The 288,358-nt window shown below is 46.4% G+C and overlaps 8 protein-coding genes across 8 annotated transcripts; 3 read left to right on the top strand and 5 right to left on the bottom strand.

Moving 5' to 3' along the window:
• Window positions 1-53,346: 53,346 nt before the first annotated feature.
• Window positions 53,347-60,935, top strand: STC2 (stanniocalcin 2; the record flags this gene model as incomplete). The annotated part of the gene is made up of 4 exons (XM_079542284.1): window positions 53,347-53,497; window positions 55,289-55,431; window positions 57,010-57,221; window positions 60,542-60,935. The coding sequence occupies 4 exons, from the start codon at window positions 53,347-53,349 to the stop codon at window positions 60,933-60,935; spliced, it is 900 nt and encodes a 299-aa protein (XP_079398410.1).
• Window positions 60,936-86,135: 25,200 nt separating this feature from the next.
• On the top strand, window positions 86,136-87,694 carry NKX2-5 (NK2 homeobox 5; the record flags this gene model as incomplete). Its single annotated transcript, XM_079542367.1, has 2 exons — window positions 86,136-86,412; window positions 87,087-87,694. The coding sequence occupies 2 exons, from the start codon at window positions 86,136-86,138 to the stop codon at window positions 87,692-87,694; spliced, it is 885 nt and encodes a 294-aa protein (XP_079398493.1).
• A 21,065-nt stretch (window positions 87,695-108,759) lies between these two features.
• Window positions 108,760-113,017, bottom strand: BNIP1 (BCL2 interacting protein 1; the record flags this gene model as incomplete). Its single annotated transcript, XM_079542188.1, has 6 exons — window positions 108,760-108,956; window positions 111,015-111,133; window positions 111,814-111,915; window positions 112,495-112,586; window positions 112,702-112,794; window positions 112,922-113,017. 6 exons carry the CDS (start codon window positions 113,015-113,017, stop codon window positions 108,760-108,762), a joined length of 699 nt encoding a protein of 232 aa, XP_079398314.1.
• Window positions 113,018-118,874: 5,857 nt separating this feature from the next.
• Window positions 118,875-135,683, bottom strand: CREBRF (CREB3 regulatory factor; the record flags this gene model as incomplete). Its single annotated transcript, XM_079542246.1, has 9 exons — window positions 118,875-118,990; window positions 119,231-119,353; window positions 119,490-119,563; window positions 119,991-120,180; window positions 121,953-122,147; window positions 126,225-127,302; window positions 128,131-128,256; window positions 129,104-129,281; window positions 135,670-135,683. The coding sequence occupies 9 exons, from the start codon at window positions 135,681-135,683 to the stop codon at window positions 118,875-118,877; spliced, it is 2,094 nt and encodes a 697-aa protein (XP_079398372.1).
• Window positions 135,684-142,781: 7,098 nt separating this feature from the next.
• Window positions 142,782-148,625, bottom strand: ATP6V0E1 (ATPase H+ transporting V0 subunit e1; the record flags this gene model as incomplete). The annotated part of the gene is made up of 3 exons (XM_079542550.1): window positions 142,782-142,907; window positions 146,779-146,826; window positions 148,522-148,625. 3 exons carry the CDS (start codon window positions 148,623-148,625, stop codon window positions 142,814-142,816), a joined length of 246 nt encoding a protein of 81 aa, XP_079398676.1. The 3' UTR covers window positions 142,782-142,813.
• An 849-nt stretch (window positions 148,626-149,474) lies between these two features.
• On the bottom strand, window positions 149,475-153,295 carry RPL26L1 (ribosomal protein L26 like 1). The gene is made up of 3 exons (XM_079542554.1): window positions 153,125-153,295; window positions 152,502-152,642; window positions 149,475-149,646 (listed from the first exon to the last, which is right to left on the bottom strand). Exons 1-3 carry the CDS (start codon window positions 153,290-153,292, stop codon window positions 149,518-149,520), a joined length of 438 nt encoding a protein of 145 aa, XP_079398680.1. The 5' UTR covers window positions 153,293-153,295; the 3' UTR covers window positions 149,475-149,517.
• Window positions 153,296-158,863: 5,568 nt separating this feature from the next.
• On the bottom strand, window positions 158,864-212,774 carry ERGIC1 (endoplasmic reticulum-golgi intermediate compartment 1; the record flags this gene model as incomplete). The annotated part of the gene is made up of 10 exons (XM_079542245.1): window positions 158,864-158,971; window positions 164,740-164,862; window positions 167,515-167,615; window positions 168,643-168,703; window positions 172,650-172,754; window positions 175,379-175,503; window positions 176,123-176,217; window positions 185,816-185,888; window positions 192,531-192,592; window positions 212,518-212,774. The coding sequence occupies 10 exons, from the start codon at window positions 212,772-212,774 to the stop codon at window positions 158,864-158,866; spliced, it is 1,110 nt and encodes a 369-aa protein (XP_079398371.1).
• A 24,794-nt stretch (window positions 212,775-237,568) lies between these two features.
• DUSP1 (dual specificity phosphatase 1) lies at window positions 237,569-239,415 on the top strand (the record flags this gene model as incomplete). Its single annotated transcript, XM_079542157.1, has 4 exons — window positions 237,569-237,938; window positions 238,054-238,202; window positions 238,306-238,525; window positions 239,045-239,415. The coding sequence occupies 4 exons, from the start codon at window positions 237,569-237,571 to the stop codon at window positions 239,413-239,415; spliced, it is 1,110 nt and encodes a 369-aa protein (XP_079398283.1).
• Between the last annotated feature and the right edge of the window lie 48,943 nt (window positions 239,416-288,358).

The raw sequence follows: 288,358 nt of genomic DNA, 5'->3' as shown, positions 1-288,358 counted from the left end.
CCCCCCTCTGCTAATGTTTTAAATACTTTCCCTGAAAATGTTTCCCTGCAAGAACGGCTGCTAAGCAGATCTCCAAACTCGCTGCTACGCAATGTAGTGGCCTGACCTATTCAAGGGAAGAGGGTCCCAAAGAAAGCCAAGCACATGGCATGACAGGGCCCTCACTTCCCAGACAAGGCCAAGTTGACGAATATCAAGGCAAACTGGTAACCTATAAAAGCCAGGACCCACTTTCTGGTAATGGGGCTGAGTGACTTGTCTGTAGAGTTAGATGTTCTTTCACATCAAAAGAGCATCTCACATCAGTGCTGAAAACAGCCTTTGGCCATGCTATCTCCAGACACATTTGGGTCACATCTGACTGAGCAATAATTGGCCCAGGTCATAAGCTTGACACTAGATGCTAATAACTTAACAGTCGGCAGTGTGACAGCCCTCAAGCTTGTCCCCTGGTCCCATTGAGCTCATTGTCACAGAGGTATCCCCGGACATTGGCTAGTCCAGCCATCCCCTGCAGGGCAAGCTCACAACACCCAGAGCCTGCAAGTGAAGTACCAATGCCTTCATGTGCACCCAAACTCTGCAGCATGAGTCCACCAGACTCCCTAGACAAAGCACTAAGTCTTCTTCTGTCCTAACAGAAATAACCACAGTTGACAAACCAACAGGATTGAAGGTCTGGAATGAAGGGTAGGATACTGGCACCTGCACCAAGGGCAGACACCGAACCAAGCTTACCAATGGAGGATTTTGAGGAAATGTCCCACAAAAAAATAATAATAATAATAATGGAACAAGCAGCACCTACGGCCCCATTGATCTGGAGAAGGTCTCCCATAGCTCAAAAGTGCCCTCCTCTGGCTGATTTGGACAGGCTCATCTATAATTACTGGGATACTTTCTGTAGGAAGGAAAGATTAAAAATCAGCCACAAAGATACACCAGAAAGGCAGTTTATCCTGTGGGAGGAGGTCTTCCAAAATGGTATGAGGAATGGGCCATCTGCACCATGACTCCCATCACAGCCAACCCTCAAGAAGTAGCTCTAACCAACACAGACCAGCTTCCCTCTGATGATGTCCTCAGTTCAGATCACCTTGGACTTCTGAAGCTTCATTGTTTTATGCTCTCAAAAAAGGCATTCTAAAAAACTAGTTTTCAGAACTCAGTTCTCCATAACAGAGCGCAAATTTTTGGCTCACAAACTTCCATAGTGCTAAGTCACCTTTGGACTGCTGTCTCCAAGCAGTTGCCTGAGCAGAAATCTATTTTAGAAGACAACAAATCATGCCCTAGAAATGCCTGTTTTCTCTCTGCTGACTGTAACAGCAGTCTAGACAGTGAGCACAGATGGAGATCTCAGTATTTGGTCAGGTGAATCATGCCTCCATAGATTTCAGGTTTCAAAAACTCACCCTTCATCCAAGCTTAAAAGTTGCTGTATTGGCTAAGGAAGTTGATGAAAACTATGCACTGATATCTTAAGAATCTCTGGCTTACCTATTTGTCACTGCATGTGTATTCCACCTAGATATGTCAGAGAAATTTTTTCTCGTTCCATTTTAATGTCATGGGGAAGTTCCCGACTTTCCTGAGAAGATAATTCCACAAAAAAAGCAAGCCTTGGATTTATCCTTACTCATCCTTTCCCATGGCATTTCCTAGTGCTGTTGTGCTGGCATTTAAAAGATATTTGTTTCATAATAAATATCTAAGCTTATACACTCCATCTATTTCAATAAATAAATCTAGAATCTCGTTCTTTTATCATCTTATGGAATATTTTTCCACCAAGCCTCCTTGATTAGCTGATGTCAGGAGGAAGCTAAAACTGAACTTACGAACTACTCTCTAAATGTTTGGTAACGTTTACAATGGTTTAAGAAGACAAGAATAAAAACACAGTTCTGTATATCAGCAGAGGTACATGTTAAAGAAAACCTCAGGCAAATGTCAGTGGTGTTCCTTCTATATGTCATTAAGCTGATCTGCAGGATACCGACACAAAGACATCACTAATTGCTTTTGTGCAGATCCTGCAGTCAGTGAAAAAGAACATGCTTTCAGAAATGAACTAATGAAAGGGAATTGAACTGTAACACTGAGACTTATACAGTACAGAAGTTCATTGTGGGAAGCCATAGCTAGGCTGTCACACCTTTTTCAAGGGCATATTTTTGCCAGCATGAGTTAAGGCTGAGCTCCCCAAGGCCTCTCTGTATTTAGCCACATACCCCTCTGTATGTTTTGGGATTTGCCTTCCTAATATCTCCTCCAGTTTGACAGCAGCATTCACATTGCCATCCTTCTGGCTAAAAACACTTTCCAAAATACCTTGATTACAGATTTTTCCCCAATAATTTGTCTCTCCATGTGGCCGGGTGTAGTCCAATTTTCGGTTGGTAGAGCTGTCTGGCATGACATGAAAACTGCTCAAGACATTTGCTTCTATTCCCAGCAGTCAGGACAGAGTGTATTTGAACTCCCTGGAACAGGCCAGACTTTGGGGTTTCTTGCTTGTAATGGTAATTGAGCTTCCTTGCTTTGATTTTTGCACCAAGTCCTGGGTGACAGAAATACTCTTCATTTTTCACTTACGTAGGTAGCTCCTCTCATAGATATAATTGCATAAGTCTATTTGCCCAACTCAGACAGCCACTTTGTTCTGCTAACATCTCTGCCCACACCCATACTCATAAGTTTGCAACTTGGCTTAGAGTCTTCTAAGCAGATCATTAAAGATTTATTAAATCTAGTCTCTCAATAAAAAAGAATATAGATGGTATAAAAATAAAACAACCACTGTCTAGCTTCACTTTTTTCCAGTTTTGAGATATTAGAGCCACATTGCCCAGTCTACCCTCTCTTACAGTCCAAAGGCTGTCTGGGTGGAACTGATGCTACAACTTGGCGCAGGGTCTCTGTTACTACTGGCTACTGCAGAGGAGGATGCAAGCCAGTTATAGGCGAGAGAAGTCAAGTCTTCTTTCCTTACCATTAACACTGGAAGCTTTATTATTATGAAACATTTTTAATATAGCACTGTCAAATGGCCAAGAACAGGGCTCTCTGGGCTCCATACATCCACAGGGAGGTAGGCAGCCGCTGCCTAGCTTGTAAATTAGAAAAGGAAAGGGAAAAAAAGCAAACAAAAAAAAAAAAACAAAAAAAAACAAAAAAAAAAAACACAAACAAGGCAGGAGACAGGGTGTTCTGGCTCTGATTCTGAGAATACATCTTCTGTTTGTGAATTCCCTTTCCCCCTGAATATCTCTTTTGAACAGCTTCTACGGGACATATCTATGTCTTACTTCTGATGGTCCATTAGGGCTAACACTAATGAATTACACCTTAAATAGAAGATAAGAGTAAGTTTCTCAGAATCACTGCCAGGAAATTGGGTAGTTTGGCTTGGCAGACTGGAAAAAAAGCCTGACATATTGTGCCAATATCACAGGATCTGCCTTTCTTTAAATATATAAAATCTCTCACGGTTACAGTTTAACATAGAACTATCCTCTTTTAAATCCTGCTTTCAATAGTTTCTCAGCACCACTTTCTTCTATTCCAGTCCTTTCCACAGCAGCCAAGTCTAGAAATAGATCTTCATAATTACTTTAATCAAAGCTTTAAAGAGCTCTGCAAACATTTATTAACACTCGCAACATCTCCACAAGTCTGCTACAGGGGGTTCTCATTTTATCCCCATTGTATAGGCAGAGTAACTAAGGTAACAGAAGGCAAAAAGTATTTGACTTCCCACTTCCAAGCTGTGGGATGTTAACTATCAGATAATTCTTCTGCTGAGAACAGCTTAATTCTGTAGTGTACAAATATTGACTGCTTGTGCTCAAGTGGTGCTCTCAAGATCTCCTTCAGAGGTAGCTGCATCAGCCTAGTTTCATGCAGAAATTATGGTCTGCTTGCAAGCTCATACAAGGATTCTGGCTGCCGTAAATCTGGACTGAAAGTTTCAGTTCAAGCTGTCCAAAACCTGAGCACAGCTCTGAAGTCCCAAAAGTATAGGATCTCCCTAATTAAAAACAAGGGACCCTAACACCCACACTTGCATGACTGCGAATCAGCACGAAAGGCTGCCACGAGTCACTGTCCCCCTCTCCACTGTCACCAATCATCCACAGCAACAGCCAGTCCTTGGCACCCAGTGCCCAGAGGGGACAGCCCCAGCCACAGCCCTGCATCTGCCTATGCCCACTCCTGTGCATTTGGAAATACATTTTTCTGACAAGAGAGAGATGCAACAAAATCTGTGCACCTTTTCCAGGCTGGGAAAATATCCCAAACTATTGCCTTTCTTCCACCCCATTACAATCACTGGAAACAACGAAATAACTGGTCCTTTTTTTTTTTTTTTTTTTTCTTTTTTTTTCATTTTGTTGTTGTCACTGTTTAATATTATCCTGGGCAACTGGCAAAGGAGGACAGAAACAGGGAGAAAAATTCTGCATACTCTTCTATACAGATGAAAAGGTAAAGGCAGCTGTATGATACAGCTATCGAGAATTGAAGGGCTGAGACACCTTCAATTCATCTCATTTAATCCATCAGATTACATGAAAGTAATCAGATTACAGAATGTAATCCATTCAGACTGCCTCGTACTCATATCAATACCCAAGAAAAGAAAAGCTATTTTTCATTCTCACTCCTCTGACTCCATCCAGGTTTCATGAACAACAGCTAATGAAGTAATAGATTCAGATTTTGCCAGTACCTGCTAGGGTAGGTCAACCTAGAACAGCTTGAAGCTATTAAAATGGTTCTATATATTTCTGTGAACACATGTATCATAAAGTCAAAATGATGAAGTGCCTGGTACAAATAGATTTTGAAAACAGTCAAGAACTGTTTGTTCCCATCCCTGGAGGAGTTACGGATTCCTGAGATGGACCATAGCTGCCAAACAAATCTAAAGATAAGGGCCTTTAACTTTCATCCCCATCAAGGTTTGGGGGATGTGGAAGCTCATTTTGGTGCACCCATGAATCCTTCGAAGCTGAAGGTGATGCAACACATACAGCTTAAAAAAAAATTATCACAAATACAGCAAAATAAAAGCAGAAAGAAAGATCCAACTGTGAATTTGCATGTGTACGTGAACACAGGCCAGCTCCTCTGTTGCAAGGAGTAAAGCCCAGTTTCATACCGTGTAATAGTGTGATTTCATAAGGTTTTTTTTGTTGGGGTTAGTTTTGTTTTAAAAGCAATAATAAAGCAATTTTGTATATCCATTCTCTCTTCCTCCCCAGATCCAGCTTCCAAAGAGCTAAACAGACTCCCCCTTCCCCCCCCATCACCTCAGTGAGAGAAGAGAGAGGACCTTATGCTTGTCAGTGGAAGCTGAATTCTGTGGTGAGGAGCAAGGAAGATTGGCAGCACCATAGTCTTCAGCAGTCTCATCACCATGGCAATGGAGAAGGAACATCACTTGGAGGAAAGCCTGGGACAATAACACAGTGCAGAGATTCTACCTAGAATGCTGCCCAAGACAGAGCATATCTGACCAAATCCACCACTGCAGGGAGTCATCAATACATTTCTGATCAGCTTCCTCTACCCACTCTGAGGTGACAGAATCCAGTCCTCTGCCACTGGCCACCACCAGCCTCAGCAGACCATATAGGTTGCACTGACGACAAATGAAGCGCTCCAACAGTCCGCTCTTTTGAAGTATCTTCCTATTGCTTTTTTTCTTTTTTTTTTTTTTTTTAAGCAATGGAGGAGGATCATGAAAGGGCAAAATCAGAATAAGTCCATGCCCCTGGGTACACTCCTAGATTGGTTTTGTCTCTACTAACAACAAAAGTACCTGGCAATGGTTACTGCAGGTTGAACCTATCCTGAGTGAACTCTCCACCCAATATAGGTTTATCGTGATTTTGTACTTCAACATAGCTACAAGGACAAATAGAATTAAGCAAAAAAATCACATGACAGGACCACATTGCTTTAAATCAATTTTAAATGCCCCAGTCATTTCAGTTCGTTGGCCAAAACGAGGAAAAATCTGTTCAAAGAAGAAACCGTGAGTCTCAACAGAAAAACATAACATCAAGCCTCCCTGTGTGAATACATTTATTTGCACAGAACTATTGGTGACAGCAGAAAAAAAAAAAAATGGGAAAAAAAAACTACTACAAGAAAACAAATATATTTAAGTAATCAATATAGCCCAAGGCTCAGTTTTGATCAGACAGGATTCAAATAACTACAGGTCAGCACTGATACACAAAAAGCCTCACGTCACTGAGTCAAACAGCCTTCCTAACATCACTCCTCCTCACACCACCTCCTGTGTTTTGCAGGAATTGTTTCTTGATGGTCAGCCCTCAGCTCCATCTGCTGTATCACGACGGCCCTTTGCATGCAAGAATAGAAGAGCAGGAATTGTTGCTGAGCTGATAAAAGGGATGTGGCAACTTCAGCAGGACTGGCATTAAAACTAAAAATAAAGAAACCTGAGATTCAACAGCAGGCCTTGCATTCAGGGCACACTCGAAAGTTAAGGGGACTCCTGAGGGTCCCTCATATTCCTTGCACTGAGCAAGGAACAGGTGTTCAGCTCTCCTATAGCCAGAAGCATCATTCCAGTCAGAGATGCCTCTCCAGCATCAAGAGTTTTCCAGGAACACATTTGCACTCATTAGCAATTATTGCCACAACAGTACAAGTCAGCACAAGCTTGGGATGCTGGCACAAGTATAAACTTGGTTGCTGTCCAGAAAAGCATATTAAGTTGGTTTGAATGAGGTGAAGGGAGCCATAGGGAAACAAAGCATCCTCTAGGTACCTTCAGCTAATCATAAAAATGTAGAGGAAAAGGGAAACAAAAGTAATTGCGTGTTGATTTGCATGTCCAAATACTGCCACGCAGAAACTCTGCCAGGCCTGATGCTCACACTCACACATCAGACTTGCCTCTTCAAGCACTGGGACTATGGGTGTACATCAGGTAACATTCAGGAAAACGAACCTAATGAACTTCCCGCACACACCTCGTTATTATGTGCTTAGACTTACATCCCACGTGCTCAGAAACAACTCTCCAAACTTGTGCACTCCAGAATGAAAATCTAAGCCTAAGGTTTTCCCTGTGTTACTGAATGTTAGTCTAGCCAGTATCTCATGCTTGGCCCTTCAGCTTATATCGCTTCTCAGACACAGCATGCTATTTTAACTAGACTCTGACTAATTTTATTTAGTCATTAACTCATTACATGAGCAAATCTGATCTATGACAGTAATTGCTCCTTAACAGACACTGTCTGGACACCCTCAGCCCTGCATCTCCTCAGCAGCAGCCTCACTGTAGGGGCTCTGGTCCTAATGGACATCAGAACCAAACCTCCCTTTCTGCTAAGAGGTGACTTTCATTCACATCTGCCAGCTCAAAGCTAGGCCAGGAAATAAAGAGTAGAGTAGAATATCAGAAGCAACCAGATTTTCTAGAACAATTTTCAAAGAGGATGTGATGCCTCTTCCACAAAAGCCACTGGTCAAGAGCATTAGCTCTACATTACCAGCATTTTCAGACTACCTACTGCCTCTAAACTTTGCTGCAGTAACAGAGGTAACAGCCACATCTCTTACCTTCCTTAATTTTGGGGAAACAGTTTGCATTCTCTCTTTCTTTTGGAATCCCAAACTGTGACAGATCTGTCAGATCTTGTGTCCAGAGCAGCACATTGCATGCCTGTCTGCCTGTTGCTTCATTTATGTCTCTAAGACCTTGCGTGGTCCCTGCTGGAAGCTGAGCAAGGTGTAGCAGTGTCTGCGCTTTTAATTACTTTTTTGATGACAGAGGAGGTATGGAATAGCACCAACTCCAAACAGAGCTAAGGACACATGGGGAACATAAAGGCAGGAAAGAAAGACCTTTTTCAGGAGCTCAATAGCTTCCTGCAGGAAGCTGTGATGCAGGAAGAAAAGCAAGACCACTGGGCCATGGTTTGAATCTACTTCATTGCCTGACCAAAAACATTTCAGCCACACAGGGCAAAACACAGCATGGGTATAAGCTGTGCCGGTTCAAATTTGTTCAAAACATTTCAACACGTTAACTTTGTACCAGCAGGCTTTATGCCAGATTAAATATCACCTGCCTGCACCACGCTGACTTTATGCTGGATCAAGTGTTCCCCGCCCTCTTGCCACCAGCATACAGTCAAGATAAAATGCAAAGCCTGTACAAATCCTACATTGACTCTTTTGAGTTGGAAGGGACCCTTAAAGGCCACATAGCCCAGCTCCTTGCAACGACAGGGACACCCACACCTCCTTCAGTACTCAGGGCCCCTCCAGTCTGACCTCTGGTGTCTGCAGGGATGGGGCACCACCACCTCTCTGGGCAACCTGTGCAGTGCCTCACTGCCATTAACTTCTTCCATATATCCAAACCGAACCTCCCCTCTTTTAGTTTGAAACCACTTTCCATCATCCTATCGCAACAGATCCCCCTTGAAGAGTCTGTCCCCTTCTTTCTTATAACCTCACCTTAGATATTGAAACATCTTGGGCTCAGTGCAAAGGCAGCTGCATTCTCTTCCCTGAACTACATCAGTTCAGATCCTTCAGATGCATCAGTCTAGTACAGCACAACCACCACCTGCAATTACACAGCTATTTTTTCCAGGGAGAAGTGAGGTTTGAGAAGTTTCTGCTTCCATCCTGGTCTCATCCCCACACCTCACATTTCCTCCTGTTCAATTGTAGTGATGAACAACCCCAACTGGTGGTAGGACTGCACTGTAAACTGGGTCAGGAACTCTACTTTTGGATAGGAGAGCTTTCTGGTTTTCGGGTTTTTTTGTTTTGTTTTGTTTTTTTTCCCAATTTTGGCACACCTCACATCCCCACAAAGACCTGTCTCAGCACAATCAAGGGTACAATAAAGTGTGTGGTGCAGTGCCAGCAGCCAGTAGCCAAAGGTGGGGGCAAAACTTGTAAATTGCCTCTGCTGCTGGGGAAAAGGATCATGAATCTGCACCCTGAGTAAAGCAGCTGCTCACCTGCCAAGCAAGCTATCAGCACAGCATTTGCATTGGAACTGAGAAAAAAATCCCCAAGGAGCATGTCTGGGCAGGTGGTGAGTCTGGAGTTGGTCAGAGGTGGGATGGAAGGAGGGCATTCTTCATGAGCGCTGGGTAAACAGTCCCCCAAGGCTGCTGCGCTCCACAGGATTTTAGGTTGTTTCCAAAACTTTTACCTATCTCTCTGTAGCTTTGCCTTAAGCTTTAATAAATAAATCTTTCCTCACCTCTGCTACAAAACCTGTCGAGGGTCACGGGACCAGACTGCACAATGGAGAAGCTCATGTCGCTAATTAATTACTGCTCCTGCCTCCCTCAGCATCAGAGAGCAAAGCCAGGTCCTAATAGCAAGGCACTTTTAATTACAGCCAGAGCCTGCATCCTCCATGGTTTGCAGCCATTGAGCTCGGTCCACAGCAGGGAATTTTCCCTGTTGCAGCTTGCAGAAACCAACGGGAGCCACAAGCGTGGGCCAGGCTGCGGGAAGCCTGAGCTCCCAGATTGATGCTGAGCCTTCCTGAGGGTGGTGATGACACAAACCTGCTGCCAGCCACTCTGTGCAAGCCATCTCTGACACGCTGTGCTGCAGGATTTTTCTGTGCTTGCCTATTTCAGGGGGGAAAAGGGTGAGGGAGAGGAAGGAGGAGGTGAGGGTGGGAGCAGGATTACCACATATAGTCATTATAATCATTAACCACAGAGTACTAAATGAATCATTAAGCATCACAACAGATCCACACATGCTTCGCTTCTGAAGTCTTCCTGACTTGAATCTGTTTTCTGTACAAATGCCCAGTGATTGTTTCAAGAAACCAAGCACATTCCCAATGTTACTGCTGCAGCTCCATCCAAAAAAATAACTAAACAGATGAAGCTTTGCTGAAGGAACAGATCTGTTTATAGAACATACTTTACTTTCAGTAGACCAAATATATTCAGCCCTCTCAAATAAATGTGTACATTAAAAACTCGAAAAGTGGCTAAATCAGAAAAAAATGGAATAGCAAATGGGAAATTACATAACCAAGAGCAAGTTCAATAAGAATGCACGTTTCGAAATACCTTGCTCTTGCTCTATTGAGGCTGAATCTGAAAGCCTTTTTTTTTTTTTTTTTTAATTCTAATACTGCCTTTTGGAGATAGGGAGGAACAAAAAATGGGAAGGAAAGATTTTGTTTTAGAAAGCTTTCATCTACAGTGCTTATGACCTAATTTTTGGCTTCTGCTAGAATATAAGTATATGAGAATGAGACTAAATGCACAGCTATAGCAATACTGACTTCCGTGCTTTTACTATTCAGGCTAAAAAAAAACTAAAAAAAGAAGAGGAATAAATAAATAAACAAAGGCCACCAAAACAAAAGAGAAATACTATAAATCTTTCTTTCCTTTCCTCCAGATTCCATTGTCCTTATTATTCAAGCAGCTATTTCCACAGCCATAGCCTTGCGACAGCACCTGGCAGCAGCTTCACGAAGTTATCCGAGAATTACAAAACGCCTTCACAACAGCAGACAAAACCACTCCATTCAGCCCTCCTCAGCTGAGCTCCCTTTGGCTCCCACCCCAAGCCACCCCCCTGGAACAGCCCTCCCCGTATCACAAGGCTGGCCAGATCACGCCAACAGAGCCCAAACCCAAGGAAATCACAATAGGATTCAAAAACGCTGAGGAAAGAGGCCAACCAGTGGTTTTTTCATGGACTTTAATAACAGCAGAATCAGGCCATAAACCCAATGCCATAATCCCCCAACCTTTACTCAGGTGTAGAGGTATGGACTGTGGCTTCACATATGTTTGCACAGCGCGTAACAGGCTGCAGGCAGCATGTAGTAATAATTATGTAAGTAACAGTTGGCTTCATTGATTCAGCTCTTTCAAATAAAGGTTGCAGGAGCAGACAGGAGATTACATATCATACCTTTCTAATCCTTCAGTTTATTCCAGTCTAACACAGAAGACGTGGGCAACATCCACCAGCACAGACCCTGAGCACACAGGTAATCCAGCAGAAATCACCACTGCTATATTGGGCCAAATAATATCGTCTTATCTATCGCCGTCACCGCAGTTTGTACCAGCTGCTTATCTCCAAGAGCTATTAGATCTGAACTTTAGTTCAGTCATTTGTTTGATCTTGTTTTCTTCTGCATTCATTTGAAGCTCCGCATACTGTGCTTTTAATTTTGTATCAAAACACATAAAGGCCTTCAATATTATTTCTGCTACTGATGCAATACGCTCTTAGCAACAATGAGAACAGCGAGCAAGTCATGAAAATAATAAACCATGCCTAGGTCTGGAGGCTATGAAATCAGCTCAAACATACTGCTGGGAGCTGTGCTGCCTGCACTGAGACACATGGCTTTCCATGGGCACCAGCCCATTTATGAGTCATGAAACATAATGGAGTATTGTTGAAAGCTTTGGGACCATGAGAAATTATCTACTGCCCGGCATGGGGAATGGTATAAACTGGCAAGGAACTGGAGTTACATTCTTTTACAGAAATGAAATCAGACAGCCTTGGCCTGCTTTCCAGTATACAAACCCACAAATCATGAAGACAACTCCTTAATGTGAATTTATTTTTTTAATTTTTTTTATTTTTTTTAGATATAGTTGCCACTGCACTAACCAACCAGGGAAGCCACCATTTTCTCTCCCTGACAAAGCTGTAATAAGGCAGGGAACCTGGGGAAGACAAAAAGGAACAGGGCAGACACAAGCAGCATCTCAGCACAAGATGCAAAAGGAAATGCATCTTTTCCTCTCCCACTGCACATAATATTCCCTCACAACGAGGATTTGGTATGCACATGCAAATAGAGCCAAAGCAATCTGCTTAACATCGTGGTGCAAAAATGACATGGTGCCACAGCTGTGCACCTCCGTGCAGAGCTGAGCTGTGGAGCCATGTTCTATATTGGAGTGCACAAGTCTGGATTTTTAACCCCAGCTTCATCATGCTCCTCAATTCTGTGCCTTTAGTAAAAGTTCAGGAGCCCCTCAACTGAGAAAGCAAAAGTCCTATTTGCAAATGAGCACTTAAGCACCTAGAAAATTGTCTAATTGCAAGAACACAGAGCTTGATGGATAAATACCTGGCGAGGGAAGTAAAGAGGACAGTGACAGACTCTCCTCTGTGGTATTCAAAGGGGCAAAGGGTATTTTACAATAAAGGAAATTTCATTTAACAACAAGAAAATAAAGTTGTTTTACTGTGAAGATAGTCAAACACTGGAACAGGTTGCCCAAACAGGTTGTGGAGTCTTGATCCTTAGAGATACTCAGCACAGACCAGATCAAACTACTTTAGTCACCTCGCCTTTGAGCTGCGTGGGGAGAGGGAAGTGGACTGGAAGACTTCCAGAGGTCCCCACCAACCTCAGTAACGTTGGGACTGTGGGAAGCATTTCCTCCATTTTGTCCCCAGGATAGTGGCATAAAACTGAAAATGCAGCACTACATGGTATGTCCCACTGCAGCAGTGTGACTCGTCCAGATCAGACATCTCCATGAGAATGTGAGAGTGCAAAAATCAGACTACAAGGGATCAGAGGATTTGCATGAACTAAACGCCTTCCTAATTAAAAGAAACACAGAAATCCAGAAGAACTAAACAAAAAGTTAATGATGTGAATGCTCATTTGAATATTTATATAGACTTGTCCCTCCCATGCTCACACGTCTTCCCTTAGTTTGCCATGAGCTTTGGAAAAATCAGATTTTATTGGCACAAGCGCCCATGGAAAGCAAAATTTGCATTTGTGTTTTCTTTGGAAATGTTTACACACTCAGCCAGTCAAGGATACACATACTATGTGTATTCTCTAACCAATTTCAGCTAACTGATATAATCTGGGTACTGATTTATTTTATGTTATATTCAGCCAGCGCAGAAAGGTGAAAAAAGCACAGACTAGCAGCTCATATCAGTTGTTAACATGTAATTAAAACACATTACAGAAAATTATGGTCTGTGTACCAGTAATGAGCAAGCTGAAAAGGACAGGATTGAATGCATATCACTACGAATCTACAAATGCAACCTTATTTTCCATGTGCAGCAGTTGCATCACACTACACAACCAAAATTAAATGAGGAGCTCCTTTCCCTTCGTCTGTCATGGATGATCTGAGACTGGAGCAGAAGGACTTCCCTTCTCTCTGCTTCCCCAATGAAATCTTAAATTGATCAAGGCACAAATGCTGCCTGAAGCACACAATGACATTTTTTTCTAAGTTCAGAAGATATCAGTGGCCCTTAGAGACCTCACTTCGGCTTCACGTTTGCAAATCCCTGTGATCTGTACAGGCACAAAATGACCATTAGACTTCAAAACAGGGGTAATGGGTTGGTATAATTCTAGAAGCTGAGGGCAGACAGCACTTCTGAAAACTACTTCTTTATATGTAGATGCATCTCAATTCTGGCGCCTAGATTTTAAAAACTAGGCTTGAGTTACAGCAGAAGAAATCAACAAAAAACACGACAGGATATGTATAATCTTTGGAAAAGGGAATACACATTCTTAGTATCTGCCTGTTACTGGAAGCAATACAGCTTTGATCCTAGCTGCAGAAACTTCTAAAGATGAAATTAAGCACAATTCAAAGTACCAACACCACTCTTCTACTGTATCTCCAAGGTAGTTCTACTGACACTGATCCCGTTAGAGTAAACATATGGCTGGCAGCAGTGGAAGCTTCAGCTCAGACTTAGCATGTTTGCCTCAGCCATTGGGAATATTTTTGGCAACTAAACTTCTGCCAGTGCAGTTACACCATTATTGGTACGGGTACATGAGGTGGAACAATCATACCTTCAGCTGGATGGCAGACATACTCTGCAAGGCAGAATAAATGCTGGAGACCCAGCAATCAAGCTGCTATGAGCGACAAAAAAAGGAGACTGTGAGTTTGGGGAGGCCTTAGGCAAATTTTTGGACTGGTGAACGTCTGAGTTTCACTCCAAGAATGAGATATCTTTCCTTTTATTTGAAGCCATCACTACATAAAGTTTTATATTCTCCCCATACACACAGCTAATGAGAACTCTTGCTTATTACTGCTGTTGCTGGATAACCAAAATGTCACCTTCATACCTCCTTCTGGGTTGCCATTCCACTTCATACTCTCTAAAAGTGCAGATGGCCCATAAAAAAAATGAAAAGCTCAATGTTTGTGACAGTCACATCTACCTTAACATCTTCCAGGTTCTTGGCTGGCATAATTCATCCCTTTAACACAGCAAAAGTAAATGCCCTCTTTCATACAAACTAGACTTTTGTTTTCCACAAAGCTTTTCCAAATCCTGGACACATGGTCATAGTAAATTCAGCCTTTGACTTTACCTTCTCTGATCCAATAATTGAGTGGCTAGATCAAACTTGAGTTTAAAACAACGTCATGACCAAGTCCAATTATCTAAGGATAAAGTCTAAGAGGAACCAGGGAGGGTTTGATCTCCAACCTACCACGTAGGGTTGTGGAAATAAAATCTGAAGCCCTAGAACTTTGTGAATTTGAATAAGTGGTGATCTTTGGCCAAGCAAAGCAACGAAGGTGAAAGAAGGGCTTCAAAACAAATATTTTCTCGCATTCCTAAAAGGCCTTTAGTTTAAAAAAAAAAATAAAATAAAATTATAATAAAACCTAAAGCAAGCTCTAAAAACTTCAGAAGCCAAGGACACAAAGAAGTTCCAAGACAGTCAGAAGAGCTGTAGTACTGCATAAATTATGGGGAGAAAAGAAAACATTAACTTAATGACATTGGTTAAAAATGAAATCAGGGTGGATTTATTTATTTGCTTAAGCTACTACCCATTCTAAAATGTTTTTTTCTTCCTCTCCTTCTTTTTAATGACTGCCTTCTTTTCCTTCAGCAATTTTGTACCAGTGATTATTCTGGAACAAAAATCTCACCTCATTGAATTGTAGCACTTTTAAAAGTTATGCAATATAGGAAGTAAGTTCAGTAATTGTCCGTATTCTTGGGGGAAACCAAGAAATTGATAAAAGTGAGGGGCAATTTATGAAAAGAATGGCCGTTGAATCAGCCAGTCCATCTGTGAAGCTTTGTTCATTATGTAGATTACACCACTGACACATGGAAGAGACATTTCAACTTTGCAGGCTAGATGAAAGGAGTTAGGAGTGTTTTATTTCTCAAACAGAAAATCATATGGAGTGCCTCACAAGTTTACAAGGATTACTAATATGTTTTGCCTTTGACCTTTTGCATATACTTTTCCTTTTTTCAATCTCTAGACTAATTAGAGTGATAAAGCAACTCACATAGGTTGTGACTCATACAACCTTTAAGAGAACAATGCAGTACTACCCTCAGACAGGGAAACAGCTCAGATCACAACAGGCAATAACTTCAGGTCTGGGGATCATTCCCACGGATTCTTAGATACCAAGCTCAATAGCAAGGTCAGATTAGGTAAGTCTATTTTTAGACTGATTCTCTACCATTATATCCAAGTCCAAGCCTTCAAACTTGGAAAGTGCAAGTAAAAATGGCTAGCTTCATGTTTGACTTTTGCACACATACCACTGGAAAAAAAACACTGTTGGTGATTTTGAGAAAATTCTGGCCCCTGGGTGTGGCTGCCCAATGTTTTCTGCATGGAATTTGCCCAGAGATATCACCCAGACGAGATGCAACTCAGTCACTTCTTAGAAAAGGAACGCAGACTGTAAGTACATTGTCATGCGTACAATAAAGATATAGCAACCTGGCCTTGTCGAAATAAAGATCAAAACCGGCTAACAACTTAATGAGCGATAAAACCCAATTGCAAGCATTAACAGCAGCCCTAAGAACATCTCAGGTCTGTTTATCCAAGCTATTCTCCTGTCAAGTCATGGCAGGACAACTTTTCCTGCCATCTCCAACCAGACCATGCTGGACAACCTTGCAATCACTCCCCACCGAATGCACTTCAGGCCTTGGCATTCTCCTTTGGTTAGCATCCAGTTTCTCACCTTTGTGCTGCTGTGCCTGCACTAGTATTGTAGCCCACACGTTTGCACGTGATGTGCCAAGCACACCTGCTGCTCACTTTTCTCAACAGTGAATACATAGAGAAGTCTGTGTGCATGACTGTGAAAGGACGGAAGTAAGAACAAGTGTGCAATTGTTCTGAGGAGTAGAAGGTGATGAATTAAAAATGAGAGGTAGTGTTGAAATAAACTCAATACAATATGAAACAAATCAAGCTAAGTTACAGATATCATTCTCTTTGCTATAAGTTTTCAGATGACAGCTCGCACCATGCCCCCCTCCCCCCCCCCAGTTTCCATCCCAGCTGTTGAACCACCCACTTGCTGTCCTTATGTTCTGTGACATGCAGAGCAGATGCCAACAGTCCCACATCATAAAAGACTTCAACTCATGCAGAGCCTGAGTGTTCCCTGCTCAGCTGTCACAGCCGTAGCTTGTTGGGAGATGAACTGTAGATTTCTTTTGCAGAAATGCTGTATTTCTCCCAGTTTCTAAAAGAGCATTCATCGCCCTCTTAGGAAGAAGCAACTGGGCTAAGATGTCAAACCCACGCTTCTCTTCACATGCATTTACCCAGCTAACGAGAAATGAGGAATGCCTGACTGTATGCAAAGTCAAATTCCTCCAGAGATCAAGCACGCTTAGATCTGGCCATGAGAGTAACTAATAATATGCAAGTATTATGAACTATTTACAGACGTAACCCAACTGCAATAAAGTCAATGGTTTAACTCTGCCTGCTTCAAAGGGAAAGGGATTTCAGTGCATACTTGCAGCACAGATCACTACTAGGCTGGCTCGTCTCTCTGAGATAAGTTTAGTAGCTGTAGCCTGTACAGAACAAATCCCTAAACTCTATCTACTTGCTGCAGCAAATTCTGACAGTTCTCTGCTTCCCACTTTTTCTAACAGTTGTGCAAGCCTAAATGTCATCAGATAAAATAGAGGTACTAAACTATATGACATATACAAACACTTTGAGGCGGACAGAAGGGCTGAAAATCATGAATCTTCTCTCTTGACCAACACAAGAGATAGAGGCTATGTCTCAATGACATTGTTAACTAAGCATAAGGAGCTGTACTAAAACATCCTACAAGCTCCTGCTCTTTCTAGACTCTGCCAGAAAGAACACACAAGAAATAACTCTGCAGCACTGTACTCTAAGAGGACACAATTAAGATGCCTTTGCATCTCTACTGCATGCTTACCAGCATGAGCTCTTTCTCTACAAGAACAAATTTAATTCAGCATTTGGAACACAAGAATGGAATCCAGAATTCCTGAGCACTGCAAGCCACTTGTCCCATTTGTTCAGCCATCTTGCACAAGCCACTTAATCCTTCTTCCTCCCTTTTTTTTTTTTTTTTTTTTTTTCAGGCTGGTTACCTGAAATAGGGCCAGAAAGGCAAATGGGAAATTTCCAGTCCACTTCAATGGTGCCCACAAACTCATAGGCCTCTACATCTATATTTAGGCATTTAAATATAGTAGCGTGGGTTTGAGAGATTATTGAGCCCACAGCTGTCACTGATCTCAGAGAGGAGAAAGGAAGAACAAATCTCTGGTTCAGAAAGTTTCTCTCTTGCAGACTATTGCCAGCCCGGAAGGTAACATCAAGGGAAGTACCATGTGCTATAGATTCCTCCTCACACAGCTGCTGTCACTAAAGCCAGACACGAGGCAGTACTTCTTGAGTTACTGGGATGACTCAGTACAGCTCTCTCTGTTCTTTCCAACAGAATCAAGTCCTAATGATTGCAAGTCACTGCAAAAGCACTGTCATGTACCCTGATAAATGGTCTCATCATCACTGTGCAAGCTTGCCACAAGAGAAACCAAGCAAAGTCTCACAGAAATAAAGAGAAGCACTGCTCTCTGAAGACAGTCCAAATGGACTGGCGTTCTGCAGCATCCCCACTTCATCACCAATGCAGAAGTTCATTGAACTGATACTCTCAACAGTCAAAGCTACGTCCCCAGTGCCAGAACCTCAGGTAGGCAGAGTTAGGGATGAAAAGCAGTAGGTACACTGCTGGCATCACTTCATTGCCACTGGAACCAGCAAAGCAGAAAAGCAGTGTGCAGAGGTATGGAAGGAAAGAGACAGGGCTCAAACTTGATTCATTTTTCCTATTTTACAAGGCAGAGAACACATAGCTTCCTTGCACGTGTCTTTTCATTTATGTCATTGGGAATTTCACTAAATGGTTTTAATTATGGAAGCTAAGGTAATCTATATTTCTATGACATCATGCTTCATTTTGAGGACTCAGAAGGCAGAATGCATCTGCTTTTTGTGCCTTGGATGGCCTCTAGACAAAGAAAAATTATCAGAAAAAAAAAAAAAAAGCACGTGTTGTTCCTTACTGTCTTCCCATAAAGTGTTCCTTTGGGTTCATCACAGCCTTCAAGGTCAGTTTAAGATCTCTTCTCCATTTCTGAATCTGCTGCCCAACTTCAGCAGCAGAAGAGAGTCCTAAATGGCTGCCTGGTACTCTTCAACAGCTGCTTGACAGATAGTTTAACTACCATGAACCTTCTCTTGGATCCTCATGCTTACATTTTCAGATTTACATTCAAAACAATTTACAGGCATCATTCCTAAAGAGGACTGTGGAATTGTAATTATGGTAGGTAGAAATCACCAGTAAGATATGCAAGTGTTATATGAAGCATTGAGTCTCAAAACTCAACAGAAAATCATTCCAGCGTTATTTGTGCATCTGCAACCCAAAGGTGAGGTTGCAATTTACTCCTATGTTTGTTCTCCTTTACCTGCTTTCCTCAAGCTCTAACACAGAACACACACCAACTGACATCTGTCTCAAACAGAAACAGGCTGCATTTTGCAAATAATAGATGAGACACTAATATATTCAAGTAGTAGTAACAATGACAGTTTGTAAAACTATGTTTGCCTACATACAGTGGAGTTCTACAGAAACTCTTCTCCTTGAATCTAGATATATCTGTCTACAGGAAAACTCTGGACAATGCAAATCCTCGTTGCAATAACATGTTCTAAATCTGCCATTTTAGAGAAAAGAAACAGCAAGAATCCTATTAGAAACAAAACAATAATGTGCTCCCTCCTGAAAGGGACTCTGGGAGTTGATGGACTAGATCTTGCTGCTTTTTCTAAACTGCTTGTGTTCTACACCACATCATTTTCATGGCTGCATCATCCACAACAGCTAAATCACAGCAGTTCCTGGGTATGCCATGACTTGTGGGAGGGAGAGCACTTCAAGGAGCTGAAAAAACCAAAGCACCTCCTACCTGAGTTCACAGGAAGCTAGCAGAGCACAGTGGTAGGTAGCTTTGACCAACCACACAAAACAGACAGCAGGCCAGCTGCCCGAGTTCACATCACTGAGCCATCCCATTTCCTGCTAGCAGGGGCAAAGCCTGCAATTCTACTCCCTGGCTCAGGAGAAGAGGATGCTGCCACAGGGAAAGGAGTGCAGGGAAGCAAATCAAACCACATGCCCATCTGGAACATGACCTCTGGGTAGCAGTGCACAAGCTGCAGCAATTTCACCTTGTCTGATGTAACCCTGCCTTCCAGCAGGGATGAAAGGAGCAGTCTTGCAATAGGATTGGCTTTGTGATGGGCAGATTGGATTTCACACTGACCTAGTTCTACTGAGGCAGAAAAAAAAATTTATCATGAATGTAACAGTGATGGATGTTCCCCCATTCTTGTATAAAAGTTTGTCAGCTGATTTGTCCTTCAGTTAAACACACCTGTGTTGGTGTGTTTTTTTCCATTTAAAAATAACAAATGATCTTCTGTATCATGATCTTTTAGCTCCTATTGCGTATCTCACTCTCCTCCAACAGCCAGAGTAGGAGAAGTCACAAATGAAATCCTGAAGAAAAAGAAAAAAATCTAGCAGTTCTTGAGAGTGAAAGTCAGGACTTGTGAAAATACTTGGGCAACATCCCAAGAAAAGGGCCGAAACCTAGAACAACTAAACAAAGGAGAGTAGGATCCCATCCTCCATCGGTCTTCAGAAGACAGTGAGAATACACAGAACTGTGGTCCCAAAGCAGAGGGTGTGAAGAACGGCCTTGAGAAATTTGGGAGCGCTGCCCAAGAACCCACTGCCAACTGAAAGGAGATGGAAGGAGAAAGGTAATCCAGCTACAGACCAGTGAATACCAGCTTATTTTTGAACCTGTTCTACAATAACTGAAAGCCAAAATGCACCCAGCAGGAATGGGTGGCTCTGGTACTTGCATCACTTGGCTGCAATTGCTGTAATGCATTGTTTCATTCCCTCTGACAAACTAGAGATACTTGCTTCAGGAAATAAAAGCGAGATCAAGTCAGTCACAGTCTGTGAAACCCATGAAATCCAACCTGAACTCAACCACTTTTTAATGTATACATGGGTAGAGGCTTATTGCTCCACTCCACAAAAACCCCACTGCTGTGATCAGTAAGTGTTCTAAACTCTGAGCTGACCAAGGGAGAGAAGGGCCATACTCTGCCCCATCTGTTAAGTTCTCATTTTCTCATAAGGTGTATGTTCAAAATGCTGAACCATTAATTTCCCTGGGTGTCTATTTTTCCCTCAGGAGAATAATCTGCTTCTGTGAGCCCAATTTATGTTGATTCAAGTTCCAGATTCTGCAGCTTCCCTGGAACACCTCATTTTACAAACTAGAAAGGACAGACATTGATTTCCTTGTCTACCCCTTGCAATCTCCTCAGCTGAGAACACAATTGATGCCTTTTGCTAATTGTTTTTATGCAATCAAATCAAGACAGATCTATAAAACGTTGACAGGCAGATGAGGTGACTGCTAGTGTTATAGCATCAACTGCAGCCAAGCACTAGCAAACAGCACACAACTTGTGAATTTACCTGCCACCTCAAAGCTTTACCCCTTCACCTCTCCATCATCTCCTCCTGTAGTGCTACTAAAGTGTGCACAGCTGTTACAAATTGCACAGGAAGATGCACCACGAGCTCTCAGGGTTCCAGTCAGCCCCAACAGTTTACTTGCCTCCCACGTCAGCATTAAGCAGTTTAAACAGACAAGAGGAGTATGTAGAGAGAAGCTGCTCCTTGCAGTGGTTCTATCAAGCTGGAGATCTTGAGGCAAAGATCCTGGGAACGTCTTTTTCCTTTACTTTGCCCTACAATCAGCCCACTGACCCTTCCTGATTAAATATAAAAACCGCACAAGTGGTACAACGTATGAATTGGGAGTGCAGCTTGCTTATTGTGAGCAGAGGGCTTCCCACGAGGCCAGTGGAAGGAACCAGGAGTTTTTTTCTGCCCCCAGCAGTCTCCCACAGCACAGAACGACTGCAGTGTCCCACAAAGAGATCTAGATCTGACTCTATACTGGTGTCATTGATGTCAGAACTGGGCCAGTGTGTACAAACAAATACAAAGTAGTTTGTTGCTATGCCACAATGGCAGCAGGCTCTTTTCTGTATTTATGCCTGCAAAACGTTTCCCCGTGGGACCAGAGTGCAGTCCAGGAATCGGTGACAAACCTCCTTTAAACGCATTCAGAAATGTATTTTTAGGAATAAGGCCAAGAAGTCAACGCAACTTCCTCCTTGTTAAAAGCTAAAATAAAAATGTAGAAGTGTCTGACAGGCTGGGAAAGAAGAAAAAACTGAAAGCGTTCATCAGCTCAGCAGCTGGAAAAATGACTACTGGTACAAATAAAACTGTTAGAACTCCGTTAATATTTTAAAGACTGTGTGGCTGGAAAAAAAAACAAATTTTTTGTTAATGTGAGGGATTTACAGCTGCTGGAGAATCAGGTTTCCATAAAAACCTATCTACTGTTTAATGCCACTAAGAGCCTGGAAAATTAACTTCTTAAATATTTAACATTTATAGATGCTTACTCACTAAAAACCCAACAAACCCATAAAGGAGATGTGATAGCTACGGCAGCTATTTCATTCCTTTCAGTGTCAGACGTACGATGTGGGTGACTTGTTTTCTTCCTAACGAGAACACCACTCTGCTCCTTAGCCCCAGCCAGCCCCCTATTGCTACTCCCTAACAGACAAGAGGGGGCTGGCTGCAAGACTGAGTGTGGCAGTCGGTGCCATTCCAGCTCTCTGACTGCCCTCTCAACACTGAGACCTCAGGATGCTTTAATGACTCCTCGTTGTCTTAAGGGACAAAGCAGGCCTGGTTTTCTCAGATACCTATTTTTCATTTCCAGAGGAAGCCAAGGGAGCCTGCAGATGCCCTGAGCCTCAGCTCAGGTACTCCAGGTCACACATTTAAAAGGGAGGTCCACACCACCAGAGTGAAAACATTAATTTTCTGCAGGTTCTCACAGGAGCACGTAAAATTTCTGGAGTATTTGTTTTTAGAACTTTAAGTCATCTTCAGTAAAGCTAAATGTCAGTTTTAACAAGTTACCAAAACCTCCTCTCAATTCCAGTGCCAACACAACTCATCCTTCATTTCTCCAGAACAGTTTAGCAAAATTCGACCTTTGCTATTCGGTATAGTTCTGGCTGCTTTGTTAGAAATGATAAACAGCTGATTTGTTCTTTTGTCTAGAAGTGAATAAAAGTTTGAAAAAGAAAACAATACTGTAAACACAGCCTAGTGATGAACTCCCCATTTCTCAAGGGAATCAAAGAGAATCCCTACAGACAAAAGACATTCTCCCTGAAAGCCTCAAATGCAGGTTGAGGTATGCATGTTGCTCCCGAAGTAACGCCTCTTATTTGTTTCTATGGAAACTACAACAGCTACAAAGAGCACAATGGCACTAATTGGTAGCGCAAATTCTCGGCTACTAAACACTTTTTCAACACAGTCACCACCATTAGCTACGCCTTCTCGCCAGCAATGAACAAGAGCCTGCATGCTGCGCTCATAAAAATCTGCACCAGCAGAGGCAACCCACTGTTTCACAGCTGCTGTGATGGAGCTGTTACTAGGAAAATGTTGCCCATGCAGCCCATCTTTCATTGGCCTCAGCAGATGAAAGTCAGAAGGTGCCAAACCCAGACCATACAGTGGGTGTGGGAGGGCAGTACAGCCAAGATCGGCAATGCGTTCCATGATCTTCAAACTGGGAATGGGTCTGGCATTACTGTGTTGCAAGAGAAAGGCTGTCTTCTTCTCCAGCCCAACTCTTGAGTTCAAGCCTTCAGCTTAGTCAGTGTGATGATGTAGCAGTCAGAGTAACTGATTTGTCTGATTCCAGGAAACCCAGAAGGATCACCCTTTTCCTGACTCAAAAGACACTGAACACCTCCTTACCTGCTGAAAGCTGTATCTTCCACTGTTTATTTCATAGGGAATTCAGTAATTGCCATTCCATAATGTAACACAATGGAAAACACAGCAATGACAGCAAAGTAGCAAGATCCTAGGCTGCAGCAAGTGAGAGCTCAAATGCAACAGTCATAGGCACAGAAGTAGCACAAAGAAGCTGCTTACCTTTGGAAGACATCAGGAATGCAGGGATCTCCAGCAAGATGCCCTCACCTCCACTGCCAACCCTTAAATGAGGTCTGGGAAGGAGTGGATCCTGGCTCCATCCCTTCTGGTCATTCAGCTGCACTGCATGAACCTGAGCTCCACTGGGTTGGCCCTGCCTTCTCACCAGGTGCTCAATCACTGCTTCAGGCTGTGACAGCACTTCTGCTACACATGGACTGCTGTTTTGGCTCTGGGCTGTAGTGTTCACACCACATCACAATTCAGGAAACTGTCACCTTCAGCTTCATATACATTCAATAGGTTCTGACCAACTTGCTTTATCTATTCCTGCATCAGCATTCATGGGACCCACCTGGCACACACTTTGTGATATTCTAACACTGCCACCATTGTTTCCAATGCACTGAAGCTGATATTCAGCTCCAAACACAGTTCTCTGGTCATCATTCATTCATTCGCATAGATGAGCTAATCAAGACATTCTTCATGATCTGACAGCTATGCATGGCTATCCATAACATGACTTGTCTTCTGCATTGCTGTTGTCACTGCTGTAACACATCACCCACCACCTCACTGTGCTACATCTACTTTGGTCTCCATAAACATCCAGCAAGTGTCCATAAATATCAATGGGTGCAGCTTTCTCCAGATGAAGGACTTCAGTTCTTCACCTCTGCTTCATACACACTTCCATGTCAGGCTCCATTGTATCAGACTGATCCTCTGCTGCCATTCCCCCCCCCAGCAACAGTACGTAATGGGATATTGGTGCAAAGGTTCAACTCCACTGCCATCCCACCAACATCAGCCTCTTTCAGAGCATTACTTTCAGAGCAAGCCTTGTATATCTACTACTTTTCCTGGTTAGCATTTTACTTTGGTCAGAGAATCCAAGCAAAACAGTGACCAGAAAGCAGCATGTCTTTTTCCACCCACCATGTCATTAGAGCAAGACTTGCCTTGATGATGATCATGCTAAAACAAGAAATGACACATTGCCTGTCAGACACCACAGTGTTTGCAGCACTGGCAATTATAAGAGTGTGTTTTCTTCATTTTTGAAATGAAAAAAATTATTCTGGGCTCTTTATCACAAAAATGATTGTAAAAAGATGGAACATCAGTGCCAACTTCGCATGGGTCATTTCCAGATTCCAGCCTCCATTTGACACTGCTTTGTCTTTGATCTTCATATAAGTTCAAAAGTACATGTTTACATCAAAGTCATTGCAGCTGACTCAATAATTTGGCAAGTGAAATGTTTAAAAGAAAATAAGTGGTTAAAGTAACTATTGAGGCTGTCGGGTTTTGTTATCAGTTTATGTCATGCCATAAACCAGAAAATGACTTTAAATATTGAAGGAAAAGACATGCATAAATGATAAAACATAGGCACCAAGAGCACCAGGATTCTGGATAACAATTTACAGCAGCAAATACTCTTGAACCGTTTAACTTTTACATGGTTTCAGAGCAGGAGAAAGTTTAACTCTGCAGCAAAGCAGACTTTAACCCTAGAAAAAGCTTTTCAAAATCATGAGGCTCTTTCATCATCCCTCGCCTGAGTTTTGTTTTTTTTGTTCAGTTCTTTTCTGTTTGAATTATGAAAAGTTCGAGGGCTGCTTTTCCGACTCCCCTTCACTTGAACTTTGCAGGCGCTCTTGTGGGCATAAATCTTCCAGTTCTGCTTAAGAACGAGTTAATAGGTAAAAGCGACAAGCGTCCTGTAGCAGCTTCCTTTCCACAGGGTTATAACACTCTGTGAGCTAGAATATACATGTCTACATTGTCCATATACACCCAAAGTTTAAGCATCCTGCACTCGAGGGCAGCAATAAACACTGACAAGGAACAGGGACTGTTTGGTGGCAGATCTTCTCAGTTCCTCTTGCATAAGAACAATAACAGGGACAGAAAAATGAGGACCAATTATGCTTACATTGTCGTGGAAGAGGGAAACAGGCTAACCCACACACACTGCATATCCACTGTGGATTGCAGGGCGTTGAAGGCTTGATATCCCACAGCCACCACGTTATGAAGCAGACAGAGCTTGGATTACCATAAGTCCATCATCTCCACAGCACAAATACCTTACAGCCATCTTCTCTGCTTGGCACCAGCAGTCACCAGGCAGGAACAAATGGATGTGTGCTGGCAGCAGCCCATTTGCTAGGCAGCTTCAGCACAGGGAGATCACAAACTGTCATGAAGCTGTCTATTTACCCAGTTTCAAAGCATTGCACAGTTCTGGAGACTAAAAAGATGAGATCTATTCTGTAACAGCGTAGTCACCTTGTGGGACACCTGCTTCTGCAGCTATGGGGGGCAGAACTTGACTCTCATTTCAGTGAAATTCAGCACTGCTCATGTTGTACAAGCAGTCTGTATGACAGGACCAGTGATCACATACGATCCTTTACTGTGGGAAGTTAGAATTAAGGTCCCCTCTTAATTCTGAACAGATTTCCAGAAGCTGAGGAAAGTGAAAATAGAGGGCAGATTTGAGAAGTGGCAGAACAGCCCTGAACAGCCCAAGAAGGAACACAGGTGCCACAAGAAAGGAGTTTTATCCAGCAAGAATGTCTGTTTCACCAAAAATCTAGCTAAAGTGACACATTAGAAAATCTGCCTGCTCCAGATTTAAAAATAGACTTATAGCCCTACTGTGTACAGCCTCACCTTTTCCTGCATCCCACCCTCTAAAGCATATCCCCCCCACAGTATTTAACACCCTCACGAGCCAAAGAACAAAGCACCTAAGGCAGAGTTCCCTCGTGAACTTAGCAGTCCCAGAACTTCTTCCTCTTCTGTTTTGGTTGTTACAGAGAGAACAGCATTTCCATGAAGAAAAAAGTATATGTGGCACTGAGGCACATAGGTTAGTATGCATGGCAGTGATGGTTTGATGGTTGAAGTAGATGACCCTAGCAGTCTTTTCCAACCTTAATGATTCAAGGATTATAAGTTTTCCTCCCAGCTCCAGAACTTTCAGGCATAGATAAGACGACTCACTGATTGCAGCAAGCTCCCAGTGAACAGCTGCTTTGTGTATTAAGGTGCCCCAGACATGACAGGGAACAAAACAGCTACCAATAACCAGCCCCTCTTTATCAAGCCTTGAAACCTCAGGTCAGGCCCGCCTGTCATCTTCGGTGCCATCAACACCTGCTTTACCATCAGCCTCTCTGCGCTGATACCTACCTGTCTGCTTCACAGGCTCCAACAACATACATTCCACCCAGCCATTCTATTTAACACACCAAATAGCTCTCCCCTTCAAGAGGAGTCCCTCTCCTAACAGCACCTTGCAGGTCAAATCCTGTGGTTCACACCTATCTCCATATCTGTACCAAAGACAACACTCAGGTGGAGCAAAGCAGTTACCAGCCATGAGATGTGGCAGGAGACAGGGAAGCAGCCTGCAAAGAGTGTGGTCACCCTGGCAGCACCTACAAAAACTCCTATTAGGTGGAGTTTAAAAGTCAGCCAGTACTTGTGTCATCTTTCATCAGTCTCCTTGGCTTGCCTCTCTCCGAACAAGTGATGAATATGACCTTCTTTGTTTGAGTTCTTGTGATGAAGCTCTGTTTGTACAAGACTCTTTTTTATTTATTTTTTTTCCTGTAGCTTGTTGACTTTTGTAAGACATTCATAAATTTGTTCCGAGTGCCAGGGAGATGCTTAATGGTGTTAAAGGGAAGGTACTAGGGATAGTCGACTCATGTTAGAACAAGCCACTTGAAAGTAGCTATAAATATTTGTCTGGATTTCATTATGCTAACAAACAGCTTCTTTTCTTTCTGCCCCCACCCCCCATTCCCCTTAAAGAGTTGATTTCACAAACGGAAGAATTTTCACATTAATATGAAAGTGCATGTCTGGGTTCGGTTTTTTAATAGAAACTTTCCTACTGGGGACATACAAGTCCTTGTGTTCTGTATGCATGAAGTCGTCTCCCTTTTCAGGAAAACTTTGGCAGCTTAAGTCCTCCAGGGTGAGCTCATGTTCTTCTACACTCTCTCAGGCTCATCTCTACTCCTTCATTGCTCTGGCAATGAGTTTAGGCTAGACTTAGGGACTGCAGTATCCTAGAACCAAGCCAGTAGCTACACATCCCTCCTCATTTTGCTCACAGGCACACTGGAGGTTTCTGGATTCCTTCAGGACTGCAGCCACTGACCACATACTTTGTTAAGTCCACCTTCAGGTCCCATTACTGTAAGGTCACACTGAGTATTTTTATTTTATTGTCCTTGGTACCCAAGGTCCTCTCACTGGGAGAGATAAGTGCTAATTGGGGCCTACCACTCCTGTATGGTCTCACCTATTGGAACACCAGCAATGCAGGGCATCATAGACTGCTGTTGCATGAGAATAGTCCAAAACTACTCCTTGAACAGACAGACAACAAGCATGAGGATTTTTCTCTGTCTCTGGCTTTAGATAGACTGAGTCTCACCTTTCCCAGAACAGCCTCTGCAGGTATCTCAGCCCTGAAAGCCCCATATTTGTTCTCAGTGGTCTGAGAACCTCCAGATTGCCTCTGTAGGACTCAGCCAGCAGGATAGGAAAGGACAGGGGGGATGCCAAGCAGTCAGAGAGCTTGGAGAGGATGCTGTTCCAACCAGAACAACTATGGGGGACCAGAAGTAGTAGCAGGGTTGGGGGAGAAGTCAGACAAAGGATTTTTTAATTGTCTTTAATGTATGGCAAGAACAAGGAGCTGAGAATGCATCTTTTGACACATTTTCTCAGCAATTTCAGCAACTGCAGCTCACTGCAGTCAGGAAAGTTCCCTGCAAGGTCTTGAACACTCATCTCAGCTCTCCTAGAGCTGCGGGTGAGTTTTACCCTCAGTCCAAGTCAACAAACTCACCAACATTTTCAACTTAAAATCATTTCTAAAAATATTCAGAACTAACATCCCCTAGAAAAATTCCCCAGACAGCAAGAGAAACGCAGGGGAAAATAAACTTTCTAGCGACCAGACCATCTCCATTATTTTTTCTGGATGTGCACACAGCTACATCCCAGATCTCTCTGTTATAACATCATCATGTCACAAACAGCTCCCATGACTCCTGCACAGTTAATGGCAAAGACCTGGCAGATGGCCCAGGCCAGCAGAGATAACAGCGAGCACACCATGAAGGTAAGCTACCTGCCTGGGGAAGGATGTAAAGCTACCCACCAGCATGCAGCTTGCCATTTTTGTTCTCTCTCTCCCCCTAATTTTTTCTTTAATGCATATATATCATCCAACTCAGCTTTCCACTGAATGCAAATCTTAACTGCCACAGTTTGAAACATTCTGTACTCTTCCAGAATTAAATGGCAAACCAGCAGTTCTGATGATATCAATGGTGAATGATTTATCCAGTGATATACTACATTCCTTCAGCGTGCTTAAGCAATAAAGCATGCTGGGGAGAACATTTGAGTTATTCGTTTGCCTCTGGTGTGAGCCACTGTCAAAGGTTAATGACCCCAAGCACCCAAGAAGCTCAGTTAATGCCTTGAAAAGGACTACCTCGAGGGGCTGACTGCTATTATTAAATGAAACATTAACACAAGGAACACTTTCATGACTTTGCAAGGCTGTGGAAATATGGATAGGGTACTCTTCATATCCAAAGGTATTTTTTTACATTAGCAAATGCCTGAAGAACTATTTGTTGCAAGATAGGCCCCAGCTGCATTACAAACCCCAGTTTCTACAGTCACCACAAATCTGAACCACATAGAGTGCGGGGTTTCAGTTCAGCCTCTATACTTATACCGCCCAGCTCATCTCAGGCTTCTCAAAAATCACCTAAAGATCTCAAACTCATAAGAAATCATGGTTTCTTGTGCTACCAGCAGACAGGCAACATGCAGTTTTATGCCACCTTCCAGTACTTCATGCTCCATTCCCACCAAAATGCTCAAGAGCCAGAAACAAACAGAACAGCATTTTTTTCAGATTCCTAGGAAAGGCAAAGAAGCACTGGTGCTCCCTGCAGCAAACTGCTGACATTGGCTTTACTAACAACCAAGGGGACAGACCTGTCCCATCCACCAAAGATTTTCCACTGACTCATTTTTCCCTTGTGTCCTGTGAATGCTGTGATGCTACAAGGCAGGAGTGTGCCACAGTGCAGCCAGCCCAGGTTTGCTCTACTGAGGCTCTGGGCCACCCCATTCTGGTGGTGACACCCCCTGCCAAAACAAGCTGGATTAAACTCAGGTCAGATGATCAGATTCAATAAAAGAAACCACAGGCTCAGCATGACAGTAAGAGAGAAAGGAGGGAGACACCACCAGAAGAAATGGACTCCTGGGGAGAGCAGAACAAAGAGACGAGATGTAAGGTAAATAAAGAGGGGCAATGGCTTAGCTGTGACTTCATACAGAGTAGGGTCAAACCCTACACTAATTAACCTTTTCTCAGCAAACCCTGGAAGCCTACAACAGCCCCAACGACTGCAGTATGGGCAAAGCTGCAAGTGAGAGCCAGATTTGGCTCATCTCCATGTTTTAAATTCAGGACAAAGAAAGTGGCAGAAGTGTGACAGCTCCATCTCCAGATCCCAAGCAGAGTTTGCTGGGCTATAGGACTGGGCAGGAAACTGGCATCTGATCTGGTATCTCCCCACAGCATCTCAGTAATTTACTAAAAAACAGCATTGTGAGAACATGCACCTGCTCTCTGCTGCAAAGCACAGAGGTACAAGCTATCCTGTACATGCAGGAGCTCTTTTTAACCCAGTGTGACTATTTGCAACCTGATATCTATGTAAATACTAACCTGGATCCGAGTTTTGTTGTTATTCTTTCTTCAAACACTGAGCAACCACCTTCATTCTGATGAAGAAACCCATAGCACAGATCCCCTCTAGAACAGGAGACACTGTAAACACTGGAAGAACAACACAGACTACAGGGGGATTTTTGTTATTATTTGTATAGCACGATTGCAAGTATACATACTTAAAACTACTGCATTACTACAGAAGAACTTCGACAGATATTTCCCAGAATGGTGCATTGCCATAGAAGCACACCAACAAATCTTTGTAGACCCCTCATTTTCAAGACACCATCCAGGATTTTTACACACATTTTCCCTCCTGCTGCAGGATTTAACTAATAATTTTGCAGGATTTGGGAAGGTAATGTCAGCTCTGCCAGCACATTACAGTCTAATAATCACAGCAGAAGAAAGAACATAGCAGTGTTCCTGTTAACTTAGGAAGAGAAACAAGCAGTTGAGAATTTCTGCCTCCTGAAAAGTCTCTTTTGCTTCCTAGCCCAGTGTGCATTTGTTTAAGCCCGAGGCAGGCAAGCACGACACAAGCCCCCAGGAATCCATAACCACCCTGATACTTCTGGGTTGCAAGGCATCTCCACTGCCATCTGTTTTCAGTCACTCCAAAATGAGTTCTGAAGAGTCAATTGTTTTCTTCTAGGAAAAATAAACATGCAAGCTGCTGTTCTCCCGATTTCCAGCAATTTTCTGCTGTGGGTAAGTGTAGCTTCGGATTTTAGAACGTAAGTCTCATTCTCATCCAAAGAATTTTGCAATATAATTACCTCATTTTTACTGACTTGGATAACTGCTACCCTTAAGAAAAAAAAAAAAAAAAAGTGTGTGAAGTCTGCAAGACTAATTCCTCCTCCTGCCCCTTTGTTATAAAATCTTGGAACAACTGATAGTGATTAATCTCACTTGATATTTCTTTGGTTCTCTATTTGTTGACTTAAAGGCGTTTGCTTTATGACTGATTGTTCTCAGTTGCTTGGACAGCTGTCAGATCTGTACTGTGGTTTTACTTGGCTTCCAGGGAGCAAGACTATTATTTTTCTTATTTTACTGCAATACCGCATGGTGGCTGATGGAGGTGGCCCTTCAAAAACCATCTATGCGAAACCAAAACTACCTCCAGACTGGAAGAAGCCTTGCCTGAGGTTCTACAGGCAGATTCCACAAGCAAGATTTAGGAGGCAACTATACAGCCTTCTTGTGTTGCTTTTTCTCAATACTCTCTGCTTACACATAGAACACACACTCTGAAGTACACTGCCCAAATCCATCCCCAGGCAGAACTCCAGTGGCTCTACAGGAATGGTCTTTGGAGCATGCTGCCTGAGCTGGAGGGCTGCATCCTACCCAGGGGCTCCAGCCAGAGCTGTGCACCCAGGAAAGGCTGTGCTCAGAGGGAGGAGGGGGAAGTGAGATCCAAGATTCCAGATCATAACAAAACAAAGGAATCAGCTTTTTTTTTTTTTCCCCTTGAGCATTCGGCATTAGCAAAACTCAATATCCATCATCTTGACTTCCCATTTTCAGCATTCTGACCATTTCTGACTGCGGCCAGGTTCCTTTGCATCTGACCCCTACTTCTGCTTCAGTCTTAACATGTGTATCTATTTCATTTTTTAACCTATGCACTCCCTTTTGCCTTTTAGCTTCAACTCACAGCTGTGTGCCCTGGTTCCTTTGTTCCTCACCCTTCATCTCCTGCCCCTTTTCTCATGGTCTGCCAACAAACAGGGTAACATCACCTGCTTGACCTCCCTGGCTCATGCTCACATCCTTCTGATTCCAAACTAAAACCTCAGCAGCCATCTCAAAACATGAATGGAGAAAAATCTCTTAGGTGTTGAAGGAAGTCCCTCTCCTAAAATATGCAGAATAAAGTTCCCTAAAGCAGAAAACATTGATATTAGACAGTGCTTCCTTTGCTTTCACATACAAAGCTCATAAATTCTGCCGGTTTTCTGGAAACATACAGAAATCAGTGTTTGCTCTGGAATTTCAAGGTTCACACACTTGTGTTTTCTCTGACCTGCTGTGCTCACTCATACACAATAACCACGCTAACAACTTGATTTAAAGCAGATCTTACACATGAGCTCAAGTTCTTAAGCGTACAGTAAAGACCAACTACCACAGGCTGCAATTTGCCAGAATTTAAGCACTTCTGCATGACGAAACACTTTTTTTTTTTTTTTTTTTTTTTTTAAACCATAACACCTTGGAGGATACATTATCTGATCTGCTTACCTTATCTTCACACTGTCTCTATCCTGCTAATAAACTGGAGGAAGTGTCTGCTTTAAGCCAAGCACTAGAAGGAGATAGCTTAGCAACATAGAAGCAGCTCAGGGACCACGCTTACTTTGTCCTTTTTTTAAGTGTTACTTCCACTGTCCACAGCTAGCAGTATATGGAAAAAAAAATGAGCAAGTGTTGAAAGAGACAGTGAAGTTACAGATGGGCATCATTGGTTTGGCATGCCCCCCACCTCCTGCAAAGGCTCCAGTTCTCTCACTATCCTGAGTGACTCTCTCCTTCCATTGCCCACATCAACCTTAGTCTGGCTGCCTCTGCCCTTCCTGGTAGCCTGTATTACTGCCAGCTCTTTGAGAAATAAGAATATTAATCTTTTCCCACCTGCCAGATAATTCTTTACCCTTTGAGCTGAAGCATCTTAATTTAGACAAGAACTAAACTCTCTGGTTCTCTTCAAGACTAACAGCCTTACTACTTTTTTCAGACTTCATACATTTTTCTTGTGCTTTTACTTTTCTTCTTCCAGCCCCCTCCTTCATAGGGCACTGTGAGCAGTGGAAGCGATTCCCATATCACACTCTGAAAGATTACATACAGAAGTAGACTTGAGGTTGGTTTTATTAGATCACTCATGCTTACATCTTCACTTCTTAACTTTCTAAAGCATGCCCATGAAAAGATGAAAAAAAAAAGAAAAAGAAAAACAAAATAGCTCAACACTTGTGTCTTCTTATCTGTACCTTTATCACCTTTCCTAACATATTTCAAGCATAACCCATTAATTCCACCAGCCAAGTTTGGCCTTGCACAACTGTAAAGCTATAACATGATGGAAAATACAGCAATAATAGAGAAGTAGCACAATCCTAGGCTGCATCAAATGAGAACAAGCACCAATACAGCAACTGTAGACACAGAAACAAAAGAGGAGAAACCACTCACCTTGGGAAAACCTCAAGTAGACAAGACATCTTTGCATCTACTGCCAACACTTAAATGAGGTCTCGGAAGGGGTGGATGCTGGCTCCACCCCTTCCAGTCACTCAGGTACATTGCATGCACCTGAGCTACCCATGGGTTGGCCCTGCCTTCCCACCAGTTGCTCAGTCAATGGTTCAAGCCTAATGGTAGCATTTCCACTACAGCACCACACAGGTCTAGCACTACAGAGCACAGAAAAATTTCCCCCCCATAGATCTTTCAACCCAATACCTCCCCAGCTCCGTAAATCCCACCATGTGCCTTTCCTCTCCATTCCTGATCATATTCTTAAGGCTCCGTCTTCTCTGGGCACATGTAGCACTGCTACAGTACTACTGATAATCTTCCATACCACTTGGATGCAGGACGGATTGGGACTGTCCTTGGACAAATCACCAGGGTATTTTTATCTCTTCTGCTTTCCACCACTCTGGTCTCATTTCCATCACCCAATTCTTCTTTATCCATATTGCCTATTCTCACACCCATTCACATCACATGTTGAAGGTGGCAAAGAGTGTCAAAATTTTTTATAATCCAACTAGACCACATTTGCAGATTCAACCACCAGCTTAGTTCACCGCTCTCCTTTTAAACAAAAGGGAACAACTACAGAAGATCTAGCAATAACAGAAACAGGCAGCAGCAGAGCAGTACACACTGAAACTCAGCATGGTCCCCCATTAGGGGGAAAAATTCAAGGGTTTTAATCATGACAAACAGCCTCTTGGCTGGTGCAGTGCCAGCATCTTCCACAGGGGGTTCATCAGGCATGAATTGGCCCCATATGTGGAAAACCCAATGCAATTTGCCCAGTTTCTCCCATCCCTGTGGAGCAAAGTCTCCATATGTGAGATCCCACAGAGCTGTCAGCCAATGTCACATTTCAGTAACAGTAGAAATAACTAGGGCTGCATAAACCTGCAAAACAATCCTATTGCTCATAAACTGGCAAGTGAACCAAGTTGGCAGTGCTTTTGTTGATCACAACCCTTTCTATGGAACAAAACATAGGAGCTATTATGCCAGAATAGACTCAGTGATCCATCTTCCCCTTGTCTTCTGTCTCCAGCATAGGCCAACACTGATGTTTTAATAGACGATTAAAAATGGATTTACAAAGCCTGCAAGGCACCTGTGTCAGTTGTGCAATATTCTTCCCTTGACCTAGCACAGACCTATGCTACTATTATATGCAACTGTGTTGTATCATACTTTGTTATACCAGTTCTATTTCTTTATGATAGAAAGTGACGGTCTATCATATGTCAAAGTCAAAGGCTTGTCATTTCTTCTCCTCTTCCTTTTCATTTTTAGCTTAATTAATATAATTGTAACTCTCTGTCTCTAGAAGACAAATCTTTGACTGCTCACTACAATCTGCAAGATGGGACTCTACAAGGGAGTTCAAGTTTGTGTCAAAAGGGTCATTTATCTTAACAGCATTCATGCCTTCACTTACAGCAGAAATTTCATAGCATTCTTTCTCAGCCCATTCCCAACATCACAGAGCTATAATCCTTTTCCTTCCCTTACCAAATTAATGTTGGTCAAATTGATCTCTTTAGGGATTCTCTTCCCCCCAATTTTTATAAGCTTTTATTCTTTTCTACCCTCATTCCACATTAATCTAGACGCTTAAAGGTCAGCTAAAAAATACTTAGCTCTTCCCTGAGCCAGCATTGTATTCTCAGTTCCTACAATACAAATCAACAGATTACAAAAAAAAAAAAAATAAAATGATAACTGAAACAATATCTTTTGGCCCTTATCAGAAGTAGAGTTTAGGGAAGTCATCTCAGATTATACTGATTGCTGTACAATGAATCATTCTTTCTAAACTACAGCCATTTATTTTCTGCATGAACTGTTTCATTTCCAGAGTGGAGACTGTGATGAGGGGACTGCTTTACTGCATGTCACTTTTTGTCACAAAAAGAAAGAATCAAAAGACAACACAGTCTAGCCTATTCTTTCTTCTGTTTTTCCTGTCTCTTTGAAAGAATTACTCCTATTGGCTGTGCCTGTGAGGTTGGTAGAGCACGCCGACATGATGAACTTCTAAATCTTTAGGGGAAAAAGAAAAAAAAATGTAGTGACATTTTTGTTTTGAGTGACTGCAAAACATTTGCCTCGCTCAATTTATATCAAATTAATACAGCAATCACTTCTGATTGAAGAACTTGAACTACTGAGGGAAAATACTTGCATCCATCCCCGAGCTAAATATTCTCTGCAGTACCAACTGCCAGCTCTGGCAGCCGCATCACCCTTGTTAGGTGATAAACTGATGCTCACACTCCTATTGTGAGCCTTGCCAAGCAGGCAGAGCTGAGCCAGCCAAAGCCTTGCTTTGTCCAAACTGCACCCACCCTCTAGTGGGATGAGGAAAAAGTGCTTCTCTGGGCTGCTTTAGAACCCCGTTCTCAAAGAGTGGGATTCTCTCCTATGCATACACTATCCTGCAACACAGCACAATTTGCTGTATCACTGAAATATCATTTGTACAGGGCAGACATGATTTTTCTTTTTGCTTCCTTCAACACTCCACACATCATTTGTAAGACAAGCATTAATGGGGAATGTTGGCTCTAGAACATGGTCATGGCCCCAAGAGTTTATTGTCATTTTACCTACACTTTCACAGGTGACTAAGCACTGATTAATCCAGGGAACCTGTGGCTGTCATCATACACTTCTTTTACTATAAAGGGAAAAAAATAACAGATTCAACTCCCTTCTGTTTATCTGTTGGATGGACCAATATCATTGACCACAGAAATAATGGAATATCATTGCTAACCTATGAGTGCTGCAGCTGGGCTAAAATCCATGAGAAAGCAACAGAGCTGTAAACAGATTACAAACTGTGACCCAGGTCAGTTGCACAAAGCATAACATGTGAGCACTGCTTAGGGTGAGAGAGTCTTGAAAGTGTTTTCAGTGAGTGAAAGCCAGCTCTAGCTTTCCACAGCCCTTCCACAGCTGGCTGCTCTTCAAGAGCAACAGGACCAAGAATGACCCCCATCCGAGCCCCCCATGCCTGGGCAAGAGCTAAACAGATCCGATGGCCACAAATAGGGTCAGCAACAACCAGGTTCCTCAGGCAAATACAAGGCCAAGGGCAAATACAAGGCCAAGTCAAGTCAGAACCACAAGACAGAGGGTTTATGGACAAGGGTCCAGGTGGAGCTGCTCAAGGCACCCCTTAGAACTGCTTCACTTTTATAAACCCGGACTAACAACCTCAGTGAATTCAGGTGAGTAAAATTAGGTCCAAAGGAAATAAGACTTACAGACAAGTTGCAAAATTAGAAGAACTAGGAAGAAATATTCTGTCTACAAATACAAAGCTGGGGCTTGTAAATAAATCCTCTGCCTTTAGCAGCTTTAGCAATCTCAAGGCAAAAGCCTGAGATAAAAAACTGAAGCTATAAAGAGAAATATTTTCTGTTGGTCTGAATATTTTGTTTATTGCAGGAGTGACAGCAAGGTGAAGGACAGAAACGGAGCAGAAAGGCTATTAAAAGAAAGATAGGACCTGAGCAGGAGTGAGCAGAGCATAATCTTCTCCTCAATATGATGCAACCAGCAGTCTCCAGCAGCCTGCTTGACAGACTCAGGCCTAGAATGGAAACAGCATGAAGCAAAGAAAAAGGGTGTGAAATAAAAATAAAGCTATCTTTCAGGGATCACATGGTCCCACCAGGAAATACGGAAACCTCTGACTTGTCTGGATTTCTCTCTCTCCCTCCCTATGGGTCTTTTGCAGAAAGCATAGCCTGTATGCCCAGGAGGTGATGAAATCCATAAAGCTGTATGGCACATGGGGAATTTGGGGGATTGCAAAACAGGATGTTTCTTGGAGGAAATACAGTCTCAGCAAGCAAAAGGTTCAAGTACGGTACATCTCACAATGATGTAAGAGCTTGATTATGCATCTCGCTTAAAGCCCAGCTTAGGGTTTTAGTTCTAGTAGAACTAATAGGCAACACCTGCTGTAATGAAAACAATTTCCGTCCCTGAACTCTAGCAGAAGTGTTTATCTTTTGAGTTAGAAAATGTTTCTCTAGTGTCTGAACAAGACTCCAGGGACAGGAACATATGCCCAGAACTGGCGTTTCTGCGCATTAGATAGCTTATAAAAATGAGAATTAGAAAAACCTGGCACCATCAGACATCTTGTCCAATAAAGTCATTAAATGGAAAAAAACAACAAGGTTCCTCTAATGCTTCTCTCTCTGCCACCATAGCCCCGGTTGCTCTTTGTAGAGCAGAAACAGAGGCTACTGAAAAACTTGTTGGAGTAAATTCTGAGTTCACAATATGGGGCTTACCCAGAGCTGCTCCTGCCAAAACTATCATTGGCTTCAATGGAAACGTTACCCAAAAATGGGCCTCAGAACTAGGACCTCTTGGTACTGGTTACTAATTTTATTATTAAAGGTTAAACAGAGCTGTTGACAGTACAAACGATTTTCTTACGTAAGCAGTGAGAGGGAGATTGTCAGCTACGCAAAATAAAACAATACTGCCAAGTCAAGGCAATATAGGTTATGGGTGACTATCTTTTCCCAGAATATACTGCACCAAATCCTGAAGTTTCCTCCTCTTCCTCAATTAAAACTGTCATTTAAATCAACTGGAGCACAGTGTGATCAAGAGGGAGAGTTCAAGCCTAAGAAAAGAACTCAGGGTTCAGCCATGGTCACTACAAGGAGTTTAAGAGGCTGTAACTGTTGAAAACAAAGAGCTCTGATTTTACAGAACAAAATGTGTGAGCAGTGAAAGTTCATCACCAACAACAGGAAAAAAAAGAAAAAAGAGAGAGAGAAAAAGAAAAGGAAAAAGAAAAAGAAAAAGAAAAAGAAAAAGAAAAAGAAAAAGAAAAAGAAAAAGAAAAAGAAAAAGAAAAACATGCTTTGCTTTGCAGTGAAAAAGGAAAGGGCTCAGGTTCCAGGCTCAATCAACACAGATGAAGGGTGAAGCATTGCTTCATTTTAGAACATACAGGGACTGTTTGTCCTAATAATGTGCTGGAATGATAAGACAGACCTGACTGAAGCTACTCTTTTGCAGAAGTACCAAGAACAAAAGCTAATGCTGAACAGATTCACAATTTAATATCAGTTAAATACTAAAACCTACAATTCAGGTGCTTAGGTGTCCCTTAGGTGCCCCTTGATTACAGGAATGTCAGGGAAGCCACATAGGACTTTCCTCCCATACTTCCTGCTATGATACTTTTTTATCTACTGCTTGGACAGAAACCAGAGATTTGTTTTTCATTCCTGACCAAAAAGGATAACACCAAATGATGTGATGGTTAAAAATAATTATCATCCAGTCAAAAGCAAATTGTTCTCAGTACGGTCTAACAGCACTTCATTGGGCTGGTGATTAGGTAGAAACCCAAAAGTTAACTTCCTGGAAAATCTACTGTTTTTAAACTGAAATTGCACTGTCAGAGCCATATGATAGTTGTGTCTTTAGTAACAATGCAACAGACATTGAGGGAAATTCCTGTGGTCGTCTGTCCTATTCAGATACAGTTATCAACCAATAGATCATCAACTGTACAATAGTCAATGGTGTCACAAAGCTTTTTGACACAGTTAACACATTAACACATTACACAGACATCAGATTTGAGCCAATTCACATTGAAGCCAATGGAAGAACTCCAACTGAGTTGTACTGGGCACAGGGATTTGGTCACACATACTGTCAATCACATAGGAAACAAGACAATCACAGCAGTTCTCTTCTGACATCAGTGTCTGCATCCACTTGAGGCTTTGGCAGAGCCTCATGCAAGACTGATTCTTTCTCCTGCTTCTTTTAAACACACTTGGATTTGGTTTTTTGGCACAAAGCACTCTAGGGGACATTGTCGAGGTTCACAGAACTGAAATCTAAATCATTTTTGTCTTTTCTTCTTAAATTCCATCCACTTTTAAGGCATGATTTAATTTTTACACTTATGTTACACACAATACATTTTAAAATAAAGAAGCAACAAACCCTTGTTTTGCAATCAACCCGACGATCATAAATCACAGGCCTGCTCCCAGCATGTACTGTTGAAGTGTGGTTGTATCAGCAAACATGCCATATGCCTAACCACAGAATGTATTTTCTGAGCAAATGTTTGGTAAGACTCAATCATTTGCTGAGTAAGAGTTCATTGGGATTGATCTGCCCAGGGAAGGAACATCATGGATGAAAACATACTGTTCTTTTACCATCACAATACTAACACATCATTAAAACCTATCTCCACTGAAAAAACAAGCTTAAAACAGCAATATCCTTGTGCAAATTATGCACCTAAATAACCAAAACCACTGTTTAAAATAATAATTTAAAAAGTAAAAAATAATGAGAAAGACGTATTACTAATCATGGTAGCACTGATCCTTGCTGGGCTGGAAACTAAAATGAAAGAGGGTTGGAGCATGATGATCCTTGAGGACCCTTCCAACCCAAGCCATTCTATGATACTGTGATTCTATGATTCAGGAGACCCTGATCTTGGAAATTTGCACTCAGAGAAACAAACAAGAGCCAAAATCCAAAATAATTTTCCGTTTTTGTGAAAGCAGGGCTTCAAGATGAAAAAGAAATTTGTGTTTTTCCCTATTAGTCTAAAAAAAACACGATCTCACGGCTGACAAGGAGGAGACAGACAGACAGGGTTCAGGTTCCAGTGAGGTCTGAAAGAACCCTGGGGACTGTCCCAGGTGTGGGTGCAGTACGCAGGAACACTCTGACCCTCTCCAGGACATCTCCCTCACCAGATGCTTGCTGTGTTGCATCTCTTTCTCAGTTTTCCACCCAGTGCAGTACTCCAACACTTGAAGTTGCCCTGCGAACACAGCCCATGCATGCAACAGCTCAAGTTTCCCTGAAGGTTTCCCATCTCTTGTCTCAGATGGTGTCTTCAAAGGAAAATGGTTGCAAAAGATGATAAGGAAGCAACAGCTGCTTAGCTGGTGATTAGGATCAGCTGGTCCATTAGGATCAGCCACGTAACAGCAGCACCCATCCTTAGACTTTGCCCAACATCATAACCTTAACGCCAACACTTAAATCAGTGCAAAAACAAGCTCTTCCAAGAAGGTGAAAATGTTTTGTGAAGGACATTTTTATTCTTTATTTCCCGACAGAGAACACATCAATGTATGTTTTAGCTGAAACTCACAGCAGGCTGCCTGGTTTACATGGGGAAATGGGGAGCACACATTCCTTGCAGTGCACCTGTAGAGGAAAGAAATTACTCTTCTGAAAGGGCCAAGTTCAGGATTTCAGCCTGCACTTTAAGCAGGACTTGAGAGTAAAGTCCTGCCTGCTGGAATTGTGAAATATCTGCAGGACAGCTTACCAGCAAGTGTCAGCACAGCTGGTAGGGCCTTCCAGTTGGGAAGGAGATCCTCTGTAGTGAGGGGATGCCCAAGGGTGCAGATGGACAGCGAGGTGCAGGAGCACATCAGAGCTGAGACTGCTCCTCCATGCAGAATGGAGGCTGCTGAGAAGTCACTATGGTATATACGGCAGATTTTAGATCCTTAAACCAAAGTGCTGTAGAAATAGCTGTTAGTAATTCTTTCTGTTGCTGTTGTTGTCCCCTGCACAGACTCCAGTTTTGCAAATAGCTTTGATTAAAACTTCTAGAAATGCTAGAAAGTGGCATGAGATGGACCTGGCACATAATGCACAGTGACGAGACTGCTTTGGTAGGGCCTGATGGAGCACTTCAGTCAGGAACTTCAGGTGGGTATGGGAAGCAGCTGGTACTGAGCTAAATGCAAAACTCACGACATGAAAAGATGCTTTTCTTACAAGAAAAAGCTTTAGTGAAAAGTCAGGTCACAAACAACTGAATGAAGGAACTTCCAAACCTATGCCAATGATAAAAAAGAAGGTCTTGAATGAACCTAGAGGAGACAGAATTCCCCAGGAAAGCAGGAATAAGGATCTTGTTAAAGCACCAGCTGTTAATTCCCATCTGTATGTAATTTCCATTCCTATCATCTCTATAGAATAAAGCCTTTCAAAAAAGGGTTGTTACTGATCTGGCTGAAAACTGGAGGTGGCCCAAGTGAGAGCTTGTGGTGGGTGTCCTATGGCTCAGAGGAGACCATCCGTTTCCCACGAGGGTTTGAGGCCAGATGACATTTTTAAGAAGAACAGAAGCAAAGGTCACCAGTGACAGCATTGCCCAAGTGTAGGGAAACCACATAGGGAAAAACAGAAGTTGCTGAAACAGCAGTGTCACCATCAGCAGCCCACATAAAATCCTGGCCACACCACCACCACTAAAGGTATGATGCTGGCAGCTTGAAAGCCACGTTGCTGATCAGAACCAGTTCTGAGTCCCAGAAAACATGTGGTGCCGCAGTACACAGCAACTGAAACTAATTGTCAGCTACATCAGATTGCAAGAGAAACCCAGTTCTCAGTGAAACCCACCTTTACAATATGAATGGACTTTTAAGAAAGCAATTGCTATCTCTGGTGTTGTTGGGTCTTGAGAGGCCTCCATTTCAGCTGTTATTTTACCACTGTGAACTCTAACTGAGATAACTGAGTGAGGTGCTGTTCTGGAGCAAGCTCATCTGTCGTTTTCCCATGGGCATTTTTCATACATCTCCAGTAGATGGGAATAAATCGAGTGCTGGATCTGGGAAGCAGCAGTTGGCTGAACAGAGATGAGCTGTTCTCCATGCAGAGTGTGAAAAATGGTGGTGAAACCACCCCACGATGCATCAGTGTCCCAATGGATTCTTCCTGCACTGACACTGTTTTGACTGGCTGGTGGGAATCAGCTCCCAGAGCTGGAGCAGTCTTTGCTGGCTCATGGAGCACGTTCTGCAGGAGGATGAAATGAGTGACTGGTGAAAAACACATCACCAGGACAGAGTTCAGTGTATCTGGTGTCACATGGGGAGAGGCTGACCCTGAAGTAGCTCAGTGAACCAGAGGCTGGCAGATGTGACAGCAGGGGAGAAAGAATGGGATGAGAAGGACCATCAATCCATTTTCCAGGAACGAAGACCCAGGACCTACCCTTCACACAACACCAAACCGCACTTCAAACTGAGAGTTCTCCAAGAGTTCTGTCATCAAAACCCTGGTCAGGTGGGAACGAAAGAGAAACAAAGACACGTCCTGGAGTGCAGCCAGAGACAGTCACCTAAATTTCCCTCAGCAGACCCAGCTGCAGCAGTAAGGAATGCCATGGGAGACCTAGCCTACGCCTCAGCTATTGAGACCTTCATTTACAGATAAATCTGCTATTGTCTCCATGCAGAAAACAAGCAGGACAGAACCCCAAGAGTGGACTATGTTGGAGTTGAGATATGGTGCCTGTAATACCATCAGCAGTGAAACAATGAATGGCACCCTAATCTATGGGTAAGTTTTGTTAGGTACAAATGTTGCATGTCATTCGAACCCATAAGTATTCAAGAATGATGTCAGAGGATGTTACATGACCTAACCCAAAACTTGAGAAGTATCTTCACTTAGATTGTTATTTATTTCCTTGAAACACAGAGGAACATTTGGTAGGAGAGTAAGGGAATCCAAATCGTTTCAGTGAGATAAAGCCTAAATTTGCTGGGAGCAAACACCAATTTGAGATAAACTGTATCCCCCAGGTGGGACGTTTAATCATCTGGTTATTTTAGGAGACATACTTTGGCACACTAAGGTGATGCAGCTGCTAGTAGGCTCAGGGAAATCATACATATTTGCTTAAAACTTCACTGAAATGACACAGATCTGTTATGTCAGCTAATTAGCTAATTAATTGAGATTTTGACTGGGAAAAAAAAGAATAATCAATGCAATTTGGACAATTAGTTACCTAAAAGAACACCAAAACCAAGCAGATCTCAAGTTACTGATCCATGTCATCTCCCCCAAAATACCCTGAAGACAGTGAGCATTTGAACCAGTTGAGGTTCTCAGGGAACAGTGCTTGAACAACTCAAGGGATTTGCACAGTTTTTGAGAGTAAAATCAACATTAAACTACTAAACAGGAGGCTATCGTTACTGGTGGGTCCCTGACGGTCTATTCAGAAGAGTTTATCTGTGTTTCTTTTCCTTTTCTGTGCTGCATTGGGCCTCTGGAGTTTCTTTTGTTAGGTCTATTGATGCACAAAACACAGTCAGTTCTTGCATAACACTGTCACAAGGCCAGTCGGAATCTATTCTTGCTGCTCTTTAGCCAGCTGAGGACATCTGTCCTGAACGCTGCTTTCCAGGCACACAGTGAGGAATGTATACACACACAGTATATATAGACATGTATACCCATTCATCTCCGAGGTGCCCTGAATTGCTCTGTGTAAGGAGCACTCTGGTGTGGGTACACTGTGGCTTCTGTACCTAACAAACCTTACCCGGCAGTGAAGGAACTGGACAGCCTATTTTTGCGAATGCAAAAACAAAGATTTTGGCCCATTTAGTACATCAAGACTGCCACACACGTTCATTGAAAGAAAGGCAAATGCTGAGGGAACTCCGTAACCCTCCCAGACAGATGCAGAAAAGAATTTGGAAATACCCCAGTGTGTTCCAACAGCTTTCCAGTGGGAGATTGGCTGTGGATGAAGAATTGCTGGTATGATCTCAGGACACAACCCACTGCAGTCAGACAGTCTGCCCACAATGAGGGGCCCAGCCAAGACAGTACGAACTCTATACTCACTGATAATCAAACCAAATACAAACAACATCCTGTCCCCGTGCCTGACTACCCTACTCAAGTGTGCAGATGAACATGGAAACACAGTGCAGACTGCAGGCTACTTGGTCTCCTAGTTTTGAGTTCAGTGAAATCTCCTCACTGTTTTCAAGAAATCTTAATGGGGCCAGTTGAAATGATGGGTGTAAACAGCTCTTCCAGCCAGAGGCAGTGCTGGATATTCCTAGGCTCCTGTGTGCATTACATGGCTGCCTCTATTCAGGAGGCTATAAAGAAGTTCAGTCCTGCTTGTATACGCTGGAATCATTACGTACAGTGTTCCCATAAATCATCTAAATGAGTATTACTGTGTCACTAGTTAGGATGGTTTTTGTTATTATTGAAAAACCTTCTGGCAATCTATTCCTCGTGCCATGCAAGCTGAGGCTGACCTCAGAGCAATTTATACCAGCCTCGAGTCTGTTCTAAACTGTGCCCTGCAAACAGTTTCCCAAAAAGATTCTGGCAGCTACAGGCAGTCAGAGTTAACGCTGCTGTGCCCGTTCTCCATCAAATCCCCCAACCCAAGGTGAGACAAGTTGACAAGGAGCTGTGTCACCAGCCACGTCATCAGGAGCTGTGTCCTCTGCCCCTCTGGAGCAAGGTCTGCTGCACAGCAATGACATATTGAAGGCAGTTTTCCACTTGGGACAAAACTCCTCATGTGTTACAGGAGGCTGGGAGAACTGAGCCCACCTTCCAACTCAGGCTGTTACACAAACACATGGATGGGGCTTGGCAGATGCTTGCAGGGTGCCCAATAAAACTGCTGGTGAAAGAAGACGTAAGAGAAGAGACAGCATTTACCTCATCCAATGTGCATGAATTATCAGAACACAAACTTGACTAAACACAGAGTTTTTAAAAGGCAGAGAGAAGAGGAGTGCTGGGAGACAGCATGGACATGCTGTTTGTGGTCTCGTTCTGCACATTCCAGCCTCCAGTCAGCTCTGGCTGAGCCATTTACCCAGAGTCCAATTTATTTCCTGTGGATTTTCAAGAAATATGAATCCTAAAACAAGATGTACTGAAAGCTTAGTACATGGCATTAAAGCTAGTATCCGTCATGTCAGTTCCGTCTCTGAAATTTATTCATTCTGCTTGTTATTATCATCTGATTACAATCTGCTCTTAAACAATACCCTTATGATTTTTTCCATGCCTATTTATTTCCTCAGTCGTTGACTTGGTTTCCTGAGGCAATCCCCCCAAAATTATATAAATATTTATATAAACACATATCTTCTTTTGAAACGGTCTTTAACTACTTACAAATTCAAGATGACGTCAACCCAAAGTCAAAGCACATTTGGCACACGGGACCTCTACCGGCTATGAAAACAGGTGTAGCCGAAACAGACACAGAATGTACCCAGTGCATGTACAGAGTGCATTTAAATAATGCTAGCTTCCAGTCTGCATCCACAGGCAGGCAAAACTCTTGGGTGGGAGAGGAGCTACCTGGGGCACCCACACACCGGCCAGACCTGCAGCTGCGGTGGTACTTTTATGGTTCAGTGGGTGAAAGAACTGAATTCCATTCGTGAACACACTTCCAGAATAAAATCTGATTACATGAGAAAGCAAGGATTATCTCATAAGGCTCTCTTATAGAAAATACATCCAGCAAGTCTTCCACTTTGGTGTATGGATTTAAAGTAATTTAGAATATGAAGAAAAAACCTTTTGAAATATTTTCTTTGCAGACATGAGATACTGCCATGTATGGTCCCATGCTGACAAGCCTAGCTATAATCCAGTCTTTGCTTTCTGCTGACTAGCTGAGCTCTCGTGGTTTATTATGTCAGTGGAATCCCTCAAAAGAATTATAGCCTTTTATTTATCTCTGAACCATGTATGAGTATGAATACTAAACTGGTTCAAGTAGTCCATTGCTCCTTCTATAACATTAGACAAAGTCTTAGGTAATTACCTATCTCTTTGAATAATGCTTTTGCTGGCATCAGATCCCACTGAAAGCAGGTATGTGTGCTTGTGGATACACTGCACAGCACACCTGGAGCACATGGCAGTGTACAAACAACAGCACAGAGCTCCCACCACCACAGCACAGCAAAATAAAAGGCTTCTACAGAAAGCAAAATCTAATCCTTCATCAAACACAATAAAAACTCAAATAATCAAAGCTGCTTTGAAAATAGATGTTAGCTTCAATTTTCCAGTCCTATCCCAAAAGGATGGGATCTGTTCCCTTGGTACCTGGAAAGTTGACTGCTCCCATACCAGTAAGTTCCTCCAACACCCACAGGCACAGCCTCAGCTCTGTGGCTGCTCACTGCAGGAGCCCTGGTTTGACCACGGGCTCTCTGCAAGTCCTGCTCAGATCTGGTAAGATTTGGGGAATGTTCTTAATCTCAGCTGCCCAGGCTCAGTAAATAATTATTCCCCAAGCAGCTTATTAATTTTAATGTGGACTTCAATCCACAGTAATTCTTATTCCATGGGAAGAATACAAATCCATATGTCATGTAGGTCCCAGGGGACCATCATACACATTATCTCGAAGTTTACTGATGTGTGTCAGAGCATCTACCTGGATCCCATACGAGTGAAACGAGAGGTCCCACCTTCCCAGGGTCATGTTGTTGGGCCATGGGAATGGCTATCAAGCAATGGGTAGGTTCTTGTTTGAACTGTGCTGAGAACTCCCAAAGCTGAGGGGAGAGCAGAAACTTCATTATGCAAAGCCAATGGCAGCCCGCAGTGGAGCTATAGAGGTGTATGTCTGCTATATGCTCTCACTCGCTCTGCAGAAATGCATTGAATTTGTCACATGCAGCATGAAAGTAAAAACTGGCCCTTAGCTTCAGCATCAGCTGCTGGTCAGTGGGGAAAAAGCTTCAGTGAGGCAGGCAAAGCATCCATTCAGTTTGTGTTCCTGGCATCCGTACGGCCATTCACGGGAGAGGCGGATTTGCTTTCAATCTGAGGTCAATCAGACTAAGAGCCAGGATTGGCAGGCAGGGAAATTGAAGAGCATTAGATTGTTTAGACTCTGATTCTGGAATCATTGTACTCTGCAGAGTTGTACTTTGTGGGCAGTGACTACGGTGCTATAATTACCACTATAATTACACTGGCATGTTTCCTTCTTGGCGAGCCCCGCAGAGTTATAGTGCCGTTACCTGACCTGAGTTTCTGATAGTCCTAACACGACAGACAATAGCATAATTTTTTTTTTGCTTGGCTGCAAGTTGGTAGGGTTAATATGAACTGAAAGGACAGGAATACCAACACGGTTTCTTCCAGAGAAAAACAATGTGGTCAGTATCCACTCTGATAGCAGCTATGCAGTGCTATTCGAGTGCTTCCTGGTGCTATCACTCATGGCTCCTTCTAGCTGTGGGTGTTACCAGGAACAAGGAGGTGGAGGGAAGAGAAAGGGGGAAAAGAAGCATCAAGACTCTGATGAAGTTGGGTCTTCCACTTGTGGAGAAAGCCTGAGGCATCGCACGTAGGAAGAACCTGGCACTGCCAAGGACTGGCAAATGTCACTCATCTTTAACTTCTGCCTCATATAACTGCATCATAAACACACATAATTTGGGTGTGTCTGATAAATGTGTCAGCTGTGACACTAACTCAATTGTTTGCACCGGGCTTTGGTGTTAGCACTGCAGTGGCAGTTCTCTCTCCTGCAACTACTGCTTCAGGACTTGGTGGGTTCAAAACTGCAAAATCGTATTGCATTGCAGGTGGGCATTGATCTCTGAATTTGGATCCTGCCCCCATTGAAGCACATTTAACTTTCTATACGAGATGGTCTTGTGATGGGGAACCCACAGAACACCTTTTGTTCTACATTAAAAATCTATATGTAGTTTTTCTCAAAATCAACATAACTTGTGCAGAAAAGCCAGGATGCTGCATCCCAGCAGCCTGTTGCCTGGATGAAACCAAAAACTCAATTGCAAATCTTTCGCAGATTACTCTTTCCTTTATAGCACACTGGGGAATTTGGCTTAGGTGACTTCACCAAACAAATCTGAATCCAAGCTCCTTCTCAAATCTCTTTCCTTGAGTTTCCAGCATGTTTTCTTCCTGGCTGCCTTGGAGGCCAACCTGGGGACATGGGTGTTACAGGATGTTCAGCACTTCTCTGCGTCAAGCCACAGATGACTGAGGCAGCCACTTCACTGAAGGAAATTATTTGAGGTTTTCTGGGAGCCTCTTGACAGTAGGTAAAGACTGTTTCAGCTTGTAGGAGTGCCAGCCAGAGCTCTTTATAACCTGAATGACATGTAATGGCATAAAAACTCCTCCTAAAACTCATTCTGTCCTTTCAAGATGGCAGGCTTGACGTCAATGTCTGTCTTTTTAAGCATCACAAAGCAGCTCATCTGGGTAAGAACTGGCAAGTCAGAGATTGCCCGCAAGAAGAGAATTAGTCCCTTCCCTGTATTATAGTAGTGAAGAATGTAAGTAATCCAGCATGTCTTACAGATATCTTTCCCATTCTTTTAAGAAAAAAAAAAATGTACTACTGTGAGAAACAGGGAGAAACAGATGCTTTTGGCCAAAGCTCTTATCTGGTGACTAAGCAGACTGCAGCCTGATGCGCCTCAATTTGAATAGCCACATTCTGCCGAGCCCTTTGCACATAATTATCAACAGAGCTTCCATTTTTCTTTAGTGCAGTAGTCACAGAAATCACGTCTGCTTGGCATTATCCGCCATATATTAGTTGTAATTGCACCACATTTTTGTTTATATCCACAAGTAATAAAAAACACGCGGATCTTCAGTTTGACTGCAGGAATAAAATCAATACATAATTCTGGCAAATTGCTTGGAATTATAGTTTAACGGCATCTGGTTCGTATATTCTGTAGTAAATTGTTGGCACCAATGTTGCTGCTTTTTTATTATTATTATTATTATTTGAACCAAAATGTTCTCAGAAACATGTGTTTCTCGTCCAACTTCCATGTAATCCATTTTACGAAGTCCACAAAGCTTGCAGAGTTTGAAACTTAACCTACCTGGGCAGCAGGGGCTGTTTCTGGACACTCATTACACAGCTGATTAACCAAGGAATAAACAATGCTGGCATGCAACCCAGCTCGTCTGTTGTTTTGGCTTTTTGTCTCAAGGAGTTGTCTTTCTCGAAATACCTCCCCAGGTACAATGTGTACATTCCACCCTGTTTTGCTCACAAATTACATACCTCTCTTTTATGTCAAGTCCAATATAGCTACACCAGGTTTTCTCATTCCACATAAAAAGTAACCAATTACTTGAGTAAATACCTGCTTTAAAAATATCGCAGAGTGGTTTCCTGCTGCTCTAAATACTAAAACGTTCGGCAGGATTTCTGACCCTTATAAATCTTTCAAATAGTCCATACTTTATCAGAGAAGCCAAACCATCTTAAAACCTGGTGCGTAACTCGTTGGGACCATTTCTCAAACGCTTGGTTTTTACATAATCAGGAAAACAAGTCAGTGTCATTTGTAACATAATTAGCTCTTGACTCTTCTTGTATTTCATTTTCTGTGGCTTCATTGTCAACTTCTGCTCATTCATCATAAAAAACTACAGTGACAGAGATTAAAAAATACTGAATCGATGATAAATGGAGGAAAAGTGGCTTAAAAACCAGCCCTTTGAAGCTTCCCACCAGGCCCACATATACTGAGCCTAACAGGTTCTCCAGTGTCAAATCCCATTTCAGTCACCGTCAGCAGCTTTATTCGCACCATCCAAGAACCAACTTGTGAGAATTAAACCAACCTTCCCAGCACAGGTCCCACACTGGGAGGAACGAGGTCCAAGAGGCAGCTCCTCCGCTCTCCGACCACTTTCCCAGCGATGCTCTGCAGCTCTGGGCTGGTTCGTAATGATGTGTCATTTGCAAGTCAGCACCTTGCACTAAGCCCCGAGGTGGGGAAATTACCCAGGAGAAGAGGCAACACTAAATTCCCCCGTCTTGCTTCTTTTCTCAAGTCTGATGAAATACACTGCGCTGCTTGGGCTGCGCGGCACGGCTTGTTGTACCTCTGCTGCAAAATGCTTTTAGTCACCGATAAACTCCCAGAACCCAGACCTCGGCACACCTTCCCCACAGCATCCTCTGCCCTTTTCAAGTCGCCGGCTTCTCCCCATGTGCCTCTTGCACAGCATTTTTCAGCCTTCACCAGCATGAGAAGGCCTTGCAGGGACGCAGCCCTGATAATAATCATGAAAGCACCTCTTCTCCCTACAAACCCCAAACAATTAAATGCTTCCCATTTAAAGGCAGTTGCAAAACGCTCATGCTTGATCATGTTTTGATCAAAGCATGAAATGCTGTTATAAAGTAACACCTATGTGCATTAGTCAAAGGGAGCTCAAAAGTGCACTTCCCAAAGCCAACAGGCTGCTGGAATGAGCTGCAAGCCCCTCTGACGTCCCTCCTCACACAGCACCCAATGCATCAGAGCCGGACCCCATCCCACTGCCAAACGTGGGCTCCCTGCTGCCTGAGCACATCCGCAGCTCGGAGGCATCCCAAGGCGGCTGGAAACCAGCCCTGAAATGGCTGGAATTGATAAGTGCTCTATAAAATCACCTGGCACTCATGCTGGCAGCCAGAGAACGAGTAACACTGTTCTTCAGAAGATGCCAAAATTGCTAGAGCATGAATTGTGTGTCGTGAGCATTTTTTCTGACAGCTCATGGTTTTACGATGCACTCACTGCACCCTGCCTTGCTCGGGAAGGGAATGGATCCTATGATCCCAGAGCACCCTGAAAAGGGGAGAGAAAAGGGAGAAAATCCCATCACTGCCCACAGCACTGCAGAGCAGAAGGCAGAGGGGATCGTGCTGCTCGCTGTCAGCTCTCTCCACCAAACAGTGACACGAGGGGGTGCTGTGATAGGCACAGGTTTGGTAAGGAGGAGAAACGTGAAAATAACCTTGGAGGGAGCAATCGATGCAATGTGGGCTGATGCAGTGTGACTCTGTGTGGTTCAAAGGATGCTGTGAACATGGAGGAGCTCAGAGGGAGGAAGTGGGATCTGGGATGGAGGAGGTGTGGAATTCCTTTGAGTCAAAAGGGGCAAAACTCATCCAAAAATTGTAAGTTTAACAAGGGGCAGAGGAGTCTGTGAAGGATGGCCGCAGGAGAGCATCTAACCTGAAGCAGTGGAGAGATGACAGAAAGAAGTACCATTTGTGAGGCAAGGAAATAAAAATCATTTAAAAAATGTTTCCTGCATATACAATACAACTTGCTGGTTGGAAACATTGGTTGTTTCCTCTCCTGCTGCACCTTAAGCTTTCCTGTCTGTTTCCATCCAAGCTGCTCTGAGCTAACTCAGCCATTGGTTTTCCAGCACTGGAGATGAGAACTGCTAAGGGCAGGTGGTTAAACCCAGCAAAGGCAGTTAAACAGCAAAATTCTTCAGCAGAACAAATAGAAGGAGGACAAGGGCAGAAAGAGGGCCAGCGGGCACCAGGGCGAGGTAAAAATGAAGCAAACAAACAAACATGCACAAGGAATCCTCTCTTCCACTGTCAAAAGGGCATGGGGGCTTTGCAGCCATCCACACAGCACAGTGAGCTCAGGGAGAAGCTGCACGCTGAGTTTTCAAGGCAGCAGCGCATTGATAACAGGGAATTTCCATATGAGCTTGGCACAGCTTAAGGATTTGGGTTTTAAAATGATGTTCAGCAGTCAAACCCTACCGAACAATACGCAAAACCTGCATAGCTCAGACCCAGTGAGCAAAGCTCCAGCCTGGGACAGGAGGGAAGACCCAGGCGAGCGGAGCTGAGGGTGTTGGGGGCAGCAGGGAGAGAGCTGGGAGATGGAGCGCCTGTGCTGCAGCGGAGCCATGGTCCTGCAGCGCGGCGTCACGTCCCACTGAGGAGACCCCTGCTCGGGGAGGTGTGAGTGGATTTCCTCAAGTGCATTCTGACAGCTGTGGGGAAGGCAGCAGCAGCAGCTGGAGACATTCCTGGCTGTGTCCCCTCCTCCCCCCATCTCCCCACCCTCAGCGGGACCCCCGGCCCAGTGCGCCCCGTGCAGCACCGGGGGCTGATGAAACATCTGATGTGCATTACAGCAGGGCGAGGGGAGCGGGCGGCCCTGTCCGTGCCAGCACAGCACTTCCCATCACCTGCTGTACATTTCCCTTCCAACGCCACCCCCCTCTCAGCCACCAAGAGCAAAAGGAGCAGCGAGATCTGGGGATGCTGTGGGAGGGGGGAGGGCGGGGGTGGCTGTGAGAGCGATGCCCCCTTCTCGTAGTTTGCACTTCTGGGGACATGAAAGGCAGAGTGCTCGAGTGCCACGTCCCACCACGTCCCCCCCAAGTGATGGCTTTGTCCCATTTGTCCAATGCAGAGCTCACACGATCTCAAATCTTTGGAAAATAAAAATTAATTTAAAAAAAAAAAGGGGGGGGGGGGGGGGGGGAGTGGTGGGAGAAGGGAGGAAGGAAGGAAAAGGAAAAAGGGAGGGGAAGATTTCCAAGAAACTCTGTGCAACAGCTGCTTTGGACAAGGCGCAGGGGGTGGGGGGGGGGGTTGGGGGGGGGGGGGGGGGGGGAAAGAGATTTATTTTTTTTTTAACCAAGTCGTGCAACGAGAGCTGAGTGCCGCAGGACAGCGGAAGCGGCCCTCCCCCCCAGTCCCAGCGCCCAGCTCCGTCACCCCCCGCAGCCCAGCCCGGCTCGGCGCGGCTCGGAGCGGCGCGGGGGGGGCCGGGGGAGGCGGGAGGCTGCAACCTGCCGCCAGGGCAGGGCCGGCCCCCGGCGGGCGGTCGGAACGGGCGGCGGCTGCCATTGGCCGCGACGCGGAGCGACACCTGCTCGGCTCCCTCATGCGAGTGCCACCGGGGCTCGGCGGGGATATTTGAGGCACCCTCCGGCGCCGCCGCCGACACTCCGCGCCGAGCAGCGCCGGGCACATGCGGTACGCGGGGCCGCGGCGAGCAGCGCGCTGGGCCCGTGTGCGGCGGCAGCAGCAGCAGCCCGCGGGGGAGGAGGAGGACGAGGAGACGGCGAGGAGGAGGAGGGCGAAGCGCGACCATGTGCGCGGGGCTCCGCGGCGAGCTGCCGGCCCTGGCCCTGCTGCTGCTCCTCGCCCGGGCGGCGGCGGGCACTGAGGCCACGCGGCCGCCCGAGGGACAGCCCGAGCGCACCCCGCAGCAGAAGGGGCGGCTGTCCCTGCAGAACACAGGTACGGCTGTGGGGGCGGCGGGGGATCAGTGGGTTCTGACAGCTTGGAGCTGCCCGGCACGCGTGGCCCGGGGCGAGCGGAAAGTTTCCCGGCCCGGGGACGGAGGGAAGGATCCTGGCTGTGCCTCCCCCCGCCAGAGCCGCGCAGTGATGGAGGAGGGGGTGTGTGGGGGTCTCTCCTTCCCCCGGGCATTATCTGCCTCGAAAGAGCGTGCGCTCTGCTGGATCGCTTCCCAGCCGTGCACACAGAGCGCGGGATCTAGCGTTTCCCTTCCCCCCCCTTCCTCCCCCCCTCCCCTTCTTTCCCCCCCCCCCCCCCTTTTTTTTTTTTTTTTTTTTTTTTTTTAACACTCTCCGTGCTGCAAGACGTGTTTAAACACACACGAGCAGGAATGCACGAATGCCCATTAGGGACTGCCACATGTGAATCACGGCACTGTGCAGTTCTCAGCACGCTGGAGCCAGGACATGTGATCCGCCGAGGGTTTGCATCCGGATGCCAACACAAGCACTACAGCTGAGCTCCCGGCCCCAGAAAAGCCCGGCTCCGCGCTCCGCAGCTCCACAAAGAGCTCCATTTTTTTCCCCGGTGCGCGCTGTCGGGGCGGCCCTCCGCGGCGGACGACGCCGAGGTGAAGCCCGGAGCCGAGCCCTGGCCACCCCCCGTGCCCACCAGCAGCACTCCGGGGCAGGTGGGAAAGGGGAGTGCGGGCCGGTTCCGAGCCGGGGGTTCGAGTGAACCCCGTCGGGCTCCGCACTCGCATCTGCGCTGCGTGCGGCAGGCTGCACCGAGCCGGGAAGTTGCAGCGAGCGCTCGGCAGAGGGACCGCACGGCACAGGGGATGCCTGGAACACGCTGCGGTTCGGAGGGGATTAGGCAGGCTCCCAGGAGCGAGCTTTAATTAAAGGTACCACTAGGGCACGGAGCGCAGACATTCTTAGCATCCTCGGTCCCAGTCTAAAAGCTACCCCTGTTTAACTTTATCCCTGAGCTTTTGCAGCAACCCCCTTCCCTCTGGCAGTGCTACCAACATCTTTTTTTTCTTTTTTTTTTTTTTAAAGCTAAATTAGAATTTTAGGGTTTTTTTTTTCCCTGTTAGCCAGCATTCTTTTAATGCTATTACATAACATCTGACAAGGCAGAATAAACATGTATGTAACTGCTAGGTCCAGTAGATCTACTTTACATGTTATAAATGCACATATAAAATTGTCTTTTCAATTGATTTTTGCCTAGGTGAGGACATAGTCTCAGCTTTATGCAACACTCAGTACAAAGGACTTTGTTTATCAGTGGGAGTTTTGCCATTAACTTCACAGACATCAGCCCAGGGGACACCCAGCAGCTGGTGAGAACGCTGTGCCGTAGCACAGGAACCACCTCCCAGTGCCAGCAGCAGCCCATTGGGCTGGGAGCAGCTTCTCAGTGTCCTCTCATTTTGGTGCTGAGATTTGATGGGGGCTCTGTACAGTCAGACAGCAAGAATCCCGCCTGTCCTCTGCTCCTGAGGAATGCAGAGCCTTAGTTCTCATGTGAAGTAGCCTGACGTAAGTGTAGTGGATTTGGCACTTGTTTCTTAGATATCACTTTCATAACATAATGCACCCGAGTTTTGGCCTAATTTCTGCAGAAAGTGGGCATGCTGTGGGTATGATAACCGTTGTCATATGTGCTTTTTCTTCCAAACTGATGATGTTAGCAAAATCTCTCTCTCCTTCCCCTCTATCTACCAGCAGCTCCTCAGAACAGTTGTTCTGTAATTCTGCTAACTGTAATCAATGCTCATTTTAGCTGAGATCCAGCACTGCCTGGTTAATGCCGGTGATGTGGGATGTGGAGTGTTTGAGTGCTTTGAGAACAATTCTTGTGAGATCCGAGGCTTACACGAGATCTGCATGACTTTCCTGCACAACGCTGGAAAATTCGATGCCCAGGTAAGGCAGCAAGATATCCTATGCTTGGTTCTCACATACACTTTGCATGTGTTTTTGCTCTGCAGCACATCTTAGGAGCAAGTTAAGGAGCAACCTGCTTTTGCACATGACCAGCCTCAGTAGGATTTTTTTCTATTGAAGGGTCCAGAATCAAAACCCAAGAGCAGTGTCCCAGCAGCCAGGCTGTCCCTTGCTCAGCTCCGTGGGAGGATGTTTTCCTGCTGTTCCCAGGATAACTAAATCAGAACAGCGACATAGATGAGCATGGTTTTCAGAAGCATTAAGCGGCTTAAGCTGCTACGTCATCTTTGTTTAAAGATGGTTCTGCAGTGCAGCTTGGGCTCCCAAGCTCATTTAGATGTATCAGAAAGCATTTCCCAACGTGTAGTTATTAAAGCATGGTTCTCCGGACTTGCACACAACCAGTACAGGCAGCCTCTTAAAGCTGCCGCATTCAAATCAGCCTTCAGTTCAAGCACTGACATTAAAATACATTACGCGGATGGTATGCGGTATTAAGTTCGTCTCCTTCATTTTCTCCCCAGACCGTTTATGCATCACTGAGACATCCTGTTATTATGTCTTGTAAACCTCCTCTCCCATTTCAGTGTGGAGGGGAGAGAGCATGACGGCGGGCCAGCGGCATCTGGCCTGAACACACAGCCTACAGAGAGCAGCAGCTCCACAGCACTGCTGAGAGCCTGGCATAGGGGAGTTCAGACTGACATTGCCACGGGTGTGCAGGGGGTCTGGCTAACTGCTTGCAGGGGCTTGTTTCTCCTAAAGCATGTGGGTATCTAAAAGCCTCCGAGTTCACAGTGCACTGAACAGCAGGGCTAGCACTAGCCATTCTCTGCTTTCTGAAACGCAAGAAATGTCGGGTTGGGTTTGCATACCAATTTTCTCTAATCCTCATTTTCCCACTGTGCTGTGCATGTTTCACTGAAGGGAAGGGCAATTGGGGCAGGGGGAGCAGAAGGGATTGATAACCGGAGTAGTTCTTCAATCAGCAAAATACATTTCTGGGTTGAAACAACTTGGAAACGAAACCTGCTCACAGATTTGGGTGAATCTTAAGTTTGTATGAGTGGAACCGTGCTGGCGCACCCTTTGGATAAAGGGCATTGAGAATCTCATCTTCAGAAGCATTTGTGTAAAAGATTCCGATGCAATTAAGAGATGCGGGAGGCTTCCACACATTCATTGCTCAGCAGAGTGGAGGGAGTGAGCGGAGCTGCCAGGCTGTGACACACGTGGTGTGGTGTCAGCAGCACAGAGGAAAGGCAGGGATGGTTTTGATTCCCCCTAAGCAGTTGAATAAGTGAATTGTGAGCAACCTCATAACGCCTGTGTGGAAGCCCGGTGGGTTCAGCTCCTCTGGAAGAGCAAGCAGGGTTACTCAATGTGATCTCTAAGGGCAAGGAAACAAAGAGAAGAGGGGAAATGCAGCCACTGAGTGATATCCCCAGCAGTGTAATAACCCCTGACATTGTCCTGCAGAGCAGCTAGCTGGGCATAAATCAGCTGCCGCGCTTAATGGGCAGAAACACCAACCTCCTCAATTTCTTTTCTTCTCAGGGAAAATCCTTCATTAAAGATGCTCTGAAGTGTAAGGCTCATGCCTTGAGGCATAAATTCAGCTGCATCAGCCGTAAGTGCCCAGCCATTAAAGAGATGGTGTTCCAGTTACAGCGGGAGTGCTACCTGAAGCATGACCTCTGCTCCGCTGCCAAGGAGAACGTCCAGGTCATTGTGGAGATGATTCACTTCAAAGACCTGCTGCAGCATGAGTAAGTGCCGCTGCGCAGCGCAGTCAGAGGCGTGGGAGCTCCTTCCAGGAGCACGGTGGTGCCAAGGGGCTGTGCATCTGCCCAAAAGCTGTTTTGCCTTCTTCTGGCCTTGTTTTCCCATGTACAGCACCAAGGGAATGCTTTCTCTGCACAGGCCAGGGAAGACTTGCTTGCTTGCTTGCTTGCTTGACAGGTAGCGCGGAAGGGGGAAGGAGATCTGGGCAGAGTTGTCAGCAGGATAATTTCTTCTGTAAATACATACTTCCAAATGTCTCCCAATTAATTGTTCTGGAAGGAGCTTCAATCCCCCACGTAATCTCCCATGCATCTTATCCCTTATTAATCCCAGATACCTTTAAATAAAACACAGAGGTCTGCAAAGTGAAGGCTCAAGTCAGATTTTGAGTGGCTCTCCATGGGGAACGTGGCTACCTGCAAGCACTGGCAGCACAAACCCTGGCTGAAAGTGATCAAAGCTGCTCCATGGCAGTAACAAGCCAGGCACAAGCTTTTTTTTTTTACCAACTCTTTGTGCACAAATGCAAAATGCAGAGCCCATTTTCCTTGCAGGCAAACATCTTACTCCCAAACAGGGAGGCAGAGCTGCAGTATGGCAGTGGCTGACCTCAGCACATCTGCCTCCTGCAACCATATGCTTTTCTATCCCCAGCACAGAAACCCCATATCCCAGTGATTGTGACATTAATTTTTCACAGAGTCAAGCTTTTTGACTACCAGACTTCCATTTTCATTGGTGGTCTCCATAGGTGCAGCTGCAAAGAGGAAGAGGGGCCCTTTGATGCTAGGTTACTCAAATGCAGAACTGTTTGCTGTGGTTTGTGCAGACTGAACGTGGCAGCTTGAAAGCAAGGTCCTTTCTGTGGAATTCCTGAGGCTGGAGCAGCAGCATGACTGGGGATCAGGGGGTTCTGCTGTACTCTGCGCACCAGCACTGCACTGTGGGCATCCTGCACTGGGTGGCTGTAAGCTGGATGATGGGTACCCATTAACCCTCCCATCACTTACAGATGAGAAACACGAGGGCCAAATGCTGTAGAATGAGGAGCTGAGGTACTCTTATTTTACAAACAGGCTAAAGCAGGAATGGCCAAAGGCAGCTGCTTATTCCTAGGGAGTTGAACTGGGGGTTCTCAGTTTGAGAAGACACAGGTCGTTCAATTGAGCACCTATAATTTGCATCATCTCATTTAGAGCCTCTTAAACTTCATTTTCAGCATCTCACAGTGTCTGAGCTCAGCTTTTTTACGTGGGGCTCCCCAAATAGAAGGCAGCCAGCCTCCTTCCCCACCCCTAAATTTAGAGGCCATTGCTGAAATTCTTGACCTAAGTAATTTGTTCAAGATCAATAGGCAAGTGTGGCGGGGCTGGAAATAAAATCACGTCTGCTGACTTGCAGCCTTGTGCTCAGTTCAGGTACTATGGTCAGGCCAGCTGAAATGCAGAAAGTAAAACAGTAAAGGAGAAATGGGCTAGTATTAATCCGCAGGGCTCTGGCAGGCTTTGAATACCTGAAATATTTGGCAGCTGAGCCACTTTTTAGTCCTACTAGCAGCCTTTTTCTTCCAAAGATCTTGTGTAAAGGTTATGCCCAATTTTAATTTTTTTTTTTTTTTTTTTCCCTTCATATGCTCAATTGTTTTCCATCTTCTATTTTATGTTTAACACAAAACCGGAGAGTTCAGAAGCCAGACTTGTTCTGTTTAATTCTGGCTCTCATGATGCACATTCAGGCAGCGGAGTCTCTTCCTAAAGAGTCAGCTGCTGTGGGGATGTGGGTCAGACCCATTTGCTATGGTGGAAGTGGTGACAGGCCCTGGCAGACTTTTTGCTGTTACATTCCAAATAGCTTTTTTTTTTTTTTTTTTTTTTCATGACAGAAACAATCCAAACATGGGAAATATTTTGAGATAGGGGAATGGAGGGCTTTCCAAGATTAGTCATTCACAATGAGCTTAAGCAGTTGGGCAGAGTAAAATCAGGGTAGTGTCTGACGCTGATCATAATCTGTTGGTTTTTCTCATCTCCCCTGACTCATTTCCTGGGAAGAGGTGGTCATACAGGGCTTGTCACAGTCACAGGGCTGGTGGAAGGTGCCCTACCAGCATCCCATGCATGCCACCACAGCCGCCTGTCCCGCTGAGCGCAGGCAACTCTTGATCTGCTGTTGGGATGGTTCCTTCCAACAAGGCTGAGGCACGTCCTTAGGGCCGGCTTGCGTTGCCCGCAAACAGCTGAGCGGTTGTGTCAATAGACAACATCAATATTGACCCACAAAACCTGCGACCGCAACTATTTTAAAATTGCTGCACTCTGTGACCCCTGGCGGAGGAAGCGAGCCGCCTGTGCTCAGAGGGCGCGTTGTGCGTGGCCATGGGTGGGAGCAGAACGGGATTTGGCCTTGGCTTGTTTGGAGTCCTTGTTTGGCTGGGACAAGGGACACACTGAAAGCTGTGCTTAGCTCTGTAAGGAAATGAAGAAAACATTCAGTGCCACCAGAGTGGGTTTCCACGTGCCTTACTGATAAAGGGATCGTGAGTGCAGATTGGATCCTGCTGCTGGCAGAAGTTGGCACCTGCTGCTTCAGGGGTCTGAAGATGGTGAGAAAAGACAGAGAACCTCTGCTTGAATGTCCCTCAAAGGAGGGAATGCCTGCCTGTTGCAGACTGATGGTCAGGGTGTGCTCTGCGTTGGCTATTCACCGGCACACAGCAAGCTGGTGTATCAGGGCTGGCTTTCTTTGTTGTGTCTCCTGGCTGTTAGAGACAAAGGAGCATAGAAAGAGATAACCAGAGATGGTGGGAAATAGCAGTTCTTCTGTTTGACAGTGCTTTTGCCATGTGTGTAGAATCTTTAAAGGCCATTTAGTCCAATTCCCCTGCAATGAACAGGGACACCTATAGCTCCATCAGTGTTCAGAGCCCCATCCAGCCTGACCTTGAAAGGCTGTAGACTTCTCGTCTTTCTCTGGTGGAAGTAAGAGCATCTCCAGAGCACCTCCACTGCAGGGACAACTAAGGCAGACTCAGCACTAGAGTGAGGTTTGGCTCCACAGAATGCTATTGAGTGTATTTCTTGCTGTGAGATGGGCAGTTAGAACACAGTTCACTGCACAATAAACATATGGTGCAGAACTAGCCCACAAGGGAAGAGATTTATGCCCCCCTGGCTGCCAAGTAAGCAGGTGGCAGGAGATGAACTGATCAGTATTGAGGGCGAGGGGAGGGGAAGGCAGGGAGGCCATTTCCCCAGTTTACTGATAGATAAACCCTTCTGACTCTCATTGTTTCCTTTACCTCCAGGCCATATGTTGACCTAGTGAACATCCTGCTCACCTGTGGCGAGGAGGTGAAAAAAGCAATAACAAGAAGCGTCCAGGCCCAATGCGAACAGAACTGGGGAAGTCTCTGCTCTATCCTGAGCTTCTGCACCTCCTCCATGCACGGCGATGCCATTCTGGGCCCCGAAAAGAAGACAGGCGAAGCCGGCAAAGCCACTGCTGGCCGTGGGGATGTGCTGGTCCCTGCCGAGCCTGAGCACAGGGAGAGCTCACGAGCAGCCAAGGGAGAGAGAGGTACCAAGGGCCACCTGAACGCCCATGCCCGGGTGAAGGCTGGGGCCCATGGTCCCAAAGGAGCGCATGGGATCATGGACCGGACGGACGAACTGTCCGACTTCTCGGACATCCGGAGGTGAGAAAAGGCACCAAACCCCCATTACCCATATCCTCCTCCTCTGCTGGAACCTTCCTCCGTTGAGTCCATCTTCCCGTCTATGGACATTCCAAAGCATTTCCCATTCAGAGGTCAAGCACAGGGCATTGCAAGATATATGGACCTCAGCAACCGTGTATATAGTAGCAAAGGGAGAGCAGTGGCAGTGGGTTATTGATCCAGCAAACTCAACACTTGAGCAGCCGCCAAATGTGGCAAAACGTCTCCAACTAAATTCTTTTTTCCCCTTTTTTTGGGAGGTAGGGATCATTGCGCGTTTGTTTGTTTGTTTTCTTCGTCCCCTCTTGAGGAGAAGGTTACGGGAGGGCTCAGGCAGATGGCACGCAGCCGCTCGTGGCTTAGCACCTCCAAGGGCTCCAGGCGCAGCCTTGTAGCAGATGGCTGAATTCCAGAGGGGTTTGGTTTCTTCGTGTGGCTGAGCAGGCAGGAGCTCAAGGTTGCCTGTGACACTCAGCAGTGAAATAGCCATCCTGCCTCTGGCGCAGGGACTGTGCGGTCTGGAGCTCTGTACTGTCTGCTGAGTGACTCCTGAGCCATTGTCCCCATCGGGCAGCGCTGCCAACTTTAAGTACCCCCTATTTGTTTTTTAACCACTGCATAACTTGACACTTGCTTATCCAGTCACTTACCGAAGGCAGTCAGCTTCCAGAAGGAGCAGTCTGGTTGTCACTCACCTACTCCACCTAGGGCCCCCAAGAACTCCTTCACAAGCCTCTAAATCCCCCCACTCAGATGCAGCTCCTCCGCCCTATGCACAACCCAAGTGTGAGAGGATGGGCGCAGGCTCAGACCATGGAGGACTCCATGTACAGTGTTCTTTGCAGGGCTGTGTCAGAAGCCCTTGGAACCTTTCTCCTTAGCTAACATGGTGTGGTTTGTTGGGACGTGGAGCCCACTGTAACCCACCTGTCAGCCGTGGTTTATCAAAATGCCAAAGATAGGGAGAGAGGGCTGACTTCATTAATTGTTGTGATTTATTGGAGATCAAGAGTGCCAGGAATTTGTTGTCTTTAAGCAGTTATAAGTGTGAGTGAGATGTTTGGAGCATCTCTCCTACCCCCTATGCAATTATAGTTCTCAGGTTGCAGACCTGCAATCCTTTATCCCTAGATATCATACTGGAAAGGGAGGGGACAGCACCCATGGGGATACAAGAGTGAATACTTCAGCTTCCTCTGGAGGCAGAGTGAATTTTCTTAGAAAGTGGGAATCGCACCAAGGATTTGAGCCTAGTTATTTAGAAAGTTTGGGAGGAGAGCTGTGGGGGCAGGAAGGCAGTTGAGTAGGGACAGAACGTACCCAGCAAACCAATGTACGTTTGTCGCATGGTGGGAAGAAGCTGTATAAACAGTAGAGGGTGTTGGAATTTGGCTACGATTTCCAACTCAGATTTTAGCTACTGCTAAGTGAGCACAGCTCCTAATAGCTATATTCAGGGTTTAATGCATGTATCCACCTGCAGAATTTATAGGCAGTACTTTTAATAGAAGCCATGTAGGAAGCAAGAGAGAACCGCTAAGTTGAAGAGATGTCTCTGTGTGATCACCAGGCCTTGTTCAAAGTGACCTTGATCCCAATGGTTCTAGCTGTGTTCAGTGGCAAAGTTTTCTTCAGCTTAATTGGGAAGATGTGGGATCGGACCCAATGCAGTGACAAAGGCTGCCCTGACCCAAGGAGCAGAGCTCCTTCCAGTGAGTGTCCTCTCCCCGTTGGTGGCATTTGGCCACCAGGTAGAACAAGCTCGAACCAAAAAGACAATTCAGGCATTTTAGCACGAAAAAAAGAAGAAAAAAAAAAAAAGAAAAGCCACAAAACAACCAACAAATCACTACCGACATCATGTTCACACATCAGAGTAACACAGGACATCTCTTTCGTTGGAGGTCCGATTCATCTATGGGAGCCAAACATACAGATCTATACATCCTTGAATGTCTCCATCAACATATCACCTCAGCATGCATACAGTTTTATTTGTATTCATTTGTTGTTCTGAGTGGGGAAAATTGTATATTCCCCTTTGTCAATGGAAATCTCTTTGGGGCGGGTGGGCAAGCAGTGGGTGGGAGGGATTTTTGTATAAGGCATAACTTTTTTTTTTTCCTCTGTGTGTGAAGATTTTATGTGTTCATCTACTGATTCCACATATGCTATTATTGTAAATATTTAACATTTCTATTTATTATAGTGTCTCCATTTAAAAAAAAAGAACACTGCTGGCTATGATAATTTAAACGTACGTCATGACCTGTGTTGTATATATTCATGCCACTAGTATGTTTTTTTTTTTTTATGTTTAAAGCTACTTAAATATAGTTTTATACAGTTCCATAATGTTATTGACAGCATAAATCATTTATTTATTGTTAAACCTTCGTTCACGTCTAACAAATAGGGTGCATTTTACCTGAGAGTATTTTATTGTGACATCTACATAGCCTTAATTCTTTATAAAGTGAAAAAAAACAAAAAAAAATCCATTTAGATACTGTATGATGCTTTAATTAACATTCCTTATGAACTCGCAGTTCATGGAGGAGGTTTAGCTTCAAAGCCAAGGTATGAATGTTTCCTTTACGCTTTGCATCTGGAATGAGCCTTGTTCTGGAATGAGAATACTGGGAGAAGCAAAATGCCTGCTGGAAAAAGATACCAATAAACCCTGGAAAATGCTGTCCTAACTTAAAGTGCTGAACTAAAAGGAAAAAAAAAAAAAAAAAAAGACAAACTGTCCTTAAATCCAAATCTCTGGGAGAACAAACATACTAGTTTTATCTCATGTAGAATTCGCAGCCAAATAAGCTTGTAAAAAAAAAAGAAAAAAAAAAAAAAAAAAAAAAGCATATGGCTTTAGACACAAAGCTCTGTACCTTTCACACTATTATTTTCCTTAAACACTAATAAATGTTTTGAATAAGTCTGGGGCTGGTTTTTGTTTAAGCTGGGATTTCAACCACTGCAATAAGGGGAAGAACGGCCCTTGGAAGCTGGGGCAGAGGTGGCTGTCCCCGGGTAGGGGCAGCTGAGCCCTCCCTACAGCTGCCATCCCCACTGTATGCCAGGGGCAGGGACCTCATCATTGGTGTGTGGTTCCCCTGGGATGCAGACCTTGTTGGCCGGCGAGCAGGGAGCTGAGAGCTTGGGCTGGGAGCAGAGATGGGAACGTGGATAGAGGTGCCTATGGAGTTCCTTTTGCCCACTGCCCAAAATGCCCCAGGGAGGTCGCCCAGCCCGGCTCTGCGTGCAGCTCAGCATCCAAACTCTGCTTGGTTGGAGAAGGGGACCTGAGGTGGCAGTAGCACCAAGCAGGGGACAGAGCCATGAGCACTGAATTTCAGCCAGATCCATTAACAAGCACGATGTTACCATAAAGACAGAGTATGCGTTTGGCATCAGCTACCAACCATCAGAAATGGGTAAGTGAGGATCAGGCAGTGTCCCCATACAGGCAATGGGATATAGATGATGGAATCGGATGATCTCTTCCAATCCACGCCATTCTATGATCTGTGTAACAATATCTGTAATTTTCAGCTCATTGTGTTACCATCCCAGGAATTAACAGTATCAAAATCTTAAATGATTAGCAGAATTCAGCAAAGGAGAAAAGCAAAACCCTGCAGAAACAGCAGTTTGTGTTGTTTTCAAAGTCATTTTCATACAGCATTGCAGTGTAGGCAGCAAGAGGATAGGGAGATTATGAGAAAGCACCTCAAGAACATAACACAGGGATATATTTTTTTAAGGCTGCTTGTATGAAAAAGCACATTTTTAACACTCCTTCTGTGGGGTTTAAAAATAACTGATCACGCTGCAGCCTTTGGATGAGATGGGCTTCGCATGCCTGAATGGGAACTGCAGCAGCTGAGGACCTGGAGCATTTCTTTGCCTTTAGGTGCAAAAGCTGTCTGCAACTGCCATCAAATAGTGCCATCAAATGAGAGCACATCATTCAAGGAAGGGTGTGACAGAGCTCACTGGGATGGGACAGACCACAAAGCAGCTGGAGCTGCTGCTGGACTACTCGTCACATTATGAATGCCACTGCACCTCCTGCAGGAGCTCGTCCATACCCTCATGGCGTTGCAGCCGAGGTAAACTCACTGTGCCCTCCCTGCAATTTCAGCCAGAAAAGTAATTTTTCACCTCACATGTGAAGTGGTGAGGCTGCACTCTGCTGCAGGGAGCGGTTGTGCAGTGGTGATAGAGAAATGGCCCTTACCTTCCCCTCGGGCATCGCATCTCACAGAATGGCACAGTGACAGAGTGCTGATATGAGCACTGAGCACAGAGAGAAGCGCTAACATGGACTGCACAGCAGGAATGCTGCATTGCACATCCCTGAGAAGCGTATTACTTCAAATCCATTTAATACCAGCACACAAATCTGCTCCACGACTGGAGTGATGTTAGCTCAATTCAGACTGAGTCACTTCACAAGTGGAGTAAGATAACCCAAATTAAGGCCATTCCAATTACACAAGCATGTCCGTACAAAAGTCTCACCTGACCAAACAAACCCCACCAAAACTCAAGCATTTGGTCCATTTGGATTTCTTCTTCTATGGGCTCCCTGTCTCACCTCCCTAAAGAACAAAATTAATTCCAGATTCTGGCTTGCTCCCGCATGCCAAAACATTTACAAACATATACATGACCATTTACATCTCCAGCCCATGCTGGGAGCTGCTGGGGACTCTGCATACCCCATGCATCCCATCAGGTGTATACAGCTCTCTCACCAGTGCATTTTAACAGCTATTTATTTTGCAACATCACCAAAAACACAAAACCCGCTCCATTTTTGCTGTGCCATTCAAGTTTCCACGCTCTCCCCGCAGCCCCTTGGAGGAAGGCTTCCCTCACACCTGCTGTCGGCACTTCACACTGAGCCACACAGAGATGAGGCACAGACCTGCAAGGGTCACCCACACTGCAACCAACCCAAACCCACTCGTATGGTTGCAGCACTAACGAATGGGTCCTGGCTCAGGGTTTGGGACTGAGCGCAACCGTATCATCAGCAAAATCCTAACCGCTTTTCTTTCTGTACGTTTCTTTAGGGAAAAACCAGTGGAGCGTTTCGTTTGGAAATCAAAACCTCATGGCTGTCTTGATTAGGAATGTAAAACGGGGACTTGAGGGTTTAAAGCCATGACAAATTATGGGAAGCTGCAGGGGCTGAGAATTCCTATCTCCGAGGATGCCGACTGTTATAGCCTTGACCTTTTCTGCAAATACCATCCTGTCTTATAAAATGTGGCTTGGAGTTTATTTAGAAATTCTTTTAAAATAAGAAGTCATCATCTTTGGAGAGGCTGCTGGGAGATGCTCCACGTAGATGGGAATTTAAGGGTTTTTTGGGGGTATTCCTCCCCTAAAGAATAGCAGCTCCTGGGGCAGTGCCACTGGTCTGATCTCAGTGCCTCCAGTGGCAGTGCAGAGCGGTGGGTGCTGCAGTAGGACTGAAATGGATCCCTGGGGCTCATGCAGCACAAGAACAAAATGCCCCCGTGGCACAGCCAGCACCAGCTTCCCACTGCCATTAGGAGCAGCAGTGTCACACCGATGGCAGGGCTAAATGCAGGCTGTGCTGTAACATGGACCAGCATCCACCCGCTGCTATCTGAGGCACTGTGGCACATAATCCCCACTATAAACCCCACTGCCATTTCTCAGATTTTCCTCACTTTGTATCTCCATTTCTCTACCCTGCAATCATACTGCTCTGCATTTGTCACCCAGGCATAATCCCACTTACATTGCAGAATCTCTTCCTACCCTGGAGAAAAATGTGGTGGGAGGTGTGGGGAAGCTCAGTGAAAGCTGACAGCCAGGAGAGACTGGGAAAGGCCCACAGAGAGACTGATTTAGATGTCCTATTTTAAGACAAAATGAAGGGGAATTATGCACATTCAGCATTTTGTGAAACTGACATGAAACCGAGTCACTATGAAATCTATCTGCAGAAAGGCACGATGCATGTGTTTGAAGCATTCTTTAAAATGTTTTTATTATTTAAAACTAAATACCATATAATACAGTAAGAAGAAAAAAAAAAAGTCTCAATTTGCAGCAGGATCAGCCAGGATCACATCTGTTCTTGCACCTTTGCCAGGATTTGGAGCCCACAACTGTGGTCATGGGGAGCCCCACTGCAGGCTGTGCTGCCAGGAGGGCAACAAGGCTGCAAAGGAGATGAAATGCACACTGGGCTGCAAGAAGAGCAAGGGAAAGCAGCCGGGGTGTCCCAGTGGGGATGCCCAAAAGCTGAGCTGTTCTGCAGCAAGGAAGGGCAGCCGCCTGCTGACTGTGCAGATTCCTCAGGAGGAGAGATGCATTTTGTGGCTGGTTGCATTACATGAACCAGTGAAAGCCACAGCTGGCAATGCTGGAGCAGGGAATGAGGCTTGTATGCTAATTAACAGCACAATCTTGGTTTCACCAAAGCCTCTGGTGACAAATCCTACCGATAGCAGCAGGGTGTTAGGAGATGGAGCTGGGAATCACTGAAGCTTTCTGACTGCACAGCCTTATCAGGAAGGATCCTGACAAAATCAGAAAATAGATGAAGCTGAAAATAATCTTTTCTCAAACATCCCACATGCAGAAATGCCTGAATCTCCGGGTTTTTTTTGTTGTTGTTGTTGGTGGTGGTGGTGGTTTTGTTTTTGTTTTTGTTTTGCAGCTCTCTTCAAGCACAATTTGTGAAAGAGCAGGCAATCCATCCACAGTGTCACCCAACAACTCCCACAATTGCACAAAACACTTTAAATATTACAAAGATAAGGCTTCCGTTTTTTGTTGCTTTTTAAAAACTGAACTAAAGTTTGCAAGGCTTTGTGACTTTATACAGCATACTGCTTCTGTTCTGGCCATCTTACACAGGCAGGGTGCTCTCTCCCTTCCCTTCACCTGATCACACACAGGAAAGCACAGCTTTGCTGCAGCCTGAGAAAAGGCCTGGGGCTCTTCGCACCCCCCCGGAGGACAGCAGCAGGATGCCACCACTCGTTTGAGTGAATACAGCCATTATTCTCAGCAATGACTTAGAAAAAAAATTGGAAGGGTGGAGTAAAAAAAGACCAGGAGACAGCACTGAGAATATGTGATGATGCCATCTCAGCACACAAACTCATTCAGGAGCCTGCTTAGAACAAACTGTTCTTACAGTATTGCCAGACTGACCAGAAACAAGAAGAGCATTAAGGTCCAATTGACCAATAAGTTGGTCAGATCCTCTTTCATGAGACTGCCAGCCAAATTTGTAAACATTGAAGGTCAGATAAACACACAAATGTTGCAATTTATTGGATTCACATTCCTCTGGCGATTCACCTATGTTTTCTTCTGTCTGGACTAAGGGTGGGTGGGCAGGTAATGGGAGGATCACATTTTCTACCAGCACAAGGCTTAGGCAGGACAGAAAGAACAGAGGCTGTAATGGAAAGTCAAAGCCCCATAGGATAAAGAAGCTCCAGAGCAACACTCACCCTTGTCTTTGAAAGAAAGTTGTATTTTCAGATCTGCGCAGTTCTCCTGAGGACAAGACAAGGACTGAACTTATTCTTCAGGAGCCATAAAACTCATTGAGCTGTTATAAACCAAGGGAAGGTTTGCTTTGGAGGAACACCAGCAGGAAGGGACTGTCCCATGGGATGGCTCATCTGCAGCAGGCACCGTGCGTGCCCAGCAAGGGAAGAGGCACAGCTCTGCATGCAAGGCACTGCTGGAATGCAGCAGCTGCTCCATCCCTCTGTGCTTCTCCAGCAGAAACACTGCAGGCCTGTTGTTAACGACCTCCATGGGACTGCATGGCACGACTCGTGCTGGTGTCCCTCTGTGTTATCTTACATTGGCAGAAATCCTTTGATCGCTGTCTCACAACAAACCAAAGTCAGTGCAGCAGCACAAAGTTGGCTCCACACAGTGTGCTCCGGCCGACCAACACACAGACAGCCACACAGTGCATTTGGGCTGGATGTGTGCTGCTGAGCCCACAGGAGCTGTGGCAGTAGTGGCACCTCCTCACAAAGCATGCAGCTCGTCGGAACGCTGCTCTTGGCAGTCACAGCACAACAGTCCCAGCTGAGGCTGCATCACCACTGGGATTCATATGGATACAGCAAAAAAGGATTTGGTGCCCAACCAGATTGGGGGAAAATCCCTCTTTCAGTTTGAAAGCATTTCCCCTTTGTTCTATCACAACAGACCCTCCTAAAGAGTCTCTTCCCTTTTCTTACATCCCCCTTAGATACTGACAGGCTGCATGCAGGTCTCCCCAGAGCCTTTTCTTCTCCAGGCTGAACAGATATCAATTGAATATAAGGAAGAAGTTTTTTACTATAATGGCAGTGAGGCACTGCACAGGTTGTCCAGGGGTGGCAGTGCCCCGTCCCTGCCGACACCCACAGTCAGGCTGGAGGGGCTCTGAGCACTGATGGAGCTGTGGGTATCCCTGTTCATTGCAGGGAGTTGGATTATGTGGCCTTTAAAGGTCCCTTCCAACTGAAAAGAGCCTACAATTCTATGATTCCTGCTACAGAGCTGTACGTATAAGGCCAATAGAAAGAAAGATATCAGAACAAACAAATTCCTTGCAAAACAAAGCAAGGAATTGGTTTTTTGTCAGGGGGATGGACCTGCCACCAAAACAAAGGCCACAAACCTCCAAGCTCAAGAAAACAATTGCTAAAACTCATTCCCAGTAGAAAAAAATGCAGTGGAGGCGTTTGCCAATACTTTCAGTGCTGGTCAGGAGCCGTGCAGGCAGCAGGAGCAGGGCAGGGGATCGGCCCAGCACTCCACCAGCACAGCCAGCTCCAGAGTTTCCAAAGAGCAGCTCACCATACAGAGGCCCCGGGGCACTGACGCTTTATTTTATTTCTGGCTTTGAACTTCAGAAACACGCAGGATCCATGGACGTGTGCTGTTGCTCACATCAGGTAAATGTACCCCGGGTTTCTGTTTCAGCCATGTACCCTTTGGAAAGCGGCGGTGCCTGCTTTCCATCTGACAGCAGCACAGCTGAACAAGAGAGATGCAAAACTAATCATAGGGAGAAGGGAGCCAAAAAGGGATTCCAGCAACATGAAAACCAGAGGGAAATGCCAGAGTGGTGCTATCTGCGATCAGTATCTGTGACCCTTCATTTTCCAAGAAGTAGCGATGATAAGGCAGCTCTGTCCAGGTGAAAGATATCAGCAGGGCTAATTGTAGCTGAGCAGACGGATTCTCATGGCTGTGCTGTTATCTGCTCGGATTCCAGCTCCCAGCGGCTGCTGTCACTGCTCATAATATCCAGCAGCAAGGGAGGGAGAAAGAGAGAAAGGAGAATGGAGAGAGAGAATATTGAAGAAGTAACAGAGGGAAACACAAAGTGGGTGGGGGAAAAAAAAAGCCATAAACAAACAAACAAATAAATAAATAAATAAATAAAAGGGAAGGAACAGTGATGATGCGGAAAGAAGCCAAAGGCAAATGGGAACCCCGAGCTGCACCGCAGTTTCCTCTTGAAGGAGTTTCAAGGGAATGGAACTGATGATAAAAATCAGGCCGTAATCTTGCCTCTGCTCACTGCTGAGCAGGCTGCTGAGCACAGAAATTACTCAGACATCACCTGCACTCCGCTGCAGAATCTGCCTGATGCTCACCACATAAGGATGGGTGAAGATGCATAAAAAATGCAGTAGAAAGAGCACTACTAATGAGTTGCTAATGAGGCTACGCCTGCACTCACTGTGTAGCACAGAAGGAACCCTGACCCATGCCTGCAAACCTGCCCTAGAGCAGAGGGGTGTGAAGGTCCAGGGAGGGTGGGGAAAGCCAAAGCACTGATAACTTCACATTCATTTCCACCATATCCCCTGCTATTTCTGCATCCTCACCTCTCACAGCAACCCACTCCATTTCCAGCATGAGTCCTGAGCTCTGCACACAGCTGGAGCTTGTGATGCACGTGAGCATCAGGTCAGACCTGCTGGACCTGCTGCTTCTGCAATGGGTCTGCGCTGCACGGTGCTATGACTCCTCACATCCAGGTAAGTACATGGTACAGGAGAGTCCATGGACCGAGGAGGTGACTCTCAAAATAGCCACAGCTATTGGATGGAGGGAGCAGGGAGAAATGACTTGCTCCAGTTCACACAGCAACAGCAGCGTCTAAGGAGAGATGGAAGGCATTTGTGGCCAATATAGAGGTGTCAGAAGCTGGGTTACCCAATACATCCACATAGGGCTGGGACACCAGGTCGCTCCAGTGGCCTTCTGGAGCAGCTCCTGGCGGCCAAGCAGGACACCCAGGTTTGCAAATGGATGGCAGGCTCATTCTGTGAGCATTGCCCAAAGCCCCAAGGCAGGGCTGCGTCCCCTTCATGTTTCTATGCTGGGGAAACTCCAGCCAGCATTTGGAAGTGGATTGAGAATAAAGGTCCAAAGCCCTCACAGCAGCTCTCAGAGCCATGTGCTTTAGGAACAAATGTCAAGAGGATGAGAATAGAAAAGAAGACTTTATGCTCAGTCAAGGCCAATGCCATTAGCAAAGCCAGTGTCAGCACAAAAGCAACCTGCTGGGGTATATATAGACAGCTGATGGATGCTCATGTCAATTATTACTAACTTAGTAAATTTTATTTTTTTTATTTCACCTACACACATTTTGGATGACATTAGAACTAGGATCAAACCCATACCATCATCTCTTGGAATTCTTTGTGCTTTATAGAAAAAACACACAAATTGTATGTGATGAAAAGTCACAGTGCTGAGAAGGTGGAAGCAGCAAGCAGAACCTGCCAAAAAGCTCAACGAGCTTTTAATGGAAATAACTTTTACTGCAAGTATGGAAAAGAACAATCAGCATCACTCATTCTGATTTACTCAATTAGTTCAATTGAACTACTTTACCATTCAGGTTGTAGTTAATGTCTTGAGTAGCAGGTGAGATTCTTTTTCCTCTGCTAGCCATGAAGAAGTATTTCAGAATGTGTTCTGCTCATAGCAAAGTCTTGAAAACTCAGCAAAAAACCTGGTTTAGCTTGCTACTTAAAAACAGCCTCGAATGTATCACTTTTACACGCAGAATGGGCTTTTATGCACTTATTTTGTTCTCCATATGTATTTGATCTATGAGAATCTCATTTAGATAATAGTTCCCTCCTGTCATTCCTGAATTCCCACGTCTATCCTGATGACTTTTAAGATATTTTACACAGCAAAGTCTCCTACCGAGATATGAATAAACGTTGTACAACGGGGCAAGCGAACGCGTGCAGGTACGGCAAAACCAACAGCTGCAGTGCGAGGGCTGCACTTAGGGCTCCGACCTACATCCTCTGGTCAACCACAGCACACCAGTTTAAGACGCCCAAAGGATTTCGCTGTGGTTGCACCACTCCTGGAGCAAAACCGGCACCGCGCGACGCACACCTCCTCCATCTCCCCAAGAGGAGGAGCCCGTTTCATCAGCTTAAACCACCGGCAACGGGTCCGTCTGCCCTCCCCAAAAGCACAAGGTGTTGGGCTAGAGAAGGGGAGCCGCGGCTGTGTGCCCCTCTCTCCCAGCAGGATTCCCACCCCCCCCCCCCCCATCTGCCGAGCGGCCGCGCAGCTCCGCGTTGCGCTGATCCGCAGCACCACCTTGCAGCGGGAGCGGGCACGGCAACTCGGCGCGGGGAGAGCAGGGACAGAGCGAGCGGGGCGAGGAGCTGCGGGCTGCGATTGCGGACGGATTGACGGCCCTCCGTACGCCCGTGAAACCCAGCGTCAGCACCGGGTTTCGGCTCAGCGGTTTGCAGGACTCTGTGTGCGTGATTTTATTCCTCCCTGCTGCCCTTCTCTGTCACCTTTGAGGGAAAAGAAAGCGGCGGCAAACGGCTGCACAAAGGTGGCAGCGCGGCCCCAGAAGGCAGCTGGGAGGAGACCTACCCCTGTTTTTCCTGCGGTTTGTCCCTACAGCTGCAGATTTGTTGTTCCCCAGAGCCAGATCTTGCACGTTCCCTCCCAGCTTCGCTCTTGGGGCAGCGAAGGACACGACTGAAACCACAGCAGCAACCACAAGACGGCCCTTTACGCTCCTGCATCCCTCTGCATAGGTGGTGTCAGATGTGGCCGGAACAGAAGGGGGCCCTGAGTGCGTGGAGGTGTTCGCTCAGGTTCTCAGTTGTTTGATGACACTCTTAATTGGGACTCATCACTTTTCCACTGGCTTTCAGATGCCAGTATCTAGGCTTCGCAGATAACAGCAGAGAAGGGGCGGGTCGGCAAAAGGAAGAGCATTCAACTAGAACAACAAAGACACGGCTGATGGGCTCTGAAACACTGAAATGTAATATTAACTTTAAGTTTTAAGCGATTCTTTCCAGAGCCCTTTTAATAAAAGAAATTAAATGCTAAGGCGGCTGTTTGCTAGAAAGCAACACTCAGACCGTTTGTGTCATCAAATCAGCAGCAGGTGGCATACAAATAACAACAACGGTCGCGACAGATCAAAACCGGCTATCACCAAGACCCAGGATTTGTTTGTTATTCAGTGAGAGAACCGCAGAGCGGCCCGTGCCGGGGTCCGGTCACCGTGAAGGCACGTGAATACCGATTGCCACTAAGGAACAGCCCGGAGCTCTGCAGCACGGGCAGGCATCCCGCACTACCCCCGCACCCCGCTTGGCGGCGGCCGCACCCCGCGTTTCCCCGAGCGGAGCCCCGCAATCCCCAGCACGGCTCCGCTGCGGGCTCAGCGCAGCGCTGTACGGTGCGGACAGGGACGCTCCGCAGCCGAGCGGAGGTCCTGAGTGATGCCCGAGCACTCGCTGCCTATTTCTGCCCTTCTCAGCAAAAGCGCCGGCGGTGATCGCATACCAGTGACAGCAGCAGGAGCTTAATTCTAAGTGGGGACAGAATAAGCTGGGAACCGGGTAGATAAGAGTGATGTTTCCTACTCAGCTGTCCCCAAGGAATTCTATCCCGGGGTACTCGGAGCGCGGTTATCTTGGCCATTAGCAAACTTGTGAGGGACAGGTGAGATACCAGCGGACGGGCAAAGGGCGAAGGCAGCATCTCCTGTCAAAGCAGGGGATGGGAGGAGCTGGGCAGTGCTAGGCCTAGCTGCTTTGCTTTGATTCCAGGAAAAATATTGGAAGAAATAAGTGCCCGAAGGAAAGCAAATGGATTACAGCATTCATGGATGGCCAGCAGCGAGTGGGACAGCATGGCAGCGTGCCTGGTGCACTCATAGGGCAGACGATACAGAAAAATGTAAGAGCCTGGAGCATTACGTGTATCTTCTCAATTCATGTCAGTGAACACATTGATAAATGATAGATATCCACCTCTTGACACTTCTTAGGGAAGAACAACTGATGGTGTTACTGCACACCAAGCTGCATTTATGAAACCGCTCTTCAAAGCAGAGCAGTATTTAACATCTTCTTTTCCTTCTGCTCAAAATTACCATCTGGCAACAGATTTTCTGGAACCTTTTCTCTGCTTTCTGTTTGGGGACAAACTTGTGCCAATTTCCAGCAGTTCATATGATTTAGGGATGCAGAATATAATTCTCTTCTGAAATGTGCGTGGGCTTCAAGTTAAATTCAAATACTGAAAAGAAGTGGAGTGAAGCAAGTTGTGGGTCATGCTCTATGTGCATGCAGTATGTCAGACGAGATGAGTCCCTTTCCACGCAGCCTCAGGCTGGGTGGTAAATTCTGTTTTTAACCACTGTCACCTCACTCCTGCTTTGCCCTGAGCTCACCCCATCACACCTGTCTGAAGTCCCATTTAAAATTTCCAGGAACTTTCATCTGAAGCCATAGAATTCAAAATCCTCCTCAGACCGCTCAGGAAACTCTCACCAAATCGGCCTTTTCCCTCATGGCCTCATCTCTAGGGTCTCAAATTTGGAAAAAGGGTCTTGGAACAAGTTATAGATGGGTTAAAAATATACCGACTTTTCTTGCTTGGAGATAAAATATGGCTAAGCAGCACTTCCAGGGAAAGAGGTTATTGTATGAGTGGTGGGAGACACAGAGGGAATCTATGAGCCTTTGTAACAGAGTGAAGTGCAAAAACAATCATTAAAATCCTGCTGAAAATTGTTACTTGCTTAAAATTCCTCTCAGCAATAGTGAGCCAAGCTTCTATTTCCACTTATTAGATCTACTAAAGCAGGAGGCCTGAGGAAAAATTAAAAAACAATCCACTCACATGGCTTCTTTTCCAACAGTGCAGAAAGCAGTCCATAATTTCCACCTAAATTTTGCTTCATTTTTTTTTTTCTTTTAGAAATGCCCATTTTATAAGCCAACCTGAAATCTAAAGGAAACACCTGCCAGAAAGTCTGAAGGAAAAAAAAAAAAAAGAAAGAAAAAAAGGTTGCAAAATATTTGGTGCTGGAATTCTGTGGTATCCTGATACCCAGCAATGGCTCTGCCCCTTCTGCCATCACCCACTGCACACATCTGCAGAGGCCAAGCGAAGAGCAGAGTCTGTGCTGAGGGAGCTGGATCACAAATGCCAATACTGGGTTACACAACTGCTGGGCCAAGGGATGTTACTTGTCAAGAAGGCTTGAGTTACACCTCTCCTTTCTCCTCCAAAAAACAATAGCTCCATCCCAGCATCAGCTGTTGAACAGGAGCATGTGGGCATTTGGCTGTTCACAGACCTCCGTGCTGTGGGTGCACCTTGGGTCCATGTTGTTTCGTGTAAAACTGGTAGGGAAGGGCCAACCGAGAGGGATGCTTCAAGCTGATAAAGAAGGAAGTAAAGAAGATGGAGGAGGACAGCAAAGAAGGGATTGATTTGGAGCTCCTGGAGAGGTTAGCTAGCTGTGCTATTTTGGTTTCGTAGAATCACAGAATTGTTAAGTTTGGAAGAGACTGCTGAGATAATCAAGTCCAACCATAAATCAGTTTCATTTGTTTAAGGGAAGAAGACTAGCACATTTAGCTTATCCAGCTGCTAAGCTGGAGCAGAGTCCTTGGCACATAACCAGAGGCATAGGGCAGGGTGTCTGCGGGTGCTTCATGTCACACGGCCTGCAGCAGTTCTGCAGAGATGGAAAAATTAAGAAGAAAAAGGGAAAAAATTCTCAGAAAGAGTGGTCAGACATTGGCACAGCTGCCCAGGGAGGGGGTGCAGTCACTGTCCCTGGAGATGCTCAAGAGCTGTGGAGATGTGGCACCGAGGGATGCGGTTAGTGGGCATGGTGGGGTGAGCTGGTGTCGGACCTGATGATCTTACAAGTCTTTTCTAACCTTAATGATCCTGTGGTTCTATGAAAAGTTGAGTCAGGCGGCAAGCAGCCATCCTGGCACTGCTGAGTGCCGCTGCATGAGCTGCAGCAGTCCTTGCTCCGGGAGAAATAGGTGCAGTCAAGTCTAGATGCATCCTAGATTTGAGCATGTGGGCATGCAAACACAGAGCACAGACAGCACTACGTGCTGAAATCAGGCACGAGCACGAGATGGTGCTCGGCATTAGGAGAGGAAAGAAGCTCTGTGCTCATCCTGCAAACAGCTGTCATCTCCTCGGCCCTCCATCCATGCCTCAGCCTGGCCTGGCTGCAATCTGCCATCATGTCAAACCTCCCATTTCCCCAGGTTGGCAGAGCTCTGAGGAAAGAGGATCCAGACAGGACTTCATCTTGGTGACAACTTTCTGTGGAAGCTGAAATCCATTTGGCAGTCAGGAACAGCATGTTCAGCTCTTGCCAAAAAGATCACCAACTGCCATTGGCACATTGGTTATGTGGTTTCCTGAGTGGTAAAAGGGATGACAGGTTTGTATTAATTCCAGTCAGCAAATGGATTATAAATACTCCCCCAGCCAGTTGCCACTTGATAGGACTGTCCTTGAGTTCTGCAATTGTGGAAGGGAGTTGTCAACTCTAAATTTACCCACCAGCACGCGCTGTATAAACCATGCTGCTCTGAGATCCTCAGTAGAAACTTGTGCTGTAACCCAGTATGGATTAGACCAGAAATCGCTGGTCCCAGACAGACATCTCACTGCTGCTTATCTCAGGGTTTCGATGACAGTGAGGAGAGCAGGACGGGTTTGACAGGACGCGTCGCTGTATTGGCCATGCAATTGCCACAGCAGTCAAATCCAGTCTGAGCTAACAAAGTGATCAAAAGCCGGATCCACCTAACATCTTCCTGATGAGGTAACAGCTCCTGCTCCTAAGGATAGCCTTTCCCATCATAAAAACGCACGCCACAACTGATAGAAGGAAAGCCACGCCGAGGATGGGGTGTCCAAAACCAGATAGAAGTGAGACAAAGCAGACAGAGATAGCGTTCCCTGCAGTGGGCAGGATGCTAATGTTCCTCCAGACGGACTGTTCACTCAAAGAAGTGTGGCTGGATAGATGCAACTTTTACAGAACAGAAAGTGAACAAGAAGAAAGCAAGCAGGGAGCTCAATATTTCTAGCTTTAGAACTACGCCAGTGTCAACGCACTGGGCAAATGCACAGCCCAGCTGTGCTGTGTCACACTCTGCTCTGCTTTGGGCTTCTGATTTTGTCGCAGTTATTCTCTTGCTGTGCACTGCCAAGGAAGCCCAGTGCCTGCTCCCCAGCTGCACCCACAGTACGGGTGCCCATTGCCCCCAGACCTCTCAGCGCAGCAGCTCCCAGGAGGGCTGTGGGTCCCACCAGGTGGCACCTGTCAGCAGAGTGAGGGACAGCAGTGTGACAACCCAGTGGTCACTTCTGGACAGAGCCCCAAAAGGGCTCATCCTGTATTTCCATTATTTCCACATGCAGAGTGATTTCTATCAGTTGAGACTGAGCACCAGGAAACCACAGTGGAGGTAAATTGCAGTTCTTCTGTGCTTTTATGTATTTTAAAGATCCTAGCATCTTTTAGCATCCCAAATAGTCAAAGTCCCACTGCATCTACCTTGTACTGCCCCAAATGAATGCGTGCTTTTAACTTCGAAATCTGCACATCCCACTCTCTGAGCAATAGGGGTAATGCTCCTGCATGACTCCCTCCCACACATGGGATGGGAAGGCAGAACACCTGGAACCAAAGCCCTCACACAGTCCTGCTGTGAAAGATGCAATGAAAAGCTCTGTCTCCACAGCCTAACAGCTCACTGTGGAGCAAGGCCTGGGGCCACATGCTCAACAGGAAGCATAAAACTAAATATTGAATGGCAGCTTGCTGCACCAGCGCTGCTCGTCCTGCACACTTCAAGAGGTGGAGGCCATAGGGGGGAAAAAAAAGAGAAAAAAAATCAAAGCTAAAATAAAGCCCCATTCCGGACTGTGGATGTACACAGCAGGGGGGTCCCATCCTGTGTGCTGAGCACCTGACTTTGCAGCTTGCACAACAACCGCTTTTCTTCATTTTTGCTCGTGCATTATTTGTATAAAATCTGGTTCAGAGTGAGCCCAGCAACCAGCCAAGTAAAGGGCTAACTTCAAAATGCAGATTTACTCCAGAGCTTCTGGAACTTATCACAAAATCAGTACATAGAGCCAATGCTGTTTACTCACATCAGGCTGTAGAACAGAAGTCTGTACAGCAGGACACCTTACCCTACAGGAACCTTAATCCAGCTAATGCTGACAAGTCCTTGAGAATAAACGTGGTGGGGACAAGAAGAGGAAAGATTGGGTTCAGTGAGCGAATCTTCACTGCTTCCATTGGATCTCCTCCACAGAGCGACACCCACGGTGCCTCCTTCTGCTCAACCCCTACAGCTCAGCACTGGCACGGCCAAGGTTCAGCACAGCTTTCCCATCCGTGCCGAAATCTGAGGTTCCCAGGATGGGAGATATGTGGTGATTTTCCGCTCCGCCATCTGCAGCAGCTTCCATCACCTTAAGTGCAAAGCTCTGCCTGAATGTGAACTACTGGATCAGGTTCATATTTTGTAAATATTATTGTTATTTTATGGACTTTGGCATCAATGAGAGCAAAGATAGAGAGGCTGGAATAAGACACAATGGTTCTGAGTGTGACTGTTATTTGTCCATTTTTTAAAACGCGGGGACGGAGAAGGAAAAGGATAGTTTAGAAATGCGGTTAAACACATTTTTTTCTCTAGAGGCATTTAGGTTTTTGCCTTTGCTTTGTTTATTCTTCTTTGGGACTAAGTAAAGCCATGTTTTTAAACATAGGACATCCCCCCTTTCCATTTTAAATACTGAAATTCTAAGAGTCACTCTAGATAGGGCTCAGGCTGCTCTGCCCGCTTGGAGACGAATGCATCTCTCAGAGTGTTTTCTTGTGGCCTAAGAAAGTATTTATTTTTTCAGCCATTCCACTTGGATGCACCTTTGTTCGTTTTCCAGGGCCAGTTTGGTTCCACAACCGAAATTACAACATGCAGCAGAATCCAGCATTTGGGCCTCCGGTCTGTTATGATACTCCAAGCACATGCATGATCCTCATAATCCACATATTTAAGCACTTACTATTTCCTTATTTCTCTTCTTAGGATTTACCGCCATGCATGGGAGCAGCGGTGGAAACAACTTCTGGACACCACAAAGGGAAAATGCTCAGAAAACACTCAGGGATAGAATTTTTTTTCCCCTGGTTTGAATGGGGGAGGGAGAACTGCATTTCCATCCGCATTTCCAAACCCAAAAAGCCACTGGAGAGAACTGCAGAGGTTTGGGTCCCCCTGTGCAGTGTCGGGTGTCCCCGGGCTGCAGTGGGAGGTCGGAGTGCAGGGCCCACACGGGTGCCCAGGGCACAGTGGGGCTGCGCTGGGGCAGGCGGCATCTGGGAAGCAGCAATTCAGAGCCTGACAGCTCGGGGACAGCCAGATGTTTTCATCATTATGGAAAAAATCTGCTGGTGCCTCTTTGCCCAGAGAAACGCTGGAGGAGGAAATATCCTCTTGAGCTCTGATCGGGGCTGCATATTAAAAATGCGATGGGTCAGGGACTAAAAAGAAAAAAGAAACCGAAGGAAGAGAGGAAGGGATGTTTTCTGCCTCTGGCTCTAGCATTTAGCGCAACGACACCCCAAAAGGCTGCATTGCCAGCCCTGGGATATTTCCCAAGCTTGCTGCCCCAGAGGGCTGAGCTCCCACAGAGGGCTGAGGACTCGGCCTGCATGGGGGTTCCGCTGCCGTCCCCCCTGCTTCCACCTACGGAGCTCCCCGTCCCTCTGCCCACAGCAGGTGCTGCCCCGGGGCTGCACGGGGCCGGAGCACGGCTCTAAGCCGGCACGGCAGCAGCGGGCGCCGCGGGCCCGGCTTACAACGTTGGCACTCAGGGGGTCACCCCCCGGGATTCGCTCTTCCCATCGGATCCCCGTTCCCAAAAGCAGCGCGGCCAAATCCCCTCCCCTCCCCACTGCCTCGAAACCGTGAGGAAAGCGTGCAGAACCGTGAGAAAAACCAAGAGCCAAAAACGATGCTCTCCAATTTGTTTAAGAAATCAACTCCGTCCAGAAAATAAATTCATATTTCACCGAGTTTTGATTTTTTTTTTTTTTTTTCCCGCTTCGTTCTTTAATTGCCCAACAAAACACGGGAGGTGTCCGGGCTGAAGCATCACCCTCTTCCCCCCCGCCCCCGAACTCCTCTCCACCCTTCTGTCGCGGTGTCCCTGCAGGGAAGGGCTGAGCTCAGCGGGGCACCAAAACGGGCCGGTAAGGAACGCGGGGACCGCATCAAAACTGCGGGTCTGCTTTTGAGGATGCGGCTTTCATTTGAAATTTAAAAATAAACTTTTCGAGATGCGACAAACCCGGTAACGTTACCCAGGGGAAACAAACTAAAAATCTGAAGAATTTGTACAACATTTTCGTTTCTTTCTCTCACGTGAATATACCGTATTTACGGTGCACTGCACGCTCATCGGGCGGGTAGAAACTCTTCTCCGTGTGTTTATTTCTCACTTTCCCTCTCCCGTATGGCATTTTTTTTTCCAGCCACTTCTCAGCCGTTCTACCCCCTCCGGAGGACACAGAGCAGCAGCCGCAGAGCCCGGGAGGGATGGGGGGGAGGGGGGGGGGAGTAGTTGGCAGAGCCGGGACGCTCCGCTGTGGAGTCCCCGAGTTCGGAGCCGCAGCCGCGGCCGGGGCTCCCCACTGGGCTGCGCTCAGCAGGTGCGGCCCTCCGGCAGAGCGCGTTTGCCCGCAGCCTCCGTTCTTTCTCCAATTCAATAGTGGAAAAAGGGAGAAACGCAAACCGAAATGAAAACAGCAATAAAAACGCGAGATGGACGGACAGCAAAAAGTGAAAGCGGGTCAGACGACGGCAAGTTAGCGGGGTTTCCATTCGTTTTCGTTATTATTTTTAAATTGATTATGAGCTACCCGTGAGCCTCGAGGGCGGGTGGGGGATTTCGCCGGACAGCGGCAGCCCCGGCCCTCCCGTGCCTTCCCCGGGCTGCCCCGCTGCGGTGCGGTGAGGGGGGAAGCGCAGGGAGAGCCGAGCCCCCGACCGCCCGTCCCTGCACTCTCGGCAGCCGATTTCATGCCTCTCCGGTTGTGGGTCACGAGCCGGGCCTCGGCAGGAGCCGAGGTGACATCGTCGGGAGACGCTGGAGCGGAGGTAGGGGTCAGGGCTCTGTAACTCGACCGGTTTCATCCTCCCCCCTCCCCGGCTCGGCGCTGGAAGGGGCTCTCCCGGGGGTGCGGGCTGCTGGGAGCCCCGGGGATTTGGGACAGCGGGAGGGAGGTGGGAATGCATTTTAGGACAAATAATGTCCCAGTACCATCTCACGTTCAAGTGCCCCCAACCCCGAACCGCACACCCCGCCTGCAGGGCCAAAGGCAGTCCCGACCAGAGAAGGGATGGGAGGGGGGTCCCGCTGCTCGAAGCAGACCCACGGCGTGACATCGCGTAATGGATCGGATTTGCGCTGGCAGGAGGAAGCTGCGAATGCCTTGAAATCCCCGCGGCGGCTCCTACCCGGGTACCGGCGGTCGGGGCTGTGCCCGGGCAGCCGCCGCCGTTACAGCTTTGTCCTTCGAGCCAACCCACAGCTCGCTGTGTCCGGAAAGAAAAAAAAAAAAGAAAAAGAAAAGAAAAGAAAAGAAAAAAAATCCTTTTAAAAACGATTTTGTCCATCTACTGACACCGCTGCTGCACCGTGGCTACGGGATTCCCATGTCGAGCCGTTGTTGTGTTTACTAAACGTGAAATTCCCCTCATTTAGTTTTTCTGTCCCTAAAAGAATTGTACCGCGTCGTGTTCCCCTTGGAAACCTAACGAACGAGCGCTTTGGTAATTAACTCACACCATTAAAAAGGTTTAACTCGAGCTCATGTAAACGGTGCGTACCGGAGGCGGCACTGAAGAGCGATCGCTGCGGCAGACCTCGGGCTCTGAGACGGGAGCAAAGTCCCGAATTCCTCTCCCATCAGGGAGCCCAGCACAGTCAGCAAAGCTACAGGGAAGGTAAAATTCAAACATTTCGTTTTTCTGAGTAGCTCGCAGCCGAGAGGGAGGAAGCCCACCTCCAGCGGCGCGGAGCAGCAGCCAACCTAATTGCCGGATTCCAGGCACGGAGCCCAACGAGGGCAGCAGGGAAAGCCCACAAGTGCTGCCCGAGTCACCGTGCCCCGGTCACCGTCCCGAGACACCGACCGAGATTGGAGAGCAGCTACCAGCCGTTTCCTAGGCACTTCTCCCTAAAAAGCAAACTGGGCTTTAAGACCGAAACATCACGCAGCGGTTTTATACTGGGTTTGGCAGAAATCTCCCCGAAATAACAGAGAAGACCAAAGCGGGTGCTTCCCGGCCGCGCACTGCTCTGCTCGGAGGGGCAGAAATCTCTTTTCCCGGCGCAATCCCCGAGGTGAGGCGCTGGGGGTTGGAAGATGCTCTCCCCGCAGGAAATGGGCTCTGGGAACCCGCTCGGTTCCAGCAAGAAAGGCCCAAAAGAACCACAGCAAGGGAAGGAAGGGATTGTGGCTGCGGCAGGGAGAAGCGCCTGGACAGCTCCAAAGGCGTTTTCCTCCGCAGGAACGCGGAGGGGTGAAAGCAGAGCTCCGGAGAGCTGCGAGAATGCCGAGGTCCCGCTATGGGAACGGGGAGATTGGCACCAGCTCGCTCAAGGAAACCCTAATAGGCTATTTCTGGACTACTGGCTCTTAACAAATCTATAGCACCTGAAGTGTTAGCACTCAATTAGTGACAAGGTTTTAAAACCCAGCGTTTACCGGAGAGGTATAAACAGAGTCCTCGGGAGATAGCCGGGAATTAGGGCGGGAGGGGGCCCTGGACACCTTACCCGGCTGGCAGTAAGAGGAAAACTTTTCCAAAAGGCCCCTTTTCTCTCTCTCTAAACAGTCCGAGGTGTCGAAAGCTCGGGGGGAGGAGGTGCTCTGCGGAGCGTCTTGAGGCTTTTTTTGGTTTGTTTGTTTGCTTGTTTGTTCTCAGCTCTCTAAACATATACGTTAAACGAATTTCATTTAGCAGTCCTGGAGAGAAGCGATGGAACGGTGTGGAAGTCAGCCCCAATCTGAAAGGGGTTCGTGGGCACTGGGGTCGGATCGGGGCTGTGCGGGCATTGAGCCGCGGCACGTCGGGCTGAACCGCCTGCGTTGGTGCTCGGAGCCCGGAGTGAACAGGAGAAGGAGGCGGGGTGCCGAGCCCCGACCCGGAAAGTCCGTGAGTTGCAGCGTGTCAGTGACTTATTCATCAATCAGCCGGACACAGAGCAGACCTGGCCTCTCTTTGCTCAGTGTTTGCTTTTTCACCAATTATTGCGGCCCTGCAGCTCTTTTTGTTGATACAGTAGTTCTAAAAAGTGCTAATGTTCATTTATCAGGGGACCGAGCCCGGGACTCCCACTAGTTGTGATTCTTCCAAAAATATAAACACGCGGAGAAGGGCTAAGGCTAAAGCCCCCATTTGTTTCTAAACTGCAGTATTAAAAGTGATGCATTGTTAAAGATAAAGCGGAGATAACGCTGTCTGTCTCCAATGAATGTCTCCCCGACGCATTAATGACATTCCAAATGATAGCTCCGGCTTATCGTTCAATTAATCACTTCCACCCTCTGCAGCCGGGCCCACATCGATCGGGATCGGCCGTGTGACCGTGGGCTGCGGGAAGCCCTTCAGTGCTCCAGCAGCAGCCGTTCGCCGGCCGCTCTCCTGCCTGCGTCCCCGGGGCCGCCCCGACGGGATGCGCTGCGGGCCGGGACCGCTCCTCTGCGGGCTCTCCGGCTGGGCAGCTCCTTTCTCCCCGCCCTGAGAGCTCCGCCGTGCAGCGCTGTGTCTCCCCGTAGCCCCGTGCACCCGGATTTCTCCCGTCCCGAAGGAGCTGCCCTTGAAAGCGGGTGGGCCTACTGCCGTCGGGCATGGTTTAGGGAGAGATCCCGTTCACTTCGTTGTTTTAACATTTCCCTAAGCTATCTCGATTAGCTTGCAGAGAAATGAAAGGGAGGCAACGAGGTCTGAAAGGCCGCCGGGCGGTGCCCCGCTGACCCGGCACACGGGAGGCTCTGGGAAGCTGCCTCGGCCCCCCCCCCTCCGGCTTCTCACCCCTTTTCCTACAGCCGAGAAAAGACCCTCCGAGCCGCCGGCCCCCTCGGGCCCTGTATGCCAGGGACATCCTCGGGCAGCGCAGCCTCACGGAGCGGGATGGCCGCTGCCGTCCCACATTGAACAGCCGTATTTCAGGGCTCCCCGCACGTTAATCGCTCCGACTGTGAGCGCGAGATCAGGATCTGCTTCACAAAGAACCGCTCCCGGGAAGGCAGCGGGAGGCTGCACGGAGATCGCGAGCGCTGCTGCAACCCCGGCCCCAAAGCCACAGCTTCGCCCGCAAAAGAGCCCTTAACTCAGTGCCACGAGCGGGACTCGAAAGTAGAAAGGCACAAAATCTCTCCGGAGGAGAGGGGAAAGGCAGCAGCTCGGGGCACAGCTGCGGACAGGTGCTCGGCTTTTCCTCGCCTCGGAGCATCCATCCTCATCTACGGGAGGAGGAAGGGCCCGGCTGCAGCCCGGGGACAAACCCTGCGAACCGCCCCTCGTCTACAAACCTGCCCCCGTGTCCCGCAGCTCCGGGCAGTGCCCGCCTGGGACGCCCCAACTCACCGCAATCGCGGGGTCTCTCCGCTCGCTGCCCGGCCCCATCTCCCACCGCCTCACGGTGCCGCACCGAACAAATCGCTCAAAGAGATTTTTTTTTTTTTTTTTTTCCCCTCTCACCCCTAAGCCAGAAAGCTCCGTACCGCCCCTCCTCAGCCTGACGGTTTGCCGCTACGGCTCCCTTCAGCGACTCCGAGTACGTGAAGTCACCGAGCCCGCTGCTGCCCGGAGTGTGCGGGGCTCTGCGGGCGGACACAGAACCGAGAGCACCCAGACCCGGCGGGGAGCGGCGCTGCCCCCGGGGCTGTATTGTCCCCAAGACCCCTCGGTGCTTCGAGCGCCGTCGGGTAGCGGCGGAGCAGCCCTCGCAGGGTTTGGTTTGGTTTGAAAATTTCACAAACAAGGGCGGAAAAAACAACCCCATTCCTCCCCCTTCTCTCTGCTCCCTCCTCCCCCCCCCCCCCCGGTGCTGCTCAGGGTCGTTGTGTCGCAGGGCTTTGCAGTTGCGCTGCACCGCGGTGTCTGTGCAACCCTTAAGCACGGATTTCCCCTCGAACGCGCTCGCAGCGCGGCGATCTCCCGTTTTGTAGCTCCTGCGATCGGATATTGCAGGACGCTAAAAACGAAAACTCCGTTCCTTCTTTAAGAAAAAATGAAATCAGCACATATTTGGTTGATGGTTTCCTCCCGGCCTGTTTATTTAATCTGACTGTATGATAGATGGCATCAGATAGGGGCTCTGTACACATCAGGCCACTCGGGAGTGTTTTTCTTTTTTTCTTTTTTTTTTTTTTAATGGATCAACAAACTGAGCGGGGAAAGCTGGATAAATACAGTGCCGCCCCTTTAAATGAGCGGAGATGTTTTTGCGATGTATTACTATATTAGGTGACATGGAACTTTGCATCTCTCATACCATCACGGCAATGTTGGCCAATAGAAAGCTAAAGTCACCCAAAAACTGCCTAGTCCCTCCTTCCCGTCCCTTATGGTCCGCTCCTACCTGCGCGCAGCACACAGGGCCGCCTCCCGCGGGATGCTATGTGCCCCCCCCGGCAGCCCACGCTGCAGCAGCGCTCCGGGCCGCCCGCTCCTCTCTTCCCCTTCCATGACCCCGGGCTGCGGCCGCTGCCCCGATCTCCTCCACAATGTTTCCTAGCCCTGTGACGACGACTCCCTTCTCGGTCAAGGATATTTTGAACCTGGAGCAGCAGCAGCAGGGTGGCCTGGCGCCTATGGAGCTCTCTTCGCCCTCCTGCATGTTGGCCACCTTCAAACAGGAGGCGTTCGGTTCAGAGCCGCCCGCCCTGCCCGAGCTCCCCGAGCCGCACCCGGCCAAACCGCCCGCCGCCTTTCCCGGCCCCTACTACGTGAAAAGCTACGGAGAGATGGACGCGGCCAAGGATTCCAAGGCGGACAAGAAAGGTAACACTGCAGCCCGGGGCTGCGGCATTGCGCTCGGCCCTCTGCAGCCCGGCCCAGGGGCCCGAGGCGAACGGGAGCTCGCGAGGAGCGTCCGAAGGCCTTCCGAGGTGCCACGACGGGGAGAGCGCCCCGGTACCACCGGGAGCGGGGCTGGGGCTGGGGCTGCGGCACGGGGCAGGGGAGGCGCGGGGCGACGCGAGGCCTCAGCGGAAAGCAACGGGGCGGTGAATCTTTTTCTAACGAGCACAGCCAGTATATCTCTGTGGGGTGGGATTCAATACAAAGGGATGTAAATATGAGCTACATCCAAAGACGAGACTAATCCAAATATGAGAAATATCCAAGCCCAAATTGTGACAGAACCAAAAGGGATGAACTGAGCCTTATTTACAACAAACAAAAGCAAGCAAACAAATCCTAAAAAAAAAACAAAAAAACAACGAAAACAAAAACAAGAACCCTAAGCAAACATAACAATAACAGTAATAATAATAATGACTACAAATTCTTCACAAGATGCTCGGAAGCCCCAGATGGAGCTGCTGCCCTGCAGACCCCACATGGATGGGACTGAGCGGGGTTCCCTGGCGGTGCACACGGGTCAGTAACACCGCTTTGCCTTTTGTTATGTTTTGCTCTCCCTGTTTTTCCTTTGTCCGTGTGTTTTGCTGCAGAACTGTGTTCCCTACACAAGAGCCTGGAGCAGGAGAAGAGAGAGCTGGAGGATCCCGAGCGGCCCAGACAGAGGAAGAGGAGGAAACCCCGCGTCCTCTTTTCTCAAGCCCAAGTCTATGAACTGGAGAGAAGGTTCAAGCAGCAGAAATACCTCTCGGCTCCCGAGAGAGACCATCTAGCGAACGTCCTAAAGCTCACCTCTACTCAGGTGAAAATTTGGTTCCAGAATAGAAGGTACAAATGCAAAAGGCAGAGACAGGACCAGACCCTGGAGATGGTGGGGATCCCACCCCCCCGGCGGATAGCGGTGCCGGTGCTGGTGCGGGACGGGAAGCCCTGCCTGGGGGAGTCTTCTCCCTACAGCTCGCCCTACAATGTCAGCATTAACCCCTATAGCTACAACGCCTACCCCGCGTACCCCAACTACAACAGCCCCGCCTGCAATGCCAACTACAACTGCAGCTACCCGGCCGTGCAGCCCGTGCAGCCCTCGGCGGCAGGCAACAACTTCATGAACTTCAGCGTGGGGGACTTGAATTCGGTGCAGCCGCCCATCCCGCAGGGGAACGCGGGCATCTCCACGTTGCACGGGATCCGAGCGTGGTAGGGTGGCCCGGGCCCGGAGCTGCGCGGGGGGGTCGGGATATCGCCGGGCTGCGGGGCGAGGGCAGCTCGGTGCGGGACAGCGGGGAGCTCCCCGAGGCTCTGGGACACGGTGTTCGTTCCGCTCATTCCCCTCTCCCCATCTTCCTACAGAACGGTCGGTCATTTCGCTTGACTTGTTCCTTAACAACGGAAAGCCAAGCCCTACAACTCATTATTATTATTTTCTTTTTTTCTTTCTTTCTTTTCTTTTCTTTTTTTTTTTTTTTTTAACTCTTATTCTAATTATTATTGAGAACCACATTTAATTTTGCACTTCCTGCCCGGTTCCCCCCCCCTCCCATCCAGCCCGGTCCGCCCGCCTCTCCCCGCGGTCTCTGTCCCAGCGCAGGACGGGGACGGCCCCTCCGAGCTCCGGGCGCTCCAACTCGCCCCGTCCGCTCCCCGTAGGGTTATGCACTAAAACGTGAGTTAGGATTCAGATGCACTGCCCGCTCCTCGCCCCGCTGCCCGTTCGGACGTGTTTCCCTTTGCTGTACGAGCTGACGGAGATCAGCGAGTTGTCATTAAAGAGAGTGGCTTCACCTTGCGCGTCCCTGGCCTTCATTGGGCAGCCGAGGGCCCCCGGGGCTCCCAGCGCCGCCCCCGATCACCTTTTTATGTTACTTTTCCCCTCCTCTCCGTTTCTGTACCCCTTCAGTAACTGCGGCGATTCCCATTTTGGTGCGTGCGTTAATGTACTTTCAAAAGCGATTTAAAAGCTGCTCTAAACTCCCCACCTCCCCCCCCCCCCCCAACCCAGGCAGGACCGCCGTGCCTTGTCCCCTTCAGTTTCACCGCGGGAAGGGCCGGGAGAGTTGTTGGGGGGCTCTGGGAGGTGGGGAGCCCCACTCGCTGCCCCTGGACACTTTGGGGCCGGGGTGAAGGGACGGATTTCTTCCTGACACGAAAAGGCAACACGAGGGCGGCAAAGCTCCGAGCCATAAAGCACCGGGTCGGCTCCTGCCCGCGCTCCCACTGCACTGCATTCCCATAGGGACAAGGGACAGAACACCCCCGGCCCCAAAATGCTCAGGGGCAGTGAATGGTGCTCCCCATTTCGGCTACCACCTCTCTTCTGGCTCAGCCCCGGCCCCTCGTCCGCTTTTACAGTAGTCGCTATTAAATGTCAATTATTGGGAGTGAGAAACAACAAACATTGTAATTCAGCGCAGTCAAAACATCCTCTGAGTGTCTGAGATTGTCCGGCCCGGCGATAAGGCGATTAGGAGAACCTGCAACCTCTCCTGTCTTGGCCGTATCGGTCCCATCAGTAAACAGGGATGGAGACAGGGTGGCTGTGGCCCTGGGACAGGGATGAGAGGCTGCGGGTGAATGGAGCCTTCTGCAGTCCCTGCCCCTTCTTCCCAAAGGGACCGACCGCACACACGCCCGGATAGGATCGCACAGATAAGGGGCTCCCATCTCCTTTCTATCTCTGTTAATGGAAGGAGAGATCTGGGTGTTGCTCCCAGAGCCCCTAACGCTGCTTGGAGTGCAGACGCTGATGGCTGGGGGGTCGGGGGGGGGGCATCGGTCACCCCGCAGAAACCTGCCTCTGGGCACTCACCTGGCAGAGGATGCCAGCTTTGTGACGCCAGAAATGAGAACCAGAGCACGGACTCACGGCTGCCCACCTCTAAATGCGGAGACAGCAAAGGCTGCTTCTTCACGAAATCTCTCCTGCCCCAAGACTACTGGCTGTTTGCTAACTACTGCCTTCCTCACACACACTTTGTGGTAGAAAGACTCGCAGAACCCAGCAGGTGGTAGAGAGAGAGAGAGCAGGTTAGACAGGAAACTTCCTGCTCTATTTGAGCAGAGGGTGCCTATCTTCCTGAGAGCCCCCGGGAAAGAGCAAGGTCTGAGCTTTGCCACTGCCAGGTGCCAATTCTGTGCCTCAGTTTGCCTTATCTGCAAAGTGTGCACAATGCTATTGCCCTGCTGGCACCATTCACAGTCAGACCATTGCTGCTGCTACTGAGCTTGGCCAGGAATACAGCTGACAGCAAGACCCCAGGAGATGAGGACAAGTCCTGAGTTAACGTGAAGAAAAACATTAAAATAGCCTAAAATACGGATTCCTGCTTTCAGAGCATGGCCCTAGACCTTTATTAAGGGATCTACCAGGACGGACTGCAGGAAGAATCCAGAACAAAAGTAACTCTACACATCAACACAGCATCCATCTCACTTCCACATACTCCAAACATCCTTCCTCACATGTTCATTTCTACACATTTATTTCCTCCAGGAATATCTCAGAGTTCCAGCTATCAGGGACTCCAGCTGTCAGTGGAGCAGGGCCCAATGTTCTCTGTTCTGGGCACTGACTTTGGGTCCAATTGCCAGAACTGTGCTACACTCATTCCTAAGTGGAATGGACATAACCCCAGCCCTGGGCTGCTCACACGCTCCCCTCCTCCTCATACTTCCCCATCCACGCAGGGATTGCATCACGAGCAGATGCACAGCGGGCAAAGCCAGGGCTTGGAGCAGCAGCCATGCACAGCTGGCTGAAGCCAAGAGCAGTGCTTAGCCCTGCTCCAACAGCCACAGCAAGAAGCATGGATAGAGAGACCTTCCATTAGCTGGGCTTGGGAGAAGCACGATCAAATTAACCTCCATTAGGAATGAATGCCCAGGACGTGGGGGCTCGCTGGCCTCACATGCTGCTACTGGCTCTGCCTCAGCCCAGCAGCCCCAGAGTCAGTGGGGTCAAGATGTGAGAGGTTTCCCCAGGACTTTGGTGGCACTGAGGCTGCCACACACACACACACACACACCCACACCATGACATGCTCTCCTGAGTCCAGCTCTCACTGACGCATAGAAAAACTGAATGCATCCAATCTGACATGCGACTGTGAGCCCCAAGGGCTTCAGGTCTATAACGAAATATGGAAAAGACTGTGCTTAGAAAGCATCATTCCAGGGAAAAGCACAAGGTAGCAGTTCCTCCCCAGGGAGCCTGAAATTGGAGATCCTCTCAGTGTTTGGGAGTAAGCTTAGGGAAGAAGGAAAGAGGTTTTAGTAAGGTTTGCACTTGGATCTGATCTCAGTGCCCTTTCCTCAGCTTTTTTGGATGGCGCAGTCAGGCACCAGCATTTCCCTCCCTCCAACACCAGCTTCATTTGGAAGAATTCAGTGCTCCCGCTCCATCTGAAGGTAAGAGCAGCAAGTACAGCACTGTGCCACTTCATTTCCAGACAAACGGTGCACGGTGGGTTTATACAAACTCACACCACTGGTAAGGGAACAAGGTAAATAACGAATAAAGGTGCCAGCCATAAGGGACTCAGAGCAAATCCCTGCTCTTCAGCAATTTTGTGGAAATGGAGGTAATTGCTAAATAACGTCCACATAGTCCCTAGAGCACAGCTGTGGCCAGAACTTTATTCCTTAAATTTGGGGAATTTTGCATTGCATGCTTTGTGGAGCTGGACAACACAAGGTTTGGTCCAGGCAAGAATCAGCCCAAGTGTTCTGGAGAAGCTCGGCCGGAAAACAACAAAAAAACAACTCCCTCCCCGCTCCTAACTCATCTCACTGACAACAGTTTAGATCAGCATCGGCAGTAAGTGATTTCTCGTTAACGGGGATTATTAAGAAGAATCAACACCTTTAAGATGTGATTCCTTGTTGTGATCAGAAGGGAGGTGGAGCTCAGTCTGGTTCTGCCTCTGGCCGAGGGTTACTGAGTGCGGTGCGGGCTGCACGCTGCGTTCTGCAGCAGAGAGAGAAGGAATTGGAGATTTCTCCTAACAAAAGGACGAGCACAAGGCAGTACACGTGTGGAAGTTAATCAGCCAAGGCTTAGTAAAGCGGTGTGGAACAGGTTGGGTGCGAATCTCTGCCTGCCTCCTCCAGAGCATCGCTGGGCAGAAAGCTCCATTTAGAGAGCAGGTCTTCCCAGAGCAGGCCATCAGCCTCTAACCTCTTCCTGCTCCCACACTAAAGGGAAACATCAGCGTTTTTTCCCCTCTCTCAGAACACCCTGACTTATTATTTTAACACAAGCTTTACCCCAGCCCACATAGAGACCTCACCATTACTGCTCCTTTCACGCCATGCACTGCCCACACTGATCTTTTCTTTCTGGTACCAGCACGGACTCTTAAGGTTCCCAACCTCCTCTCTTCTCTCACACTGCTGCTCATCTTCAGAAAGTGCTGTGCTCAGAGCAGCTAACAAGCCAGCTCTGAAGTGTTTCACACTGCTGCGTGTGTTCAGCCCAGACTGTAGCCCGAAATGCAGACTAGCATCTATGGGATGGCTGAAACCAGTAGAAAATGGGTGAGTTCCTTGGTCTTTGCTTAAAGGAGTTGCTGGAACTGCAGATCACATACAAGCTGTGTAAATGGTGTCTGGATGAATACGCTAAGCAGCAAAATGAGACAAAAAATAAACTGTTTTCTGAATACGAGCAAGAGGAAAAGATGACAGAAGCCCAGGAAGAGAGCTGAGAATTCAGAAGAGCAAAGCAGGACATTCTTAATGCAGCTCTGTGCGCTCAGCAACTGATGCGCCGACTCCACCAAGCCTATAAAACATTTGTTAAGTCACCCCTGCTTAAAATAACAGTTGCTTGGTGTCAAACAGGCGGCAGGGGCTAATGGCTAAAACACGGCTCTGCAAGGCAGGAGATGAGCACAGCTTTCCCAGCTCTGTTACAGAGGGGAGCATTGCATTCACAGTGGGTCAGTGCAGACCCTGCACCTACACAGACACGAGCAGGAGCTGCACAAACACGGCATCCACCCACGGGATCTGCAGAGGTTGCTCAATGCTCGCGTGATGTGCTGCAAAAAGTTGTTGTCCAAACTTGCCAAGGGGCAGAAGCTTACAGTGGCCAAAGTTTGGGTTTGGATTGCATTTATTGGTCTTGGGGAGACATTCTGGAGCTGACCTGCTATTTGTGGAGATGGCAAGGCAGCAGGAGAAACAAACATGAATGATGCCACTGTAGAGTGGGCAAGGTTAGGAGTAAGCAAACGCAAGCAGGCAAAGAAAGGCAAGTTTGTCAAGCATTTCATATTCCATGAACCACTCTGTTGTTTCTTAAGAAACAAACAGTTTTAAAAGGGTATTTTAGAGCTCTTTCCTAGAACCAACAAATCTGGTTGTTTCACAGTTGAAAAGTCTGATCTCAGAAATATTTTCTGTGTTCTGCAGATTGGGAATAAGATTCAGCACACTGTTGCTGCAGGAATATACCACCATTTGTTTTAGCATAGCAGATGTTTCCTAAATAGATTGCATTGTCCTCCAGCATAAGCTTTGAGGAAGTTGCAGCGCTGGATCCCAGAAACTGCCCCCAAATCCCATCTTCCTGGCCAGAACTGCTGTCCTCTTGATTATGTGAGGAATAAAAGCTGCTTTCAGAGCAGCCCCTGCAGCAGTGGAGGTGCAGCACACAAACATGCGCGCAGTGCTGGCTGGCTGTTATCAAGAGGAGCCACTAAGAAACAGGCCACCAAAAGGGGTGAAAAAAAAGGAAAAGGAAATAAAAAAAAGACTTGCAGTCAAATAACCAAGTTTTTCTTACTTTTAAGAACCAAAAAATCAGAGCAAATTTGTACCGCTTGGCTTTAGCAAGTCAGTTCTAATGATATCAGCGGGATGATTTATGCTATTTCTGGGAAGGAAAATATAAATCTGGGTTGACTTGAGGTTTCATGTACTGCTTTATGCATTGTGCAGTGTCAGCTGCTGCTTCCTCCCCGCCGTATATCCAGAGAGACACGTCCAGAACCACCCCACAGTTACACACACTTCACTTTACGGACATGGCTAATCCTGCTGAAGGTTCCCATACTGGTGTGGACAGTGTGAGGGCTCACAGGAGGAGCAGACAGACACACTGACACCCAGCAGCACTGCTGGCACCCTCCCATGCTGAGGCTCTTGTATCCTGCTATTTATTTCTAGTTGGAGGCTCAGAGGGGTTATACTTGCTTTGGGGTATGGCGTATATCTGAGTTTCTCTTTCCAATTGCGTGCCCAGAGAGCAATCCATACCCTGCACTCCAGCAGACGCTGTGAGAGCCCCATGCTATCGCCACCACAGACACAAAGAGCTCAGGTTCTCCACTGACATCTTTACAGACAACCCTTTTAAAGCAATGCCAAAAATCCACGTTACTCAACCATAGTTCTTAAAGCACCAAAGCAGAATTGCTGCTATTAAAAGAGATGCTCTGCAGTACCTCTCAGCAGCTGCTCACACGCCTGTCTGGAGCTAATTCCTCCTCTGAGATGATGCACAAACAACTCACGAGAGCACCAGGACACCAACCCAGAGCCCATTGGTATTCCTCCTTGAGAATTTACATCTAAATAACTTTTTATATAATGAGGCATCGGAACTGGAAACCAAATTTCCGCATTGAGCCCTTGGCACCAACATGGCCACTATTCATTTTTGGACACACAAAAGCTATTCCCCAGGTAAGATGGAAATGAACAACTGATGTTTTTCCTCACAAAATGAAGTGGTAGCACAGGAGATGTATCCAGCAGAAACAGGAATAGCTGTGGGTTCATTTCCAAACACCTGGCTTGCTTTTCTTTCTCAACCACATTTCTCATCCTGTTAGTCTCAATATTCCAGTTGTGAAAACACCACGCTCTGTCCCTTTGATCAGCCCGTGAAAAGTCCTTTCATGTCTCGCTGTCTTCATTACCTTACATTTTAATTGCTGGCCTTGCATGGGACGGACAGGTGGTACAAGGTCACCACAGGAGATGACAGATGCCTGTTGGCCATGCACACCCAGATCACGCGTGCTGAAATCAACCTGTGCAGCAGCAGCCACCTGTTGTGCACTGGGGCACCCACGGAACTGGGCAGTTCCAGCCTCCAAGCACTTATTTCAGAACCCCTTAGAAATAAACATCCATACCTCTTCAGTTCTTTTAACGTAGCATTTTAAACGAGCACAAACTCCAGTGTTACTCATCTGAGCATCACCCTCCATGCAAACTGAGACTCCCATTTCACACATTGCTGAAACGATGCATCCACACAGGGGGATTTGACCCAAATTATGGACAAAAAAATCCCAAATTTTCACACTCCAATCCTGAACCAGCAGCTGAGTGAACATTTCTGAACAAAGAGAACCCACTTCAGATGCTCACCTCATTCTACATGCCACAAGGACTGCTGGGAAAGTAGGAGTGGTTTTTATTTTGTTTTTTCTCTCTCTTTTTTTTTTTTTTAATACACACCTTGAGTTGCCCTCATTGGTTGAAACCTTGTTGTACAGGAATTTCCATTTTCCCCTAACTCTATTTACACTTCATGATCCAGAATGTTCCTCCTCCGAGGCATTAGACTTAGTGATCTTTTTGTCGTGGCATGAGTGAGGTGGTGTCTGATGCAAGGACAGCTGTACTGGATAGTAGGTGTCATATCATTTTATTTATTTAAACAGGGAAAGGATGAGAAATCATAAGGAGGAAAATACCACTCTGAACCATCATAGTTTTCGGCCTTAAATTCAAAGAGTACACAAGCTACCAAAGCATAGGCTGCATACAACATGCTTCTAGATGTCACGTAATTCGGATCCAAGCCTAAGTTTGGGACCCTATTCCAGCTTCACAGTTCAGAGATGCACAGTCCCTGTGGTGAGGGTCAATACCATTATGCTCAACTTGTCTCACGTTGAAAATGAGGGGTAGATCCACTCAAATCTCAGTGTAAGACTAAAATAGATGAGAGGTTATTTTGCTTAAGTCAGGCACTTCTTTGCTTCCAGCAGTAACGCACTCTCTCTACAAAAGCAAAAATAATAGATGAGAAGGTTCTTTTCCAGGAAAGCCAAGCTGGCCCCCCAAGATTTGTCTCAAAAGGCAGAGAGCCTCATTAACTGCTGGGCAGAAGGAAATGCTTCCTATCTCCTCCTCCCCCTGCCTCCCAGATGGCCATTCCTTTCATTTTCTGGGCAGGTTCCTTCCCTGTGTGCAGCTGTTCCCAACTGCAGCCAAAATCAAACCATTGGCACTCATTAGCTCTACTCAGCCCTTTCATCCAGAAGTCAATGGGACACACTTAGAGAGCATAAATGACAGGAGTCAAGTTCAGACCAAGGTACAGGTGTCTGGCACTGGAGAGGCCATTCAAGCAATTAGTTCCCACTTACACCATCTCGTTACTTCAGCTTAAAAAAACAAAACGCAACATAAAATCTGGATGAAACAACAGATTTTGCAGATTTTTGTGTGTCAATTGAAGAGCATCGCTCTCTTCAGATGTCTCAAGAGCATTCCCATTGTCCCAAGCAGGGCATCAGCAGGCCATCCACCTTCAAAATTAGTTGAGAAAAACAGTATGGGCCACAGGAATTAATTTTATATTCTCAGACTAACTGTGATAGCAGGAAGCTCCTCATTTATGCTATGTTGCAGTATGCATTTCTTATGGTTTTGTATTTTTCTCTAAGCTCAGAGTTGGTGAGGGCCCTATTTTGATTTCAGCCCTGGCACCCACTTGATGCAGAACCTTGAGGTGGTCAGGAGAGTTCACGTGTGGCACTGCAAGCAGTGGCAGAAGGTTCAGGTGGGAACAAGGCCCTCCTAAGCCCTCTGAGTGTGGTCAGGCTGCAAGGACACGGGCAGAAGCTCATGGAGCAGGGATTAGCTTGCATGCTAAATGGATGGAAAAATAGATGGGATGGGGTGAGAGCAGGGAAGAGGAACAGACTTCTCAAAGGAGAAAACACTTTCTGGTTGAACTGAGCTAAAGATAGGATGAGCGCCACGAGCAGCTTTTTAAAGCAGCACAGCTCATCTTATCAGTGAGCCCCCTGGAAGGGGAGCAAAGCTTTCACCCAACACGGTGCTTTACAGCCAGGCTATGGGATGCCTGTGGGGAACCTCACTGGGGAGCTGACTGCACCCCACAGCAGCCCTCCCCCAAACATTACGTCCCACACCCTGTATTGCTTTGACTCCTGACCTTGGGTTGGGTGCAGGGCTGCCAGGCCACCACCAGCGCTTCTGCTCAGCTCCGGCCCCTCTGCTCGCAGCCATGGGGATGCTTTAAATAAAGGGCATTGTGGTGATAGATTCGTCAAGACCAAGGGTCAAGTTTATGTTGATCTACAGGTGTCAGAAGTGTATTGATCCAATGATTGAGGTCCACAGGAGGTCACCATAAATCCTCGGGGGGATGACAATAACCACATCACTTACTTGCAGCTGTTACAGAGGTAACCAGATAAGGTAGAGCAACCGCCAGCAGGTGCAGTTGGAGCCCCGGTGATGCCGTAGTGTTGGTTGCTGTACACCAGGGTGGGCAAATGTATAAGAAGGTGATAACACAGACCTACCGAGGTCCTGGTCAGGGCAGAGGAAGGACATTTATTTCAGCTTACACCGAGGTGCCTTTGGCTCACACGAAATGGAAGCATCGGGTAGGAACACTTTGTCCTTTTTGGTCAGTGCATTATTTCCCTGACAGCCCCAGGTTGCGCCTGGCTCCAAAACTACTTTTGCAAATGCAGTTATTCTGCAGATGGAAAAATTGCTCCAGCAGGCACTGCCAGAGCAGGTACAGGGAAAGGAATTTCCCAGCCCTTGTTTCCAGCTCCTCAGCTAATGCCCACACTCAAGTTTTGCGGTGTCTGACCATGACCCAGGTGTGATCCCCCAGTCCCCAAAACAGGAGCAGTGCTGGTGGTTCTGCAGCTGTACGTGCCAAGTGCTCAGCCCGTGATGCCCAACCCTTTCATCGTGCTCCTCTCCCCAGAGCTGTCAGAGTTCTGACTGTCAAAAGCAGCACTACGGTTCTGATGCAGTCACACATCACAGTTAGCTGCTGGTATGTCAATACACGAAGGGTACATAAGCCGTTATACAGTGAAGCTCTGATACAGTTGTGTTGAACAAAGCACAGAAAGTTAACTTGCTAATGTGATGAACCTCAAACATTTTTGCTAATTTAGAATAATTTGGGGGTTAATATAACAGAGAAATACATTTGGGGGTTAATATATCAGAGAAATACATTGGATTAACTAAATCAATCTTAATAAAAAACAAGTCATAATACAAAACCCAACAACTTATCCAACTCTTACTTTTGGAGAATACCACTTAATTATTAAGATCAAGGTGATACATTCTCCATTGTGGTGTATTCCAAAGGATGTTGGAAATCTTTAGGAATTAATAAATCTCTCCAGGATTGAAGAAACTCAGTTTAACTTAAAATGGCTTTTAGCATCCAGCAGCAAATTATATTAGGCTTTTTTCATAAACTATACATAATTAGAAAATTATATTTCAAAAGACATTTGATGAGAGCAAAAATGATTATTATGAGAGTAATGTGCCATAAATACGAGTGTAGTACATCTCAGTTAAAACATGCAGCTGTCCCTGCCATAGCACAAGGATTAATTATTTCTGAAGTGTTTGCAGCACCTGTGTTGCAGCTTTTCAGTGCCAGCAGTCACTTAGAAGCACAATAAAGGGCAATGCATTGCTGGAGCTTGCATGGGAATGAACCTCAGCTCTCCTTCATCAACAGATGCATGCTGGAGTGATTGCTGCACAGTGCCCCAAACATCCAAGCAAACACAGCAACGTGTGCCACGGCTGGTTTCTCCCAGATGTGATTGCCAACCCAACATGAGAATGATTTAAAACAGCCCTCAACTCTGTTGTATTTAACTCAAATGTCATAGGATTTGGGCTCTCTTTGCTCAGCTGAGGCAGAGCTGGGTAGGTGAACACTGGAGCGGTGCAGGGCTGGGCAGAACGTTATTTCACAGTGCTACCTAGTGGTTTCTGCAATAAATGATCACTTGGTCAAAGCCTGGCCTGGTACAGAAGCTCCACATGAAGCAAATACAGATTTACAGTGTAAATCCAAACCTTCACAACTGCCCAAGATGAGCAGAACGGGGTACTGACACTGCAGGGGGGAGGGGAGAGTAGAGAGAGAAGGAAAAAACGCATCATGAACCCAAGCTCTTCTGACAGGACGTTTATACACACATGCACAGCAGCAAAACAAACTCCAGCAGCTGCACCAGATGCAGACAGCAGCACCTTAGACCAGCAATGAGGGTTCATCCCCCATTGCTATCAGTGGTGATCAGCATAGGAATACGAGCTTTCAGATCCCATCCCTCCCTTTTTCCTCTCTCAGTATCAAGATGCCAACATCATATTCTGATGAGGTTTTATAGACATATCTTGGTGCTTCCCCACATTTTCTCCCAGCACAGGTCACACTGTGGAAGTGACCACACGTCCTTCACTCCACCTGAAACTCTCCAGCTCCCCCTTGCTCCCCAAAACAGACCAGCAACTGTTGCCTTTTGTACAGCCCAGCACCAGTTTCTCCCTTCTATTTGGATCCATCCATTTTTTCTGGATAGCAGGTGCCTTGGTACAGGACATGGCACTATACTTAGCACCCATGAGGCTGCACCTCCTGTACTGTATTCAGTTTTGAGACTCTCACTACAAGAAATACACTGAGATTCTGGAGTGTGTCCAGTGAAGGGCAATGGAGCTGGGAAGGGTCTGGAGCACAAATCTGATGGGGAACTGCTGAGGTAGCTGGGATTATTCAGTCTGGAGAAGAAGAGGCTCAAGAGAGACATCACTCTCTGTACAACTGCCTGAAAGGAGGTGGTGGCAAGACGGGGGTCAGCTTCTGCTCCCAGGTAACAGCAGTAGGACGAGAGGGAATGGTCTTAAGTTGCACCAATGGAGGTTCAGGTTGGATATTAGGAAGAGCTTTGTCTCAGAATGAATGGTGCTGCACTGGCACAACTGCCCAGGGAGCTGGTGCAGTCACCATCCCTGGAGGCATTGAAGGACTGCGGAGATGTGGCACTGAGGGACGTGGTCAGTGGGCATGGTGGGGTGGGTTGGTGATCTCAGAGATCTTCTCAACCTTAACAGTGCTTTGATTCTAGGACCACACCATTGCCCTGTGTCCACACACAGAGAACCACAGTGCTCAGTGTGACACTAGTACAAACAGGCCAGGCCTTGTTCAAACCTACCAGAATAGATGGGAGCCAGGTCTGGCAGGATCTGGTGGGAGATGTTAAATCCCTTTATGAGAAAATGCCATATTTAGAAAGGGGATCACAGTGCTGGCTTCCCTGGGCAATGCCCTCTGATTGCCAGATGAAAGGACTCATGTAAGTACTAAGTAGTATTAATAGCCACAGGCACAATATATATACACACACACACACACACACACACACGAGATTCATCCAGTCAAACAAAACCTAAGTTATTTCCAATTGCAACATTTGTATAATGCCATTGACACTCAACTGCTGATAAGCTGGACACACTTAAGGAATTTTAATAAGCCTTTGAAAAGGTTTAAAGGATGTGAATTAAGCCCCAAGATAATTTAGACACACAGCTATCATTCTTTAGTTGAAAATAATAGATCTTGAATTGAAACACCACATCACATGCCCCAGTGTGCCAAGTAATGTTATTTGTCACCAGCAGCATCTGGGGCGGAAGAGCACGATTCTGGAGCAGACTGCAGCCAGCTCAAGGTGTGCAGGAGCCCTGTGAGAGTCCACACACCTGGGGGACCTCTCCCACTTTACAAGATTGGGATTGTTAATTGACATTAAGTGTCAGGTTTCTACCAGGCTGCCATTAACTGAAGTGCCTTACTCATCACAGGTCAGTGTGGAAAGGACTGCTAATGCTGGCTACAAGCCACAAAAATAGCTATGCTCTCTTGCAGGGATAGAATTAAAATCTTCAATTAGAGTTTAATTAACACAGAAAGTTGTGTTGTTTTTTTTCCCCTCTCCTTTCCTGGAAAGGAGCACTCTATATTTACTGTTTGTTTCAGTCATTTCACTTTCCTGGCAATGTCTCTTAAAGCCTGTTATCATCTGTGGACTACTCTAACAGACATCATTTAATGCACATTTGACAAGGTGGTAAGACCAGACACTCTCACTGAGATACGTAAATGAGAACATCCACACATCTTCATAGAAATTAATTAATGCACAGTAATGAGAGGAAGAAAATTCCCACTTGTATTATCTCACTGCCTACACAAAGCTGCTTACAGTTAGGATTGTGGAAGATGAGGAGCTAAGTCTGGGCCCAAGTCTGCTATTGCCCAAGGTCCTGGCACGAAGACAAAGCTATTTTAAATGAACTGGCAGATAGAGACAACTTCTCCCTCCCTCCCTCCCTCCCCCACCCGCCCTCTTCTTTTTTTTTCTTTTTTGGTTGGTTTTGAATAAGCAGGCAGACCACTGGCACAGACAGCCCCTAAGTGATGGCCAAAGTTGTCCCTCAGCTCTGTGCATTAAGCTACTTGCACTTTTGCTTCAGCTATTTCCAAATATCTTCTCTGACATTTAAACAAACCTGACTAACATTACGATCTTAATAGCATTTGCAATGTTATATCCAAATGAAAAGAAGCAGAAGAATAATGCTTTGAAGAACACAGCTCGGATTGGAATTCTCCATTTGTTTAAACCCAAGTACATAGCACTGTATCAGAGTACAGACAGGGATAAAGGAAGGCTCTTCTCCTGGAAGCATCAAGCATGTGCTATTATCAGGCACAGGATGGGAGGCCAACTGGATCAATAGGCTTACTCAATATAGAAAATCTTATCTCCATTTCAGACTAGCTAGCAATAATGTCAGCACCTAGATGCCACTGACAGAGTTATCTCAGATCAGGAGCAGCAATGACTGCTTGGAAGCAGGGTGACACCTACAAAAAGCCAATAACCCAAACAGAAATGTTTTACCCCACTGTCCTTTCTGAAGATAAAGGCAAACCAGTGCGGCTCTCTGCTCCGTGCGTGTTTATCAGGACTACACAACCAGGCTCTGCAGCAGCCTTGGATTTCAGTTTCAGACCTCTGTTCCCATTGGGACAACACAAGCAAAGAACTGTGGGTGCACAGAGCCCAGACCCCTGGAGGGGTCAGGTCCAAAAGCGTCCCTGCCGGCGATACGCGGCCATCACGCTGTTGAAAAGAAGAAAGCAAAAAGCTTTCATGTTGTTCTATATATATGTGGTTCTATCTATAGGGCCGGGTGTGCGCTGATCCCCGAGCAGACGTTCTCCCTGCCTGCCCTTTGGGCGCTTATCACGGCACGCAGGGACGCACGCAGCACTATCTCCAGGCCAGGCTCGCAGAGGCCGGGTGCCATTTTCCTTTCATGCAGAAAGCCACACCAGCACAGGGCAGAGCGCGTTGCAGGCGCGCGGCTCAGCCCCAGCATCGCGGCACCACACCAAGGTCAGCAGCGATAGCATCTGAGCGGTTCCACTGAGCGAGCTTAAAAATAAAAAGAAGCCCTAGCAGATGGATGAGGTCTGAGCGAGCCCTACAACACGATTCACACAGCTGCAAAAACCTCAGGATTCACCTTGGCATCGGAGGCTCATGATAGACGTACACTCAGCATCGCTGCACCACGCATTATGGCCACTGATACCACGCTGGAAGCGTGAACTTTTCCTCAGTGCCACCCAGGCACAGAGGGGTCAGAAAATTCTTGTCACGTGGAATCAATGGGAACAGTCAGTGGCTGAAGATGCAGCCAGGCCAAAAACAGTCAGCAATCCCAAACGCTGCAAGGTTATGATTGAGGCATTCACCATTTACATCGTTGGACTAAAAGCATGATATCCAGAGCAAACCCCAAACCAGAGTCAAGTAAAAGCTGCTTTTTATGAAACATTCCATGGGGATAACATGTGATGCTTTCATTTGCAACTGTGAAAGCCATGCATATGCTTTTGTAGAATTTGCTCTTTTTGTAATGATTGCACAGTGCCCAAAGCTGGGAGCTTGCTCCTAATGCTGCTCAGGAGGAGACCAATAGCCCCAGCTCATGGAGTACCCTGGCCTAGGAGGTGGGCACTGCCTTCTCTGCTATTTTGCAGAAGTGTGAAAAAAGGATTTGGATATGCATCTTTCCTATGATGACTTGCTCTTTGTCAGAGCTTTGCTGCTGCACAGCACAGGGCCCTGGCTGCACGAAACCCATTTACAGGCAGTGCCAGAACTAAAAGGTAAGGAAGGAGCCTAGCAAGAGCTGCAATATCACTAAATTTACAACTGAGATGCAGGAATATGCATCCTCTAAAGAACTCAGTAGGTCACCAACAAGAAGAGGAAAAACAGGAGGGCAGGTTACCTCTTACGAGAAAAAGAGGTAAATAACTTTATTAAAGTAGCAAAAAAAGTGCATAAAGCAAAGAGACTTTTTGCAAATCCCTACATAGTTGCTTGCCTGGCAGGTTGGGAATTGTCACCTTGGATATTCAGAGTGTGCTGGGCAACTAGAAAAACAGTATATAAGAAACAAACATGGGAACTCTGCCTTCAGCACCTGTGAACATTTTAAGTTTGATCATCTTTCTTATTTTCCTATAGTCAATAAATCCAGTAGCAATCACGTCTTAGAAAGATAACACTGTCACCCACAGATCCCATTACTGCTCAATAAGCATGCCTCGAAACATACTCAAATGAGAAAAATTGAATGACATCGTGAGCTGCTGCGTTAGAGAAGTAAAAGTTATACTTCAACACAAAGTATGAACACAGGCTTTTTCCACCTCTTAAGCTGAACTTGTTTTTCAGCTGTTGCCAAAAATACCATTATTTGTACTACAAATGAGGACTGGATGCAGTTGGATAGAGATTGAGACCGTTCAGCCTTGAGAACAAAAGGGCCAGAGGGATCCCATCAATGCACAGGGACACCCAAAGGAAGGTGCAGGGAGCAGAGCCAGGCTCTTCGCTGTGGCACTCAGTGCTAGGACAAGAGCAACGAGTGTGAGAACATAATGCTCCTCTGAACATCAGTACAGACTCCTTCATTGTGCAGGTGATGGAGCACTGAGAGGCTGCCCAGAGGACTCACAGATACTCCTTCCTGGAGACCCTTAGAAGCTGCCAGACATGGCTCCAGGTGGCCCTATTGGCACAGGGGCAAGACCTGTAACCTACAGAGGTGGCCCCAACCTCCACCACTCTGAGACCATGAAACACAGACAACCAGGGAAACTGAGCAGCAGCAACCTTCCAGCCCTATTAAAGCTGCTTCTTGAAGATTAGCTCCTTTTCTCAAGGACTGTCCTCAAATACAGAATTGCATCAAACCATCTTCACCCAGAAGAAATCACTGGGGGTACCGAGCCCTTGCCCCCAGAGCAGAAGGAGCAGCCCATGCTGCAGCTGTCAATGTGTGCCAGCAGAGCAGAGCACCTCTGTGCCCAGCATCTGCTGCTTGCCTGGGGAGCTCTTTCCCCACTTTTGAGGAACAGAGGCACAAGACTCAGGCACCACTCCTGTGTGGAGCTCAGCCCACCTTACAGCAACATAGAATCACGAAGGCACCACATCTCATTAAAATATTTGCTTTAGATTTCCCTTCCGGTGGGATCACACCATCACAAATACTTTTAGCTGTTTTTCCCCCCTTCAAAAGAAGTGCCCAACATACTTGCAGACAAGCATGCACATGCCCCCTGGATATTCTCAGCCCCCAGAGATTCCAGCCTGGCTCACTCTGGACCACTTGGCATGCGATAGCAGCCACATGCATTTGGCAGAGACATTTTTAGAAACTTCCAAGCTATGAATTCACCCTTCCATTTTGGTAAAGCCAGTTATGTGGAAAGCATTTTGAAAGGGGAAGTTCAAAAACACACTTCATTTCACCATAATTCTTAGAAAGGGAAAAAAGATCACGTTCCTCATTCATCTTTGCAGTTATCTTGCAACGTTCCTGTATTTGCTGATGCTATAACAAATGTCAAAGGCTTACAAATCAAATAAGTCCTCCCAGCACAGTTCCACTGTGCATTAAAATAATTTCCATTCATTTCCCTCAGGTTCACATTTAACCACTACCACTGTCTGCTTGCAACACGTTTATTAGTACTGTTTCACCATGCCACGTGCTTAATTCTGTAATTAAACTCACTAACCAGCAAACTTCTAAAAACAAGTTACTTCTCAACCTGCCAAACCATCAGAACTGCCCAATCCTCAATTGCCCCAGCACAACCAATCACTATTGCCCTCCAAATGACTCCAACTCCTGCTGGGCTGGAAGCTGCACCTTTAATGAGGCTCATTAACACAGCTGTCTGATTGCTGCCAGCTGCCTGCCTCAGCCCCCCATACTGCAAGGCAAGGACATTTCAGTCTCTTTTTAAGCTCATAGCAGTTACATGATCTTTGTTTCAAAGAAGTATTACTCTTGGAAGAAAAAAGTTTTTTTTAGCTGTAATTGTTTGGAAATGAAATCCACCACTGAGCTTACAGTCACCACATCTGGCAGGTTCTGCCTGGGGAAAAGCTATGGTCCAGAGAGCACCAGGAGCACTACTGGTGGCATTCACTTATGTTGAACCACTGGCAGCAACGCTGTCACATCAGTACCTTCACGTATTAACAGCATGCCCAAGCACCAGCTCATCTGACACCAAAATTAATGCCTCTTAAAAGGGACTGAAGGTGAGTTGAGGTGTCCATGTTCACAAAGCATCATACAAAGAAACCACAGCTCTGAAACCTTTTCCTTTCTTATTCCAGAGTTCCCCCCCCCCAACTCCAGTTTCAGCAGCACTCCAACCCACGATCCCCAGGGAAAAAGGAAGCCTGTCCTCACCATCCACAGAGCTTCTGCTATGCTTTGCAGGGTAAGCTTGCAGGGTCAAGTGCCTTGGTTAACACCATGCCTCTCAAATAAATTGCTGCAATGCCAGCTTTCTTTTAGTTTCCACAATACAACCAGAGGCAGCAAGGCCCTGAGATGTCATCCTGTGACCATCAAGACCATCCACTGCCCAGAAGGCTGGAGGTACAAACAGAACCCTTCTTCAGACACAGGAGAGCCACACAAGGCTAACTTTCCCCAGCTACTGAACCAACATCACAAATAACAGACAACAAAAGCCTCCTACCACCGCTCCCATTCCATTCCTGAGTAAAAACAAGGCACAGATGCCTACCTTCAGGCCAGAAGAGAGGTCTGTAGCAGGATACCATGCTGCAGACTGGAGGGATGATGTCAGAGCATCCCCAGCTGTGGGCAATATGGGCTGATTGCAGCACCAACCCACTCTGCTCCAGTACCAATCCCAGGTGCACACTGAGGCACCACTGATCCCACGTGCTGCAGATGATGTTTGCCCAAAACACCCCTCTTCCTTCAGAGGAGAAATAACTTTTAACTCACTACCTTCGCTTTCTTTGTTTCCAGGACTGTGGCCCAGCAGGAGGCTGGATGCCCCTGGCTCCCTATGGAAGGAACAGATCAAGTACCAAGTGCTGCCAAATCACCCCAGGGTCCTTGGTGAAGCTTCTTCTCCTCTCCCCCCAAAAGTCGTTGCCTTTGGCTTTTTTTTCCCCCCAATTATTTTGCTTGTCTCTATAGACAGTAAATTTAAAGTCAGTTTATGCAGGTAGTTATATTTACAAAAGGACTGGGGTTTTTCTAATGAAATCTGGATGTGACAGAAAATAAATGTCATGGGGGTCCTTAGCAGCTATTTTTTGTTCTCAGTGGGCTCCAGCAAGTCATGTCTGAAAGCTAAAATTTCAGCAATGCAAAAACAGAGAAAAGAACAAGATGCTCACTAATGCACTCAATTCCCCCAAACCGCTCCTTTGCAAAGCCTGGTGGTAGCAACCATCCCATCAAAACAGTGCACTCAAACTCAGCACCACAAGAAGGCTGCTTCTTTATTTCTAAGGTCCATCTATATTCTGATGGGAACACGTAGCCAAGATAAACCAAGTGAAACTTCCTGCAGGCAGTCACACTGCATTGCTGCTCACAGCACAGCTCTAGCATCTGCTTAGCGTCCCGGTATCTCAGAGATTAGCAACGACCTATTTTTGTATTGCATCCACACCAGGGAGGAAACAGCGAGGCAGCTGGGGACTGACTGCCTGCAGGTACTGCATCTCTGAGAGATCGGGCTGGAAAACAGAACAGCACTGCTACAGCTGGCCTGCAAGTAGAAAATAGCAGAAAAAAGTTGCATAAAACTGCATTGCTCATCATCACTTGAGATGTATTTATATGCTAAATTATGTTTTAGTATTATTTAAAGACTTTCCAAGGCTGGAGGACAGAGTCCACGCTGCACACAGAGGTTTTTGCACACCTGTGCAGAAGGACAAAGGGGTGAGAAGGTTCCATCCTGATGCTGGAGGCACTATGTACGAATGTGACACTGGATGGAACTGCTCCATTGCAGCCCCAACCCGTGGATGGCACTGCTTTCCTTGGTTAGCAGTCTATTTGTCAGACTTGTTACAAAGCAAGGCTTTAATGTTACCAAAATACCCACATTTACTGACTTTTTGTAACGGATCTTTCTTTAAACAGAGTAATTTGTCTTACCCAAATTATAACATGGATATTTTCACTTTATTTCAATCTTTGCATCTCTGGAGAGGCTATAAGGAAAGCTGCACTGAAATATGATGAATAAACGATAGAGAAAGAGCCACGAGCATCGTGCCTAGCCTGGCTGTCACAGGACTGAGTGCCAGAGCCAGAAAACGCTCACGGCTGACACGCAGCACTGCCCTCTATGGGATGTACCAGGCCTAGGGCAAAGGTTTCCAAATCCCTTTTACTGCATTAGGAAGAAAGGCTCAGACATTCTAACTCTTCACGCAGAGGCCCTAATTTTGACCTAGATAATAAAATCCAGCTTCTACTGTTCATGCCCATGAACACAACCTATTTTACTGTGTCCAGCACAGTGGTTAGGAATACTACAATCTACCACTCCTCACTTATTTAACTAAGCTTGAAGCAGCTGCTGGTGAAAGGGTGCACTGTACCACTGGTAAGACCTAGAAAAGCCAGCACTACAATAAGACAACCCAGTAGTCACCTATTCTCTCTGAACGTGCTATTGAGAGGTTATTGCCATACTTCTTAATAGCACTGCCTTTTAACAGTTTACTTTTAGCAGCTACATTAAAGCAGTATTTAACCATTCCATGAGAACTCTGTAAAGAGAAAACCAATGTTACTGGTCAGCCCTGAAAAAGCAATGATCCCATTTCATTAGAGGAAGGTGACAGCGGTTTTAAGAATGCTGCAGTGCTCTTCTGGTACTACAAAGGGTGGTATGTTGGTATTTATGTTATTGCATCAAATCAAACCCCAGCGTGGGAGCACAAGAGATAGGAAAGGCAGTCACTGCAGAAGATTTTACTGAGAAAAATACCAACTTTCAGAAAAATGTTCAAATGCAGAATTTGTCTGTGCTTTGCAAATCAAAACTGTTTCATGGAATCATACATAAAAGGAAAAAAGGCTTTGGATTTCAACAGGTTAACCACATCATTCTCCAACACTGCATGAATTAATAGTCAGAAATTAGGCTTCCATTTTTGCTTTGGTCAGTCCTCCCATCACTAGGGAACAAAGCAAGTGTGCTACACTCCTAGAAAAACCATCCCAGAAGCACCCACTGCTGCAAGCATAACTTCTCCATGGAAGTTATTTTGGCTCTTTCAATCCATTACACTTTGTTCTTAAACAAAACCCAGCTTACACAGATACAATAAATAGTTTATTCATGGAATGTATGTGTGTTTCTCCCTTCCATCCTTCCGCTTGTTTTCAGCACCCTGCACTTGGGTATCAATGCAGCTTCCACTTCAAGCCAAAGACAAAAGTAAATTTCATGGCAAAGTGAAGAAAGGATGAGGTAAGAGCAGCACCTCTGAGTGCACAGCTCCTCCAGTGTCTGCCTGGACACCAAACCCACAGGCAGATCAGAGCTTCTTCTCTCCACACCTCCATCCAACCAATTCTTCCCATCCTGTGATCATTTAAGCTCTTCTTTGACAGCTTCTTGTGAGCTCCATAGGGACACTGTGAAGTCACTCGAATGCTCTGTCAGCTATTGCAATATCCCTTTTCTAGTAAGCCCAACAGTATTACACTATCCCTTTCTGATCTTTCATAACAGTCCAGTTTAACTTCAGAATTTTACAAGAATGGGAAGAGTCTTTTTTTCAAAATATAAAGCACAGTGGCCAGAAATAAGGCAAGGGCGAGGAAGATGAGCAGCTTGTCAGTCAGCTCCCTGCGGTTGTACTTCGTTATCAGCTTTCGCCCCAGCTGAATCGTCCCAGACATGGACTTAAATTCTTCATTTGCTTCCAGGATGGTTCGTGAAGAATTGGCTGAAATGGACAAAAAAAAAAAAAAAGAAAAAGATTGAGCTGGTTGTGTTTCAAATATACCTGTCATAGGATGTAAGCATGCAGCTTCTGGCAATACGGATAGTGCCCGTGAGATCCTTCTGGATCAAATTCATGGCTAACACAAACACACACTGTGCTCTTGCATAAGCATCCACAAATCCACAAATAGTCCTGATCTGACAGGGAAAGATGTAAAGCAAAATACAAGTAATGAATGGCTTACAGGCCCCTGGCCCCACTATTCAATCTTTAATTTTTAGGTTACAGACCAAATCTAGTTTTATGAACCAAGACAGTGCTACCTGAAAGCTCACTGAAAGCAGAGTGAAATAAGAATGCTGCTAGAACCGTTGATTTAAGAGAAAGGAATCGCCATCACAGCCAGCATCAGCTCTAGCAGCAGCAGCAGCAGACAGTATGTGAACAAACCCAATGGACAAGCAAAACGTTTTGCCCAAGCCAGAGCAGCAAACCAGCATGAATCAACTGGGGTTAAAGAGAGAGAAAAAGCAGCACGGAACAACATGAGCTCCTTTGTTATTCTGTTTGAAAATTCTGAACGAATTGATGGTTATCCTTTCTGACAACAGTTCTTTTTGTTCGTTTTTCTTCTCCAAAAGAGAAAATCAACTACAGAAGAAAAGGATATTAATCGGTCTTGATTAAAGACAGAATGTGAGAGAATGCCAAAACAGCAAGATGGAACATTGGTCCTTTCCAGCTTTGTTTTCCCTGAGAAAACAGCCAACTAACCAAGCAACTCCCTGAAACACAGCAGCCTTCCTTTCAAATTGCTGAAGGACAGAAAGCGAAAGTCCAGGAGTTCCCTTTCTCTTCCATAACAGATTGCACACAGAGCGAGTGCTGGTGTATCATTCCACGCTGATTATTGAATAAAGAAGGCTCAATCTTCCCCTGTGCTGCCTGCTTCATCAAAACAAGCGTAGTGGAAGAACTTCTGCAGCATTTTGCAAACCATTATGTCCGACCTTAAAGAGACATTTTGTCTAAGTGAAAATAGAAAACCTGCTGCTTCCATCGCTGATGACAAAGCAAAGCCTCCCAGCAGCATGCACGCACTGTAGGGCTTGCCCAGATAGAAAGGAAATGGTTACTGCTGATTCAGAATCTGCAGCTGGGTTTTGTAAAGGATCCTTCCCTCGGTAAACTCCAAGTGCTGCTCAGTTAGAAGCAGGGTGACAAAGTGTCTGCCAAACTCTTTTTAACGAGAGAAGAAACATGCTACTTCTGTACAAACAAACTGTGCCCAGCTGCCATCCTCAGAGGGGGTCAGAAAACCCCCAGAGGAGGGCGAAAGCTGTGGCATTTATCCCAGGCTTTACACTGCTCTCTCTTCTGCTCAACAGCACAGCTAGTTAGAAGCCCAGGCAACAGAGAACCAAAAGGTTCATGAATCACCAGTTTTGAGAGGTCACTTGATTTATCTTCTTAGGAGTCCAAGCCAAAAAACTGAGAAAAATCTTGGTTTCACAGTTCATGATGCACTGTGGACAGAACAAGGGACCTCGGGGTTCAAGTCACTCAACTGCCTCGTCTCTTAGTCATCCCAGCTGGAGAAGGGGTGAAAACAGCCTTCCTAGCCAGGCTGTTTCTTCTACATCTGAACTTGTACCTGTGCTCTTTTCTTCTCTGTTGCCAAATGCATGTCAGGACAGTAGCACAGAGTAACACCATACACACTGTTAGCATTGTGTGAACTCACGCTGCTTTTAAAATTACTTTTATATAAAACTGAGTTCCTCAATGTGCCCCTTCCTCGTTATCCACAAACAAACATTAAACAAAAACTCCAGCAAAAAAACCTCATGCAATGTATATTATTATTTTCCATTTCTGTTCAAACGTTAGAGGAGTTCTGCTGGACAATCCTCCAATTACCATCATAGCAAGTTCTCCTACAGCAATGTATATTTCGTGCTCTACATCACAACAGTTTGGCTCTCCTCACCCTAACAGAACAGCTGAAAGGTTCCTCAGTCACCCAACCCACACCCCAAACCCCAACCACATCTGTACCCAGGGTCTGCACAGTCTCCTCGCTCTGCTGGACTTGCTGTGACATCATCCTGCTGATGCTCATCAGGCTCTCTGTGATGTTACTTGCACTCTCTGCCAGACTTTCCTTCGTAGTCTTTCTGAAAAAGTGAAAGAAGAAAACACTAAGGGATAAAACAGTGCCTTTGGTACAGCAGGATTGTGCAGCTGTACTTTGTGTACAGAAGATACAACCGGGTTTTTCTGCACGAGAACTGGAGATCATCCTTGCTGAACTGCCAAAGAAAAATCACAGAATGCTCAAGTCGTAAGCCTTAACAACTGCAGCTCAGAGTCTCGCAGAGCTCATGCTGTGGCAGTCATTCAGCCATGATGGCACAACTTCATGAGGTGGCACTGATATAAACTGCCACTTCATTATCTCAGCTATCCTCCCTGCTGCTCTACAACATCAAATTTACTAACTTCTCAATTCAGAAGTTATACTTATATCCACTTCTACTAAGGAAAATAACTTGCACAGTGATCCATTACATGTTTACGACCCTAACTGGGATGAACATAAAAGACGATCACAAAAATTACGAAGTCTATCACAACCTCATCTCTGCTTTGACATGCCAACACAAAAAAAAATGGAATTATCACAATTCTTCGCAGTTTAAGCCTCCACAACAGACAACAGCACTCCTCTGAAATAAAAGCTATGTTCTGTGTACAATACAATCATTTCAAGAACATGACATCACTCCCATTTGTACTGGTGAGTATGGCCCACATCATTTAAGTCTCACATCGTTCAGAGGGGGCACTTTAATACCTTTGTCTTAAGGAGTCTCTTCCCTGCAGCAGCTGATCTTTCTCAGAGTTGTCGATAGCAATTTTGCAAGCCAGATTTGCCTTTCTCCAAGCTGCCTGATTGCTGAAATCACAAGAGTACAATGTTGTAGTGTGATGGCAACACCCTGTAAGCAGCAACCACTTTCACAAAGCAGTTTCACCGTAACTAAGATCCACATATGTACATAAACTTTGTCTGCATTACACCACAGTGACAATACATTGGTTTTTTGTTTCTTCTCCTAAGTGTATCATTACAGGCTTAGTCACCCAAACGGACAGACCAGCTCAGAGAGCCAGGAGACAGTAAGGAGATGGGAGCTCTTCTCTTTCTGTTCCTGATCACAGAATCATAAAATCACCTGAGCTGGAAGGGGCTGTTTAAAGGCCATCTGGTCCAACTCCCTTCAATGAACAGGGATACCCACCGCTCCACCAGCGCTCAGAGCCCCTCCAGCCTGACCCCGGGTGTCTGCTGGGATGGGGCACCGCCACCTCTGTGCAACCTGTGCCAAGATCTGCTCTTGGCCTTACTGAAAGCAGCACGATGTCACTGACCGGGTTTGCAAAACAGGATATGAAAGAGTGCCCTGAAAGCAGGTACCCCCGAGGACTGGGCACCTGCAGTGAGGTCTGAGCACGTACAAACAGCACGGCCTACCTGAGCATTTGCTTTTTATGGTTCTCCACCTCCTGCAGCAAGGCCTGTTTCTCCGACTCTTTATCTTGTTCCCTCGCCATCTGTTCCAGCTCCTTGGACAAAAAGCAGTAACGGGAAATCAGACGGACGGCCGCCATCGAGGGAAGGGCGCGAGGCGGCAGCGGCCCCGCGGGCAGCCCGGCTTTGCCGCAGGCAGCGCAACCCCACCTGGATGCGGCCGCGGAGGTGCCGGAATTTCTCCTTCACCGCAGCGTTGAGCTCCGTGAGGGCGCTGAGCGGCCCCGGGCAGTCCCGGATGTCCTGGAATACAACGGCCCGGTCAGCGCGGCACGAGGCCCTACGTGGCGGGCAGGGCAGGGCCGCGGGCGCCTCGCAGCCCCCGCCGAAGGGTTCCGCCGCCTCAGGGGGGTTCCGCGGGCGGCGCTACCTGCACGGCCGCCTTGATCTCCAGGTCGAACTTGACGATCTCCTGGTAGCACACCCGCACCGGCACGGAGCCGGTCGCCGCCGCCGCCGCCGCCATCTTGGGAATGGAGCGGCAGGGCCTCGAGCGCCCCCTGCTGGCACCGCACAGCGCCCCCCAGCCCTCCCTTCGCAGCGGGGTCCTCCAGCCCTTCAGTCCTCCAGTCCTCCAGTGTGGAAAAGGCCCCACGGCTCCCCAGGCCCCCCAACACACAAACATACGCCACGATTTGAGACAGTGTTTCCTCCACAATTTTTATTTTAAATTACAAAGGATGTTGCGTACATTGATGAAATTTGCGTCCGAATAGAAGTGCGAGGGATCGAGGGGGACAGTAAACAAAGTCAATCGTGGGATTGTGCCTCTTCAAAGAAAAAAGATAATAAAAACTGCACAGCTATTAACCGACATCGAACATTGCAACTCTGAACAGATCATGCTTTTAACAGGAGAATTTATTTGCTAACAGAGACGAGATCTTCATGGGAGTTTCTCTGTGCTCCCATTGGAAGCCAGTGATGGAGGATGCCATGTTCTGCTGGAAACGCTTCTTCCCCCCTTGTGCCATCAGCCCTCGGCTTCACCTGAGCACAGACACTGAGCAGTGAGGTTTTACAGACGTGCTGAGGGACAGCTGACTCAAACGAGACCATACCGTGCAAAAGATCAGTACAACAATTAAATGCTACTCCCGGGGTCGCTTCTTAATCGAAAGGTTTTCCTCGGGTGGATTGTGCTTTTGTCAGTACTGAATCCAACACAGAAATTTCCCTTCTGAAGATGGATAACGCCCAAATCTGACCCAAACACGTAACTAGCAACTACTCGCAGGAAAACCTTGGAACACCGGTGTTATCCAAAAAGCCTTTCATTTTATGAAAAAACACCGTGGCTTAAGGTAGTTCTGGTTCCACTTTTAGCTCCACTGCTCCTTAGAAAGCCAATAAATGCACTGCCAGCATTTACTCTTGTGGAAGTTCACGGATGTCTGAGGGCTGCAATGCAGTGCACACACGCCTTTTCTACATGCGAGAAGCACTGGGGAAAAACATGGCATGTTGTGAAATGTAAATCAGACAAAGATACTTTCGTATATTGCAAAGAAGATAAAGCCTAAAAGTGCCATCTTTCATTAATGACATTTAAGAATCCCAATTTGTATTGGGAGATATTCAAGAGTGGTGTTTTCTCAACATACTAATGCCCTTAATACAGTTACAAAAAGAATCAGTCACCGAAGCAGTAACTGAAATGTACTTCACACAATCCCTGGGGTAAACAAAACAGATTTCAGCTCAGGGCATGGCTGTGTCAATAAGCCAAGACCACATCTAGCAGCACACTTAACTAGTTAATTCCAACTGGAGCCTCCAACTTCAAAATAATGATTAGATGCATTCTTGAAATTCAGGTCTCAAGGCCCAATGCAGACCCTAACATTCATGGTACACCTCTGGTTACGCCTCAACAGAACTTCAGGAAGACTAGCAAGCAAGTTAGAGGAACAGAACTGCATTTGCTACTTCTGTTAAAGGCAACTTATATACAACCCTTTAAAATTTTCCTGATAAAGCCTCTTGCTTTAAAAAATAGCTATATTTAAACCATTTATGAAAAAAAAAAAAAAGCACATCCATTCTTTGTATTTTATGAATAAGCTGTTTTATTAACGAAGGCAAATACTGGATAAATGTTGGGCGGGGGGGGGGGGGAACCTTTCTGGATAAAAGGAAAAACGACACCAGGTGTCTGGTTGTTTTTAGGTCAGCTAACAGACCCTTCATCCCTTCAGATTTTAGATTTTTCTGGTTTCAACTTTTTTCCCAGCTTCATTTAACAGAGGCAAAGGGTCTGCTGTCTAGAAAGGATCAGGGACCGAACACAGCTGAGCCCAACTCTCACATCAACTCTGCAGCAATGCAAGCTTCATGAAATCGCGCTTCAGCTGGCATGGTAAGAAAATCCAGCCCACCCACACCTAATAGTTTTATTAATAAGTCTCTCTCATCCAAGAAAAGAACTCACCAAATATCAGTAAGTGTGTTCAACAAACCATAAAAGAAGTGTTAGCAAAAAGGGGTTTAGGGCTCAAAAATGCCCTTTGAGAGCACCCCCACATTCTGCAAGGCCATTCAAAAACTGGTCATCCATATAAATAGAAAACAACTGCTATTGAGAGAAACAAAAATAGATCTATCCAAACTCTCTTCAGGATGCTTTTACCAGTTCAGATTTGCTTTTGGAGGGGTTAGGCTTGAAGAGTTCAAGGGTAATGAAGAACATTTAGTTCTAGATGTACAAGTAAGGCACAATATAAAGCCACATCATAATCTCTCATGAAGAAAGTAGGAAAGGACAAGAATCATACATGGTACAGTAGAACAAGCAGTCCATCGAGTCAGAAAGTGTGGCACCTAAGTTCAGACTGACGAGATTTTAACAAGAGCAGTTATAACAGCATGCTTTTAATATGGAAACAAATCCTAGAGAATCCAGTGTATCAGAAAAAGGAAGAACTTCTGTTTGTGTTAAATCAAAGATGTATAATTGTTTTTGGATATAGGATTAAAAGTGAATATTCACAATGCCTACACTCAAAAACAAACAAAAAATAATCCAGGACTTCATTAAGATCCACATACCATGTATGAACACTGAAAATCTTTAGAAAATGGTCTTCTCTAAAGATCACCCGAAAACGCATGCCACAATTGCCAAAAAACAGAACATGTACATTGTTGGTTTTTATACCCTTAAAAGATTTTGTCTGTGATAAGTATACACTAAATGTATATATTGTAATGACACTAGAGGAAGCAGATTGTTACTGGCATTAAAGTACAACCATTTCTAGACGGTTTAAATGCCACAGAGTCCCCTGGTTAAAATGTAAAGCTGCACAGCTTGCCTATGTCACCTTTATGATAAAGTTAAACCAGCAAAAGGTCTTATCTGTACTCTACATTTTACTGCCAGGTTTTATTTATATCAAGTATCGCTGCAGCATTCTGACCAGCCCAGAGTTAGCAGCAAGTGGCAGGAATCATATAAAACGCAGTTTCTTTTTTTTTTTTTTTTTTCCTTTTTAAACAAAGTGCTTTTCTAAGATATACATACATATAAATAGGTACAAAATAAAGTGTCAACATTAAAAAGCTCAACTATTCAAAAGCTTTAACTTAAAATAATACATAGAAAACACTGAAATGCAAGGGTATGGAATTCACTAAAGATTCAAAGTCTACTTTGAAATGCTAGACCAAAATCATATTCTGGTTTGCAGATAAAAATAAAGAGCTATAAAGTTCTATTTGCCCAGCACTTCTGAGCAGCAGGGGCTTTCTGATACCTTGTCAGTTCAATTTGTCACAAAAGTTTTTACCTGATTGCAAAACTGCTCGTAACGTTCAGAAACGCCGCCTCGCCGACGTGGTTCTGATAGAGCAGAAGGAGCTCTGCTGCCGCAGCAGCGCGTCAGAAGGGAACGGCTCTGTTCGGATCTTTGCACACACGTGGCCTTATCTTCACTAGAAACATTCTCTGTCGGGGTTTTATGGGCAGTATGCATCTCTGGAATAATTGTAACATTGGCAATGCTTACGATAGGAATACATCTAACCCACTGTGTAAAGCAGCAGCCAACTCTCACCTCACCGCGAGAGCAAGAAGAACACCCAAAGTCCACTCTGATTTTGCAAATCTTCAGTGGATTTACAAAGTTTTGTCTAAATTGCTCTGGGTATTTGTTCAGTCTCGTGAAGGAAAAACTTTCTGTACAGCTCAGTAGTGGTATTTTGGCCTCCTCCTCCCTTCTGAGTCTTCCAAAATATTTAGATACAAAGTAAGCTGTGTGCACACTCACCAGCATGTGGCAGGAGTGCCACCTTCATCTGCAACTCTCACTGCACTATTACAGACTTTTTAATAGTACAAGCTTAGAAGCTTGGATATAAAAATAACCTACATATAAACAAAAAGGAATCACAGTACAAACACAGACAAAGTAGATACGAAGTGGAGAGATTCCCCAAAGGGAGTGGGGAGAAAGCCTTCATGGACTTTGCATTTTTTTCAGCAGCTACATTTGAAAATATTTGGTATTTCTATTTTCAGTAAACAGTGTTCTGTCATTTTAAATAGGGAGAGAAAGAACGGGAAGGAAAAGGGGGTCCATGAAACCAGAGAATGATCTTGCCTTGAGATAAAGGACTTTCATCAAGGGCTAAAGCTTTTTATCTGTACGTTAACACTGACTACAAAGCCAACTCTTATTAGCACAAGAGCAAATAAGAACTGTGTTAATATTTCCCAATCATAGAAACTACTGAATTAACAAGAATAAGTCACATATAAGTTTGAAGAAGCTAGTTTTGAAATACCTGTACAAAAATATAAAAGTCTATAAACTTTTTTTTTTTTTTTTTTTTTTTTTTTTTTGTCTTGTTTTGTTTGAAGCCTGTGTTGATCCTTGGAAACATCACATGCATAATAATACATCAACTGGAAAAGTGGCAACTAAGGAATTAGGTATCTGTAGCTCTTTTATCTCTTTACATATATACACATTACAATAAAAATAATTTTATTTTGGTTGTTTGTTGGAAGTATACTACAACAAGCTAAATATTTCTTTAAATTCTCAAAGTTGAAAACTATTTTACCAATAGCTTACTAAAATCCAAATATATTAAAATCTCCTACAGTAAGTGCAGAGAAAAAAGATTTAAAGACTCCGAGACGGCCACCAACTTATCTACCATGGAAGCGAACTACGAGAACAGCAAAATAAGATCGTTATGTATGAATGCTCCTTCTGTAGATAATTGGACCCAAACGAAAAAATTCACAGTTCAGTAAGATCCCTAACCCTGACCTTGTAGTTTTTTTTTTCTTTTTTTTTTTTTCTTTTGTTTTTACATTCAGTACAGTATCATATAAGCTGTGCAAAACTTTACTTAGACTGGCAGTTCGCCATATCAGTTGCATTTGTCTTTGGTACAAAAATAAACAATCGCATTAATGTGCAAGTATAGGTTTTCTTCCGGCCAAAGTACCGAAATTGAGTTTTCTAGAGCCATCTTTTATACAATACATAGACTCTGTGGCATATATCTACATTTTCAACATATTCCTATATACATTCAAAAATTTTAAGAGCTGGAACAAATACATTAAAACCTATAATCTCACCATCTGTACATCTTGGTTATTTTCCCCTCAGGGTTTTCTTCATACAAAACTTTACCAGCTTACACTGATAGCTCTCCCCTCAAAATACAAGGCACAAAGAATATACTTTTTTTTCTCCTGCTTGCACAGACATTTAAATACTATATTAAGCTCAGAAAAATTAAAGTTTATATGGCACACCAGCTCTGAAGCCACGTGTGCTATGTACAAGTTAATGGTTGCAAAGAAAGCTTACTGTTTTTAAGAAGAACAAAGGAAATCCAATTATTTCAAAACAGCAAACGAGAACAAATACAAAAACAACAACAACAAAAAAACTGAATTGTCACCTTTATAAAAAAAATGCTTCCTCTTGTTTTGCTAGGAGCATAAACCTGCCACTACGTCTGGCATAGGCTAAAAAAATTTTACTAGCAAAAATATGGTTTTACTTCTAAAACAAAAGTGGTAAGTCTGGTCCTAGAACTTAATTTTAAAAAGAACCCTCCTCTCTGAATGCAATCTCAAAGCAGCTTTAGAACTACCTAATTTATGCTCCAAAAATGCTACTAGGCATTTTATTCCATGCTTTGATTTTTGTTTTCTACGCTGTTGTTTAAAAATAATGGAACCTAATTGTGAGTGTTTACATAATGCTAAACTGACATGCAGACCAGAATGCAATTTACAGTGAAGAACTTGACGACACAGGAAGAATGTGAGCAATGAGAACAGGTGAAGTCATGTCTTAAACTTTTGACATTGGTATTCGTAATCCTACAAGGCCACCTGTGGGGTCTCCTTCTGCAGTCTTCTCCAACACTTGATTCACAAATTCTGATGTCTGTCCAGCTACAGGAAGTCCTGAAAACAGAGGGCAAGAAAATGCACTGTAAGTTTACTATTAATTATATGCATTTTACATTCCTAGAAGTGACACAAAGCCAATGAATGAACGTTTTGGCCAGTAACCAAAGAGAAGGTCTGGTTACAGCTGTAATGAGGAAGCGCTTCCTTTCTCTATTCCAGAAGTTGTTTGTGATCCATCATACCACAGATGACGCCTCTTCACATACAGGTGGATACATCAGATATTCTGCTTACCAAGAGTATCTTTAATAAGTATGTTCAACCTTTGTTCCATGTTGACTCCTCTATCATCTTTAGGCATCTGCACTCGATTAACAATCTCTTGTTTAATGGAGTTGATCACAAACAGCAAATTATCTGCAAAGAAAAGCACAGGTTAGACATACACTGCATTTGCCCGGGAACAAAAGGGATGCTTAGTTGTCCACACACTGATAACACAGACTTGCCTTAAGAACATAAGAAAAACTAACATGTGAAGAGTTGTATTTACCATATTCTGTGTTGAGACCCCAGAGTTTTACTTTATTGGCTTCATACTGGGCTTTCTTCTTTAGTCTACAAGCCCTATAGCAAGAAGAGTGGAAGAATTAGAACATTTTAACAAATGTTCCAGAATACTAAGAGCATCTGTTTCAGTTAGCCACACCAACTTAGCAACCAATGCTCCCAGACATGTATCTACTCACTCATCTTCACTTCAAGCGTGCTGCTACTTGTATTTGCTTACATTTGTGGATTTTACTACTGTAACAATAATTTGCCCTGCAGCTAAGTAAGACAGCTTCCAGTGAAGATATATTATTACCTGCTAAGGAACAGGTAAACTACATCTCCACAGTGCCAGTTGCCCTGCTTATTGATAAACGGGTAAAAAAACCCATCAATAGGGACTGCCACAGTAAAGCAGGATCTCAAGACAAAATTTAGCCTTACTCACACGGCTGCAGTAATGCAAATTTACCCATCCAATGAGTGTTAACTAATATGTTACCTGGAAGCCAGCTTGTTCTTTTCTTTTCTTGACCTTGGTCTGGCAGTTAAGGGAAGTTCGCTGACTGGCGTCAGGTCACTGATCACCTTATTCAGCTTCCGCAGCTCATTACCAATCTGTAGAAGTTTTTTGGGGTTGGGAGTCAGGTCTTCTACATCAGTCCTCCGTGATTTCTTTGCTGCGTATTTACCTGTGTTGAATATGCAGAAGATTGGGTGGCAAGTGACACAACATGCATGCAAATCTATGAAAAAATGTTCTCAGATATGTATTATTTTTGGTGCAATTTAAGTTCCATTGTTTGTCACAAGAGAATGGTCGAGCATAATGTGATCTCTGTGGCCTTTCACAATAGAAAGAGCATTTCCAGACAAACTGCTTTGTACAATTCGTATTACATCCAGATCAGATAAGAGCAAATACTGCTGGCCAGGCAAGAAATATATTCAGTGTGATGGACAGGATGCAAACAACTGTGCTGAAAAATGTACATCACAAGTTCAAAGCCAGGCATTTTGCCCCATCTTCCTGTTTCATATGTTCAGCCAACATATTCTCTTGGATAGTAAACTTGATTAGATTCCTAAATAATCTTATTCTGAAAGTTCTGCATTAAGAGAGGCTCTAGAGACTCGGTACTGATGGCCCACATAAAGGCTAGGCAACCCTCTTTAGATCTATTTGAAGCTATTTAAGAGCTGGTTTCATGGAGAAAATTTGCATTCAAGACAAAATCCTTATTAAGATCTTTTGCTACTGCTGTGGTTTTTTTTCTAGATTTCTATTAAAAATGCCAGTGGTTGCAGAAACTTGCATGCAAGTGATAATAAACTGACAAAACCTGCTCCAGAATTCTTCATTAGAGAGCTGATAATTCAGCACCATTAAAGGGCACTTGCTCCTACAAGTGTCTAGTGAGACTGAGTCCTTCAGTCCTGTTTATCTGTTGTTCTATAACAAATACAGATATAAGCCCTCATAACAATGAGTAGTGACAGAGGCTTTAAGCACTGTTATTTGACTACAAGATAAGCATGTAAAAATCAAGCACATGAAAAAGAAAAAAGTTTCCTTCCCAGAAAAAAAAAATCTATAAAATAAATACAAAAATCTGTTCATTTATCTGAAGTTAAACTGCAATGTTAAAGATAATTTTCAGTTGTAAGGGAATATAACATTACAATCAGAGAAGCTGGCTTAATTTTGTTCCTTCAGAGCCACAATCAAATGGAACAAGCCTACAAAAGATGTCCTCTGACAAGAAAACAAATATTATTCCTGTGAGTGACTTGTTCTCAATAATGTTAGCTGTGTTTCAAGTAGAGCAAGTCGGTGATCAGAAAGTCATGGGAATAAAACAGCCATTAGACCGACTGGGCTGAGTTCCTGGGAGGGTATCTAAAATAAATAGCTTATTCACTGAAAAGTAAAGTAAAGTAACTGCTCCGCTGTGTCGCACTGACATGGGTGGGAGGAACAGGGGGGGAAGAACAATAGGAGAGAGCTTCAGGTTTTGCCTGCCTGTCCTTTAGTTCACACTGCAGTAAACCTGAACTTTGCACCTCAGGCCACTTGCAGCTTACTTTAACAAAAGCAAGACTGAGTCTGTGTAACAGCCAGGGGCAAGTATCAGTCATGAGACCTATCCCTGATGTTTACAGTACCACACTGAGAAAATTCTGAACTCCTGGGGTTTCCACTGGAGGCCTCTGGAAATTACAAGTCTCAATTCATCCACCTCCTCTGGAAGAAACCACACTGAATGTTATTACTGTACGTTCACTGTGCCTTCCTTGGACACAGCACAGAACTCAGCTCATCGAGCAACAGACCTGCAGTGTTTTAGTGATTTATTTTCATGGTCAAATCTTGTGAGCAGAATCACAGTTTCAGGTGGGAAGCTTGGCTACTGAAGGTGCCAGTGTGACAGACTGTGACTTGTAACTAGGATTCTGTTCTTACCATGGTGCAGACCGTTCTTCTGGTACATGTTACTTGGTAATGTATCTCGGTCCCACTCCGATGGCCGCAGCATCCTTTCCTGCTGGGATGGCGTCAGCTGCTCGCTGTACTCCCAGAAGTATCTTCGCTTGCCTCTTTTTCGAGAGGTTATTGCACTCATTTCTTTTAAGTCCTCCACAGAATCATTTTCATACCCTAAAAGAATGCATTGCATCGTTCACGTAATGTTTATAAGACGGTTCCTAGCCTTTTAACCGTGGACCAAGCGTTAAACTCAAAGAAGAAAAGATGGCCTGTATCACATTATCTCCTCTACTTGGTTTTCAGCCTCAGCTACCGCTGGGTATTTGCTTTAAAACCAGGGACAGACACCGAGGCAGTGATGGTGCTTCATCAGTTGAATGGAGACAAATGATTCACGCACAGGAGCCCCGTCTGGTTCTTGACCCCTTGAGCTCTGCTGCTCTTCTCCCCGCCATCTCACTGCTGTACAGACAACAGCTGTTGCAAAGTACTCCTCCACTTTTAGTGTTCTCCATTAATTAGCAGAAACATGATCCTGACTCTCCTCCACATTTTAATTAATCTTCAATCAAAAGCATTGAAATAGAAGTGGATTAAAAAAATAAAGACGGATTAGCAAAAGGCTAATAAATAAAGCAAAACCCTTGCTTTACCTTAAGCTCTACCTTGAACTTATATACCCCTGGGAAATAAATCAAACTATCCGTCTCTATTAGAATGAAGGAATGGGGAATGGACCCAATTCCACAAGAAAAGAATATCTAAAATGGAAGGGATTAAAGACAACCTGCTCAATTTCTTCATGTCTTCAGTGGGATGAAGACAAATGATCCATGATAAAGCTATACAAGATTTTAGAGATGTATTATAGTGCCCTTGATATGACAGACTGTTCTTAAAGTATACGGAAGCAGTAATGACACTATCATGACACTGCATAAATGCTTAGACCCTACCTGTATAAACACAGAATATAGTTTTTAAAATCCTACCTATGCTTTAGAAAACAAATACACCCTGTGCTAAGGTAAGAAAAAATATACAGCATTGCCTTTTGTACTAAAATGCTTTATCACACTTCTCAGATAATTAAAAAATAACAGACTTCAAATATCACATACACTGATGAAGCTTCAGGAAAGCACTGAACGGACTCTACGTGCAATCTGCATTGGGCCTATACCTTCAGCTCTGCACCATCTCTGAGCAGCAGCTTTCTTTATTTTAAAAGCTTTCCTTATTTTACAACAGTCCATGCAGTTAGACTGTTTGCACTTGAGAAAGCAGCTGAAAGAAAACAAACAAACTGCTTGCTTTGGTCTGACTGTCTCTCAGCTCATAACCCAACCATGAATGGCACACAGAAGGATGCAACCACTTCTAAACTTGTTTGATTCTCTGGTTTATTGACAGGAAAGCATTTTAAAGGAAAAATCAATCAGCAAAATGTGTTTTATAAAAGACTTTTTTTTTTCTTGTAGAGTCAAAGTGATCGTGGCGATTTACATTAAATATAGTTTCAAGTACCACGGATGTTTTTAATTGTCATTTTCTTTGACCCAAATGCTGTTTGACGTAAATATCCAAATGCTCTTCCTTACCTTCCACCTACAAAACACGTCAAGCAATGTAACTCATTATATAGGCAGGTATAAATTCAGCCCAACTTTGTGATAACGCAGAATTAAACCAATCAATGAAAACAAATCTCTTTAAGAGCTGATGTGTACAAATGTAAAATGAGGTTAAAATCAAGACTTCCTGTTTGCTTATTCAAGCCATAATTAAGTTGGCTATTTGAATTACGTTGACTTAATGCATCCTGCCTTGCAAGTCTAACACTGACCTGCTACCATTTTACAGTTACATGGAGCAGCCCCTGCACAACGTCCTGCCCTACTCTGCAAACACAGCAGTGCAACAGATCCATTTAGCTCTTCTGCACTGCATCCATCCTCCCTGAAATCTCCTCCTAGCAAATATCATACAGCATTCTTGGACGAGCTTCTGTGAAATCTGAAACAATTCCTGTATTTACTCTTCAAGCCCTTAGCAAGCTACTCCTAAAAATCTCTGCTCACAACCCAAGGTTTCAGATTAAAATTCGCCAGGGTTGAAAGAAAGACAGGGAACAGGACCAACATCTCTGCTCTGTACCAGAGTAAATGCAACAAGAACTCCGCCAAAGCAGACCCCAAAAAACCTCTTCTTGTTACTGTTTAACCATTGTGACTTCCACCAAATCCCTCCCAGAGCCCCAGCTGGCAGCACAGCACCCAAACACAGAGCAGAACTTCACATGATGCCATCTCCTTGTCTCTATAGGCCATCTCCCTTTAATTCTCTTCCCCAGAGCTTCTGACAACTGGATTAACTGTTGCATCTCTCATTTCTGGAGTCACTGGACTACTTGTTAGCAAAAGCAGTCACTTACATATATTACAACTAAATTAGATAGGGAAAATACCAGTAATGGCAAGCAAAGTTTAAGTGCTGAAACAGGCCCGGGCTTATCATTGCCATAACAAATCAGCTGGACCAAAACTGCTAAATCTGTATCCCAAAAATAACACAAGCATTGTTACCACCCACTAACACTTTTAGTTATTTTTCCCACGTCCCTGAAGTTCAATGTACCTATGTATTTCCTCAGAAAACACTCCAGTGCTTTAAGAAAGTGTGTCACGCATTCCCAAAACAAAAAGAATAAACCAAAGCTATCTGTGTATAAAATACACATATCAGAAGGTCAGCAAACACAGGGTTTTTGTCCTATCTTCACTCTAAATATAGTAAATGATTTTGGTTTCAATGAAAGCATGAAAGGTGAAGTATTCCAGAGCCATGCCCTTTTTTAGAAGCTCACTCCACAGTATTTACCTCTATTGCAAAGGTAAAACATAAGAGTGCAAGTGACATAATTAAATGTGTCCATGACCTGAAGACATTGCCTCCTAATGTATCAAAAACATCAGCTGATGCTTTCTTATAATACCACTGTACTCGAGATGAAAGGCTTCATGGACTTGTGCAAGCCAAGCTCTTTGGTTACTGCAGAGCAGCACGTGGCTTTGTTTAGAAGGCGAGAGCTTGTCATCAGGATTTGAACAAGCAGCAAGCAGTTAATGTAACTCCACCACTGAAAGCCCAGCATTTTCATACATCTCTTTCTCAAGATTACCAGCTGCTCTGTGCAACAAACCTCCGTGGGCTGCAAAGCGCAGCGTGGCGCAGCAATCAGCACGGAGCTTTAATAGCTACTCAGACCTCAGACAGTACAGAGTTCAATTCAGAAGAAGGGAGGAGAGATTTTAAAATGCTAACATATATGCCTGGTGTACATGAAAAAGTAGCATAAAGAGCCCAATACTTAACAAGCTTAACGCCAGCTCAGGAAATCTACTTAGAAAATAATTTAATCGGAGAGTGCTTCATGACAAACAACAGCATGCTTCAGGGAAGCTGCTGCTTTTAAAAAGGGAGTCGTTCAGCTGTTTTTCTTTCCCCTCAGTGTTGCACATTGCCAAATGCCTCAATATCTTAATTCTCACACTCTACTAAAGAGCATTTAGAAAATGTGAATATAATAATACTTTCTACAATTAAGCTAATACTTGGTTACAGTCCTGTCCCTGTGGATTTTCTTTTCATAAAACGCTGCCACTTTGCTACCTTCTAGATAAAGGTTAGCTTTCATTTTTGGTGTCAGTGCTCCATTTCTCCTCACAGAAGAGAAGAATTCCATATTCTTCGAAGACTCACCAGATATCACCATTGAAAACCACCGAGAAATGGTTCTATAACCACAGAAGCACTTAAATAATTAGGAAACACTTTCACTCAGGCTATGATTTTGTGCTAGCTATCAAGAGATACAACCTTAGCACAGCCCACTGAAGCACTAGAAAGCTCTGCACATCCTCTCATCAAACCACAAAAAGGGAGAAAACAATTGCAGGTAATTGCTCCATGACCTTTGGCTACAAACTCAATCTTCTGTATTGTCTATTGTGACTTCTGCTGTATGACTACCATTTATGCTTTTTTTTTTTCTTTTTTCCAAAACAGGGAAAACAAAGGCCTTGTGTAGCTTTCATTAATTACATTGTGAAAAGCACTTATAAATTCTGAACATTCATCAGATTGTAAGTGTTCATCTCTAATTACAAAGCATTCAAAAGCATTCTTTCCCTCTTGGCAGATGAATTCATTGACCTCAGTATTAACAAACCCCAACATTGCTGGTACCTGGTTCTGAGAAAGTATCGCTGATGTCATCATCTTTATCATCCTCATAATCTTCTTCCTCATCATCGTTTTCAGACAGCTCATGCTCACTGCCAAATCCTTCATCATGATCCTCATCTTCAATATCTTCCTCATCCTCCTCATCTTCTTCAGGGTCTCCTTTGGCCGACTGCTCACCCACACTGTCTGTTACAAAAAGAGAATAGTTGTGCTCTTCTTTTTTCTGTGATGAATCTGACACCGATGTGCTGGCAGAAAGGCTGCTCTCCCCCACAACAAGTCCTGGAGTTTCCTGGGGTGCTCTGAGGAGCAGTTCTTGAGTCTCTTTAAAAGGCAAAATAGGAGGCGTACAGTGACTGTGCGAGGACTCTTTTATTTCTTGTCTCTTTGCTACAGCACCACAGTAACAGGTATTTTCCTTTGCTGCGTCTGCATGTGTCTGGCTCAGCACTGGTCTGCTCTGTGGTACAGGATTGATTTTTACTTTTGCCTTTTTAACATAGTCTTTACATTCAACATGAATGTTCACCTTTTCATTATTGTACACACTGGTCTTCACCATGATTTGTGTACTGGAAGCAGGCTGTGTCGCGGGTTTGCCAGCCTTCTGAACATAGTCCGACAAAGGAGCCTCAGCCTGAACATTCTTGGAGGAACAGACTGGGGCCGCTGCTCTACTAGCAATTTTTTTTCCAGGTAACAGAGAGTTTAAAGGGTTTTGTTTTACACTAAAGAGTGAATCAGGATAATAGAGTGAATCTGAAACAGGTTGGGAGTCCTCACTGTTAAGCTGAGCCAGAGTCGGTGTTTTGCTTATCACCTCTTCATCTTGGTATGGGCTTGAAAAGTCATCGAGGCCCAAATAATCCACCTCTTTTGTTCCCCAAATGTCACAGCTGGTTAGTTTAGTGTATTTAGTTAAGTCTTCACAGTACGTGTCCCACTGCTCCCACTTTGAGGTGAAAGCAGCTTCTTTGTCCAGGATGTCTGTAAAAGACTCTAAGTTCTCAAGGTCTTTGCAGTCCTCCATTGAAAGTAAGTTGTCCCTGGAGCTTTGCTGGTAATCCATTTCTCTGTCCTGTGCAACATAAGACAAGTTAAAATTAAGATAGGAAAGTAGTATCAAATCATCTCTGTCCTCTACTGAAACGTATGTGGTAAGCCTAATTCAAGTGAAGAGTAAGACAGTGATATGATGATACCTCAACTTCCAACTAACAACTTCCTCTGAAGTTCAGGTCAGACTGGAGCCCAGTTTCCCTGGTTCAGCAGCAGATCCTTGGGGAAAGGTTGCGACAGATACAACTCAAATACCCCTCCATTATTTTTCTGCTATTATACTGGTTATTAGAAACTAGAATAGGACCAATACCCACGTACTTAAAACATGAAAAACATCACAGGCAACACGTTCTAGTTTCCATAAACCTAGGTCAAACTTTGTTACGTGAATAATAGAAATTGCTCAAGTTTACCTAGAGGTAAAGGTAAACTGGAAAAATTCATTCTAAGCTCATCAACAACATCAACAAACAACAGTGAGCTACCTTTCACTTTCCATGCAGGAAAAAACAAGTGCTATTGTGAACAGCTCATGAGTCAACTTTTATTTTGCTTCCCCCGCATGCACAACTTGAGTGAAGTAGCACATAAGTGCTCTTGAAGAAAAGGTGGTTTGTAAGGAAGTCTCCATCACCACCACATAACAACACAGCTACATTTGATGCTCGTGTACCAAGCCCCTCCTGAGGGCCAGCTTTAACAAGCAGTTAGGCTCTTCCCCAGTCATAGCAAGCAGTAATGAATAACCACCCAGCGTTCCTGAGCAAATACCCCCTTATTACTACATGAACTCAGAGGGTTATTCAAGGAGAAGGAGGTATGTGCACACAGAAAGTGGGCCTACCAGTTCATACATGAAGTCTGGATCTGAACTGTTTGCCAAGAGATCTGTGCTCATCAGAGTCTGTTCTGAAAACACATGGCTCCGAAAGGCATCTCCAAAAGGAGGGTCCATTCCACTCACACTGGGCTACAACAAAATTGATAGGGAATGTTGAAGCATATCACAAAAAAGCATATTCTTTACTTCAATAAAACATGAGTATTGATATTTTATCCAAGTGTCTGAACTTGTGCTATACTTGCATCTGGAAGGTATTTACCTTACAGATTAGCATTCTGTTTTGTCAGTTTGGAAATTGTAGGTGTTTGCCAAGATTAGGGATACATCAGCACTTGCAGAAGAGGAGAGCTGGCAAGACCTGGGAGTACCAAGAGGCACTGCCTGCTTGCAAGGCCTCCACCCCAGCACCAGTCACTGTGTACTAGAGCAGCGTTGGCTGGTTTTAGAACCATCAGAGCTTGTAAAGCTTCTACCTGAGATTGTAACAATAGCAAAGTGTAATTAAATCAAGAGTGTTGTCTCTCCTAAAAACAAAGCAGAACTTTGCAAACAAACACTACGCAGGATGACTAGGCAAACAGGTGATACAAAGCAAGACTCTGCTACATTCAATTCCAGACCTCTATTTCTCTTCTAGACAAACTCGCCCTGAGGGTTGGAAATGAGAAACACTGTACTGCAGGAAGTCCTTCAGTTGCTGCTGTGGGAACTGCTGCAGTGAGAAAGGGCGCTTCTCCAGGCAGCTCCCCCCATCCAGGAGACAGCTTGGCTGATTCTTGCTGCGTGAACAAATGCAGCACCAGGAGCAGCCCCACAGCTTCCACCACAGACACCAGCAGGACGCTAAAAACCAAACACTGTTTAGTCTCTCCTAATTTCTCCCTGTTGATGCCAGTCAAATTTGCTTGTATGCTTTTTCCATTTTTTTAATAAGAAAGCAATGGTATTTACAATCATAAGATTCCAGACTTACCTGAGGCATTTCCAAGCCCAGATTCCCCAAATCCAATTCCAAACTTCTTGTTTTATTCACTTGTAGATTTCTTTCCAGCTTTACCTCAGTCTCAGTGAGTTTACACAATCCATGTAATGAAATTTTTCCTTGTGGTAACTTTGATTCACTTTTATGGAGCTCTTCTATTTGTAGTTTTCTGCGTAGAATGAACAGAGCAAACCCCAATGAGATAAGTGTCCATCACCAGCAAGACAGGGCTTAAAAAAACTGCCTAAGTGAACTAAAGACAAAAATTCTCTCCAAACAGTGATTATTCCTCATGCCTGAATGTACAATGGTTTGCCTCCCCACCACTGTTCTCCCAATGAAAGGGCATAGGTGTGATAGAAGAGAAATTCTGCAAAAACCTTTTTGACTGAATTACATTCCAATGCCTTTTTTCCTCACTACCAGCACCACGAACTCTATAGACATATGAAAAGAAAAGCCTGCCTAATTGGAAGTAATGACTAGCATACTGCTGGGGACACGAGGTTAACAACCTTTCTGACTAATACAAGTGAGCCAATAAAGTCTAAAACTGTCTCAGACAGACATCTCAAAATATTAGTGTCAGAACAGGCAGCAATACTGCTCCAGTAACAAGACTCCTCCTTTTCTTAAAAGTTTAAATCCATTCAGCTTCAGATAAGATTCTATCAATCACTCACACAGCAGCATCTAGCGGCAGAGGGACTGCAGCAAGCAAGCACATTGTCCAGAAGTTAGGAAAGGAAGAGACAACTGCCCAACAGAACAAGCAACAGGAAGTAGAAAAATGTGTTAAGGAAGGAAGGACAGGAAGGAAGAGAGAATCCTTGGTATCAAATTAGTATCTAATGTAACTACATTGGCTTCATGGAGTCTGTTTTCCTATTGCCTTGCGTTCCTGTGATATGCCGGCCTCTGTGTAAAGTGTCTTTAAGAAAAAACTGTCAGAGGACCGCAATCCCAAAGCAGCACCACCACGTGTGCATGGTTTAACAGTGTTAGCAGTGAAAATACATTTGTTTCTCTGAATAGAATTCCTCGCCAGACATTGCTTCTAGGCCAGTGCAGTGCAATCTGCTCAGGCTATGTTTATCTGCTCACCGTGAAAAGCAAACAGCAAAATAAAAGTGTTCTACACCGCTGAGCCACCTCCTCCCACCAGCACATGGCGGAGGTTATTCCTGCTCTCTGATAGTATCTCAGCTATTTTGTTCAATTCAGCATATATTCTAACAGATACTGTGACAAAAACCATCTTTACTCATCAAAACGTATCGCTTTTCAAATATCACAGCACAAAGAAGAAAACAAAAGCTGCATGTCCAGTCATGCACAAATTACAGCTCTCAATAAAACCGAGATCCTGCTGCCAAGGCACGCTGCTCCTGTGTAGGGTCCCGTGTCCATTAAGAGCCAACTCCCTCTGACCAAATCTTCCTTTTGCTCTAAGGCTTCCAGGGAACTCCTTTTACTTATCTTAAAGTGACATTTAAAAGCTAGGCTTGCATCCCAGGGCAACGTGCCTGAACAACCCCATCTTCCTCTGCAAAGCAAAGGCTACACAGACACAAACCCAGTCCTTCCTCTGCTGTAAATGTGGCATGAATGACAAATGCGCTTTGCAGCCCGGCCGAATGCTGGAGAAAGGAGCTGCTTTTTAAAACGAAGGGACTATTTTCCCATATGCAAGGAAAAAAGTGTGAAAGATCTCAGATTTAATGCATTAGCAGCACCCTCCTTTCTTTCCATAGAGAGCTGCAGATCAACGTCTTTTCAGCAGCACATCAGATGGATGCTGTCTGGTGCCAGCATCAGGTCACAGCCACAACATCTGCATTCAGATGCAGACCATCCATCCATTCTGCCACTGCGTGATACACAGGGAACGAAAGGAGAAGTCTGCTTCGTCATTACCACCTACTGCTGTGCCTTGGTCAGAACACATCCCTCCAGAAATTCCACTGTCCTTTATACACAGCTACAAAAAGGGAATTAAATTTAACTGTTACTGGCACTGATCTCACCAACCAACAAATACTGCCAGGAGTCAGGACAAGGGAGATCTGGGGGTGTTTCCAAGCCCTGAAAACAAACATTAAATGTTCAAAATACCTTTCACTCTCCCTGAACTGATCTGGCTACAACCTTACAGCACTGCGTGTTCTCCAGGTCAAAGGAGCGTATAAGAGAGGGAACACAGCTGCAAACTCTGAGCAGCCTGCGATGGAAACTCTGCAGGTTATTGTATCACCTATGAGATTTGAATGAAGTACACGATCTGCAGCAGAGCTCAACAGCAATACTACCAAAGACAAATATAGCAGGAATTTCTACTCTAGGACAACTTTCATTAATGCCTTCTGTTGGCCTCTCCCATATGCAGGGCGATGTGGGTGAAGTCCTGTGGCTGCCCCACGGCCATGCAGTGGGTGGAGGTGGTGCAGCCCAGTGCTGGCTCGTGGACCTGAGCATGGGGAAGGGCAGGATGCCTTGGGAATGTTTGCTTCCACTGAACATTTAGGAACCAAGGGCGGTGATGGAGGCACACGTATATATACAATGCTCACACTTGGATAAAACTTCCAGAAGTCAAAAAGTAACTCAAAATTGCTCTATTGAGTTAATAATTCTTTAATCAAAGGCCAAATCCTAGCAAAAGTCCTCTGTATTTTTATTTACTGTTTGGAAATGCACCTTCAGAACAGCCTAACAGAGGTCCCACAATGCCTGGGAAGCCTCAATTTCAAAGCTCTGATGCTAGGCTCATTACAGGCCATTACTGATGAAGCTGTCTTTAAATTGGCAAACATCAGGACCTAAACATTCCTGATCTAAATGTGTATGTTTGGTGGCCCTGCTAGGCAGGGGGGTTGGAACTACATGATCCTTGAGGTCCCTTCCAACCCGGGTGATTCTGTGATTCTGTGTGATTCTGTGATTCTGTAAACTCGAAACATGCAGCATTAAGGAGACAGATGGCACTTACCATGCATGTGCCATTTGCCCAGATGTGCAAGACACCCCCAGCAACTACACACTATCTCCAGAGAAGCCCCTATAAGAGAAAAACCCAAAATGCCACCTTACAGCTTGATGAATCTGAAAGTCCTCCCCAGCCACCTGTATGAATCATTTGTACCGCCGGTGTAACCCAAGTTCCTATTTCTGTCTCAATTCAGATGCGCGCTCTGAAAAGCAGGCAGAGCGCAGCCATACCATTTATTGACTGCACGGTGCCTATTATCACAGCAGCTAAATGCCTGCTGCAAGCACGTTACGCCAACAATTACACTTTCCATGGCAGTAGCTGTGCATCACACAGCGCCGTTTGTCACAGTTACGTTTTTCATGCAAGTAATAACAACAATAAAAAGCACGTCATGAGAGCCTGTCAGTGCTGGGCTACAGCGTGCAGAGCCAAACTCAGCTTCAGGGAAGGCACACAGCCTCTGCCACGTATATCAGAGGAACGATTACGTACCAGGCAGCTTTTGTTGTACGGAGATGCTTCAGAAAGAGGAGCACCAGGTTCTCCGCTTCTCTCCGAACTTTTTTCCTGCCACACTTTGTGCCAGTCTGTTTCCTATTACAGACCATACTCTGCTCAGCCTTCAAGCGCAGAACATATTTTTCTCAGTTTTGTTTCCATCTAACATTCTTGGGTTGTTTTTTTTCCCCCCTTATTTCTACATTAATCTTCAGTTGTTAACCAGACTTAAAAGAAAACACAAAACTCAACACATTTCCTTTTCTCCCTACCACAAAGCTGCTCAGAAGGCCACTTTGGGTTTGTTTTTGTTGGTTTTTTTTTGGAGCTTTTTATGGTAGCAGTTGAGTAAAGACTGTCTGTAGGTCCTGAGCTTCTGCCCTTCCCAGCATCGTTCCCCGCTCACCCAGCAAAGCACCGCAACCTCCACAGTCATGTTTTTGCATTAAAACGCAGCGCTAGCACCTCACACATTATACTTTTTGCCTTTCGTATCCCCGAGGATAAACAACAGCTGCCCAAGACATGCAGATCCTAAGTCTGATAGTGTTGCCTTTTAAAAGAAGTGAAGATACAAAGACTGTTTCACTTCTGTTAAAGCCTCTTCCTTTCAGGGCCGGAAACTGCTGCTTCCCTGTCTTCATTCCCTTTCCTCTACTGATCTTCCCCTCCCGTTATGTTTCAGCTCCACATGCCCAGAGCAGACAGACTTCAGGACCTCGAAGCAATACAGCTACACAGAACCTCCCGGCTCCAACCGCGCATGCAGCACTGCAGGTCAAAGAGCTGAATTACCAAAAAGAACAGCACTGCATTGCTGGGATCACTGCACCCTCCCACACCCCGGGCACCTCACTGCGGAGGGGTATTCCAGACCAGCATGACTGCACAAGCAAATAAGCAACGCCAATAACTGATCACAGTGCAAGAGGCACAAAAGTGATTTAAAAACAAAACATGTATGCAACTGTGTTGAACCTATGTATTTTATAGCAGCTGTGCCCAGAATAATATGTTCTATTAGAAGCAGTGGCCTTTCTGTACATTCTGGAACAAAGACTGAGATTTTATTATTACTTTGGGTCCAAGAGTGGGAAATGCAGCATGTTACACTTGACAGAATTATACTGACGTACTTCAATCCATTTAAAAAACCTTTTATAGCTAAAAGACGAAACAAGAAGGGCAAGTCAGATATCAGACAGCAACACCATCAGCCAACACAGTCACACACCAATGGAAAGGTTCTAAAACAGGAGGAGGGTTCTTTTCTTACCATAACATAATGAGGGAAGGTATTACTGCAGGGTCTGAATCCTAAAAGCTAAGATTTCCAGAAACTTTCCAGCTTAATTTTCAAGGCAACACCAACTTTCAAGCACTTCTTTTTAAAACTTTTATTTTAAATGATCCTTTAGTTAGATTTCACAAACCACTTAATACGGACATGCAAGTCACAGAACCCAAACCAGTGGATTCACTTGTTCATACCATGCTACCAGTCAGACACAAGCTTCTATTTATTCCCAATTATTTCCTGTTAATTCTTAAGGGACTTCCAACCCCTGTGCTTCAAAAAGGGTTTTTTTTTTCAGCTCTCAGTATTTAGAAAACCACAGTGAGATGTTGAGCATCTAAATGCCTCTGCAGCAGATTTCTCTCCTCAGCAGGTAACACTCCTACCAAATGCAGAACAACTCTTTTGCTCAAGTGAGCTAATTGCCACAAAGCAGCATATGAGCTCTCCAAGAGAGCTCTGAAAAGAACTATTGCTGAGTATTGGTTTTGACATGCAATCTTCCCTGCTAAACCAATGGTGGTGGTGGTTTGATGGTTGGACTTTATGATCTTAGAGGTCTTAGGCATATGAGGGGCAGCTGAGATCCCTGCATTTGCTCAGCCCGGAGCAGAGGAGCTGAGGGGAGGCTCATGGTGGCTGCAGCTCCTTACAGGGAGTAGTGCTGAGCTCTGCTCTCTGTGACAGAGCCCGAGGGAACAGCATGGAGCAGTGCCAGGGGAGGGCATGTGGGGCAGAGGGAAAGTTCCGCACCAGAATACAGTGGGCATGGAACAGGCTGCACAGGGCAGCGCGCACGGCCCTGAGCTGCTGGAGATCAGGCAGTGCTTGGACAATGCCCTCAGACACGGGGTTTGGATGTAAGGTAATGCTGTGTAGAGCCAGGGGTTGCACTCAGTGATCCTTATGGGTCTCTTCCAATCCAGGACATTCTATGACTCTATGGTCTCTTCCAGCATTAAAGATTCTATGATTCTGTTCTATGATTCCAACTTATTTCCTCCATAGAAGTCCAGTTCCTCATTTAAGGTGCCAAAAGTAAAATCCAAAGTTTCTAAGTGCCTGCTCACGACTGTCACTACAGGAACATACACTGAATGATAACTGAAGCACAGAGATGCTAAGCAGCCACTTGGGTAAAGGACTCTAGGCCAAATCTTAACCCTCCTAATTTAAAACACGTTAAGAAGTTAAAAAGCTAACTCTACCAGAAGCTGGTTCTGTTTTCTTGCTTGATTTCAACAAACTGCTCTCAACTGCCAATATTTCAGCTGCTGTTGCTGACAGACTGGCACTGCTCAGCACGATGTATGGGGAAGCCTGAAAATGAACACGTGTTTATACTGGAGCGCAACAGATTGAACTGGAGCCATTAAATTATCTTCCATGTCTGAGCAGCTCTGCCAGGTGCTGCCCTGAGCAATGCCACGGATGTGGCTACGGAGGGTCACCAGGCACAGCGGCTGGTGATGGAAGCACGAAGTCCCGGGTCGGTAACGAGCCCGGCCCGATTCGCTTGGGGGAACCCAGCGCTGGAGAGGTGGGCCGCGGCTCTGGGGAGCTCATAAACGGACCGCGGGAGCCCGCAGGAACAGGCTTATAGGGGCAGGCGCCAGAACGACACCGAGCTCCGGGCCGCCACTGCCCGCGCAGAGCCCACAGAAGCGGGGAACTCCCGGAGGCGGAGCGCAGCGCACCTCACCCCGCTCGGCTGCCCGCTCAGGGCGGCCCCAGCCCCGCCGCGCACCCGCCCCTGACCCACTAACACACCTCCCCGCCAACATGGCCGCCCCACCAGCCGGAGCCGAGCGCAGCCTAACCCGGCCGCCGTCCCGCCCCGCCCTCTCCACCCGCTCATTGGCTGGCGCCTCCGGGAGTCTCTTTCCCATTGGCCGCCGCTCACGCCACTCGCTCGCCCAGCGGCCCTTTCAAGCTAGGTTGAGGCAACATGTAAACAAACCCCCTTCCGCCGCTCCTGAGGGGACCGCGGCGGCCCCGCGCCTCCAGGCCGCGCCGGTTCCGCACCGCCTCCCCGCAGGGCGCCGCCGATCCTTCCTACCCGCGGCGGGAGGGGCGCGGAGCTCTCCCTTTGCCTGACGCGGGGGCTGCCTCCGCCCCGCTGCTCTCCAAGGGGCTGGGGCTGCCCTCCTCGGGGCTCGCGGCCCTCAGCCCGAGGGGCAGAGCCCCGTCCCGGGGGGCCGCAGCCAGGTCGGGCCGCTCCGCGGTGAACCTCCGCGACACCCCGGCAGTTACATAAAGCCTGCGGCCGAGCAAGGGTTTCCCGCCCCGCCTCCCCCCGCAGCCGGACACCGCCGGCCCGAAGGCGCGGAGAGCCGCGGCCCGCTCCGGGCGCTCCAACAGGTGAAGGCGTAAGGGATGGCGGCCGCGAGCCCGGAGGGGCAGCCGGGTCCTGCAGCAACAGCCGCTCGGCGCCGGGCGGTGAAAGCCGAGCCGTCCCGCAGCTCACGGCCGGAGCCGCTCCGAGGAGCGAGGAAGGCACCTCCGCCCCCCGGCACTCCGCGGCACTCCGCAGCGCTCCCTTCCACCGCGCCGCCGCCGACAGCCGCCGCCGAGCCCGCGCCCCGCAGCCCCGCTCGGAGCCCTCCGGGCGCCGCCTCCCGCAGCCGTGCAGAGGGACGCGAGCACCCCCGTCCCGCAGCCACACCCCCCAGCAGCCGGCTCTGCGGCCGTAAGCTCGCCACCGGCACCGCTCCTCCGCTCCCGGCGCCGGGCAGACACACCCCTTTTCTCGCGTGCCGGAGCCCCCTGCCCGTCGCGCGCCGCCGACCCCCTCTTAACACCGCCTCCCCTCCGCCGAGACGACGCGGCTCCCTTCATCAGAAGGCAGGCCGGGCCGGCGGCGGCCGGCGGACGCAGAGCTCTCCGGAGCCCTCTGTGCTGCCCTGCCTCCCCCTCGGGGCGCAGCTGCCGGCCGGGGCCAGGTTCCGCGAAGCCGCCGCCCGCCGCCCCCCGCGGCCCACACTCACCGAGCGGTCGGGGCTCAGCAGGGGGCGCCGCCCCGCGCGCTCCGGCCCGGACCCTCCATGCGGCTTTGGGGTTTGTTTTGTTTATGTCCCTTCCTGACGGGTTCCCGGAAATCGCGTGACTCGCCTCACGTGGGAAGGGAGGGAGGGGGAGGTGAAACCAGCCAATCGCCGCCCGCTTCTGCGTTGTCCAATGGGAAGCCACCGGGCCTGGCCTCCTCCGTCACGTGACAGCAGCGAGGCGCGCGGGGGGGGTATTTAAGGCGCGGTGGCGGGCTGCGCCTCGACAATGCGCGTTGTGGGGGGTGGCCGGGCTGTGTGGCGGTGCGGGTGGGACACCCTGCTTTATCTCGGGGAGAGGGTCTACTCCGCTACCGGCAGTGTAAAAAGCAGCTCCTGCTCTTCCCCTCTGCACATCCAGCTTGGGGGAACGCATCGAGGCAAGAGGATGAGAGGCTCCTGCTCAGAGTTACCTACTGTGCATCCTCTCAGCACTGCGTTGAAGCTCTGCTGCTGCCTATAGCCACGGGCACGGCCACAGTCACTTAGACGCAAAAGAAGACATTACTAAATAAAGTCCGGTTCTTTCCTTATTACCATTTGTAAATGATATTTTCTTTATTGTGTTAAACACACTTTTGTACCTCGTTCTCCCACACTGACCCCATCCCCTCCCACCACAGCTCCCGCTGCCCTGCAGGAGCAGCCAGCAGCTCTGAGCACTTCCAGCCCTCAGCAGGAGTGAAGCATTTCCATCGTTCTCCATGGAGGAAACCAAAATGCCATGGAGTTCTCAGAGCACTTTCCCGTGCAGGTGTTTGAACTGCCCAAACAGCGCTGACAGAACAAGCTAAAAGCACGCGATGTGGCACTGACTGGAACACAAAGCGGCCCTCAGTGTTTGTGACCTGAAGCCCCCAAGATGCCTCTATGGAGTCTGCTTCCTTAACCCTCCGTATTTTATATTTAACTTCTGAAAAACATCAAAACACACCTGGAAGTCAGACTGTTCCCCTGCAGATGCTGGCTTTCTATCTGTTCCAAGCTCCAGCTCATGTATATTTTAACATTTTCCATTGTCTTCTGCTGTCACAAAGCAAGAAACTGTCACAGGCTTTGATACCCGCATTGTGTGTTAAACACCAGCGATTGAATCTGTCTGTTCTAATTTCCTGCAGTCATGCAAAATAAAACCTTCTCAGAAGCCGTGTTAATTCCTGGCACACATGCAGCAGAAGATCACAATGCAGACAACAGAACACACAGCGTTCAGCAGAACAGAAATAAAACATTATCTCGTAACTTATTTAATCATGCTACTTGTGCGTATCTGTTCCAGAGGAAATATTAAGCATTAGATAAAGGGAAATTTCTTTATCTGGAAAGCATCTAAATATAAATGCAAGTATGGCTTGTTTGCCCCGGCTTTAATTAGCTCTTAGCATTAGATTCACCAGCAGCAAAACATCAAAACACCCCAGGACCTAGTTTACTTTCCTGTATCTTCAACAGCGATTGCTTGAAACCTAAAATGGAAAGCTTGTTTTAAAGAAAAAGAAGGTTAAAAAGCCAATGTAACAATACCACTTCTAGTCAATGGGCATCTTCCTTTTGGGTTAGTCTCACCTCACTTTAAATCCGACAGCAGATCAACGTATTTAAGAACTTCCTAACAATGTCTTGAAGCATTTCTCTTTCCCTCCCTTTATGACATCAACATATCTCATCCCCCTTCCCACACAATTAAAAAACACCTATGTTTCACTAAGCTCCCTCTGATTCCAATTTTCTTTGGAATTCTTTTTCCACAAACTATGGGGCATGGTGGAGCACAACTCCTCGCATGTTAAAATACAGCTTTCAATACTAGCTAACTTGGAAAAAAAATAATCACCATTCCAGTCCCAACAGTCATTGTACTTATTTATACTACCAAGTGTTACGGCTTCTGCAATTCATGCTGCCTGTTTCTGATTACCACGTTACTGCCTTTTGTAAGGATTTCAGAATTTCCTGTACAGTAATGAATACCATCCCACCAAACAAGTTAACAGCATATTCAGAAGGAAAAAAAATGCTCCATCCCTGTGCATAACAATATAACAAAGCAAGGCAAAACTGCTAGTTATCTGGACTTGATTTAAAGAAAGTATGCGTGTAGACTCCTGCAAATAAAAGCAGGGTTTGTACTTCTGAAGTTATTCCTTGGCAAATGACTGACTCGATTCACCCCCAGAGCTGCAGCAGCCCTCCACGTGGGCTCTGCCCCTCCACCTTCCCCCCATCCCACGTGCATGTGTCACCCATCTAACACCACAGCTCACCCCACACTGCTTGTTACTATACATGACCTCCAAGAAGGCCAGGGATTCCATTCACCTCCTATCAAAACCACTACTTACAGTCCATTCAAACCAGTCACATCATCTCTGCTAGTTAGCCCTTCTGGGATCAGACAATGAGAAGCTCACAGAGAGGCTCTCAAGCAAACACTGCTCCCTGCAGAACTCATCGGTCATTTTGCTCTGTTTTGGAGCCATCCAAGCAGTGTGGGTACAGGCAGCAGCGTGCTCCTTCAGCACAGCAGCAGTCCCAGCTGAACGCCAGCTAACTGCAGCACAATTAAAACAATGGAAGAGTTAAACATGGCACAAGAGCGTTCCTTATAAAGCAGAAGATTACTTTTATTTTCCGGTATGAGAAATTTAAGACCACATTTCCCAAAACCACAACTCCTTTTAAAAAATAAATGCCATCAACATGTGGCAGCATTGCTTCTCTCCTCATACAGTTTCATTTCTTTTAAAGACATTTCTTTTCAAGTGCAGTCAAACAGAACAGGAATGAACAGCTAGAGACAAAGCTCTGAGATACAGCATTTCTACAGAGCAAGTAAAGTGCACAGGGAAGCTGGCAATGTCCCTGTAGAAACTTCAGAAACTTTAATCATACCTGAAGTTAACAGATAGAAACGTACAGTACTGAAGGAGTTAGATTAGGCACACTGTTAGGTGGTAAAGTAGGACAAATAGAGGGCTTTCAAGAAGCCATCTGAAGCACAATGTATGTGTTAAGGCATCAATGCAGGAATGGTATCCAACCAGGTATGTTAAGGGCATCTTTGGATCTGTGGAGGTTTTTCATCTGAAGGAAATCTCTTCTTTACCTGTAAAGCAAAAGGCAATTGAATTATTCACTTCCATGGAGGTGATTAACTAGTTGAAGACCCAGTTGTTGAGTTATCCACAACTATTTGCATTCCACAAACGCACTAAAAATTATCGACAACTGTAGGCAATTTATTTTAGGAGATTAATCTCTCCTTTCTTTCTTTGTGGCTTAATCTTCTGAAGTTATTACAGTTACAGAACTATTATGCCACCAGAGAGGTTTAAATATGTCTGCAGTAAGAACATCCAGTCATCCAGATGATGGACCTTCCTGCACTCACGTAAAGGCAGTTCCTGGTCTGAGAATACAGACTGCAGTGACAAATTTCAGACTACCAGTGGGCATTACTCCTCACTGATTAAAAGGGAAGAGGCTGTAGCCCATATTTAGTACAGCTGCGTGCTGTTACGTACTGCTCTCAAGCCACGAACATGGTTATATAGACAGTCATCTCAGACATCATCGTCATTTAAATGAGAGGGATAGTGACACAGAAATACCAAGCAAGTCAGCATCTGTAGGCACTCCTCATTAGGATGTGGGCATCCCACAAGTATTTTTCAGCTTGCTCTATTAGTCAAGTGAAACAGGTTTGCTTACACTGATCTTCCTTTTTAAACAGTCTCTCTTCCCTGGTAGTTACCACTTCATTCTCTGTAACTGCACCCTGCCCATACTAATCCATCCACAACTCAGCTGAAAGAGAGACTGGAGGCAGACATGAACACAGCGTATGCAACTCGAGCGCTGCAAAAGCACATCTTAAAAGCCAAAATCTACTGGTCAAAACCAGAAACGGTGGGTGCACTGATGGAGTGCTGTGCAATGTCAGAGAGATAACGCAGCCCCTTCAGATGTAATCTAACTGACAGCTCCTGCCTAGTGAGAAACTCATCCAGAGCCGTTAAGTGCATCAGCACACAGCAGTGCCAGACGCCGCAGCCCCTCCTTGCAGCCAGGCTCACCCAGCACTGCACGAGTAATTCTAATTCAACCATGGAGCAGCTTATTTCTACCTCAAGGCAGGAAAGAACATGGTATCTAACAGTGGAACATTATCCTATACTATTTTTTTTTTCCTCCTTACTGCAGTCTTTTTCCTAAGGAAATGAACTTTCGCTTCATTCCAAAATCAAGTCAACGAAAGCAGACATATTTAAGATTTAAAAAACTACTTCATATTGCACAATGAGTGCTACATGCAACTTCAATTCTCCATTAGAAAGTCTAAAAATGTCAGCTCCTCACATCGGTGTTCTGTCCACCCCAGACTGCATTGGATCCCTGTCTTCCACAGTGCAAACACACTGCAGCTCTCTGGGAAACACTCCTCTCAAAGGGGTGAAAGCAGAGCAGGGTAAGCCCCGATCTTCTTTGCAGACATTTAGTCTACAGACACTGTAACCCAACTCCCCTTTGTCTTTGCTGGTAGTATGACCACAGTTCATCTATCAGCCAGATAAGCCCACATTTAAAATCCAAGGCATCTACTTGTTCAGATAATTGCAGCTCAATTTTAGGTCTCAGGGAACCGTGGGATTCAGGAATCTGTGTGCCCAGTACCAGAATACATTGCTCTCTGCTTCTGATTTTGTGTTAACACACGAGCAGTGGAAACGCACCTGGGAAATTCAGTCTGACTGATGTACTTAAACACAGCCTCCACCCGAAGCAGGACCAAGTCCACCTTCAGCTTCTGCTTGATGCTTAAAAAAAGATGCAAGCATACACACATCCCACGGTCTGACACTACCACAGCTCAGATGAATCCTACTTTGAATCTGCAGAGCTTTGCTTCAGGGTAGATTTACAGAATGCTCTACAGCCAGCGTTTAATTGAATTATAACATCAATTGTCGTTTGTCTGCTGCTGCTGGACTTCTGTGAACAAAAGTTAAAGGTACAAGAGCAAAGGAACAGGCAACTGAACTGTAAGAGTGGGAGAAAACCCACAGAAACCAGACAGGTAAAATAGGTTAAGCATGCTGAATTACTTAGTGTTACCAGTGAAAGAACTAAAACCACGGGTACCTCATTCCACAACAAAACCTTCACTTGAACACTTAATTTTAAATGCTGCCCTCACAGAGAAACCTGAAGTCATCATGCTGCTTTTAATAAGGTCACACCAGGAGAGGCCTCAAGAAACGCCACAACAGCATTCGAGCAGCACTGCCAGGTAGAGAGCAGCAGGCTCATCCAGGCTCATCTGCCATTCCAGTGGCTCACACCACCATTAGAAACAGAACAGCCGTCTGCAGGTTGGGTGCTAACGCTCTGCATGGACAGGAGACTGAGAGCCACTGCTGCAATTCTCACTCAGACTTCCCCAGTGAAAGAACAACACTGTACTCTGCCTTGGGAATCAGGGCTTGGGAGAGGGGCTTCCTCAGTAAAAATGAGGCAATCCATTTATGCTAGCTGTTAATAGAAGAATGCTTCCCTTCCAGCTGTTTTTTTGGTAGGGTGAAGAAATGTAGTGTCGTCCCTACAAACACCTGTTACTGAAAACAGTCCCACATGACGTGATAGCAGAGCCCGCACAGAAATTCAGCCTGGGCTTTTCACAGTGCCCGGTCACAATTAACAGCCAACATTTGTTTGGTTGCAATCTCTAGAAAGAGAGATTTGTCAGTCCCAAACCCCAGCAATTCTGAACCCCTGCTTACGCTGCTGCTGAGCCATTTAACACACCAAAGGCGTTAACAGATCTGACCATACTCACCTGGTCAGTGCAGCACAGCAGGGAACCACCATCCTTAAGGCCAGTGAACTTTAAGGTACCAGATCGTGTCATTGCTCAGCTGCGGCCCAAAGAGGGGGTTGAGCTGAGCCAAGATTGCAATCAGCCAACTGCAAGACAACCAAACAACCCAAGAAAGAGAACATCAGCCAAAGGACACAGCTTACGGTATGGGAGGGCTGGGCCAAAGCACACAACCTATCAGAGGGGATAACACAGTGTTTTGGAAGGTGCTGCATCAGAGCAAAGTCATGCTCCAGCTCACATGCACACTGGATACTATCAATGAAGACCTGATACCACACCTGATACAAGTGGTCCTGATCAGCCTGCAGCAGTACAGAACCACCTGACAGCATTTCTCCCACGTACTTCTCCTTTGTCAGGAAATACATGAAACGTATGGGATCAGAATACAGAAACATAAACGAGTTGGCTCTTTTCTTGGTGCCTTTGAAGCATCCTTTAAAGGACAGAAAAAATATACAAGAAAACTCCTCTTTCTCACTGGCCATTATTTTCAGTGTATTGCAGACCCCTCTGGCAAGCCTGGAGCAGGACTGCTCAGAAAACACACAGGAACAAAAAATAATCATCAATCAATGTGACAACAAACCCCTGCGGTCAGAGCCAGGGATTCTGTCAGTGGAGCAGCTCACAAAGCAACACCGCAGGAGCCACAGCCACCACCCAGAACAAGGGGAATGCAGCCTGTGGAAAACATCCAGGAAAGCTAAACAGAAATAAATACTCCACTGTTACGAGATACATTTGCTCTGTAAATATTACAAGGTTCAGAAAGAGTCATGAATGCTTCCATGGATTTAAATCTACATTAAATACTAACTGTATAAACACATTTAGTGCACACACACTGGTTCATCTATCTGCTATTTCTAGAACGCTTTGTAAGGAGGAGAAAAAGCAGAGCGGCTTTGTAATGGGAGCTGCCACAAATGTATCAGAGTGCTCAGCAGTCATGGAAAATTCCACACAAACCTTGATGCTCTGAGCAGCGAACGAGGCGCAGGTCAGCTGGGAGGCGGCTGGAGCAGCCACAGGGAGGGATGCTGGCCAGGCTTAAAGAAAACGCACCCATCCTCTTACAACTGACAAGTTTTATTTTCTATGCTGCTTTTTCTTTTGCACAAATTAGGGCTCCTGTTAAGGAGCAGAACCTGCAGCACTCTATCGGCCATGCGAGCCTCGCAATACATAGCAGCATTCACAGAGCAGCTAAAACAGCAGCCAGGTACCAATGGGAGCAGCCAACAGCTGTCAGGCTGATGTCCTTCAGGTTTGCTATTAAGGTAAAAGCAAATGAGCTCTTGGAAATCAAACGGAATTTATTTTGCAATGGTTAATTAGAGGCAGAAGAAAGGGGTGCCAGAGCACTGTGCCATCTGCCTGCAGCGTCCTGAGCTAACAGCAGTGGGAGGAGGACAGGAACACCAAAAGCCTGTTAAAGCACATTATTCTCCTCCCTGCTGTACCAAAGGAAGGAACTCTGTGCACCAATCTCTCACCTCTCCATGCCTCCAAAGATCAGCTCAGCGTGGCTGTGAATTAAATGAGCTGGAAGCACATTCTGAGTATCGGCACGACCCAGCTGTACAGCCACGCTCCAGGCAAGCACCAGGCACTTTCCAGAAGCCATTTGTTGGGGCTTTGCTGGATGCCCAAGCTCTGAGCCACAGTGGCATTACAGGTCAATAGCACACACCTCCTACTCACACTGCTGGCACCAAAGGGCTGAAAGCACAGCCAGGCACTGAGCCCTGTGGCTCCCCAGCACTTAAGATAAGCCAGGGAAAAGCTTTCCCTACATACTGCTACAGTGATGCTGCTCGACAGAGCAATTTATCGTGACAACACAACAAAATGCAGCATTCCAAGTAGAACAAAGCGAGCTTTGGCATGCAACAGCTCATGTTCTGAGCTGCTAAAATCAGGTATGGCATTCGAGCCACCCACAGGTCCTCCAGCTCTGCCGGATACCGGTTACAACTGCTACTGTTAATTACCCAGCTCCAACAAGGAAATTAAAGTCCCTTCTGTTCTACCAGAAAGATTTCTGAAAGGTCTTTTTGCCATAACTGCCATCTGTCTGTGCTGCGTGTCACAAATTGAGGTCCTGTTATCTCTGTTTAAATGTCAAATTGGGCAAGCATCTTTTAATCCTCTACAAATCAGCAGCAAACCGTATCACTTCTCAGACATCCTGTCCTCTGGCAGCAGGATATCAGGGCACCGCTTCAGGCACTGCTTTGTACACAGCAAAATAGATTCAGACCTTAAGAGCACCTCACAAAACGGTGCAACCCAGGATTTCTGCAGCAATAACTCTCCACTTGGATTTTTCTTTTATCAGATTTCCGAGGCTTGTATATTCGCCTTCACAAAGTGCTGTGGTACATCATCTGTACACAGATCACACACTTGCACGTGGAAAACCTTCAAACAGAATAAGCAAATGAATACCATGCAATCAACATGGCTATTCAGAACGATCCCTTAAATCTAAACACAGAAATACGTGCAAGGTGAACGTGACTGACTTTAAAAATCAGTTGACAGAAGTTGAGTCTGATTCCTGTGAGAGCAGCATGAAGGCTCTTGTTCATTGCTGGTGAGAATGCACAGATAATGGAGGCGGTCATGTTGAGAAACAGCGTTTTGTAGTCGAGCATTTGTTCTACCAAAGAGTGTTATTGTGTTATTTGTAGCTGCTGCTGTTTCCATGGAAATAAATACCAGGCATTACTTTTGTAGCAATGTATGTATAACTCCTATTATATGTGGATATAATTATCAACAGCTTAGTAAGGTTTTGCTGCTTCTCTTTTATCATGGCATAACTGGAGAAAGGAAATGCAGAACCCAGGTTACAACAGACAAGATGAAGAAGGCAGGCAGAGGAGCCCCCCCCCCCCATTGACAGGTAGAAGCAGATTATCAATCACACTAATGAGATTTGTAATGGATCTGCTTCAGTGCAGAAACCACTAAACTGAGAAGTGAAATACTTCAGAGCTCTGTGACGAATCCCACACCATCATCCTGAAGGTTCTGAGGCTGCCACAGGGCCCTGACTTCACAGACACTGCCCAGCCTCAAAGAACAAGCACAAAAGAATAAAACAAATCCTGAACTCGGAGGAATTTGGAAGAGTAGGTTTCACTATTTCTATTAAAATACTATTTCTGTTAAAACAAAGCATAGGAAAAACCACAGTGAGAAACAGAAGCTTAAACACCACCAAAAAAAACACTCCCCCGCACACTGCCAGCAGAATCCTACAGCCACCCCAATGCTGCAGCTCTGAGAGAGGGCACCCAGGAGCCCACAGTTACATGAGCATTCGGGACCTGGCACAAGGTGAGGCTAAGCAATTGGTATGCAGGACAGGGAGGCCACCACAGCCTATACAGAGCCTGGATACCACATAACTAACGTCAATCAAACGTCCATACAGCTGCAGGCAGCTCAGCACCTCTCCTGGAACACAGCAAAAAAAGATCCAGAGAAAGAAGTCTGTGTTCTCCCCCACACCCCGGGTACAGCTGGCTCAGCTCCTACAAACGCATGCTATGAGGAGTTTATCAGTAATGTCAGCCAGTTTGCTCATCTACTCATTTTCATACAGAGAAAGCAGGCAGTAGCAGAACATACTGGTCACATTTAAAACAGAAATTATTAATGTGTCAAAATATCACAAGCGTGACAAATATCTGGCATGTACAATTTGGCTAACACAGGTGTCAGAGAACAACCAGAAGAATTTTGGTTTATTTTACTGCAGTCTCCATCATCACAGAAACATTTCCTCCAGCAGGACTGAAGGTCTTTAGAATAGAGAATGCTAAGAGGTGTCACAGAACAGCACGTGTCAAAATCTGATTCATTTGCTCAAGTTTCCTCCTAAATTCTGTGCAGTAAAAATGTGGCTTGATTAAGAGGCAAAGTGTTATTTATACTTACAACAGGTAGCAGCAGACAGCACACGTCACCAGCATTGTGTTGATAACACTGCAGAAAGGAAGGAAAGACACAGCTGGTTAGGTCTCATGTTAAGACTGACCACAAGATCTATAGGAATAACCACCAGGAATGAGTTCTGCTTTGATCACATGCAACTGACTCAGCATCAGCACTCTAAGTTCTCCCAGCTGAGCGAGCTGCAGGGGCCATGGCTGGGCACAGCTGACGCAGCCTGGCCAGGCAGAAGAACAGCAGGAGTAAAATCTTACGCAGTGTCCTTGCTCCATCTCACAGCCATTCACACCAGCGAGTTATCAAAGCTGGATTTCCTGATGCCAACAATAAACTGTTTTCTCCATCTGCAAAACTCTGCTTACAGAAGTTTCTAATGTCATAAGTTTGTTTTGCTTTCTTTTGGTAAACAAAATAACATCTCAAAGGCCCCTTGGATTTGTCTGCAGGCACAGCATTTCCTTTCTTGCTGAAAGAAAACTGAGACAGAAACCATCACTAAGATGAGAAGGAACAGCCAAGCAGCTCAGCTCTTGAGACTGACAGAGAGGTGAACCTGCAGTTTTACACAGCTTGAAATGAGAGGGAAGGGAATGAGAGTTTCTAACACTGAGAGATCTGTGCAGCCCATAGAACTCAGCAGGAAAATGGAGGGTTGTTTCTTTTTTCTTCCAAAAAGAGATTTCCCAATACACACCTGTCCCTGAACTGAGTAGCAACACCTCTTGTTAGGACAGCAAGCTCCAACTCCTTCGTGACATGCATTAAAAGAATTCTCACGTTATCCATCAACAATCAACTGTTCTGCTCCCACACAGAGCTGCACAGCCTGCACAGAGCTGCAGGAGCAGCCACTGCCAGGAGACACTGCCTGGAAATGCTAACCCAGGCAACGAAAGCCACGGACCAGTTAAGATCTAGGTTGACTTTTGCTAGAAAATGGATCAGCCTAACCCAACCCCCAGGGCTCTCTGGGGGCGTTTCTGGTTGGATTTTCTTCTCTAAGATAAGAGCATTCAATCAGTGAATACAGTGTTACTGTAGCATCAGGAGTCAGCAATGCTGCAGTCACGTTTGTTAAACGATCAAATTTAAGAACTGGAGGTCATCTGCTGGCACCCCTTCCCTGCTTTCCAACGCTTAGGGAAGCATCTAGGAGATACTTCAAAGACACCCCTGAGAACAGAAAAGCTTCCGGGCACAAAACCCACTTCGGGTCCAAAAGAGGCAGCAAAGAGCCGAGCCGAAGGGACGGGGCCGAGGACAGTTCCTTCAGGTTAGAGAAAGAGTGGCGAGAGAGCGGCGTTAGTACCTGTTAGTACGTGCGGAGCAGAGGGACGTCAGAGAGGGGAAGCGACAAGAAGCCGTCGCGTCCCAGGGCACAGACGCAGCACGCGGCTCCTCCGCCGGGGCCGCGCCATCCCCGCCCGGCGCTTCTCTCCGAGGCCCCGCGGCAGCTCCTGCAGCCCCTCCGTGCCGGACAGCTCGGCGCTGCGGGCCGGGAGGCCGAGGTCTGGAGCGCGAGGGAAGAGGAAGCCGCGCCCGCAGGGCCGCCCGGGCCCCGCGGCTCCGAACCGCGCCGTGCGGCGAGAGGCGGAGAGGCGGCCACGGCGCTGCGGGGAGAACGGGGCGGGAACCACGCGGCACCGAGGGCACGGAGCGGCACGGCCCGCGACCGCGGTTATTTAAGGACACGGAGGAGAAGAGCCGCGCCGCCCGCCGGCCACTCACCCGCGGTTGGGCCCTTTGGGCACGAGCCACGGCAGGACGCCGCCGACCACCCCCCAGAAGACGGTCATAACGATGATGGGCACCGTCAGGCCACCGTACGCCATGGCGGGGCTGCGGCGGAGCGGAGCGCGGCGCCGGGCGGTGCCCGATCGAGGCCTCGCCGAGCTGCGCCCCGCCCCGCCGGCCAATCAGCGGCAGCCACGTCACCCGAGCGCGAGGCGGCGCCGTTTGCGCGCGCGGCGCCGTGCGGAAGGCGGGGCGTCGGGAGGAGCGCTGACGGGAAGCGCGCGCCTCGTCAGCGGCGTGAAAGCGAGTAAGGCGGAGCTGCGCGCGGACAGAAGGCGCTCAGGCAGCAGCTGGGTCCCTTCTGCCGGCGGTCAGCGAGCACGCGCCGAGCTCACCTGATCGCAGGGCTCGGGGCGCTGCGGCGCAGCAGCTCTCAACGTTAAGCACGCAAAGCCCGCTTTCCTCTCCCGGCACGGCGCCAACAGCGGCGAGCCCTGCAGCCCTTCCCTTCCCGAAGCACGGCCCCGCAGCCCTCCTTGCGGCACCGATGTAAGGGATTCGGATGCCGTGCAAGTGGTGGGGCACAGCATGCCCGCCAACTGCTGAAACATCTTCAAATGCAAGGAGAAATGTGAGATACGTGCAGTCTGCAGAACTGCCGTGTTCCTTTTAAACTGGGGGCGTTTCTGAGTGTTAGACATCAGATGAAAGACAGACAGACACATCCACTGCTGTATGTCTGCAGGACTGCACTGCTCCTACACCACTCCTTCTTCAGCTAAATCACACCTTTGTGCAGAAGAAGCCTGTTTTCAGAAGAAAGAAAGGCTTACAAAGCACTTTCGAAATAGGCACCTTTAAAACAATTAAAAAATGAGAAAATATTTCACCACTGTCCAAACGCCCTGCACCAAAACTCCCTAAAGGAGAAGACACGCAGCAATACGTTTAGTTTTAGCAGTTCTTTAATGGTGTCAAATAGAAAGCCATCTACTCCTGCATCTTTTCGATCGTTTCTTCCTTGTATTTGCCCTTCTCCTTGCCAACCTGGCGAGACTTCGCTTTACGCTCCAAGATCTTCTTGCGGTCTTTGTCCAGCTTTAGCCTTGTGATCACCACCTAGAGAAAGGAGAAGAACTCAGTGCCTTCAGCATTCCAAGCACAGCACCCTGCCAGCAGCAGTAGCAGCACAGCAGCAGTAGCAGCACAGCAGCAGTAGCAGCACAGCAGCAGCAGGCTGCCCAACTGCTGGAGTAGAACGGAGGGATTGAACTGCCTACGAGTTTCCCAACTTCTCCTCGTCCATTCAGGGAATCAGAACATATGCACAGTGGCTTGCTTGCACAGCCACAACACTCAAACCAACTGAAGAGCAGCCACTTTTCTACCCAGCTACAAAGTAATTGCATTGGAGCAAGTCTGATTTTATGATTTCATCGGAACATTTCCATTACACCAGGTGCTGCTCAGATATGACGGATAATGCAGCAGCACAGCTGATGCTGTTCCCAGCAGCACACAGGAACACAGTGGACCATCAGGCCTCGAGGAAATGCCCCGAGCTGCTGCAGGGAGGGTGAGATCGGTGATTGGGACTCGCTTCTCCACGCAGGGAATGGTCAGGCATTGCAGCAGGCTGTGCAGCGAGCTGCTGGAGTCACCATTCCTGGGGGTGTTCAAGAGACATGGGGGCACCGTTTTGTTGTGGACTTGATTTTAAGGCTCTTTTCCAACCTAAATGAAGCTAAGTTTATTTAAATTTGTCCATGTTTTAAACAGCGCTAAGCTTCAGAATGCTGGAAAACCAGGCTGCACGCTGCTGCTGGTCACTGTCGTATCTCTGCTGTGCTGCCTGGAATCACCAATCCATGCAGTTTAGCTACAGGGAGCAGCAGAAATCCACACGTCTCACACAGTCATCACCTTCATGAACAGGGCCTGAACAGCTGAACGTGGACAGCTGATTATCAAGTCAGTAACACAGAGAGACAGACAGACGATAATTTGTGCAAATCCTCTGCTACTGGATCCTTAATGAGTTTGTAACAAAACTGCTTTTCAGCCCTGGGTACCCTTCAGTTCCTTCTCTGCCCACAAAATTGGCAAAGAAATATTTTGTATAACTGAAAGCAAGACTTTAAAAAACACACTGAGGTAATCAAATCTTAAAACCTATACTGGCTTGGGTACAGCTGCATGCTCCTGGTTAGTTCCACAGTACAGCAAGCCCTCAGGAATTAACTGCCATTAATTCCTACCTACCTCGTCCCACTGCAAGTGTGCAGCTACACACTGCCCTAGGACTAACAACTATAATCTTCATACAAAGCTTTTTCTAAGTCCAATTTCCAGTGCAGGAGAGCATTCACAGCAGTGAAGGAGCAGCACAGACCTCGATTTTATCCACTATTTACCACAGCAGTAATTTCCAATTACGTGTACGCTGGTTCCATCACAATGTCACCTTGTACCTCAAATGTTATCACTGCACACAACTCACCGTTGTTTTGGAATCACTCTGTTCTCCTTTTAAGTAACAACCATTGAGATCAGAAAACCTGCTACAACCAGCACTTCAATATACACGACAGGTCTGACGCACTCCAATTTCATCTGCTTCAAACCAGGTTTTTGGCTAGGCTTTCTGCTTGCTTTGAAATGATTTGCTACTGTGATCTAAACAGGCTTTGGCAGGTTTTCACTGACTCTAAATACTGCAGGATAGCTGGGCTGAGACCAATGGGATGAAGTTCACCAAGAACGAGTGCTGGGTCCTGCACCACGGCCACAAGAAGCCCAGGCAGGGCTGCAGGCTTGGAGCAGTGGCTGGAAAGCCGTGCGGAAGGAGCAGACCTGGGGGTGTCGGTCAGTGCTTGGCTGAGCACGAGCCACCACTGAGCCTGGGTGGCCAGAAGGCCAATGGCATCCTAGCTTGTATGAGAAGCAGTGTTCCAGCAGGAGCAGGGAGGTGCTTGCTCCCCTGTGCACAGCTCTGATGAAGCTGCACCTTGAGCATTCTGCTGTTTTGGGCCCCTCACTACAAGAAACACACTGAGGCCCTGAAGTGTGTCTGGAGAAGGGCAGTGAAGCTGTGAGGGGTCTGGAGCACAGCCCTTGTGAGGAGCGGCTGAGGGGGCTGGGATTGTTTAGAGAGACACAGGGGAGACCTTACTGCTCTCTGCAACTGCCTAAAGGAGGTTGTGGCGAGGCGGGTGTCAGCCTCTGCTCCTTTGTGACTAGTGGCAGGATGAGAGGGAATGGCCTCAACATACACCAGGGGAAATTCAGGTTGTGTATTATGATTTTTTTTTTTTCTCTGGAAGAGCAGCAAGGTGTTGGAACAGGCTGCCCAGGGAGGTGATCGAGTCACCTCGAGTGAGGCATTCAAGAACCATACAGATGTGGCACTGAGGGATGTGGTCAGTGGGGAAATATTGCCCAGAGGTGCACGTTTGGACCAGAGGATCTTAAAGGTCTGTTCAACCTTCAGTGATTCTATGACTATAAAATCATTCCAGGCTGAAACCAGATTCAGACAAGATTAGAGCAGAATAGTCACAAGAACAAGTCACCATTCTGAGCATCTATTTAAACATTTCAACCACTTCCTAAATCAGTGCAAATGCCATATAGAAAAGATAAAGGATTATTCTAAATGACCCATCCCCTAAACAATCAATTAAAAAAACTACCTGTGCTTTAGGAGCTCAAACCTTTTCCAGAAAGCACTGTTGGAACAGCCCAGTCTGCAACAACTCCACTAAATAAGCCTCAGAAAAGCCCCTGCTTCCAACCGTTACTTCTCTGTTAGCATGACGTTTAAAGTCTCCTCATTTATTATTAATGCACACCCCAAGCAATCTCAGCCCATCATTCCACGGGCAGTAACAAAGTTCTACCCATGCAAACAGCAGTTCCTTCATTTGCCAGCAAGGCCTCCCAGTGCCCTGCAGAGCTCCCCTCACAGCCCATACCTTGCTGGGATGGATCCCCACGTGCACAGTGGTGCCGTTGGCCTTCTCACGCTGCACGCGCTCAATGTAGATGACGTACTTCTTCCTGTACACCTGCACCACTTTGCCGATCTGCTGCCCTTTGTAATGACCCCGGACGACCTAAACAAGGAGATACAAAGGATTCTTTTCCAGGACATCTAAAACATTCCTGTAGTAATTATCAGACCTTAAGGAACACAATATAATTATCCTAACCGAAAACCAGAACTGTAAACTCTTGTTTACTAGTTGTGTCAGGAAGAGATAAATTACTGGACAATGTAAGCGATGGAGGAAAATGTAATGGATCAGAACTGCACCTTTTCCTCATTTAGCCTGCAGTAAACTCTCATCAACCCACTTCAAACCTTTTCAACTAGAAATAGCCCTCTGCTGCTGCCAGCAATTTGGGTTTCTCACGCCTCCCAGCTCACTGACGTGAGGACAGGAAACATTCCATAGGACAAACCTCTGACTACATCAATCCTTACTCTTCCCAGAGCTCTGGTAACGTTCTACGAACAACTTTGGTCCTAAAAAACAAAACAAGATGAAAACCTAAAACGTGACAGCAGGACTCAAACATCACACAGCACAGCTACCTGGACTTCGTCATCCTTGCGGATGGGCATGGAGCGCACGTTGTATTTCTGCCGCAGCTCCTTGGACAGCGGGGAGGACATTATTTTCCTCCGGATGTGGGAAGGGGCATTGAAGTGCCGCTTGCGGTTCTTGCTGCGGTCTGAAGTTACGAATGGGTTGAACTTCATTTTGGCTGCACAAAGAAAAGCAGTTTGAGAGACGTGTAAGTCACACTTATCGGCTACACACATAACGCAAAGCAAAACTTAAAAGCGCATTTCGACTTCACTTAATGCTTTTACTCTCATTTCCAATTTGTATATCCATATAACTTAGATTGCAAACAAGGTTTAAGCCTTCCACGAGTGACCGTGACTCCAGGGACTGACAGAGGTGCCTGTGTGCATACGAGACAGTATCCTGTAACGCAGAGTTCCCTGTAGTCACAAGTCAGGGCACCTGACTGACTTCTATTCATTTCACACAGTTGCACACCTGCTTTGTTTAAGAGGTGAATGTGTATTGCAGGCTTCCCCTGAAATGACGCTCACAAAACTTAGGGATCTCTGATAAGATTTAACACCAGACCTTGCAGCACACAAGGCACATCTGATCTCCTCCAACTCTTAATGGCTGCAGCGCTGCCCTGTGACTGCTACACCCAACTGATACATGCAGCACCAGGTGCTTCTGTTCAGCCACACGAGCCAGGCTGCACAGCAGGCTGTGCCACACTGCATTCACCGAATCGCCCATTAGCAGAGAACGTGCCAGAGGAACGACATCTATCCGGAGTCTGCAATCCAAACCGGCACCTGAGTGCAGTCAGGCCTGACTTCAGGCCGGGGTCGTGCCGGACCTGCCCACAGCCCCTGTCCGAAAGCCCGCAGCGCCCTCACCCCGCCGGGGCCGCTAAGCGCGGCGCAGCCCGTTCCCCCACCAGCAGCCCCCGGGAAGGCTCGGGCCGCCCGGCGGCAGCGATAAGGCCCGAGGCCACCGAGTCCTCTCCCGTCCCCCTCCCGCTTCCTCGACCGGGCCCCACCGGAGCCGCCGCGGAGCCCCCATCACGCCTCAGGCACCGAGGAACGGCTCGGGGCCGCCCCACGGAGGATGGCGACGGATTGGAAAGGTCCACCCCAGGCGCGGAAACCTCACCCGCTGCTGCCTCCGCGCCGGTCGCCCGGAAAGAGGAGGACGAAGCACTTCCGCTTCCGCAACCGGCCGCCGGGCCCGCGCCAAAGGCCGTGCGAGGAGCCGGAGCCTGCTGCGCCCCCTCGCGGCCGGAGGTCAACTGCGCAGGGCTGCTGGTACCCGGCCGGCATCTGCTGGGTCCCGGCCGGCATTGCAGCCCCGGCTCCCACCCAGACATCCTTCTGGAAACCGCTCGGATTCGAATTTTTCAGTCCAGACCGCCGTTGCTGCAACTTTCCTGTGTGCACTGTCACTCCACCATTCCTTCACACTCAACGTACCTGCACGCGCTGCCTGCGCTCCCAACAAACACTGTGCGATTACTTTGCTGTTGTTCCCCCCGGGCACAAGTTTATTTCCAAGGAAATTATCTCACGGCAGAAGATGCTGACAGAAATGACCCAAACCACCCTCAGGGAGGAGCAGCACAGCACCTCGGGGGGGTTGGGTTCCCAGAGGCAGGCAGGAGCCATCTCAGGCGGGATGCCCAAACTCACGGCGTGGAACGTTTCAGTATTTAATCTTTGCTAATTGCCTCAATGCATTTCCAAACACTTTGTGAAGCAAGGCTAAAAGGAAATTAAATAGAGGAAGGACAAAAAAGGGTTACTCAAACATCGAGTGAGCGAAGCCAGAACTAAGTGCAAGCACAAATTATTCACATACCTCACTCCTCATTCAAAGAAACACACAATAAGAGGTGAGGACACTCGGTGCAGTTCAAGCCCAGCACTGGATGTCCAGACATGACTCAGTGCTGATTACAACAGAGCCTCGTGGCAACTTTCCGCAGTGCGACCTGGCCTGAAGTGATTTCATTGTGTGATAACACTCAATTCATTGAAATAATAATTAATAACAAACCAAAAAAAATCCTTTTACGTTGATTTTGCAATGGCAGTGCAACAAGAAGCCAATTCAAACACAGAAGAGTTTTATTTTTCATTACAGAACTAAAAAAAAAACAACTAATAGTTTATTAACATAAGGTTGCAAATTAAAAGGCAGATGCAAAAAATCCTCAATAAACTGCACTGTAAAAATGCAAGATTTGAGCTTTACACGCTGCCTTGACACGGGGCAGGACAACAAACCCTGCCTGCTGAGAAATACCCCACTGCCACACTGCAGCTGAACCTCCGGACGGCTGTTCTAAAGGTACTGCAGATATTTCCAGCTCCAACAGTTCTGCATAGCACACAAACAAAAAGCAAACTTAAACGAGAAATATTCAGGAAATTAATTCTAACCATTGCCATCTACACTGCAGATTTTGCTTTTTACAGAGCAGTAGCTGAATGCAAATATTTGATAGATCAAACATTCACAAACACACATTTTTTTTACTTTTCACCCAGTTTCTTTTGTTTTTCCCCCAAAAGATCCTCAGCAGCCCACACAGTGCCTAAACCCCACAAAGCACAGCTCTGCAGCTTCCCCACAGCCACAATCCTAACTCCAGCACTGCAAAGCATCCTATACTGCACTCATTCTCACTGCATGATGCCCCGTAGCTTCAGAGAGGTTTATTTAAACCAGAATAAACACAAGCTGTACACGTTTTACTTCCTACAGGGTTATTTCTGCTACAAAACCACAAATACTTCTGTCAAAATACTGATTTGAAGGAGCAAATCCAAGCAGATGGATGAACACCTACCAAAAATGGTTTTCCTTCCACTACGGCTTGAAAACATTTTTGCTTGCATTGCTGTTCAAAGCGTACCTATGCTCATTTTGCCCCTAAAAGGTGTTTGAGACTAGAAGTGAAATGCAGCGGCACGTATACGCACGGGGCAGTCCTGCTACAGCAGCAACCACCTTGCCTTCACATCTGTACAGATTAAAAGTGAATCCTTCTGTAAACAAGTGGTGCAGCAACATTATGTGATGCAGCCGGCCACACGTGAGGGATAAACATGCCACAACGTACAGCAGAGCTCAGAGTCAGCCTTGGCTTGGCAGCACTCAGAGGCTTTGCCCTGGCTCAGAGAACGAAGGTGCAGGCTGTTTCTTTTGCCAGAACTTGAGTACAATTTGATTTCCACGTTTAGCAAAAATAAAAAAGTGATTTATTACATCATTGCAGTGGATGTTTTGGCAGTGAAAGCAAGCACACCGACGTATGCAACTGTTATTTCCAAAAAAAGCCAAACCATCTCAGTGATCTGGTTTAAAGAACTGGCCTGGACTGCACAGAAGGCAGCGCTACATCCGGAGAGAGGAGGAGGAGGGCAGAAAAAGCACGCTGAGGGCATGAGACACAGAGACATCTGCAACCAGTTCTGAGGAAATCCTAGAGGGGAAAAAACTTCAGAAAACTAAGAGCACAACCCACTGTGCTGGAGATGCCTCAACAAGACGTTAAAATGGCATCCTTGTAATCCACCAGGTTCACAAGGTACGAGCAAAGAGTCAGCAAATTCAAGAGGGAAAGACGAGGACATTTTTGTTTTAAGCTTCAGTTGGTGGCAGTGGATTGGAGGAAATCCTTCAGGCGGCAGCAGCAAGAATTGCAATGGAAAAACCCCAGGCTGCCAGCAGGCATCGCTGCCACCTCGTGGGAACCGCTGACGGACAGACGGACGCACAGTGAAATGAAGACAAACATCTCATTTTCAAGTTGATTTTTGTAAATGGAAAAAATGTATAAAATCTATCCGTACATTAACAGATACAGGAAGTTACACAATCCAGTTTACACCTAAAGGAACAGCAATCAGTCCATAATAAGAACAGGGAATAATTCCAATGCTGCAACTTGTCAGAAGTCGCTACAGGGCAGAGAATGGGTGTATGTGTGTGTGGGGGGAGCTTGTTGGCCTTTTCATTTTTCTTTTTTGGCGTGTGTGTGGATAAAACTGGAGACCTTCCCTGCTTCCAAAGCAATGAGACAATTTCAACAGACGTGTATTAGGAATACTTTTGAAATGCATCTGACTCTAGCATTAACACTGATAATACAAAGATTCGTATTATTCCGACATGATGTTTGGATACTTTTGCCTCCAGAAAAGGGCAATGGACAGTAGATACTACCCAAGAGAAATCCTGCACCTGTCTTAGAATTTATAGCACTGACTGAGGAATTTTATCCATTCTGGAACACTTAAAAATCCATGTATCCTCAGCTCAGACACATACAAAGCATGCAGAGACAGTTACTAACCAAGGAACATCTAGGAGGCTATGGAAAATGGACCAGTGGGCATTGGTCTACTTTGTAGTGAACTCACATCAACCATTGCATGCAAGCCGCACCTGGCAACTGTTCTCCCCTTGCACCTAAAGTTACTGGAGGGTTCAGAAGACAAGGCCTGAACAAATGGGCATGGAAGTTCAGTACCACTTGAAGGAACAGAACAGAACAACTAGCAGGGGTGTCTGCGGGGAATGCCTGCCCCGCTACTGCTGTACCTGTGGGCAAACAGCGTCAGTGCAGGGCTCAGAAAAGATGCCTGGCTGAATTGTAAAGAAACAGGTAGGCACCTTAAACTGTGGACAGACTCCTGTGTTGTACAGGTGTATTCAATACACACACACAAAGCAAGACAGTAAGCCGTGCTCATTCACCCAGAAGGCTGCACCGCTTTTTTTCTGATCACACAGAGTGGAAAACTGCTTTTAAAATAACAACAGTAATAACAATGCAGAAGTGCAGAGTCCAGATTACTGGGTGGTCTGTGTTTAAAATAAAAAACCAAGAAGAAAACCAACAGAAGAAGGAATAAAAGCTAACACTGTAAAGACAACTACTCCCTTTCAAAGCAAAGGCCACATAAAACTGTGTTGCTCAGTTTGGTTTTTACTTCATGCCACCTGTAAACACAAGACTGGATATTCAGTTTCCGGGAAGAAATCAAATCACTTTTACATCCAGAGGAAAAGGCCCTCCTCTGCCTGGACCACAGATTATCCAGGAAAAGGTAGCTGGGGGATGGTCTCCTCCTCAAATTTGTTCATTTCACTAAAAAGGTCATATCTGAACCAAAGAACTTTCCATAAAAGCACAAGACATTTCTTGATGTAATTTCTGCCCTCTGTCTCTAAAGCCTGCTATGGGAACTAACACTTTCCATTCCTCACCAACAGATACATCACCTTTTTGGCACCAAGGGTGGAATTTCTTCCTAATGTATAATTCTCCTTTATATGTAAGTTGATTGTCTGATCATGCAAATCCAACAAATTCCAAAAAGTGCCACAAGACAGCTTAACTCTTTGCAATCTACTACCTAGCTTGTATACTGCCATAGGAACATCCCCAAGAAGATGCTACTGTCCTTACTTAGATCTGACAGTGTGTTTCATATAGGGCATTTCAACTTCTCTTTCTGGGGGTACAGAATCGAAATCCAAGACATGATTGCAGTAATTTTTGTTATTCTGCTCTCAGAGCTCTGAAATGCATGGAGATTTCTTCGATTAGCTGAAGAGGTCTTCACTGAACAGCCTGATTAGAGAAAAACGCACTGATTCAATCAAATAGAAAATAAAGACAAAAACAGGTAGTGGTAGGTTTCTCAATCTTTGCTCCTGTCCTTGAAGACTAGTTTAGAGTTTCACTGCTACTGCATTTTCCCCAGCTGGATCTTCTTCCAGGCTTCTGATGCTGTGAAAATGCAGGAGTCCAGGATCCCAGCTACAGTAAATGTTCCCCCAATGATGGCACATATCTGAAAAGTACGAAAGAGGAAAGAAATGTCAGTGATGAGGCAAACGTTTACGCAGCTTGAAAATGAGGGGAAAGGTATTGCCTACTGTAGGGAGTCTTTTGGAAGCACAGTAAGAATTGGGTAATAGTACTGGGGTTGTAATTACATGATACTCATTCAGGAAAACTCTTCTGTACAGTGGAATAACTTAGTGCTATCTGGAATCACTGTAGCCTGAGCCAATCATAAAACCCAGCTCCTAAGAGAGTACAGAATGAATCCTGTTCCTTCCTAAACTCCACCTAACAGAGCTTTCTAGAAGTCCAGTGTTGCTCATGTATTCCTACTTCTGTTTTCTATTATAAATATCACAGCCTTGTAGTCTTTTCCCTATTTCACAAGATGCAGCATTTGCAGACAGGCAAAAGACACTTAAATAGTATGTTAAGGATAGTGACTAACAGAAAAGCGTAGCTACCAACGACACCTACAGCTAAGCCTGTCTAACACTTTCCATTACAAGAGCTGCTACTACAGCACTGCCAACTTAACTGTTTGTGGGCCAAAGTTTTCCATACAAGATGTCTTGGGTAGCATTATAAATATATATATATATATATATAAATATCAGCAAAAACACAGAATCATTTTCAAGAAGACAGTTAGGGAAAAAACTAGACTCCTGATTTTCTTAACAGCTTAAGTCAGTTCTCAAATGCTAGAAAAACACCAAAGTATGACATTTCAAACTAAAGGTACTTCTGCTTGGAGCACCCCAAACCAGAGGGCACCAGTTCCAGACTTCGCAACACACTGCTTCCATTCTTTTAGTTATGAAATAAGGACAATGCCAAAGCTGCCTCCCAAGGAAACTGTGAAGGAAAATGCTTTAGAAGTGTTTGATACTATGACGATAGCTGTCCTTGTGGATACACACAGCTTGTGTGCTGGACCAGGTTCACACAAAGCACCTGTCAGTAACAGCCCTGTGTGATGGGAAGAAACGCTGCTTGCAGGGTGCTGCCCCACTGCGTGCACTGAACAAGGCTATGCTCACATGGAAAGTATGATACAGACTAATGCATCCTAATAACATTTAACAGCCAAGTTGTAATTACACAAGGCCTGGCATTTCATAACGCCCACATTTTTGCCTTCATAACTGCGGTGCTCTTTGAATTTGGTCTTTCACACGTAATTCGTTGTGTAGGATTAGGTGGCTCTCAGAGCAAGAGACACTGTGCCAGCGAGGGCAGGGCAAGACACAGAGCTTATCTCCTGAGAAGGACCTGCCTTGGGAAAGGGATCTTGCTATGATCCAGGAGTTGAGAGGGAGAGCAAGGAAGCCCAGATTAGTAAACTAGAGCAGCAGGGGAATTCAATGCAGCTAGCACAGAAGGAAAGTGGAGCCACACTGGTCCTACTGCGTGTTCCCACAGAACATTAAATCCCACAGGCAAAGTGACACAGAAAAGAGTAACAGAAGAGCAAGAGCATTGGGTTCAGCAGGAAGATTGCAGTGGCAACAGAACAAACAGGTCATTAATGCTGAGTGAAGGCTGCAAGAAATGCACCCCTCATTTACATGTCTATCTATAACTGTGATATTTGTGTTCAGTGAGCTCAGCAAGATGCGGAGAAGCAGCAGAGATAGCAAGGCAAGGTAAACATGACTTTCGCAGGAAGGCTGGCATTCCAGAAGATAAAGGCTTCAGGAACCAGAGCACCAGCTGGAGGCAATGCTAGCAATTCTAGGGGACAAGCCCTCCATGCTCCCCTCTGCCTGCTTTCGTCGTCCCCCTCCCTCCCAGCATGATGCAGGGTGACTTTTGGGGGAAAATGACAGCAATGGAGTTGGGTTATTTCAGTTCTGGGCAGCTCAGCTGATGCAATATTTACCACAAACAGAAAGACTGTCCAACACTAAGATCATATGGTAGGAAAATCTGATTTCAGTGCAGCACCGTGGGGGGGGGGAGGAGGAAACAGAAAAAATATATATTCATTTGCACTGTACTGCTGTGTACTGCACAGTGTTTATGAGTCACACACACCTGGCATTTGCTTGGAGCCTCCCAGCACGCACACAGCTCTGCTTTGTTGCGACAAAAGCCGGCAGTGCTGGGCTTGGCCTCCAGGTCAGCACAGAAGCTGCACCATCGCACTTCCGAATCATCACCATGTGAATGCTCACACAGCGCTGCTCCTTCGCAGTGCTGGAGGAAGTCAGGCATCATGCACTTATTCATATTGATTCATATTTTATACTGGGAATGATGTGTGTTTGTCCCCGTGAGTTTGATTCAGGCCTAACCATCAAAAGAAGAAGGAAAGGGAATACAGAAACGTAATAACTGCAGAATGGAGAGATCATGCCATGTGGGATACACAGGAGGCTTTTTAACAGAGCATTATTTCTGTACAAAGGCTGGTGTGCAGGCTGAAGGACACCAGTGGGTATACAGGAGGAAATGCAGCAAGACAGATGACAGAAAGGCAAAAGTTGGATATGTGATTGTGGAACTTGTCCCATAAGGTGACAAGTTTAAAACCTGAAGATGATTTTAATGGTCAAAGGAGACCTGTAGGAACATCAGGTAATTCCCGATATGGTAAGCTGGAGAATTCCACCCAGAGATTTCTGGCTGACCTGCAGCACATCTTGTAGAACACCACTATCTTGGCTTTAAAAACTGCATGGACTGAATCTGCGCTACCGGCTGGCAACAAGTCCCACAGTGGAAATAATCCTCCCCACAACCATTTTTTCCAATTATTTCCAGCTTAATTCCTTTCATACCAAGCAGGCTGACCGCTCCTCTCATATCAGGAAAAAATCTTCATTTTTCTTTTGAATTTTGAATGCTTCACCAGAAGTTTGTCTCATTTTCTCCCCGCTGTTCCCTTCCAGCCTCTTCCAACACTGACCTCGTGATAAAACCCTTCTTTCAGCTTGGCCACTTATATGAATGCACAAATCTTCAGCAGCAAAACTTTCTCCCTTTCTCCATAACCTCAACCACAAATCCATGGATGACTTCTCTTTACTGGCAAATACCTTAATTTTAAGCAGTATCGCTTAAGAGGCTCAAACTCCTGTGTTTAACACTGCACCAGCTGTGTGTGGTTAACCCTGGGATCCATTGCAAATTCACCATGTGCATCAGTGGTTACACTGACTTACAAGCAATATTCTTACTTAGAACTGAATTTTTTTCAAGCCTGGCATGTAAAATAAAATAAATCCTAAACCTTTGCCTTTGTTCTACACAGGAAGCACCTCTAGCATGGTATAGAAAATGAGAATAACTCTCCATACCACAAAAACCATGGAGCTGGCATGAGTCTGAGTGCTGAAACACACAGCACAGTGGTTCAGCTGGGAATACCGAAGACCAGGAACCAACACCAGGCATGGCGCCCTGAGCAGCACTGAACTTTTTGGAAGGCAAATGCAATACTAACAAAGAGCATCAGATAATCTCCCCAGCAACAGAAACTCCTCTGCCTTTTATTGAGCAGTCGATACACCTCTCACCTGACTGCCCCACATGGGACTGTCCCTTCTCAGTGCCCCTCCAATATCAGTGCTTTTGACCTGACAGGCAGCCAGCCACACACTGTACTGCATTTCTAGTGCTGCTAATGCTTCTTTTAAACCCACAGCAGTCTCCCACACTTCAGGACACGTTTCAATTTGCTGTGGTTCCCTAGCAAACAATCTGTTCAATGAAAGATGCCACAGCACCCACTCCAAGTCTGTGTGCTTTTTTAAATTAAGCAGCTGCTGCTCAGAAATAGATTATGAGTTCCCACGGCTCCATTGAGCAATGACTCCAGATGTCCCAGCACATCTCTGCCTGGGCCAGGTTGCTGCAGCTTGTGTTGCTGACCATGAGCTGGTCTCCAGAGCAACTGTGATGCAAAAGGCCACAATGGATACACAGGAAGGGGCTAGAGCAGTGGAAAGGACAGCAGAGTAGATCGTGTCATCAAAACAGGGCAAGGAAACCTAGGACAAAAGGTGCGTTAATCGCCTGCCACCCTGCTTCCCTTCAGCCTTGTCTCTACCACCTTGAATACTGTAAGCTTAAAGGGCAGCACATGCACCAAGCCAAGGCTGCCCTAGTGTAAAACACTCCCAGCCTAAATGAGTGCAAGAACAGATGTTCTGCACCAGGTGAGCCACGCTGATAGCCATGCTACAGCATAACTGTAACAAGGATCTGCCTCCACGTCAGCCACCTCTGAAAGGGGCCTGGCAAAGCTGTGCACAACACTGTGTAACAGCTCTGCAGATATTGTCATCCATACGTCTCCATAGGAATGATGTTACACTGGAATGGCCTCAAGTTAGCTGCTTCAGATTACAGCCATTTAAGACCAAAGTAGATAACAAACAATTCTAAAACTCTTCTTTAGCAGTCAAGGAGGCAGCACACAACTGCCAAACTTTACAGACGGGACAGGGCAAAGCTCTGGCAGGGTGGTACCAAATCCAAAGGTCATTGTGGCAAACAGTGAGAAAAGCCACTCCTGTGGACCCCATATGTGAATTCTGAAGCATAGCATCACATTCAATGAAGATGTCATTTATATGCATTCAATGCAAGCAAGGGACACAACAAAGAATAATGCCAGCTATTTGTGACTTCTAAACACTGTTCCTCTTAAAAACACCTCCACACTTCCACCCCCAACAAGAAGCTCGAGAAAGCTATGAGTGTACACTGTTAGGGAAAGAAGTAGAGGCAGTATGAGATGCCAAATCATAAAATGCTGATGTTTGATCTTTTTTAAGATTACATTTTGAAGCCCAGCAGACATGCTAAGATGACAAAGTCTTAACAGGTGACAGGTTTTGCTTTAATACCAAGACCTCTTTGTCTTGGTATTTGTATATCCCAGGGATCACACACATCTCTGATGTTAAGTGAAAGGAGCTTAGTATTCATCAAAAGCTGCAAAATCAAAATCCTTAAGTGCAACACAGCCATACTGTTTATATGTTACTTCCTATTGACACAGTCAAACTGTTTAAAAATCAAAATCTGAGGTCTTATTTCAACCCATTTATTAGCTACTTTACATTCTACCATGCCTCACTAGCACAAGAGACCACAGTTTATATTTTAAGCCAGTATCCTCAGGACACATTTTTAAAGATCTGGAAGATCCTGAAATAACTTTTTGCCTAGTTATCAGTTTGGACAGTACAGCTTTGCTACAGATACCAAGATCACTATTGCAGGATGTTATCTGGATGGATCAGAACATAGCTACACAGCTGGTAGGAAAACACCTCTGGAATGTTATGATGTAGCTCTTCCCCACTTCTGCCTGAGAGCAGACACCTGGAACTGGCATACCCATATTAAACCAAGCAGCCACACCGAGTTAAACAACTGCCCTGTCTTCTCTGCAAGTTAGGCCTCGTCATTAGTGAGGCAGCTTATTGCAGCCTGCTTTACTGCATACCTCATTAGTTTAGTTCCAAGTTTCTGGCATGTTGCAATCGTGTTCACCATACCTAGACAGAGTTTGGCGCTTCTGGAATAGGATAATTTTCTTTCTTCTTGTGCCTAACTATTAAATCAAATTGCCAGAGTATAGGATTAGCCAGTTACCTCACTTACACTTCACAGCACTGGCGTGGTGATGTACTGTTTTATTTCAATCATGTCACAATGCCCTGAAGCAGAAACTCAGTTCTTCTGGGAAAGTAAGGCTTGGAAGAGAAATGGAAAGCAGGCAGGAGAAAGAAGAACCACAGGCTTTGAGTAACTCACCGATGTGATAAACCTGTACAAAGGCTGTCGCCTCTCTGTATATTTCACCGTGATGGGACTCAAATCATAACGAAACCAGATAGCTGGGATAATGCGGCCAGTGTGACTGTAGGCTACGTACTCCTGGAAAAGAAAGCAGAGAAAAATGACACAGCACGAACAATCCCATTCTGCATACAGTGCCTGGTCCCTAATTTACTGTTCTGTACTAAAGATCAACTGAAGAAGTAAACAATTAACTCTGGGATGACGCTCCTTTCTCTATGCTTATCAAATGGGAAAGCAATTTCTTCATATTCTGACTGTGATCTGGGAACAGAGTCATGGTGCTTAGCAGTAAAGAGCCTGTCACTGATTCCTCTAGTGTAGATCTGCTCTACTTAAATACGAGATTGTAAATGGTTGTAGATGAAGTTTTTGTACTGTCAGTATGTAAATCATAACAAAAATACACCAAACAAACAGAACTCAGTTAGCAACAACCTGAAAATCCCTGCTTGTCTGTGCACTCAGAACAGCAATCAGCAATTGCTGTCCGTGAGACCCTTGCACACTGAAACAAACGTGAATGCTTTGCCCACTCAGTATGAACTATGTAGAGCAATTTAAAACGAATCCTCTAAAGACCCATTTCATACATTTGAAAATCATGCTGAAAACCAGAATGCAACTATATACAGAAAAAAACCTGTCAAAAGGTCTCAAAAATATTGCAAGCTGGCTGAAGACAAACATCTTTAGATTTCCAGCGATAACCTTATTTACTCTATTTCTGTAATAACTGCTACAGTGCAATGTATCAGCAATGGATCAATACCCTGTTAAATCACAGAGCGCAATGCTAATGTAGAACAGACACTAACATCAGCTTAGCATCAATTGGCACAGCTTTCAGGGCTATTATTTTGCCTGTGCTCTCACTTTCAAGGATTAGGGCATTGATTTCAACAGACAAGAAAAAAAAATCTGCTGAGGAGTCAGCACAGAGCCAGCAGCACGTGCACAGCACACCCTGCAACTTTACCCAGTTGTTCTTCCCTTCTTTTATCCCTATGACAGGACTCCCAACTCAGATGACCTTTTCAGTTTCAGTTCTCCTTCCTGCAGAGGCAAAGACAAGCTCATATACTTTGAAAAGATGAAGAAACGATAAGCAATAGAACACCCATGAGCATGATAAAAAAAAGACAACTCTACTCTCCACGAGCTCAGAGGGAATCAACGAAACAGCATCAATCTCCTTCGCTGGTCATATATAACTCCCAGATTTCCCTCTAGTCTTTTTTTTCCCCTCAAAGAAAATAAAAGCAGCAAAACTGTGCTGCAATGCCCAGTTTGAGTGTTTCCAGCACTCTTATTGCAGACATTCTGCAGTGCACGTTAAGATAGTGGCTATTTGGGTAAGTGGGGAAACAGACCTAGAAGGTAAAGGGGGAGAAAAGACAGCCAGCCACACCTCCTTCATCTCATCACACCAGCCAGCCTATGGCAGATTGGCTTCCAATTTCTGTCTCCCACTAATAAGAATAGGAGTCAAAGACTAAACACAGTGATATGAGAATTTCTATCTTTAATGAGAAACTGCAGAAGCAGCACTGTTTTTCCATGCTTCCATTTTGACAGAACTGGCTTCATTTTTTTTTCCCTCTCCCCTTTTCCCCACCAACAGTTCTGCAATGAGTCAGTCTTGGCTGAACTTACAACCGTAATCACAGAAGTGTCAAGAGCTCCTGCTGTCTATTCTCCAAATTGCTTTCAGAACTTGTGTCACAAGAGTCTTATCAGAACAGCAATAGTGACATTAAGCAGAAAAAAATATATCGTAAACTGAACAGAGAGAGACATCCAAATCACTGGGACACACTGTACCAGCAAATCCCAAAGCTGCGAGACAGGAACACTAATCTGAGAACTAGTCCATAAGAGCGGGTGCTTGAATCTCAGCTATGACACATCAGTAGTCATAGACACTAGGAAAAGATTCTAGACTTTCACTTAGTACCTGAATAGCAAATTGTTTTTAACTGAATGAGAAATTTTACCTTGATAATTAAATAGGGTCTTTTCCCTCCAGCCTCCCAACACACTTTGTTATGAAATTTACTTATACCTACTTATTGCAAATTTATTCAAGAATCATAAAGTTACAACAACTAACATAATCCACTAATAAAGTAGATGATGTTTACTGCTAAGTGTTACGTATTTGATGCTGCAGATACCACAGATAAAAAATCCTTAAGAAAGTTACCCCCTTGGTCAGCTAAACTGGCTGACAGTTCTGTAAGCCAGCTCCAGTGTCATATGTTTTGATAATTTATTCGTCTGACACATCCATCACAACTGAGACTGTTCTGTTAACAAAACTATGTGCAAGTACATTCAGCTGGATTCCAATTTCCGTTCAAACCCCTCTTAAATCACAAGAACTGCAGCACATACAAATCTTCCGCATATCTTACAGAAATCTACATTAGCTAAATAGACACGACATATTCAGGAGTAACAACACTGTACTCTAAAAGAAGACCAATATCTGCTCTGACTTGTCCTCACAATCCTAATCTCAGTAAGCACCAGCACCAGGAGCAACAGCAAGCCCTGCTCTCAAGAGCTTCAGTTCCTCCTCCTCCCAGCAGAGGCTACTGCTCACCTACAAACAAATGTACATGGCTGTAGAGCAGATGTGTAAGAGGAAGGAAGAATGGTGAATGAAGATCCTCCATGCATCCACTGGGCTGCAATGAGGAGCTTTTCTGAGAACTGCTTCTTTACCTTATTAGCCACCGTGTATTGGTAGGAGTATCGCTGCTTGCCGCTCATGTCCTCATACACTGTTGGGACTATCTTCAGTATGTAGTCATGAGAGGCCAGCGCTGTGCTCACAGAAGGAAAGTAAAAATCAGCATTCAGAGAAAGGAATCACAGCCTCCATAACATTCCAAAAGTAAACGAAAACAAGTAAACTGACAGAAAAGGTATCTCCTCCCTCCTTATGTTGTACATTAGGGTCGCTTGAAAATTCCTACCTGTTTGTAACTATAAATGATTGGCACCACAAAAAGCTGTCCTGGTGAGATCAAGCCTAGCTCAGGTTAGAACTGCAGCTCACTCAGCTGCTTCTGACAGAAAGTGCTGAGGCACCACACTTGCATGGTCCCAATTCTTCTGAGCATCCAACTTTACTTCTTTCTCTCCCCTCCTTCTCCCACAGCTGCTTAACAACTGCTCAATCCTTTTTCATTACTTAAATGGCTAGGGCCATTTGCTATTTTATATCTGTGAAACAGTTTTGAAACAGAATTTAAATTATTTTTATGCAGAATCCTTTTGGTTGAGTGTAACACAAAGATGTACAAGAGAAAAAAAAATGCTGTCTAGCTTTAGGAGCAGCCATAGAAATTTTGTTCCAATAAATGAACAAGAGTAATATCCTGTAGAAACCTGAGGAGCTGAAGGAGAAAAACTGGAGTGAGTTGTAGCATGCACTTGAAATTTGTTTTTTTTGTTGCTGGTCATGAAGGAGAGCAGTGAAAAAAAAATCTACCCTCCCATTTTCTGAGTAGAACTTAAGCCATGAGCAAACTTACAACTTAAGAACAAGGAAAACTTCTAGTTGTGGTTGCTGGAGCACAGGAGAGCTATAAGAATATACTGTGGATTTAAAAAAAAAATATCTGTATTCTACAGCAGATGGTTACAGTAAAACTGGAGAAAATAACCAGATTGCAAAAGGGCTCCTCTTCTAATACTAGAGAAAATGTAAGTGACAGTCATTAATGTCTGGACATTTTAGTTACAGAGGCAAATTAAGGACTTCTGGATACATCAGTGTTGCATGACCAGCTTTGTTTTACGTCCTGAAGAGAGAAGCTAAGATCTGTAATCACCAAGAATACATACGATTTGAGCTGAGTTTGTCTGCTCCCTCCAAGGCGTTGAAGGCGCCATGAACATTCTGGACCTGGAAAGAAGAAAGACACGTGAATAAACCCTGCTCTAACTTGGCAGTGACCTTTGCTTCTCTATCCTATCCTGTTACAAGGAGATCAGCCCGAATCAGCCATTCCAAAAACAAAGCCTCAGTGCAGTAGAAGATGACTTGAAGCATTTCTCAGTGACTGCCAAGCAAGGGTTGGTTCCAGAGGAAAAAAGTTGATTTCTCAATGTCTTAAAAATGAAACTCCTCGAAGCCACTGCAAAGCTAAAGGAATTGCAGCTGGAAATGGCCACTTATGAAACTTCACTGAGAGATATTACTTAAGAGCTTTGCATAGCTAACTGTGAAATTTACCTATCAGGCTGAAGGAAAATAAATGGGAATCGGATTCAGGATAAACTCTTGAGTCTTCATGCAAAGGTAGCTCGTGTCAGAGCAGTTTGGCTTGCACAGCTTTGCACATCAGCCCTGCCCTCACACCATGCACAACATGCCCTTGGAGAAGAGAAGGTCACATGCCAACACGGCCATCCATTCAGCTTTTCCTGCAGTTGGTCCCAGGCATGCAAGTATCTGTTTGCCCAGAATAACAGGATTTCCACTCCATACCTTCCACATACTCTGACCATCTGGAATCTAATGTCAACCAACAGAATAATCAATTTGTGAACTCTCTTCACAACAGAAACCCCACAGCAAGAGCTGCAGATCAGATGTTGCATCTTTCACAAAAAAATACAGCAAGCTACAGAGAAAGGACATATACATCCACAACCTAAAGATTCCTGTCCTTAAACCAGAAAATAGGGAAGAAACATTCAGAAGAAGTATTTGGTCATGAACGTGTGAGTTGTGATGCCGTAAAACTCACCAACAGGGCAATGCATAAGGATTTCCTTCCCAGGTCCTCTTAACAACTAACAACATGTGGATACATTTCTCTGATCCTAATGGCTGTTTTACTGTTCTGAATGCAATGGAGTCGGTGATGGTTTGGAGGAAGCAACTGACCTAGTTTCCCAGACAGAAAACTAAAGACACAAAACTAATAGCAAGTTCAACTTTCAAGGTTGCAAGGTACAGAGAAAAATAATCAGCAGAACCTTCTACAGCACCTCCTGCTCTGCAGGGATTTCCAATATTTTACACAACAGTAACCATCTCCAAACTATAATTGCAGATTCTTTACTTGGTTATTATACATACACAGTGTCAGCAGAAAAGCTTACAAAGAAAGACAAGTCACCAGACTGGGCTACAGTATTAAGTTCCACTCTCAGTGCTGCTGAGAAGTAAGTAGCTTACTGCATATCTGAGCTTGAGATGTTAAAGTTCCCTTAAAACACTCTAACAGTAAATATTTGAGCTGCTGCTCAGTAAACAACTTTGTCTGTCTTGTGAGGTATCTGCATATTTGGGCTCATGCTTTAGTTCCTGGCTCCCCAACATCCATACTTCTGTTTACATGCAAGAGCTGTTTGATCTGTTGTCTCTCAGAACAAGTTTACAAAGCTCCAAGTTACAGGGCTTCCACACAGACACTGCCACCACTGCCATCAGGTCCTTTGCTGCACCTGCCCCTTCTGCCTTTGCAGCACAGATAGCATCTGTAACTCCCAGCCTGACGTATTACCATGATTTTCCTTGTGGAATATTCTGGATTCCCTTTAAAGTACTTGCTGCCATAGATTGCTAATTAATCACTGTGCTACAAAGTGCACAGGTGCATTCCTTGGGGGAACATTAACTTGTTTGTACCTCATTAAGTACCTGGAGGGACTTCAAGAAGCAATAAAACTTTGGCCACAGTAACAAAATTGCTTTGCAAGAGAAAACAATCAAGGGTGTATAGCCAGGCGTTCTCAGGACTGTACAGTATTAGAGGCCAAATGCAGTGCTTTGAGCAGAAGTATTGGAAGCAAAGGAAGTGAATCAGCTGTTCACTAAAGCCAACACTTGGTCCTCCCTCAAGACAGACCTCCACAAGATACCTGCCAGGCCCTTCAGCACCCTAGGCTTTAGCCTCTACGAAGGCATTCAAAGATATACAACTTGACTGATCAGACTGAGTCCAAGAGCAGGCTTAAAAATCACTTGTACCTATACAGCTATAAAGGAAAGACCTCTTGCAAAGGTTAAAAACTACTGTTTTTCATTGCAGAAATCTAGCACTCAAGAGAATTTTACAATTCCACAGAATCACAGGGGTTGGAAGGAACCCTCCTACTTTACACATTTCTTTGCTCGGTTACCTGTCATGCAGTAACCTTCTGGTCTTTGTTTACATTAGGAAAAAATCAACACAAGGCCTGCCACTATTATACATCAGCTATTATGAAGAACTGAAGCTCGTTCAATGCCAGACAAGATTTGAATCTTTATTTCAAACTGACTGTTCCTTATGTACCTTAGTGGATATTTCTGGCATAGCAAGCAACATCCTACAAAGAACAAGGTCTCAGCATTTGACACAAGCGAATGAGAGAAGCTCCTTACTCCCTTTAAGAAGTATGAGCATGTATTACATCAAAGCAGGTGGAGACACAGCTCAATATTTAAAGATGTATCTACATAGCTTTAAAGCTCTCCATACTTGCTGGCTCTCTACACTGCTTGCTGAGTCTTGATAGCACCTGTTTAGTGAACACAGCCTTCTTTAATTTGTACTCTTAAACTTATGTTTGCCTACAGGATCAGCAGCACCTACATGCCAGACAACGAGTAGTTATTCTGGGCTTTGAAAAAACTAATCAGAGCTTGTCCAAATCATGAGTCAACCACACATCTGCTGAACAGGTTTCTCACTACCAGCATGGAAGACACTTGCTCCTTTGCCCCCAACCGTCCAAGTTTCTCATCTCAGTGATACTTCTTTTCAGCACTGAGAATTGAAGCTATACCACGAGTTGGGCTATGCAGCTCAAGGACTCCATGATAAAACAATGGGAACAGTGCCTTGTAGCTTGATTTCCCACACAAACTGCACAACTGCCTATTAGCACTTACCTAATATTTCTCATAATCTCAGTGTGCTTTACAGACATTAAGCCAAGCTTATTTATATGCTAATATTTCAGCGTTCCCACACAAGATATTTCCTAAAAGAAGCCGGGAGCAGAGTCAGAAGACTACAAAGCAATGCTTAGACTTGTTAGCATGAAAAAGGTTTTGGAAGTGGGTGTACAAGAAGCAGACTAATGAGACGTCTGTGCTGAGGAAAGAAGATTACAGAGAGACTATGGGCAAGCAATGTTTTGGGTGAGTCGCAAACTGGGTGTGCACATACACAACTCCCACCTGTGATGCTAGCTCCTTGGAAGTAGGCTAGAGAAGTGCTGTAATCTGCCCTCATTGAGAAATCAGGAATTATTACATAACTTGCAACACCTGGTGAAACTCTATCCACAGGGCAAGTGCACACATTCAGCTTCTTCCCAACAGGGAACAGGTGAAACACAAGTCTAGCTTGTGTTTCACAGAACAAATTTGACTAATAGGTGTCTGCTATAGAAGTATGGTGACGTACATTAAAAAGAACTTGACTGGTACTATGGTAAGACAGTAGACAGCACACATCTTCCCTCAGTATACTCCATGCTACTCTGCAAAGGAGGTCAAGATACACTTGCTAAATTAATATTAGAAACAGTACTGCATGGTTTTTTACAGAGTCACTCCTAGCAGGAACATAACCACAGTTTTCCAAAGGCACTTTCAGCTTCAGATGGAGAAAGCAAAGTTACTCTATGATGAACACCTTTCTTCCCTGAAGTAATGGCATGTAAAGTTAGCAAACTCTTCTGGACTGAATGCATACTGCACAAATGCAAGCTTGCCTACCCAGGCAGCTCATTCTTGTCCTCCCACACTGTACGTGGCCCTTCCATAAAACCAAGCAATCCAATATCAAAGTTACTGTAGTTGCATTCAATCCCCTAGAGACAGGGAATTTTCAGGGAAGCAAACTCACCTGTAACTTGTCCCCAAATGAGAGCTTGTGGATGATGTGAGTCATGTCAGGATTCTGAGGCTGTGCAGTGGCACTGTGTGTTGACACGTGAAAGTTACCAGGGACCTAAAATTAGTCAAGACAAGGAAGACAGGATTTCTCATTTTATCCCTCAAGGCATTGCTAGGCTTTGATATGAAGTCAAAATGCCTGGATCCATCCAGCCTAGCAAATGGTATCACTTAATAGTAGACAACTTCTGGTATGCTGCAGAGAGGCTCTGAAATGTCTTCTTTCACTTGACCAACATCACCATACTGCACACGGAGCAAAGATCTGTTACATCCCAGGAGTCAGGCTCTCATTGCTACAGCTGCTGACTAGGAAGTGACTCCCAGCTCCAGGATTCCTAACACTTAAGGCTATGTCTTTCTTTCCATTAAAATACAATTCAAGTCACTCAATAAACAACTGCTTAACATTTTACTGCCACATCTCACATTTGTAACCATTTACCACTGTTGCAGAACATCCTAAGAAAGCTATGCATTTTTTTTTTTTCCAATCATAAGATACCTCACATTTCAGAAGATTGGTGGTTTTCTTCATATACAAAACCCATTCTTACCCACAAAATTTTGGGGGTATCCTGTACAAACAAAGCCAGATCTTCATCTTCTAGTCCTGACTTGTAGCTGGCTTTTAGCTCCTGGTTCTCCCAGTACAAGATTTTCTATTTGCTTTTGTTTTTTGTTTTTAATTCAGGGAAATACAAAGTTTTGAAAAAGTACAGACTTCACCTAAGGACTCAGTTCCAAGGCAGAAAATGAGCACTGGTGTCATTCTAACTGGATCACTCTAGCACGCGCAAAATTTTCAGGTCACTACCCCTACACTGTGAAGTCTTTCAACAAATTCAACTCAATCACTGTTACAGAGGTGCAAGACTTTTTTCCTAGGGAGAAAGGGGTTGGAAATTAAATGGTCTTGATTTGCAAAGCCTTGAACAGCACTAAGAATCAATTTCAGACAACAGCAGGAAAACAATTGCACATCAGGTGCTCATTGTTCTCACTGTAGAGACTTCAGTGTCAGGCCCAAGGGAGGCCACATGCTGATTACATGTGCTTTCAGGAAAGCTAAATTAAATGACTTGATGTGTGGCAGTGCACTCTGGGAACACTTTCAGGCATGGACTGAAGCTGTGTCATCCACAAGCTCAGTAAACAGGGTGGCAGTCTGCAGTAAGTACACAGTGTTACCTTGTTCTCCCACTGGAGGTTTGATGCCCAGCCATGTACTACCACATGCCCAGGCTCTAATCAAGCCAAAAATTACTCCTATAACTAACTTCACATAAGCTCTTTAAAAAGGGGTGTGTCTTTGTTATGTAAGCTTAGAGTCCCACAGCACAGTGTCCAACAGCCATGCACAGTCATGTTTCAAAGCAGGGCCACATCCCACTCGAGATGCTGGCTCACACAGGAGCCTGTAAAATTCCTGCCAAGGGACTGAAGACTTTCTTCCCCCTCAGATGTGAGAGGCTCAGATTTTCAGAGCCAGAAGTCCAGGTGTACGTTCCCTCCTTCTAGTCCCAGCCACTACATGACACCATGCAATTAGTGGTTTTGCACAAACGAAGTAGAGAAGGGAATTTCTTGTGTTCACATACAGCAGCTATTTTTTTTGTTTGTTTGTTTGTTTTTGAGCAGAAGTGACCACGTACACCAGAAAAAGCCACAACTGTTTTAGTACTGTGCTTTTGGGATTAGCAGAACAAGACCTACCTACCTTTGTAGAAGCCCTTTCCCAGTTTTGTGGACTACGAGCTGCCAGTAGTTTTGGCGACTTAGAGGTGAGGAAAGAAACATCATCTTTTTAATCCCTAATCTCTTCCATGTCACAGAATCAATAAGAGGTTCTGCCTGTTATTTTTAGATGAGATTTAACATGACCTGGGCGGGGAAGAAGGAAGCAGGATTTTGTAGCCCGTGGTACATGAGGAGGCGTGAATAAAGGGTGCGCCCTTCTGAGGACATCAGTGGGCCCCACCACTGACTCCCCCACCCCACCTAGTCATCTCCAGCATTACATAGCAAGATTATTCAATCCTGAACACACCCATCCCAGAGAGGAGCCTCCTCCAGGCCTGGATTTTCATTCTTTGAGGCAAAGCATCCCTACAAAGCATGCGCACAAGCCTCGTGCATGTGTTCCAAACATCTCAGCATGGAGCTGTTTCTGTTATGCTGGCATCCTCTAGCAGGGAACATTCCTGTCATTCTGCAGCTCTTGGAACTAAAGAGCACTTGGATAGAGACATTGCCAAAGACTTCTGCATAGTGAGTCACATTTTGGAGGTGCAAAAGTCATGATGAGTGAACACAGAAGCCATTCAGCATTCATCAGGCGTTTCTACGTCCCCTATATGTTAGGCTGCTGCGTTCATAGAGACATCACTAGCCACAACACAGTGCCACTCTACTACTAAGGAATGCTATCTGGGTTACCTGCTTTGAAGATTAAGAATAAGCCTGATCTAACATGCCCTCTATGGCTCTAACTACACAGCCTCCTCTTCCCATATTGTTCTGCAGCACCAAGAGAATCAACTTCACCCGCTGATTAGGGACTCCCTAAATGTACTCCCTCAAGGGGAGACAGAGACACACAGATTTTCATAGCATTTTACAAACAGATCTTACAAGCATTTCCTGAGCCAGCTCAAGCTCACCATCATTCCTACTCACCTTGTTGATGCTGAAATGTCCCTCGAATCTACAGCCATCCCCATTATTGAGAGGTATTTTCATTGAGTTGTCTATGTGACCCACTTCATGCCTTCCCATTTCATCCTGGATGTCTAGTCCAACTACTGCATGGGAGGGAGGAAAGGAGACAAAAAAAAAATAAATCAAGAGATAAAAACAGAAAGGTTGCATAGGAAAAGCATGCGCAGCTTTTACAGGAAAAAAGTCCACATCATTTTCCCTGACACTTGACTAAAGTGCTAATAAAATAACATCATATGTCAAATACCCCTATACCAGAGGGAACTTCGTAACCAAATTTTGTAGACTGTTTATTTGACAGAAACATATATCTTATACCCTGTCAGTTAACTTCAATTTGATCTGCATACACAGAAAAACTTCAGGTAGACAAGGCAGATGATCTGTGAAAAGCCAACAACTGTCTGTTGTACTCGGTTACACATAAAACTTGGGAGGTTTCTGGCTCCCAGACACTATGTGGTCACTGTAAAAAGGGAAAGGACTTAGAATAAGGTAGCAAGGGAGGTCAGTCACTAACACAGGCTGCAGTGAGAGCACAGGGTCCAGGAAAACTAGTGGCCTGGCCTCACCTGGAATATGAAGTGATGGGGTATTGGCATAGGCTGCAGTGATGTGACATCCTGTTACAAAGGGGTCACTGTACAAATTCTGGCCTATTCAAATATGAATTAAAACAGGTAAGAGAAAGAAGGTACTCACATTCACAATGCAGATTTGGTAAACTGATGTTCAGATTCACTTCTATTTTACCTCCACTGTCTTTGTCTGGGTCATCCACGTACAGCTCATTAACTCTAGAGGAAAGAAGACACGAGTGGGTCCACGCATATAGCTACTTTCCACGTGAGAGGGCCAAAAAACAAACTCCAAACAACCAGCCTCGTATGTGAAGTAAAAAACCAAAAAAGATAGAAAAGAGAGATTTTGAAGCACAGAGCAGAAGACAGCACGGCATGCCACAGGGCACAAGACCCCCATGTGTGATTGACCACATCAGGTACAAAAGCTTTTTCTTTGCTTTCAATCATCAGCACTCCATTTTTGGGTGCCAGGGTCTCCTTTCTCTTCTCTCTTACTTGCACCTTCCTCCCTTAGTATTTCATTTCAATCTACGAACTGTAATCAAAAGCAACGACTAAAATTGAGAAGAGGATTCAAATCAGGAAACAGATGGGATGAAACATCCTGGACAGTAAGATCTAACACTGTGCAACAGCCTCCCAAAGAGCAGTGATGTGCCAGCACTGTGGGTGCTACGAAACAGATTTAACAGAAGACAAAATAGAGATATAGAGCAAAAGGAATACAGAACTATAAATATTTATTGTTGGCACATACAATCCATCTGACAGCTAAAATATAAACCAAATGAACCAACGCAAGCACAGCCACATGTCCTAGAGAACACACTCCAGAAAAATGCACCATACTGAAGCAGGAAGATGTGGAGGGAACCCAACAGCTCCATCTCTATTGAAGTCTGAGACTGCTCAGTCTCAAGGAAGAAGATTTGAGAATTTATCTTTCAGCGTGATAGATAATAAAGGTACGGGAACTTATGCTCAAGCAAGCTGCATAAAATAAATTATCTTTGCTATTAAGAGCTCTGTGTTACTTCTGTTTAATGCTCAAAGTGTGTGAAATCCTTTGACAAGCCCTTGCCGAGTATACATGCTAATAGACAGACCAGACCAAGGGCAGCTAACAAGACAGAATCAAAGCGATTCTGTTCTGGTGATACATCTCTGGACCACAGTGAACTGCCTGCCCTGTGGATTCAGAAGAAACAAGTCTTCAGACTGAGAAACACACAACTGCCAATTTCTTTCCAAGTTAATTACTCACAGGTCAGTGAGGTTTGCAGACACTCATTTAAAACCAGCACAGCATTTGTCTTCAGCTTCACAGCCCTACCTTTCTCTGTTTTTAATTGGCTTGACAAGTTGCTTGCAATCATTACTCAACGTATTTTTCAAGTGATTAACAAAAATGACACAGAGGGAGTGGCGAGATTGCTCATCAGCGACCTAGTTAGAAGCTCCTTGGCTGAGCCTTCTCCTTCCAGGTGGAATGTGTTAAATCTTCTATGTATTCATCACTGGCAGACTAGGTAGTGATTGGGATTAAGTCATATGTCCAAATACAGGGGTAAGGAGTACTCCAGGCAGCAGAAGCATTACTCCTCCAAAGCACCACATCTCTCTCCTCCCTCCCAGCCCCCAGCCTGATTTCTCCCCAGCTCCTCATTGCCTCAGGTGTGACCACGAGCACCACAGCCAACTCCACGCTTCTGATGAAAGGGAGCATCTGTGTCAGGGCTAGCACAGAAAGACTTCAGGTTTGGCACCTCAGCTGATGCAGCCCAGATCTTTGGAGTGAAAGTCTAAGAAGTTCACTAGTTGTATTTGCAAATTTCCAGTTCTGAACAAGGCACAGAATGGGCCCCCAGGTGTGGTGCTTGAGCAAATGCCCATAGGCCTCCTGGAGATAAGTAAGCAAGAAGTGGGTGCTGGTAGAAGTCAAAGGATAAACTGTGTACACAGAGCCTCTTGAAGCTTTTACACAGGAAGACAAAGAGGTGAGATCACTCAATCACAGACTGGATCACTGAGGCAAAGAGAAGTAGGCCACTGTGCCCGTGTCATGTGGCCCATTAGTTGCAGAGATAAGAGGCACTGGCTTCCCGTTTGGAACTCCGGTCATGAAACCACTTGTTCCTAGCCTGCCTCTTGGGCAAGGCTCACGGCCATTTCCTTTTCCTCATCACCCTGCTCTTCTCCACATTCCCAGAAGATTTCTTAGCAGGGGCTCAAAACTGCACTCTGCACTGACCTGCTCTGCTACTGATGTGCCTCCCCTGAAGGGGACCCCAGGGCACAGTGGGAACATACGCAGGCTAAGCTTGCCAGAGCAAACCTTAAAAGAAGATTCATCCTCTTTCAACAAACTGGAAATTTTACTCCCCAAATGCTTTCTGGAAATCTCACAGGTAAAGCAGATATCCAGGGTCAAGACTGCTACTTCATGGATCTCCGCCTGAACCACTGCTGCCTAAGTCTGGGCTGGTGCTCTTGTCTCAGTTGCTAGCCTTCTCCCCAGAGCCAGGAAACCAAATTGCACACAGCCTTCCTATAATTTTACCAGACAATCCTGGGATGTTGAGAAAAGCAGCATTTGGCACCTCTAGCAACTCCCCCTGAAAGGATAACGTCTCCAGCAGAAAAAAAGAAGCTGGTTTTAACTTATTGCTGTCTATTCTGGAACGTAAAGTATCCCAGAATTAAGCAACAGTACCTAACAGTGAATATGAGATGGTCATAAGGGAAATAAAATCTGAGGTCAGGCAGAAGGACACTGTAAACACAGCTGCTTCTATAGTTCTTTAGGGAGGCAGCATATAGGGTCATATTGTAAAACTAGAGATGGCACACACCTCCTCTTCCAAAGACCCCAAAGAAGTAGGAATTGGTATTTTACTGGTTGTTGTTGAAAGTCCATTTGAACAAAAGAGGTGCAATAAAGCAAAGGTGAAATGCAGAGCTATGAAAGTGTAATAGGGCAATAGGACACTTAAAAGTGCACCTCACCCTGCGCAGGGCCTCCCATCGCTGCTTCAAGGAAACGGAGGAAAGTTTCCCTACGCTGCAGGAGCAGTGATCCACACAGAAAGAATCTGCTTCACTTCTAGAAAGAGCCACTTTGAAATACTTCCCATTCCTGAGCGATGCTGCTGGGAGATAGATGCTCATCCCATTTGCTTACAAACTTGTAGCATTACACAGAAGGAGTTGGCTAAGATTGCAGATCTTGCAATGGTATGCAAGACAGAGGGGAGAAGAGTAGCACGAGGGCTTAGCATTTCTTTAAGATTTTATCCAAAGACAGACAAACCCATTCTCCACGCTTAGATTTATGACACAACAGCTTTGTTTCCCCAGAAACAAAACTTCTCACATAACTTATTTCCACCTAGCAACCCTGGCCACTAATGTTAGACGCTTTGCACTTCCAAAGCTAACAGCCCATGGAGTGCAAGAGGGGCCACGAGGCATCAGGCTGCTCAGTGCCTCATGCTCTGTCTGGATGCTCTCTAAGTACATCATCCTCATTCTCTGTATTCCATGGCCTAGCCTTTGCTTCAAATTGCAACTTTTTTTCTCCCTCATTTACAGCAAAGAGCCAGGCAGCCTCCTCCCAGCCATCAGCCGTAAAGCTAGAAAATACAGCCACTTACTCCACAAGCTGCCTTTTACCTCATCCTCCGACTGCCAGGAAGCATTCTGCACTCTTGAGTCCCTAAGCCTGAGGGGAAAAATAATTACTCCTTCTTGAGGGAGTTCAAAGATTCTCTCAAGGGATTTTCTCGGGCAAATTCTACAAGTCCTCTTGACTTCGCTTACCATTCCAGCTCTCATCATTCACCTTCCACAGACACAACCATCCTAAATCAAGAGGCCTGCACAACCTCCTCGTTTGTGCCAAACAAGAGAAGACATAATATAGGAAAAAAAACCCACTGTAACATCATTTTCACAATTTGTGCAAAGAAAGAAGCAAGTCAGCAAACTCTCTGCTGTGTAATAAATCGCACGTATCTATTGCTCTGCTGCTTGTAAGCTTCTTCTCTGCCCTGAATCTCATCAATTCACCATTTAGAAGGTCTCTGTCCCACTTTATGTCCTTGTCTTAGCTGTAAAGCACAAAAAACACTGTCCTACAATGAAAGAATTACAGCTCTCCAGGAGGCAGGAAGAAGAAGGCTTCCAAAGACATCAACGTAGATTTGAGTCAGAAATTTCGAATGACATCATGGCACCACCTTCCGCTTCCTGCTAACCTGTACATGGACGTTAGGACAAATGGCACAACAGCACAAATAAATAACACCTTTTATTAGGTAATCTCCAAGTTACAACGCAAACATTAATTAAGCTCCTTAACACCTCTGAGGTAGTTCAGCTAAGCGTTATATCCTACAGAAAAGTGTCTGTCTCAAGGTCAGTCCATACTGAAAGCAGGATTACAACTTCCATTCCCCACTGACTACCAGGCCATGCTCTACCCGCTGTTCGAGCTTGCTCCACTATTTCATCTGCTTCAACTGGATGAGCCAGTGGGGCTGGACCCGCACCTCCAGCTTAGTGCCTGGAATCCAGATCAGAACATACAAGTTGTAGCAGTGTGCTCCCGGTGCAGACAGCTCATGCTCCGAGGCTACCATTTCTCACAGGAGGAATGCTTATTGCACCAGGATCACCCTATGCTGCTCACAACAGCTACAGCCTGACCCTGCAAGTCATTATGAGAAATCACTATGAGACAAAGCCACAAGACACATTTCAAATACCCCAGAGAGCCTAAGGGACAGAAAAGATGACAGGGTATGATAACAATTCTGCTTCACTGCAGGATCAGTCTTGGGCATGCAAACAAACCCTGTGTAATCAAGCAATATTAGTCTCAGAAGCAGCTAGCTTTCTGCTTCCTCCCATTTTTGGAGTACTTGATAACCTGCACAGACAAGTTGTGCGGCATGTAGTGCGGCCCCAGCACCAGAGCTGGGCTGTGTGATGCTCACAGATCAGCAAACATATTTTTGAAAAGATTAAAACAAGGCGGGTGTCCTCTGTGAATGATCTGGCCACCTTAAATGAACAGTTGATTTTGACATTGCTGATAAGTTATGCTTATATAGAGAGCTAGTATTTTTACTGTAGATACTGTGCTTGCATAATTACCTTGCAGGAGGACACAGACATTCAAGCAGCAAAGTTGTCACTCGAGCCTGTTCAGTGTCAGCTACTTCATTTCAAACAAACAAACAAGCAAAAAAACAACAGCACAATAACAACACCAGCAGAAATAGTCTGCTGCTTTTACATAGTACACTGTGCCAGATGAATTGTTGTTTGGCAGACACATTCATACCATAAATAGCACATTCATACCCTCCTACCCCTTCCCCTAGCTGCCAATGCAACACAGACTAGATTACTTAATTACATCTCTCCTACTAATGATGGAATACTTGGAAAACTCTTATTGATCACACAGAACATAATTCATGACCTAATTACAGTCGTAAAACTGCAGGATTATCATCTTGCCAGCTATTAACTTCTGGAATTGATCTGGGTTAATTAGAACAGAGATAGGTGATCTCTGCATTCTTGATTTGCAGCATAACAGCAAGATGAATGAGGAAGGCTGTTAAAGGTAGCACAAGCAATTCCTAGCCCTCACTCTACTCTCAACCTACTGCCCATCCTGCTCAGGAAATACCTGACACATTTAACACTTGAGCTTCATGTCTCCAGCCATTTGAGTCATTTGCTCAGTGGGACAAACATCTTTGATACTGTAATATTGCAGATGCTCAAATGTGGAGCATGGACCTCCTTTGCTTTATCTGTCTTTTACAGAACTGAGGCATTAGATCTAAGTTCTTGCTCTGTCTGTTCTGAAGTATTCAGTCATTCTCTGGATAGAAAAAAAACAATCATGAACATCCTTGATTTCCAGAGTTCACCCTTCTCTTAACTGCAATGACAGGTTGTGGTTGAGCCGAGGAAGAAAAACCTTTTTCCTCACCAGCACTTCACAGTGCTTTTCCTGGAAAGGATGTAGTCCCATCTAGGAACCAAGCTTCAGCTTCCTTCATGGCTACTCAGAGGACTGCCTGTTAGGGTCATGCAGTGGATCTTTAACATGACAAATTAGAAATTTTCTAGCTTGCTCTGGACTCATCTACACAGGAAGCTAGTAAGCAATAAAATAGGATGTGCATTTATAGTGTGTTACCTATGCCACATTAATTTCCTGCATGCCCACTGTAATGTGTCCAGTATCTTAATCCAGCTTCCTAGCTGAAGCAAGCTCCCCTGCCACGGACGCGACCTGGGTGCTCATTAGACGTGCCCACACACTGAGCTATGACACACCTACTGTTACGCACAGTCTTCCCCACATCGATAATCTGTTTGGGTTTAGTGTTATGACTGCTATCCTCAAGATGAAGGTGTAATTTCTTGGCCTTCTGCCACATAGGCAAGCTGAGATTGCAAGCACTAAGACAACGGGTCAGTCCAGGAAAAAGAGATTTGAAGTTGGGCAAGAGTGACCACACAGATTTCTAGCAATAACAGGACTTCAAATTGCTACAATCATATGAATGCAGAAGGAAGTCCAACAGTGGGAAGAAGCTTAGGGGTTAATGTGGTGCAGAGCAGATCTTATTTTCTCATGTTAGAACACGTGAGTTCAGCAAACCATACCAACCACTGTTTTCAAACCTAGATACCAAAAAACCCATTGGTAAGAGTCAGACAGCTAACCCTGTGGGTACCACTGCTGTTGAGGTTGCTGCTGACTTGCCCTGAAGCTGGATGTCAATGCACACACCCACTCCACACACTATTACTGGGCATAACAGGGCTATGAAGTAAGCATGGATTAACAACAGTGAACCTGGTTCGTCTCTGATGTAAGGAACCAGACCAGGTGCTCTTGATTTCAACTTGCCATCAAAAATGTGCAGCTATTCCCATGCAATCTGGCTTTGTAAAGTACATGACTGCTTTAGGGGAAATATTACACAAAGACTGATGAAGCCTTCTAATTCAGCTGGCACTGGCAAAGCAGGAAAGCTCACCCTGTACAAGAGCATACTCTAGTTAATCATTCAAATTCTGGCTGGCACTAGGAAATTTCAAGCTGGGAGGGTATCTTGTGCAAGAGATAGGAAAGATACAAAAGAAATTTGATACAGAAGAAACTTGAAGCTTGCAATAAAAGGTGATGGGTATTGAGCAGTTTGCACAAAAGGAACCTTCTGCATCTTGAAAAGTATTTGGTTCTTGGCAAACAAAGGCTCAAAACATTTTTCTGAGTTAGTATCTCCACTGTTAACCACCATCACCCGGTTTCTAACGATGGTTAGAACTAACAGAGTTCTCACACTGTTTCAGACCACATACAGCTCTCCACAACTGCACCCATGTTCCAAACCATCAGACTATGCTGCCTCACAATGTAGTATCAGTAGCACATTTTAAAGGGAGGCAGGAGAGGTCAGCAGCATCTCTGAACACCTCTAAAGTGCTATGGGCTTCCCAGAAAAGAAAGCAATGAGTAAGAAATGGAAAAAGAAGAGTACTCCTACCTCAGAAGTCACTGAACTGGGAAGCACCTCTTAAGAGTCATTCTGAAGTATTTCCGTTGGAACGGAGCAAGCCTATTCACAAATGCAGTGGGTGCACTGCTCCCAACACGAGGGAATTTGATGACCCACAGCTCATCAAAAAGAGGTGATCACATTCAGCAAGCTATTGTGTTGGACAGTCTGTGACACAGCAGTTTCCTGCATTCACCTCTGAATCTTCCATGACATCTTCCCTAAAATTTTACTGCTTCACTGTTCGCAAACACCTCCTCCCTTAGTCCCTGCTGGGAAAGACAGCTTACCAACTCGCTGAGGTTCCAACCAGAATCCTCAGTATTCACAACTCAGAGCACCTCTAGTATCTTCATGGAGAATGCATCGTCTTGTTCAGAAAGTCACAATATGAAACAAGCACAAAGCCTCAGAGAATCACACAGCTTTGCTGTTCAAAAATAAACCCACAGTCAGGAAATAATCACTACATAAAGGAACATACACTCTGCTAGATCAAAATTAGGTAAATATTTCTAATTCCTCTTGCAAAAAACTAACAAAAAAATCAGATAAGCAAATGAGATCTAAGAGAAGAGCAACAAAAAGTACTTTTTTACTTGAAGTAATCTGTCTAGAGTTTTTTTAAAACAAAGAAATCAAGAATTTCTCACATTTAGCTCCTGAGAAAAGTAGGTGAATAAGACGAGCCTAGTATTTTACCAAAAAAATAGCATGAATTGAATTCAAAGAAATGGCAAGGGGGTAAGAAACATGAGATATCATCTCTGAAAGAAAAGTGCAATAGGCATAAAAATCAGCTAGAGCTAGATTACACTATTGTCTTAAGGTTAAACATTAAGGTTCAAGTTATTCTTTAAGTTAAATTCTTGATCCAAGTCAGAGATGAACAATGAAAAGGTACGAGGTGATCGGAACCAACGCAAAGCGCAGTTGGTCACAATACAGCATAGAAGTCTTGTGCCTTTCAGAGCTTTTGTGCTCAGCAGTGACATCTGTGGCTGTGAGGACCATCATGCCAGTCCGACTGAAGTTCCGCCCTTCCTAACTCTCCAGGAAAACTGCATCACAGTTGGGTGAGCTCACTGCCACGTCAGTAGGATTACGGAGGACGTTTCCTAGAACCCCAAACAAAGGTACTTAGGTTAACAGTTACCAAGAAAAGTCGACGTTGAGGCATGAGGAGTGTAAAAACAGAAAAAAAAAAAACCAACAATCTGATCAGTGTAAATATTCATGCTATGAGCAATTTTTTAAACCCTGAAGTATTACTGGTTTGCTCATAGTAGGTCCAGAAGAGATCACCCAGGTACAATTCCTCTTCAGGCACAAAGTCTGTCAAGTAAATTTTCAAGTAAGGCTTAAAGGCACAAAGAATGAAGACAAAACTCATGCCACAAGTAAAGCGATCTGCATGTATCAGATATTCAGTTCAATCTGACACCAGAAAAAAAAAAAAGATTATTAATGTTAAACTAATAAGCATTCACATTTTATACAACTCATTTTCTCAAAAAGCATCTCCAAAAATATACAGTGAAGACCAGCAGAATGCAACCCTCATTCTACCCACAAAGAAGTCAGGGGAAAATAAAAGGTTTTGTCAGAGATCCCAGGGATCCACAACAATATCCCACACTCCCAGAGCACTGGTAGAGTGGTTTCAACCAGTAGGCACCACACATTTCAACTTAAGGTATCGCTGATGAAAAAGACACTGATTCCAAGCGAATCTGGAAAAATAAACAAGTTTACAGAGAAAAGAATGTATTCAGGAGGAGAGAGGAAATCAATCTCATAAGAGGAAAATAAATGAAGAACTTAAGGAGGAAAAGGGAACTTGCAGCAGATCGGCACCAATCTTAGCAATCACAGTGCCTTATGCCCATCTATCATCAGAGAACTGAAGAGGAATGGGAGCTTATTCATCTTGTTCAAGAGACGAATCTAGTATGCAACTGATAAAGGATTGGGGAGGCCTGGAACAATTTTCTATAATATAAATATTTTAGAACAAAGTTTGCCTGGCTTATCTCAGTAAAATAAAAAGCTGAATGAATGACTGAGTATTTCAACTCAACCAAAAGGAATCCTAAACCATGAGAGAACTAACTGGGTAGTGAAATTACCAGCACATTTTTGCAAGGTAATGGAGGACATCCATAAAGAATCATGTATAAACATACATTCAAACAAAGGAAAACATGGTTACTACTTACATTTCAGTGGCTATGAATCCGGTGAGCTCAGACAGGAAGAGAAACAGTATGAAGAGACAGCAGCAGACAGAGACTGGAAAAGAGGAAAGTTGAGGAAAAGGTTAGTTTATATCTCTAACAAAGACACAAACTGTTTTCACACAGGCAGATCATTCCCCCTGCAAACATGCCATCCAGACACATCTAACAATTAACAATGTTTCTGTAGACACAACACCAGGCCATCCAAGCAGTGACTTCAGTGGCATGCCAACACTCGGCGTCCTGCTGGGTATCTTAACTCTTGGCCTACCTTCTCCGCCATGATTTCCATCTCGCCACAGCTCCTGTGTTCTTCACCTCCAACACACTATGCTGGTCAACCAGCTCTCCCTCCCCTTTGACAAAAGTGCTTATCAGCAGTACTTCTTTTGGAGCCCTTGCTCCCTGCTGAATTTTATTACACTAAAACCTCCTTAAGAAGAGGGAAGAAAAAAAAAAAGGCATTTCCTTGCTTCAGAAGCACACAATCAGTTATGCTGTGTTTTGTGGATTAGGAAACATTTTGGTTCTTTGTCAGGTTCTAAGGCTATGCACGTGCTGTCTCACAGCCTGTACTACATATGAGACAGAGCGGGTACTGCAGAGACTGTTGTGATAATGGACTAGTCTAAACAATGCCTCATTCTCCTCTTATTTCTCCATTTGCCAACATACTCTTCAGAGAAGACAAATTTGTAGCCAAGTCATTGCTAAGAACCTGGACAAGTCCTGCGTCAGTTCTAAGAAAGCCGATCTACAGTTAAAAGAGCGGAGCCAAAAGTTACCAGTGTATTCTTTGTCACTCTTCATCAGAAACTGTTCAGAACATCACACAGTGACATTCATGCAGCAGCGTCAGTTTCCTGTACAGGAGGAGCTTGAAGGAAGGAAGGAATGGCTGTGAGTCTCACTGAGTAGGGATGATTAGACACGGATGTGCCAACTCAAGGAGATGGGGCTGTATTAAATAAAATATCCAAGTTCATCATGAATCATTATACAAAAGAGTAAACCGGGAAATGGCATGGCAGCAGACACAGTCTGGTTCACCCCTCAGTCCCAGCAGAGTAACAGTGACCAAGCACTCTTTGGAAATGACCATTTTACCACAGCCACTAATTAAGATTGAGAAACGTGTAAGAAAAACCCTGTTCCTCAACTTTACTCCACGTGACCCATACAGCCTGAATATCCTTTCCTCCAGAAGGCTCAAGCAACAATTGGCTGGAGAGCAATTTTAAATCAAACTATTGCGCCTGTCCACTGTCCCTTGGTACAGAGCACGGGAGGCATGGGAACGAAAGGGGAGGTACTTAAAGCAAATACCGACAGACCCTTGAGTGACCTGAAGCCCTGTGCCTCATTCTTCAGATTAGTCAGCCTGTAGTTCTGAGGAAAGAGAAATACACAACTTCCCCTTCTTCATCAGTCATTTCAAGGGTGGATTCATTTGCTGACCCTCTCAGAAGTCAGGAGGATTAAAAGAGATGCCAAAAAGCCATTAAGTAGGATGAAGAAAAAGGGAAAAATGAAGTCAAAAATCAGTAGGAAAACGGAAAGCCAGCGAGGATATTCATTGGAAAAGAGAAACCTCAGATGGTCAGACAGTCAATCCCAGGTCCTGGCTGTGAAGATGCAGAACACCACCACACTGCTGCAACCCAGCTAAGCCACCAGCACAGTGTGTCATGGGGGTGGAGAAGGAACTACTTGAAACACAGCAACAAACTCTGATGAGAACATATACGCCCATATAAGAGCAGAAAGAAAAGCAGTCGGGCACAAGACTAGTTGATCCAGTGTTTCTCACCATTAATCACCGAACAGACACATAAGATCTCTGATCTTGGCAGTATGCAGGGGAGAATGTATGATTGAGACAATTCTTTCAGCTGCTTCCATATACCCTTTCGCTGTGTTCTCATTCTGTAGCAGTTTACCACAGCATCAGACAGACCTCTCTGCTCTCCATCGCTTCTTTGCAAGCTTGGTACTGATGCCAATTCTCACCCAGAGCTTTCCTCCTTTTCCAGCTTTTCACTTTCTTCTCTGTCATTTTCATTATCAAATTACCTCCTCCTTTCCTGGTATACAAACTACTATCTTCCTTAAGTCCCTTTTCCAATCCAGCTCTTCCAGTGAAGACCCATGACAATACATACTAAGTACAATAAAATTACAAAAACCTGCACATAAGAAGTCCTGCAAGAATGTCCTGAAACACCTGGTGGGGACTGACTTCCAAAGGCCTTTGATACTTCTGTCAGTGTTTGAACTGCACAGGCAGTTTTCAACCTACAAAACAGATTACTGAGCATTTACACAAGGACAGGTCTGGAGAAGATGAATGGGGAACAACCACTCACCTTACTCCCAGTACAAGAATGCAATGGAAGGCTGAGCTTTAAAACAAGAGGAGAGAGTTTTTCTTCTATGGGACACTTGGCATTCTGAAACCCCTCTATGCCAGGGAAAGTCTAAGAGACTTAAAGAAAGAAAAGAATCAGACATGCCTAAAAGAAGAAATCCATTGATGGCCACTAAACACAAAAGAACCAACTCTGTCTCAGGAAGCTCTGTCTCAGAGCTGCCAAATGAGGGATGTTTGGGCACTGTTTCACCTGTCCTCGTGCTCTCAGCATCTACTGCTGATCACTACCTTGAAAACTACACTTGGCTAAGTGGAGTTTTGCAACAGCCTTGCTGGCATGGCTGCTCTGGTGTTAAAGCATTCCTGTATGTGCACATCTCCAGAGCAGGGGGTGTCGGGTGTCTTTGGCATCATACTTACACAAAAGCTTTATGCTTTGAACCATCTCTCGCTGCCAAAGTGCCCCTCTCCTTAGTGTACACAGCTGTATGCAGGCACATAAACACTCTCAGTGTGACAATGTACACACATAGTTTCAGCTACTTATTGCATAGTGAAGACCTGTACTTGCTTCCATGCAAGTGCATGGTTCCAGCCACTCATATATGATAACTATATTTCATCTGGAAAAGCAGATTAAAGACTAGGATCAGATAGAATAGGAAAAATTAGTGCTTAAAGCTTAGCTTAACTGCAAGGGCACTGTGATGTTCCCACAGAGCTTAAAGGACAACGTAAGACAGGTTTCTTAAAACTCTAGTAGGACAAAGTGATCAATATATCCCAGATTGCTCATTGTAGGCACACTGGAATGTGCTTTTATTGAGAAATTCCAAAATGATGAGAAATTCTACCAAGGACTTTTTTCAACATTGGCTTCTACATCCTCACCCTTATGCACATATCTCTTTAAATATACGCCCCCATCTAGGTACATTCCTAACTCTCCCTCCCCACCCTTCAATAAATGAATAAAATGCACACTGTTTAACACCACACAGACTGAAGGAGTGAATCTTTGTCTATATTAAGGCATAAAATTAATAGTATTTATTGTACAATGAAGCAAACTGCTATGAAGTACAAGGATTGGGTCTTGTTACAAATGACACGTGAATCATAACTTTGATATTTCCTGATGTGTATTTAAAACTCCAGCCTCCAAACAGCATAGAGTATTTCTGGATAACGTTACCATGTGTGCATACAAGACATGCATGCAAACTATGCATCCACGCTGACTGTTAAGCAGGATTGCTACAGCAGCTGTTCGAGTCGCAGGCCTCTCTCTCAAGAAGTCAGACTGCTGCTGTCCAGATGCCAGCTGTCAGACAGCCAGGGCATGTGCCACTGCTGCCTACATACCCAAACATGGCCAGTTCAGCACCATGGTAATCAGGGCTGTTAGAAGGGCCGTGTGCTGGCCTCCCAGACACACTGCATCGGGGTCAGAAGGCTTGTGAGGACTGGCACAACACCTGGTGGAAGAGGGACAGCAACAGCATGACTGTCTTAGTGGCACATCAACTGATCTGAAAGAAGAGATTTTTACTGAGAACAAGGGTGCCTAACTACTGCCTGCCTTTCGCAGTAGTCTTTGTGTGTGCTGTTCTGTGCAAACCCTACCACTAAACCATGGGGGACTGCTCTTGGTTCCTTTGTTCCTACTAGTTTTTAGTAGCCAGAAGGGTTGCTGCACAGATCCAGAGTATCTTATATGCAATGTGCTTTCGAAATTACAAAAGCCTACAAAAAGAAACCCTCCAGTTGGATTCTGAAATTGCCCACAGACTCTTCTCCATCAAAATACCTTCACACTTATTTGGAGCTGCCTCCTTCCTAGCAGTTGGCCCCTTCACCCCTGTTGGTTGGACACAGCGTTGGTACTCACATCTCTTTTCTTTTGTAATTTGATCTATTCCTTCCTCCCTAATAAACCTCAAGCTTCTAAAACAGAACAAAAAACAAACAAACAACCCCCCAAACAAGCAAATAAACAACAAAACAAACAAAAAACCCACACACAAAAAGGCCTTCCCTCCCCCCGAATACAAACACAATTGGAAGAATCCTGCTTTAATCTGCTCCCATTCCAGAAAGCACCAGAAACAACACTCAGCTGAAATCACACAGGAAGGACTACAAAGTCAGATACTACGGGCTATTTTGTATCAACCCTGTAAAGAAGAGTAGCACCCTCCCCTACCTCCAAGCCTCTATTATGGTTAACACCCGAATTCCCTGAAGCATTTATCTCAAACTCATGAGACCTTCCCAGGCTTCAAACTGCCATGGCAATGGGCTGGTCTCATTCATGGCCTCCTACAACACTCAAGATTACTGGCTTTCAAATTACAAGTCACAGGCTTGGTCAGACAGAAAATCCATTAGGAAAGCTGCATCCAGGATCCTCACACGCAAAGCTACCACAGGTTGTTGGCTGTCTGTGTGTGTGGTTCAAAAGCTTCTATCAGCCTCTCTGCAAACACTCTGACAAAAAGAAGGAGAACCAGTTAGAGAAGAAAAATCAAAGCCTGAGAAGCTGCAAATAACAATAGAGAGAAATAAGTCAGCTAATAATTTTAAGTAAGAGTCACAGCCTCCAAGCCTTCCCACAACACACTTATCACTTAAGCTGTTTACTGCAGATCTGAAAGCCTAATGCTCCTGGATGGCCTTTGATGGGTTTTTTGTTTCTAAAACATTTTCTTTTGCAGGTGATTCATAACAAGACAAATTCTCAAAGACAGCCCAGTTACACTGTGGGAACTCCTCGTTTCCAAAACAGAAGAGAAGGTAGAATCAACTAAACAAGTTCAAAGTGTTCTTTCAAAACGCTCAATCTCATATACCTCTAAATTACTGAACAGTTTTACTCAAGCTCTTTGTTTACTGTCTCAGCAAAGCAAAGAGGGAATTGACTTGCAAGAAATTCGGTGGTCAGGATAACAAGAGAGGACAAGGACTCCCTGAAAGTAAATATTTACAATGACAAGCTATATTCACAGAAACACAGAATAGTTGAGGCTGGCAGGGACTTCTGGAGATCATCCCATCCAATGCCCCTGAAAAAAAAGGGTCAGATGAAGCGTGTTGCTCAGGGTCAGGTCTACTGGTTTAGAATATCCCAAAGTTGGAGACTCTACACCACCGGGCAACCAGCTCCAGGGCTCGACCACCCTCAGAGTAAGAAGCGAGGAGTTCCTTTAGCTCACAAAAGGCTCTGCTTCGTGTCCTATTGATTCACTGCTGTTGACTCAGTTCTATTTGGTGCCTGCTGTCACCAAGGGATATGACATCACTCACGTCAGCAATGACATACAAGGCTACTGACCCATCTACAAGAACGGATGAATGGAGCACAACTGTATGATCAAAGGAAGTCACTGTTCAATGGAACAGGAAAGCTGCAATAGGCATCTAATTACAGACTTGGCAGGACCAACCTGATCAATGTTTACCACTCTACACAGTGCACTCACTGGATATAATTGTGTGAAATTGTATTACTCAGCCCACAGCCTACCTCAGGAGGAGGAAGGAAGGAAAAGAGGCTTGAGGCAAGAGATTTGTATCAGCTGAAGTCTCTGCACTGATACACAGGAGTGAGAGTGGATCACTATCAGTGGTTTCTGACAAACTAATTATTGTCCTTTAAAAGCATGACAAATAACAATAAAATAAGATCTCCGCTCATTAGCCCCATCTACAATGTCAGATGAATCCCTTGAATACGTTGTGACAGAAATAACTGTTTCCCAAACCATCCTCTCTGATGGCCACTGCACATTGCCATCCACTCAGCTCCTCATTCAATCGGAAGCCAAAACCTGGATTCTCTATAGAGTAGCAGTTCAGTTCCTCAACTCTCTTCAGTAAGAAATGTAACTGTGAACACAACAGCTATGAGCTGCTCTTCACCATGAAGAGATGCCCATTAGAGACAGGCAAAAAAATCCAGTCGTTCACTCCCCCAGTGTTTGGATCAGACTCACAGCTTCTATTCCAGCGAAGACTCCAGTAAAAACTCTACAGCTAATTCAGTAGCTAGCAGCATGGGTATTCCAGCTTTAGCTCTTAGGACTCCCTTTCATAAGAAGATACCTTTGCTACTTTTTGATGCCGAGAGTCCAAATCCATGCAAATTCCTCCATCACTCAGTGAAACCTTAGGTACTGGGTAAAAAGAGCTGTCTTAGCAACAAAGGACATAATTCCTAGTCTTTTATATTCCTTTGAAAATATCCTGTAAGACACAGAAGCCAAAAGATCTTTAATTTTAGCTCAGGGGGATGCAAGGACAGCAAAAAGAAGTGCTACTTACTAATAGCCCCTGTGTAGGTTGGCTGTGTAAGGTCTTTTGGCACCTTCCTGTAGATGTCAAACCTGAAAGAGGAAAAGTAACAGCCATAAACCAGGTGGAATATTTTAATACATTTCACGTCCCCACAGGGATGAATGATGCTGAAGTTTTTTCCATCCAGCTTTCCAACAACATTTTTTTGAGTTTGCAGAAGGATATGAGAAGGAAAAACAAAACAAAACAAAAAGCCCTTTTTCTTTTGTACAGTTATGTAACTGCTCTGCTTTTGGGCTCCAGTTTCCAAAGCACTTCCCTCCGCCTCCCTTGGCTTTGCTGCCATGGATCTTTGCAATCCGAGCTGCTGCAGGTGCCAGGGAAGAAGTCATGCTGGACAAGCTTACAGACCACCGTAAAAGGAAAAGGATACTCTACAGACTCCTGAATATAAAGGCCTGGCAAGAAAAAACAAACAGCGAGACACAACCAACATTTCAACTTGTGTTTTGTATTCCGTGGTAGCCAAAACTCACCAAAACCAGAGCCAGAAATCATGATGTTAAGGCAAGAAACTGACCCTCGGATATTGGATACACAGGAAAAATTAACCCAAGAAGTTTGCAAAATCCATTTTAATATTAGACGGTTGTTTTGATTCAGTCATATCTTTTAATATCCATATGGCTCAGCTTTGCTATTTTAAACTCTCCATGGTTAAACTCTCACTGCCCTTATGATGTTGCTGTATTATTTCCTACCACATTATATTGCTGCATGTCCAGACTCAATGCAGCTCTTGACATCAGTTTTTCCACCACTCAATAAAAATTAATTAATGCATTAAAAACAACACGCCCTAAAGAAGGAAGTGACTGGTTCTCCCCCTGAATAGACTTCTTTTTTATATAGCACTAGCAAGTGAGATGTGATGCTTTGTCCAGTCCTGGACAGGCATGAGAAACACCAGCTTCCAAATTCCTCCTCTCTATGGCACCATCATCCCCGCGTTGATTCAGTACTTCCTACTACACCAAATGTTACACTGAGAGCTCAAAAACAACAGCAGCATTCTTTCCTTTACTCTGCACCTACATAAATCATCAGTACAATCTGGATGCACACTGTGTGCATTTGCAACACACTATATTAGGACACTACTGCTGTTTTATTCAGAATGTGAAACTGGAGGAAGAAAGGACAAGAGAAGGAAAGATGGTATCATGAACATCACCTACGCAGTTCACGTCCTGAACTCGCTATGCAATCACTTCACTGTCCTGATGAACCACTGCTTCACCTATGAAATACGAAGAGTACATCTGTTCAGGGTCTCGTGAGGATGAACTCAGCATGTGCAGCATTTCCAAACACAGCTAACAGAGCCACAGCAGCAGGCAGAGTGGCATTTGCTAACCGCACACAGCTCTTGCTCATGTGATACAACTGACTGAGCGCCCTGCGCGGGATGCCCACGGAGCTCTATGTTTTCATGACTCTATTCCCTGCCATCGCCTAAATAGATCAGTAATATTCCTGAAGCAAAGAGTCCATTTATGGTTCTCCAGCTGCCCTGAGAACATCTGGAAAGTGCTGTTTACATTCTTTCCACATACACCAAAGCAACAGCAGCAGCAGATGATAAAGCAGCCCAGAGCAGCTGGTGACATCACGGTCTCACGGGCAGAGGAAGTAGCTGATCTTTCCTGCTCACAGCCCATAAAATGCTGAAAGCTGGCAGTACCTCACTATGGTCACAACAACAGATCAACGTGGCTAAAAGAGCTGAGAGAAAGCGCACGAAAACGCAGGAGCTTTTCAGTGCGAGTGAACAATTAGAGATAGGAAATACCTCCACACTGGAGTCAGTAAAAACAGCAGTCTGGGATACTATAAAAGGAAATTTTTTCTTACGGTCAGAAATATTTACTAGTTTTAAAAAGATGATCCATCACAGGATTAAGAAAATAATCCCATCTTTTAACTCGGTGGAAAGCTGATGTCACAGCATGCTTCTCTCCTCTCTGCCTGCCATTTTAACCATGTAAATAACACCCAAACCCAACAAATTAAGTTTTACATGGTGCAAGTAAGCTAGGAACAGGCAAAGGCAAAACAGAAAGCTGGTGATCAATGGTTCCCAGCCAAGCTCATCAGCTGGCTTCAAGTGCTTAAACGGCAGTTCACTCTCTCGATGTGCTGTTCTGCTTCCCACCTCTTCAACTACATTACATTCTACCTCCTTCCTTGACCACGACACACAGCTAAGAGATTTAGGCAAGGCAAGTCTCTGGATCCATTTTGCCTATAGGATGTGGAGTTACATACATGGAAAAGTGAACAGGTTTTACTTGCCCTCAGGTCAGATGTTCCTGCAAGCACTTGCAGGAAAAATTCCAGCAAGCCTCAAGGTTCCTGAAGCATTGGTCACTTGGAAGAGTATTTACATGCTGGGAACAGAGAGGAACCTTGTGCCCTCTCTATTGCAAAAGCTGCCTTACAGATTTCTGATACCAGCACATTCAACACAATGGAAGGTATTACTAATACTGGAGGGAGACTGGACGTTCAGTGAAGTGTATCAGTTAGCCCAGAACGCAGTGAGACACACTGTACTGTGCTGTAAATATCCCTTCAACACACTTGTACTTCCATACTGAACAATCATGAGAAACCAGGGCACAGATTTCCAGCACATTCATCGCCTCAAGTAACTGGCAGCACTGTGGAGCAGTTAACCTGGCTTTCACAAAGGCAGACATGACTTTGCACTTACAAAGCATGTAGGCACCAGTTTCCACAGGCCAGCCAGCAGGTTATTTAAACCTGGTTTTTGGCAACTTTCTTCCTTTGCTCACAAAGGCAAGACTTGTAAGGTGAAGGAACACCTCTGAGTCCATCAGCTGACACAGCCATAAGTATGAAAGCAACAAGAGTTTTTGCTAGGAAAGCTCTTCCTCCAGGTCATCAGATCCTCACAAAGGGAGGGCTGGACCTTGCAGTACCAGAGCACAAGGCTAAAGATAGCACTGGGCTGTCATCAGTGTTACAAAGGAATTTCCTGACACATCCAGTGTATCTATTGTCTTTTGTTTCAATGGGCAGCATGGATGCAAACAAAGAAGTTATTTGGTAATGTCAGAGTTCCATGGAAGCAATGTTCATGACTAGTGTCAGGGAATGCTACAGTTTTTTCCTATCCAGTGCTGAGGACACAACCAGAAACTTTCTCATCTCCCTGACAGGAATGTCAATGAACTGGTCAAACATCTGTGAGCACAATCCTTGTGCAGAGTCCCATTGAGAGGCTCAAACAGAATCCACAGACTCTAAAATGGTGAAAGGAGATGGGAGATAGAGAGAGGGCTGTCTGATGGATGGGTGTGCAAGAGGCCTCTCACCTCGGTCTCATCTGACTGCAGTGACACAAATGGATAGCAGCATGAAACTGTAGATGGGTGCAGTTCAATGGAGCCAAATGAAAGGATGGTGTATTTGAAGCACCAGCAAAAGTCCCATGGACTTCAGAGTACACTTAGACTAATATGAGATGCTGCTATTTAAACATTTCTTCTTTGGATAGAAGCATGTGCTCCTGCTGTTGAGTTTCTATGGCTCTAGGAAACTCTGAGCAGCACCCAGTTGTTTCACCAGGCACAACCAGATGCAGCAGCACTCATTTGACTGGAGCAGCCACAAACAATTATGTCCAAGGCCAGCTTGGAGGCCAGCAGAGGCAAAGGTAGGTCAGCCTAAGACAACAATACAGGTTGACATCACCAACCCTGGGGTGATTCCTGGCTTTCCTTTCAAATCTATCTGACTGACAGTGCAAGACGGGTGACAGAGAGGGCAGAAGATGCCTACCCAAACATTGCATTTTCTTCAAGCGTGGATACTTCAAATGCCTGCCCTGAGAGCGGGGATGAGCTCCTTCCCACAGCAGGAGCTACTCCAGGTAGAGCATCCTGCGCGGCATGCTTCACATGCACCTCAACAGCTTCAAGTCTGGAGCTGAAATTTTTCAGGAAATTAGGTAAGAAACACATTATTCTGCTGCAGATTACCACCTCCCTGAACAGAATAATCCTTTCCATTTTCCTGGGAGTCTGAAAGGAGCTCCAGTATAATACTACAGTAGCATCTCTGTAAGATGTTGCTATCTTTCTCAAAAGTAAGAAGCAAAAACCTTGAGGCAATACAAAAAAAATCAATACTTGTAAGCACTCAGTGAAGGCTGAATTTGAATGCTGTGTAGCAAAGGGAAACTTGGACACGAAAAGGAGCTAACACCAGAGAAGGACAAACAGAGTTCTTCAGTTCTCAGAATTTGTTGCAAACCTCAAGCGTGCACAGTCCTCACCAGGGCAGGAAGAGGATGAAAACAGAGGAGCACATTGGCTACCTTAGGCATACGCTGTGAGTACAGCTTATAAATCTGCCTGTGCCACTATACTGAGGCACTGCAAAGAGACTGCAGGCTTCAGCTATCTCTGCAAAGCACTGAAATGGACCTCTGGAGCGAGGAGCAAGGGAGTGTTTTCATGTATCCTTCTGCAAGGTCTGTTTGCCTAGATTTAACTCGGGGGGGCAAGGGAAAGTTTGTTATGCAGCTCTTGGGACTGCATTTTAGATTGCAGTTAACAAGTAGTCAAGCAAAAGTGCAATACATTCATGTTGCTCTTGGTCATGGAACAAAATTCAGACACTGCAAGTCGGCAGCAGATTAATTTTCTTCCCTTACCACTCCTCAGGTGACTCAAAAATTCAGCTTTAACGTTCACAGAGAGGGGAAAAAATATTTTTGTGCTTTAGGCAGATAAGTGTTTTTCCCCAAGGAAAAAAAAAAAAGAACATTTAAACACCAGTCTTCCCTCCAAACCATACTGGCTTTGTCACAGGTAAATCTGCAGCACGTACTGAAGGTAGAAGGTATCTCCAGGACACAATCATTCATTACAGCAAACACCATTTCTGATATCAAAGACAATTTCTAATAGGTGATAAAAGCACTGATATTCCACCTTCAGTAGGTCAACAGTGGCACAAATACATCAGGTCTTAGCAGCAGGGCTCCATGGCTCTGATTTACACAGAAGAATGTGGGTGTCTAAACAATGCTCAATTCCTCCACCTCCTCTATTAACTGGCATTTAAAAGCAGCACCTGTTTTTCAGCAGACTCCACATTTGATGCCAAGGTCACTAATTTCTGGTGACATTACTCACTCCCAGTAACTGGCCCAGTGCACAACAACCTTAATTCTACAAGACATCAGTAGCTCTGATGGCTTACTGAAGAAAAAGAATGTGGTGTCACTGAACCAATTTGCTTTGTTAACAACTAAGTGTCCCTGGAAGCAACCTGCAGTCATCACAAACGTAAGAGCTGAAACGTAACTCTGTGATTTATTTAGACAAACAACTAAAGATTTTACACAGATTCAACTAAACAAAGGGGGGCCTATTGAGTATAAATACAGAAAGGTAACTTTGAAAATACTGTAAAGACTCTTGTTAGTCTGGCAAGAAATCAGAAGAATTGCAGAGCCAGAGTTTGTATTCCAGCATGCTGCATGCTGGAGATCTGCTGTTGGACAAGTGTCATGGTTGTGGCTGGGATAGAGTCAGTTTTCTTCATAGGAGCTCATATGATGTTGTGCTTTGGATTTTTGATGAAAGTAGTGGTGATAACACACTGATGTTTTAGTTGTTGCTGAGCAGTGCTGCGCAGTGCCAAGGCCATTTCAGCTCCTTGTGCTGCCCTGCCAGTGAGGGGCTGGGGTACACAGGGAGCTGGGGGATACGGCTATGACAGCTGAGCCAGTCTGGTCAAAGGGACATCCCACACCATGTGGTGCTGTAGCCAGTGATACAGACTGGGGAAAAGGAGGAGGAAGGGACGATCAGGGTGACAGTGTTCATCTTCCCAAGAAACCATTACATGTGCCGAGCCCTGCTCTCCTGGGAGGGTTGGATATCTGCCTTGCTTTGCTCACACACACGGCTATTGCTTTGCCTAGTAAACTGCCTCAAACCATGAGTTCCCAGTTTCATATTTCCAACTCTCCTCCCCATCCCACCCGGGGAGAGTGAGCGAGCAGCTGGGTGGTGCTGAGCCGCCTGCTGTACTGGCTCAACATGAGCAGGGTGCATCGTGACCCATCACATACTGACCCATCACGTGCGGCGTCTCCTAAAGAGACAAGAAAGGCTGTGGGGGAGAGCTCCCTGGGGCTCCCAAGAGACAAAGGGAACAAAGAGATAAGAAAAGGCCGGCTGCTGAGGTCTCCCTGCCTGAACTGTCCCAAAGAGCTTTTACGTCAGGGAGAGCCCTGTACCCAATTGCTTCCTTCTTGGCAAGAAACATCCCTACTCAGAGAAGTAGAGGAGTGGCAGACGGAAAAAGCTTCTGCCCATGTGCTGGTAGTGCCCTCACCCAGCTGAACAGCAAGTAGCACAGCAGATCAGAGATATACTCAAGTACAATATTGCTGCTGTTTTTTCCTATTTGTCAACTCCTTCTCACAAACCAAAGAAAAGTGAATCAGATTATGGCTGCAGGCCTCAAGTAAAAACAGTCCAAGAGGGCTTGATGTCAGTATTTCTCCACACAGGCGCCAATTCCTGACTAGCACAAAGCCTGCCCGTTCCTTGCAAAGTTCATTCGCTGCATACTCACCAGTGAGTGAGGTTACAACATAGAACAGGCAACTCCTACCATTACACCCTGCACCCTGAGCTGTGTGTTCAAGAAATACACAACACGGGTATCTCATGCAGTTTAGGCACTAAGAAAGTCATTCTTAGAAAAAAAAAAAAAAAAAGAAAGAAAGAAAGAAAAAGGTGCTTTTCATCTACAGAAGACAGAGCACTATATTTGTTGATTTCATGGTTTTTTTTTCCGATGAGTAGGAAAACCACCACATGGTGCATTTCTAGGAACATCTGCTGAATCAAAACAACCACCACAGACCGCTTTTGATGGCAACTACATACACTGTGGAAGGGACTCGAGGAGCAGCAGAGCCATCAAACTACCTTGGACAGCCACACCTACTGCTGCACACATTCCTTGTTCGGTAATAGCCATCCCAAGGCAGCTCTGTCTGCTAACAGTTTAGAAAACATCTAGCATCCTCTTTTCTTTTTAAGTATCTACTATTGAGACATTCTAAATTAATTCACTTTTTAGGATGCATCCTTCTGAATGACACTATACTCTTTAATAACTTCATGCAGACATCAGTGAATTCAGCCACCTGACAATTTTTATTCAGATGCCATAGAAGAGACAAACCATCTTTAACTCTTGGAAGGATTCACTTTCCCTGGAGACAGGGATTCATCACTCTTAATGCCCTTTTATTCTTCTTCTTACCATTAACCTATCTGCCTCCTCAAAACCTTCTGCCTTCATTGTTGTGTTACAGACATATGATTCAGTGAGCAGAGACCGTTGGGTTCAGTTGCCTTTATTTGCCTGCTATAGAACCGATGCACAGATAGACAACCGGCTCTTCCTATAAGTCTATGTAGCTGCATCTATTTCTAAGTTTGTCATTTCAAGACAGAAAAGCTGTATTAACAGTTCATGAAACCAAGGCAGGTGTCAAGTGGGGAGAAGAGAATGAGCATGCTTGACCCCACTTTAGGAACCGTGTTCAAGTGCACAAAAAATGAGCTGGAACAACCGCACCGAGTTTTCCACCAGTCCACAGCAAAGCGTAATGCACAACTTTCCCTCCTTCTATTACTGCTGCTACCACATCTGGAAAACGCATCCCTGGAGACAGCAGAAGAGTTTACGGACCGTGATTCACTCAGTACCTGCTGCTATTAAGGATACCACTTACAGCTTAGCGTTCTGCAATTTGCTTTGCATGAAATGTTTTATCATTTATAAGAAGGACACGGGAAGCAGGAAGAAACTCACTCGCTGTACAGTTGGACCAAGTCCATCTGACATTCAAAGACAACTGCGTGTAAACAGACTGCATTTTATCTCTCCAGGAAAATGTTGTAGGAGGTTGGTGTTACAGAGAGGAGAACAGCATTTTGTGGCTATGTTTGTCTCAGGACCTTCCTTTTGCCCCCAACCATCAGTGCAGGTTGGAGGCAGAAGATAGTAATACCAAGTCTACACTGGATACCTTTTCCTGGATTCAGGGAATCAAAATGAATATATCAGCACACTGTTGTCAGAGCAAGCTCACTCAGGCTGGAAACTGAAGGCAGAAGGGAAATACCTTTCTTGTAGCCCCAGCAGTAATTCTAGAGAAACCTTCCCACCAAAGACATGCAGCTTTGTGTCAGGGAATATTTACACCTTAGTGATATTCCGCTTGGGCAAAGAGATGTCCATCACCTAACAAGAATCAGAAGAACAAAACATGTAAGCACAAACCTGCCTCACCAGCAGCTTGAGGTATTGTGGAATCTGTGCTCACCGACACTTCTGAAGTTTCAGGAAGCAACCTCGCAAAAATGCTGGGTTACTGAAAGCACCCACTGAAACATCCAGTAAGCAGCAGCCTCATCCACCTCCTCATGTTCCACAACACAAAGTACACCAGATTCTCAGGCTGTAGGCACGAGACAGAGAAGGAGAGAAATTGCTTCCCCAGAGCATGACATCTCAGTGCTCCTTTAACCGAGTCAGACAGACAGACTAACTCCAGTGCTACCAGAAGAACAAAAGAATTTTAACCAAAGAAATCAAATCATCCAGCTAAGAGCTGGAAAAAAAATAAATTCACCAAAACAACAAAGCTGTTTAACAGGCAGCAAACATTCCTCTGTTTCCTTGGGTCACTGCTCTCTAATAATGGCTTGGGGACAATTCATTCCTGCTTGTCAATAATACTGCCTTCACAGCCTTCGAGTAGGGAGCAGTAAGAACAGGCCTGATAGCAACAGCCAACTCCAGGAGCTACCATGCATTCAGCTGTAGATTGTGAGCTTTTAACCTTTTTAGGAGCCGCTCACCTCCCAAGGAAACAAGCAGGCTCATACACAAACACTCTGCTGCCTCTAACACAGGGTGGATCCCTCCAGCTTTGTTCCTTTTCTCTGAAGCATGTCATACACTCAAAGCAAGATCTCTAAAAGCAAAGCTGTTCCTTATGCATCATGAAAAAATAAACCCACCAATTTAGTTTTCAGTCTGACTGTTCAAGCCAAATTAAACACCAAAGTAGAACAAACAGCACGGTCAGGTTTGCACACATAGTTTGCTCTTCTGATTAACAAAAAGCCATCTACTTAAAAATGAAATCTCAGTCACCCATCTGAAGTTGCTGAGGGGACCGTTACCATTAGCAGCTGCTGAATCCATACCTAGAGCCACTGTGACCATATCCAGAGAGAAAAAGATTATTCTCTTTATTTGTTAAATTGATTTTATTCAACAGTGTAACAGCAGGCTGACTCCTGAAGTACAAGAGATGGCCTGAAAGACCAATTACCCCACTGCACGTACCTACCGACAGCATGCCTGAAATTATCAAAATAGTAAAGAAGGTAACCCCAGAAGAGCTGGCACTCGGCACCATGATGATCAAGGAACAAGGAGGACAGGTCTCTCCTCTGCCTACTGACCCAGATAGCGCACAGACGTCACCAGGTTCCCGTGGGTGAGGCAGGAGCGCAGCCGGCTGGGCAGGCGGCACAGAAGGACACAGCGCTTGTGTGGGTGGGATCATGCACCCCAGGTGTCTGAAGCTGCTACAAAATAAAGCCAGACCTGCCCTGACTGGCAGCTCAGAGCAATTTCCCAGGTTAGGAAAGCATGAGAGGAGGAAAGATGCAGTTTCTGAGTGAGAGGAAGGAACGGAGAGCCCTGATTGACATGGAGTAGGAACCTATCTGAAGTGCTGCGCTTCCTCCGAGCCGTGTCAGAATGCCAGAGGGTCCCCTCCTGGGGAGCACGGGGAAGAGCATGAAAACCAAACAAGATCTAGGGAGTAGAAGTTCTGTCAGAACTAATATGCTTGGCTGATTCTATTTAAGTTTTAATTGGAAAAGCTTTGAGAACAGCACGCCATTTTAAGGACCTCTAACTCTAAAAGCAGCGACTTCCACCTGTCGATGCTTTTTCAACTTCTTACAGTCTTGGTTGTAGCTGTTCTAGACATAAGCCCAACATTTTGTTTCACAGACCTGTCAAAGATCTACACACCTGTAAATCCACTCTACTACAGTCAATAGGAAGCTGACAGATGCCTTATCCTAATGCCTTCCCCTACACATACAGAGGAAGCACTATTTTTTCAATTTTCAGGTAAAACATTATTTAAGATTTCTTTCAGAATTCCTGTTTTCAAACGCCGCTGCTTTCTGTCTGTCCAAAGGCAAGTACCTCTCTGACACCTCCACAGGAACATTCAGCTCTTGCCCAATATAGCAGAGCTAAAAAGAAGCAACTCTGCTTCCAACAGCACAGAGAAATCTATCACCCTCGTTTATAGGCGGCGAAGAACAATTGCAGGAAGTCAGTGGCAGGAGAAGAGAATCGGAACTGCCAACTCCGAACTCTTCTTTTTGCGATTGTTAATTCTTTGCTTAAATGCAATTTCTGCATTTCCTGTCTGACAGCAGATGAGAACATAATGTGCAGAGAGCAGCTCAAGACAGCCTCTGGGACGGAGCCACGCTGCGACCCCAGGGAATGGACGCAGCAGTGGGAGCCAACAGAACTAAATTCTATTCTGCTCCCAGCACTGACTCACTGTGTAATTGCTGCTCCACTCAATTACATCTTTCTACTTCAGCTTCTTCATTTTGCAGAGCAGCACCTGGTGACATCTGTCATTTTTTTTTTACCAAACACGCTGAAATCACACAGATTAAAAAATTTACAAAGATATGAAGTATTACTGATCAAAGCCGCGGTGTCTTTGAAGGTCTGCAGAAGGAAAGCTCTGGGAAGATGTTTATGAAAACAAAGATGTGCAGTGCAAGAGCCAAGTGTCCCTGCTCAGTCACAGGGCTGTACCTGGAGTGCATGTCTGCGGACAGTCTTGATTAGGAACACTTTCCTGAATTGGGACCCAAACTTTGAAGCATGTGTAGAGTAAAATACGTGATCTTGTTAATGGAAGTTTACACATGGGAAGTAAGCACATAGTATATAACTATTGAAGTCTGACCCCAAATGCAAGTTCAAGGTGCAAATTCAGATTCAAAGCCCAACTAATAAACTGATACTTGTAAATACCAAGCAGTTATTAACACATTTAATAAGATTAACACCTGCGTAACAGTAGATAATACACAAACAACATTAAGTAATCACCTAGTCCTCATTTACACACAATGGGGCACTAACACAAATACTGCAGAAGTTGAGCTTTGATGCACAAACACAGAAGGCTTCAAAATCACACTGGAAAATGTTTAATGCTGAATTACTTGGAACCAGTTCTGGTACACAAAGGGCTGGAGACAAGGAGGAACTAAAGCAGTTTTAAACCAGCATATCTGTACCACAAGCAAGAAAAGACTGGAACTCTTAAACCCTGCATGACTTACATTTCATCCTCACATTACACCGTTTTTCAAAGCATCACCCTCCAGTATCTTTTTTTTTTTTTTTTGACCTGTTGACTCTCCACACTTGAAGGCCAAGGAGTGAAATGAGGGAATGATTTTCCTTGCCAGCCAGCTCCTCCCTCTTAATTCGAGTTCCAAGAACATAATGAAACTAACAGAGGAAGTTTCTGAAACTAGGAGGAGCACTAAGAATGAGAAAACAAGGTTAGCCAAGAGGACTGTCATTCATTATATAATTCAGCATTTAAGTAACTGGACATTTAGAGAAAGGGGCCAAAAGAAATACACTCAGCAGCAGCTTCTGTGGCATTATGTCATCTGGGCTTCTGGTTATTTAGCAGGTACAGGAAAGATTTGATAGAGAGAAATAACAAAACCATTTACTTCTAGGACAAAAGACCTACGAATCCCCACAACACTTGGAGAAAAAGAGCACAGAATGAATAGGCCCTGCTTCCATTCATGATTTCTTTTCAAGGAGCTATTCCTGCTGGTTTCTCCCTTCAGCCAGGCTCCTTTACTCCACTGTCCTGTTCTGCATAACACCTTTTTGTCAACTGTGTTCTAAATTTTGCACTCTTATTCTTTTGGTGCATAAGGACCTTGTTTTCTATTGCCCAGGAATACAAAGCAATTGCTATTACTGAAATACCCCAAAAGTAAAAATTATTTTAGATGCCACTGATGAATGGAAGAGATGAAGCAGTATGCAGCATAACATGGGTTGGTTTTTTATTTATTTATTTATTTATTTTCCTGAATAAAATGTTAGACTCAAGCATATTTCAAAGGTAATTAGGAGGAGGAATGTATTTATAATCTCAGAAACTCAATGGTGGAACCTTGCCAGCAAGCTTCTTATTTCCTTTTAGGCAGCGAAGCAGGTATCAAAACGAAGGATGAAAGAGAAATGTATTTTTAATAAAGTGAGCAAACTATACTTTGCTTCATCAAAACAGGAGAAAAATGTCATGAAGAAAAAATGTTCAAGTAAGGGGACTGGTATTTAAAGGCACCCAGCCCTCTGTTGGGCTGAAAGCAATTGGACGTCTGCGCGGTAGTACCGTATTCTGGAGACAAGAAAGAGAGGAGGGAAGAGAGATGAGGAACAGGATCAAACACATGGTTCTCCACGAGCTAATTAAGTTGTCCAGATACATAAATACCCTAAGTGAACTGCAGCCATCCTGTTGCAGAGCCTCCATCCCCCTTAAGCTCAGAAGCTCAAGCTCCTCACAACTCCCCAGCACATCCAGCATCGCCCTGTCCCTCACCCATTCCCTCTGTGAGCCTCCTGGTCCTGAACTTCACTCCCTTTCCCACAGAAAGACCCCTCAGAGCAGAGCTTCTCTTCCCTGCCACTCTCCCCCAGCTCCATCTCACTGACCCACAGCTCCTGCTGCTCCCAGTGCTGCTGGCCTCAGCGCCTGAGCACATCCCCTCTTCTCAGCTCTCCCCACAGACAGAGTCCTGATCCCCACAAAACTCAAACTATAATTTCCAAGAAATTACCTATGTGGAATTCAGAGCAAAACAGAACACACCCAAGGGGGAAAAATATAAAAGATACTTTTCTCATAGTTTCTGGAAACCACAAAGCATTAAGACTTCGCCTGTTACTGCTGAACATCTTCAAACAAGACACAGTGAGATTAAATGAGACTAATGTAGCATCACAACGTTGTGCCTTTCCTTTTTGAATGCTGCCTTCTGAAAGCTGCACGCCCCAGCTGTGCCAGGACAGCAAATGTGAGACTGGCACTGCACTGCTCTACATAACCCAGAACTGCCTGAAGACAAAAATCCTCTGCCGAAGAAAAGAGGAGGGGGAGAACAATAAAGAGAAGAAAACAGCTCCATCTTCATAAGGCTTCCCCTGAAAAGCACGAAGACCAGTCTACGCTCCACTGCATGGCAAATCTTTCTGTATCAGCAAGAGAATCCATGAAAGGGACTGGTTCAGAGTCTCCTATTTATGTTCCAATCTGAGAGAATTTCTGTATACACTTCTAGAATTTAGTGCTATTTTTTAGATGCTTATGAGGAAGTAGATCTCGAAAGTAACATCTGGCTTCCAGATGAAGTTCCTGCTTTTGACTCAGCTGTCAAGAAATAACCATAGTGATCCCACCCTGCCAGAAAAATGTGTCTGACAGACCCATCACACACCCATAATGTGCAGCTGGTACCCAGCTGACCAGCACTTGCTGGTCAAGATGCCACACTCCAGCAACCAGATTCAGAGGCCAGTTCAGTTCAGTCATATTTGATTTATTGATATGGAATCAGCGAGGGCCTGAGATTTCACATGTATCTGAAAATACGGTCCTATTTACATTATTGGCAGCGCTGGTCCTGTAGTGGGCTCTCCAGCCTTCTATTCATAGTACACAGTGCTCTATGGACGTGGACAGCAATTAAGAAAACAAGTGGTCTGCCTTAAGATATGATTATTAAATAAATACTAAGCAATCCTGAGAGCCTGGAATTCTGCTAGTAGCTCTGCATGCCTGGCTGCATTAACACAGCACTTTGATGTCTCCTGTACTAAAAGGCAATCTGTGTTTCTGGCTTATCTGGACTAAACCAGAAACATTATTGCATTTGCAAACATTCTTTATAAAAAAAAAAAAAAGGGCAAAACAAAACCCATCCAAACACACTCAATTCAAACACAGTCCATCTAGCTGCAGTCTTCACTGGTGTACATTTGCCATTATCACTACTGAAACATTCCAACATTTCAGACTAAGGAAGGCCTGTAGATCACGACTAGATTGTTATTAATAGCTTTTTGGCACAACAATTTTCCATTCTGAGGGCAGCTGCCTTGGTACAGGAATACCTAGACATTTCAGAGCTTGTGCTTGGATACAAGACAAAAAAAACAGATGATTCCACTACTTCTTCCCTCACTGCAAGACTGTTCTTTTCTTACCACCTCTGACATTTGAATTACACACCGAAAAAAATACTCCTGCATACTTCAAAATACAAGCTCAACAACTTCCACAGCTTCTCCCTCCGTGCTGTTGCTTCAGCTCTGTTTACTGTGATTCAGTCATTTTCACAGCAACGAACTATGATGCCATGAAGAAAGCATCTGTGTCATCAACGAGGGAACAAAGCAGGACAGTTAAAGTGCAGAAGGAACAATACAGAACTTTCCTACAAAGCCAGAATTTAATACTCCTGTACTTACTCAAGAACAATTTTCCACTCCAGCTATTTTAAGATAAATAACGTATTAAGGAGACTTAAGGAGAAACATTTACACGCATGCGCTCTATGTATAATTGGTTATTTGTGGCACAGACATCAACACGCTCCGTCTGTACAACTGCTGTGTGCCCATCTGACTGCTATGACTGCAGATTAATCCTTCAGGTGCCCTCAAAGGGCTATTGTTGAAACGCAGTTAGTCATGGCACAGCCTGGCACCAGCCCGGCTCTGGCGGTTACGTAAGGCAGCAGCCCACGAAGCCTTGTTTCACAACACACTGAGGTGGAACACGCTCGCCAGAAGCATGTCGCAGAGCCACCAGCTGCTCAGGAGCAGGCAGCTGTCAAGCAGCTAAACAAAAAAGTGCAGTCCCTGCAAAGTGTAAAGAGGCATCTATCTAATCAACGCAGAGCAGCGTTTCGGCCACTGGCTATAAATGGCTGTGGTTTGTGGCTGTGGAAGCGAGCGTGAGCACACAACTCAGTACAGGGCACACGCAAACCTTCTCGATACTGCTGCACGCACACCTCTCAGCACAACTCATCCAACCAGGAGAAACCATTCCGGCTGCCTGTGGCTGCTTATTCTTCTTTTGTGTCCTCCCCACGATCTTTCAGCCAAGAACAGGTGATACCTGCTGCAATCACCAGCGTGCAGTTCTACAGGAGAGACAGCTCATTTGTAAAGTAAGTTCAGCAAGTAACTTTGCCAAATGAACCACTATGCAGTAACACAGCTTGTTAAACAATGTGCTGAGAGGGAGCGCAGGTGGATGGAGCACAGTGCACTATGATCCCATGAGAAACACTGAGCTGCTTGAGACTTCACAAAGAGATTGCCAATTAAACTCCTGAACAAATGCGTACATTTCCACTAGCATTTGACAGCTGTTAGACAGTGCCAGAATGTCACTCAGCATTTTTCATGGAATCACAGCACAGTTGGATTGAAGGAACCTTAAAGATCACCCATTCCCACCCCCTGCTGTAGGCTGGTTGCCCCCCAGCTGGTTGCCCCCCATCAGATCAGGCTGCCCAGGGCCCTGTCTTACCCGGCCTTGAGCACCCACAGCTCTGGGCAGCAGTGCCAGTGCCTCGCCGCCCTCTGAGAAAAGAGCTTCTTCCTAACATCTCACCTATTCTTGCTTTACAACTGGCAAACACTCACACATAAGCTGAACAACTCCCCTAAAAGTTGAAGTGAGATTTGAGGTGTTACAAGAAAGCTTTTAAGTCGTGACCCTCACAAATCTGTCAGAAGAAAAATGGTAGGATTATGAGAGAGAGCTTTGCTCCTTTCCTTAAGCCCGAAGACTGAAAGCAAGCTATTTTTCTTAAGCTTAGAAGTGCATGAGAAACTGTTGTCAAAGGGGCAGCTTAGGGCTGAAAAAGACTTTTTCCTAAGACTGCAGATTGCCTACTATCTGCCAGCCTGATCTCACTAATCTGCCTGGGAATCAAAGGAGGACACACAGAGCTCCCTGATGCTGCTGAAGCAGTTTCTATCACCAGTTTCGCAACCATGCCAGGCCAGTTGTCTCGGGCATCAGTTTGCCTATTAGCCATCACAACTCGTAGGTCGAAATTAAAAACATTCATAATCACACTGCCTCTCCTGAAGGCACTAATGCTGAAAGTGTGTCAGTTTCAGCTGACTGGATGATTGGACTTAAAAAAAAAAACAAAAAGGAACACAAATGGGAACCAAAGCAAAGACCTGCCCATGGCCCAGAACAACCAGAACTCTATTCAGCAGTCAATCATAATACCCATGTGGAACGTATCATTTATTACAGATTTACCAAGGAGCAGCTGACTGTGGGCCCCATTGTGTTGTTCAGAGGGAATAAATCTGCCACTAAGAACTTCCACTCTAAATGAGCACTTAAATCAAAATCCCTTCTAAGCCTGGTTCCTTCCTTCTGACCTCTAAAATCCAGGTACAGCATACTGGTAAAAAAAAATACTTCATTTAGGCTACCAAGGCATAAGGGGAAAAATACAACAGAAGTCATAATCAAAACACTGTGATTAGTAGTGAGAAATAAACTCTGAAGTGTTTAGTTGAATATAAAAATAAGGATTTGCAGATGTTTGCTTTCTGTGCTGAAAAAGTGGTCAGGGCACAACTGAGAATCGCCCCAGTTAGAACAAAAACTTGATTTCGGAATCGTCTATTTTAGTTTGTCTCAGTCCAGTTACAGCTACCAGAATAGTTGGGAGGCTTCAGAAACTGCAATGAAGCCACCAGTAACTATCACGCAAATGGGCAGATGCCAAGAAAAGCCATCATATTCAAAAGCAACTGAACTTGCAGCAAGTTTCTCCCCACCACGTCCATTTCCAGCACACAAAGCCACTCATCACTCCTGTACCTCTCAGCATTACAGCAAGCTGAACTCCAGAACTGTTGCTCTCCACTGAAGCTAAGCCTTCGTGCTGAGCGGATCACGTAACATGGGAGAAACCTTCTGGCCTGCAATCACCATTCAAGATTACCCAAGCTATACAGTTTAATCTAATTACGATTTTAACAGCTACAGAAGCTGCAAATAAACAAGTGACACTTAAATGCTCAAGGGCGAAGCACCCTCTGCATTCCACCTGTGCACCTCAAAATCCCCATACAGGTATGGAGCTTTGCTGAGATGAGCGCTAACAAACCAGGGAAGGGCAAAAAGCAACAACGTGTTGATGAAAAAGGCACGAAGCAACAACATGATTTACAAATCATGTTGAAAAATAAAAAAAAATGATTTACAAAGAGGAAACCAGGCCTTCTGTACATACAAACTGATTCAGAAGCTCTGCAGGAGGGCTGATGTCTCGTGCCTTGCACTGAACAGATCTGTACCAAAGCCTCCAATCTACAAACTTGATTCCTTATTAACATCAAAGGACTGCAGAGATTAGAGCATGTGAAATGCTTTGAAAAATGAAAAGCATTGGGCATGTACTAAGAATGATTAACACCCTAGCACTCGGAACATAACAATTATTTATTCACTTGAAATTCTTTTATTGTAAAAATATTTTATTTATTATTTAAATGCATTTTATATTGGCAAAAAGAATAACTGATAAGCTGAGAAAACAAAAACCTTGCAGAAAAAGAAACATACAGCGTAAGCAATAAAACAAGCTGTTTCTACATCTGATACCAACCAGCACGTCTCAGACTCTGCCCCAGGGAGACTCCTTCCAAGAAATGGATTCAAGCACTTTGTGTTCTCCAACTGGGGCAAATTTGAACCCTTAAGTCTATGAGATAGAAAAGATTAAGCCAAATGGCCAGAAATGCTTTCTTCAGCTTCAATTGGTGAAGAATAGGGACTTCATTGGTTAAAGCTGCAGCCTTCAGAAAAAAAGAACCAATATCTTTCCACTTGGAAACTCTAAATTTTGGACTCTAGAAGATACATAGGTGTAATTGTGTCATTTTTGGGGTTTTCTTTTAATCCAACCTTCTAATCATACATAAGGACAACACACACTTTGAAGCGCGTGGTAAAGACAGAGTGCCAAACTGCACCTCCTAAAGGGAACATCCAGTTGAAATGTCTGACCGAAAATCCTTGCATTTAAATGACAAAAACCTTCAGAAACATACCACAGGTGGAAACTTCCCTTCTCTAAGCCTATTGTGCTGTGTTATATCATTGTCAGGAAGTAGCTGCAAATTTTTAATGCACGCATCATTCTTAACCTACCAGAGTAAAACTTTCCAGCCTCAACAGATTTTGTTCCACTGACAGCACAGTGATCAAAAAAGCTCAAAGACTGCCTCTGACCTTTGCAAAAATGTTGTTCCTGAGCTCTGTTCAAGCTGCTGAAAGAGGAAAGCAGTTAGTTGCATGTGACACTAGTTTCCCTGTACCATAAAGTTCATGCCTTATACCAAGCGCAGCCTTTAAAGTCTCATCTCTGAAGAAAAGATGAACTTCAATAAGCTTACACTGTATGAGTAGGTGCTTTGACACGTCTATTTCTAATCCTCCAACTCAATGACAAAGAACTTATTTCCACCTGTGAATCTTCAAAGTGCAGGTGTGAACTGATGCCTCCACATTTCTGTAACTCATTAATCCAAACTAACTGAGCTTTTATTCAACACCTTTACACCATTCTGAAGCACCACACAGGTGCTTTCTCTTAGGATGATTACTCCTTGTGAAGCTGCTTTCCACATGTGCATTTTGAGACCCAACAGAACTTACATTTTTAAGACATCAGAAATAACATTTTATCTGCTATTACAAAGCAACAGCCATAACTCAGGATCCCTCATTGTTCGTGTATTCTACAAGCCTGAAAACAGACGGCAACAGGGCTTGCAGCTGGCAGAATGTCTCCAAAGCTGAGAAGAGTTTTGCTACCAAACTTTATACAAAGGAAGAAACAAGGCTCTGGGGCCCGGATCCCATATGATTCAGCAGATGCTGTTTCCAGCTTCAGCAAGTTTTCATTCAGAAGCAACTGCTCCATGTTCAACAGTGCCTCAGGGATCACATACAAGATCCTGCCATCCTGTATAAATGAGAGGCCTGGTTTAGAGTTACAGCAGAAACACAGTGCACAGCCTTCGTATGGGAGAATGACAGAACTGTGCTATTTTCTCCACATCAACAGTTGTATGGCTCATGGTGGTACTACATGCAAAACATGAGGTGATCATAAGAGCATTTGAGTTGGAAGGGACCCTTAAAGGCCATTTGGTCCAACTCCCTGCAACGAACAGGGATACCCACAGCTCCATCAGTGCTCAGAGTCCCTCCAGCCTGACCTCAGGTGTCTGCAGGAACAGAACAGAACATCCACCCACTCTCTAGGCAACCTGTGCCAGTGCCTCACTACCCTTGTCATAAAGAACCTTTTTCTTGCATCCAATTTAAATCTTTTTGTTTGAAACCATGTCCTCTTGTCACCATCACAACAGACCCTGCCGAACCATCTGTACTCCTCTTTCTTACAGCCCCCTTTGGACACTGAAAGGCTGCTCTCTGGTCTCCCTGGAGCCTTCTCTTCTCCAGGCTGAACAGCACCAGCTCTCAGCCTGTCCTCCCAGGGGAGGTGTTCCATCCTTCGGATCGTTTTATTGGCCCTCTTTCGGACACTCAAACAGGTCTATGTCTGTCGGTGCTGTTCACATGTGACTGTAGCGCCCCAAGAGAGGCCTCACAGACCTCAGTTCCCAGATTGGCGCAGGTGGACGGTAACCCTAACGCTGGGGTAGAACCTACGTGAAAAGACTCCGATAGATAGGTGCATTCTGCAGGTGGGAGGCGTCGCTTACACAGCTTTGCTTCGGGAACGTCTCAAACTCACGGTTATCGCTGCAGCCCCACGGCAGCCCAGGGTCCCTCGGCTTCGTTTTAGCTGCGCACACCTCGTGCTCGGATCCCAGCTTCCCGCAGGCCTCGCCCCGCCCGCCAGGCCCGATCCCCACCGCCGCCCGGGGCCGTTCGAAACTCCTCACGCCTCCTTTGCACAACGCCATTATATAACGATAATCGCACGGGTTCCCACGCCCAGACCCAATTCTGGCTGCCGCTCCTCCCCATCCCGCGCGGCCCCGCGGCCCGGCTCGCCTCACATCACCGCTGCCGGGCAGGAGGCACGAAGGCCGCGAGGCCGGGATTGCGGGCCGCCCCGCCCGGCCGCACTCACCTCCTGAAGTCAAAGGGCATGGTGCTGGCGGGCGCCGGCAGGCTGCGGGCCCCGCCGCCCCCGGGCCCGGCTCTCGCCTCGCTGCCGCCGGCCGCAGGGCCAGGAAGTGACGGCCTCGCCGCCGCGCAGCGCTCAGCCCATTGGGCGGCTGGGGCCGGCCGCCGCTTCCGCCGCCGGGTTACGGGTAGCGGCGGGAGCCGAGGAGGCCGCATGCTGCCGCGGCTTCGGTGCCGGGCTCGGGGTTTGAGGCGGCCGCCCAGCAGCAGCGGAAAAGCGGCCGGCAGCGCTGCCTGCGGGCTGGATGAGCCCCTTGGTGCCAGCCTGGCTCTTCGGCTTTCTTTTGAAAACCTTTCTGCGTTTTTTTATCGGAGGACAAAGAGTTAAAGTAAGAAAAAGCTCGCTGTTTCGCAGGCGAGGCGTTTCCCCGCCGCCTGAGCCTCTCTGGTCTGCTGCCTTGCCGTTTTGCCCAAGCATTAATGCTTTTGTCTGACTGTATCCCTGCCGGCTTTAACGCGGCACACATCGCTGGTCTCACAGAGCTGCATTCATCATCCTGCACCCAGGCTGTTCCCTCAACATCCCATCATAGCCTCAGCCAGGGACTTCCTGCTGCAGATAAACTGCGACCAATGCTGCGATAAGGAGTGAAGTGGTGCGTAACACAGGAGGAGAATGCAGCTCTTTGTCTTCTCAGCCTAAAAGCAGAGCAAGAGAAAGAGAAACAGCAGCAATCTAAATACGCTGTGTGCATACTTCAATACATACTTAGACAAGCATACTGCTGTTCTCGTTGATTCTGCGTTGATTCTGGAGCTTTCTTCCTCTTCCACCCGCTGTCATAACCTCCACGCTTAGAAATCCACATTTTCCCATTCTTTGCTTTCACCCAGAAACCAGACCCACACTTGGAAAAAAAATAATAATTCAGATTGAAATAAGTAGAGGAAAAATACCTAACAGTCAGAGCTGCTAGTCAATGCCATGGGCTTTCAAATGAAGAGATAATTCTTGATGGGGATATTCAAAAATAAAGTGGAGGAGTCCTGGGGTGAGATAACAAGGCACGATCCCTCAAAAGCCCCCGGGAAACAGATAAAGAAGCCTAATTGGCTTTTTGATCTCAGACATCTAAATTACCCGAATTGCATTGTGCAAGTGCATTCAGCAGATTGCAGACTGGTCAGCCACCAAACCCTGCTGCACTGTGCATTGTGCTCCAAAATTGAACAACCCACTGAAACTAATGAGACGGTTCTCATCTCTCAACAGGTCAAACTGATTGTGTAGACATAGCCAGGGGGTCTATCTGTACTGGAAAGATAAAACAAAACAAAAAAACAGCAACAAAACTGTGCCTATCAAGCTATAGTTGCACAACCCAGTGCTAGTCTGAGCTCCTGGCAAGGCCCCTGTGTCGTTAGCTATTATTAACCATCTTGTGCAAAGACCAATGCAGGAGCCAAGGCAGTGCTAAAGTGGTTACAAAAGTATTTAACCTGTAGGATAGACAAATTGGGAGGTTGCCTTGAACACTCATTCCTCTGTCAGACCCAAGGATTGAGAATGCAAGGCAGTGAAAGCTCACATTGGGAAGTTTTGTTTCCATCTAAAAGGTTGAAGAAACTGATGGACACAGAGCAGCGCCAAGACAGCTTTCCAGTTCGATCCAGTTCACTTACATCCTTGCCAAGGGAAGAAGAAGTTAATGCCCTGAGATAAGACCCTCATCACAATATTGTTTAATTACATAAGACTTCTAGTGAGCCTGAGATAAGCACAGGAATTTGTCCTCAGTCCAGCTGGGTGCGGCTGCTTAGATCATGTTGTGTATTAGAATGAGAGCTGAAAGCCCGGGTTTATTTGAGGTGCTTGTCATGTCGTTAGAGCTGGAATAAATAAACTGATACTGACAGCTGATTTAAAAGTTATCTCTCTTTTTTTCATGTAGGTGATAGATGAACATTTACTAATAACAGCAGCCCTAAAATTATCTATTGTTTCTCTTCAAGTAGCATTAGTAACACTAATTGAGACAACTCTGAAATCAGCAAGTAGAAGTTTTCAGAGCTCTCTCCAAGGAAGAGGCTGAAGCAGGGAGGTGAGTTGGATGACTTAAGGCTACAGAATAAGGTCAGATTTACCTCTAAAATTAGCAAATATCAACCTCCCCCATCCCCCTATTCCTAATTCTGTGCTCATAGTTCTGTTCACAAAAAGGAATATTGTCCTGACTTCAGTTCACTTTCTTATAAATAAATCAGATCATATTTGACTCTATCAGGATTCCTAACTCATGCTTCATAGAAAAAAAACTGCTGCCTCCTTCCTAGAGACAAGTGACCCACACATGCTTTATTTGAATCATCTTGGTAGCCCATAAACTTGCTCTTACAAGTAACGTTTTGTTTCTCTGGTTTTCCTAAATCTTCCCAGTTTCTAGGTGATATGACATTCTCTGCTTTTAACTTCATGTTAATGCAGTTTATAGTAATCTGTGATGATTTTTTTTAATCTCTAACTTGTTAAAATGTCCTTGTTCCCAAAGAAGTGCAACATATCACCTTACCCATTCACCATAATGTTGTTCAATAAAACATCTAAAATGCCCTTGTATGATTTCCTCTTTTGTTTTGTTTGTGATTCCTTACACATGGCTGAGCTCTGTGTTAGCCCCTGGCTTGTGTTACCACTCCTGAGCTGGGAACGTACTGCAAGTGCTGTGACTGGGTCACGAGCAGCATTGTTTGCTAAGGGTAAAGCAGGGTGCATACAGTCATCGTTTAGGTCACCTTCATTTTGTTCATCAAGTGGGAATGTGCGGTGACTGTGAAGGAAGGTGCAGCGCTTATTCACAGCCCCTTCTGCCACAGCAGTGTTTGCTCACAGCTGAACTGTAGCTTTTTGTTTGGGACAGCGTGTGACAGGGTATGCACTGTGCGACGTTCTACCCTTGTGCATGTATTCACAGGATATGTTTGCAGCACTTGTGTCAGGGTGGGTTTGGGATTTAAGTGAGCACATTGCTACACAGGGCGTGTTTACTTGATTATGTGTTGTATTCTGCAGGGCGTGACTCTGGCTGCATGAAGCACTGAACACAACTGCTGTTCAGGAAAAGGAAAAAACATTTCAGAGAATGAACAGAAAAAGTTATAAAATATAAATAACAGCATGTGAGGAAATATTTCTGAAGGAACAGGATGCGCCTGTAGGTGAAGAATTCAAACACAAGTGCTGTGCTAAGTATAATCAGCAATGAAAGCTCAGCCCTTCCTCTTAGCATTTTAGTAAGCTACTTGTTGGCAGCATTTTCTGAATATCAGGGAACAAAAAAGTGAGCTTTAAGTCTTCATGCAGTGTAGGATGTGGTTGTCATCCTACATCCTATAGCTATCAATCTATTGTGAGACTGCATCTTGAATGGACGGTGGAATAAATTCATATCTGTTCAACTTATACAAAGGTCCTTCTTCATTGAGTGTCTGAGTTTTTCCCTTACAACATGAAAACAACCTCTCTTCTTCCTGCTCAATACACAGAGGTAGCAACATGATCATTTTATGGATCCCAGGGCTGGCTGCAGGCACTGTGTGTGTGTACTTGGGAGGGGACCCACACAGCCACACGGCCTCTTCCCTGCCCCATGACATTGAGTGAGCACTGAAATGGGCAGCGCTAATGGAAATCTTCAGCTTTTAAAGCCCTAGAAAATGTACCCTGTGTTTAATACGGTTTCTTTTTGCTTGCTTGTTTGCTTTAGTTTTTGGCATGTCAGGTATTTACTATGGCAAAGCCACAGTGAACACTAAGTTTTTGTGTTTGCTTCCTTTTCCACTGTGGAAATGAACTCTGCGGACAAGTTCCAGCTGCTGTCAGTTTTGCCTCACACAGTCCCTCTGTATTGATCAGTGACCAGTGCAGTTTGGGAGACTGAAATCATGCATAGGGTCACGGCCAAAGGCGATGGAGTTAACCGGATGCACGTTAACCATTAACTGGAGGTAAGCAGCGTAATCAAGGACTTTGAACGCAAAAACAGAGGGCCAAAAATCGAAGAGATCTTGATTAGTAACAAACAGTTCAAGTTTAGCACCTAAAGGAGTTCAATTAATTCAATAATTCAGTAATTCAAAGGAAGATTATTCTGTAGCGAGTTAAATGCCTAAATTCCCTGTACTTGGGAAAGGAATAATTAGGAGCCTAAGGACTTTTGCCCATGGCTAGTAAACTGAGTGGTGAGATGCCTGCATCAGCCAGCAGGAAATACCTGGGAGAAGGGGCTGTCTGAGGATGTCCCAGGGAAACCCTGACATGGAACCAAAAAGTGATTGTTTGTGGCTTTAAGTAAGTCACACAATCAGCACAAACACTTGAATCAGACTTCTTCATGGAAATTTTCCTGGGAGATAAGCCACCGCCTCTGTTTTACATGCTCCCAAGTCCACTTCTGGACCTTTGAACTGACGGAGTGCTGTGAGAAACTTCCAGCATTCAGGGGAAGAAAGGAGAGGGCTCTCTCTCCAGTGTCATAAAGCTGAACTATTGTGTGACCAGGAGTGTGAATTGTCATGCTGGAATAGGATGTCTGGTTAGGGCTCTTCTCTGGGAAACAGTGGTGATGGTAGGGTAGGATACTGGTGATACTGGGCTGGGGGGGTCCATGACTTACTAGTGGTAAATACATATAAGCACAGAAGCACTTCCAAGAGTTCCTTCCCTTCAGTCTTGTCCTCGGTGTCATATTTGATCACAACATGCTTAGCAAATTGGGTCCTTTAGGCCTTACTGGCAAAAAAGCCCACCATATTTCAGGATGGACTTAGGCGAGAAGTAGGGGTGAGAATTCAGCCCAGGCAGAACAGCGAGGCTGCTGGGCACAGAAAGTCAGCAGACCTTTAGGCGCCAGAGGAAGCTTTCCCCAGGATTTGTGGGCTCTTAGAGTAGCGGCGGGAGGGAGGCCGGGCTTTCCGGGGCTGCTCTCAGGAGCACCGGCGCCAGCAGTCTGCACAAGTTGCACTTCGGTGCCTGAGTGCTATTTTGGATCTCTCCCAGAGACCTCGTACCAGCATCGTGTCAGTGGGGAGTCAGCGAGAGAGCTCAATGGGGACTGGTGATGCCGAGTGCCTGGTTTGTTGCGGTAAGAGTGACCTCAGAGTGGGTGGGTTTGTTCTCAGCATAGGCTGTGGAAGGCAGACTGAGCATCCTGAGCGTGAGGTCAGGTGGCTGTCCAGACAGACAGTGGGAATGCTATTCTGTGCTCAGCAATGTATGGAAAATGGTGCTTTTCAGTGGAACGTGGATGTGAGCATTCAACAGCACTGGGCCACCCAATGCCCCCCCAGCAGTGAACAAGTTAAACAAGTCAAAACCTCGGCAAGGAGGAATTTTTCAAAGAAAACACTGGAAGCTTACTTGGAAAACTTGCCAAATCCTGCTGCAGCAGCCTGTGGGCACCCAGTCATGGTATTGCAGTTTAACATTCTCATGCATCATTGGATCCATTGGAACTGTAGTGAGATGTTGAAAAGCACTTCACCGTTTACTTTTGGCTTGCTAATCTGTGCTGCCTTATCAGCTTTCTCAGGGGTTTCCTCCAGATATTGTGTTGTATTTGGGGAGCTGAATAAGCCCAGTGGGACTCTTCAGACAAGAGAATCCTACTCTTTTTCATTTCTGTCATAATTAGAAAATGGATTTTTAATTGCTTCTGTGATTTGCTAGCAGGCGGCCTCTCCTGCAACTAACACTTATGTTTTCACCACTCTTGTTTGGTTGTTTGCCAGCACAATGATGGTCAGTGGATTGGGAAGGTTTTCTCATTGCTAAACAATCTATTTCAGAAGTCAGGGTGTGGCCAGAGAAAATCTTCCAAAAAGAGGTTTTCGTAACCTCTCAAGAATGAAGCCAGAGGTGGCTGTGCCTTGTATTGATCGCACCTGGAGTCTGTGGACTCAGCATCTCTGAAACACCATTGTTAGGGCCTCTGATTAGGAGAGGTTTCGTTTTGGGTGGCCAATTTCAGATGTCATAGGATCCAATCTGACATCTATCTTTCTTGCTGACTGCAGCCATCTGCTGTTTAGAGAGACTCCAGATTGGCAGTGGTCTCCAAAGGTTGTCTTTTATTGTTGAAGGAGATAGTGAGAAAAAGCAAGTGCTGTAAATACACAGAACACACAAAAAAGAGCAGAAAGATACGAAAGAATGAAGAAAGAACCTGCTTGAGATGTGAATAATCATCAGAAGGGAATTGCAAAGAAATGAAGCAGATACACAGACGGGTTTGTGCAGGAACTTAGAGGTAAGAACAAGAAGTTTCATGCTATGGCAGCAGCTAACAGGAGATGTATATGGGGAGATTGGAAGCTGGTTCATCAGAAACCAAGCTCAAGAGGAAGATCCCTTTGAAATGAGTGCGCACGAGGAGAAATAAGTAAACCAAATTGAATAAAGCAACAAAGACTTACAGAAAAATCTTCTAGCCTTTAAAGGAAGCCAGGCCCCTCGCTCTCCATACTCACCCTTACCAAAGAAGACCCTTTTCAGCCTGTCTCATGTGAGGCTGCTTCGAGATTCTTGCTCAAGCATCTCACAGGGGAAGAGTAAAATGCTGCCCTGCTCACACAGTGATGATAAGCCTGCAGTGGATTTTATTTTAATTGGACTTTTTAACTTTTTTCCTGGCATTTAAAAGTTTATGAACGGAAAGAATCAGTCTGACTCAGAGACTGGGCCACTTCCAAACATTAATCTTAGCTGCTGTATGTTAATGTAGTTTGGCTCTGCAGCATCCAATGGTGAGAAGTAAGATGCTTGTATTGTTTCAACCCTAGAGTCAGAGGGAATATGTTTGATACAAGGGCAGATTGGGACCACTTAATGTACTGGTATTTGATGAAGTTCTATAATAACACATGGCTTAGAAAACATTCATATTCTGTTCTCCTGAAATTCGTATTTTATCAGCCTACAACATTTGCAGCCAAAATGATAATGCCCAGGGCAACTCTTTGGCCTGTGCTGACCCTGAAATCTGTATAGGCTTTGGTTATCACAGTGTCAGTCTGAAATAAACAAACCCTGGTGTATTTGATTGGGCTTCATGTTACAATATTTCGTCTTTTGGTTAGATTCTTAGTATAGATTTAACAAACATATAAACAAACATATAGCAAACATATAAGCAAAGATGACTGTCCTGTTCATCACAAGTTTTCCAGCACTAAACCACGAGTCTAGCAGTATTTGTGTTTCACTTTCTTCCATTCTGTTTCCCAAATATTTCCATTCTATGGTAACTATTTTCACTTTATCCATCCGCTGAGGGTGTACCCCAGACTATTTGTTTTTTTCCCAACCTCTTCCTCATCTTCTTCTTACTCACACACTCTCTTCCCTGAAATCATAATGGGAACAGCCCTGTGCAAAAAAAGAGAGAAGTTTCCAATTCTACTTATTTCAATGGAATTTCCCTATTGCCCTTTTTCCATATTGGTGGATGTTTTTTGCTGGAGACAGTAGCGTGTACAGCATCAAGAAGTAAAACCACATTGTAAGGGTATTCATCTGGTTAACGCTTGTCTAATAATTTTCTTAGATTTTCTCTCTCAGCCTATATGCAGGTAAAGGTTCCTCCATAGACAGTTCAGAGCAGGAACCCCACTCCACAGAAAACATGGGGTATTCAGAGACCTTAAAACTCAGTATCTTAAAAAGATTGCAATCCATCCTTGTCTTCAGAGGAGTTACAGCAGACAAGTACCTACTCACCCTGTTGTAAATGTATTGGCCTTTTATGCTGACATGGCAAAAGATGTTCTTAGCTGGGTGATGGCTGGTTTGATGTACAGGACAACATCCCTCCATTCTGATCCCAGTTCTACAGCTGATTTTCTGAGCAGTTCTGAGTGGGCAGCCTTCTGGCCTTAGTTTTCTGCATGGAAAATCATTCATGCTACTGTGTTAACTAACCTCTGACTTTCCTCCAGAAGGACGGAGATGGGCATTCAACTGTAGATACCAAAGGCTTAAAGTTGAGACGCTGACTTGTGTCAGTGTAGGTTAACAGTTAACGAATAGCTCCCTTCCACTGTCGGGGGAGCCAGACACACCAGTTTCCCACATTGCAGGGAAATTTTGTGTGCCCATTTTACATTTTTCTATTTCCCCAGGGCAGGTGCTGAAACAGCCAGGCCGACGTCTGTGGGCATCTGACTGAGCAATGGCGTGGTGCTTGCGCTCACCATCCTGAGCCTCGTCAGTGTGACAGGCTGGAGCTGTAGAAGATAGCAGTGACTCATGACTGGAGCTTTATGTAAATGAAGAACATCTTCTGTTGCTTCCTGTTGTACCAACGAGGCCACGTAAAGTTCACGTCAGTGACATTGCGTTCCCATGTCCCCTCTGTTGTTGAGCCAGGGTGGGGATGTAGGGTGACATCGGTGTGGTTCTCCCAGCGAGGACATTAGGTCAAAACCAAGAGTGAATGTGAATGTGAAATCTCTGGGACACCAAGCTGAAGATTCCTTCCCAGCAACGATGTGGAGAGAAAGTTTACTGTCGCCTTTTGCAGTCAGTTGCAAAAGTGATTGAGCCACTGACTGTAAACTTTGAAGGGGAGCCAGATAAAGAGGAAGTGAAGAATTTCAGCAAGTTGCTCTCTCCTTGGGATTTAGTCATTTTTAGTAAGATGTGTGGATCATCTATGTGTGACATAGCTAATCATCTCATTTAGCTTATCCAAAGCATGAAAAAAAATACCCTTCTGCTAAGTGGCATGATGTTGCATGGCCTCTCCCAACAGCCTCACATAGACAGCTATCCTGTGCAAGAGCGATGAGGAGGAGTGAAAGCCCTGAAGAGCAGAGCAGTGGAATTGTGTCCATCCAAAGGCACAGATAATATTAGTCCAGGTGGAGGGCCAAATTCTCTGAGTCATTCACAAAAAAAAAATCATGCCAAAGACAGTGGAATTAATCTAGTGTGAAAATAATATGAGAGGACAATGTCAAACTCCAAAATGTCGACCTCCTTGGATTTCTAGGGTGCAGTGACTCATGTGCGTGTGTATTGCTCGCAGAGACAGAAATGCACTCACAGCTCCTGCAGAGTACTGCGGAGAGACAAAAGATACAAAAAAAATTGCTAACTAGATGAGGATTTGTCTTGCATTGTATGCGTCATTTAAAGTTAGAAGACAGATTTAATTGACTGGAATTTTGCATGGATAAGGAAGCAGCAGCTGAAATGAGAGATGGAAAGCATCTCTCGCTAGCCCTGAGTTCACAGAAGAGTGGCTCTCTGCATGCTGTGGGTCGTTCTGCTGGGAGAGGTACAGGTGGCTTTCTTCAAATCATTTCTGAGCACTGTGTGTATTCCTACACCCGATTCTCCTCCTTTGCCTGTAGATATTGTCTGACTGAAACACAGTGGTTTTTCTTCTAATCCATTTTGAACACTAAAATTCCAAATCATACTTAACAGTCATCCTAATCTGAATATGTTTAGTACATTCACTTTTGTCTATTTTTTTCCCCCTTTTCTAGCTGTTTCAGGCCTCTGCGTATGGCAACCAATCCTACCTATTTTAACCCTACTCCTGTTAGCACTGCAGCTGCAGGACTAATCTGTGTGCTCTGACTTCCAGAGAAGACTGCATTAAACCTCCCAGACAGGTGCTGAAGTGATTCAGCTCATATTTCTCACTGATCCTCTAAAGGTTGGTCTTATGATGCTAAGAGCTCCTCCATGAGCTAAGTCCTTCATATATTTTTGCTCTCTCCATTGCCTGTTCTCCACTCTGTTCCCCAATGTAATGGCTGATAATTATGGTCTTTTCAGTGGTTTATCTCTCTGCCCATTGAAGCTAACATTTTTTTTTCTCAGCAGAAGGCTGACTCATAAGGTATGCTGCCTTCTATCCTTAGAAAAAGTGAGTCACTAATGGATTTTCATTGTAAATTCAAGAGCCATAGAGTGAAATTTTGTCCTATCAGTCTGATCCTGAGATACGGTTTTCAATTTGGAATTTTAGTTATGTGTCATTAAGGCTCTGTGAGATTCAATGGATGCTGTACCAGTAGCTGTATTTTATTCTGTGAGCATCCCCACTAGCTGCAATAGTTCCGTGCTTTCACTCTTTGTGTGCTGTGTGCTTTCTATCTAAACACAGAACTCCCTTTATGTCTGCATCATGATACATGCAGCTTCTGTTCTCAGCCATCACAAAAAGTTCACAGTTGTTTTTCTGGGCTATATAGAAGCTAAGGGAACTTGGACATATGTAAAGCAGTATGAATCCCTTTGGTACTATTGAAATAGTAGAAATAGTCCTTCTGCTGCAGCAACACTAATTTGGTGACTTTCAAACATTCAGGGAAAGTTCACCAGTTCTTACAATGTCCCATGACAGAAAGGTAAATGCTATTATTTCTGCTTTGTAGAAAAGGGAATTAAGGTTGGGGCGGCTTAGGTTGTGATAAGCAGGCGATGGAAGCAGTGTGGATGAAATGCAGGAGTCCTGCACGCTTTTTCAATGGAGCAATATTTTGTTTAAAGGATTTTGCCACATTTACAGTCGTCGATGATGTCAGTGTGAATGAGTATCTGGCAGAAGCTCTGTCAAGTTGTGACATAATTTGCAATTCACAAGAGGACACCCATTTTTGCATATCTGTGTTGTACTCTGTTAAACTGGCTTTGCTGGGTATTTTGGGGAGAGAGATCTCGAGTCTCTCTGACACCGACAGCAGCTGTTATTTAAAACTGTATGATGAAGATGCAAAGGGGTTGCTATTAGGGTGTTTGCTTTGTTCTTCATCACACAGAAGTGGATATGCTGCAATGACAAGTTTGTAAATCACAGTTAGTTCCGTTCTCACACCACCCAGTAACCTTCCAATCTCTCTGTCAACTTCCTGCAGGCCTTGGGAAGCTATAATTTGTGATAAAAATGGGAGTTAAAATGTTACATGTATATCAGAGCCGAAAATTTGTGGCTGGATGACCTTTTCATTTTCAGCAAACGCACTCATTTCCTTTGCGTTGCTTACTGTTTTCCTCTGAAGCTTGGCATAATAGGAAATCCTCCACAATTGTTCTCATTAATCACTGGCTCCATTGTGCCGGCTGCTGCTCCTTTCGATGAGCAGCACGGAGCATCTCGGCCTGCTTCTCGTGGGGAGCATTGGTGTCCCAGGAGCTTGAATGGTTTGGTTCAGCTGCGATGGATGAAAGAACACCACCAGCAGCACGTGTGACATTCAGATGGCTGTCGGAATAAGGAAGCAGGCCCCTCATTTTCAGTTTAGAGATAAAGGAAACACCGGCACTCACTGGATTTTACGGCGATGTTTCTCATGCTTGCAATTAAGGTTAGATGAATAACGCAAACAAAGAGATTGTATATTTAGATCTCGCCTCATTTCCATACATGAGGTAATCTGATTTGTCATGTCACCGCTAATATTTACATAGTCATCTGACAATTATACAGAAGGCCTATGAATCTCTAGGACAAATAACATCTCTAGAAATATATTCTGAAATGCCTACTAATTAGGACCAACACACCATTCATCATTTTGGGATTTATTTCTCACTGTCATCCAGCGAAGGGCCAGAAGTTCTGCATTGTGGCCCTATATCACAAACCATAGAGGCAAGAATTCTGAAAGAAAAGATGTATTTGCAATAGCTTCGAGTTTCTAAAATTAAAACAAAAAGACTAACGTTGCCAAGATGATTTGTAATGCCAACCTATATTTGGTTAAACATAAACAAAACCATAGTGACAGATTGGTGCTCAGGAAGCTGATGGTTCTCCAAGTCTTATCTTTTGCTTCCTGTTGCAGCACAGTGGTGTTGACATCGTGTTCCTGCACATGCAATATGCAAAAAGCTTGGGACTCATAATTCGGTGTTTGCATAAATAAACAATTTTGCTTGTTGCTATTGATTTTGTGCTGTTCTGCCTTTCTCCAATAGAACTGATGTCTGTAGGGAGCCAGGCAGTCTCTGCAGACCCTTTGTAGTACATCCACTGGTTTTTGCTTTCCTGTCGTACATCTCTTGAGTGAAGCTTGCTATAAAAAAGAGCAGTGTCCAGAGGACTTTAGCCAGTGTGTAGCCCAATCTTTATTGACCAAAGTTCCCAGAGACAACAGAGATGGCTTGTGTGAGCAAATGTTTAAAAAAATAGAGTGAGAACTCCAGGACATGGTCTCATGCATTTATACTGGAGTCAAATCTCTAGGGAAATGAGGTTAGTGGCAGTGATAATGCTAATAATAATAAATAATGCACACTCCCTTGGGATCTTGGCTGACTATCAAGACAGACTTCCTGATGATGACATGCATATGTCTGTCTCCAGTCTCTTCAAGGTATCTGCAAGGCACCGTTTTTTGCAATTACAAAGGACTGGCGATGAGAACATGCACCATAAGAAGCAAGCCAGTAACATTCATCCCAGACTTCTGTCTCTGATCTCCATAGTCGCTCTCATCTCAGCTCCTCAGACATTAGCAAGCCAAATCTCAGAACAGCTCTGCCGAGTGCTGACGGTGGTGGCAGTGGCAGCTCGGAGCCTTGCGGGCTCTTGCTTTTGCTCATCATACTGTGCTTCATTTGCATGAGGATGAGACGAGAGGGAGAGAGAACTCTGTCACATCCCATGAGGAATTGGGGGTCACTGGACGCATCTCACTGCTTCTGGATGGTGCTGGGACTGTAGGCTTGTGTGACTGAGGGCTTGTTTGTGGACGTTGCTGCCCCAAACTGCATAACCGTTGTCTGGGGAAGTGGCTTTCTGACGGTTGTCAAACGTGACTGAGCACAGCCACAGCAACGTTTGTGGCTTTTCTGTTGGTCACAGTGCTGACAATGCCCCTCTTCTTCAGCCGGGTAAGAGGGAAGGCAGCCCGTGGGGAGCTCTGCTTTGGCTGCAGAAGGGTGTTTTCACACCAGAACGCTGCTCTACCCCACAACCGCTCACCTCCTCAGGCTCCATTTCTGCCTCAGTGCACTGGGACCAGCAGTGCTGTCCTTGCCCAGATGCTGGCCAAATCTAGTTTCTAAGAGAAGAACAAGAGGGGGTTGGAGATAGATGACTGAGCTCCCTTCCAACCCAAGCCATTCTGCGGTCCTCTAATTCTCTGATTCTACGAAGCACTGTCTGGTCTGGCCCCGTAGTCATGTGAGGTTGGACTGAGTGTTTCGGTGTGTTCCTCATGTGTTTGGCAATGAAGAAGCAAATGCTGCTGACCCATCCACTCTGACACCACTTTGGGGCTGTTTTTCTGTTTCTGATTCTCATAATTTTATCACTGGTCTTGTGACATTGGGCTGTTCAGGTTTAGTCATAGATACTTTTATGATTCTACACAGCTTGTTTAAATAATGTACAGCTGGAGATGACCTTTGTTTAAGGCGTTTGATATTGATCCTTGTTTTCATAAGCTGCCGTTAGTCAGTGCTCCGAAAGGGACAACTTGATTAAATTAATGACAGGTTAGCTCTCCATGGAGAGCTGTGCTAAGAGCTGGGTGGGCTTTCCCTTCCAGTCCCTTCTGGGAAGGGAAGGAGTTTTCTTATACGGCACTGAAGGTCCCTCTTAACGGAAATACAAAGGGAACTTGGCCACCTAATTCCTGTTGCCAGCTCCTGAACACCTTAACTGCTCTGAACTGTCAGCTGGGAGCAGTGGATGGTACCTTGGGAGGCCGCTGTGAATGGCGCAGCCTCCCAGAGCTGTGAGATGTCAGGGCTGCAACGATGAGCACTGCTTGGTGCCAGCATTTAAAAGAGTCTGGGGAAGGTGCTGGCTGCAGCCTGTCACGCCTGGGAAATTGGATGGGAGACAGAGCAGCTTCACGACTCCTGGATGCGTCTGTCAGCTCATCTCTGCCCACGCGCTACGCCCAGGCACTGTAATTGCCACATAAACAATCAGCATCACTTTTGCCAGAGGAATTTTTTTATACTTTGCAAACAAAGCTAAGTATCTTTCTCCTACAGGCAGACAAGCTGAGGCACAGAGCCTGCAGGGATTGTACAAGCCCCGTGTCCCAAATTGCCAGGTGTCCTGATTTCCTCTCGCCGCATGAATCCCAGCTCTCACTATCTCTCATAATAAAGCTTAGCTCAGTCTTATTTTGAGATTTAATTAATCTGCAAACTGCTTTAATCCCTTTTGATGAAAGATTCTATGTAATTCGCTATAATATTTTAAACTAATGCCTCTAATTGTTATGCAGCAGTAAAACGAAACACAGATAATTCATTTGCTATTTTTAGGGGAAAAACACTGGAGTGTTTCACCCTGGCAGCTTTAAGTGAGTGTCACTGTCAAGTGGAGAGCTGTAAGATTTCTGCTGCTGTTGAAACATTTAGAAAGTGAAGCTTAGGAATCACAGCGTGTTCTGGGATGCTGGCTTTGTAGGGGTGAGTTCCCCCAAGGGGGTGACTAACATCAGGATGTGGGACATCATTTGTGTGTTCTCTGCAATCATTTGTGTGTTGGATACTTGAATTATACATGGCACAGGAGGTCGCCCACTTGCTGAGCAGAGCAGAGGCTGGGTGGCACTTGGCAGTGGGGCTGAGGTTATTTCGGGAAGTGGTCGGTGGTGGTTTGAAAAGAAAGAACTCCATCCACAAGAGAACTTGGAATTTGTCACTGAATGCCTTTAGGATTCATTTACTCATTCTGCACCACCCTCCTGCTAGCTCGGACTTTGGGGTTTTTTTTGCATCTGCTTCTGTTCTTATCCTGTGATGAATTTGATGCTATGGATGAGGGCCACACATCATTCTGATATGCTCAAGTGCTCCCCCGTGCCTGCTGAGGCTGCTTCTGTTTCATCACAGTTAGACAGTGGCTTCCCTGCCATCACTGCAGCCCACTGAGTTGGGTTTCCTCTGAGACAAGAAGACCAGCAGGTGTGCTCTGCACAGCTCTGCTCAGAAAAGGCTGAGGAAGATCGCCAGACTCATGTTTGCAGAGCACCTGTCCAGGAGAGAAGGTGATCAGGGCAGGATCTGATCATCTGTTCTCACATAGCTGTAGGCCTTTCTGAGAAACTGTATTGGATACATTAATGTTTTAACAAAAGGAATGCTGATCACATTCAAATGTATTTTTTTTTCTTGTCATCAGCGCCAGTAAAATAAAACTAGAAATGGGATGTGATGCAAAACAAGCTGGCAGGCTCGCTCAGCTCATTGGGGCAGCTCTTGCTGGCGGTCACATTGCTGTGCTGCTCCATGGCTGAGGCCAAGGCTGGGGGCAATGGCTGAGCTGCACTGCTTGGTGTGCTTGTACCAGTCTTGGGCTGCTGGGGCTCTGCAGGAGCAGGGTGCTGCCCCGTGCCCTTGGCTCTGTCTTCCCCCTGAGCTCTTTCCCACCTGAAATCAGAAACTTTAGTAACAAATTCCCATGAGCTGAACTCATTCCTGTTGCTTCTGCTTAGGTCTGGTGATGCTGGAAGACCAATGATAGAGTCATAGAATCGTAGAATGGTTTGAATTGAAAAGGACCCTTAAAAACCATCAGGTCCAACTCCCCTGTAATGGACAGGGACACCTAAAGCTCCATCAGGCTTCTAGTTGTGATGATAGAGGGAAGTGTTTTATCAAAGGCATTCTTCCAAAACTTGATTTTCTTTTGGGGCCCATAGGAAAGAGCAATTTCCTTTAGCATTTCCACTGAGAAATCAGATCTTCCAGTCAACAATTTTTTTCTTAGACTACATTCACGGTTCAACTCTTCGTTTCATTTGGGCACAGCTGCTGTGTGTAAAGTGCTTTGAAACAGTAAACGTGAAAAGCTTGAGGCATCTTCTCAACCATCCTGAAAGTTTTACTGTTTCAGTTGTGTCATTTCTGTGAAGTCACAGACTGGCTTTGTACGTATGCCCAGGGAGGTGGTGCAGTCACCATCCCTGGAGGTGCTCAAGAGCCGCGGAGAGGCGGCATTGAGGGACGTGGTCAGTGGGCATGGTGGGATGGTTGGGGTTGGACCTGATGGTCTTAGAGCTCTTTTCCAACATTACAGATTCTATGATTCCTTACCAGCATTCTCTTCTCTGCTGCCATGGTGATGGGGATATGGCCCTGAGGTCCTCACAGTCCCCTGATGGCTTTGTGTGGTGCTCAGAAGGGCCCCAGTAGAGCTGCACACACTACTGCCAAGCAAGAATCAGGCCTCAGCAGCAATTCAGCATGTTGTCAATGACACGTTATAACCAAAAGTCATCGGCAACTGCTCTATGTGCCATCCTCCTATTTCTAAGTAAAAGACAGATCATGGAGTCCTCAGGGAGAAGGGCTGTGAGTAATAGGAATGGCACGGGGCCTGAGCCCAGCCAGCATGCCAAACAATATTCCAAGAAAATAGTTCCAAGTTACAGAAGTTGCGTAACAGTGATTATTATTTTTAAGGCGCAGAAAACGAAGACCAGTTTCTAAAAAAGCAAACACATATTTTTAGCCTTGCTGGTCTCTTGATCTTACACTAATGGGAACCATCTGCACAGGGACTGGCTGACGTCCCTGGTAAATAACATTGCTCTGCAACGTTCCAGATGTTCCGAAGGCTTCTTTGCAAAGCAGTGTTTGTCTCTCTGCCTGTCACTCTCGCTTTCTGCCTTTCCTGTCCATGTTTACTTCAGTAATATACATTCTTTCGCTAAAACTGTTTATGTTAAAAATAGACTGTTAGAATTTTGGCTAATCGTCGTTATGATTCTTGCTAGCAGAGATTGAAAGCTGTAGTTCCTTAGTGTTAACACTTGAAAGCTAAGCTGGGGCCATGAAAAGGAACTTAAAAGATTCAGACCAGAAAACACACTTAAAAATATTTGGAGATGAATTTCTAACTCATTGTGATCCCTCTGAGGTTTCCAGCTATTATTTTTGTATTGAGAGTTTTCAACATGACAAACTGTTACGGAACACACAGATGCACTTTATAGCAACCAGGAGCTTCCTGCAAAACCTTTGCAACTCGTTATGTAAAAGAATCCTGTGGTCTGCTTTGCTGCCTCTGCTGTGCTGTGTGCGGAAGGTGCTGCCTTCCCTACGGAATGGAACATCCCCACACCAGGGCTCTTCTATCCCAGCTGAGCCCGGCTGTGCCATAGGGGTGAGAGGAAAACAGCAGGATTTATATTACTATTAATCTATCCGTTATCTCTGCTATAGCCTGCCTGAAATCTCCTGTGTCACAGCTTCATTAACGCTGTACCTTGGGCCCAGGCACAATTAGACCAGAAGAGCCATGTTTCCAACGTCAAACCTCCAACTCAGGTCTGTACCACGGTGCACCGCAGCCCTTAGCACGCTCCCAGAGAGCTCTTACGCCGTTCTCTCCATTGAGCAACTCATTTGTTTCAAAAACCTTTATATTGCCAAAGTGCAGGAGCACCAGAGGGTGAAGAAGAGCCTGGGGACTGTGGGGCTCTGCCATGGCCAGGACACAGCTGCAGTGATGGCTGTGAAGCCGCCTCTGCCGGATTCTGCACACACTGACCTGAGTGCAGTGCTGGTATGGAGATCCCTTCTGTTCTCTTCTTACCCGTTACCAACTTTGTTCCATAACAAAGCTTCCAGAGCTTGGGGGTTTTGTGTGTGTTCTTACTGGTAATATGATTTAAATATTCTGATGATTCATTTTTGGTCCGGCGAGCTGAATCAGCCGTGTAGAGCACAACTTTCTTCTCCCAAACCACTACCTTTTCCATTCCTTCTCGTCATTTCTATAAGATGATTCATGCTCCTCTTGTATTTACCATCTGAGAATGCGCCTGATTCTTGCAGCTAATTTCACTTCTTGTTCTGCTTTTTTAAGAAAAAGGAGTGTGGAGGATCGATGTCACCCACCCCACCGGGTGACCCGGTGTGTGAACTGATCCAACAGAGAGGAAAAAAGACTTTGAATTATGAAATCCATCAGAGCCCACACTGTGAGTTCAGCCCCTGGCCCACGTTTCATGTGCTTTCAAAAATGAGTGCATTCAAGCGAGGGATTGTGTCAGAGATAACTCCAGTATAGCTTCTTTTGAAGAAGTCCCTTATTCCACCTAGTTACTCTGCCCCAAGGTTTCCCAGGAAGCCCATTACAGCTATGTCTCAGCTCGAGTGCTGGGAGCTGATCGTGGTTCATCTGGCTGCAGGAGAGGGCTGGCTGCTCTCAGCAGGAGTGCGTAAGAACACGAGGAAACCTTTATGGCAAGGCTCTGGAAAACACCTGAATTTTCATCTCTGCTTCCCGCTCGAGGCACCGCAATAACGCGCATCTCAGCACAGCTTTGAAACCCAGGGGGCTTCCTGATTTTCTTGTGTTTCTTTTCACCCTTGCATCTCTCTCTAAGAAGTGTGTCTGTGTGAGTCCCTCCTGGGTATCACAGCCTGGCACAGCTGGAGTGACACTTTGGACACTGCTCCATGACTCACTCTGCCCTATATGTTCTCATGTACTTTTGAAAACAACACAGTGGGCCAAAATTTGTCCTTTTTCCACAGCCTAAAGGTTTTCACATTCAAAATAGTCAAGTGTTATTCTCTGCTATGACTAATAGTGTGTTTTCACTAACCGCTATTACACACAAGCATCACCTCACTCTATCACATGAGAGAATCATGTCATATTGCAAATATTCTAACACACTGCATAGCAGAAAATGAATAAGCAGTTCTGTATTTACTGATATGGGGATATTTTTTAACAGTTACATATTAAACACCAAGATTGGCTATAAACAGTTTAGGAGCTCATTCTAAGAAAGCACAGAAAATAGGGGAATGCTGAGAGCCTCAGACAGAGTGTGTTAATGTAATGAACACTGGCACTTCTTCATGCCTGGCTTCCTTTGTACGGTTCTCTCTTTTTTATATCTTCTTACGAAATGTACTCTTAAGGATCCGCACAGCATTACTCCGTAGTCTGAGAACATCAGAATCATGGCCCTTTTGAAGCCTCCCCTCGAGCACTGCATCCAGATGTGGAGTCCTCAGTACAGGAGAGATGCAGACCTGTTGTCCAGAGGAGGGCCACAGAAATGATCCAAGGGATGGAGCACATCCCCTGCGAGGACAGGCTGAGCGATGGAGCTGTTCAGCCTGGGGGAGAGCAGGCTCCAGGCAGACCAGAGAGGAGCCTTTCAGTAACTAAAGGGAGGATGTAAGAAAGAAGAGGGCAGAGTGTTCAGCAGGGTCTGTTGTGATAGGACAAGGGGAAATGGTTTCAAACTTAAGGAAAGGGTATTTAGGTTGGATATAAGAAAAAAGTTCCTTATGACAAGGGGGTGAGGCAGTGGCACAGATTGCCTGGATGTGGTGGTGCCCCATCCCTGAAGAGACTCAAAGTCAGGCTGGAGGGGCTCTGAGCACCTGATGGAGCTGCAGGTGTGCCTGTTCACTGCAGGGACTTGGACTACGTGGCTTTTAAGGGCCCCTTCCACCTCTATTCTACGATTCTCAGCTAAAGACCCCTTTCAGTGCCATTAGTAAGGCAAAAATGGTGCTGAGAGCACACTGTGAGAGCCTACAGCTAACCCTACAGCCTTAGCCCTGGCAGTCCCAAGCTCTCCCAAGCCACCTCTATCCACCCAACCTGCCTGCGTGCCACGCACGCTCGCGAAGCTTCCATCTCCCCATAAAGATCCCGTAGATAAGAGCAGCAGAACCACTGCCAATCGCAGTGCTTCGGCAGCCCTTATCGCAATCTTTCTGAGAGCTGATGGTTCTGGGAATTGGAAGCTCATACATAGTCACTGCGCCCACAAAACACTGACATCACATGGCAAGCAATAACCCCGTGGCTCAGCTCTGGGTAGCAGAGCACGCCTCTCCCTGCTCTCGGTGCGGGGTACGTCACTTGTTTTCTATTCAAATTTGCCCTCCTCCCACGGAAGCCCTGCCTCGCAGTGCTGGCCATCAGACAATGCTGGTGAGAAAACACCCACTCTGACAGGAGGAAGAATAATTTCCCATAAGTGTATTTTATTATATACCTTATACCTTTCATCTCGAAATATGGGAGCCTAACAAATACAGTGATTTTATTGAATAAATACTCTTACGCCTGGTGCATGATTCATAGCAGATTAATAGAGGCAATTAAGTGTAAGATTAAATTGCTTAAAACCACTTGCCCTATTAAGCTGAGCCCGGTGCTGAGGACTGTATCAGCACCACTAATTCCCAGAGATTTTCCTTTGGAAGCAGGTATTTAATGATTTGGAATATCAAACGCATGGTCTCCCAGCCTGGCTGCCTAATGTCTGTAATCACGTTAAGGCACAGCACTGAGCAACTCGCCCCGGGGCGCTCTGGTGAGTCACTGGGAGAGGAGAAAGCAGAGCTGCTGCCTGGTGTCTTACAGAGCAGAGCTGGGGTCGGTCCACAGCAGAGCACTCCATGCCTTGCCTTTCCCTTGGCCATGTGCTCTCTCGTTCCTCAGTACATCTATACCCAGGATTTGTCCTCCATGAAAGTACGCCAATCCTTAGCATGCAGAACCCGAGGCACTTTGAGCACAACGAACTCCGGCAAAAAGGTTCTATTTTGGGATTTAAATGCATTAAAAACACTGTTTTCATTGCAGTGTGACTCATCGGTAATTCTATGCTGCTCATGCACAGCTTGCTGTGACCTTCCATCGCTGATCCTTCCCTTTGTCTCCTCTTTATCTGTTCTTTCCCTGTCCTATCTTTCCCTTTTTTTTTCTTTTTTCCTTCTGTTTCTTATGAGTTTGAGCCTCGGTGAAGTCCAAATATTTACAAAAGGAAATGCTGGGTTGTGAAACTGAATTCGGAGAAAATGTTACACATGCAGAAGAAATGCATCCCGCACGCTTTCCAAGTGTTCCCACATGCATTTTTGTGCTCTGTCTCAAGGGCTGAGGCCGATGCTCTGCATCTCCATTGAGGCAGAACTCACACTGCGGGCACAGAGGCGCAGGCTCGGGTCGGATCCAACAGTGCCGTAATGCTGTGCTTGCTGGAACGGTCCAGGGCTGATTTTGGCCACGGGTAAGTGGTTGAAGGCCTGACCAGCCAGTTTTGCTGGGCTTGTGCAATGGGCCAGTTCCTTGCTAGGGCTTATCTGTGCTTGTCACCAAGGTGCTAGCAAATTGGCACTGCTGTGTCGGTGCAGAAGATGTGGGCAGACCTCTCTTCCCCTCGAAGACAAACACCGGGAGATCCACAGTCCATGAGCAAAGCCAGTGAGATCCTGGTCCTGCCAAGACAATGACAGCTCTCAGTGTCAACGAGGGGGTTTCCCAAGATGAGCAGAATCCCACAAGCAGAGGATCACACTCGTGGGCCCCTTGTATCATTACAGACATGTAAATATTCTGGCAGAGCAACATGGGAACCTCTTTAACTTCTCTGAAAGAGCGGTGTGGCGGTGGCACAGCTGCCCAGGGAGGTGGTGCAGTCATCATCCCTGGAGCTAATCAAGAGCTGTGGAGATGCGGCACTGCGGGATGTGGTCAGTGGGCACGGTGGAGGTAGGTTGGTGGTTGGGCCTGATGATCTTTGAAGTCTTTTCCAACCTTAATGATTCTATGATTCTATGGGAACTGCTGAAGCCCAGGGAACAGTGGAGGCTCAGGGTAAAACCAACCGTGGGTCCCACCTGCTGAGAAAAAGCGTCGCCCACATCCTGGCCCAGGCACAGCCTCGTGCTGCTGCTGCTATTATTACCCCCACAATGGCATCGTGGCCTGAGAGCAAACATGGATTTCTTTCCAAGGAAGGGGTTAATTGTGTGCTTCCTGGCTTTTGTTAAGACAGGAAATCAAATCCTTAAGAAAATTACTCAGGTCAGGCTGAACTCCTAAAAGTCTCTTTGGTCCTGGTTTGTATTTTCCTTTCTTTCATTCTTATGGCAGGTTTATTTAAGAAAAGAAAACAAAAATAGAGTAAAGCAAGGAAATAGCTAGTCCAGGCTTATAAGTGATTAAGTACACACTGCCACATGTGATTAATTTTCTTCCTGATTTGTGCTAGGTGTAAATAAGAGCAGACTCGAAAGTCTCATGATTGAATAAGTCCATTCACGAGTGGTGGCCATTGCTTTGCACTCTCATGGAGGCAGATTCCCCTTTGCAGAGGCCACGGCTGAACACCTCCTGTGCTGACACACAGCAGCCTGTGTACCTGGCCTGGGGTGTCTGTCCCACAGTACGTATGGGGTCAGGATAAGGCTGGTTGGCAGCACAACCAGAAGGTATCTGCCGCTGAGCGCACCGTGCTTTGCTGTGCAGGTGTCAGATATGGCAGCAGCTTTAAATATGGAAGGTTGCTAAATGGGAAAAAAAAATCTCGTTCTTTTAGTGCTCTTTTCTGTACGGGATACTGAGAAGAGCTTTGGAATATGAGAGAAAGCATGGTCAGCAGCACAGGGATACCTGCATCTGTGAGACACGGCTGCTTTGCACGAGAAGGCACTGCTGGCACTGCACCATTAAGTGACCACTTTCCATTAAGGCATCGAATGCCCTCTTCAGCCCGTGCTCCCACTTGTGGAACACAGAGCTGTGGGTTCACTGGAGGACCTCAGCATCCCAGTGGGATGCCCTGGGAGAAAACACTGCTCCTGACCCCATGGATGTGCTGTCCTTGCAGGGTGACACCTGACATTGAGAACATTTTCTGTAGGAAAAGATGATGAATAAAGGCCTGTCTTATGGACATCTGCTGCACTGTTTCCTTCTGTAAAAAGCTGGCAAGCAGTCGATCGCTGGTAATTCCTACTGTTCTGTTCCTTGGAGGAATCTGGAATGGCTGTTTGAGGTCAGTGGAGCCTGGCCATGTGCTGTCACAGTGGCATCACATCTTTGGGAAGGTTTGCCTCGGAGCACATCACAGGGGCACACGCAGGCCCTCCCGTGTCCCCATGATGTGCAGGGACATGTGTCAGCCATCTGGCTGCTGGGGTCACAGCACTCACACCTGGCAATGGGTCACCGTGTCCCAGTAACCGAGCGGTGATTGTGTGGTCAGGCAAAGTCATTTCCCAGCACTGAAGCCATATGGATGTTTCTCCCACAATCTGTTTCCAACCTGCTGTTAAAAGAACAACAATAAATAAATAGAACGAAAAGCACAATCCAGTGTTTATTTTTAAAGAATGTGTTGAAAAAACAGATTTGCTTTGAGACTGCTGTTCTGGCAAATAACACCCCGACGTTGCTCAGCAGAGTAGAGACATCTCTTCGGTAAGCGGGTGCCCGGGTCTGGTGCCCACTCACCCACATTCTTCCCTGTGTCCCCTCCTTCTGACACCCATGGGGAGCGTGGAAAGCCCTGCAACACTCGACCTGATCAAGAGCCGGGCTGGTTTTAGGTTGGGACGGCTGAAGATTGGTGGAAAACGGTGGAAAAGCAACTGGAAAATTTGAGAAGGCTGAGAACCGGCAGGCTGCTGGTCTGGGCGCTGGGGAAGCACTGAAGTGGTGGGAGAGGATGGCTTCACCCAGGGTGAAGAAAAGAAGCCTTCTGAAAGGAAGCGACCAGAGAAAGCTGTTGAGCGGGGAGATGCTGAACGGTGTGAGGAAGTAGCAAGGCAGGTGGTGCAGGGGAAGAGGAATTGCTGAGAAGGGACTGGGGGAGAAGGACTGAAAGCAGGGATGGTGCTGGGGCAGGCGTGCGGGGTGGGGGAGAAGTGCTGGGGAGGCAGGGGAAGTGAGCACAGAGCTGACGGGAAGCTGTAAGCAAGAAACAGCTGAGCGCTTTGGTGGAAGCTGGGCGCCCACGGAGAAAAGCAAACTTTTGGGAAGTGCAGAAACACTACCAAGGGGGAAAAACAGAGCTCCAACTGCTTCACTGCCGGTTACTGGGCTGCCCTGACTTCTGGGGAACTTGCTGTGCGGAAAATGAACCTCCACAGATCTACTGCAAGATTTTCCTTACATATGAAACATGAGAACAGCTCTCAAATATGTATACATTAAGCATCTATATGCAAATATACGCATACATGTGCATATGTCGATGTGTAGATGCGTCTGTACATGTGTATGCGTGTATGCACAACCACCAACCCCTGTATGCTTATCTTTATGTATGTGCTGCAGGAAAACCAGCACGACCGCTCCCACGCCCGCATCCACTCACGGTGCCTCTGCTTGCACACATACATCTGAACGCACGCGTGTGCGCGTTTATGTACCCGTGTATGCATACATCCACGGCGTGTGCATGCATGCATGCCCGGAGACAAGATGTTAGCTATGCGCATTAACTTGTGTACGTTCAGGCACGAGTGAGCGTGTGCGCGTGTAACACGCAACGCGGCCCCTGTGCGCGCTCACACACAGCACCGCGCACCCGCGCCTCTCCGCGCGCGCCGGCGCGCTCCGGTGTCCCGGCGGCAGATGACGTCATGCGGCCGGGCTGGGCGCGCCCTGTTTGGCGCGCCGCCAAGGTGACGTCTGCTCCGAGGATCACGTGACCCGGCCCCATTGAGAAAACGGCGGCCGCGCGGCGCGCCACTATATAAGGCGGGTTCGGGCGCACGGAGCCGCGCCGAGTCGCTTTTGAGCCTCGTTGTTCTGTGAGCCGCAGCGCGTTGCTTCCCTGCGATCCGGGTAGAACGGAGCCGAGCGGAGGGGCCATGGTGAACCTGCGGGTGTGCGCGCTGGAGTGCGAGGCGCTGCGGGGGCTGCTGCAGGAGCGCGCCGCGCAGTGCCTCGTCCTCGACTGCCGCTCCTTCTTCTCCTTCAACGCCGCGCACATCCGCGGCTCCTGCAACGTGCGCCTCAGCACCATCGTCCGTCGCCGCGCTAAGGGCGTGCTGGCCCTGGAGCACGTCGTCCCCAACGAGGAGCTCCGCACCCGGCTGCGCCAGGGGCAGGTCCACACCGTGGTGCTGCTGGACGAGCGCAGCGCCGACCTGGAGCTGCCCAAGCGCGACAGCACGCTGCTGCTGGCCCTCGGCACGCTGTGCAGAGAGGCCCGCGGAGCCCGCATCTGCTTCCTCAAGGGTGAGTGCGCGGCCCCGGGAGCCGCCGCGGGACGGAGCCGACCCCGCCGCCGGCCGAGGGCTCTGCCCGCCCCGCGCCGCGCTCACCCCGCGCCTCTCTCCCCTCTGCCCCGCAGGAGGTTACGAAGCGTTCTCGGCCGCCTGCTCCGAGATGTGCACCAAACCCGCCGCCCCTACCGGTCTCAGCCTGCCCCTGAGCGCCAGCAGCGCGCCCGGCAGCGCCGACTCGGGGTGCAGCTCCTGCGGTACCCCCCTGTACGACCAGGTGAGTGCGGGCTCCGGGCCGGCGCTGCCCCGCCGCTCGCGGGCGAAAGGACGGGAGTCGTAAATCCGCCGAGCGATGTTAACGTCTGCCCCTCTTGTTTCAGGGCGGGCCGGTGGAGATCCTGCCGTTCCTGTACCTGGGCAGCGCGTACCACGCCTCCCGCAAGGACATGCTGGACGCGCTGGGCATCACGGCGCTGATCAACGTGTCGGCCAACTGCCCCAACCACTTCGAGGGGCACTACCAGTACAAAAGCATCCCGGTGGAGGACAACCACAAAGCGGATATCAGTTCCTGGTTTAACGAGGCGATTGATTTCATAGGTAAATGAGCTCTCCCTGCAATCCTTTTGTCTCGGATGACGTCCCCTCGGGAGTGATTTTTTTTTTAGGGCATTGTTCTCTCCAGTGCAGCCTGCATTTGGGATCGGGGAACCTTTGTTGCTCGTTTAGATGTTCTCAGGGGATGCACCCATCACTTTCTCTGGGCTGAGAGAGGGCTAATCTTGGCTTTACCAAACCGTTAGAAATACTGAATCAAGAGGAATGGGTTCTCTAGAAAATTGCTAGTGAATTTAAGCGGATCAGTATTAAAGTAATCTTGCAAGACTGCTAAAGTGACCCGGAGGAGCTATTAGTGTAATTGGAATTGGAGCCCAGAATGAGAATAGCTAGACTGCAGCTTCCCTCAGGACAAAGGCTCTTTGTCTCCTAAGCACAGGACTCACCTATTGGGCTCCTAAGGAGGGGATGAAACAAAGAGATGAAAAGCAGCAGCCTTTGCTTTCCCACCTCCGGGGGCAGTGGGACGTGTTTGTTAACAGGGCACTTTAATTCTTTCAGATTCTGTTAAAAATGATGGAGGAAGGGTATTTGTGCACTGCCAGGCTGGCATTTCCCGGTCGGCGACCATCTGCCTCGCTTATCTCATGAGGACCAACAGAGTCAAGCTGGATGAAGCCTTTGAGTTTGTGAAGCAGAGAAGGAGCATCATCTCCCCAAACTTCAGTTTCATGGGGCAGCTGCTGCAGTTTGAGTCGCAGGTCCTTGCCCCCAACTGCTCAGCAGAAGCTGGGAGCCCTGCTATGTCAGTATTGGACAGAGGAGCATCAACCACCACAGTCTTTAACTTCCCAGTCTCCATCCCTGTTCACACCTCATCCAGTGCTTTAAGCTACCTTCAGAGCCCCATCACCACCTCCCCGAGCTGCTGAAAGGCAGGCAGAAGCACGGCTAGAACTCAGAATTCTTGTCTCAGAAGTGCAATAACTATGGGGACAGTATCATCAGCCACTTGTCCTGTGGGGAACCATCCACGTGTCCTAGAATGCTGTTGTACAGAGGAGCTCACCAATATTCTGCTTGTTGCTGACTCCTGAAGCCAGTATTGGGGATGCCTACAGAGAGAGCAGAGGATGCTGCGTTTTCCTGAGCTCTTCCCCTTGTCTTCTGTTTGTCCTAAGCCTGCTGCATGTCCAGTAGTGTGCTCACCAGTATTCCCATTCCTGGACACTTTCAGCAACACTGATGTTGTCCCCTTTCATGACAGTCCTATTTATTTATTTTTTGTTAGTGCATTGTTTTGCCTTCATGAACCTGAAGTTGCATTTCTAGAGAAACCAAATACCTCAGTATTTTTTTTTTTTTTTTTTTTTGGTACTGTAATCCTATGTGTATATATCTGTCAGCTCTTCTTGTTTCCAAGCACTGACATGAAAGCACCAGGCGAGTGCTTCTTGAGTTGCCAAGGGTTGTATGTTTGATTTATTTATGATGTGAAATAATATATTTCTTCTTAGGAAGACATAGTTTTGTTACATGATTATAACTTTTTATACAAACAGAATAAATTATGATATTTCTAGTGAAAGCTGGATATACTTTAGAATCTTGGTGTGTTTTACTGTCCCTGAGCTTAACTTTAGAAGCTTCCAGAGGAAAGAAGTCTGAATTTCTGATGGAGTTTGACCTCAGGCAGTGTGATTAAGTGGGGTCTTAAATAGATAGGAAAGTGAGTTTTGAAATCCTCACGCTTGACTAGAAAGTTCTGCTGCTCCCTAACCTGAGCCCTTTGTCCCCCAATAATTGCATGCCGTGGCAGACAGCCAGGGTCAGATCTCAGCTGTAGGGTGGCTTTGGCTGTGGTGGTGGCTGCAGAGCTGCAAGAGTTGGAATCAGCTGAGCATGGACTACAGGGGATTTAAAAGAGTCCTGTCCCAGGAAGGAAGAAGCTTCCTTATTGCTTGTTTGCTTTGAATGCTTTGAAGGTTAAGTCTAAAAATTAACCTGTTGCTAACTGATCTCCAGCATGCATGAGGTTCTGCCAGCATGTTTTCTTTTTCTGTCTTGTCTCTTAATTCCTTTTTGCAACCCAAACTCCCTCTGATCCCTACAGTGAGATATTTGGCTTACTGTACTATGTCTGTAAATAAACCAGGGCATAACAACAGATCAGGTAACTCACAGTCACCTAATTTCGTACCCAGACTGTAATAAACTCTCTCACTGCAGCTTCCCACTGGGCTGACTTTGACCCAGTGCTTAAGTTAAGGCAATGTGAGGAGTTGTATCCAGAATAACCAAAGCCAGGTGAGCGCTGCTGGCAGCAGCTATGGGGTGACAGCCAGTGGTGCAGGGTAGGGTGTGACACTGCTGTGAGAGGGAGAGCAGTGCTGCTGTGACATGTCTTAGCAGGGAGAGCTGGACAGCTGGAGGCTTGCTTCCTTAGCATGTGGTGACGGCAGTGCCGGCTGCTTGCATGTAGGAGAGCTCTGGGATGCTGGGTGGTCTGTCTCTGCCCAGGGAGCACCAGTCCCAACATCTCTGAAATTCAAGGAGCTGGTGCTACACTTGCCCCATCAAAAATGGATTTGCTGAGGTAAACAACAGAGGCTTACAATTCTTTGTGTAAAATCAAGGCAGCTCATTATTTACAATCCGAAGTCCAAGCTTATAGGTGGGGGTTGCTAAGCAGGAGACAGCTGCGGTCTCATTTATAACTGCGGACACCCTGAGCGCAACTCCTGCTGAGACCCTGCACGTTACCTGGAGCACTGACAGTGCTAAATCTACCAACCTTCTTGCAGGAGAAGGTGCCCTTGAAGGCCGGGCTGCTGCGAGGCACTGCTGTGTTGGAAGCGCAGCCACATACGCAGCTCTGTCGTCAGCAGCCGCTGGCAGCTGGCAAGCTCCAGCCTGACGCTGAGGATGGAGCACATGGAGCAGCCAGAGGGGAGCAAGGAATGCTCCCCAGGCACCTGGAGCTGGAGATAAGAAAGGCACCTTTCTGCAGTGTGAAGAACCTCAAAGTGCATTGTCTTCCCAGGTCTCTCGACCCTGCAAAGCCCTTTCCTCCTCCTGCAGAGGTCCCCTACCAGGTTGAGCTGCTCCATGGGACTGCAATCCCAGTAAGATGCACAAGGCTGTTTCTGAAAATGTGAGCTTTCCTGCACCTGTGGAACAAGCTTTCACCTTCAAAGCAAAGCAGGGCTTGTTCAGTGGAAAAATACAACCTTGGCAGCCCTGGCCACACAACTGATAAAAAGTCCTGCCTGCTAATCACAGTTCAAACAGAAATCCGCTCCCTGTCAGCTGGGGGAGCTTGTTTATGTGTTTCTTGGAACAATAAAACTCATTACCTGGCAGCCGATCAGCTTTTATAACTTAAGCAGGCACCTGATGGGGCAGAGCTGTGGCAGCACAAAGCACAGCCCTGTACCAGCCGGAGGCACAGCCCCCCAGCAAGGTGCAACATTCCTTACCTGTGCAGTGACCTCCTGCTGCCCCCCCAGCACTGAGGTGCCCCCGATTCCTGCAGGCTGTTTGCGGATGGGACCATGGTTGGAGCCCAAGCTGCTCCCAGTTTGGACAGATGAAGGATAAGGGGGAACAGCAGGCTGTTCAGCAGGAGGGTGGCAGCGGAGCACTGAGCTCTGCACTGGTACCACAGCGCTGGGGGAGATGGATAGATGGATGGATGGATGGATACGGCTGAGCTGAGCTCCCTGTGAATGTGCTGGAGGGATCTTTTCCCTCTTCTTTCCCTCTTTTATTCACCCTGTGTGGCTTTTACAGCTTGGAACTCCCATTTCCCTGGCTCTCTGCATGCCAGTAGTACTCAGCTGAGCTCCTGCCCTCTCCAGCCCGGGACCCCCAAAAACTGAGCACTCAGCAAGAGTCTGTAGAGTTTCAGCTTATGTAAACCTGTCATTGTACAGTTGCTAATGTCCCCATGGAAACCACGAGGAGTTTCCCTTCACTGAGGACGGCACTAACATCACTTCCTGCTGCTGACAAACCAATTTGTCACAAAGTGATAGAAAGGCACGCTCCGTAGTTGCAGGAACTGGCTCTGGGCTTTGTTCCTCCCAGGCCAGAGCTGCTGGCTGTCGCTGAGGGCCAGCAGCAGCCAGCAGGCACAGACAGAGCATCCGTGTCAGTGCAGCACACAGAGCAGCAAGGACAGCCCCACACAGCTGTCCCACACACCATCTCCCATCAGCACAGACCCCCAAATGATCCCAGTGACCCAGAGGTAAAACAGGACCTCCATGGGGACACAGCACGTAATAGCCCCAGTAAAAGGCAGTAATAGGGGATGCGGAGTGCACGGTTATCTCATGACAAACAGACAGAGCTCCAGATTAGAGCGCTGGGGTAATCCCCTTGTCTCAGGGCTTTTGCCTTTCTATTGTAATCAGCACTGTGAAAGGTGCTGGGTGTGCTGAAGCTTAGGGACTATCCTGCATTAGTCACCCTGGTATCTGAGCAGCAGGGCCACAAGGCTATGTTATGCATTTAGGTTGAAAAAGAACATTACATCCTGATCTCCATGGGCAAATCTAGTTTGCCCGCTTAGCACCTGTTTTTTTTCACTGTCTGGCTCCAGGGCAGCAGAAAGGATGCTGCAAGTCATTTGGAAATTGCATCTCAGTGCAGTCCCGGCTTCCCCAAATCCACTCCAATCCAAGGCTGGAGACAAGTCAGGGAAACAGTTAAAGCCTGGGCTCAAACTCACTCATGCTGAAAGAACAAATGACCTGAGCTCTTTGCTGCATGCAGACACGTGTGACCTCCCCTCTACGTGCTCTTTGCTACGTGCAGAGCACAGCCAAGGACAGGTGGGCACGGTTAGCACCCATCAGGAGTAAGTGGGACCAAGGTGTTAAAGGAGGGAAAACCCACGTGGAGGGAGAGAGGTTGGGTCTATTGCTCTGCTGAGTTATGTGGCATTGCTGTAAGGCTGTCGGCCTGGCCGGGGAGCGCCAGGACAGTTCCCTGTCCTGCTTTTGCTCAGGCTGAGGCCATACAACGCTGGGGGCAACACCCGTGGCACAGCTCTAGCACCCAGGAGGAGGGGTACAGTTACTCTGCCACTGGGCTGGGTGAAGAATTCCACTTCTGGGAGCTATTCCCCATGGTGGGATTGTGGTTCCCAGGGTTTCCAGCTACCACGGGGCTGAGCATCCCACCTGCGGGGCTTTGTGTGCCTCCGGCTCCGTGGGCACCCACAGCGCAGCTGGGACACAGCTCAGCCCATGGGATGAGGCCAAGCCCAGGATGCTGCCGGGCCGGGGGTTTCCTGCACGGCACGCTCAAGGTCCCGCGTTTGCGTGTTTCCTGTGAGAGGCAGAAATGAGTCGCTCTGGGCTTCCCCTCCCTGGTGCTGCTGGGAGGCAGATGAGTGGGTGCGATGAGACACCCGGCACAGCCCGCAGGTGACTTCCAGCTCCCCTTCCACCGCTGTCGGCCTGCTGAGGGGCGGCTCTGCCCTCTGTGCTGTGCTGGAGTCGGGAGGGCTGAGGGCATTCAGCAGAGAGAGCCAGAAGAGGGGATGCTTGTGTACGTGTGTGGAAATGGGGATGGAGAGCAGCTAGTGAGCACAGATGTTAACATCCCTGTTGCATTTCCCTGGCTGACCCAGAGCTTGCTGTGTGCTCAGGGTGGATGAGTGAGGTCTGTGGGAATGGCCACTTCATCAGCTGGTTTGTTCCAAAATCCATGCAGGGACTATCCCACGTGCCACAGAAAATGCTTCATTTCTCAAAAACTGGTTGTGTGTGACACCAGTCCCCTTCATTTCAGTACCTTTTGGTTCCCAAACTGTGGGGCATACTTAAAAATAAAAATCAGAGCCTGAGGGCTCTGATATGATGTAGTCACTGTCTAACTTGGTAACCACTTGTCTACAAATATGGATATTTGAAAAGTAGTACATATATGTGTGTGTGTGTCTTTCCTAGAGCCAAATATAAGTCTCACTTGTACAAAAAGAAAATAAACTACAGTGTGATTTAGAGTTCTAACTTCTGATATTAATTCATTTTGTTTGAACTGTGTTTTTTTTCTTCCACCAGCACTTGTGGTAGATGCAGCTGAAATAACAATTTTGGGTCTTTGATATCCTGGAAAGAGGGAATTTCTTTTCAGTGTCTTCTTGTTGAAGGATTACCTCTGCTAAATGTGTTTCTGCATCAGTATCTTGTTCTTGTAAATCTTGTTAGGGGTTTATTAACCTGCCGTGGAGTCAAATGCCATGTGGTTCTGATGGCAGGTTGCTCTAATTCAGGGAGGATATACACTGCAGATGTTCATTAACTAATTGATCAACTTGCAGACCAAGTAGAGGTTTCTTATTGCTTTCTGCAATGAAATCTTAATGGTTGCAGGCATTTTTTCAAGGGGCTTCTGCATGATGAATGTTTTAGAACTGCACCTGCCATTTATTGTATGTGATTGCGTATGCACGCAGGATTGAAAACCACCTGTATGTGTCAAATGTCCACCAGCAAGGTGAAAACTTTTCTGCTTCTTACTGTTTTTGAGTGCCCATCTCACATCACTGCCCAGGCTGTGCCTATAAACAAGGGGCAGGTTGTGTATTTTATTGGGTGAGCTTCAATGTTTCGTTAGAGGATGATTTCTTCTTGCTTGCTGTCAGAACAAGAAGTCAGCCGTCCTACACGCGTGTTGGCTGTGACAGCAGCAGTTGCGAACTCTGTCTGTGTCTGAGCACATGTGGAATTTCCCCCTGCGTCGCCGCGCTCTGCTTTGGTGTTGCAAGAGATCAGAGCTTGCAGTCAGCAGTCAGCAGTCACAGTGTGAGGGGACGCCGGGCTGAGCGGGCTCAGACAGCCACACCTGTGCGTCCGCTGCTTCTCCTACGGCCTGCTCCGGGCAGAGAGCTGAGGTGCCCGATGAGCTCTGCTGTGATGGGCGCAGGCAGAGCGGGCTGTTCAGAGCTGGGCGGGCACGTGAGCGTGGCTGATGGTGGGACTGCTGCTGCTGCTGTGGCAGCTAAGGGCTGGGAGCTGCGGGATGTCCTGCCCAAGCCTCGCAAGGAGCCAGCTGTGCAGCACATTGCAAACAATAGCTCCCACCCTTTCCTACCGACTGGGAGGAACAAAAAGAACAAAACTGTTTGCAAGGAGGAAAAAAACCCACCCTGTCGCTCCCTGTCTTTTGCTCTTCTGTCTCCCTTCTTCCTCCCTGCAGGATATCTGCCAGCACTGAACACACCCCAGGTTTCAGCACCTTCCCTTGTCCTTTTCTTGTCCACCAGCACCAAAGGAGATGGCCTTTTAGAACTGCCTTTTGTTCCTCTGTGTGCAGCTTCTCTTCCAAGTTCTGGGGCCAGCTGACGTCAGGGCTCTCCATTTGGGCTCAACGGCTGCTATCTGCAGCTGATGCCTTCCAGAAGCGGCGAGAACATGGATGGGGGGGTGGGAGGGAGGAAGGCGCAGTGTTGGGATGCGGCGCGATGCTGCCCACCACCCCTCCCTGCCAGGCACCAATTGGTTTGCTGAAGAGTACCATGGTCATTTATGGCCTTCTGTGGGCAGGACCTGCCCCCTGGCACCCTGTCCGTCTGTCCAAGCAGCTGGCAGAGCTGCGCGTGGCACTGTGAGCTATTTTTAAGGAGCCTGGGCTGCATCCCAAGTATAGCGTGCTCTATTTCTGGTGCAAAATGATCTTCCTGGGTGGGGGATGCAGGGATTTTTTCATATGAAATGCGTGGGTTTGGGCACACAGTCAGGGAGGGAAACAACTGGATGCAACTGGAAGAGAAGGACAAAAAAAGCAAGGAGGGCTGGTGGCTATGGAGTTCTTACCCAGAGCTCGGTGCTCAGTGCCACCACTGGGTGCTCACTGCCAGTGGTTTGCTCATGGATGAGGAATTTGAAGGTGCTGGGTTTGGTTTACAGCTGGGGTGTATTGAGGATACCACAGGGCTTTGCATTTGTTTGAAACAGGCTGTTGGGTGAGCTTCAGATTCCAATACATTTAGCAGGGCTAAAAGGATGAACAAGGATGCTAAATGCAGAGCATAAGCTTGCTGGTTGCTTTCACCAATTTAGGACCCCTCCAGATTGACTGAATCTCAAGGGCAGCAGGACTTTATTTATTTTTTTTTTTTGCTGGAGCTTAAAGAAATTCCAACAAAGGAATTAATCAGAAAGAGTTGTTTGTTTACTATATGCCTTGTAGTAGCATCAAAATCCCTGAATAGTGCTGCAGGCTTAGTAAGGATGTTACGCTGACAGGGTATGGGAGGGAATGGCTCTGTTCTTGCAACCAGGTGCTTTAGCAGATGGATAGGATCATAACCCACAGCCTGCTCAGTGCAGGAACCTATTCTGCAGGTGAAAATCTCCATACATGGCCACAGATCAATGCCAGCACAACCTCTGCTCCTGCACTGGAAACTGGAGGTCTGAAGTTGTTCCCATTCTTACAGCACAGGTGGGCTGCTAAGTGCACAAAGGCTTGTGGGAAGAATGTAAGCTCCTTTCCTTAAGGCTTTCAGGAATTTGCCGTTCTTAATTTTTCAGCTAACTTGGAAAGACTGATGTCCCTCAAACCCAATCCTGGCTGGAGGTGGCACAGCAGTGCTGTGACTGCAGCACTAACGCTCACCGAAGTTCTCCGCTCTGCTCTCAGCTCTGCTCAGCCGTGCACCAGAAAGACCTTTTCTAAACTCATAAATCCCACCTGGAAACGTCTGGTATTTCCAAAGCATAGGGAAAGGCTGATGGCAGCTTTTCCTTTCAGGTGGTCTGGGGGAATGTTTACTTTTCTGAGGCTGGATGACATTTCCATTTTCTGGTTTCCAATCAGGGCTGATTTAATGCCGTTTACGAATAATCACTCGGCTCCTGCAGGTAGGGATGCACAATGCTTCCCTTCCACCTCCTGCCAAAGAGCAGAAGGAAGAGGGAATAATAACATTTAGAAAGAGAATGAGGTCTGTTTGTAGGTAGAGATACATATTCAGCAGGCCGGGCTGGAGCTGATGTTTCCCATCAAATTTTCTGGTTACCAATAGTAGCAGATGTAAAGACACAACCCAATATCTGTGGCCAAAACAGACTATTCTGATCATCAATCTAAGGCCCTCCCAACTTCGTGTTGAAAGATGTGTCCCTTTCTGAAGGGCACTTCTGAAGAAAGATTTCAAAGGATGGAGATACAATTCTTGTAGAATTTTTGGACGGTGCTTTAGCAGACAATCAGAAATCATTGATTCTTAACGTGGTTTACTTACACCAGTTCACCTCCTGCTTTTCTAACTCAGTTAACTTTTCTCTGAAGTGAAGACTGAGATGCTAAGCCTTACTGCTGTCAGCTTTAATTAGGCAGATGACCAGCTGGTGACAGCACACATCCACCAGGCTTTTTCCATTGGGCTTTTTAAGAGGAGCTGGGGAGGACTGACTTGCAGGGAGGTTGCTTTCTATTGCTGGTGGTTTTTTCTTGCACAGGGAGGTGAGGTTCTGGGTGGTGAGCTGTAAAGCAATGCAGCAGAAAAAGAGGCTCAAATGAGAGAATAAGGAATGTTTGTGCAAGGCAAGGGAAATGCAGATGCTGGGGGCAATTAAACTATTGGGTTAGGAAGAGGGCAGAACTGGTACAGCAGAGAATGAATCTGCAATGTGAGAAATAGTCCTTGGATGCTAGAGACACTCCACAATGTGAATTCCAAATCCATCACAATGGATGCTGAGAGTGAGCTAAATTTCGAGATTATTGGGCAGAATGTCAAGATGGGAGAAAGGGGAGAAATGTGAGGGGGGGTGGTATGAATGAACCAAAGACATTTGTGGCGAGAAGGAAAGAGGCAGAAAGGATGGGGCTGGGAGCAGTGTGATAGAGAGAACTTCCAGTGCTGCCAGGTTGGAGCAGGGACTCAGGGACAGGAGAAAATAAGGCTCTTTTCCTGTATTTTAAATATCCCTATTGTGCAGAAGGGGAAAAAACTTGCATCTAATATGTAAGGGTGAGTGCAGCTTACCTAAGTCAGGTTAGAAAGTGTCAGAACAAGGTGAGAGGTGGGGAATATGGGCTCTCACTCAGAGCTGACCATTTGGGTCATGCTGGGTCCTTCAGTGAGAGAGCTCTGCATTTCTGAGCAGCACTCTTGTTTTCAAGTTATTCTTCTGTTTTGGGAGGCTCACCAAAATCTCTGTTCCTCAATGTCAGAGCCCTGTGAAGGTTAGCAGTGCGCTGGTGTTCCAGCCCTGCTGTTTCTCTCCCATGGGCAGATGCTGCATGTGGTCTCACAGCACTTCCAGCTTTCCAGACATTTATTCCTTATGGAAGTGGAAGGTGCAGAAATAAAGACTGAAGGTGAAGCTGAGTTCAGGCAAAATTGCAGAGCCATGTGCTATCTTATGTTGGTGATTTAAGAATTCTATTGACAGCACTGGAGAGTGTGAAATTCATCACTGTTTGCCTAAGCCTCTCCCTGCTATTGCAGCCTTGGTTGCATTGTTGCTCTGCTTCCCCCTGGCACTTCTGAGGGACAGTTTAACCCCTGGGGTCCCATGGACCAATTCTCTCCTATTTTGTCCTCCTCACCATGACAAAAACAGGTGTAAGATATCACCATGCCAGAAATCTCTTCTTTTGTCTCCTTTTCACAGGGCAGTAACTGTTCTGGAACTAGGAACTGGACAAAATGGACCAGTTCTGTGCCCTCCTCCTACTGTGTTTTTTAACTTTTTATTTTCCCATTCCATTTCAAGACAGTGCTGGGACTCGGAGAGACAGCAAAGCAACAAGACTTGGCTGTGCTGGAAGAGCAGTGGCTCGGTGGCTGCCTGCAGGAGCACAATGGCACAATGGCCGTGCCTGAGCTGCCACTTGTCACAGCAATGGGGCTGGGCCGTGGATGCACTGTGCTGTTTGCCCCGTTGCCTGGTAGCTGCTGTGATGTGTTTATCCTCATCCTGGGCCGCCTGAACGGCTATTCCTTCTGCTGCAAAGTTCACGTGAGGTCCCACAGATCACAGGCTGTAAGAAGTGATGGCCTGGCCAACTGTTCTGCTGGGGGCTGCGTATGCAGTAGGAGTGCAGAGACCATGCAAGGTGCAAAGGATACCTGGGTGGCTACAGATCCTGCTTGCCAGCTGAGCAGCCAGCTCCTCCTTTGTGGTGACTGTGCCGGCATCACCGCCTGCATGGGAGGTGTCATCGCTGCTCTCCTTGTTGAGCTGTCCCTGCACACAGCTGATGTGTGGGGAGTGCGGTGCTCCCAGCGCTATGGCAGGGCAGGGAGCAGCACCTGGGGCTCGGCACAGAGCAAGGGAGGTCAAACCGGGCCAGTGACCACCTCACTGCTGTGGCCCCATCCCACCCAGCCCCTCTCCAAGAGCCCAAGGTGTCCAAGAGGAAGAAGAGATGGTTGGACAGGTGGTGAAGCTGCTCACCAAACTCCATGTGCACCATGGGAGGTGCTGGCTGTGTCAGGAACCCTCACCTGTGTCGGTGACCCTCAAGGGGATAAGTTTCACATCAGAGAGGGCTGTGTGAGACCACCAGCTCCCCCTGTGCCACTTGGAGCTGCCTGCATCCCACAGGTGCCCGGTGCAGCCGAGCTGGGCAGCTCTAACCTCCTGTCGTGCCCAGCTCAGAGGCACGGCCAGCCAGACCCACGCGTGCCCCACTCCCCCTGCGGCCCCTGGAGGGGGGCTGCTTGCGCAGGGCCCGGGGTGGAGAGCCTTCCTGCCGGCCGGGGGTGACGTTGGCTCGGCAGGAAGGAACGGCGGGTTCCTGAGGGAACCAGGGACATTCCTCCCATAGCTGCGCGGGGCCCCTCGCGTCCCGCAGGGCGCTCAAGCTATTATTGAAGCCCGTTGCTGTGGCACACTTCCAGGCCTGTATTTCTTTTCACATCGGAGGCTGGAAGCAGCTCCCTCCCCCGCCTCCCCCCGAAGAGTTCGTCCAGAGCCTTCTCGAATGGGCTGTACTTTTCCAGCGTGGGGCGGAGGAAGCCCTGCAGCTCCTAGGAAGGTTTGGGGAAAGAAGACGAGGAGATGTGTGGGGTTGGGCTGGAATTCAGGGTCCTTATGAGGAAAGGCACCTGCGTCCTTGTGCCCCGCACCCCTCTCTCTATGGACTGGTGTTGGTTGAAATAATGTCCAGAGGTCACAGATCATAAGAAACATTTAATCAAAGTTTTGCTCCTTGTTGCGTTTTGTTCACTTCTGTGTTTGCAAACATTCTCCTTTTTGCAGCAGCTTTATTTCATTCCTTCTTTCGCCTTTGGAGGACACTAATAATTTTTTGGTCAATGGCTTTGGCTGCTGCAGTTAGGTTTCTGTGATGGGACCACATGCTCGTCCCCTCCACATCTGCCTCCTGGGGCCAGATTTCTTCTGCCGGGTCAAGTCAGCACTGGCAATTGTTGGGACGATTTCTGTATATGGACATTTCTGCCCTAGAGAGCCGCGATGCTGAGATGTCTCAGAGTTTTTCACTCACACAACAGACACCAGGTCCCTCTGGAAGGCAGCGCTTGAGGCTGAAACTGAAAGTTCGGAGAGAATGAGTCACCGGTGCCCTGGTAACGTTGGCGAAAACCAGCCTCAAACATGGCACAGCTCAAGGTTTTGCAATCCCTGCAGCCACCCCCTCACGCAGAGCAACCAGGGTGGGGGGTGGGGGAGAAGGATCTCTGTTAGAGAAGAGAGAAGGTGAGGTGCAGGGGAGACCCCCAAGTCAGGCACAAATGCGTTGGAATGACGTGTCCACATCTCCGTGTTGCTCCCTCTCCCCCCACATCCCGAGGGTGGTCTAACACTGTAAGGCAATCTCTCTGGAGATTCCTGATCGGGGCGGTGGACATCCACCACTCAGGCATTGTGTCTGAGGGTCTCCGTGCAGCAGTTTCACCCTGGTGCCTGCTGTGCTGTGATAGCAAACAGCCCGAAAGCTTCAGCTGGTTTCTGTGTAGTGTTGGGCTTGGGGACAGGCTCACAGCCTCAGCTGTAAGCAATGCCTCATCCCTACATTCACTGTCTTTGGAAAGGTTCTGAGCCCAGTTCTGTCTTACTCAGGCCAGAGCCTTCCCTGAGCAGTGTGGAGCTGTGCAGTGAAGCTGCCCCTGTGTTGTCCCTCCCGGCAGGGCCGCTTTAACTCCTTCCAGATTAGCAGGGCTCACGTCAGCGCCTGGAGTGGGAAGCAGCTGTGCTTAACCACCGCAAAACATAGCAACAGCAACAGCAGGGCCTGCGCCCGCGCCAGCAAAACCAGCACTGGGCGAACCCAAACCAGTTCTTCAGGCTTGCCTGGGCTTTGCAGTGTGAAAGAGGCAAAGGGTGGGCCGGGCTGGGTGCTCTGTAGGCTCCCAGCCTGTCAGCAGAGGCCTGGGGCACTGCTGGGCCCTGGCAGGAGCCATGGCAATGCCTGCACGGTGCTGAGGGAGCTCCAGAGTGGGGATCCAAACCTGCATCTGGAGCAGAGGGTAGAGCTCTTGTGCCAGCCCCAACCCACTGTCCCAGCTGTCCCATGGAGCTCCAGAGGCACCGTCCTGCCCTCTGCTCATCCAGCACAGGACAGACAGAAACCATGACCAGCCCCTGCTCACCTCCTAACAGTGATAGGCAGGTGGGTAGGCTGATGCAAGAGCTGAGATTAATGCTATCGTAACTTCCAGTGCTATTAGTAGTTAGGAAAACAGGCTGGCCTTTCAGAACCCACTTGCACAATTTGGCTCTTCCGACCCTTCTGGCCATATATTCTCCAGCTCCCTGAGTCCTGCAGGACACGCTGTTTCCTTTCGCTGCACCCCAGCTGCTCGGCCATTTATAACCTCCACCTCGGCTGGCTGGGTCTCATATTTTGAAGCAGCACGACAGAGCCGGACTGCTTAGCTTTCCTTCTCTGCCTCCTCCCACATGCCTTGGTTGCAGAACCTCCAGCACTTCCCCTTCCCACATGGAATAAGCTCTCACGGCGCAGCAAAACGCAGCCCACAGTGCTGCTCTTACTTGCTGCTTGATCTTTGTTTTTGGACTTTACAGGCACCTGTTGCAAAGCAAGGCGCCTTCCTGCCATGTGCTCCCCCTGCCTGGGAGCAGGGCAAAGCTTGGGGTGAGACTTGTCCCTGTGGTGCCATTGCCCTTGTCCCCTGTGTCAGCAAGAAGCTCTGAACTGTGTGGTCTCAGAGCTGCTTGGTCCCAGGACACCAGGTCACACGTGCTTAGACAACTCAAGGGTTTTATGGTTGGAGTCTAGATGCAAATGCAGACTGCAGAAAGAGCTAAGGAGGGAAAAGCAGATTATGGCTGCAGTCAGAAGCCATGCTGACACATTAAGGGGATGATGCTGGGATACGGACAGGACACCTGGAGCCTGCTAACGAACCAAAAGTGAGTCAGGTAACTCTCTTCAGCTCAAATTTGGCAATCTGGGGAGGAAACCTCAGCTCTGATGGTGTGCATGTCCCCCAACGGTGTCACCACTGAGCGGCACTACTGAGTGACTACACCTGATGTGCATGGACCTGGTTTGCCAGCAAACTTGTAGCCACTCTGTTAGACATTGCGTCAGCACAGTGACCACCACAGAGACAAGGCAAGGCGCTGTGATCTCAAGCTCTTATTCAGACAGTAGTCACATCAATGTAGATCTTGACGTGCTTTGTTGAGGTGAGTCTCCATCAGCTTTACACAGAGGAAAGAGGTGACTGAGTCATGAGGTAACTTGTGAAAAATCATCCAGAAAGTCTGTGATGTTTGGGGGGGAGAGAGAGAAACGGGGCTCGTGTCTCCTGAGTCCATCTGCCAGCTCCAGGCAGCAGCTGCCACTGCTTTTATCAGCTTCCATGCGCTACAAAATGTTCCTCAGCACATTTTCCACTATTTTTTTTTCCATTCTAAAAGAGAGGCTACTAAGATCGAATGACTCACGCTGAGCCAAAGCAGAAGTTGCAGTCACATACCTTACACATCTGGACTCCCAGCCCTATGTCAAACTTCTGAAACTTCTTATGGATTGCTCTGAAGCTGCAATGTTATTCCACTGTTTCATGGCATAAAGGGATGGATGAACAGTTCTAAACTGTTTGTCTTCAACGCGCAATGAGGAAAATGCCATACCTTAGTTTTCAGTCTTGGAGAAAGACGTGTGAGAACCCCAGTGCATGTAAATTTGGCTTGGGGTTTTTTATCTCCTACCATAGACTCTTGTACAGTGCTGCTGTTACTGCCAAACCACTGTTCCTATTCAAACCAAAGTGGTGGGTGGAAGCCAGCACACCCACAGAGGACACGATCCCTCCTTCAGAGAGGTCTGTCTCGTCCAGCTTTGCTGTCACATTAGCTGAGAGGGGCTTTTTTTAGTTTCCTTCTCACACAACACACTCTAAAATAGCTACCACAGAATGAATAAATAAATAGCTGCCAAGAGTTTAAATGTGGCTACCTTGCTCATGGTGTTTTTTAGAAGTAGCTTCTTTCCTACATAGACATCTTTTTCCATGCTGAATCTAAGGACACTCATCTGCAATTCCTGGATATTGTTAGGCCAGAACAATGTCACTGAGGGGGCTGTGGGCAGCTGGGGTCAGGGGGAGCAGGTGAATGGGCCCAGGGAGGAGCTTTCAATAAGGACACCCTGCACAGGGTGCATGGTAGTCCTCAGTGCAGCAATATTCCCTGTGCTATGGAACTCAAAAAGCATTTACTTCACAGTTCACATGTCCCAGGCCAGGAATATACACGTCCACCCTTGAAATATCTCTAGGGTGAAAAGCACCGTAGAAATATCCTGTCATGCTCAGCCTGATAGAACTTGGAAGTGATTGGGATCTGGTCTTGGGTACTGCTCTATGAGTAATAACCAGTTTGTAATCAGCAGAATGTTCTTCTCCATCCCTGTATGTCTTTCTGCCATCTGTTGGATCTGAGGCACAAAATAGGATGACTCTGTACAGCTGGCGGAGGCTGGCTTTGTTGGTATCTGGGGGGCAAAAGCCTGGGACCAGCAGTGTGGAACTGCCAGTGACTTCATTCCATGTGGCCTGCAGCCACTTGGGGTTATTTTGGTCTTTTCTTGTTGTTTTTCCATTCTTTTATCAGATGACATTTAGGAGTGTGAAGATGCGTGACCTACCAGAGATGTCTGAAAAGTTTGCTATGGTCTCAGCGAGGATGCCTCCTTCCTTCCTGCCTTCTCTCCTAGGGCAGACTGTTTGCAGTAGGGAAGGCTCGTCTGCCTGACAGTGTCTTTCCTCTCACCAGGCGCTGTGGTTACTCAGAATGCTGCCCCAGACTGAAACCTTCCCCAGAGTTTTTGCAAAGCACTGTACCAACGTGAAGGTGTTTGGCCCTGGGGAGGGCTCTCCGGCTGGAAGGATGCCATCCTTCTGCTGGTGCTGACTGCCCTGCCGTCAGTTCTGTGCATCCAGAACAGCAACGTCAACGCGCAGAGGTGAACCCCGAGATATTCGCAGAGCTGTGGGCGAGCAGCAGATGTAACGAGCCCACTCCCATCAGCTAAGATGCGAGAGAATCTGACTTGCCGCAGAGCGGACCGGGACCGCTGTCAGCCCCGACTCACCCCGTACATCCCAGGCTCAGTTCGTAAACTTTGCTGCGGGTTCGCAGGGACGAGCTTCCCTCTAGCGGAGATCCCGGCAGCTGCCGGCACAGCGCGGCGCTCGGCCCGGCTCGGCTCCCTGCCCGATCAGCTACGAGGAGAGTGATGGTGATGTAATGGAGCTACAACAATGCTTGCAGAGCGGTTTTAGTTTTCCGTTTGTGTTCTTAAAGATAAGTGTCTGTTTAATTCTCACAGCATCCTGAGCGCAGGATTTGTTGTTGTCGTTATTTTGTGCTTTCAGGGGGAGAAAATGCTGGAAAGTCTTTGCTTGGTGAAGTCATCTGAGGTTAGAACTCCAGAGATGCTGGAGGGAGGCTGATCTGTCACATCACTCAGCTGGTATTCATAGAAAGAACACTTTTTTGTTGTTCTGCAAGTAGCCCTTAACAGAGCTTCACACTGAAAAATGTAAAGTGACTTAATGTATACTCTATGCTCTTCAGCAGCATCTTACTGAGGGCACGGGGGAATAATCAGAAAATCTGAGCACGCCCTAACACCACAGCACTGGGAGACATGGGGCTTTGTACCAGGTCTGCTGCTGAGAGACCTCACAGGAAGCATTGCTCCTCCTGTTCCCTGGGGATGGGGTACCTTTCCATGGTTTGGGGATCACGCTTTGCAGAGTGCTTTGAGGTCTGCTAACAAAATAGTTATGTCAGAAGCTAAGCATTCATATCATTATTGCTACAGCTTTCAGTGTTTCGGAATGGAAGATACACATTTTTTTCCCCAGGATTATAGTGTAACAGAACCAAACATTTCTCCTTGCAGGACAATGGGGCATGGAATCAAGATGACTTCTCCACAGCTACGTGCCAGTTCACGGGCACCAAGGACAGGCAATGCAGTGGCTCTGTGTGCAAACATACACAACTGCAGGGACTGGACAGAGAACACGGATGCGCCCTGGGCGGTAGCTGCAGTGCTCTGCTTATGTAAGCTCTGCTCTCTTTTCTGTTCGTTTGGCGTAGTGTGTTATTCTTCCAGTGCTTCCAGAGCAAGAGTTAAAGGGAAGAAGAATGCAAAGGGCACATTTTGTTACTTGCTGAGGTAATTCACTGTCCTGCTGCTCAGGGAATCTGGCCTCACATAACCCACAGATCTCATCCTCCTGCTTCTGTAGCAATAAGGACAGGGCCTGCCCTGACCCTGCTGGACCCACCCCTGCAGAAGTGGCTGAGTGTGTGAGTGAGCTCCAAAACCTCCTCGCTTCTTGTTGGGAAAGCTGTGGGCTGCACCATGCAGCTGGAATAGCTGGCCGACTCGTGGTGCAGATGCTGCATCCCTAGAGCTGAGGTGTGATTGCTTATGGGACCTAAAGCTTTCCTTTCTGAAGTCTCTTGGTTCCAGTCCAGTAATGCATGCTGAGGGCTAGCACTGCCTGACAGCTGCTCTGTGGTCTTGGTATGAAATGAGCTGGTGAACTTCAGCTTGGATCCCAATGGGGACAGATGTTCATGTTTTAAGAAACCATCACTGTGGTCTTTACTAGCCAGACTGCTTCTTGGCAACAGTAAGAAGGTCAGAGCTTGAATAAGCACATAAGAATTGCAAAAAAAGGTCAGGATCAATGCATTTTGGCTCCAAATCTGCACGGGAAATCTGCTCTCTTTGTGATATTGTAACTGTGGAAATAGATTATGAAAATTTACCCTAATCAGGCCTTCTTCCAAAGCACAACAGCAACACAGGAACTGCGCAGAACAGCACAAGGGCTGATCTAGGCAGTGTGATGCTGGACAGCCCTTTGTCTGAGCCACAACATCAGTTTCCAGACTGCAGCTCTGCCAGGACCAGCAAGTGTGGCTGAACCTTCTGGCAACTCTATGTCCCAGCAACAGTTCTGTCAGCAATGGAGCAAAGTGAAGATGGGTGTTGGTTGCATCCTCCCCTGCTGGTTTCTGTTTCTGTCCTCAGAGCACAGCGCTGGGCTCTCTTCAGCTTCTCCTAGTGACCGGAGAAAGGGACAGAGCCTGGGGAGAGGAGGAGCAGGAACCTTTCCCAGCTTCCTGCTCCTCCTGGGGACAGCCCGCCAGCTGCTTCAGCAGGGCTGGGACAAGCTGGAGATAAAAGGAGGCTGTTCTGATCCACCTGGAAATACTCGCTGGGGCTGCAGGGGCTGAGGTCTGAACTGCAGGAAACAAGATGACTGAGTAATGAAACATGCTGAGCATGCCAACCAGATGGCTGCAGGGCCAATATCCCTGGCAGTGGGGTGATCACCTGGCGGTAGGCAGCCATGGGTTCACTGCTTCTGAATTCAGGTTCCCATTGCACCTGCTTAGGTAGCTGCAACTTCCCTGTTATTAGAGGGCTGGGAAAGCTTCTCAGGCTGCTACTCACCCTCCTCGGGAATGACAGCATGTCTGTCTTCTGCAAACAAAGAGAGAAAGACGTCTCTTTTGCTTTGAGAAAGTCTGAGAACCAAGCACCCTTTTGTTGTCACTGCTGCAGTTACTCAGGGCTCCAGCTCGCCTCCTGCTGCTAGTCCGGGCTTGCTAGGGACGCCACAGGATCAGCAGTTCTGCGTCGTGCTGCCGCTGTGTTCCAAGCGCTTTTATTAGAAACCCGAACTGCTCGAGTGACCCTAAACCTGGTGGTGAGAGGGCTGTAACTGCTGCGTGAGGACAGCGCCAGCAGCTCTGCAGGTTGCTGGAGCAATAGGAACCTTGCTGCGTTACTCCCACCTAACGGAGAAGATAAGAAGTGCATTAGCAGATAAGGAGCATCTGCACTTCCCAGTCACTGCCTGCTCACGCTCAAACAAGACATCCGTGCCTCATCGCATCACCACGCTGTCTGATAAGGGCACGGGGACCATGGGGGGAAGATGGCACCAGTGCTCCTGTGAATGCATTGCTGTTCCCATTCCCCAGGACTCAGCCCTTTCCCTGGCTCAAGGCACTCATCTGTACGCAGTGTTCTCATTATCGTGTCTTTGGCCGTCATGGCAGGATGTGCCTTTATCTGCACCTAAGCAATTCAGAGCTGCTGGCATCCAGTAATGTTCTGGATGCAGCTATAAGCGGAAATTGCTTCTGGGTAAGTGATGGCTTCCCTGCTGCCATGGCTGTCATTCCCTCTGTTACACCCCAGGGCCGCCTGGCAGTGGTGACAGTAGAAGCACTCAGGAATTTCACACCTGTTTTGCTCTTTTACTGCCTCCAAACCCCACAACAGCCCTGTGCAAAACTTAAGAGCAAATCAGATAACGGGGAACGGAGTGTCCCGGGGCAGTGGCACTTGTCCCTGTTGTAAACCTTCCCACTTTCTGACACAGGAGGAGCACGCTATCTGAGACGGGAAGAAATTCTCGCCCTGCTCTCTGACAGTGACCTTCTCCCGTCCTAGAAGCTGCCGTGCCTCAGATCTGACCGTTGTGGTGCTGGACTACTTCTTCTGAAAGCCTTTCGTTGTACTTCTAAGCAGTTATTACTCTCACCGTCACAGTGCGGAGACTGCAGAGAAGGCCTCGTGCAGCCTCATGCCCGCCGCCCGCGCATCCAAAGCACCAAGCGCGACATGCGGCCGTGCCGGAGGAGCAGCCCTCAGGGATCGCGGTGCGGCGGTGCTCCGACAGCCGCCGCGAGGACACGGACCGCCCCGATCGGCCCCGAGCTCCGCCCGCGCGCTGCGGTTGGCGGTGGGGGCGCGGGGCGGGACGGGCGGCAGCTTCGAACCCGCGGCGCGACAGAAGCGCCGCGCTGCCCGCCTGTCCGTCCCGCCATGGGGAACGCCGAGTCCGTCCTGCACGGCGCTGCTGTCGGCATCGGTAAGTGCGGGGCGGCCGCCCCGTGTCCCCGCGCCGCTCGGGTTGGGTCTGGCTGTGGGCAGAGGGTGAGGAGCTGAACGGGCTGCCCCCGTTGTCCCTCGGAGCGTGGGCTGCGACAACGGGGATGCGCGACGTGACGGTCGTGCTGGCGGCAGGTAGCGCCTGCGGTGTGACCGGGTGGGCTGTGGGTGCACTGCCGGCAGGACAGGCTTACTGCTGTCCGTCTATTCGTGTTCAGTTTGCCTATTTGTGTGCTGCTCAACCCCAGGCTGCCCTGTGTGGGGCTCCCAGTCCCCGCGGTGGGAGCAGCGGTGACATCGCACTGTTGTCCTGTACCGCGACTCAAAGCGCTCCGCTCCCAAGCCTCCCGCCAAGTTCAGCTGCCGGCTGGGAAACGGACCTGGCATAGCGCTCGGGCTCGCGCTGTCTGTGCGGCGGGTGTCGGGTTTTGTTGCCTTTTATGAGCCCTGAGTGCGGCCAAGAAGGCCGGCAGCCTGGTTGGCTGGATTTGAAGGGAGCTGATAACTGCGCTCAGCCAACCCGCGCTCCATAACGCAAATAACGCGGGGTGGAAGAAGGGAAGCCTGGGGTAACGTGTGTGCCGACCGTGCCTTGTCGCCGCTGCTCCTGTCAAGCAGCGAACAAGACTGAACTTGTTTCTCCTTAACATCCCTTTGGCTCCGTGCCCTCGGGGTTGGCATATCGCTTCCAGTTGTGTGTGACCTGCCGCGAGCTCGTTTCTAAGTAAGGCGTTGCCATTCTTCACACCTGATTCTTAATGGCGCTGTTAGAAATGGGATTTTCCAGGTGTCCGCAGGGTGATGTGGCTTAATGACTTCTTTTGAAAAGTCTTAAGTGTCTCATTTAGTTTTCTTTTCCTCCGGGGGGAGAACTAAATATTTGGCTCCTGGGAATGTGCGAGTGTAGTGATTTACTGAAAAGATGCAAGTTGTGCAGCGATGTACAGCTGCAGAGCTGGATGCCTTCACCTGAGTGTGAGCGATATGGGGGAAGAGGGCAGAGAATGGCTGCCCTGGGGCTGTGCCAGGAGCCTGAGGTCACACTGCTCTCCTCTCTGCTCATTAGCAAATGCATTTGCAGAGGCCCAGGTGTTCTGCGTTAGGCAGGATCCTGTGATGCCAATTGCCACCTACTGCAGAAGAAAAAGGAATGCAGAGCAGGGTTTGGGAGAACTGCTGTAGATTTAAGTTCCTCACCCCAGGAAATGTGTGACTGTAGGCAGTTGCAGAACGAGAAACAGGACCAATGATTTTTGATCCTTGTTTCCTACTCCTATTGCTCTCAGGTGTGTGGGGCAATACTGAGTTCAGGTGTGTATGTACACTAAAGGGAGGGTCTCTGCTGCTTTGCAGAGTGTTGCTATTGCCAGGGATTGGGTGCTGATTGCGTTCCAAGAGAATGTGCACCTTGGGTGTGGGCAAAGATCGGTTGCTGGTTCCTCTCCTCCTTGTAGTTCTTTCTCCTGAGTGTTGCTGATGCCATGTTTGTTTTTAGGGGTGGTTAGTCCCATTAGATTTATCTTCTTGCTATATAGTAGGAAATTATTTCTAACTGATATCTAACTGTGCTCCCCAGTGCTGGGTTTTGATTTGAAATCCAAAGTCCTGATTATAAAGCCAGTTTTGCAAAACAGTACCCGAGAGAATGTTTTTGAAGTTAACGCACTGTCAGGCAAGTCAGACCTCAATAATACATTGTGTCAACAGTTACTGCTGCACTCCTGTTTGCTCAACAGAGAAGATAAATAATTGCACTTAGTTCCAGCATTGGATATCAGAATAAAGGTAGAGTTAATGGTCAAGGATTGAAAAAGAAAAAATATGTGAAACTCTTAGCCTGCCCTGAATATAGAAGAAGAAAATACATAGTTTATATAAGAAAATACATGCTGTATTTTCTGTAATTGAACAATACAGCCACCAAACATTAAACTTTCCAAAGTCAGCAGCTCTGCTCGTGCCCAGACTGCACGGCTTCCAGCTGGCTTCTATACTGTATTCTATCTATTCCATAGCTGAAGTTCCAGCTGTGCCACCACTATGCAATGGTTTCCATGAGGGCTAAGTGCTGCAGATCCTGCAGTCTGAGCTCTGTTAGGGATAGGCAGATTTCAGGGGTTACCTAATACATCCCAGCTGTTGGCATCCCCTTCTGTTGAGTTTCTGTGCTGCTTGTGCCATTCTTGATCTGAGCTGAAGTGTCCTGCTGGCCAAAGCACCTCCTTGCACATCTGCCTCAGCTGCGGTAGGGCTTGGTGTCTTGGTGCCAATTTGGCGTTTGCTTTCATGTGGATTTCCCTTAAGAGCTGGAACCGTCACTAAGGTATGAGGGGACTTTTATACGTACGGCTTTGCACGATGCTTGTGCAGACCATAAGCTTGGGTGATAAGGTCAGGAGATGGCTGGCCTGGACTCCCTGGTCGTGGTTGGGAGAGGCCCGGTGACAGCAAGGTGCCACGGTGGTGATTCCCACTAGAGGGCAGCCGATGTTAAAAAAAGGAAAATCAGCTCTGCTCTTGGGTAACTGGACCGAATGGGAGGGGGAAGGAGGAGCTCCATCAATAACCGGAGAACGGTGCTGAGAAGCAGACGCCTAAAAGGCTGCTATTGCTGGAGAGCTGATGTTGCCCAGCAGCCGGTCCCCAGGAGAGGGCACACCTGAGAGTGGGTGCTTATTTCCTGTCTATGCCCGCATGTAGTGCTTGACAGCTTGTGGCAGCCCTGCTGTGCTCATGGTGTGAGCACTGCTTACGTCTGGGTGGATGTTCAATTCTTCAGCCCAGAGTGCAGGGGCCTTTCTTGGCATCTCAGAACGATGCTTACGTAGTTCAGTGTCTAATGGCAGCGGCTGTGGGCTGATGCCTGAATGACACAGTTTGGTTGAGATCTGTTCAGGAAGGTCAGTTGCCAGTGTCTGGTTTTCTTCCTGGAGAAGAGCTTGCAATGGGCAGACAGATCCCCAGGGAGTAATTATTTCTTTATCCAAAGGCACACACCTTTCAGCAAGAGTCCAAAGAGCTTCTGACTCACCGTATCTGCCACCTGTCTTTGCCTTTTTCTTTTTTCTCTCTTTTTTAAAATATATTTTTGTTCTAAGTCGTCCTTCCACGCAGCTGACCAAATGCAGTGTCCTCCAGGGACATTGTGCATCCCTCAGGACAGCAGGGAGCCTTGCAGCATGGCAGTAGCTTTGAGTTGTTTGCATCTCCCGGATTCCTTCCATTGAAGATGCTCCCTATGGACCTGGTGCTGCAGAAGCAAGAGAGTTTTGTCTCTGAAGGTTTTGTTCTCCCCTTGCTCTGAGCAAAGCTGTACAGCCAGAGTGAAGGAACCATTCCTGTGTTTAGGTGTCACCAGACCCCCAAAATCCCTCCTAGGGTCTGGGGCTGCCCCTTCCTCACCTGTGTGGCTATGCCACAGGGAAGCTGGCTAAGCTGTGTGCTTTTGAGATTAATGCTCAAATGATGTCTTGCATTCACAAGTGGGAACTGATTTGTGCATGCTTTGTCCTCACCACTGTGCTAACTCCAAGTCATTGTATCCAGCTGCCCAAATAATGTGTGCCATAGTTAATTCCTGCACAAACTCTGTTTCCATCCATTGCCTGTCATGGATGGATTAACAGCAGTTACATTTCTGAGCTAACCTGCACACGCTGGGCTGCAGGTGGGCTCACTTAGCTGTGGAGAAAATAGATAATTCTCATTGTGTTAAGCACGGCTTGCTCAATGCTTTCATTTTGTACCGTATATTAACAGTGTGCTGCAGAGCAGCAGTTCAGCACTCTACAAAATGCTGTGCCAAGTTTGGCTCACCTGGCATCTTGGGACCTTGTTGTACACGATAGCCTTAGGTATATTTTTCCTGACAAATCCACATTTCATTTATCACAAAGGTAATGAGAGGGAATACATGCTGTGTTTCCTTGTCAGTGCACAGGCAAGTGTAGCAGCACCTGGATGAAATGACTAATTACAGCCCCTGAAGGAGATGGGAATACACCAAGAAGGGCATTCCCATTATGTCACCCTGGTGCACCCCTATCTGGGGCTCTCCACTCAGGGCAAGTGCTTTATCTTCTCTGCAGGCTGCTGCACATTCCTAAAAAGGAGCATCCCCGTGCCCTGACTAGAGAGGACTCCTCACAGAGTCTGACATTCAAATAGCACAGTTATAAATGTCTGCTCTTGCCTTGAACTGGAACATAAATGTTTATTGCTTCTGTTACTCTCCTGACAGTTTTCCCATTAATTTAGTGCTCAGAAAGCCTTTCCTTTCTGACTTCATCTGGGTACCAGCCTGAAAGTCTGTTAAAGCTGCAGACTTTCCCCCATCAAGGACAGCAGCTTTGGTTTTGCAATCCAGCCCTGGGTTTGCAGAGGTGCAGTTTCTCTCACGTGCACCACTTTCCTTTCTGACAGAGATTGCTCCTTGGCCTCTGGGACCCTGGGAGGTCTGGATCTGACTGCTGGGATGTGGGCACAAATCCTGCATGGAGGGTGAGATGGGGCAGGGGGAGAAAGCAATGAGAAACTTTAAGACCTGAAGTGACGCTGAAATTCACCCTGCCCTCTATTGTCTCTATTTTGGGGCTTCTGATAAAACCGAAGCTTGGTTCTAAACATGCAATATTTCAGCAAAGAAAAGCGAGACAAAGAGGCTATTTAAAGCCACCGTCTTTCCAGGGCTTGGCTCTCAGACTGCTTTTTTTTTTTTTTGTGTCATTGTGTCTATGGAAAACTCATACAGGAGCCTAACAAAATACAGTGTGCACTTCACAGTACAGATTTTGAATGCCTGCAAAGGTCAGATGTGATCTACGCTTGGGTTTGGGAGATGGAGGCTTCGGGCTGTTGCTAAGGTATCTTGGATTTCTGTAATGTGAGGCTAAACACCGTAATTGGACAATAGGAGAGTACTTGGATGCGGTATATTCAATGCACTGCAGCCTGTACAATTCAGTAACCTGCACAGCCTGCTCCTGGGTGCTCTTTTTGGGTCTGGAAGCTGAGGCTTTATCTTCCACTCACGATTCTGCTGTCTTGCTGTTTGATTCTTGGATGAATCTCCTGCACCGGTGGTGCCCTTCAGTGCCCTTGGTTGTATAATGAGGCTGTGAATACATACGTAAAACATTTTGATAGCTATAAATATGGATGTGAAGTGTCACAACGTGCGCCCTGCTAGAAAGCAGCTACAAAACTATCCCAGAGGCTGCTAACCTGGAACATCTTTGTTCTGGCAATAGGATGAATGCAGTAGGACTTGCTAAAGGCTGTGCTGGAGGGACCTGGTTGTCTGAGACTAGGGCATGGGACAGAGGCTGCAAATTCCCTGGAAGGAAAGGGTGAGATGAGGGATTTGTTAGAAAACACAGCTGCTCCCACAGGTTGGGAGAGCCTGGCTGAATATGGGACCTGTGATGTGGAGGGGCAGCCTGCAAACCAAGCTGGATTGTGGGATCCTGAAGGAGTCAATTGAAATCTGAAGAGCTCTGCTGAGGAGATGGGGCAGATTCTTTTTGTTAAGTGTGCATTAAAAAGCTTTTAACAGAAACATGCTGAGAGAAGTAACTTTCACATGTGTTTCAAGGTTAAACCCCAGACTGGTATAGCCAGAAAGTCAGAGCACTGCAAAAGAGGGTTGTCCACAGTGTTGGTGTGTAGGGCCGTGTTTCCCAGTGAGGAGGGCTGCTGGGCAAAGGGAGGAGGATGAAGCCTGTGATGAAGGGCTTCTGTTCTGGTGGCAGCAATCCCCTCAAAGCTTGGGGTAGGCCACGAATCCTGGCTGGGATCCTCGGTGTAATCTCTGAACTGTGCTGCTTTTCTGAAGCTTAGGGTGTAAGAATATTGTGTGCATTTTAAAGCCTATCTTCAGCATTGTGATGGATGTTCAGCCTTGTTAGAGTAATCTCCTGCAAGGATTTATCTATTTTTCATGTGTCAGCGACATAAACTTTGTTTTAGAAAGTCTTCATGCTGAGTTAATTTGTTCTCTGTCAAACCGGTTTTGTTCTCTGCTTTAGCCTTACTAATGGGAGAGCCCAGCTCCCGGAAATGTGCCTGCATCTCTTCTCCTGCGTGTGGCACTGACGTGCCAACGAATCCAAACCTTCCACCTGCCAAATGCTCTGAGAAAACACAGCTGTCTGTGGCCTTGGCAGGGAGTGCAAAGCCCTAAGTGGACTCCTTGCCTTCAGCTGGGCACCACTGCTTGGCCAAGGGCTGCCAGGTGGGGCTGGAGCCCTCCTCCTGCTCATGCCCCACAGAGGGAACTGAAGGCAGTGGGATGCTATAGGGGCAGAAGTGTTTCTCACCTTTCCCAGACGTGACTCTCAATAAACAAAAGTTGACAATATGAACTGGAAAAGCAGGTTGGTTGGAGCCTGTGAGGAGATCTGCTTTTTTTTTTTTTTGTATTTGTAATTTGTTTGCTGTTAATGGGGCTGAGACAAACAACCCTCTTTAAATTCAGCAGGGAAACAATAACCCAAGTATTTCCTGCCATGGGCTGTGACCTGGGTTGCAGTCTGGTCTCTGTCCCTAGGGAAGGGCTTAGGTTGTTGCAGCTGCCATCTGCTTGGTGACAAATTGGGATGCTGTCCTGAAGTTTGGGAGGATGAGGTGTGTCTCACTGACAAACTGCACCTCTCCCTGTGTCTGTGGGTTAGGTAGCTGGCTGCTATTATCTTCTTCTTGCATCCAACAGTGTTGGTGAGATGTCTCAGGGCCAGGCTGATGCTGGAATGGCTGGGGGGAGCAGCTTCTTTTCCTTTCCTTCCTTTCATGCTGATGTGCAGAAACAGATGTGAGTAAGACTGTCCTGGCCATGCTGTGACAACTGCTGTTTGGGGCCTTTCCCCTTCCTGGGTGCAGGTTTTTTCAGATCCTTAGTGCTCCTTACCAGATCCCACTGTGTGCCCAAAAGCAATGGGAGGATGTCCCACCTGAAATGGGAGCTGGCAGGGGGAGATGGGATTGGCAGGGGGATAGAAGAGGAGATGCAGGATGAGAGGAGTGAGCAACAGTTGTTTTGTTAAATTCTCTCATTCTATTTCTGTTCCTAACCTTTTGCTTCTCAAAGGAATTAAAAAAAAAAAAAAAAAAATTAAAAAAAAAAAAAAAACAAAAAACAAAAAACAAAACTACAGGGTGTTTCTTTGCACGCTGTCTTTGAGCTGTTCCTTGTAAATCAGTAGCTTTTGTGTAAACACACTCAGGGCAGACAGTTTTATCTGCCTTTCTGCATCTGTTCAGCATCCCCCTCCTCAGCAGTCTATGGACATAAGGTGGGCATGAAGCCAGGAACAGCCAGACCCTACGGGGAAAGGGCTGTCCCCCATGTGGCCTTTGCTGCCCTCCTGGTTGTAGTGCTGTGGTCCTGTGCCAGCTCAGAGTTGGATGCTTGGCGCCTGCTGCTCACCCGCTCTGACCATGGGAAAGCTGGATCATCTCCTGGGAGCTCCAGGACAAGGATACGAGAGCCAGGGCAGGATGCTGAGAAACCCCCTTGGGCAGAGTATTTGGGGAGAGCGCTTTCTCAGGACCAGAAATAGGCAGTGGGATGATGATATCTGTGTCTGCCTTCTGTGCTGCTTGTAACTTAGTGCTCGAGTCTCACAGCAGAGCTTGGGGTGGCAGCAGTTAGCAGTGTCTGCTATCTTCTGTCTGTGTGACCCTGCAGTTAAAGCTGTCCTGCTAAGCCCAGATCTGCTGGAGATGGGGAGCTTCCGTCCCATGCTGCAGGCTGGGTCTGTGGGCTTTTCTGACTGCCAGATAAAATGAACAAAGGTTCTGTGTCCCGTGCTGGCTCTGATAAGCTGGAGGCTCCAGACATGGCACAGCACAGACGCCCCATTATAGTCCTTTGTTTATTTAAAGAAAAAAAGCCTCACTATCTTGATTATGGAAAAAAAAAAAAGTTATAAAAGTGCCAGAAACGCACTGGGTGCAAGTGGAAACTATAAGCGACCCTTTCCTTCCCCCTCCACCCACATTTTTCAGCATATCAGCCTGTGGGACAGAGCTTTGCTCAGGTGTTGGTGCTGCTGCAGAGACCCTTTACCCCCCTCCATCCCTCCCAGTCTCTGCCAGGGGTCCACAGAACAGTCGATGTGTAGGTGAAGTGATCTGCTCCTAATTGTCATTGGAATCTCTCAGATGCTTTCTGAAGGGCAGCAGCAACTGCTCTAGAAACAGTTAGGAAAATCCTATTATCAGCATCTTTTATAGCTCTGGTTAGTCCTGCTATTTAGATAATTGTGCTGCCTGCTCCCTTTGTGTCTGTGAAGGCTGCGCGTGGGGATTGGTGCTGCCTTGTTGGCTTTGCTGGGCTCTCAAATGTGCTGCATGTCCCCAAACACCTGGGCTGCAGGTGATGGGCACCTTGCCTGCCCTGTCTGGGGCTGCTGGCACTGACACCTTGCTGCTCTGGAGCCATTGCCTGGCAGTGGGCAGGAGTAATAACTCATCAAAACAGCGCATCTTGGGTAATTCCTACCTTGGCCTCCATCTGGGGCTCCTTTGAGCCTGGAAGGGTCAAAGGGTGGAAGAGCCCTGCTGCTGCCTCCCTCTACTCCACCAGGGATGAGGTGGAAGCTAGCGGGGTGCAACCACGCATAGCAGGGTGTCCCATCTGCACTGCAGTCTTCATGGGAGCCTGAGTACTGCTGATGCTGAGCAATGTATTTAATGAGAGGATGATTGCAATGAAACACAATGCTCTTTTGTGCAATTATATGGTGTCTTTTAAATCATTTCCTCCAGCAAATCTGTCCACACCCAAACAGAAATAAACACATTGAAAGGCAGCAAAGATAAACACACAAACGTAACCCTTAAATGCATTCTTTTTCCCCTCATACAAACACCTGCTGTGTTCACAGTACCAGATGAGCATCCAGGAATTAAGATCCCACTGTACAAACTTGGACAATTATTGACTTTCAGATCCTTCATTTTGCAGCCTAAATCTTTCACCAATGATGACTTCCTTGGAGAGGAGAGATGTAGAGTGTGGGCTGCTTCCTCTTGCTCAGCTTTCTTAAGGTGGATGCATTCATTCATCCCTGGTTTTGATGCCCTTTTTATTTGCAATGCTGGGCTCCGTTGCCACAGCCTGGGCCTGTGAGCCTTATTTCACATAGTGCACATCACTAACTGGTTTACTTCAATCTCTTTTTTTTTTTCTTTTCTCTCCTTATCCCGTCTTTAACCAATTTCCTTTGCTGTAACTACTTGGTTTCTTTAGCAGCCTCTTCTGAAGGGTCTCATTGAGGACCATGTGAATATCTGAATATGCTGTCAGTCAGCTCTTCTACACTGCCTTCTTCATTCCCCCATCCCCTTTCCTTGGTGAGAGTTGTTCTGGCTGTAGCTTGTCTCTATGTGAGCCCCAGACAGGAAAGTGCTCTGTTTTTCATTAGCGTCTTAATTAGTTTATTGGGCAGTGGCACCATGCTAACTGACTCGCCAATTCTGGATGCCCTTTCCCGTAGAGCTGGAGCTCTCACTACCCCATAGTTTCTTTTTCTGTGCTTTTTCCTTCCCCCTCCTACCCCCCCACCAAGTGCATCTTCTGCTGGTTCAGGAATGCTTCCTTGTGAATTCTGGTGTGTGTTAGCTGAGCTGGGGGGCAAATCTTTTTATTCCAACACCAAATTGCTTCAGCTTTTCTTCTCCTCGTGCTTGTTCATTAATCCTAGCAAAGCACAGTGGTGGAAAGGTGTAGTGCTGTGACAGTAAAGCTTGATTGACATAAATAATTTAGTTTCTCTGTCCCCTCTTTTTCTTCCTTAACTGCTGGAGATCGAGGTGACCCACAGAGCCATATAAAATTCTCCTGCAAATAATCTCCCTTGTTTGACTTTGTTTTCAGCTATCTGCTAGCTGTAATTTATAGCTACACTCCATTGCTTCTGTAAGATTATATTTTCTATGTTTTTGTATAATTTTCTGTTAGACTACAAGAAGGAAAAATAGGTATTTTATCTATTTACTCTTTTGTGTGATCTGAGCTCTGAATATTGGATTTCCCTCCACCCTTTTCCCCATTGATTTTTTTGTCTCCTCTGAATAGTCTTTATTTTTCTTATGCTTATGATGGACTCCCTCTGCTATCTCTGTATTCTAACTTTTTGCTGGAAAATTGCATTTCAGTTGTTACCATTGATTCCCTCTCAGTTAGTCAGGCTTTATCTTCTGTCTGATGGCAGAGCATCGCCTGGGGTTTTGTTTCAGAACTACTGAAATAGCCCAACGGTCTGTTTAATGGGAACAGAGCTGGACAGGAATAGCAGTTCTGCCCTTCTGTGGCCTACCCATGCTTTGGGAACACTGTGCCTTGGTCTCTGAGAAATAATTTGGCCTCAAGAGGAGACTGAGTAGCGCAGCTCAGGGCTGAAGCAGCCTGTGAGCCAAGTCTTCTCTTGGTTGGCAATTGTAGCCTCTTTGCCCATGGCACAACCAACCATCCCTTGCCAGCTCTCCCAGTTCTAGGAAAAGCATCACAAGGGGCTCAGAGCTGAAGCAGCAGGGCAGGTGCAGTGTGTCAGCATGGGGTGAAAGCCTTTCTGGCAGAGCTTTGTGCTAGCTAAGGGATGGGGTGTTTACAGCCTGGGGGGATCAAATGGCTGCATTGGGCAAAAGAGCTCTACTGGCTTTTCACTGGCAATCTTTTTGGAGATGCAGGAAGCTTGCAGCTGATGGAGAATGTCTTGGCTGCTACCTGTAGAGTGGGATGGGAAATTCAAGCAGAGCTTTCTTATTTTGTCTTTATTTTAGTGACTGATTTGACACTTGACTTTATTCTTTAATAGTGACATTTTAGCATGGAATTTGGAAGATAGAGAACTGGCAGAAGCAGAGTAGGCTTATTCTGCTTGCTTGGTGTGAGGAGGTTTAACTCAGGGTTTGGTGTTCCTTAGTCCTTAACAGGTTTCTGCACCAGCTCTTACCCAGCTTTGGGCCTGATCCAATTCGCAGTGAAAAGGATGGGAATATTTTGCCATGACAAGGTCAGGAACATCCCTGTTGTTGGCCCTTTCGAACTGAAGAAGACATCCCAGCAATGGCTGGGAGCTGCCTGCTGGTGCCACACTCTGTGCAATGAACCTGGCCTGATTCCTCTGGGCAGAACTGGTGGTTCTGGGAGCAGCCATGGCTCTGCTGGAGGATGTGCCCTTCAGCGTGGCTTCCTGCATTTCTCTGCCTCCACAACCTCCAGCCCTTAGTGGGATGCCACTGACATTGCCAGTGTTTTGTAAAGCGTGTGGGAGATCTGCTGAGCAATGATGTATGCAGGTGCAGTTATGGTATTGTAATGGGGCTTTTGGCTTAATGCAAGCCATAATTTCTTGTCACTTTTTCTATGTACTTGTGTTATGAAGTGGTTCTTTTTGACCCAAAATGTTATTAAAGAGGTATCTGTAGAGTGAAAAGGATGACAGGTACTTGTCAAGGTATCAAGCTGCCTGAAAGGTAGGGTGGGCAAAAAGGTGCTGCTATACAACTAGCACTTGCTGCTATGGAACACTATAAAAGCTTTAAAAGTTATCTCTATAGGGCTAACATTTTTACTGCTGTCGCCAAATCCACCAAGGGCAGGACTGGGCCCAACATCTGATTCAACTCCTGATGAATCATTATTTCCATGACTTGTTTTTCATAATTGCTTTTGCTAATCCTCAGCTGCATTTGCATTTGCTCAGTGCTGATGTCCCCTTTGCCTTCATCCATGGGTACAAAGTCATGGGGTGTCAACGTCTTAGCCCTGTCCCTTGTGAGGCTCTGTGGAGCTGTAAACATAGGAGAGGAAGAACTTTGGTGCAGATGATCAAAGCTGTGCTGGTAAGAGTGAAGCTGTAGCAATTTACACCAGCTGCAGAAATGCCTGCAGGTTATTTCATTCCTGCTGGCTGGAGCAGCAGAAAGCTGGCGGAGAAAATGGACTTAATTCAGACATACTTGACATGAGTAAGAGACAGGCAAGCAATTCTCTGTTCCTCTATTTTGTCTGTTTGTGTTGAGCAAGAAATCTTTTGGTCTGTTGTGCTTATTTCTGCTTAAGTGGGGTGTATTACAAGTTCTATACAGCCACCTGGACACAGAGCAATCTGTTAAACAGGTTGCCCCAAGGAAGATGCTTTCTGGCTGCAAGCAGGGTCATACTGCTGATGGACAGGACTGTTGGGTTAAATAAATTTTAACTACGTAAACTGAAGATTTTCCTTGTGTATGACCAGGAATAGAGTTCAGATCTGTAGTTCTTGGGTTTTTCTAGCACTAATTCCAATCAGGTTCCTTGCAGTTCGAAGGGATGGGGGGATGAAGGGTTTGGCTGGATTCTGCTGCATTAACCCAGCGGTGCTGTGTCAGAGCAGTAAATACTGCAGGAAGAAAAAGGCACCCAGGTCAAACACTCTAATAATGAAAGGAAATGTTCCTTTTTGAACTTACACTGAATTTGCATAGTATCCTCACCCCAACGTGTGTTTCAAAACAGGGTCAAATTGTAAGTTTTTCCTTTAGCTCTCTGGAATAGGAAGAGAACAGAGACCAGGGAAACTTATTGAGTGGAAAACAATGTTTTTTTCACCAACAAGAAATAGCTCCTTCCTACCTCTCGGAAGGAATTGCAAACAATGGAGGTGAACGTAAAACTCAAGATGCAAAATCATCTCCTGCAATTAACTGCCCTGCGTGGGCTGCTGAGCTCCCGCAGCCATCCGGCCCTGTGACCCTCTGCCAGCCAGCAGCGGGCTCTGCATTTCCCCTTTGTGTTCCCCTGCTCTCATTCAGGAGAAATGCTGCCAGTGAGCAAACACTAATCCATCCTGACAGCTCTGCCCATCTTCCTACTTTGTGGTCTGGCATCCAGCAAACAGCTTGATTAAGGTCCCTGGCGCTTTATTAGTGCAGCTTGTTGCCTGTAAATTAATCAACAGGTTGCATGTGTTTAACTCTTTGCTGGAGTTGGCTGGGGTGTTCTGCTGTGCTCTGGGCCTTGAATGGAGTCTTTTGAAGCAGCTCCTTAACAGTACGGCACAGATGTAGCCAGCAATGGGATCACAGCCTTCGCTTCTTGGGCACGAGGTGAAGTGATGCGTGGGCTCTGCTGGTGCTTTTATCTAATCTCTAATAGAAGTCTTTGAGTTTCTCTTTCTTTTTCTCTGCCCTTTACCCACCCTCTGTTTAAGATCCATTAGTCATGCAAAGGGCAGCCAAGTGAAACCTATGCTTTGTGTAATTACCTGTGAAAATGTTCAGTGTGCTCTGGGCCTATTCAAAGTGGGAATGCACAGTTGGTACATGGGACCTCCTCCTGATCTCAGTTTGTTCTGAAGCATCTTGGAAGTGAAAGCATATGTGAAAGTTGCAAGCGCATGGAATTTTGCCATTATCTTTCAGACTTTGCACTTGTTTTTTAACTGTTTGCCCTGTAACCACCTTACTGGGATTAGGAAAATGCGAACAAACAATAACATCAAAGAAACAACCCCAAATCACCCCCAAAAACATGCAGTTGTTACTGTCAACACCTGAGCTTTGGTAATGAGGGAAGATTCAGGGAATGCACACTGAATTTTCAGCTGCCTATATGGATGTCAGAGTGGAAGATGACTAAAGCTGTATGGGTCTCATGTGCTGAGTGTTGACTTCCAAATTCTGGCTTCTGGAGTGTGTGTGTGTACGCTGGGAGCTCCTCATTTTCTTTTTTTCCACTTGTATGCATAACCTTCCATCCCTCAGTGCTGGTGGCTTGGGTGGTGTGCAGAATGAGCGTGCACACTCACACTTATCTGCCCTGTGTGTCTCCAATGGACAGTGTGAACCAGCAGTGCTCTGCCTGCGGGGTTGCATTGGATCTGATATGGACTTCACCCAACAATTAGTAAGAACAGTGTGAACTGTGGAATTAGAATTGATAATTTTTTTGAATCAGTCAAGAATAAAATAAGAATGTGCCCAGAAGGCTGTTATCTCCTTGGCTGAAGGAGAGCAGCCAGCAGAGGGAGAGCTGCACAGCCCTGATGCTCAGTGCTCTCTCCCTAGGAAGATGGCTTTGCTGTTTGCTCCAGTTGGGATGAGCAGCGTACGGTGGGGAGTTTGCCAGCTCTCTGTCTTCAGCAGCTGGCCAGCATCTGCTGTCTGGATGAAGTAAATGATCACAACTTGATAATTTTCGTTCCTATTTTACTAGAAGTTTGCAGAGCATCCTTAGTCTGACTTTGCTGCATCTGGCTGAGAGCAGTTGATCCCTCTCTGGGTAACGGTGGGGGTGAGGAACACAGGGCAGAAGCAGAGTGCCCTGAGGGTCTGTGGGTGAGAGAACAGCAACAGCACAGTTGACAGGCTGCTGTGTGCTCAGCTCAGATATCACCTCCTGAGTTCTGCCTTTGTATCAGAGGTACAGCAGCTGACACCCCACTGTCCCATCAGTGGAGAATTTCCATATAAGGTGCCCCATCCCTGGAAGTGTTCAAAGCTGGGCTGGATGGGGCTTGGAGCAACTTGATCTAAAGGTTGGCAATGCTGCCCATGTCAGGTCAGAACAAGACGATCCTCAAGGTCCCTTCCAGCCCTGTCATAGAATGTCACAGAACAGGTGTCAGCCTGTCCATATCTCACCATGCCTTTTTCTGTTGGTGAGAACATGATTTACTGGGTGCAGTAGTGATGGGCTGATGATCTTAGTGGTCTTTTCCAACCTGAACGACTCTGTGGCTCAGTTTCTTACCCCTGTGCCCCTCTGCCAGTAGGGTGTAACAAAAAGAAAGGCACAGGCATATGGGCTGTGGGGCTGGGGAGGGGAGATGGGACAATCCATCCATGCCACGTTCTACACCACTCCAGTGCTGGCAGGGACACATCCAGGGTCCATCCCTTTTGAAGCTGGTTTTGCTCAAATCATGTGCATACTGTTATAGTGCCTGCTGTGCTGCATAGGGCTCCCTAACTCTGGGACCTGGGCAGTGCTCTGCTCTGGAGTGAAAGCTTGGACAGGAAAACATCCTTTTCAGATATCTGAGGTTAGAAGGAATGTGTCAGTGATTATGGTCCTGCAAGTGGGTGTTGGTACAAATGGCAGCATCAATCTGCAGCGACAGCCTCGTGTGAACGGGTGAGGTGGAATAATACCAGACATAACCTGAAATGACTTAACAAGCTGCTGAAGTTTAGAATTGCATGTGCTATTTTTTTAATTTAAATTTCCTCTGACATTTCATAGGCTTCATCACTCAACATGAAGCCAAGATCCATGTGAGTGTGTGCAGTAGGATTGTTTTTAAATTTTATTTTAAATACAGATGTCTGGAATAACTTTTTTTGCACACACTGTAGGAGTGCAAAGGTTTCTAAGCAACATCATTTCATGCTGTTTGCATTAGAGAATGTAAAACAGGGTTCTTTTTTTTTCTTTTTTTAAAAAAAAAAGTCTGCAGTGCAGGCATAATTACAGGATCCCATTATGCAGCATTGTGTCTACGGTGAAGCCCTCCTTAATGGAATATTCTGCCTTGTGCTGAAGCCTTACCTGCTTTTTACTGAGACGCTTAGTGACTTAATTAACGTCATTATACACTGCCACCCCCTTCCTCAGCCCTGTGCATGAAGGGATAATGATCTGCCCAACCAACGCGCTTGCTTTCCATGGCTATAGCAGCACCGAATGGAGGGAGTGTTTCATAGCTTGCCGCTTCTGTCTTGAAGTGAACGTGGAGGAGGGGGGAGAAAGAAATGAAAGCATTTCCTGGGAGTAATAAATACACGCTGTGCTTACTTGGCTGACTGTAACCATTGAGCTGGGATAGGGTTTGTCACCAGGAGATGCCGGAGGATTTCCCATGCGTAATGCCTCATCGCCTGCTGCCCTGGGGTCCCCCACCTGACCCAGGGGATCTGTGGGCTGGAACCCTCATCCTTGTGCCATGGGGCACCCACAGCCCCTGGCTCTTGGAAGGAGCCCTGTTGAGCTGTGCTGGGTGGGCTGCGGTGGCTGCATGTGGTGGGGATGGTAGCGTGTCATTGGGGTTGGCACCAAGACGGGCTGGGGCTGTCATGGTGCTGCTCGGTGACTGTGGAGCTGCCATCAGCCACGTGGGGCTGTGCAGGAGGTGCTGATGGCTGGATGACATCCCCAGTGCTGCAGTGGAGCTCACACTGAGCAGCCTGGCAGAGCTTTATAAACACTGGGGGGGCTTTTGTGTTTTACAAGATGAAGTGCTGGCTTTTGTACCTGAGAAAAGGCCCAAGAAGTTTTTATGACTGGTTAGGTAACTCCTCTGGCACGCTGTATGAGAAGCTCTAGGTGTTTTTAATGAGGTGTGTATGTGCTCTGATGCATGTGTTGGTTTTGGTGCTGTTGTCGCTGCTGTCTGAAGATATGGCCAAAATGTTTTCCTGCAGGTGTTTGGCTGTCAGCCTCTGCATCTCCTGAGTGTTCTCCTTTCTCTCCTGCCTGCCTCAAACTAGTGGTGCCCCAGTAATGAAGATGATTCTCCTGCGTTGCCCACTCTCAGTGAGGACTGCTGCAAGTGGAGTGCCTGCTGCTTTGTTTAGGGGCCATTTGGCTTCTATGGCCCTTCTATCTTCTGTCCTTCAGGAGCTGTGTGTGGTCCCTGCTCCTCAGGTCACTGGGAAACATCCTCAGTGCTCCCAGCGTGGGAAGGTGCAGGCAGTGCACAATGCCTGTCCAAGCTCCAGCAGTCCTTCGTGTCTGCTGCTGTGGTGACTGCAAGTCCTGGGCAGCTTCCTTCCATTCTGCTCCATGAACACTGCAAACGCTGCTGGATCCTTTATAGGATCCTGCCCTCGGCCCTGTGCTCTGTGTACTTTAAACAGTCCTTGGAGGGGGGTCTGGGCTGGATCCTTGTTTGTTCTTGAAGGGATTGATACAGACTTCAGAGTCCTCATCCATCCATCTTCCATATGGAGATAAAAAGTTTTGGCTGAACACTACTAAATGTGCCGTCATCTATCACAGCGGAGGCGGGATTGTGTCAAGGAAAAATAATCCACCATCAGGCTCAAAAGGAGGAGGGGAAAAAAATAAAGAAATAAGACCTGCACTGAAATGTGTTGCTTTCAATAGTCCAATTCACTCTTTGCCAAGTCACTGTTTGGCTTTAGACTTGTTCCACGTGAAAGCAACCCTTAAAGGTTAATTTCATCCCTCTTCATGAGTGATATAACTGAGTGTGGTGTGCCATGGGGCTGAGGTCAGAGGACAGGTCTGCATGTGGAGCTTGAGCCCCTCAGTGCAGCTGTGTGAGCTGTGCCACTGCTCCATGGTGCCAAATCCTACAGCCAGCAGCTTTCAGTGAGAAAAATGAAGGGGGATTGTTGATGGATCTCTCCCTTTGCTATGGTGGAAATCATATATGCTGCAGTGTGTGGGGGGGAAAGAGAGGACAACATGCTGCTACACGTGTTTTTCTGTAGTCTTTTGGGTGGTGGGGTTTGCACCCTGGGGCTAGGCTTTCCAAATGCCTCCTGAGCTGGGCGCTGGGAGGTATCCTATGGAAGCTGCCTGGCACTGCTGGAAATCTGACTCGGCAGTGTGCGCTGACCACCTGCAGCCCTGGCCCTGTCCCAGCAAGGAGATCCCATGGCACCAGTGTCCCTCTGCCAGGTGACAGTCATTGTTCCTGAGCATCCTCGTGGCCCTGCTGCAGTGAGGATGTGCACGGGGCACGGCCCTGAGCGGAGCTGCTCTGCGGAGTGTAGGGAGCTGTGCAAGGTACGTGTGGGCTTTCTTAGCTGCATGCAGCATTGTGGCTGTGTGAGCTGACAGGCTCCATGCAGAAAGAGCAGTGATACATCTCAGTAAGACTCACTGCTGTGTATCTGTGCACTGAACTCTTCCTCCTCCTGCCTAATCACATCACATATAATCCCTTCGGTCTGGGCGCTGTGCATAAGCAGCTCCAACGCCCTTCTGCACAGCTGGGAAACCTCCCAAACTGCTGTGGAGCCCTTTGAGTCAAAGGGCTGCTGCCTTTTCTCACTCTGCTCCCAACTGCTGTGCTATTAGATTGTTTCTCCCATTTTTCTTCTGCTGAACATCGTGTTGTGTTTAGGGGATCTCTGGCTGATGCAGGGAGCCAACAGCCCACAAGAACAGCAGGAGGTAAATGGGTGGTAGTGAGTACAGCAAACGTGATGCATTCGTGTTTTGCACAGGGAAGTGGCAGAGAGCCCAGACCTTTCCAAATGGATCCCCTTTAGCATGAGTTGAAGCCCATGGAACAGTGCATCCTTGCTGCATCAGTGCAGGCTCTGCACTCTGGGATGTGCAGCTGCGGGGGGTCCTGCTGGGCAGGGGAGGAGGCGGTTGGCTGCTGACTGTCTGCTGCTAGAGCAGCATCCTCTGTCCTGTAAGGAAACTGGATGTATGGATGTGGCTTCTCTCTCTTTCTGCATATGCTTTCCGGTCTTTAGATACACTTTGGGTTTGCTCTGCTTGTACACAAGCTGTAGGTATGAAAATCCCTCCCTTGGTGCCCTTGCAGAATCTGGAGCTGGCAGCAGCCAAATGCCTGGCCTTCACTTTCTGGTGGCTCTGGGGCTGGGCAGACATGGGATGAGAGCTGTTTTGGTTCTGCTGTGTCGGCTGCCCTGAAGGTTTTTTGTTTGTTTGTTTGTTTTTCTTACACAGAAACACGGTCTCCGCAGAGTCCCTGAGGGAGATTTGAATGAAAGAATGAATGGCTTGGGTTGGAAGTCACCTTAAAGCCCATCCAGTTCCAACCCCTGCTGTGGGCTGACTGCCTCCCACCAGATCAGGCTGTGCAGGACCCCATCCCACCTGGTCTTGGGCACCTCCAGGGATGGAGAACTGACAGCTCTGGGTAGCAGTATCTCACCACTCTCTGAGTAAAGAGTTTCTTCCTAACATGTCACCTAAATCTCCTGTTTAGTTTAAAGCCATTCTCCCTTGTCCTGTCACAATTAGACCTTGTAAAAGTCAGTCCTCATTCTGCTTATAAGCTCCCTTAGGATGAGTTGGTTAGTGACAAGGGATCTCTGCTCCTGCTGTGGTCCTGACTGGGAGCTGTATTCCTGCTGAAGAGCCTTTCTGTTCCCCTAGGCAGGCATTCAGCTGGTGCTCAGCTCTGTGTTCTGTGGTTGCATGCTGCTTGGGGTGCTGCTTCGCCAGGGATCCCTCCAGAAATTGCAGGCAGGATGGGAAGGGGGGAAGCAGCAGGCTGCAGCTGCTAATGTGTGAGCCACTGGGTGATCAGAGCTTCCTTGTGCACTCCTAGATGTGACACTGCAGAACCACGTGTCCTGTGGTCAGCTGGTGCTGGGACAAGAGTGTCCCCTCAGATCTGCCCCAGTTTCTGCAGTTCCTCAATTGAGTCTGCTGCTCAGGTGGCTGAAAGTCAGCGGGACAGGGAAGGGCAAAATGTGGTGCAAGGTACCAAAGCCCCTTAGCAGATGGTTTTTGACGTGGCTGCAGTACCCAAACTGCTGCCCTCAGGGATGTACAGCATCAGCAGGGAGGTGTCTGGCATTCTGCAGGATATTTTTCCTGTGCTTATCGGCTCTGTCCTCTTTGTGGGGATCATGAGTGGGGGAGTGAGGGCTGCAATGTGTTGTGCTGCTGCTGTGTGCAGGCTGATGGGTGCTTCCCACTGCGGCAGGACCAAATGATGCTTTGCACAAACAGGATGTGGTGGTGGGACGGGGGGATAATCCTTGCTCACCAGAGTGGAGGATGCTGCTGCCTGCTCTACAAGTGTCAGCAGGCCTCTGGGGCAGTGGGCAGCCGAGTACAACTTTCCTATGGGAAAGTAAAGACTTGTTCCATTTTTAACCCTTGCTAATTGAGTCCAGGGTGAAGCGTGACCCCAGGTTACATAGTTGTAATGCCTCCTCTGTGTGCTGGGCTCTGGGCCCCCAGGAGGGGGAAAGAGCAGCAGTTTGCTGCTTTTGGCCCAGCTCCCTGAAGAAGTGAATTTTTAGCAGCTGTAAATCAGAAAAGTCAAGAGGCAGGAAGCAGATATCTTCTTAATGGACATCAGAGCTTTGGCCCTGTGCAGGGGCATGGGGACGCCTGCCATGCCTATGCTGTGTGGTCTGGCAGGAGCAAGCACAGGGCTTGAGGGGGGATACAAGGCAAAACAGCATCCCCATGGGATCCTCCGTCCTGGGAAACGCTTGAGCTGGGGCTGCTGCAGCCGGACAGAGGGCAGTGCAGAGGGATGATTACTTTTGGCAGGGCTCTGGCTGCAAAGCGCAGGTGTCATGAGCTTCCCCTATGGACGGAGCCAATCCTGTGTGGGTGGTGGGAGCTGGCTGGGTGCTGCTACAAGGCTTCCTGGTGGATTTGGGGCCCCATGGCATCCCCGTTGCCCAGGTAAGGGCTGGAAGCTGGTTGTGGAAGCATTATATTGTATCTCTTCCCTCTGCCTCATTTGCGAGCTTCGTGACCTGGCAGCTACACCAAGGCAACAGTGCATCTGAGCCTAGTCATTAAAAATAGATGGCTGTAACCTATAGGTGGTTTGTAGGGTAATTTGTTTGTAGGGTAATTTTGTGCTTGCAGCTCTGCTTTGTTATGAAACCTGACATTACTGTTAGTTTTAAGAGTTGGCTTTTATCCCCCCTTATCGTTAATTTTTCAACCCTACAAATATTTAGTATGTCAGGTTAGTCTTGTTGGTCTCCTTGGAAAAGCTGCCCATTGGCAGCTTTCTTTGTCTCAAGGATGTCATCAGATCATTCGTTCCTCCTAAAAGATGAAAACAATGAGTGTGATTGCAAAATGAGAAGCTAGGAGGGGAAAAAAAGAAAAGCAGAGAGCTATTAGGAGTCAGTGGTTGCTCTGGATTCTCTTCTTTAAATATTTCTGTACTAAATTCCCTGTTGTCTGCAGAGATTTGGAGGAAAAATGGCAGGTAGACAAGATGTGATGTTCTTGTTCTAAGTGTTTCCAGACCTCTGCTGGCCACCAGGAAAGAATTCCTGGTGAGAATCCAGGTGTTGGCTTTGGAGTGGGAATCCCTTGGGAGTCGTCTGGCTGAGAGCCCTCTGCATGGTGCTTTCCCTCCTGTCCACGTGGGACAGCTCTAACATGCACCTCGATCTCCAAATGGCATGAGGTTTGTCTTTGGGGATAGCTTGGGAACTTGGGGTGGGAAGGAAGAGATGATGAGGAGTCGCTGGAAAACTCAAAGATCCTCAGCAATGCACCAACCTCCAAGCAAGACACTGCTTGGATGGGTACGGGCTGGACAAGGTGTGTGGGCTTGGCTGTGCTCCCAGTAAGTCTGGACAACTGCGCAGGCTTTTACCTGGGGGTTTTGTTGTCAGAGGAGAACCCAGCATGAGGCTGCAGCATCTGGGTGGGACAGGCTGGGCTGGGTTTTTCCTGCTGGGTAAGAGGAGAGCAGTGTGGCAACATGGACAGATGCTGTGCTGGAAGGGAGCTTTGTCCCAGGGCACAGCCATGGCAGAGCAGTGAGCAGTGGTGGCAGAAGTCAGTCGCGCCACCTGAATGCAGGTGTCTGGGAAGTGTCCCATCACCTCAAGGTGATGCTGCCCTTATTGATCATGTCACAGCCTGCAGAGCTTCCCCAAAAACAGGGAGTGGTCCCTTTTGTTCTTAAAGACAAAGGATGAAATCTGGATGTCTTCCAGCTCTTAGAGTTTTGGCAGTGAACAAGAAATGCTCAGCTCAGCCTGCTGCTATCTCCTCCCAGTAAACAGGAGGTGCTGAGCAATCCATTCGCTCACCTCTTCTGCCTCTCGGAAATCCTGAGGAATAAATGTTTTGCTGTTAGCACAAAACAATTAGAAATAGGGATCTGTGCTTTCTTGCTGGATGCATCTTTCCCCACCTCCTTAATGAAGGATACAAATGCTCGATGTTAGTCGTGCAGCTCAGGATTTGCTGCCTCCTGCCAGCACTCAACTGGTGTGTCCTGGAGCGACAAGATCAGCTGAAACATTTAGGCAGGGAGAAATGCAGTGAGCTTCCTGCAGCTTGTGGGAGGGAGGGAGGGAGGGCAGGTGGGTAGGGAAGGTGCCAACGAGATAGTGTTCAGGTGGAAAAATGTGATCTGGATTCTCCATAATGAACTTGCATGCTCTGCCTGGGGCTCCCCAAACCAGCGTGAATGGATTTTCACTATGACTGGCAAGTCCGAGCCTCCTGGTCCCTGAGGATGATGAGGGGCAGGTGGGTGGGAACATCCTCTCCAAATCCTCTGAGTAGGCGCTGATGAAGGCTGCTGTTGTTGGAGCTGATTTCCTGCTGCTGAATGGGGAAAAAAGGTGATATCAGATGAAAGCTATCGGGCAGGGGAATGGCAGTGTGTGACACCATGTCGTGCTGAGGATGTTAGTGCTCAATTAGCTGTGTTGCTCCTCGGGGATGGACAGATGATGTTCCATGTCACCCTCATTATTCTGGCCCCCGGGGTTGCTGGGAGCATGGCTGATTTGGTAAATGAGTGAATGGGATCCCTGGGGCTGATGAAACATCTCACATGACAGTGGGGTGTGTTTTGGATGGGCCAGCAGGGACACAGACCCTGGCTGGTGGCGTGAGCCAGGCAGCAGTGTGTTGGGGCATGGAAAAGACTGCTGCAAAAAGAACCTTTGTCCAGAAATTTGTTTGCAATCTGTCCATGCCTGCCCAGAGCATTGCTGAACAGAAAGGGATGGCTTCAGTAGGAGCACTGCTTCTCTTTCCAGCACAGAGCATGGCTGGTATCACACAGAGGCTGCAACATCAGACTGTCGGAGCCTGAGAAGTTCTAGCAAGATCTGAAGGATGTTGCTATTTGCAGAGCACTCTAATGGAAAAGTCAGTAGTCCTGGAGGAAAAGGGCCAGTATTCAGAGCTTGTGAGTGGAAATCACGTGTCCTTATGTCTGGAGGTGGCAAAGCTGAGTTCTTCTACATGGCTGTAAGAGTTAAACATCATCATTATTTAAAAAAAAAAAAAAAAAAAAAAAAAAAAAAAGCCACCAAAATGTGGAATTCAGGACCTTGCCCATGGCCACAGCCAAATCAGTGCAGAGATGTAGAGGACAACCATTCCCACGTGGTGGGGATGGAAGCACTGCAGGGTGGGCTGCCCAGGGCTCCCTTCCTGCCCCAGGGTGGGTGCACAGCTCTGCCTTTGCTGAAGCACACTGTGCTAATCCCTCTGGCTGTGGCTGTCCCTGATAAGCCATCCAGCCAACTCTGATTAGTTTCCAGCAACTTCATTAGAAAAATAACGTTAGAAGCAATTGGAAGTCAATTATGTTTTTTTTATGTGACTAATGTTGTTAATTATTATCACTTCTATTAGTCTGCCTAATCCTGCAAGATCCTCCCATTAATAGATGTTACTAATTTGTACCCTAAGTGCACTGACTTCTACCAGTGGATTTTGGAGCATTTCCCCAACCTGTACTCTATTTTGCATTTACTGTCGATTAACGTTTTATTTAAAGTTGATTATCTTGAGCTGTGAGTTTCCACGGTGTCCTGTAAACATGGAGCAAGCGTTGCAGTCTGGGTTATTTTTACAATTCGTGAGGCAAAGAAAGGAAGGATGGTGGTTTGGGAATGGTGGGAGATATCTGATAGAAAATGAAAATGGGCAGAAAAAGGAGCTGGTGTGGTGGACCCCTCTCTGTACAGCAGGTGAGGATTGTGCTGGTTGTGGAAGGAGGAAACAGGGTCAAGGGAAATGTGAGTCACTTTTCCACAGTCCCAGGGGATCTCTCCCAACAGGACCTGGAGTCTGCCATCTCTCCTTGTGCCCCAGTGTAAGACAGAGCCATGGCTGAGGGGCGGGCGATTTGGCATGAGGAGTATGTTGATGAATGCAAAGCAGCTCAGGGACTGTGAAGACTAGGCTGGATGTGGAGGAAAATCCTTTGATCAACACTTCTGCCACGTTTCCTTTCATTTTTCCTCCTTTTCTCTTTTTTTCTCCTCCCTGAGCAGCTGCGCCAGGGAGATGCGTGGAGCAGAGGGGCCTTGCTGTGCAGCTGCTGGCAGCTCTGTGCACTCCTGGGTGCTGCAGAGTGGGGTGGTGGGAACACAGCCTGCAGAGTGTGGTTTTATAACACATGGAGGGCTGGCTGTTTCAGCATCTCCTCTGGTGGAGGAGCAGTGCATGCCTGTGTTGCAGGGAGGCAGCTTCATGGTGGGCTCACCAGCAGCAGGGATGACACAGCAGGGCCTCATCTATCTCAAGAGCTCTGCAGAGGCCACTGGAGTGCCACTGGTACTCCCCACACAATGTTTTATTATTAGTTGGCAGCACAGTGCTGTCACTTTGTATTTTGTTAATATCAACATGTTACAATTTATTTGGAATTTATCTGTCTACACCCTGAGGCCTTTTGTTGGCCTCCCACTGGCTTCAAACATCAATAGAACTTGTGATCTTGAAGCAGGAGGATGGGGTGGCAGAGAAGTCACGTTTGGTCCAAGGCGCTGATGAGTTTTGTGCTGCTGGCTTAGCTACGTGTAGCTGGCATTGCGCTCACTGCAGCACTGCAGCTGATTCACTGCGTGCCTCTGGTTGGGTCACTCAGCTTCCTGCTCTGCTGCAGTTCTCCACCTCAAATTAGCACAATAATGATTTATTTCTCAGCTTTGATTTTGCATGTGACTTTAATGGTAATGTTAATTTCCAGTGTGTGCTTCAAAGAGCATAATTTGGGAAAGTGCTCTGAAGTTTTCCATATGGTTATCAGATAGTGACTGTAAAAAAAACCCAGACCTCTACTAGATCTAAACTAACAATGGTAGTGAGAATAAAAGCAATTTGCAGTCAGTTAACGTTCCATGTGATTATTTATGTGTAGCTTTCTGACCGCCTGGTGAGAAGTATTATAAACTCTGCGAGGAGTTTCTGGTTAGAAGCCCCTGTGGGGCCATGTGGGTGCTGCGTGCCTATGCCCTGCAGCCGCCATTGCTAGGGCAGCTGCACTTGCCCTAGGAACAGAAATATCCCTTTGTATTTATTTGTTCTGTTTTTTTTTTTTTCTTAATGCTCTTCTGAGGATGGGAAGCGAGTGCAAAGCTCTTGCAGGTGGGAGGAGAGGAATGCTCTGTTGTGAGCCTGCCCCTTCTCTGCCTCCTGCTTCCAGTGGGAGCTCAGATGGGCCACTCGTTCCCTCTACACCTTGATTTCCCACCTAAAAAAAATTGTAATCAGGCAGTTTCCAGATTTGCATCCTTAAATTCATAGATCAGCCCCGTAGACGTGTCTTTATCAAAGCAAAGGTGGAGGTGAAATGAAGTCTCTCCTCACACCCAACATCCAAATGACTCCACAACACAGGCCTATCCTGTGTGTGGAGCTGATGTGAGGGGGTTTTGGGGAGGTGCTGTAGGATGGGTATTATGAGCTGCTCAGAGCTGCTGGTTAATTTGGAGAGGGTAGTTGTCCTGGCCACTGCCCTGGGTATGGGAGCACGGAGCTTAAGGAACAAAATTGTTTGCTGAGCAGTATATGACAGGGTGCAGATGTTTTGTGTCTCTCATCCATTGAGGTCAGTTGGAGTTCTGCCAAGATGAATGACGTGCACTTAGAGGAGGCCGAGTCCCTCCTGCAGACGAGTGCTGAGGGACTTCTCTGTACACTGCAGGATGGTAGCTTGGCCCCAGCAGCATCTCTGTGCAAGCAGGGCTGGGGCTGCTTGAAGCTGACATCAGGGTAAATTGAAAGCAAGAAGGTCCTAAGTAGCACAAGTGCTCCCCATGGCAGGTTGGCTCTCTCCCTATGGAGCTCCTATGGTGGTTCACTTCTCTTGCACAGTTGTGAGCCCCTTTTTTCTGCTCCCCAGGGGCATCTCAGTGCTGCGCTGGTCTTCAGCCCCTGCCAACATGAAGCTCTATGCTCACGAGCTCTGTTTATAGGGAATGTAATAAGATATCAATTAAATGAAAATAAACTGAAGATGTCTGACAATGGAAAACTTAGAGTGAAATGAAGTTATTGGTAGCAGTTGCTTAGAATCTCATTAACTCTTTATAAATGATCCCCATTGCTGTGCAATGCTGGTGACAGCCCCTGCATGGGGCCGGGGCCAGAGCACCTCCCTGCTTGTACAGGGGGAGATGCTGATGAGAAATGTTCATTAAGAACATGCTGGATGGAGACTGCTAATTGGATATCATGATTTAATGTTTTCCTGTTTGCACGCTGTATTTGGAGGCTATAGTATTTATGGTCCAATGGGGAGGATGTGAGCTGGCATCCAGAGATGAGATTTCTGTTCCTTCACTGCTTTATGACCCCCTTTCCTCTTGAAAAATCTAGCTGTGGGAAGGCCAGGAAATCAGAGATTTGTCTGAGTGAATTAGCCTCTGTCTTTCTAAAAGCCATTTCTCTGTACGTTCAGCTGCACACTAAGTATTGCTTTGGCTTGCTGCCCTGCACCTTTGCTGTGTCAGCACTGGGAGAGTCTCCCAGTCCCATCCCAACCAGCCCTTGGTCTTCAAGGCTGTCTGAGCATTTAGCTCTCCCATGGCTTCAGGAGGGTGGCCGTGAACATATGTGTTTGGGATAGAACCTCTGCTCCTGACACCATGCTGCCCAGGGCATCTCTGTGCCCTTTCTTCAAAGCTACCTGAAAGCAAACTATTTCTGTTTAAGAGCTGGAGCTTCTTCTGCTTTGTGTTTCCAGCCTGGTGATGTTATTCCTTGCCTAGTGTTATCTCTTGACAGATTACTGTGATGTACAAAGCAAGGAATTCATTATCTTTTCCTAGATGAAGTCTTATCCTATTTGTCCTTGCTGTTATTGCCAACTCTTTCAGAACTTCTCTCTTCTGCTGCTCACTTCTTGGTTCCTACCTCTATCCCAGCTGCCCTGGGCTGCTTTTGCCAGGTGCTCTGTCCTCCACTTACCCACCTGAAAAGCTACCATGCAGAGCAAGCTGCCTCATCTGGCCTTCTAAAAACACATGGGACATGTTTATGTGCTGCCCCCAGGCTCTGTTTGATATTATTTCATCAACTGAGGGCAAGAGGAAGGGAAGTGCTGAGTTGAGGGAATTCAATAGGTGCTGTTTAAAAAAAGAAAATATGTCCAAAACCACAAACATGATCTCATGCAACACAGACGTTGTGATCTGGGAACTACAAAGGGCTGAGTTTTTGTGTCTGGACAAACAAAGGAACAGAAATAGCAACTCAAAAGTATTCATTGTCAAAATGATCCTTGCTCCCTGGCCATATGATTTATACGGAGCAGAAACCAGGACAGCTGTGCTTTGCACCTTTGTGTAAGTGAAGAAGAGTGAAAGACCAGTGAAATTCATTGCTCTGGGTTTAACCCTGGGTGCTTCTGTGGTATCAAAGAAAAAGCTGCAGTGGCCCAAGTCACTGGATGGCTTCTTCATGCCGACATTAGAAAATCAGCCTTCAAGTCATGCTGTGGATGAAGTGCATGTGATGTCACTGCCTCTTCTCATATAGAAAAGTCACTTGGAAGTTACATGCAATACTTTGAGCCTGCCCTGGTATTTGTACGGACAGCAGCATCCTGGGGTTCACTCTGGCTGTCCTTCTTATCAGCTGCCTCCTGTTACCCTTTCTGTCCAGGAAAGCCAGCTCTGGCAATCTCTGATGCACCTCTATGCAGTAATTGCCTCAGAGCAGCACTGTAAAGGGCCCTGAGAAACCATGGACAGCATGGAGCTGTGAAAATTGCATTCCAAGGGCAGAACTGGCACTGTGAGTGTAGGTCAGCACCAGGCTCTGCTCTGCTGACCCATCTTCCTTTTGCCTTGTTGTTTTCAGCAGGACTTAATGTTTTATCCCCAGGGTCCCTATTTTTTTCTTCTTTGGATGCTTGGGTCTGCACAGATCAAACAACATACTTCCATCATTACAAGTCAGTGAGTCACAAGAGCTGTAATGACTCTATCATAAAAATAACCTTAGAGCCCTAGTGCAATTGCTGTGCAGGCTGGGATGTGTTCTTGCATTCCCCAGGGATGGCTGGAGGCAGACTGAGGAAGAGACCCGAGGAGGGACGGTCATGCTCATGAATAGGCTTTGATGATTTCTCATATCTGCTTTTTGTCCTACTCCCAGACAGCTTTCTACTCTGATCTGAAATGGATGCTTCCTTTGAGCCCTCCTCCATCTCTATTCCTCTTGTTTTGTCTCTATTTCCTTTTTTTTTGAGGGGAGGGGGAGGGAGAGGGGAAGGGTAATGGTGGTGGTGTTCAGAAAGACCTCATCCATTAATAGAACAGTGTCTGCTCCAGATGCTTTAGCAATAGTGCTGCAGAACAAATGATATTTTAAATAATCAGCTCTTTTTTGTCATTCCCTGCCATTACTCAGGAAAGAGGAGCGATAGCATTATTTTCTGATGCTACTCAATTGATGCCTCTTGCATCACTCTTGATGCAAGATTTTTTCTCTTGAGCTCTGCTGAAGGTGCAAATTCTCAGATTCTCAGACTGGAGGACTGTGGAAATGGGGTGCTGCCCTGCAGGACATCATGGCCCCTTGTCCAGCCTGGATGATGGGTTCTTCAGTAATTCAATGTGGAGCTGGGCTCAGCTGAGCATTGTGCCCTGATTTCCCAATGTGTGTAACAGCTGCTGTGCAGGCTGCCATGAGACTTTATCCATCAGTTACATTCGGGACTTGTCTTGAGTCCTAGGGAGTGAGCCTAGGAGGACAAGGACTATGTGAGGTGAAATGGCACATTCCATCACCTGTGTATCTTTAGGAACATGCTCTTGATGGCCTCAGCTTTATCTTCCAGAGCTGCTTTGTCTGTGTCACAGGAGGAGGATAGTGTTGGTGAGTGGCTTTCCCAGAATAATCCAGCAATAATGGGTTTGAGCACGAGATGAGGCTCACTTTGAGTTGCGAGCAATCCAGACACATTCATGAGACGCAGACACAACTGGTCACAAGTAAGGTATTCTTTTTTGTTTTTCAGTAATATTCATTATATGAAAAATGGTAAATGGAACTACTTGCTGAGCCTCTTACTGGTTTTCCTGTTTGTTTCTGCTTTTTTTTTTCACAATTTGGCACAGAAAGTACAGCTCTTCCAGCTGTTGAGTTTCAAGTTACCTTCTCTGGATATCTGTGTCTTCTGCTGTGTTTCCTGTAGCTCCTCATGGTGACTCCCCCAAACTTCCTAGCAGAGCCACACAGCTGGTGAAAAATCACCTTGGAGGTGATTTTGGAGGGATGCAGCTTCATTTTTGAAGTCCCAGAACCTCCCTTCCTCATCCTCAAAGCCTACAGGAGATCTGGTCTTACCGAAAACTCAAATTGTGCATTTTCTTTCAGAAAGAAAAAGTTGCCTGGAACTGAAACTGTTTGGTGGTGCATAGTATTTAAAAGAAAAACAACAGCAAAACACATGAAAAGTTTCCTGGAGAGATGAGAGGACAAAGGGTCCTTTCTGTACTCGTTCTGCGAATTTAAGGACAACTTGATCTGGAATCCCATGCAATGTGCTCAGAGGCTACACAGTGTTC

Source organism: Tetrao urogallus, assembly GCF_951394365.1.
Source record: "Tetrao urogallus genome assembly, chromosome: 14".
NCBI classification, from domain to species: Eukaryota; Metazoa; Chordata; class Aves; order Galliformes; family Phasianidae; genus Tetrao; species Tetrao urogallus.
The sequence above is the reverse complement of the archived record's forward strand: the minus strand, read 5'-3'. Positions and strand labels throughout refer to the sequence as shown.

Bases quoted from the DNA above. Each gene is read 5' to 3' on its own strand.
- RPL26L1 (XM_079542554.1), bottom strand. From the start codon at position 153,292: ATGAAGTTCAACCCATTCGTAACTTCAGACCGCAGCAAGAACCGCAAG. The intron at 152,643-153,124 runs GTAGCTGTGCTG...CTCCTTGTTTAG, and splicing joins GCAAGGATGACGAAGTCCAG to GTCGTCCGGGGTCATTACAA. The intron at 149,647-152,501 runs GTATGGGCTGTG...TCCTTTCTCTAG, and splicing joins TGGGGATCCATCCCAGCAAG to GTGGTGATCACAAGGCTAAA.